This window comes from Euprymna scolopes, chromosome 1, assembly GCF_053919585.1.
Source record: "Euprymna scolopes isolate OS-2025 chromosome 1, ASM5391958v1, whole genome shotgun sequence".
Classification (NCBI taxonomy): Eukaryota; Metazoa; Mollusca; class Cephalopoda; order Sepiida; family Sepiolidae; genus Euprymna; species Euprymna scolopes.
This window is the reverse complement of record NC_136482.1, coordinates 95035433-95323790: the sequence shown is the minus strand read 5'-3', so window position 1 is coordinate 95323790 and position 288358 is coordinate 95035433. Positions and strand designations below refer to the sequence as shown.

General features: G+C 32.8%; 2 protein-coding genes, 1 long non-coding RNA gene and 1 pseudogene across 25 annotated transcripts in view; 3 read left to right on the top strand and 1 right to left on the bottom strand.

The window, feature by feature from the left end:
• LOC145252331 (GATOR2 complex protein WDR59-like) overlaps window positions 1-41569 on the top strand; it is a 220693-nt gene extending 179124 nt beyond the window's left edge. For 12 of the 23 annotated variants that reach the window (XR_013863759.1, XR_013863756.1, XR_013863755.1 and 9 more), the window contains 4 exons: window positions 9724-9838; window positions 15168-15310; window positions 37579-37686; window positions 41344-41569. Coding sequence is in view for 18 of the 23 variants with exons in the window: in XM_080112904.1 (XP_079969030.1) it covers window positions 9724-9838; window positions 15168-15310; window positions 37579-37686; window positions 41344-41480 (503 nt within the window). In the remaining 5 variants the exon portion in view is untranslated. Of the gene's footprint in view, window positions 1-9723; window positions 9839-15167; window positions 15311-24453; window positions 24517-37578; window positions 37687-41343 lie in introns of those variants that run through there. The other 11 variants (XM_080112819.1, XM_080112479.1, XM_080112224.1 and 8 more) reach the window with 2 other exon arrangements.
• Window positions 41570-56107: 14538 nt separating this feature from the next.
• Window positions 56108-213691, top strand: LOC145252212 (uncharacterized). The gene is made up of 22 exons (XM_080111718.1): window positions 56108-56325; window positions 91236-91296; window positions 112842-113013; window positions 122055-122192; window positions 124198-124398; window positions 127469-127487; window positions 138694-138844; window positions 142562-142601; window positions 143570-144490; window positions 159426-159725; window positions 161059-161307; window positions 165267-165491; window positions 168453-168668; window positions 170149-170322; window positions 172117-172215; window positions 186077-186166; window positions 188011-188125; window positions 192843-192961; window positions 198019-198132; window positions 202162-202313; window positions 211393-211561; window positions 213360-213691. The coding sequence occupies exons 2-22, from the start codon at window positions 91286-91288 to the stop codon at window positions 213396-213398; spliced, it is 3714 nt and encodes a 1237-aa protein (XP_079967844.1). The 5' UTR covers window positions 56108-56325; window positions 91236-91285; the 3' UTR covers window positions 213399-213691.
• Window positions 213692-240120: 26429 nt separating this feature from the next.
• On the bottom strand, window positions 240121-277396 carry LOC145252101 (uncharacterized). The gene is made up of 2 exons (XR_013863586.1): window positions 277214-277396; window positions 240121-243532 (listed from the first exon to the last, which is right to left on the bottom strand). It is a non-coding gene; the product is annotated as an uncharacterized LOC145252101 (long non-coding RNA).
• Window positions 246420-246576, top strand: LOC145284750 (U2 spliceosomal RNA; annotated as a pseudogene).
• Window positions 277397-288358: the final 10962 nt, after the last annotated feature.

Here is a 288358-nt window from a genome sequence, read left to right as displayed (position 1 = left end):
AAGATGCCAACCAGATCCCCTATGTTGACTATCAGAGGAAACCCTGCTGGTCATAGCGCTCAAATTTTTCTTCTGAGCCCTATGGCTGCTTTTATGCTTATTTTATGTAATTTTTTTTTTTTTTTTTCATGGTTTTATTGATGTATGTGACAATGCCAGGTGCAGACTTATTTTATCCAATCCAGTCATAGGGATAGTGTTTATGTATCCCATATGTAAGAAATAACAGTGTATTATCACACACACACAGTGTATGTGTTGGATGTTTACAATAAAGAATATCGATCAGTATATATTTTACTGGTCGAAAACTGAATGTTTCTGAATCAATATTTATGGTAACTCTTTTCATTATTTACACATGTGGAGCATAATCCCAAAGTCATACTGTTGATTTTCGAGACATGTTGTATGCATATCTGCAATATTAGAAGTGATGAGTCAAAATGGATATCCTATCTGACCCCCCCCCCCAATTAGGTTAGAATAACTAATTTTATGCTTAGCTTATCTTTTTTTGTAAACCAGCATTGTAACTAATCTTCAGTGACACACACTTACCATTTAATACTGTTTTTTTTTTTTTTTAATCCTTTGCTTTCTAATTGGCTTCCTTGTCTAATCAGACATGGGTAAGTTTACCTTTGTCTTCTGTTTCTTTAACATTGTTTTTTTTTGTTTTTGTTTTTTTTCTATAATATTTAAATTTATTTCATTAATGCTCATCATCTTTGCATGTTAATTAAAATTTTCCTGATAATTTTTTTTCTTTTATCAGTTTTTTTTTTTTTTTTTTTTTTTTTTTTTTACAATTTTTATTTCATAAACATTCCATGATATAATATTTTTGTGAAGGGGGTTGGGGTGGAAATGTGTCTGTATTACAAAGCTTTCAAAAATTTTAATTGCCTTGAAAATAGTATTGGTTCGTAAATATCATTAACAGTGATGCCTTAATTCATTTACATTTGTTGTCAAATATCACCGAACCAACTTATTGTAAGGATAAAATGATGGCTAAAACTTTTAAAACATATATTCCACTTTTTGAGTGATGATCTGTTTCCATGTGAAATGGCTTTTTTCACATTTCATAGCCTCCAATTTTGATTTATTTCAAATTGATCTACCCAAATGCAAAGTTTTTTGGGTTTTTTTTAATCCATTTAGTAGATTGAGCCTACAAATTTTAAATTTATCACAAAAGAGACTAAAAATTTTTGAATGAATAGTAGAGTAGAATCACAAATTCTCTAGTTTTGTACCATCTCACCAAACCAAAATTAAAAAACTTTCTCTTTGGCTCAATGCTTTTATGCTGCAAATCGTAAATATCAAAGGAAAAAAATCTTGGGATGGGGTGTTTATCTTACAAATGGAAGTAAAAGTAATCTGGTTTAGACTTCTTTCTTTCATTTTTTACTCTGTTTCATATTGTAAATTATTACAATTGTACTTAACTATTATTACACACTCATTTTAAAATTACTACTACTACTATTATTATTATCATTATTATTATGAACGTTATTATTAGAATGCAGAAGTTTAATGTTCTCTATGATCTAAATTCTTTTGTTTGCTTGTTTTAATTTTTTATTTATACTTTCCTATTTTATTATGTTTGTATTTTTTCTTTATATTTTTGTACTTTAACAGCTGAAAAACATTGTGACATTTGCTTGAGGCATACACAATTTGCCTTTTTTAACTGTAACTTTTCTTTTTCTTTTTTATTAGCATTTTATTATGTCTTACTGCAATAATTTTTCATTTCTTATTGCTTATATGAAATACTGCAATGTGCTGCTTTGTTATAATTTAATAATTAATTTTATAGAAAAGATTTCTTAACAAAATGTTAAAATTTAAATTTCAACAAATGTCTTTATTTTATGTAGATCTACATAATTTCATTATGATATTAGACTGCAGTGACATTCAACAGAATAATTATATTGGTCTTCTTTATGCAATTGACAAAATAGAAATGTTATCGGCTTCTTTGTTTTTCGTTCTTTTTTAAAAAAAGCTAGGCTCAACGTTCAGTAAGTTAGATTGTTAACAAAAAGGTTTGTTCGAATCCACCTGAATCTGAATACTTTTATTATTTTTTTCATACCCCCCAACTCCCCCACCCCATTTTTCTTTGATCCCATCTAGAATTCAGTCCCATTTAGAGATTGAGCTGCTTGTTTTCGGGTTCCCATCAAGCCGGAAAACAGTGGGCGGTCTACCATCTAGAGAGGGTTGAGAGGGTCCTACTAACATTTTTTGTTTATTTTTTTAAAACTTTTTTCCCTTCCCCATGCTAATGAAAATCAATAAATCGACTTTTTATAGAATTTTATTTTCACACACACACACACACACACACACACATATATATATATATATATATATATATATATATATATATATATATATATATATATATCCTATTAAAAAAAAACGATTGTGGTATTATGGTGAATGAAAACTTTAGCTCGGATTAGCATAGACTAATCAAAGGTACAGTGACGGGGATAACCATAGACTCCTACCACTTCCCAATTTTTGAGTGGCTTTGTGCCTAATGTTTTGTTTTACAATATATTGATCTTTTTGTTAAATCAAACCAAACATTTTAATTGATTTATATATTATTTATTGAAATACTTTTTAGTTTAATATTAATCTTGTGTTTTAAACACCAAATATAACACCAACGATTCGATTCTTATACATTTGAATTCATATCAATTGTATGGTTTTTCTTTTATTCTAGAATTTTTGCTGTTCTAAAGAGAACAGCAAAAATGATAAAACAACTGATGTTAAATCTATATAATAATCTCTAATACAATAATGAAATTTTATCATCCACTACCTCTGTTTTTTTAAAGATGGGATCGTCTGATTACCAAAGATAAAAAAAAAAACTAAAGAAAATTATTTTTGATTTCATCTGTTGTATCTTGTTTTGTTTAAATAGGGGTCACCACTTATCAAGGTCTAACGATAGTAGTGGAAATTTGATAAATTGGATTATTTAAGGGGGCAGTTTATCAAGAACTTGTTTACATTAGACTTGAAGACAACCATATTGTAGTTAGCTGGAAAGCAGGGAAACAGAAGAGAATTCCACAGGCGTGCAGTTCTAAGAAAGAATCTTTGTTCATGGAATCTACATTTTGGTTTAGGCACAGATCAAGAGTGGGGGAAATTATTGATTGTGGTTTTAGCTGGATGAGTGTTTTTCATGAAAGTTTGGTGGGTAGGAACCATAAATTGGAGCTCAGGTGATAACTTGCCATGAAAATAATGATAAAACAGAGACAGGCTCGCAACATCTCTTCTGTGAGAAAGAGGTTGCAGGTAAGAGAAAAAGGCATCCCTCACAAGGCTACGAAGTCTATTTTGAAAAGGCAGGATAAGGTCTTTCTAACAGCTCCTGCCCAGATGTGGCAACAGTACTCCATTCTTAGATATACTTGGCTCTTATACAGGTAGAGAATTGCATCAGCAATGAGATATCTACTAGAGCAGTAGAAGGATCCCACCATTTTTCCAGCAACCTTGACAACAGATTTGATGTAAAAATACACTTTCTTGGCCTTTTGGCTAGGAGCAAAGTGTTGTATCTGTTCTGTCAATTAGTACAATAATATTGTGAGATTTCTGTATTTGCACCAGAAATCTATAGCAGGAATCTCCAAACTATGGACTGCAGGCCAGATCAGGCCTGCCAAAGTCTTTAATCTGACCCCGCAGAACTCTTATGGAAAACAGAGATTTTCAGGAAAAATTTTAAAACTAGAAATGTGTGAAAATAGTGTATTGGTTTTTCCTTTTTGTTCAAAAAATGATTAAAAGAATGATGTTTTGGAGAACCAGTTTCACTAAAAAGCAAAGCTAATGAGCAAAACTATGAAACCATGTCATTTTTTTTTTTTTTTTTTTTTTTCGTATGTGGAGTTCTAAAAAGTCAGGAATAAGACCCCCCTCCTCCCCCATTTGAAAACTGTGAAAATCCTCTGATCTATCGAATGAAAATATACTACAAATTCTTACAAGAGTTTTGGAGATAGATTTCTCATAAACATATGTATGTCCTGAAAGTGCATTAACTAGAATACTTAGATAAGCATGTTTCAGTTTGAACAAAGGTGGTACAATAATATTGTAGGGTCTGCGTTCATGTCGGCAACAATACACAACAGATGAAGGATGCAACTGGAATTTCCACAGGTTCTGTTAGTAGAGATTAAATCTTAAAATGAATTTAATTTTTTGAGCAAATATGAAATCATGTTTACATTTTTGATATCCGAATACAACGTTTATTTGCATGAAATGTATTTGCTGTTTTATTATTCTTGTTCCTGTTTTTTTGTAGTTATTTTTTTCATGTTGAAATTGCATTCAATAGGAGATTGGTACGAAATGTTTTCATAAAATTATACTCATTCTTCACGTATGAAGTCACTATAAAAATATCATTGTAACTAGAATTTAATATATATATATATATATATATATATATATATATATATATATATATATATATATAAGACAGAATAGAAGAACAAACACAGGCACAAATTGAAAAATTAACAATCAAACGATTGAACGGTTTAATTTGGATCAACAAATGTCTTCGGAAACCGGTCAGTCTCTCATTTGTTTACTTTTTTTGTGTTTAGTTGCTTTTCCATTCTCTCTTTCATCCATTATATATATATAAAAGCATATTTTCCTTTTTGGACATGTTATTGTATAAGACTAATAATGCACTCTTTAGTCTTTTTATTTTTATGTTTTCATGTGTTCTAACAAATTTTAATTTATTTTTACCATTGGAATAAAGGATATTTTCAGTTGATACTTCAATGTTTTTATTTCCATTGGTTCTAATAATTTTGGCTGTTTCACTAGCCCTTTTGAAGGAATTATGTTGATAACAATTAGATTATTTTTAATCGGGCGATAGACACCATGTAATTTAATAGTGGTCAAATTACATTAATTTATCTTGGCTGACTGACATCATTTCACTATTTTGATTTGTTAAGTGTCGATAAAAAACAAGTTCCCAATAAAAATATTCTATATTTGATCTACTTTCTAATATTACAAAAATTACATGTAAGTATGTGTGTACATTTACACACACATATAATTGCAGGTTGGTGAATTTTTGTTTATTTTTATGTGATTTTTTTTTATTTCTTATTTTTACATTACTTTTCTGGCAAGATATATATGGACACTGGTTTTATGTTAAGTTTATATTAATGTATTATATGAGTGCAGCTGTATTAATTCAATGCTTTTTGTAAACAAATGTATTTATCAGTTTAAACAATATCTTTCAAAAAAAGAAAAACGGACAAAAACGAAAAATTTTAAGATATTTATTTAAACTGTCCAGTTATTATTTTTATTTGAGTCTAAAACCTTATATCAGTCATGTTTAGAGATTTGTCGCAGAGAATAAAATCTGTACTTCTATTGGCTGATAAAAGGTTTTCGATTTATCAATCTGACAAGCATTACAACTTTCGCTGTATTTTATCCTTTTGTATTTTGTTCTAATGAATCTCTTTCTGAAAATGGTTTTCATTAAATATCGCAAAGTGCATCTTTCAAACAGTTTGCACATGCTAATCCACACTTGGCCTATTTTGTTTGCGGCATATTCCAAAGAGGATTGGAAACTGTTGTTTATGCAGCAAGTTCAACAGCATGTATAAATCAAAGGTGGATTTCATTTTGCTTTAGATTTTTTTTCCTTTCCTCTTTAATATGTTTGCAATGCTGAGAGCTTTTTCTTCTCGTTTAGCTGAACAGCAGAAAGATTGTTAAGTTATTTACCATTGTGAGTGGCATGCATCATGCGCATTCAGTTTTGTCTGATTTATTGAATTCACTGCTTTACCACCCATGCTTCTATACTGCCAACATATTTTACGTTGAGTATTAAGCTTACTTGTACCTGAGAGTTTATGCACTCAAAACTATAATACAAATTACAATATCGATTGTTGGAAATTATAGACATAATGGATGATTTGATGGACTTCTTTAGATTACATTTGTAATTGAAAAGATGGAAATTTTAATTTTCATGTAAAATTTATTTTACTTTGATTTATAAAAAAAAAAAAACACTCCTAGGACATCAGTTTTTCATACTGATTATTTCTTTTTTAAATTATTGAAAGTAAGATTTGGTGGTTAGCTACCAATTGTTCCATAGACTAAATTTAAAGAGAGTTGAAAGTAGATCTTTGGTTTACTTTCAGCAGCCTCATAGCTCTCACTTACCTTAAGTCCTCATTCCGTCAGTGATGTTTCTAACAAAGCGGGAAAATTGTTTTCTGAGTTAAAATCTATCCAGTTAACACTTATCGTTGGCTAGTTTTGGACCTTGAAGTATTTTTTTTTTTTTTAAATTCTTACATCAAGTGGTTTCATACCTTGTCTGGAGCGATTTTCATTTAAAAAAGAAAAAAATTGGCATTATCAATAAAATATCTAATTAGTTGTTTTTGGTACAGCCAAATTAAAAAGAATATTTTTACGTCATTGTTAAGGCTCATAGTTTCCTTTCCTTCCCTTAGCCTATGTTACAGGGATTTTGTGGGGCTACTATTACTCCTTTGTCCTAATTTTTTTAATTAGTAAATTTAAAAGAATATGGAAATCATCCAATTCTAATAACATTTTTAGCATTTATTCAATAAATTATAAATTTTATAAGGAATTAGCTGTATAACTTTGCATTTCCTGTGATACGTTAGTTTAAAATATGTGTTTTGTAAATATGTCTCTGTAAAAAGAAAGTACGAATAGCTAAGGTGAATAATTATTGTTTTAGTAAGATTTATTCATCTTAGCTGAGTTTTCTTTGACGGTGATTATTTAAGAACATCTATATATTACCACACTGCTAATAAGTATTTAAACAACCTTTTTTTTTTTAATGGAAATCGCTGTAGACAAAGCATGAAGCCACTTGATGTAAGGGCTAACAAGAACAAAAAATAATTATTCCAAAGACAGGAGATGCATATTGACCTTAGTTTTGAAAAGACCAGGTAGAAGAAAACAGTGAGCAGGAAACCTTGAAAGAAGCTACTGGAATAGGAAGCTGTATTACAATGAGGTATTAAAACAACAAAATGATGGAGACCACTAGATCAATGAGTCAAATGAGCTGGAACAAAGGAATCAGACAATTCTGAAGAACACATAGCATAACAGTATTTGTATAAAAGACTGAGACTAGCAACATCACGTCTGGGAGAGAGAAATTGCAGTGAAGAAGAAAGTGTGAGGGCTAATCAAATTACAGACACGTTTCTGCAAGTTATCAAGAACCTTCAAATGGGACACAGATTCACTAATCCAAATATAACAACAGTGCTCTGTATATTGTCTGATAGTGGATTTGTAGAAATAGAGAATAGCTTCAGGTGTGAGAAAGTGTTTAGAGCGATAGAGAGCACCAGTTTTACAAGAAGCAGAAAGAGCAATGGATTTAATATATGGACTCTAAGAAATATTTGATGAGAAAGAAAGACCAAGAAGTTTTAGAGTCGATTTCTCATCGAGAGCAAAGTCATCCATAAGAATCTCTGGAAGAACAGGGACACGCCTGTGACTCAAATAACATGTAGCCTGAGTCTATAACAAATGATATGGTACAACAACAACAACAAGAGAAAATTGGCAAATCAGAATCAATGTTTGATTTGTCAGTTTAAATGCTGTCTAGGTCAAACTTATAAAATCCTGGCAAAATAATTTTATAAGCATATATGGAAACTATACTATTTCAAGTTCAAAATGATAATAATCAACTTCAAAATGGAACAATCAACTTCAAAATGAGAAGTAATTAACTTCAAAATGAATTAATCAATTTCAAATTGGAAAACAACTTCAAAATGAGAATGAATCAACTTCAAAATGGATTAACCAACTTCAAAATAAGAAATAATCAACTTGAAAATGGATTAATCAACTTCAAAATGGATTCATCAACTTCAAAATGAGAAGTAATCAACTTCATATTGAGAATTAACATAATACAAATAAATTCAATATTTATTCTTTTATGTTTACTTCAAAGAGATACAAAATAATATAAACGTTTCAAAGAAATTTATTTAAAATTTAATATCATCTAAGTTAATTACAAAAGGGAAGTAATCTCTGTATTCCAGATATGAAGTTAGTGCAAGTTTCAGGGGAAATATTATTAATAGCCTCAGAGATCATCACTTCTAACTTGCTGAGGCGAAATTCTTTAGTTGTTAAAGACCTTTAGTCATCATCCCTTAAAATCCAACAACTGAGTCTGCCATACTTTTTATGTCAGCTTTTATGACTGACCAAACCTTTTCAATAGGATTTAACATTGGACTATAGGGAGCAATGTTACCAATTCTCATTAAATTGTGACCATAGAATAGTAGTATAATCTTCAAATTTTCATGTAGTTTCGTCCCATAGAACCAAAGATATGAGCATTTCAATATTCAATTTGACTGCAAATAAATATATATATATATATATATATATATATATATATATATATATATATATATATATATATATATATACACACACACCTTTTTTTTTTTTTTTTTTTGGTAATTTTATAAGTTCCAAATTTCAGCAACTATTGATCAGAATTTAACAAATGAAGATGTGTTGGAAAGGTAATGACCTGAATTGTGTAGTGGGCTATGTGAAATGATTTGAAACAACAGCAAGGGCAGACTTGATTCCAAATATTTGTCATGTTATATCTCCCCTCTTTGGTTTTCATACATAAAGTAAATTTCACAGTGTATAAGGATTATTTGATACTGGAGATATTCATAATCATACCCTATGTCCAAAAGAAAGGAGATATAACATATGATAAATATTTGGAATCAAGTCTCCTCTTACTGTTATTTCAGATCATTTGAAACCATAGCAGCAAGTTTTTATTTCCTCTCCATCAAGGCCAGGGGTTTTGGGGAAATATATAAGTGAGAATGGGTGTGTGTGTGTGCATGAGAATAACTCTCAACCTATATACTCAACAAATTTTTGATCTACAAACTTGAAATTTAATATATATAGGGTATTCAGACCTGTGGAAAACTTTTTAATCGGTTTTCATCTGGAAAAAGTGGCTGGTAGGGAGTCAAAATTGAAAAATTTGTACTTGGAGTCATCGGATGTTAATCTGTTTGTTTTATCTGTTTTCACAACTGCATATGCGTGAATCGTTCACATGACAGCTTTTTTATGTTAAGAATAAGTTGGTTTACAAAAAACGCTTTTTAAAGAACGTGGCAAGCTGACCTAATGGTTATCGTACTCTATTCATTGTCTTCAGGTTTTGGTTTTGATATCAGCTCAAATATCTTTTTTTTACTTACAAGGAGAGAACTGTTTAGAAAAAACAATACTTGCATGCACATGTCTCAGCTTCTTTCGTTTTTTTTTGTTTGTTTGTTTTATTTAAGGAATTTAATATTATGTTTAATACCGGGCTGCACCAGGTACATCTGCAAGTTAGTAAATAACTGTACAGTTTAAATAAAAACCTTTTCATGTTGTTTTTGTTCTTTAAGGGAAAAGTAAACCTTTTTTATGCCTCTATGAAACAGAAATTCATTTTTGATAAGATATGGATATTTTAACATTTTTTATTTTTTTTAAAACTCTTGTCTCCAGCCATGAACTTGAGACGCTCCAACAGTTGGTCTGATTCATACGAGGGTTACAGATTCAATGAAATAGGAAAAGAACAGAAAGTTATGGAAAGAGATGAGCATACAAAAAGTTGCTGGTATGACTATTTTTTTTTTTTTTTTAGCAAAATATCCGTCAGGATGATTGGTTTATTTTATTGTTTATCAATGTTAATCATAAAAGACTTACACTTTTATTACTGTCTATTTGTCGATTATTATGTTAGTCTTCTGATTATTATTTATTTATTTTTAACTGGTTCGTTAGATTTCCATTAAATTTTGTATTACATTATATTATTACACAGAAAAACTGGCTGTCTCCCAGGGTGCTATAAATAGCAATTTTGTTTTTACAGATATTTAAAATTTATTTCATTCAATTTTTTTTTTTTTTTTTCTTAAAAAAAAAAAAAAAAGAGAATCAATCATCATTCATTTGCATAGAACAAGTACTAATGACCACCAAAAGAAAAAATCTGGTTTACCCCTCTCTCACATACACACATTTCCTTAAAATTCAAAAGCTGTAACCAATGGTCATTATTCTTGTAGTAGTGATTACAGGAGGAGGTAAGTCCTGCCTTGTTATAGTTGTGTTCTCTCTAAATGACATCAAATCATGCGTATTGCTGTGTTCAGATAAAAAAATACATGTGAAATTCAAGCAAAAACCAATGGTGTATTCCTTAAGAGACAGCAACTCATTGTTCATGTAATGTGAGTATTTTTAACAAGAGTCAACAAAGTAAAAGGGAGTTAAAACAATAAACATAACAAATAAATGTTACCAAAGACAAAATAAGTTACTCTTCTATCTACCTGAATAGGTTTTGGAGGTTTTTAAGGCATTTATTTACTTCGAAACAAAAGTAGTGTCAAGTCTGAGCTGTTTGAAAATGTAATGTTCTACAACTATTTTGTTGAATTTTTTATTTTGAGCTATTATCAAGGGTTCCTAAGACTATAATAAAACTACCATTTTTTTTTTTTGTTCCAACTCAACAGATTCAATTCTGCATTTGTTTCAAAAGTAAACAAACGTTTTAAAATAAGTTAAAACACACAAAGAAAACACTTATTCCGGTATGTAGAAGAGTAACTTATTTTACCCTTGATAACATTTATTTGTTGTATATTTGCTTTTTCATCTCTTTTTTTTTTTTTTTGCTTTTTTGGCTCTTGTTAAAAATGCTCTGTAATTATTAATATCAACAACGGATATATGGGCAGCTGTCTCTAGGAATGATGGGTGTCGTTTCTCCAAGAGAATTCGCTCTCATTGCTGATTAGATAATTTAAGTATCTCTCCTATTCTCACTAATACCACTCACCCAATTTTCCAAATCCGCTTATACTTAGAGTTTCTGGTTCTTATCTTAAGCTATGAGAAAATGGGCCAAAATCAATAGTCATTAGCAAGATGTATTGAAGACGTAAAAACATCTAAAAACCAATTGATCAGTCCTGGTGAAAAATATTGCAGCATTTTAATTTTTTCTAATGAATTTCTATATATGATATTTGTTCTTTTTTTCAATTAAAACTTTATATGGAATCACTTTCATATAGAGGTATATTTTCGTATGACCAACACCTGTAATTTTGAGTAATAGTGCATTCTTGAGTCTTTGAGGCATATTATCAAGCAATTGGCTCCAAGCATCACTGGATGCACACCATTGGCTAAAGGTTCTACGATTTTTAGAAAAGGGAGATAACTTGAAGATTTTGTTTATGACGTAACTGAAATCATCTTTTGAGTTTTTTTGGTCCCCTGATTTATTGGAAAGGGGCCTATGTTTTCAGTGGCGTATGTGCGTCTGGACGATTGCCAGATAACCGTCCATTAGTTTTTCCTGAAAGTTTATTACAAATTGTATTTCATTAAATAAATGTGCACAGTAAAAAAATTTTTTTGCAAAAGTTCCCGTTGCATCCCCAGGGTCTCAAAAGGGGTCAAAAATGCCCAAAAATGACACATTTTGCCCCATAACTTTTGATCCATTTATTAGATTTTTCTGAAACTTGGCCAAAATGTGGAGCCCATTGGTCTTAATATAAATCCAGTATGGGTGCCCTGACAAAATTCTGGTTCACGTCCCCGGGGGACTTTCAATGCTAACGTCCCTTGCTGTGGCTTCTTTTTCATATTTCTCAACAAAAACTTGATGTCTGACTATATAGTATTTTTTCATGGTGGTCAAGTCAAATATATATGTGTTAAGGCCTAAAACTGCACCATTATCCATTTACACTAGGATTTGGCATCCTCAGGGGCTCAAAAGTGGTCAAAAATGGCCAAAAATGACACTTTTTGCCCCATAGCGTTTGATCCAGACATTAGATTTTTCTGAAACTTGGACAAAATGTGGAGGCCATTGTTCTTAACAGTATGAGTGACCCTGGCAAAATTCTGGCTCGCATCCCTCTGGGACTTTTAGGGCTTAAAAAACATGCCTTTTCAGGGCTCTTTTTTCATATTACTCAAAAACTTGATATGTATGTCTATATAGTGGTTTTCCATCATACTGAATTCAAATATACATGTCTTAAGGCATGAAACTGCACCGTTTGTCCATTTTTCAATGGGATTCAATGTTCCCAGGAACTCAAAAGGGGTCATAAATGCCTCCAAACTGCAAAAAACAACACTTTTTACTTCATAACTTTTGCCCCATCCATTACATTTTTCTGAAACTTGGCGAAAATGTGAAGGAAACCTTGGCCCTTCACACTTCCCACATTCATCATTTCTCCACTATTTTTTATGGTGTCATCTCACATGCAGCACCAGAGGGGGACCACGCACACGCAGCTAGTTTTAATTTGTTACTAATTGCTTAAATTAAGCAATGGCCAATCATTGAATAAAGACTAAATAAGAACCCAAAGTGTATAGGTGGGCAGGGCATTGCTCTATACAAAGAATAATAGTTTTTTTTGTGAAGCCTCTTTGAACTCGTTAGTACAAACTTGAATTAGGAATAACTTTCTATTTTTTACGAGGGTAGTTCCAAAAGTAAAACCTTTTTTTTTTGTTTTTTTTTTTTTGCTCAAAGTTGAAATGATATGAAGACAGGAGTGGTACCATTAAAACAAGTGACCTTTTGTACACCAGAATTTATTTTATTACATAATCACCATCATTCTCAATGCATTTTTGCCAGAAATTCAATGACGCATCTCTGCTTCTGACAAATGTTCATGACGGGTTGCTTTCTTAAAGCCTTACACCATCAATATCTGGAACAGAGAGATGAAACGTCAAGGTTATGAATGTATGACTTTACTCATTATAGCAATGCAATTTGCAGTCCTCTCTGGTCCATTCAGTAAAATAACAAATAAAAAGGAGGCATTACTTTTGGAATGCTCCTTGTAACTCTAAAACTACCCTAATTATCTTAGCCTTCCTTTCAACTTTTGACTCAAAGGATGCATTGATTGACCTCATGGATCCTATCATAAGCTAGATTATGCGGAGTTCAAATTGAACTGAATTTATTTCAATCATTTATGCATTAATTGTGTTGAGAAAAATATGAACCTGTACCCCTCCCCCCCACTAAGTATGAGTAAAATATCACTTTCCAATCAATTAATCATATACAATAATCATTGAGCTTTAGCATTACATAAGTAACAAGGCTTGATTTTCACTAAAATATAAACGAAAGAATTGTTTCCTCAAAAAGACATAATAAATCAATATCTATATATCTATAAAAGTGAACGTGTCTGTGTGTGTGTACATTTCCCTACGCAATAACTGTCAATTTTCAGTCTACAGACTCGAAATTTGATATACATGGTACTAAGATGTGGGAAAATATTTGTGATCGATTTTCGGACAGAAATTTGGCTGTTAAGGGGTCAAAGTTCAACGATTTGACCTTTGAGAACTCTACCAAACTCCTACGCCAATTTTGGGTATAAACAATTGAAATTTTAGATATAGGTTCCTTGGACATGGATCTAACTTAATAACTTGACTGAGCCCAAAACAATAAATCTTAAGGGGTCATAGTTAAAAAAAATTTGACCTCTGTGGTCTCTACCAAATTATTCAGACAATTTCTGGTCTAAACATTTGAAATTTTACATTTAGGGTATTCATAGATAGGGCAAGCTTTTTAATCGGTTTGGGGTGGAAATTTTTAGTTACCAATATATAAATGTATGTATGTATGTTTGCATGTCTGCCTAAAACTTTTGACAGAGGTGATGGATTTTTACAAGATCAGTATCATTTTGAAGTTGGACCTTTCAGACGACAAATATCGAAAAATTGGCTAAAAACATTAATTTCTTCACCCTCAACTGGGCACTTTTCTACAGGGGAGGGGTCGTTTTTTTCGCCAATATTTTCGAAAGTCATCCTCTCCTTTCGATTGTCTAACCTTAATTAAAACCTACGTCACTTCTGGTTTGGCGGTGGTCGTAACAGCAAAGATGTCAGGTTTTTTCCCCATTCTTTTCCTCCTTCGCGGTACGGGTTCAAGCCTGCCTTCCTACTACCGCTTTTTTTTTTTTTTTTTGCTCTTTTTTTTGCTCAACACACACATCCAAACACCCGGGCAACGCTGAGCTGAAATGCTAGTATCTATAAAAGTGAACGTGTCTGTGTGTCTACATTTTCCTACGCAATAACTCTGTCGATCTTTTGTTTACAGACTCGAAATTTGATATACACGGTACTGAGATTTGGGAAAATCTTTGTAATCCGTTTTCGGCCAGAAATTTGGCTGTTAAGGGGTCAGAGTTCAACGATTTGACCTTTAAGAACTTTACCAAACTCCTACGCCAATTTTGGGTATAAACAATTGAAATTTTAGATATAGGTTCCTTGGACATGGATCTAACTTAATAACTTGATTTGAGCTGAAAACAATAAATGTTAAGGGCGTCATAATAGGGGTCAAAGTATAAAAAATTGATCGCTTTTTTTTTTTTTTTTCTTTTTTTTTTTGCTCAGCATACACCTCCAAACACCCGGGCAACGCCGGGCTGAAATGCTAGTAAATAAATAAAATAAGCACATATTTTAAAAAGAAGAATAATGTTATATTATAGTAATACAATATTATCAGTGTAGTTTCTGTTACTGTGATCATTGAGTGATTACAGTCAAAGTATTATATACTTATCATCACCAGGAGTCCATTGTATATCTAAATTACTATATTTGGGCAGCACGTTCAAACATTGACCTGCCAAATGGAAAAAACGTATCACAAGAGAAACAAACAGAAATTATCTTGCTGTTCAATGAAACCTGTATATGTAATTAAGGATGATTCCACAACACAAACAAAATCACTTTTCAACCTAGTGCAAACACTACCCAGAACAGCCAGTAATGGATTATTCTTTAATGGCCATATAATTATATTATTCTTATTTTTCATGTCCTTTTTTTTTTAGTCTTCTTGATCCAAACTTGTCACACCAGTATGAGAATTACAAGAAGTCTTATTCAAATTTATTGCATCAGTGGCAACTGTTCAATAAATCTGCAGAAGTACAGAAGCACATGGCAGTTCTTCCAGAAGCCAAAGAGGCATTAGGTAAAAAACAAATTTTTCTTTGGATTTTTTTTTTTTTTTTGTTTCATTAAAAAGAAAAATGTTAATCTTATTTTCTATCTTTATTATTATTTTTGTTGCAGTCTTGTCATTATTTTATTTTATTTTTTTTGCTTTCATTAACTAATTTCTTCGTCTTTGTTCGAATTGGAATTGATCTTACTACATACCATCAGCAAATTACATTTGTCAAATCCAACGCTATGTAAATTGTTTGTGATTTGTATATTTAGTAGTAGTAGAAGCACGATCAGCTGGATGTGGGAATTGCAAGATAATATGAAAATAGTTTATTATATATAGAATGATCATCAAAGAAGCTTAATTTAACAAAGATGTCAAAGTTTTGCCCAAACAATTTATGGACTTTACTAAGATATGTAGAATGATAAATTATGGAGACAAATATTTGAAAAGAACGATCTTTTCACTAGTTTACTTTTGCCTATTTCTGATTTGTACTTGCTTTCATATAAAGAACATTGCTCATCTTCTTTTATTTCAGCAAAATCACTTTGTTTTCTACTAATTATCTAAAGGGCAAGTGTGTGTGTTTGTATGTCTCGCTAAAATTAAAAAAAAAAGTACTTTTGCATTTAGCGCACCGGATTTCTGTAAATGTTGGCTTGGGCTCCATTAGCAGTTGGCATAAACTGCTGGAATATGCTAAGCTCTGATTAAGTTGATCAGCCAATGAAAAAGCAATAAGAACTTGCTTAGCCAATAAAAATCTAAGTAAACAAATTTTAATAAATTAGAAGAAAAAAAATTTAGTTTTTAATCACACACAGATTTAATCTAACACTAAAATAAATATCAATAGTTTTCCTAAAAATTCTTACAACTTTTCTTGATAAAAAAAACAAAGAAAAAGAAATTCAAACGTTTGCCTAATAATAAACATTAAAAACTTACAAAAAAAATCAAATTGTTTTTCCTTAAAATTCTCTTTAAAATAATGTTTCTATTTATTTAAAGCAAAAAATTAAATATATTTATTCATGAAACTTATGGGAAATTGTTATATTTTATTTTATTGTATTACCATTTTTGTTTCATTGTAATTAGTATCCAATAAATGTTATTTTTCTTCCTGGCATTTTTATATTTGATCGGTGCTTAGCATATTCCAGTGGTTTATGTCAGCTTCCAGGCACGCCTGAGCCAACATCACGGAAATCTGGTGTGCAAAATGCAAAAATATTAAAAAAAAAATGTGAATCAAACCCTGCAGAGTTAGTGTTTTCTTGATCTGCATTGCTTCAAATGTATAATTTCTAAAAATTTTGTCCAAACAAAAAAATTATTTGGGTTCATCGGACTACTGTTTTCATCTTGAGTGTCATTTTCACAACGTTTCAGCCGATGTAACCTCCGACCTTTTTCAGGTGTATCCTGTTAAACTTGGGAATGTTTCTGTCAAACTCTGGGAATTTCGAATGGAACCCTTTATTTACTTTACAGGGGTAGCATACTTTTGTTCCATCAGCCATGACTGGATAGAGGTTCTAAGTAATTCACAATTGTATTTTTCAGTCGCCCACACTGAGGATTGAACCTTCAACCTTTAATAGAGAATATCACTTTTACAATTAATTTTTCCAAGTACTCTAACCACTGCACTACAGGTCCTTACACAGTAGTCTGATGAATCCAAGTAATATGTATAATTCCTTGAGGTAAAAATGGCAAATCATTTGTTGGGAGGGTGGTCAAATTTCATTGTACTTTCATTAATGTTTCATCTGCACATGCATATTTCTTTCCCTTTTAAGCACTGAAAAGAAATAATAAATATGTTCAATTTGAATGTTTTCTAATGATTAGTCAGGTTTGTATTACTGTACACATAGATTCAAAAAAGTTGTTAAAAAACAAACATATAACAAATAAATGTTATCAAAGGCAAGATAAGTTACTTTTCTACCTAACTGGATATATTTTTTGTGTTTTTAATCAATGTAACATGTTTATTCAGCTCGAAAACCATACAGTGTTTACCGATGTATTGGAAAATTCAAGTTGGCGCCTGACTCTCTCTTTAACACGGTAAGTTGTGGAAAAGGTGTTATAAATAAAGAACTATACAAAATACTATTAAAAACCTGCCGAATATATGTCAACCTATGCCACGGTAACATATATTGAGCGAGTTTTTAACAGTATTTTAACTGGTTTTTTATTTATAACACCTTTTCCCAAACTTACGGTGTTAAAGAGGGTGTGAGACGCCATCTTGAATTTTCCAATACATCAGTAAACACTGTATGTCTTTTTGAGCTGAATAAACATGTTACATTAAATAAAAACACAAAAAATATATCCAGTTTGGTAGAAAAGTAACTTATCTTGCCTTTGATAACATTTATTTGTTATATATTTGTTTTTTGACAACTTTTTCGAATCTATGTGTACAGTAATACAAACCCGATTAGTCTTATTAGCTAAGTTGGTAGAATGAAAAGCTGCAGATCTAAATGTTTTAGTTTCAATTCCAGCTAATGGTGTCTGTACCTTACCCTTATTTTTATTATTTTTTTTAATAACCCAAAAGCGAGAGTAAATTTGGTTTTAGTCATGCTTTGGAAACACAAATGTTATGGACTATTTAACATCTGCTATTTTTTTTTTAAATGCCCCAGTTAACTTTGCTAGTATTTCAGAAATGTGCTTGATTCCAATTTATCAGCTTTCATCATCCATTTGCAGTCACACTCCGTTCCCCAAAATTGGAAAAATAACAAATAAAAAAAAAAAGCAATAATTAAAAACTATGCCTTTTCTAGACAGTCAAGAAAATAAAGTATACAATAAATTTTAAATTTGAAAATTAAGCAAAACGTCATTATAAGCCATGAATAAGATGCAGATATTTTTTATTAAAATAATTTTTATTTTAATAAAATTGTGACTTAACAGCTTTTTGCTTAATTTGCAAATTTAAAATTAAAAAAAAAAAATGCTTCAAAACAAAATTATTTTTTTCTTGAGAGTCACCACTTATCAAGGCCTGAGGTCACTTGAGGATAAGTATTAATGAATGTAAGGTGGTAGTTTAGTAATCGTTAATAGAGTAAATTGAGTAGAATTTGATTATTTATGGGGATGGTCCAACAAGAACTTCTTTACATTGGATTTGAAGGCTACCATGTTGTATTCAACCGGAAAGTAGGCCAGTGGAATAGTATTCCACAGATGGGCAGTTCTGGCAAAGAAACTTTGTTCATGGAATCTGTGTTTAGATTTAGGCACAGATAAAGAGTGGGGGAAATTGTATATAGTGGTTATAGCTAGTTGAGTATTTTTTGTGAAAGTTTGGTGAGGGAGGACCATAGATTGGAATTCAGTCAAGTATTTGCCATGAATATAACTATAGAGACAGACTTGCAATGTCTCTTCTGTGGAAAAGAGGTTTCTTCCAGTCAAAGAAAACTTGATTATTCTTAATAGTATTATTTTATGGAACAAAAAGTAGTTAATCGACATTTGTTTCTTTTGGGTATTTTTAATGGTTAAAATAAGTATCGTGTCAACAATAAGTCAATTTTAGCCATATTGGTATCGTCGGTTTCAAATCTAAACAAAGAGGACCTATACTTGATCTCCTATGTCAGATTCCTTTCAGCCTCTTATTATATATGTCTTTCTGTGCGAGAGACTGAAGAGAATCTGACATAGGCAACCAGACGTTGGTTCTCTTTGTTTGGATTTGAAACCCACCATACTGATGTTTATCTAATATTCTGTAAATTTTATGATTGGAAGCAAGGATTTTGCATATACTTATCAACCTATAGTTTTGGTATAGAGCTCTTAAAACTATGTTTTCTTAGCTCTGCTGCTGTTTTTGTTGTGAAGAAAACGGTAAGCTTTCCATCTTATTCTTGTGATCAGTTGTTTACTGTTTTGGTGAAGAATTATAATGTATTCATCTTTGTTTGGAATTGGAATCTTTAAATAGATTTTTTGTGGTGCAAAGAGTATGGACATTTGTGACCTGGAGGGTGGGTAGCATGAAAAGTGGTAAAAATGAAAGAAAAGAAATTTTACTATTTTACATTTTTAATCGTATTTCATGAATATTACTTCTACGTATTTACTCTGGTGAGTGTGGACGAAATCTGGCTTAGTGAATTAATGAGATTATATCTTGTCTCTCATTTTTACCACTTTTCAATTCCACCTCCATTATTAAAAAAACTCATAAATGTCCATATTGCTTGTCGTAATAAAATTGGAATATTCTTCAAATTAATTTTCTTAATGTTTATGTTAAAAGAAAATCTGGTAAAAAAAAAGTACTTATCAAGAATATGAGGGGCGTGCAATAAGTAATGCCCCTGACCCACTTCCCATAGCAGTAGAGCAACGAAACTTGGCAGTTATTAGTATTTCTCTACATAGGAACCACCCAGAGTTATGCATTTCTTCCATTGTTTGATGCAGCTCTGGAGACCGTTTTTGTAGAACACCCCAGGTTGGTCCTCCAACCACGACGTGACTTCAGAAATCAAGGCTGTATCATCTGGGAAACGCTTTCCTTTCAAAAATAACTTCATGGCTGGGAAGAGGTGAAAGTCAGAGGGTGCAAGGTCAGGAGATTAGGGACGATGAGGAGGATTTCATAACTACATGCCCATGCTTCTGATCTGGCGACATGCGAGCTGTGGACCGGAACATTGTCCTGCAGGAGGAGGGTACCTTTGCTGATCTTGCCCCGCCTCTTAATTTTGATAGCTTCCCTTAATTTCCTCAAAAGTGAAGCATAATAGGCTCCTGTAATTGTGGTACCCTTTGCCAGAAACTCTGTCATCACTACTCCGTCCTGGTCCCAGAAGACTGTGAGCATGACCTTGCCAGCGGAGGGCTGCACCCTTGCCTTCTTTGGTGGTGGTGAGTCCAAGTGCTTCCACTGCATTGATTGGGCTTTGGTCTCTGGATCATAGTGATGGACCCGGATTTCATCCTTTGTAATCAGTCTTTTGAAAAACTTTGACTCATCTTCTTGGCACATCTCCAAATTCATCCTCGAGCACTCGACGCTTTCTCACATCTGGAATGGTGTGGACAACCTGGGAATCCATCTGGCAGACACCTTATGCATATGCAAATGCTCATGAATGATAGTTTCCACAGACCCTGTACTAATCTTTACATCTTGGGCTATTTGGCGAATAGTAATGGCCTATCTTCCAAAATGGCAGCCTCAACTTGACGGACAGATGCCTCATCAATGGCAGAAGGGGGGCAACCAAGTCTGGGAGCTGTTTCCACAGACTTTCAGCCATGTTTGAATTCATGATGCCAGCATTTTACAAGGTCATATGATGGGGCATTATCACCATACGTTTCTTTAATTTCATCAAAAGTCTCCTGTGGTGTGCGTCCTTTCAAATACAAAAACCGGATCACTGATCGACATTCAACAGGCTCCATTTCACACCTGACTCAGTTCAGACACCTGTAAAACAGAAACCACAATTAGTTCAGAGCTATAATTTGCCACATAACCCGTAGAGATATAAATCATTGCACATGCAAAATTTCAGCTAGATCAGACAACTGGAAGTGGGTCAGGGTCATTACTTATTGCACGCCCCTCGTACAGTACTAAGGAAATATGGTTTTAAGAGCCTGAAAACTGACCCTAATATATTTGAACTAATGAAAGGGTTTGAAAATGACTCATAGCATATGAGAAACGATTTGGAATTCCACAGGAATACCACTAGTTTAAAAAAAAAATTTAAGAAAGAGTGAAAGTATTAAATGTTTAGGTAAGCTATTTGTAGATAAAACAAGGAATTTTAATAAGATGGACAAGAGTAAATATAATAAACAAATTGATAAAAACCTACAAACAATTACAAAAAAGTGGAAAACTTATCCATTGTTGATGAAAATAATTTGGATAGGAAAGCAATAATGGATAAAGTGCATATTACTGACAGAGTATTCAAACTAAAATCCAAATAATCCTGAAAGCATAAATAAGATTAAAAGAGAAAGGTAGTTTGTTTGCTTGAATCATTACAGGTAAATAAATATGTAAGAGTATGAGAAGGCTATACAGCAATGCAGGAAACCAGGTGTTGAATTGATCTGACGTATGAACAAAAGCAGACAAACGAATGAAGGTCTTATAGATTTGATAAATCTTTGTATATCTATTTATTTTTCAAAAACAATCACAAATATAAATCAGTGAATATGGATTTACTGTTTGCTATAACAGGAATGGTGGACGTCTTTAATATTTCGAGAATAAAGTCTCATTTTCAAAAAGGAAATAAACCAAAAGAATCTCATTTAAAAAAAAAAAAAAAAAGGAAAAAGGCATAAAAACAGAACTGGAAGATTAACAAAGAAAAACTCACCTTTAATTAATGGATTAAAAAAGGGCTCCTTCAGTCTTTGACAGACTATGGATACCCACGAAGGGGTGCCTGCACGTGAAATATTTGTGACAGGAGGTGCGCAATCTCCAACCACACCTCTTCTTAGTCGACATTATTTAATACCAGTGGCCAGTGAAGTGTATGTACAGAATTACTGGAAACAAATGCTGAGATAAGCGGAGAGCTCATACAGCACCTAGAATTCCCAAATGGTCACCCATCTAGTACTAACCAGGCTCGACGTTGCTTAATTTAGGTGATCTGACGAGAACCGGTGTGTCAACATTATTATGCCGTATATAATGGATTAATACCATGATTAACATCAACTGGTTTAATAGAATTGAGGATAAAAAAAAAAAACATTGTTCATTTATCCTAGTTGGCAGAGTCAATTATTATCCTTCAATCACAAATGAGTTGTTCCACAAACTCTTGAATTTTGCTAAATTTTTCAAAAATGAAGAATTGATGTTTTTTTTTTTTCTCACTTGGAGGGCCGCCACTTATGAAGTCCCAGAAGCCATTCAAGGATAAGAGTAAAGTGTGAGGTAGATGATCAGACAAGATCAGTCTTGATGGAACTTGGTTTATCTAAAAGGATGATTCAATAGGAATTTATTCACATTAGATTTGAAGATGACCATGTTATAGTCAGCTGAGAAGGAGACAAACAGTATTGTGTACCACTGACAGACAGTTCTAGGAGAGAAACTCTGCTCATGGCATTTTCGTTTAGTTTTGGGCACAGATAGAAAATGAAGGATAGTTGTTTTAGCTAGGCAAGTATTTGTTAAGAACATTTTAGGGGGAGGAACTATAGATTGGAGCTCAGTCGAACCCCTACTATAAAAGTATCGATAGAGTAGAGACAGACTTGAAGCATCTCTTCTGTGAGAAAGAGGGAGTAGGGAGGTGAAAAGGTCATCACGCAGCAAGATAAGTAATTATCAAAGTTCACCCTAAAAAGTATGTACTTTACAGAGACGCTGACACTATTACTATTAAAATCTATATTTTTTCAACAATTAAATATAGAAAAAAATCACCCCTCAGTCAAATACTATATGAAGTAAAAATTTCCTGACCTAATAAACAAACCAACTATATACACTAGATATGTCAATAATATCTTCATTGCTACCAAATCTCATGAAAATATTATAACACTTCGACAACCCTAGAAACCCATTCACAAAAATAATTCTACTCCTTGATTAAAAATCATAAAAGTATTATATATAAAAATGAAATAACCTAACATTAATAAAATAGCCTTTAACATCAGTACTAATGTATTAAACGTCTTCCATAATTAAATTAAAAATAATATATATATATTTTTTTTTTAATTGAATGAATAAAAACAATAAATTTATAAGTAAACAATCAATTCAATTATACCCCCTTTTCTTCTCCCACCAAAACTACTGAGAAAATAATTTAAAAAAAAACAAAAAAAAAACACAACAAATGATAGCAACAATAGTGAAAAGAAAGTAAACCAACTCCTGGTGACAATAGCGATGATGAAAAGATAAAAAAACAAAAAAACTCCCAGATCCATACTCCACAAATTATCTAACAAAACTGAAAACTTACTTGTCAAGACAGTAACTTTTATAAAAAAATTTTTTAATTTTGAAACAAGAAATTCTGTTGTCTTCAATCTGACTTAATATATATATATGACAATTAAACTACACAGAATTTTCTGCATTTCTCAATAATAAAAGGTGGAAAATTCTGTGTAGTTTAATTGTCATACATATATATTCATAACTTATTACCTTGCTCTATTCATGTATTGAGCACTGTTGAAGTAAATACTGAAAATTGATACATAGAATATTATCTCTCCTCATAACATTTCATGTGAATACACAAAATAATAAATATATGGCTTTTCTGAACACTTTACAACAGTTTCATGGCATATGAAATCTTTAGAAAATTTTTAAATATATTCTTCAGTGATTCTATATATCTGAATAAAATTTGAATTTTTGTTTGAATGTATAACATCCCTTAAAAATATATTTCAAAACACCAAGAAATTATGAAAGGGGTTCAGATATGTCAAATTTACTCTGATAAAGTTTTACCTGAGGAGTCTGTTGTCTTGATTGGATTATTCTGTGTAGCTTAATTGCTATATATTTTCATTTCATTACCTAGCTCTACTTTCGTATTGAGCACTGTTGAAGTAAATCCTAAAAATCGATCTCTAAAGTATATCTCTTCATTGCATTTTATGTGGGCACATTAAATAATAAAAAAATTATATCTAATATTTATTTTCATATTGAGCAATATCAGGTACATACTGCATTTATTGCCTCAACTTTAAACTTATGTGTGTGTGAGTAATCAGTGTTTATAATAATTGATATAATCCAAAATGTTAAATGTGCTGCTCACCGAGCAAAATAAAACAACAAAACATTTGAAAGATCCATCAGAATTCCTTTATTCCTATTACTTCATCCACTTTGGTTCCTATAACCAACTGCTGTTTTTGCATTTTCTTTTTTAATTATCTATTTTGATTGTTGTAATTGATCTCTTCATTTCAATCACACATCAAATTGTTGTGAATTCCTGCGCTTCATCATCTCATGAATAAATCGTTAAAAAAAAAAAGTAAGGCATGTTTCTATTGTTGCTGCACTAACTCTTAATACAGTCACTTGGCCAACGTTACATTACTGTACTTATGTTTTTCAGGTCTTCCTTGCCAGTTACTTTTCAACAGAAGTAAATCGTCAGTCAAAAAACCCTTTGAATTTGGTAGGACTGTTGTCCATTTCTCAGTTCGAGTGTAGTAACCCCCCAACCTCTTTCCAAAAGCCCTATGATATGCTTTTTTAGCCTCCTTAATTTACAGTAGTTATCTCTCTTGTCTAAACAATGGTGTGAAACATTTCTTTCGGACAGATTTCAACTGACTGAAGAAAACATTCTTATTACCATCAGATCACATACACACATATATGCACACACATTATGGTAATTAAGATCATACACAGTCAAAAAGTAAAAATGATTTTGTTTTTGCTAATTTTAAGAAATGATATCAATTGGAATCTATATTAATCCATTGTATTTCCTGACAGACAAATAAGGCGCTATTTATATGAAGTTAAGTATCTGTTTATATATGTGTACAGGATTCACTTCTAAATTAACTGATCATTACAAATTTAAAAAATAACATGCAACTTTAAAACAATAAATACTAAGTGTAAGGGAGTTCAAATGTGGGTTGTATTCAGTTTAATACAAAAGGAATAAAAAGGAGGTTGAATTTTTTTTTTTTTTTTAAATTCAATTTTCACCCCAAACAAGGCACAATGCCACTTTGAAGCAGGGGGCTACTATCAGGGACTTAATTAGCGGGGTCATTATGAAGGGAGATGAGTAGAAAGATGTTTGTTAACATTACACTTGAACTTCTGCATATCATTGCAGTTGGGAAAGCAGAATCCCGGAAAGGAGTTCCAAAGACCCGCAGTTCTGGGGAAGATACTTCTGATATTTGTGAAATTTAATAATAGGTATTAGACAGCCGTTTCTTTGGAGTGTTTTAAAGTGTTTTAAAGGGCATAAAATGGGCACAACCTCCATTTGAAAATTCAAATATTTCAGATTTATATTGAATTCAATCCATAGTCATTTAGACACCAGCTAAGCAAGATTTCCTTAATTTCAATTTCTTCTTAAAACCTCCTAAGCGTAAATTTTAGACATTTTCTAGAATAAAAATGATATCATGGATTTTGATCCAAATTGGAATAAAAGTTCTAGACATAAAGTTTAATATCATTATATTTTGATTTTCATAAGGGGGATATCAAATGGATGCAAAAACTGTCCTGCTTGGGAAATTAATTTTACCTATCCTATTTATGATGGATATTCTACTAGTAGTTTTTTTGTTTTATTTACATTATATCTAGAATTTCAAAGAATCTTATTATGAAAGATAAACTTGAATGTTCAACATTTAAGTAAAGAAACTAATATCATTAAAAAGAAATGATTGAAACTAATTGGGAAGGTAAGTAAATAGGAATTCATATGGTAACTCATTCAAATCATTAACATCAAATGTTCGTTGGAATCTATTCACCCAAAACACTTTTTAATGAAAACACGTTTTGATATTAGTTTTATTGAACTATGTGAACATCAGTTTGTTTTATACATTGCCATTTTTTTTTCTTCAAATAAGAGTAGAAAATGATAAAATTTCATTCTCTTGAACCTTTTTCTTGGTGATTGGTTTTGGTGTCTTTTAGATAATTCTTGAAATAAAAATTCTAAGGTCCTGGATATGACCTTAAACTATATTTGATGGTGAGGCCCCAGCTCGCGGGCTTTGGGGAGTATGGAGCCACCCTTTAATTGCCATTGCTCCTAGGTCCATTCTGTTAAATAGAAACCGACTTGAAAAAAATATATATATTCTATTAAAAAAAATTTTCTTCAAAATAACTGGATTTGGCATTAAATAACCTGAAAAGGGTTGATATGGCATAAAACAAAAGCAACCAAACCAAAAATTTTAAATAAGATTACTTTTAAGACGAATAAATGGGAAGCTAAAAGTAAATTAACTCGTGATGATGAGGGCGAGGTAGATTTTCAAGTCACCTTGTAACAAAATTTTGTCTATCTGGCAGTAAAGTTTAACATTATCCAGTTAGAATATAGTGACCTTTATCTCGGTTAACTTTAGATATGCATTTTGTTTGTTGCTTCATTCAATTTTTGGAATTATGAACAATGTCTGATTTTATGGTTCTGATTTTTTTTTAGCTAAAGATTGATAACTTGTATTATTTGGATTACTGTTCTCATATTGAGCGTTACTCTCACAGTGTTTCGGCAAATGTGATCTTCAAGTGTATCTTGTTGAACTCAAAAATCTTTCTCTTAAATTTCGGAATTAGTACAGAATTTCGACAGAACCCTTTAACATACACTCAAAGAAGATTAGAGGTTACATCATCCAAAATGTTGCGAGAATAGTATTCAAGATGGGAACAGTAGTCTGATTAATCCAAGTGCCAGATTTTGTTTCTCTAGAAAGACCTTATAGCACCAGGTTCACATCATCACCCTTTATTATAAGACAGGCACTTTTACAATTAATAGTGGTTCATTTTCATTAACTATAATTAACATGCTCTGAAAGAGTTAAGTGGTATAGAATTGTGCAAAGCTATATTTAATTCAATATGAACTGAATAGTATTCCAAATACGATAGCAATAAAAATGCTTATGATATAGAGAGAACACACATAATCCAACTTATGAAATAAATAATAGTTTATATACTACTGTATAGATAAAAAAAAATAATTATCCACGAAAATAGAACATGTCCCTAAAAATGAGCGGGGGCTTATGTAAGAGAGTTAACTCTCTTTCAGCATTTAGGAAAGTGCATCACCGTTAGCTTTAACACAGCTATTTATCGCTAACAATAAGAAATAACATGTGACACACACACACACACACACACACACACACACACACACACATATATATAACACTTTTCTTTCCCACTTGTTAAATTGATTTCATTGCGATTTTTTACATTCGTTAAGTAATTTCGTTTAAGTTATTCTCAAGATCAATTGAGCTTGGTGTTCATTGTTTTAACTTAATCCTGAAACTATTAGTCTATATTTCCCTCATACAATTTGTGTATTAATTTTAGGTGTCTATGGTTGTATAGACAGAGTTCCTTTTAGATTTTATCAATATCTTCAAGTTTAATAATTTCTTGTTCAATGTCCACTTGCCACTATTTTCTTTCTTGTATGTATGTTTTTGCTCCCCACATTCGTCTATTTTCTGCACTTTCTACTACTCTATGAACATTGCAGTCCTTATCTTTTTTCTGATTTTACTGATCTTATTTGCTCGCTATCAATAGTTTTGTTTGTTCCATTTTTGTGTTTGCTAATAACACATTTTCCTTGACTTCACCATTTTTTTTTTTGTTTCCTTTTCCTTCAGAAATTTTCAACTGCATGACTTCACGTGTAGATTTTAATTCTCGAATATCTTGATCAATCTGCTTTTCGTACTTGTACAAAATAAGGATCACTGGAAAAATATGAAGACGTTATATCATTAGTTATCAGTAATTTTCATTATATGTGATGCCAATACAAAAGCAAAATATAAATATTTAAGAAATAGTTGAAAATTTTATTTTATATATTTTTTTGGTTTGGAGCTTGTTGATTAGAATGATTATTTAAAATAAAAAATAAAAATTTAATCTAACCAACTTGTTCTCTGGATGCCTTCAGACAGTCATACTAATTAAGGTGGAAGTCACATTCATCAACAACCCACTACAGGATATAGGATTGAAGAGTGTGCTGGTGAAACGACCTGAAAGAGGAGGAGGAGATGATGATGATGATGAAAAATAATTTTGTCATTAATCTATAATAATGACTTTGTTGGATAAGAACTAAATGTAGTATCTTTTCTGATACTACACTTAATCTTTTTTGTCTGCAGTCAATAAAGGAGAAATCTTTCTGGACTGAAGCAATTAAATTTTTTGTCCCAATCCTGAGTGCTCCTGTTTGGAGAGTCAGATTTTCCTCACATTAAAACCGACCTTGTGTCTAACAGTGTCCCTGTGGGGAGGCAAATAGGTACTTTGACTGAGCTTGACATTAAAAACCTCTTTTCAGGCTCACAATAAACAAACAGGTCTCTAATATATATGCAATCTATATGCTAAGGTTAACTAATTTGCGTATTGACTACAAAAAAGTGCATTTCATTAATTATTTCTTGTTTTTTTTTTTATTAAGTTATTTTGATATTAATAAAATGCACATTTCCTTTTAGGAATATTGTTTTATTTTCTGTAGAAATGCTCACAATTTGTGCTCACAAGTTAATTTTCTATGCACTTGCAAATAGCAAATACATATGGAATGACATATTGACATTTCAAACCTAGATAGCAACTTTATCTCTCCCCAAAATTATTTATAAAATACAGCTGGTGTTAGCCTTACACTGACTTCAATAATGTTTAGACAAATTCTTTTAATAAAAAAATAATGGATATAAACACCAGCTTTTAGCATCTAATTGTTTTTATAATTAAGAATTAAGAAAAGTTTCAAATATAAATTTGTGAAGACGTATCATTGATTTAAAAATAAAAATATTCTGTTAAAAAGTAGTAATGCAAATACAAACGCCCCCCCTCCTCCCCCATGTAATGCAGGATCAGGATAGCTAGTAGGTAATCCATTAGAATTCAGAATAGTTTTAGAGCAAGGATTATTTGTTCATTATTTCTTAGCACTTAAGATGTACAGGGTCTTAAAACATAGTTTATTATCTGCTTTCGGATATACCGAAAATTACCAAGAACTAACAATAAATCTTTGTATCATTCTGGAAATCCAATTGTGTACAAGACTTCTCTTTCTTTTAAACATATTCTCATTTTGGATGAAACTTTCCTTGTCACGAGTTTTGAATCTACTTTTAAATAATTTTGACAGATTGTATCTTAGGAGCTTCAACTTGGATGATCGAATTACCTCAACCTATACTTAACATAATGAAACATGAATGACGTTTAGTAGTACGATAATAATTTTGGAAACATTCAAAAGAAGAGATGTTAAATAAATGCTTGATGATTTCTTTCCTTTAATTTTTAAATTTTTAAAAAATAATTAGAATCATAGCGTTTATATTTTTGAAACCACTAAATCAACATAATTTTAACCTAGCCAATTTTTACACTCACCTACTCACATGTTTTAGAATTCTGTGAAAAATTAATTAATTTTCACATTTTCAGTACTTATTCACTAAGATGAATTTGTTTTTAGAATGAGTTTTTTCATAAAATATATTAGGTGAAAATATTTTTTGGTCTCTATTTTTTTTTATTTAAGAATTCACAGATAATTTATCAGAAAATAGGGTTCTTCCAAAAAATTAAATCCTGATAATGTTTTTAATCTTTTTATCTTCATATATCATTAAAATTTGGTCTAACACTATTATGTTTTATTCCTATTTAATGAAATAAAAAAAATGCAATCAAAGAATGCAATATTATGCTCTGGAAAATTTTTCATTTTGTTCTTTCTTTGCAACATATGTTATAATCTATTGAAGATGAGTAATTTTTTAGTTCTTGTTCATAATTCTCCCTATTTTAAAAAACAAAAACAAAGAAAACTCTGCATAATGTACATTGCCATAACAAAACGAAAATATCACATTCTAAAAATCATATGAATTGATCAAATAGTTCTATTTTTATCAAAGTTTATGAGTATCTGAGAAGTGACTGTCTCACTGATCATTTAAAAAATATCAAGAAACAAAAGGTAATGACTAAAAAATAATTTATTTAAGATTTATGTTGTAATGCCTATGAATTCCCATTAATAATTTTCTTTATAAAAATAAAACTACTTGATTAATTTATGTGATATTTTTTAATATGATATTTTCCTCTTGTCATATTATACAGATTTTTCTTTATTTTTGTTTTTAATACAAGGGAAATACTGAACAAGAACCGGTTTTCTTTTTTTGAATTTGATAATTTAATCTTAATATAAACAATTTTTATTTGAAACAACTTCTCTATGAATGTAGAAATTTATAAAAAAAGAAAAAGGTAATAAAATGTAAACTATTAAAATAAAATGTAGACAGTACTGTCATTTTAGCATACATACCACTGTTCGTCACATTTGATTGGCAATTCGTATTGTACATAGAAAAACTCAGAATCCTATAGGCGGTCCATGTGTTTATTTCTAAATATTATCTTAGTGTTATTTTTATTATTGTTTATATTTAAACAACAATTATATAATATCTTCCAACTTTTTATTTGTTTTAATATATCTGCACCAATGACTAAAGTTTGAGATACAAATATGATGTAGATTATTAATTTTCTCCTCTTTCTTTTGCGTGAATATTTCTGATTTGCATATTCGATTTTTGTGGTTTCATGCTTTGTTTGCTCATATTCTATGAGATTAGCATCAAAATTTGTGTGCATATTTTGTTTATAAAATGTATTTACTACCAAATGGTTTCTGTGCCTTAAATTAAACTAACTAGCTTAATGGTTTGACAATCTGATTACACGCACAGGTTTGTATCTTCTAAGATTTTTATTTTTCTCTTTATGGTTTTATTTTTATTTCCAGCCCTGTGGACTAAATTAACCATTTATTTTAAAGGCATTTCCCATGCACTGTAAAAAAACATGTAATATACAAGTGTGCTCATGTATATTTTCTTTTTGAATAACAGATCAGTTGTTAGATTTGCATACTAGCATGCTATGAAAAAGCCAACTCTGTTAGACTAGAGGCAAGAGACTTAGCATCTTTTTTGTTGAAATTACCTGATCAGGTTATCTGAAGATAATGGCTTCCTCGCGTAAAATGCACCAAACATTGATTTTATTGTTTGTTTTTTTCCCCTTTGCAAAACTCAATCATGTTCTCCAAAATAAAAAAAAACTCTTTTCCATTACAAAACAATCAAACTAAACATCATGAAGAAATATTTGAAGATATAAAGAATTTGAAAAATAAAACCTTTTTACAAAATCACCAGATTCAGCATTAAATAATCCGAAAAGATTTGATATGCAGTAAAACAAAATAACTAAACCAGACTTATTTAATTATTGAAATTCTTTTTGAGATGAGTAATTACTCATCTCAAAAAGAATTCCAATTAATTAAATACTATATACAATTCGGTACAGACCCAACAATGGAAGATCAGATAACAAAAAAACTCTAAAAACTTTGATTTATAAAATCAAAAAATCGAACCTTGATCGCCCTTCAGGGCTCGTGGCGCAGTGGATAGAGACATTGAATCTCTACAGTCCCAGGTGAGCATTGTCTGAGGATAGCGGTTTTAATCCTATCCAAAGTTGGCTAGAGGATTAGTTGGCCAAAACATGGTGAGACGACAACAACTATGGAAGGCATGAATTACTGAAGATACAGTTGAGGATTCAGCATTCCGATCCCATTGCAGTTAACAACCTGACGAAGGGATAGTTGGCCGAACTGTCGTTAAACAACAACTATAAAAGATGAGGATAATAATCCGCAAATGAATAAATAAGATAAACCAAACTTGTTGAAATTGTGCTTTCTTTAAGATCAGCTAATAATTTCTCAAGTGTTGTTTTGCTCAAAGACTCAATAAATCTTCTCAATCATTTTTCAGTGTTCATTTTTGGGATAGACAACTCGGATGATACTACCCTTTATTCACCAATTAAATTCATGTCTACATTCAATAGCCCACATTTTTCTCTTGCCAAACCTGTATCCAGTGGCTAAGATTCTAAATGTTTTTTCCATTCATTTTATAATCCATTTGTTTTAAAATAACACAATTTAAAAATAACTTAGACAAGATGCAAAATATATATATACACACACATACACACACACACACACACACACACACACACACACACACACACACACACACACACACACACACACACACACAGGGTGTCCCAATAAAATGTAGACACTCTTTAAATGACCATAAACACAACATTTCTTATAAGAAAGAAAAGTTTCATACATCAAAATACTGTGAACAAATATAGAAACCAATTAATTATCGAAAGTGTTCAAATTCCTGGCCATCGTGGTCCATGAACAGCTGACAACGTTCACTGATTGAATTGAAAATATTCTTAATCAGTTCAATTCATATATTGACACCTCTTCTTTCAATGATTGCTTTCAACTCATTCATTGTAGCTCATTTTGTGTTTAACAAGCTCCCACCCACCTAACTCTGCTCCCAAAAAAAAGAGAAAAATCCAGGGGAGGGGGGGTCAAATCTGGTGAGCATGGACAGTACTCAATACTTCCTCTCCATCCTAACTATTTGTTTCATGGGTGACCATCAAGATATTCTTTTACATCATGATGATAGTGGGGAAGTGCTCTATCCTGCTGGAGGTGCCATTCTTTATTCCTAAACATCTCTTGGGAACGTAGTATAGCGTATTCATGTAGCAAGTTGAGATAATTTAAAGAGTGTATGCATTTTATTAGAACACCCTGTATGTATATATATATATATATATATATATATATATATATATATATATATTATATATATGTGTATGTGTGAAAAATATTTATATGATGAACAATAAAAATTACATTATTTATTAAATCACCAACTGTTCAAATACAGGGAGTATAAAAAAAATTTGTTTTTTTTTTCTTTATTCCATGGACTTTTGAAAATTTATACTTTTCTCTTTGGAGGAAATGATTAGCAGAGTAAAGTACAAAATTTACAAGCCAGCAAAAAATTGGAAACTTAGTAATATCAAAGGAGGATTTTTGTATTATTATTTCAAATATAAATTACATGTATACATTGGATCACAACCACTATTCATTTGACTTTGATTTCATTTGAAAATTTATAAACTATAACATATCTCTTAAGACATTGTTCTTGCATAACTAAAAATTATAAATTTCTTTACTTCAATATTATCAATATTATTATTGGCTCACAAGGAGCTTTCACACAGGTCATCAAAGATCTCTCCTTTAAAACAGCCTATGGTATTCCATGGTAGCTGAGTGACAATAAGTCTCTCTAGATTTCTAGTACTTTCCACCTCTTTCGATAACATTTGCAAATGAATTTGCGTTATCACCACATTGATTTCTCACTGCCAGTGGCCATTGGTCTCCACTGGAATTTGAGTGGCAATAAGCCTCCCCAAGGTCCCAGTTCTCTTTGCACTTGTCCAGCAGAGTGCTCTCTCTTTGGTCTTTTTATTCTCTATTACCGTTCTTGGCTATTTGGTATAACTCTTGTGGGGGGGGGGGATAAGAGAGGGGGTAGAGAACTTATAGATATGCAGCTTTAATGTTCTTGGTTCCATGTAGCACTTCTTCAATTTTTACCTCTGCATTGTTATCCCTATTATTATTATTATTATTATTATTATTATTATTATTATTATTATCATCATCCTTATTGTTGTTATTATTATTATTATTATTATCCTTATTGTTGTTATTATTATACAGCAAAGACTTATTTTGCCATTTAATTTACATATGTGTTAGTGGTATGTATACATAAATTAGATCACCACACTACAAAAAAAGAATCACTCTCTATCTAAATGCTTGCAGAGACATTATGAAATATTAAAGAGTGATTGAATGAACATATTTAGAAGGACAAGAGAAACATATAGATAAGAGAATGATGGGTGACTTGTTCAGTTTATTAAAACAGATTGTAAATCTATATGCTACCTTGATTCATAGATCAATTTTTTTATTGGCCCACGATGTACATATCAGCAAAATTTTAAGGTACAAATGCTGAATTAATATTAAAAGAAAAATATGAAAATAAAATTAGGGATTGAAAACGGTAGAAAATGTCACACAGTGAGTGAGCCATAAAGAGATTGAAGAGAGCCTGGTATAAGAGACCAACTATAGATCTCTTTAGTTTGGATTTGAAACTAATGGTACTAATGTTATCTTGATCTTCTGCAATACGTGTGTATATATATATATATACTTCTTGTTCCATGGTTATAATGTTATTTGAACTTGATGTTTTTCTTTTTTAGTATCATACAAAAAATTGTTTTTTAATAAAAATGTATAACTTGCTGCTATTCAAGGTTATTCTGAATCTATTTGTTCTGCTTTATAGTAGATGAGTTCTTATTCTACTGTAAGTATATGTCATAGGCACAACAGACAGTTGACAGATTTATGCTAAAGACACATTACCTGATCTTAGACAGAGGGTTAGAGTTGGAGCTCAATTTCAAAAAGCAGAGGTGCCAATACTTCTGATAGTCCAAATAGAATTGGTTCTTTCATAGCAGACTTTTGCAGATCTAACATTTTCAATTAACAAATGTTATTTAGAAATAACCTGTTGCTTACCATGAACTGTGTACTATTAGAATTCTATTATAATGAGAATAATCATTCTTTATACTTTGTATATAAATAATCTGTTAATTTTCCATTATTTACTTTTTTTTTTTTTTTTCTAAGAATGTTATAAAAAATTAATTTTCAGTATTTCTGTTTTCCACAATGTAAATTTTACCAAATTTTATTTTAGTAAGTATATCTAATGTATTCCATCTCTTAATGGACAGTTTTCTTCTTTGGTTTAATTTAGTTTAATAATAAAAAAAAGAACTTCTTTGTCAGAATATATCCCCATTTTTTATGTGAAAGTTCTTCATAACCTACAGTGTTTATTTCATAATTCTTTTTGGTTTGAAGAAATATATATTCAGCATTTTTCCATAAAAAAATTATATTCATTTTTTAATATATTTTAATTTCATATTTAAAAAAAAAAAAAAAAGACAACTTTGTGTTTGGAACTATTAGAAAAAAATATTGTGTTAAAAAACAATAATAGTAATAAACTATTCTAGACTTTTCATATGTTTTATCACTTTAATATGTGAAACTAAGATTTTTCTATTTCTTCAAGTTGAATTGTAATAGAGAAAGAAATTTGTGTATGTATGTGTGACATAGTCCTCCTGGTCAGCAACCAGTAACCGTTGTGTTTATGTTCAGACACTTCTCATGAGTTAATAACTTTGGCATTGTTTGATGTGGCACCAACAAATTTCCTTGGTCACTATCAGTGACGCCAGGCTGATGAATTTCACTGTTTGGAAGAGGGTCCGAATAGTGGGGTTAAAATGTCCTCATCAGCTGGACAGTATTGCCTGCCACGCTGTATTTTATCTAGTCCAAAAACTTGGACTGGTATCGTCTGGGCAGCTCACCAACAGAGTGAAAAAGGTACATGAAGAAATAAAATTGTGAAATCAAACAAACGGTGTATATAATTTAAAGACACAACACTCTTGACTTATGTTTAAGATGTATTTTTCTTCAAACTCGTACATACCGGAAATCAAGTCTTTCATAGTTAGTGGGGGGGGGTAGTGTCTGATTCTGAATAGTAACTTAGGGATGTGTTTGCTTTCGACTTGCAATTTACAATTCAGTGGACAGTTGACAAAATAACTTTTCTTTCCGGGTTTTAAAAAAGTGTTCTACTTGCTACAGGAGGTGAGGTGGATACACAACTTCTACTACAAATTCTTATAAACTGAAAACTTCTAACTGTAAAATTCGTTTTGCACACTGCTCTATATAATCAGGCAAGATCATTCTGCATTGCTCAGACAAAATATTCTTGCCCCAACAAGCAGACAATTATTAGTCACTGGCTACCTCAGTTCATCCCTCTGGGGGTCAGACTTGTTGTGTCAATTACTTTCGTTCATTTTTGTGCAGTTTAAATCTTCTCATGTACCCCCAAATTTCCTTTCCAAAGTTATGACTGTTGTGATTTTCCAGCTGATCAGTTTCATTTTTTTTCTCCGGTTATACCTACCGGTTTCAGTTGAACAGCATTTTATCAAAATCTAAACAGTTTTTCTTCTGTTCAAACTTGATTTTCTTAACTTGTATGAATAATAATAATTGCAATTTTCTCAGTACAGTTTCACAAATGCTTACCAGCGCCTTAATCACTTCAAATCTTTCATAAGGAGCTGTCACTTTGTCATATATATCTACATTATATTTCCCTTTGTCTGCCTATTCCACTTAGAAACTGCTGAGCCAATCTGGCTGAAACTTTTTAATATACTTTTAAAAAAATATATAAATATTTTTCATTTAATTAAACTTAAAGTAAGTCTTATCTTCTTGTGTTAAAGTTTTGTTTACAGTGTTTTGAATTTATCATCTGGCAGTGTTCGTGTTAGGCTTTTTCCAGCTGCCTTACCGTAAACTGTCAGAAGATGATAGCATGACCTTGGGTCAGGTTCTGGATCAGTACCAAAAATATATAGCATTTCCATTTTGGTGGTACAATAAAGAATCACTAAATTAAAAAAAAATTTTTTTTATTTATTAAAAATTATTCCCTTAATCCTAAAATATATTTTTAATGTATTGAAACTAAAAATAAATAAGACTAAAATAAAAAGATCTAAAGCACCTCAATTGTACTTGTTATCACTTTTTGCAATATTTGTTCTAATTATTAAATATCCTCCATTTTGATATGCAATGTTATTTGATTAAAAAGTAGGCATTAAATTTAAACTTTAAGTATTTATTACTCAGCTTGATAATATAAATATAGAATGGAGAGCATGTATGATAGTGGGTTTCATGTGTAGCGGATATGCTGAAATTATAAGTTGTAGCTTAAAGCCACACATTATTCAACTCTCATTTTTCTTTTAATATATATTTTTTTTATTAGTTTTTATTGCACTAACTGCATCTGTGCTTCTGACATATGTCCATGACAGCAGTTTCTTAGAGCTTCACACAATATCTGCAACAGAGAGATGATACTTTCAGGTCATCAAGGCATAAGTTCAGTCATCATAACAATGCAATTTGCAATTCCCTCTGATCCATTGAGGTTGAATACAAAATAAGTAGTTGCATATCAAAAATAAATCAAAAATTAAACTCAAACTCAATGTAAAACAGTGTTTTTCACTGCTAAAAAGAATAAAAATTAAACTTCAAACAAATCCGTTGCAAGATAGACTTGTTGCGCCTATTTTTCTATAATTTCCTTTTTCTTGCACACATATTTGATATCAAAGCTTAAAACATTGTTTTTTATTATATAAGTATTTTATTCGAACAAAAAGGTAAATACATAATTTTTTCATGAAATGAGAAAGATTATATTTTGTATAATTTCAGAATTTAAAGCAATCTGCAATTATTGCCACAGGGAAACAAAAGGTCCACAATGTGATTATTGCCATAAAATTGCCTTGTTGTGCACAGTTTGCCAAATTGGAGTACGAGGTAAGCATTTGAAAAAATTAGTTTCATAAAACTTTGAATGCACTTATTTCAGAACTAAAGTTCATCATTTCTTTATAAATATTTGATAAATTTATCACACATCTAAATTGATAGTGATCCTTTTTACAGTAAGTTTTATATAATATCAAATTGCTATAACTTATTACATCCCAGAAAACATTAAATTTGGGATTTAAAAAAAAAATTCATCCAACAATGCCAACAGTAAACATTGCATTTGCAAATGTGACATTTGCAAAACATTCTGCCTTATTATGTAAGATATGTGTTTTATTTTCATCTTTCATGTGTTGTCTTTCTAAACCTCTGCTGACATTGCTAAATGAAAAACAACAAAAAAAATGAGTTGGAAAATTAGTTGATAGGCTTCTCAGGCAGCTTGTGAAGATAGTTACAGATACCAATATAGTTGTAAATAAAACCCTATGTTATATACGAGGTGCCTTAAATAAGTTTCCAGAATTTTCATATGAGCACTTTTAATGATAATACACACATGAAACTCTAGTTCTCTTTGAAGTAATCACCTCCGGCTGCAATGCACTTGGTGTAACATTACAACAGCTGGAAGGCCTCATAGAAGTCTTCTTGTGTAAGCGTATTGATAACCCTCATCACAGCCTCTTTCATCTCCTCAATTGTCTCATAATGACAGTCTTTAAGGTTTTCCTTGAGTGTAGGGGATAGCCAAAAGTCACAGGAAGCAAGATATGGACTATAGGGAAGGTGAGGAACTGTCTTGATGCCTATTTTGGTCATGACATTGTCTTTCTTTCAGATCTTCTCTGAGCACCCTTGAAACAAACTTTGCGCAAATCTTCCACATCTTCAGTTTCTCACGAATAATTTTGTGTACAGTTCTTACACTGATAACAAACTGTGCACTTATTGTCTCTATAGACTCACGGCAGTTCTTATCCATGAAATTCTTTATTTGGCCAATCAACTTTGGTGTTCTGACTTCCTTACTCCTTCAACACCTCTCATCAGACTCCCTGCCTTCCTTGAATCTCTTATGCCACTCAAAAACTGATGCTCAATTCATGCAAGATGGTCCAAAAGCGTCTGAAGCATTCCATATGTTTCTGTGGTATTTTTTTCCAAGTTTAAAACAGAATTTTATTGTATATCATACTTCTAAATTGTCTTCATATCCAGATTGCATTTTTAAAATTCACTAGCTGTGACAATCAGGCTTTAGTAGGGTGTATTCCAATTCCTGTTGTAGCTGTTCATTTGAACTTGGAATCATAAAAATTGGTCAGTCATCTCATAAGATGTATAGCAATAACATACTGAATTTTCAAAAGTCTACGACAGTTTAAAATGCCTGTACAAAAAAGTCTGGAAACTTATTGAACCCACATCATACTTATATTCATTTCTTATAAGAATTATATTTCAGTGACAAATTATGGGCCCTTAACACGAGGGTCGTTCCAAAGGAAAACCTCTTTTTTTTGTCTTTTGTGACTCAAAAGTTTGAAGAGCTACGGAAATGGGTGTGGTACTATTAAAACAAGCAGCCTTGAATTTATTTTTCTCCATAGTCACCAGCATTCTCCATGAACTTTTGCCAGGAATTCAATGATACATCTGTGCTTCTGATGCATGTCTGTGATGGTGGTTGCTTTCACACCGTCAATATCTGCAACAGAGATCAAATGGTTGGCTTTTTTATGGACCATTTTTTATGGGTCTTTAGTCGGTTAAAACAGTTTTTAAGGGGTCGAAAATGGGTCAAATTGAAAAAATCATTATAGATTTTGTATAGTTATCTTAGTTTATTTTTAATTTTTCATCAGTTTATATGCGTGTCACGTTGGTATAGCGATAACATCACCAGCTTTGAATGCTACAGTTTTGGTTTCGATTCTAGCTGATGGCACCTAAATACTTTTTTTTTTTTTTACTTTTGAAATCACGACTCTATAATAATATATACAAAATTTGGACAAATTAAAATATATTTAAGCTTGTTTTACGCCCAGGCCCTCCCCCCTTCACAGTATATATATATATATATATATATATATATATATATATATATATACACACTAGCAAGCCACCTGGCATTGCCCGGTCATAAAATCTGCTTAAATATGATATTTTGATTAATGCAGATTTCATATTTATTATTATATTATATATAGTAATGATTTAAAAAATTCTTTAAAAATGATTTGTGCGCCAACACTGAGAATCAGAGCCAAAACGTTTAGCTTACAATTTACTTTTTCCTTTGATGTTAATGCCTGAGTTATTAAGACATGTTTGCTGCAAGGCTAAAAATTAAAACATGAACCAATAGCTGTTACATTATGCATGCATATTCGTAATGCTGCGGTTCAACCTTCACTTGGCAAATTTCATTTTTTTAATTTTCACACTTTTGCATCAAAACCCAAATATAAAGTTTCGCAAAAAATTTTAAATAAATATATATATATGCATGCGTAAATATATATAGAAAGAGGTTTGTGTTTACCATAACCATTTTACGCAAATATTACACTAGTATAAATGAAGTAGAATATCTGCATGAATATAATCACATGTAATAGTGAACTAAAGATGATCATCCCATAAGAAAACCGAAAAAACTAATAGGGAATTAATTAAAATGAATGTTTAAAAGAATATGCAAATTAGCTAGATCTTTTTGCAGATGAATGCAATTCCACGACCCGTATATAACAAAGTTGTATTTCCTTTTTAAAATAAATAGAAAAAAGTGTTTTTAATACGAATATCAATGCACACACACACAAAAAAAAAAAGAAATATATATATATATATATATAGACAGAGTGAGAAATAAAAATACAAAGGAACAAACCAAGTTATGTGTTCATCAACGTTTCGTCTTTATTTCGAAACTTCCTCTGGATGAATGAGATTAAGAAAACAAAAGCACCAGTACAAAAATTGGAAAATGTTTCATGTGCAAAGTGTGACGCTGTTCTATTTCAGAAAACGGAAAAGATGGAAATTCAAAAAAAGGAGGTGGGCTTGCATTGTTAATTAAATTATCTTTCAAAGTTCACCGCAAAACTACACTCAAAAATGATTACATACATTTCTATTCACAGCATAATAACAAAATAAAAAAATATATATGTACTAGTCTGGGTCCCCAGCGTTGCTCGGGTGTTTGAAAGTGTGTGTTGAGCAACAAAAAAAAAATGTAGTAGTAGGCAAGCAGGCTTGAACCCGCACCGCGAAGGAGGAAAAGAACGTAAAAAAAAAAAAAAACTTTGCCGTTGCGTCCATTGCCAAATCGGAAGTGACAAATATTTAAATTAAGGCTTGACAATCAAAAAGAAGGGATGCCGAAAATATCGGCGAGAAAAGAGACCCCCTCCTTGTAGAAAAGTGCCCAGTTGAGGGTGAAGGAATTAATGTTTTTAGCCAATTTTTTGATATTTGTTGTCCAAAGGGTCGAGCTTCAAAATGATACTGATCTTGTGAAAATCCATCACCTCTGTCAAGTTTTAGGCAGACATACAAACATAGATACCTACGTACATACATACATAAATACATACATTTAAAAAGACAGGTGAGATTTATATTATAGATATAGATCAACAAACTAAGTTTTTTTTTATATTTTTCTTTTTCTTTTTTTTCTAGGTTCTGCCAGTTTCTGTCTAGCTTGTGGACATGGCGGTCACACATTACATATGGCAGAATGGTTCACATCCTATACACAATGTCCAAGTGGTTGTGGCTGCTCTTGCATTGATGATAATCCTCTACCGAAAGAATGATGGCAGAAAGTGATTTCTTCTTTTCTATAATTTTTTTTTTTGTACAAATTTTTGATTAAATCTGTTAATAAATTTTTACTTACAAATTATTTCTTTCTTTCCTATTTTATTCATCTATGTACCTATAAAGTTGAGCTTTTTTTTTTCTTGCTTTAACACAGATATTAAAAGCCTACTTTTTCCTTTGGTATTTAATTGCTTCTCCACAAAAGCAAAATGTGACACAAGGTCGTTTTTATTGTGGGGGAAAACCAGTTCCCCCAAAAAGGGCACTCTGGAAGGAGGCAAAAATAAAAATTGGCATAGAAAGGGCTTCTCCCCATTGACCAAGAACAAATTAGCCCAAGTGTAGCATCAGAACAGATACCACACCACGATCCATGTCTGAAGGTCAGATACTTTTTCTATTTAAAAATTATTAAAAGGAACTTCTTAATATAATCAGTTATGGATATGTGGTTAACTAATTTGTATATATCTTTGAAAACGACTTCTGGAGTACAGTGAGGTTGTACTTGATTCCCAAGAAGTTCAATTATTTCTCAAGATCATCTGGAATTGAGCCAAGATCACCTAAGAGTACGATGGAAATTTTCTTATTCCACAACCTAAGCAATCTCCATCCTCAGTTTCGTTTTGTCTGTTAAGTTGATGTTGCTTGGGCAAGCCAAATCAATAATTTGATATTCATTGATCTTTTTTTTCACAACTACAATATCCAGTTCCTTGTGAGATATCTATCAGTCATACTGGACCATCAAATGCCAGAGAATCTTAACGTCCTCATTTTCCACTACCACTTCTGGGTGATGTTGGGATGACTTGCCTGTCACTTGAATTCCAAACTTTTTTGACCAAGTGTAGAACAGACACTAACAATGTGTGACACTGTTTCAAGAATTATATCACACAGCCTGCACTTATCAAAACAGTCCTTCCCAAAGATGTTTCTATTGAGTGCCTGCTCCTGAGTAACAAATATATAATTTTCTGTCTCTATTTTCAAGTCACCTTTAGACAGAAAATTCCATGTGTGCAATTCCACATGTCCTGACATTTTAGTGCCTTAGTATCTCACTAAAACTGACCATGAAGTTTCATTCTTACCAACTCAGTCAACTTTTCTGCTTCAATTCTTTCCTTGTACTTCTGCTTATCTTCCAGTGATTCTTTATTTAGCTCTTCCTCCTTTACCACTGCTGCAAATATCACTTCATAACTGTTAGCCAAGTAGTAGTGCACACTTCTTAGCTCTCCCTCGACACCTTCTTCGATCCCAATCAGCCCTCTTCCTCCTTTCTTTTTTGCGATGTACAACCTGAGCACATTAGAATTTGGATGAAGTGCTTCATACTTGACTAACAATTTCTGTGTGTTTTTACCCAGCTTTTTTTATTTCTTCTTGTGTCCATCCTACAAAAGCTGCACATGAATTGATGGCTGTGAACAAGTTCCTACCATTCAGTTGAGATTTCAGGAGCAGTTTGAGTTTCTTCAGATACACTTTTTTCATCTGTTGTATTTCATTGCAGAGTATCATGTCAAGTTCAAGCACTCCCAGGTACTTGTAGCCTTCTGCACTGGGATCTAATCTTTCACCATTTGGCCTCTCATAGCTGCTCTCTTCCCTCGTTTAAGAATAACTACTACACATTTCCAAATGTGCAGTATTATTATTAGCTCATAGGGAGCTTTCTCACAGGTCATCAAAGATCTCTCCTTGAAAACAACCTGTGGTGTTTCCTGGGAGCTGAGTGACAACAAGTCTCCCCAGATTTTCCAGTACTCTCCACCTCTTTCATCAACATTTGCAAATAAATTTGCGTTATCCATCCTCCTTGACCCTTCTTGACAATTTGGCATTACTCTTTTAGTGGGTAATGGGGATGGGAGACATGGATAGCAAACTTGTGGGTACGCAGCTTCAATGTACCTGGTTGCATGTAACGTTCCTTCATTTGCTGTTTTCTTGTGTTTTGTCGATGTTCGCTTTGATGTGATTGGTACTTATCGAGTTATCTTGTGGGGCAGTTATTAGGGATTCAGTTTCTCTGTTTACGTGTCCTTTTCTCATCCATGTCCAAGTGTTTTCGTTATTCTCATCTTTTGTCATCCTTATGAATCTTCCGTGTAGTTGTTTCTCTCCCCATTTTACTTTTCTTGTCTTATCCTTTGTCTCTCTGTTTTCTGTTTTGTTTTCAGTGTCTCTCGTGGCCATAATTATCCTTTCAGTGTTTTGCATTATGTATTTTTCTAATTCTTTTTTTTTTTTTTTTTGTATCATTCATATAGTCTTCTATACAAACCAGTCCTCTCCCACCGTCTTTCCTTTTCATGTAGAGTCGGTCAACATCGTCCTTTGGGTGTAGTGCATTGTGCATGGTCATAAGTTTCCTGGTCTTCTGATCGAGCTGTCTCAGTTCTTTAGTCTACCCTATGAACAGTCTAGAGTAACTTACTCTTATTAATTTCTGTTATGTGTTGTCCATCAGATGTCAGTTCCAGTCTCCATGTTCTCATCGCATTTTCAATCACATTGATGATCCTGCTTGATATTTTATACATTTTTAAGAATTCTATTATCCATGCTTGGAGGATCCTGTCATATGCTTTTTTGTAGTCGATCCATGCCATGGTTATATTCTTTATTCTTCTGTTTACCTCCTTCAGGATCTTTTGATCAATATATATAGCAGATCATGCATTCTTTTTTTTTTTTTTTTTTCTTTTTTTTTTTAACATCCTTTCTGTTCCTTAGGAAGAACTCCACGATTATTCAGAGAGTGGTAGATTTGTTCCCACAGTTGTGCCGTTAGTATTTTCTACATAGTGGGTAAGAACATGATAGGCTTGTAGTTGCTAGGATTGGTTTCTTTCTCTGTGTCCTTCTGTATCAGTGTGGTTCTACCTTTTTTCATCCAATCTGGCATATTTGTTTTCTGTATATATCTTCTTAGGTTTTGAGCCATCTTTTCGTGTAATGCTATGAATTTTTTAAACCAGTATGCATGTATCCCGTCGTGCCCTGATGCTCTCCAGTTTGCCATTTTTCCTATGGTTTTCTTTAGGGTTTCCTTGCTGATTTCATTCACTGTTCCTTCTTTGATTTGTTGTAACTCTTCTTTCATATCTTTCAAACATTTGGAATTTCTTTGGTCGTTCTTCCCATATTTTACTCCAGTAGAGTTTTGTTTCTGTCGGGTTTGGTCGTTCTGTTTTTGTTTTTCCTCTGTTCATATTTTGGTAGAATTGGCTTTTATTGTTTTCAAATGTCCTGTTTTGCTTGCACTGTTCAGATTTGTGTTTATATCGTCTCAATCTCTCTTCTTTTACTGCTATTTATTTGGTTCAGATCTTCATGTTTCTTGTTTAGACGCTCCCTGCTTGTCACATTTCCAATTGGGTAATGGGGGGATGGGTGCATGGATAGCAAATACAATTTTCCATCTTCCTGTTTATCGTTCTGACTTCTTTTTTATGTTTGTTGATTTGGGTTTCTAGCCTCATTTCCCATCCAGGTTTTGTTGGTGCATCTTTCCCCGGCTGTTTTTCTGATTTGAACTTCATACTTACCATCTTGGCTCCTGCATAAATTAGATTGTTTACGTCTGTGATTGTATCTGTTGTGATGTGTGGGAGGAGCTTATTAATCTCTTTTTCTGTTTTTAATTTTGTCTGCTCTTGGTTCCTTAATGATGGAAGCTTTGTTTTTTCTTTGTTCCAGAACTGTATTATTTTTTCTATTTCATCTGCTTCATCTGTTATCTCTGTTTCATTGTTCTTGATTTCCACGTTTGCAGAGTCCAGTCTTCGTAGATCCTCCGTTTGTGGGGTTTCTATGTGTGCAGTTCTAGTGGGGGATGCTTCATGCTCAGCTTCATCATTTATTTTTTGCTGTATTATTATTATTATTATTATTATTACTATTATTATTATTATTATTATTAACAACAATAATAATATCACCCTTCTCACCCCAATGTTAAAACTGGTTTTAAATATTGATGATGATAAAATATACTGAAAAACAAAAATCAATGAAAATGAAAGTTATTTGAATCAGGAATTAAATTTTCCTTGTAAACATAATTTTAATCATATAAACTACCAACATAAACATAATTTCTGAAAACAAGATTTCTAATGCAAGCCTGGACACTTACTAGTTTAGTTTATGTTTAGTAAAACTGAAATTATTTCCAATGCAATATACAACAATAAGTTATCTTTTCATTAAAAGTTAGGACCCTAAATATAAATCAATCATCAAAAAAATTTGTATTAATGTATATATTAATGTTTTGTATGTACTTAACAATTTTTAGGACCCATAACAAAGCTAAGAAAAACGGTTTGTATTTTTTCACCCCAGCCTAGTATATATATATATATATATATATATATATATATATATATATTATAAAATAAAGATCTTGATATTGAAACTTTATTCAAATTTTTAAAAAACCTTATAAACTTGTAAGGAAGGTATACAAAAGTTTAATTATCCAACAAGGAGTACAAGTAAAACTTTATTCCATGGAGTTTCGAAGAATGCAATTCTTCTCATCAGAGGGAAGAGATTTGCAAAATATGCAATAAATTTTGCAGTTTAATGCATTAAAAGAAACAAACAATATGAAATTAATCATACTTGCATTGAAAAAATTACTTAACAATTAGTGACAGTTTATAGGGATTCAATGTGATTAAGAAAGCAAGAAATGCGAAAAAGGGAGGGAAATGATATGGTAAAGATCCAATGGGGAAGATGATAAAATCTAGATCGGGCCAAATCCAAAATGAGTCTACTGGTAATCCATAAGAAAAACCATCAGATCGTGGAGAAGTGAAGTTCCAATTTTTTATAAAACTTTATTTATTTTTTTTTTTTAAGTAACGGATAAGGCAAATGGAAGTGTTAAAATGAAGATTCAAATTGAAATTGAAAAATGGGGTGGTAAGAAAAAAAAAAGGAGAGATAAGAATAAAGAATATTAAGAAGTTGAAAAAAAGAGGAGAGAAAGAAAGATAAACATAGTTGAGATATATATATATATATAGAGAGAGAGAGAGAGTAAGAATAGGTATGGATAGATGTTGACGGTGTCATGTGTAAACGTTTCTTGGTATGTTGTCTTTAAGTCTCTATCTGGCTTCGGGGATGGAGGAGATAGGGGTTATGATCAGACAGACAGTGAGAAAAAAGAACAGCAGTGCTTCATATAGAGAGAGCATTAACTTTGTACTTTGACTAATACATTTAACAAAAACAAAACGACTTGTTTTGTCGATCGATCACTTGATTTTTGGAGGTGTTTTAAACTTGGTAGTTATAAAATTCAATGAATATGATCGGTTAATAATACAGTTGTTTATACATTATTGGTTGTTTTTTTTGTTTTTTTTGTCCTTCTCTTTTAGTGTGAAGGAGATTGAACTCCCGCCCACAATCAATGTCATTTTGGTACCGATTTGGTCACATTTACACTGAGTAGAGTGTGGATTGGATATATTAGGGGAAGGGTGTAGAGACTTACTTCAGGCTCCGGGTGCAATTGGAAGTTCAAAGAGCAGTGACACCATTTACTTACATTATGGAAATGTAAGCTTCGGAAGGAGATTGATGAAAAATTCAAAATATTCACCCACATAAAGGTCTCCTAAACATACAGAGATGCAGTGCCAATTCCTCTCGCCCTCTATTTGACAGGCAGGAAAGACAAAATAGGGTTACTAGGAAAACAGAAAAATTTCATGAAAGAGATATTACATAATACATGATATATTAAGGGATTTCACAAGGTTTCCGACTTTTGGGCAGGTTGATCAACTGATAGTGCACTGAATATTGGTGAAGGGGTTTGTGGATAAGAAACATTGAATGGAAAGATTATGTGGACTGCAGTGAGAAATTCTGCATTGAAGTCATGGTGATTCATTTGATCAGAGGATCTGGTGGAACATGAGACGTGTGTTGCTGTGGGATTCTGAGAAAACAGGCATCCAGGAACTCTATTCTAAGAGGGATATGGTGCAGTGAAACCATGTGCATAGAGGCCCACACAAGATGCACAATTTATTCTATAATTCGATGGTAGGCAGACAATAACTGAGAACCCTGTGTTTAAAAAAAAAGAAAGTAGAGAAGGATGTCTGAAATATCCAGAAAGTAAATGCATAGCAAATTAGGGGGAAAATTTAATGGTTAGGGATGGCATAATTGGTTGGGAATTAAATCAGTTCAGTTGATGTTTGTTGTTGCTGTTACCTGGGATAAGTCAGGAATTTTATCATTTTAATGTTTGAAATTTGTAATCAAGCTGTGATCCATGGGGCATGTTGTTGGAAATTTAAAGAAAAAGAAAGGTGGAAAAACAAAGGGAGGTAAGCAAATGATTCGTATGACCATTAAAAAAAAAAAAAAAAGAGAATGAAATAGAAACGTTATGTGCTGTATATGCTGCTATTCAACAAAAAAATAAACAAAAAAGATTCAAGGTGGTCTTATAGTCTTAACTAACTTACAAAAAAAAATATATATATATATAGATAGATAGATATCTATATATCTATGAAAGTGAACGTGTGTGTGTCTGTGTACATTTCCTTATGCAATAACTCTGTCAATTTTTAGTTTACAGACTCGAAATTTGATATACAGGGTACTGAGATTTGGGAAAATCTATGCGATCGGTTTTCGGCCAGAAATTTGGCTTTTAAAGGGTCAAAATTCAATGATTTGACCTTTGAGAACTCTACCAAACTCCTCCCACAATTTGGGGTCTAAGCACTTGAAATTTTGATATAGGTTCCTTGGACATGGATCTAACTTAATAACTCGATTTGAACCCAAAACAATAAATTTTAAGGGGTCATAATAGGAGTCAAAGTTTTTAAAAAATTGACCTCTGTGGTCTCTACCAAATTACTCTGACAATTTCTGGTCTAAACATTTGAAATTTGACATAAAGGGTATTCAATGATAGGGCAAGCTTTTAATCGGTTTGGGTCGAAAATTTTTAGTTACCAATATATAAATGTATGTATGTATGTTTGCATGTCTGCCTAAAACTTTTGACAGAGTCAATGGATTTTACCAAGATCAGTATCGTTTTAAAGTCCAACCTTTCAGATGACAAATATCGAAAAAGTTGCTAAAGACATTAATATCTTCACCTTCAACTGGGAACTTTTCTACAGGAGGGTGGTCGCTTTTTTCGCCGAACTTTGTTGAGGCAGTATAAGCTGCGTGTAGCAGCTGCTGCCCGGATGTGGCAACAGCACTCCATCGTTGGCCATACCTGGCTTTTATATGGATAGAGAATTGCATCAGGAGTGAAATATCTATTGGGGCGGTAGAATGATCCTACCATTTTTCCAGCGACCATGGCAATGGATTTGATATATGTGTTCCATTTCAGGTCAGGAGTAAAGGTCAAGCCCAGAAGTTTGTCAAAACATGAAGCCTCTCCAAGACGAGAACCATTCATTTCAACCGATGCCAGATTGGCATCAGAGTGTAGATGGTGTAGAGATAGAAGTTTGGTTTTAGATGCATTAAAAGTAACCAACCACCTCTTTCCCCATTGCACCACGTGCTCAAGATCAGAGGAGAGAGAATCAGAGAGAAATTAGTCCTTTACGATCTTTGATGTGCTACCATAGATTGTAGTGTCATCAGCGTAAATGTCTACGAAGATCACTTATGTAGATCAGGAAGAGAGTTGGATCCAGGATGGACCCCTGAGGGACTCCAGCATTAATACTGAGAGCTTCTGATTTCTGCCCATCAACCACTACTCTTATGAACCTATCAAAGAGAAATGATTTAATAATTGAGAAGACATTCCAGCTATACCATAGCGGGAGATCTTGTGAAGTAGACTTTTATGCCATACCTTATCAAAGGCCTTTGATATGTCAAGAGCAATTGCCCTAGAGAGGAAGCCTCAGTCAAGAGATTCGCTAATCCTATGAGATATAACTGTAAGCACGTCTGTGGTAGATCTAGCAGAACGGAAACCATATTGCACATCACTAAGAAGGTTGTTTTTGCTGATGTGGTTTTTTTTTTTTACATAGGCGTTACCACTTATCAAGGCCGATAGGCCACTCAAGGATAAGGGTTAAAGAGTGTAGAGTAGTCAAAAGGACAATATAGTAATCGATAGTAATGGAAGTTCGGTAAATTTGTTAACTTAAGTGGAACGGCTCATCAGAAACTTGTTCACGTTGAACTTGAAGACAACCATATTATAGACAGCTGGAAAGCAGGAAAACGGAAGACCATTCCACAGGCGTGCAGTTCTAAGAAAGAAGCTTTGATCATGGAATCTATGTTTAGGTTTAGGCACAGATAAAGAGTGGGGAAAATTATTGATAATGTTTTCAGCTAGTCTAGTGTTTCTTGTGAACGTTTGGTGAGGGGGGACCATAGATTGAAGCTCAGTTGAACACTTTGCATGAAAATAACGATAAAGCAAAGACAAACTCGCAACATCTCTTCTGTGAGATAGAGATTGCAGCGAAGAGAAAAGGACATCTCCCACCAGGCCACGAAGTCTATTTTGAACCCTATCAAGGCAGGACAAGTCTTTTATAGCAGCTCCTGCCCATATGTGGCAACAGTATTCCATCCTTGGACGTACCTGGCTCTTATATAGATAGAGAATTGCATCAGCAGTGAGATATCTACTGGATCGATAGAAGGATCCGACCATTTTTCCAGCGGCCTTGGCAACAGATTTGGTTGACTACTTCTCTATTTAACACAGATTCCAGCAACTTACTGATGACGCACAGGAGACTTATTGGTCTGTACTGAGAGGGAGATGAGCGATCATCTGAATTCTTAAATACAGGACATACTGATGAGATTTTCCAAGGTGTTGGGAAGCATTTTTCTTTAAGACAATGCTTAAATAACTTTGTAAGTATGGGCACTAGTTCTGGTTGAAGCTTTTTGAGCACTATAATTGGAATGCCATCATTTATACAATTTCACTTATATGGGTGTACTTAAGTGTAAGGGTTTAATGTAACATTGTGATCCCAGTTCAGATATCAACTGATTGGTTTTGTTTAATTATTCTTGTTTGTTTGCCATGTCTGCTGTTTTGTAAATTATAAATGTTTGATTTGTTTTGTAATTTACATAATTGGAAGGGATGATTTTTGTTTTGTAATTCACACAAAAAAATCACAAAATTGGACATGGGAGGCGTGTGATCTATAGATTAGCACAGCCTGAACTGTTAAAAAGATGTTAACTAGGAAGTAAATAAATGAATGACAATAAAAGACTTGTGGATCCACTGAACTTCTGAAACAAATGACGCCATAACAATCAGCTGTTAGCTGTTTAGATAACAACGAGGAGAATAATCTGTGATACAGGGGGATGTAATCAATTTTGGTGGCCAGTTGAGAGTAGTGGAGAAAAAAAAATGAACATTTAGAATTTCCAGTCAAAGATAGGTATATTTGAGGAACCAATATCGATTCAGAGATAGCTTGAGACAAGCAGATGCAAAGAAGTAGATGAGTTTGAGTGGATGATAGCGAATGGTTTTGACAAGCAGATAGGTTCATGAGATTGCAGCTATCTTAGCTGATATTCTAGACTTGGGAGATAATAGAATTAACTCAAGAGAGTGAATACCAACTATGGGGTCATAATGACATACATATACACTTGTGCTCAAAACGTCAAGTTTGTACAATGTATATATCTGGGTCTACATGGTTACTTGCTTTGAATGTAAAATGCAGTACCAGAATTAATATGGGCAGATGAAGAAGAAGCCCACAGCACGTGTTCACTTGCCTCTAATTTACACAAAGTGCACCCGACAACATCTTTTGACACTTCCTTCAAATCCATAAAAACAAAAATACAGATACTTGTCATGTTTCAGAATAACTATGGCATCAGTTATACTTTTCTCAGACATGAAATGAAACCTTTTCTTAATTTTTTTTTTATTACATTTTCACCCCAAACAAGGCACATTGCCACTTTGGTGTAGGGGGCTACTATCAGGGGCAACAACTACTGGGGTACTATGTAGGGATTTGGGCAGCAAGATGTTGGTTCACGTTTGAACTTCTGCATGTCAGTACAGTTGGGGAAGCAGTGACCTGGAATGGAATTCCAAAGTCTAGCGGTTCTGGGGAAGAAACTACTGGAGTACAAAGATCTTTTACATCTAGGGATCTCTACAGTGTGGGGATGGGATTTTGCAGCTTTTCGTGTCTGTCGAGGGTGTTCACGTCGTGGGGGCACAAGTGCTTGCAGTTCATCAGAGCATTCACCATTAAAATACTTGTAGAACAGGCAGAGGGATGCAACGTTTCGTCGATGGGACAGAGGCTGAAGCTTAGATGCCAGTTTAGGGCCTATCAGATTTGCGACTCTCTTTTGAACCTTGTCAAGGAGCGAGAGACTAGTAGCCAATGCACCAGCCCAAATATGACAGCAATACTCCATACATGGGTGAATCGTTGCCTTATAGAGGTACAGGATACTTTCGGGTGTTAGTAGTTTTCTAGCATGGTAGAGAGAGCTCACCTTCCTTGCAGTGGCCCTGGCAATGCCCTCGATGTAATTGTTCCAACTTATGTTTCCTGTGAACGTTAGGCCAAGGAGCTTGAAAGACGTACTCTCAGATAAAGAGTCGTTGGCCATTGCTATAGGTGGTAGAGAAGGTTTCTTGCAATTATTGAATGAAACTAGTTTAGTCTTGGCAGCATTGAACGTGACCATCCATTTTTGTCCCCATTTCACTACTGATTGGAGGTCATCCTCTAGTGTTTCTGCCATTTCTTTAGATATATGTTCATTTGTTCTCCTGTCGTGCCTGTTATAGAGTGTGGTGTCATCAGCATATATACCCATCTCAGAGGCAATTTTGTCGGGGAAGTCATTTATGAATATCAGGAACAGTAGAGGTCCAAGGATAGACCCTTGGGGCACTCCCGCATTTATATCATATTGTTTAGATGTACGACCGTCGAGGACAACCTGGATTTTTCTCTTATCTAAGAAGGATTTAATTATGTTAAGTATTCTACCAGTGATACCGTATGATCTAATCTTTCTGAGGAGACCCTCATGCCACACCCTGTCAAAAGCCTTAGATATATCTAGAGCTACCGCTCTGCCCTCTCCCGCTTTGTCCAGTGACACCTCATTTCATCTATTTTTTTTAGTTGTTGCTTAACTACTTTCAGAACTTAATCTGTAATTACCTCAAATCTGAAGCAGATCCTTTACTCTTGTAACAATTCACAATTGTATTACTATCCCAGTTTCCAAGAACAACCTCTTTTTTATGTTCTCATTTGTCAAATCAGTTATTGTTAAAATGCCTCTTTGACTTACATTTTTCACAATAAACTGTTGGAATTGTTTAGGATTCACTGACAGGCTGCCCTGTGATTGAATGAAAAACAACCAATCACAAGCTTCCCTTTTAGATCCTCACCAACACCACGAGAGCGGTTTTTATGAATTCTCTTCCTCTTTTGCTTATTGGGCCCTCAAGGACAACACGTCCATCAGCTTTTTCTGTCAGACACGTTTTTGCAAGGAAACATTCTTTCTTCCTTCTCTTTCCTATCAATACAAGTATTTATAAGATTTTTCATTTGTGTTTGTGTTCCTTTTCTTTTTTGTTGACGTCACAATATTTTCTTACCATATACAGTTAAGAAAATCCCAACAAAACTTGTGTGGCCAGTCACTGAGCCCAGAAGCAGAAAAGAACAGTTGCACCAGCACCTGTAGCAGCAGCAATCAAAATGCCCTTTACAGGGCACCTTAAACTACTTAATGTGATCAAACTTTCATACCTTGCTTTTGCCTGCTCCATCTACCTGACTAACTTACCTTTCCAGTTTCTGCTCCTGCTCTGACTTCTGCAGTACCTGCTTCTTCTCATTCCAGTGATTTCTGCTCAAGTTTCTTTTTGCAGCAGCTCCTTCTTGCACTGCCTACTCCAGCTCATTTTAGTTGTCCCTATTACAGCTCTTTCCTGCAGCACCTACTTTAGTCTCTTCTTGCAACTCCTGCTCCAGTTCCTTCCAGCAGCTCCTGTTCAAGCTCATTTCAGCAGTTCTTGTCACTGTTGCTATATTACAAAACTGCCGACAGCAATTCGTTATATTACAAAACTGAGCGTATGGAAAGCAAGAAAGAGACAAATGAAAGATTAAGTTTAAACGTTTTATTTAAGGTTTAAACAATCATGAAACGAACTGTTTGATGTGTCAGGATAATTTTGTGGGCGGCGACGGTAGTGGCACATCAGTATGAAAGCTAGTCGGGCGTTGAGATGAACCCGGCGGCGATCTAAGGTTTGGTCCAGCTGGATGAGGGGCGACAATGGCAGGAATGTGGCTTAGCGTGTATGGCGATCTTTAATAGCGAGGGGTTGGTGAGCGGTGATGATCTGGCGGCGTCTGGAGAGGGGTTATCTTCAAGGCTTGTATCAGAATCACGGGTGAGATGGCGATGGTGTGGCGGTCCTGGCTGTGCGTAGTAATTTCTGCATCTGGTGTTGCTAGCAAGGGGTTAACTTCTACTGGCTGTTGGCGGAGTGAAGTTCACAGCTCACCACACATGGGCTTGTTTGTCGCAAAAGCTGACATTTTTATACTCGTCTGGTGGACGTAGTTGAAGGCAAAGAGAGTTTTGATCACCGGATAGCGTTTTGCTTTTTATTTGTGCTTGTTTTTTGTGTTTTAATGCATTGTAGGGAATCGACTGTTTGGTGTATGTATACATGTGTTGTATCGATTTAAAGCTAAGAAAGTTGTGAATGTAATCTAGTCGGTGTTGTACTGTTGCAGTGTTTTGTGAAATGATTATTTGTGTTTATATGGTGCCGCAGTTGCATTTACTGTAATGTTTGTGTTTTGTATTTTGGTTTTTCTTTTGATGTACGGCTTTCTCTGGTGGTTTTCTTTGTTGATATGAGGTGCGAGTTAATCTATTGATGTGTGTACATGAAAAAATGGGATTTGAAGTTGTGTGTATTTAGTGTGCTCATTTGTGTTGTATCGACGAACGGCTTTGTCTTAGCATCGCCATTATTGTTGCTGTCGCTGCTCCTGCTGGTTTCTGGTTTATTCATGTAAATATGGAGGGATATGTAATATAATACTGCCAATTCAGCTCTTGGCCACATCCACATGAACTGAACTGATCTGAGATATCTTATTACACCTCAGTTACATTCACATCAATCTCTGTGTGATGTCATTCCATGCTGTCCAAGATCCAGTTGCCCTGCTCCTATTATGTCAATCCAACTCTTCCTGGTGCACAGGTTCTGGAAACGTCTTTCATGCTATCCTGGTTCCAGCCAGCCTTTTTTGCTGTCCGTTTTCCTCAATTCCTATCCATTCAGCCTCTACTGCTGTCCAGGTACAATATTTCCTGTCCTTCCAGTCTCCCTGCTTCCAGAGACATCAACTATCTACTTCCTCCACTTCATCTACATTACTTTGTCTTGTATTTATAGTGAAATAAATATGCCTTCTATTTAAAATTGTTCATCTGCATTTGTCTTCTTTTCTTTGGCAATTTCCTTTACTTCTGACCTGTGTCTACCCTCTTAGTTGTAAGATCAAACAACCCCAATGACCGAAGTAGTGGTATTTGCCAATCATCTGCCTAAAACTCCACCTCAGATGCAACACCAACTAACCCTGCTACCTCAATTGTACTAGAGCAACTAATCAAAGGATTCACATCCATTCTTTCAACGTGACTATACCATTGAAGCCCTCCGTTCTATATTCGCATTTCCCAATACTGTTCAGATTTATTTAAAATATATCTTGTTCTTAATTTTAATGTGTCATGATTCATTTAATTGTTTTCCAGCAAAAATTCCAAAATTTATTTATTTATTTTCTAATAGAACAATGAACATGTGGGACAAATAAACAGGTGAAATTATTTTTTTAAAATAAACTGAATGAATTAAAAAAAAAATAAAATTACAAGAACAGTTTTGGAATCGCTCTGAAGAAGAATTTGTGAGAATTTGATTTGTATCATATATATTCTGTAAGATTTTCTCTCTCTCTCTCTCTCTCTCTCTCTCTTAACGTTCCTATTTACAATGCCTCTCCATGGGACAGAGTTAGACACCAGGGTCGTTTTTTAACGTGGAGAGAAGGAACAAAAATTAAAAATTATCTCAGTCGGGAAGGATTTCTCCTCGACTGAAAGAGAACTAGAAATTGAAGTGCAGCAGCAATGCAGCATCTGAAGAACAGATACTGCACTTTGATTTCTCTCTTTTAAAGTTGACATGAGATAATTTATTGGAAAACGAACACGAGATGTATAAAAAGGGATAAGAAATAAGGATATTCATGCATCCGTGCTGAAATCATATCGTTATTATTTAAAAAGCCATTCTTAACATGGGGAGGGGAGGGTGTTTTGTACCTACTCTGTACTTTAACCTTACAATTGAATAAAAAAAAACATATCATAAAACTTTAATTAAACGTGGAAATACAATTTAAAACATAGCGCGGATCACTCTCTGCATTAGTACCGAAATAAGGATCAAGTAAATTTTTAAAATCAGAGTTGTCTGCCCCTCGTATAGAAGGCGCTTTTTGGTAAAAGCGAAACTGCTGCATTCATTCAGTTGAAGTCGTTGGAAATCCCAGTGTTGAATTATAGAACTACTGTGAGTAATTCTATATTATCATGAAATACAGAGCAACCGAAGCCAAATCAGCGACGGTGACAAAGGAATATCTTTTTTCTTAGCTGATCGATAGTTATCTCATTTTTTTTAAGAACCAAAACAGAAACGTACGTCCTGTTTTTTTAATATCTTCTCAAAGAATGCTTACTGTCTTTAAATGTTATTATTTCCACGTTCTTTTTTTTCTCCTTTTCAGTAATTATTCTTTCTCTTTATTTATTATTACTTCCTCTTAGTGTTCACGTTAGAATATTTATTGTGGTCATTCTTCTACCCAAGACTTCATCATTATTTTTTGTTTTTCGGGCTCAATGATTTCGATCTTTTTCTATCAATATAAGATTCATTATTTTAGTACACGTTTTTCTTGATGAAAAAACAACAACATTTTGCGTGGTGTTACTGCTGTGTTGTCATTTTCAATTAGATTTAAGGGTACTTCTGCAGTTGACGGACCGTGCTATTTTTTTTTTTTTTTTTTTTAGCTAGGATTTTCAAGTTTAATTTTTACGGTATCCTTTATTTCTTAAATTCTTAATGAGTAAATACAAAATAGTTAACAAAAGATTTCTAACGTTCAACACGTCCCGTAAACTGCAGAAATACCGATTCAAGATTCAACAAGTTTAACTTATAAATTTTCGATTTCATCTTTTCTTGTGTATTAATTTATTTTTAAACTGTTTTTCACATGTCCTACTATCGTTGATTTAAATAATTTCATTACCCTAATGTTAACTTAATAACAAAAGTAGATATCGAACTCACGGAAGTGTTGTTTAGAACCAAGCGCATTACTTTAAAATAATTAAATAATCGATATTTACTAAGCAATCAAACTATGTCAGTCAGTAACATTACAAAACCTCAGTACTTCAACAGAACTTGAACCGAACTGTCTTTTTGTAACGAACAATACTTAAGTTTCAGGCTTTGTTCGTCAAAAGTATTTGGTTTGGTTCAAATTCTGTAGAAGCACCAAAAATTCATTTGAGTTTTAAAATACTCATTGAACGCGACTTAAAATTCTAAACATAATGAGCATTTTTTGGAACAGAGAACAAAAAAGAAAAAAAAATAGTTTTACTTTCCTTTCCGCTTTTAATTGTTTTGGTATTTCTTTTAAAATTCTTTATAAAAACTGTCAACAAATACAACAACAGTCAAGAAGTGAAATTCCAAATTGTCTAATTCATAGTTTTAAAAACAGAAAAAAACTAAAAATATCTTCACGATTTTCTCAAGAAAATAAAAACCATTTATTTTTAAAAGTAAAACTAACTTCATACAGGAAAAATACCCAAAAAAACTTCCTCTAAAAACAGTTTCATTTTATTTTTGTGAATATTCCTTGTTCTTTTTTTTCTTTTTTTCTTTTTTTTTATATATAAATAATACATGACAAAAGTAAACCAATTTCCTTTTAATCAAAATAAATGATAAACTTAATTTCTTGATCAAATAACGTAAATGATAATTGGGTACTCATGCAGAGAGTGATCTATGCTGAAATAATAACTTTATTATTTAAAAAAACCATTCTTTACATGGGGAGGGTAGGGTGTTTTGTACCTATTCTGTACTTCAACCTTACAATTGAATAAAAAAAAACAAAATTTTAATTAAACTTGGAAATACGATTTAAAAAATAGCGCGGATCAGTAAGTGCATCATAGCACCGATAATTGATTAGGGTGCTTATGCAGAAGTTGAGAAAAGGTACCGTGCTCTTTTAAATTTTTTTATTTTAATAGTATTTTCAAGTTTTACGGAATCTTTTGTTTATTAAATAGTTACAAGCTACGTTCTCCTCACCATGTTAAGAATGGGGTTTTAAATGGTAACGTTATTTCGTACTCATGCAGAGAGTGATCCGTGCTGAAATAATGTTATTTAAAAAGCCATTCTTAACATGGGGAAGGGAAGGTGTTTTGTACCTATTCTGTACTTTGACATTACAATTGAATAAAAAAATTATTTCAGTACGGACCAATAAGTGCATGAGTACCAAACGTGGAAATAGGATTTAAAAAATAGAGCGGCGCCGGATCACTCTCTGCATTAGCACCCGTTATTTTAGCACGGGACCTTGTCTGCATAAGTACCTTGATTTCATTTGTAAATGATTTTTACAACTACTACTACTACTACACGGCAACAACAAAAATAAACACAACACAACAAACACGTGTCATGACGTGTTTGTTTGAGGTGAGCAACAGTTTGGGGTGTATATATATATATATATATATATATATATATATACACACACACACACAGTGACCCCCCCCCCCAAAAAAAAACAGAGGACATTCAATTGTTCTGAGCATTTTACTGTCAACGGAGAAAAAAAGGCCAAAGACCCTAGTGTTTTGATGTGATGTTTTGAATATAATAAACTAGTTATGACCAAAGTTTCATTTCATTCAGACAAAACACTAAGAAACGAGGCCTAATTAGAGTCGGGCCCGTTTTTTTGGGTCATCCCGTGTGTGTGTGTGTTACTTTTTATTACCGATTTATCTGCTCTGCAATGGTATTGAGCATTTTGTTCAGGTTTTACTAATTACCATTTTTGTTACATATATACATGAGCATTCTAAAATTAGCGTTTATTTGTCAATGCATAAAAACTAAAAACTCAGTTGTACTAACCCGCGAAAGTTTAAATGTAATGTGAAGCAGACATCTCGCTTCTCAACTCCCCACAGTCTCCTATTAGACACACTCCCAAATAGTAGCCAGTTACGGTCGAAGTAGGGGGGGGCCTCCCCCCCCCCCCAAAAAAAGATCAGAAATAAATAAAATTGCATTAATCAATAATTCAAGCGATCCTTATTCCGGTGTGAAATTCTTTACAAATTTAACTGTAAACGTTACTATTGGCGACATGCATTATTTTAAGAAGAAAATACAATTGGGAAATTAGAACCAAACAATTTATTTTAGTTTAAACTTACATATTCATTCGTGACATATTTGTGTTAAACTTTAAAGAATAGGTACCGTGCTATTTTTTTAGATAGCAAATTAATTTGGTACTAGTGCAGTGAGTGCACTGTGCAGTAGTAGTGGCTGCTGCAGTGCACTTATTGGTCCGCGCTATTTTTTAAATAGTATTTTCAAGTGTAAAGTTTTATATCTGCTTTTATTAAATTGTAAGGTTAAAGTACAGAATAGATACAAAACGCTCTCCCGTCCCCATGTTAGGAATGGCTTTCTAAATAATAGCGTTATTATTTCGGCACGGATCAATAAGTGCACCAAGGTGTGTCAGAAATTTCGTGCAAAATAGTGAATAATTCCACCTCATCTTTCCAAGCTTATAACTCCTCGAAAAATGTAATGCAAGCCCTAATTTTTTTCAATTAAAGGAGCAAGGACCAAGGTTTCATAAAAACAAACAAACAAAAAAAAACAACGTTTTTTTTTTTTTTAAAAAAAAAGGTTTTAAACTTCGGACTTTATAGGTAAATTTCTAAACACTACTGTTTTTTTTTTGTTTTAAATTTGAATATATTATTTATTGACCTTTTCTCTTCAATTTGTGATATATAAGACTTTGGTACATAAATTAATTATTTACTTTTTAATAGACATTTCAAAATGGGAGGCGTGAATTATTCGACCCCCTGTCTTTCCAAGCTTATAACTACTCGAAAAATGTAATTCAAGCCCTAATTTTTTTTTCAATTAAGGAGGAAGGACCAAGGTTTCATTAAAAAAACAAAAGAAAAAACAAATAACGTGGTTTAAAAAAAAAAAAAGGTTTTAAACTTTGAACTTTACAGGTAAATTTCTAAAAAACACTACTTTTTTTTTTTTTTAAATTTGAATATATTATTTATTGACCTTTTTTCTTCAATTTGTGATATAACACTTTGGTGAGTAAATTAATTATTTACTTTTTAATAGACACTTAAAAATGGGGTAGGCGTGAATTTAAAAAAAAACGTTTGTCTAAAATATTATATTGGGTTTATTGGAAAGAGCATAAAATTTCACATTTGACCCTGAAAATATCGTAAAAATAGAATCAATAGAAAAATTTTGATAGATTTTTAAAGTTTAAAAATTGAAAAATATTGAGTTCGTTAAATTCATTACTGTTTTTTAAAAAATAAAAAAAATATTTCTATTACTTTTAAAACAACTTTAATAGTTTATTTTGGAAGTATAATCCATAAAGAAAATAAACAATCCACTTTTACAAGAGAAATTACGAGTTTTTTTAATATTTTATTCGCAGTTTCGTGTTAGGGATGTCAAAAATTCCTACAAAACTGCACCAACACCACCACCACCACCACCACCAGTACCTTCAATTTTTCCCATATCTGTTGTTTATTAAATTGTTAGGTGAAAGTGCACATAGTTATAAAACTTCCTCATGTTAAAGAATAGATTTCTGAATTATAACATTATTTCAGCGCGGTTCATATTCTGCATATGTATCAACTTATTTAAAAAAAAAAAAAAAAAAAAAAAAACTAATAGAAAATATAAGCAAGAGAAGTAACCGTAAATATTGGTCGTAAGTAATCATGCATCATCGTTATTATTTCTTTCAGAAATGTATGTTTATTTATGGTTTATATATGAAGTTACCACTTATCAAGACCCGGAGGCCACTCGAGGATAAGGGTTAATGTGTGTACGGGAGTCATCAGGATAAAAACGTAGTAATCGTTAGGGGTGGGAATTGGATATTATTTGATTATTTAATGGGACGGCTCAGCAGGAACTTGATCACATTGGGCCTGAAGACGATCATCATGTTGTAGTTAGCTGGAAATCCCGCGTTTACCTTCGTATATTTCTTATTGAATATTATTAAAAAAAAAAAAAAAAAAAAAAAAACGTAAATACGTCGTACATGAGTAGGTACATAAATGTAAATTGTTTTTGACTAATTTCCTTATTCCTTTAAAATAATCTATGCCGCCAATAATAACACTTGGAAATTTATAAAACTAGACTAACTTAAAAACAGTTGATTTTTTTTTTTTTTTTTTTTTTTATAACTTTTATTTTTCATTTTTCATTTATTTGAGAGTTTATCAATTTAGCAGCAATAACAATTCAAACGGGTGGGGATGAGGAGTAAAATCTTAATTTTTCATAACATGATTTCTATACGTAACTGACCGATCTCCCCCTCTCTAGTGAAACTTGAATCAGTCGGTGGTTAAAATATTAAATGTCTTCCTCTAGTTCAGTGCCCAGTGGTATTCTAAGAAAAAAAAAAAAAAAAAAAGTACATTTAAGGAATGGACATCCAGAGGATTTCGATTCTTATGGAGTCAGTTCCGAGTATTGACGGAGAATCCTAAGTAAAATCTCGAAAATGCCAAAGCAGTTTATGATTTGAAAGTCACCTACTTTGAATATTTTTGAGCATTTTTTTATTTATTTTTTTTTTTTTACATTATTTTTTTAATTTACTTTCTTTCCATACTTCTGTTTTGTATTCTTGGGTTTGTATTACTGTACACATAGATTCGAAAAAGTTGTCAAAAAACAAATATATAACAAATAAATGTTAAGATAAGTTACTTTTCTACCAAACTGGATACAAGATAAGTTACTTTTCTACCAAACTGGATACATTTTTTTTTGTGTTTATATTCAATGTAACATGTTTATTCAGCTCGAAAAACATACAGTGTTTACCGATGTATTGGAAGATTCAAAATGGCGCCCGACTCTCTCTTTAACATGGTAAGTTTGGGAAAAGGTGTTATAAATAATAAATTAGACAAAATACTATTAAAAAAACACCGAATATATATCAACTTATGTCACTGTAACATATATTGAGCGAATTCTAACAGTATTTTGTCTAGTTTATTATTTATAACACCTTTTCCTGAACTTACCGTGTTAAAGAGAGAGTCGGGCGCCATTTTGAATTTTCCAATACATCGGTAAGCACTGTATGCTTTTCGATCTGAATAAACATGTTACATTGAATAAAAACACGAAAAATATATCCAGTTTGGTAGAAAAGTAACTTATCTAGCCTTTGATAACATTTATTTGTTATATATTTGTTTTTTTTTGACAACTTTTTCGAATCTATGTGTACAGTAATACAAACACGTATTCTTTTCGCTGCTTCAAATCATAAGCAGCCTTCGCCCATTTCCATGAAGGACTCAAGCTTTTCTGTCAGTACTTGGAACCGAACTCTTTTGGGTGCCTATTCCATACATTCAAGTACCAAAATATATTAAGTATGAGTGATGACTACTTACCGCTTTTTTTTTTTTTTTTAAATATGAGCTATCTTCAATAAGTTTCCAGGCTATTTTTGTACGGGCATTTAAAATTGTTGTAAACTCTTGAAAATTTAGTATGTTATTGCTATACATCTTATAAGATGAGTGACGAATTTTTATGATTTCAGGTTCAAATGAACAGCTACAGCAGGAAATCGAATACCCCCTACTAAAGCCTGATTGTCACGGCTGATGCATTTCAAAAATGCAATCTGGACGTGAGGACACTTTAGAAGAATGATATGAAATAAAATTCTGTTTTAAACGTGAGAAAAATGCCATAAAAACGTATGGAATGCTTCAGACAGCTTTTGAACCATCTTGCATGAACCAAACATTAGTTTTTGAGTGGCATAAGATATTCAAAGAAGGCAGGGAGTTTGTGAGGGATGATGAGATGTGTAAGAGGAGTAAGGAAGTTAGAACACCGTAGTTGATTGGCCAAATAAATAATTTCAAAAATAAGGACCGTCGAGTGTCTTCATAGAGACATTAAGTGCACAGTTTAATGTCAGTGCGGGAACTGTACGCACAATTATTTATGAGGAACTGAAGACGTGGAAATTGTGTGAATGCACCAATCCACAACTCCATCCTTGTCACAGACTATTTAACCAAAATTGGCATCAAAACAGTTCCTCGCCCTCCCTATAGTCCAAACCTTGCTCCTGATGACTTTTGGTTATTCCATAAGCTCAAGGAAAACCTTAAAGGCTGTCGTTATGAGACAATTGAGGCGATGAAAGAGGCTGTTATTGACACGCTCACACAAGAGGACATTCTGAATTTGTTGGAACAGTACAAGTGCATTGCAGCCGGAGAAGATTACTTTGAAGAGGAATCGTTTCATGTGTATCCTATAAATAAAAGTACCCACACGAACAAAGTCTGGAAACTTATTGAAGACACTTCGTATTTCGTTTTAAGCAAAAACAACAGTATTTACTTATGTCAAAAATAGTAATATATCCAAAAATTAGGAAAATTCATTGAGTAGAAAATTATTTATAGTTACAAATTTTTCCGGAAAATTGGGGGAAATTGCATTTTCCCTAGATGGAAACACTTTGAGGATTGCGAATACAGGAGGGACATACTTATCTCCCTTTTCGCTAGTGTAATGGCTGACATACTCTTTTAGCCTTATAGCGATAAACTTTTTATTATTATTATTATTATCATTAAAAACACAATAACAGTTGTTCTACCCGATGAATGTTCATAATTTTTGGATATATTACTATTTTCGACAATTAAGTAGGTCATATTGTTTTGACTTAAAACCACATATTTAAAAAATCTATATCTATCGACTGTATCCTAACAAACACCAAAAGTTGCTACTTCAACTAAAAAGCTCAACTTAACACACAAAAACTGAAATCACCCAATAACGAACATACTTTTTTCAGTAACAAACAAAAGTAAACTATTTACTAAAACGTCTGCTTGTGTAACTCTGTTCTTTTTTGTATTATTTGAATTATTCGGACTCGCACAACGTTTTGGCCAATTTTGTAGTGAACTACTACTATGATGCTGCTACAATATGCTTCCCTTATTTCTCTCTTTCTCCCTACTCTTCTACTTTTCCCTTCCTTTCTTCTCTCAACGTCACCAGAGGTTTCAGCCAATCAGAATAGAGGACTGTCCTGGAGGGAGATACAAAGAAGAAATCTGTCTCAGACATGCGGAAACGATAGAAGCATCAACACACAACGGACCAGTTTCCCTGAGTAAAGCCTTTTATCGAAGAAAATGTACCACCCTCTTTGTACCCCTAAATCTTGGAAACTTTTATAAAGCATCATCAATTCTAAAGTCTCGTTGCACTTAATTATAACCCGATGTTTTCTTTTCCACAACCTTTCTTTTTCAGCACTCTTGTTCTCTCTCTAATTTCGGAGGTGCCCCAAAAAGGGGATCGACCAAAATGATGACCCTTTTTCAAATGTTAAAATCTATGGTAACCGCCATAATTTGGTGACCCCGACATGATTCGGAAAACTAGAAAGGCGGACTGCGTTTGCTCCAGTAGTGCCGCCGTTATTAGAAGTCTAAAGTCAATTTTATCATAGATACAGGAGCCAGTGTTTCCATTTTACCACATTCTGTAGTAAATGGAATTACTCTGGAGCCAACTCCTGTTCATATCTCTACCGCTAATGGTGAAAGCATAAAATGCTATGGTCAGACAAACCTCGAAGTTAAGATACCCCATTTGAGAAGATCTTTTCAATGGAGTTTCGTGATCGCAGATGTCACTAACCCTTTGTTAGGATTTGACTTCTTAAACAAATTTAACATTATAGTGGATTGTAAAAATAGATCCATCCATGATAACGTAATGGAGCATGAAATTACAGTCAATGCAGTAACGGGAACTGATTCTGTAGTGATTAACAAAATAGACCTAGCGGATTATGTTACACCACATAGCGACACAAACAAAGACTATATGGTGGAGTGTATCACAGGATCGATACAGGCAGCTACGTACCAGTCTTTGCTAAAGCCAGACAACTTTCCAGTCCTAAGTTAGACGCAGCACAGGCAGAATTTAAAAAGTTATTAAATACGGGAGTTATGCAGCCTTCCAGTAGCGAGTGGGCAACCCCTTTGCATTTGGTGAAGAAGCCGGATGGGTCATATCGAGCATGCAGTGATTTCCGTGCGTTAAATAGCATTACCAAAACAGGCCGCTACCCGGTACCAAATATAAATTCCTTCTGCACACAGCTAATAAACAATATTTTCCAAAATAGATTTAACTGCAGCATATCATCAGATTAAGATACACTCTGAAGATGTGCCTAAGACAGCAATAGTGACACCTTTGGTTTGTTTGAGTTTAATTACATGCCATTTGGTTTAAAGAATGCTGCAGCTACATTTCAGCGTTTTATGGATAAAATATTTTAAAAATTAAATTACATATTTATATATTTAGACGACATACTAGTTTTTAGCGAAAGTGAGCAACAGCACAAGGAAGATTTAGATAGAGTATTTAGGATCCTTAGTGATAACAATTTAAAGATTTCCTTAGATAAGTGTGTATTCGGAGTACCAGAGTTAGATTTCTTAGGTTTTCACGTAAGCAAAGAAGGCTTGTTGGCTACTTTAAAGAAAATCAAAGAGTTTGAAAATTTTCCGATACCTAAGGACTCAAAAAGCTTACGTAGATTTCTGGGGATGACAGGTTTTTACCGCAAATTAATCCCTAATTATGCATCCATAATTTTACCACTATCCAAACGGATGAGGTTGGATCCTGAAGCAAAGACCGAGCTTAATGAGGAAGAAACTAACGCCTTCAAAACAATAATAAGAAAATTATTGGAAATTACGGGATTAGCTCATCCACAGTCTTCAGCTACAGAATACCACTTAGTTACGGATGCTAGTCAATACACCACTGGTGCTGCATTACACTAGTTGATAGATAAGAAACCAGTACCTATAGGTTTCTTTTCCAAGAAATTTTCTCAAACCCAAGCCAAGTATTCCACGTTTGACAGAGAGCTACTAGCAGCTTATTATTCAGTGATACATTTCCGCCACCCCATAGAAGGTAGTCACGTGACATTATTCACTGAGCATAAGCCATTATGCGGAGCCTTTTATAGTCAGACACCAGCAAAGTCAGATCGACAACAGCGACACTTATCAGTGCTTGCCGAATATATTGCTGAAGTGGAGTACATTAAAGGAGCTGATAATATAGTTGCAGACTGTATGTCTCGGCCTGCATTAACTGTGCAGATAGATGCATGCGACTTGGCTGAAATAGCCCAGGCACAAAAAGGTGATGACGAAATAAAGTCATATACTAATTTGAAAGAATACTGTGTGTCAAGCGAAGTCGGCTCAGTCCTATGCGATACTTCAACTAAGTATCCCAGACCGTTTATCCCAAAAGAGCTTCGTGAAGCTATTTTCAACAGTTCACATAGCTTGGCGCATCCTGGTACAGGAGCATCTATAAAACTGGTCAAGTCCAGATACTTTTGGCCTAGTTTAGATAAAATGATTAAATGTGCAGAATGTGTAGTGTGTCAACAATCAAAAGTTAACAGATACACAGTCTGCAGTCCAAGAATTTTAGTTACCATCTGCACGTTTCCAGACGGTACATATCGATATCGTTGGACCCCTGCCCTTAACGCGCAATGAGTCCGACCCTTACCTGAGCCCTTACAAATATTTGCTTACCTGCATCGATCGTGCAACTCGCTGGATTGAAGTACAGCCTATGACTCAGATAACTGCACAGTCGGTAGCAGAAGCGTTTATCAATGCATGGATATCTCAATTCGGAGTTCCACTGTATGTTGTAACTGACAGAGGTATTCAGTTTGAGAGCGAATTGTTCCAGGAATTAGCCAAGGTAGTAGGTTTTTTACCGATTGAGGACACCTTCGTATCACCCTCAAAGTAACGGGATGATCGAAAGAGCACACCGTACCCTTAAAGCGGCAATAATGGCTCGAAAGGAATCATGAATGAAAGCGATACCGGTGATTCTGCTGGGTATATGTAGCACCCTTAATGAATCGGGCTTTTCCCCTTTTACGTCTGTTACTGGAGCTCTGATATTGATTCCTCAGCAGTTGATACACAAGCAGAGAGTAGGAGAAACTCCAGTTAATAACCAGTACATACGTAATTTGTGTGAATGGATGTCCCAAATTGATGTACTCAACAACGGAAAAGGATATATCCATGACAGTCCCAAAACATTTATACCGAAAGGTTTATCTTCCTGTGAAAAAGTATGGCTTAGAGTTGATAGAGTTAGGAAACCATTAGAAGCACCGTACTCCGGTCCTTATAAAGTTTTAACTCTATCAGATAAGCATAATCAGATCGATATGAACAACGGTACTCATACACACATATCAATAGATAGATTAAAGCCATACATAGAACCAACTAGTACTAATAAAATTAGACCGACTGAGAAGGCACAGACAAATGACGGTACTACTAATGATAAACTTATTAAGACAGATGATATCGACAAAGTTGAAGATAAAATTACTGACACATATAAGTCTAGATCTGGTAGGAAAGTAATATGGGAAAAGAAAAATGAGTACTTTTATTTTTAAACAAATTTAGGCAATATACATATTTAATAATTTTGTGGAGGATACTTAACTCCGTTATTTTTCAGCACTCTTGTTCTCTCTCTAATTTCGGAGGTGCCCCAAAAAGGGGGCCGACCGAAATGGTGACCCTTTTGCAAATGTCGTTAAAATCTATGGTAACGACCATAATGTAACCATTTGCCGAAATGTTGTGCGAGTCGACCTTCAGGCGTATTCTTTCAAACTTATGAATCTGCGCGGAATTTCAAACGGAACCCTTTATTCAATAAAAGGGGGGTAACATGAGGTTTTTTTTACTGTACACATAGATTTGGAAAAGTTGTCAAAAAACAAATATATAACAAATAAATGTTATCAAAGGCAAGATAAGTTACTTTTTTAACTAACTGGATATGTTTTTGATGTTTATATTTAATGTAACATGTTTATTCAGCTCAAAAACATAGTGTTTACCAATGTATTCGAAAATTTAAAATGGCAGCCGACTCTGTCTTTGAGGCGGTAAGTTTGGGAAAATTAGTTATGAATAAAAAAACAGACAAAATACTGTCAGAAACTCGCTCAGTATATGTTACCGTGACATAGGCTGACATATATTTGCCAGGTTTTTAACAGTATTTTGACGGTTTTTTTATTTATAATTCCTTTTCCCAAACTTACCGTCTCCGAGAGAGAGTCGGCCGCCATTTTGAATTTTCGAATACATCGGTAAACACTGTATGTTTTTCGAGCTGAATAAACATGTTACATTACATATAAACACTAAAAACATATCCAGTTAGTTAGAAAAGTAACTTATCTTGCCTTTGATAACATTTATTTGTTATATGTTTGTTTTCTGACAACTTTTTCGAATCTATGTGTACAGTAGTACAAACCCGTCCACACTGAAGATTGGACCTTCAACTCTAGAATAGTGTAACTTTACAACTAAATTTGTATCAAGTACTTTATCCACTACGCCTCGGGTTCAAATAATACGAATTATCAATCTTCATCTAAAAAAATTCAGAAACATAACTAAAACTTCGTTTAATCTATAAACGACATTTGTTTTTTAAAAAAAATCCTGCTAATATGAAAGTTAAGTCTGTTATCGACGATAATCACGGCCACCGAGATATAGAAGGCCTCGCGATAATTCGCAGAAAAAAATAAACATGAAAATGAATTAATTTTTACGGTAGAGGGTAAAGCTCGTTCAGGTCCGCCTTAAATACGTCTGTAAATTTATTTTGTATTTATTTATTTTAAAAAAATTTTCTTATAAATTTGTTCAAGCTGAGGATAGATGGATCATCCAACCGGATGTCAGACATTCACCCGCTATCACATATATTCCAACCGAGAGATCTTTTTAAGATTCTAACCGTCCCTTTAAGTGCAATTGTTTGAATTTCTCTCGCATTTGGTTCATCCGGTATTTTTTTTTTTTTTTTTTTTTTACATAGGAATCACCACTTATCAAGGCCAAGAGGCCACTCAAGGATAAGGGTTAAAGAGTGTACAGTAGACATTGGACAATATAGTAATCATTAGTAATGAAAATTTGGTAAATTTGATAACTTATATAGAACGCCTCATCAAGAACTTATTTACGTTAGACTTAAACACAACCATATTGTAGTCAGCAGGAAAACGGAAGACAATTCCACAGGCGTGCAGTTCTAAGAAAGAAGCTTTATTCATAGAATCTACGTTTAGGTTTAGGCATAGATAAAGAGTGGGGGGAATTATTGATAGTGTGTACAGCTAGACGAGTGTTTCTTGTGAAAGTTTGGCGAGGGGGGGACCATAGATTGAAGCTCAGTTGAACACCTTCCATGAAAATAGCGATACATCAGAGACAAACTCGCAACATCTCTTCTGTGAGATAGAGGTTGCAAGGAAGAGAAAAGGACATCTCCTACGAGGCCACGAAGTCTATTTTTGAACTCTATCAAGGCAGAACAAGTCCTTTCTAGCAGCTCCTGCCCAGATGTGGCAACAATATTCCATCCTTGGACGTACCTGGTTCTTATATAGATAGAGAATAGCATCAGCAGTGAAATATTTACCGGATCGATAGAAAGATCCCACCATTTTTCCAGCGGCCTTGGCAACAGATTTGATGTACACGTTCCATTTAAGATCAGGAGTAAAGGTCAAGCCCAGAAGCTTGTCAAAACTTGAGGCCTCCTGAAGACGAGAGCCATTCATTTCAATTGATGCCAGATGTGAATCACAATGTTGATGATGTAAAGAGAGAAGCTTAGTTTTAGATGCATTAAAAGTAACCAGCCACTCCTTTCCCCATTGTACTATGTGCTCAAGATCAGAGGAGAGAGAGAATTGGAGAGAACTTGGTCGTTTACTGTCTTAGATGTGGTACCATAAATGGTAGTGTCGTCAGCATAATGTCTACAAATTATGTAAGGATGTGATTTGGAAGATCATTAATGTAGATCAGGAAAAGAGTTGGACCCAGGATGGACCCCTGAGGGACACTGGCATTAATACTGTGAGCTTCTGATTTTTGCCCCTCAACTACTACTCTTATGAACCTATCAGAAAGAAATGATTTAATAATTGAGAAGACATTTCCAGCTATACCATAGCTAGAGATCTTATGAAGTAAACCTTTATGCCATACCCTATCAAAGGCCTTAGATATGTCAAGAGCAATTGCCCTAGAAATGTGGCCTCCGTCGAGAGTTTTGCTAATCCTATGAGATATAACTGTAAGCACATCTGCTGTAGATCTATCAGAACGGAAACCATATTGAGTGTCACTAAGAAGGTTATTTTTGTTGAGATGGTTGATTACTTCTGTATTTAACACAGATTCCAACAACTTACTCATGAGGCACAGGAGACTTATTGACCTATACTGAGAGGGGGATGAGCGATCACCTGAATTTTTTAATACAGGGCATACTGATGAAATTTTCCAGCGAGATGGGAAACTATTCTCCTTAAGACAACGTTTAAACAGTTTTGTAAGTATGGGCGCTAGTTCAGGTTGAAGTTTTTTGAGTACTATAATTGGAATACCGTCAGGGCCAGTTGCTTTACTGGAATCAAGGTTTTTGATTAGCTTGGCAACATCACGTACAGATATACGTATATCACATAGTGTGTTTTCTGATACAGGAGGAAATATTGGGGGTTGGCGGCCTTGGTCGCAAAGGGTAGAATTAGCTGCAAAGTTCTTGACAAAGAGTTTGGCTTTGTCTGATGCTGACGAGATTGCAGTTATCTTTTAATAAATGTTTGGTAAAGATTCTGATAAATTAAATATTTACTACTTATATATATATATATATATATATATATATATATATATATATTGTAAATTAAATGATAAATACATTTAGTACGATTTACACAATTCATTTTGGACCGTTAATGCCGTGAAACTGCAGTAAAGTGTTTAAGCTAAGTACAATTTATTTTCATTCATTATGTGAATTAATTGGTAATGCTGTGTAACTGCAATAAAGTGTTAAGCTAAACTTACGTACTTTGAAAATAATCGAATTACGCGAGTTCAGTTCATTCATAAAAATGCATCTCTTTTTAGCATTATTCATTGATTAATGTTAATAATTAAAATGTTTTGTTGAATTCAACCGTAAATTTTAACTCTTTTCGGAAGGTATCGCATTTTTATTTGATATCGCCTTTAAAATCGATTGTTCTAATTCATTGAATTCATTAATTCTTTGTTTTAATTTTGTTGTGACGAAAATTGTATTTTCTCTCTCCTTTTTAAAAATCAAAAGAGCAATATAAATACAAATTTTGAAATTTTACTTCAGTAAACGGAATATTTCGTATTCTCTTTTTGGTTGTTAAATTTATTTTTTTAAAATCAAAATTAATTATTTAATTATTATTCGCTTTGTTAACACACAAAACCCATTTAAATCGGAGACTACTATAGACGAAAACATTGTTACATTAACATTCATTGTGAACAACGTTCGACAGCATTTTATTCCTTCAGTAATCAATTTTATCGATTATTGAATCTGAGGTTCCAATCATTGTGTGTGTGTGTGTGTGTATTAATGTAGTTAATCTCATTGAAACGCGCCGTTTTAATTTCTTAAACGAATTGGAAGCATTAACATTTTTTTGTTGGAAGTAAAATAAACAAAATTGAATATCTCTTTTCTTTTAATAAAAAGAAAAGAAAGGAACTGACGCTTCTACACTATTTGGACGAGATTTTGTAGTTGATAAATGGAGTTTTCAGATAAGAAAAAAACAACAACAAAAAACAATGATTTCAACATTTTTTTTTTTTTTTTCAATTATAATAAGTTACAACGGTAGCTTGCAAATTATGCAGTCGGAATTACCGGAATATTACTGAATTATTAAAAAACAACTGTTAGCAGGTGAAAAGTTTTAGCCATCTTGTTTAAACTGAAACGGAAAATTACCTCCCTTTTGAATTCTCGTATTACGATCGTTTTTATCAAATTCTATTTTTATTTTCTTAAATAAATAATTTTCTACCTTATCGATTTTCGTAATTTTTGTATATAATCAATAATCATCTTAAAAATATAATGAATACATAGACACCATTGTTTTCATGTGAAATTCAGTATTACGATTTCCGAAATCTCGTTCCAACAGTGTAGAAGCGTCGAAAAAAAATACTATGTTTTTTTTGCTTTTTTTACATGGAAGTCACCACTTATCAAGGCCGGAAGCTACTCGGGGATAAGGATTATTGAGTGTACAGTACAGTAATCAATGGGATAGCATCGTAGTAATCGTTAGTATTGGAGATTTGATAAAGTGCCTTACTTAAGGGGGCGGTTGTTTATGTTGGACTTGAAGACATCCAAGTTGCAGTCAGGTGGGAAACAGGCAGACGGAAGAGAGTTCCACTGGCGTGAACTTGCACTTCTAAGAAAGAAGCTTTGTTCATGGAATCTACGTTTTGATTTTGGCACAGATAGAGAGTGGGGAAAATTTTTGACAGTGGTTTCAGTTAGACGGGTGTTTATCGTGAAAGATTGGCGAGGACGGACCAGAGATTGGAGCTCAGGCGAGCACTTGCCATGGAAGTAACGATAAAACAAAGACAGGCTCGCAACGTCTCTTCTGTGGGAGAGAGGTTGCAGGGAAGAGAAAAGGACATCCCCCCACTAAGCCACGAAGTCTATTTTGTTCTCTGTTAAGGCAGGGTAGACTGTTTTTAGCAGCTCCTGCCCAGATGTGGCAGCAGTACTCCATCCATGTTATTGGTCACATTGAAATACATTGCATAGCTTATTTACATTTCTACAAATGAATACCTTTTTTTCTTTTTTTTTTCCTTCTTTTCTTTTAACTTTTTCTCAAAATTTAGAAGAATTGTTTCGAAGTTTTTTTGTTTTTTTTGGATGATGAATTTGTCTTATCTGGATTCTTCGGACTACTATTCTCTCTTCGAATGTTATTTTTACCTGGCCATAACGTTTCAGTCGATCTAGACTCTGTAACATGGGTTGAATTTTGAACCGAACCGTTTATTTAATTCACGAGAGTAGATTGTTTTCATTCTCTCGGCCATTACCAGCTAGAAGAAGGCCGAAACGTTGTGAGTATAATAAACCAATAAGTCAAAGTGCTTGATAGTCGACATATCAATTTTTTAAAGATGTCATTTTTAAGCAAAACAATGGTAAATATCACCATCGGAACAGGAACACCCTAGCCAAATCACCTCTAAAAAAAAAAACAAGAAAAGAAAAAAGTCGTCCGCATCCATAAAACTTAAACACCGAACCGAAATTCGAAAACGAAATTTATTTTTATTATTACCAGAAAAGATGTATTTCCTCTGTTATTATTTAAGTAAGAACGAATTGCTATGTCGTTATCTTTCACTAAAATGTTTCGTTATCTTATTAAAATAAAATAAGATTGTTAATTCTTTTATTTTTTTATTTCGTTACCTTTATTACTAAAATGAAATAAAACGAAAGTAAATATCTTTTTCGTAATAGACGAAACATTTTAGTAAGAAAGATGACGAAACTAATTCGTTTACTAAAATAATAGCAGGGGAAACACATTTTCTGGTAAATGCGTACCTGAACTAAAACAAGTGCAGAAAAATAAATAAATAAATAAAATCGTTTCATTTTCGTTTTCGAGTTCCGGTTCGGTGTTTAAGTTTGATCGACGCGGACGATTTATTTGATAGTGACATTTACCAAAACAATATATGTAATTGTTATGTAGAAAATAGTAATATATCCAAAAATTACGAAAATTCCTCAAGTAGAAAGTTATTTACAGCTAAAAGTAATTTTTACAGAAAATTGGATAAAATTGCATTTTTCTTAGATGTTATAAAGTAGATATTGAAAAATTCACACACAGGGAACATATCTCGGAACGCAAAATTTAGATTACACTGACATTTGTAGCCTATAACGATAGCCTTTTCGGTGCTTCCTACACTTTATTGCCGAAATTGGAGACGCCATTTTATTTCACGCACCTGTTCTCCAAATCCAGGGGAGACTATGGCCGAAGCTGAAATAAATAAAAAAATTAAACTGGCGAACGATTGCAGTTAAAACAAAAAATAAATAAAAAAACAACCCACTTCTCCGTTAAAGAAAGAAAGAAAGAAAAAAAAAGCAATCATTTAAGTTAATTGGTTGTTGACTTTTCAAAGTTGCTTTAATTTAAAAAAAAAATGTTTAAAATTATTTGTTCGAAAAAAAAACAAAACTATTTTATAAATGTTGCTTTCATTACAAAATTGTTTTATTTAAATTATAGGTACTTGTACAGTTTAGTCAAGACATTAAAAAATGAAAATATCGAAAAACGTTTAAATTGTATGTATCATGGAATGAAGTTCTCCGAAAAAAAAATTCACTTAATTTCATCAAGTAGTTTTTTTTTTTTTTTTTTTTTTTTTACAGCAGAAAAACACGTTTTTATGAGAGCACGTTGGAGGCAGCCATCTTGAATTAAAAAAAAAAAATTGTTTGAATTTTAGAAATGCCAAAGGGAGATAACTCCAGTTAAAGCGCTGACACCCCTCCTCCCCATCTTTAATACTAGCTTTTCTTCCTAAAAATCGAACATTTTGCTCGGTATCATAAGAAATTGTTTTTTCGCTGTAAAAAAAAAAAAAAAAAAAAAAAAAGAAAAACTACTTGATGAAATTAAATGATTTTTTTTTTTTTTCGGAGAACTTCGTTCCATAACGGATACATACTTTTTTCGATATTTTCATTTTATTAATGTCGACTAAACTGTACAAGTATCAAATTATATTTTTTTTTTACGCAAACTTTTCAATAAATGTTTTTCCAATTATATTTTGACAAATTTTATACAATAAATGTTTTGGTTTTGTTTTCAAATGGCGCTCGCCCAGTTCAAACAATTATGTCATTTCATTTTCTGTTTTTAATAAAAAAAAAAAATGTTCCATGAAAAACTTTCCCGTTCTCATTAATTAAATCGAAACAATTACGGATATATGTTCTTTCATTTTATTTACTGTTTTTCATAGTTCTTTCCAGAAGTTTAATTTTTTGTTATTTATTTCATGCTTCGGCCGTAGTTTAATATAATGTTCTCCCCTAAATTTGGAGAGCAGGTGCGTGAAATAAAATGACATCTCCAATTTCGGCAATAAAGTGTAGAAGCACAGCACCGCTTTTTCTTTTTTCTTTTTTTCTTACTAAAAACACAATAAGCAATTGTTCTACTGGATGAATTTTCATAATTTTTGGATATATTACTATTTTCGACATGGCAATTAAGTACTTACTTAATATTGTTTTTGCTTAAAACGACATATTTAAAATTTTAAAATTCGATTTGTCGCCCCTATCTTAACAAGAAGCACCTATGCGAATAGTAGAATTAATTTATTGGTTTTTAATTAGCTTTGAAGTCTTACCAAAACAATGGTCGCGATGTGAGACGAGATAAATAAATAAACAAATAAGAGAAAGCATTTTTTTCCCCCCCAAAATTCGAGTTTTTAATTTAATCGATCTTGAAATCAGCAACGCGAAGAAAATTTGATTTCTTTGTTTTGAAGAGCGTGCGGATGTTTGTTTGTTTTTTTAATACCATACCTCATGTTGCGAAAATTAGCAAACCTTACAACTTTGTTGCTAAACTATGTTTCTTTTGTTTGGCGTCGCTAAGAATTTAAAATAAAAATGTGCTGATGCTTTTAATGCCAAGAACAAACGGCACCATAACCATATTAACACTGCTGAATTAAAAAATAAATAAATAAATAATAAATGTATCGAAATTTAATTCGCCTTTCTTCCTGCTTGGCAACAATACATTTTATGACAAGTTGGTTGCAACCCAAATCGCTTATTTGAACGTTAACAATAATATCGATTTGAATTCTTAGGACTATTATTCTCATATTGATTGTTTTTTTTTGTTTTTTTTTCCCCACAACGCTTCGATCGATGTAATCTCTGACTTTCTTCAGGTACATCTAGTCGAACTCGGGAATCTTTGTATCGACTAGAAGGTTCTCAAATACAAAAAAAAAAGAAAAAAAAGAAAAGAAAATGCACCCGAAGAAGATCGGAGGTTACATCGGCCAAAACGTTGTAAATATATAAACCAAAATGGTAATAGTAGCCAAAGTAGCCTACATAATACAAATGATACGAGTTATCAATCTTCATTAAATAAAAAGAAATGAAATATTGTCGATATTCGTTTAAATGCTGAGTAATGTTGACTAGTACTACAGTTTCGAATCTCCTTTTCTTTGTTATTATTTTAAATAAATACATTATTTTCGTACAGATTTCTTTATTTTGCAGGCGATCTTTACAGCAACATAGAATCGTTCAGTACTGCTAAAAATTGCTTTGCTGTCAGTCTAGTTAAAATGTTTTGTTTGCAATATATGAGTCATATTTACAACAACCATAACAACAACAAAGAAAAAAGCGCTTAGTTTCCTAACATTAAACACTTGTAAACGTATGTCTAAAGTGTGACTACTATTGCCAAATATACACATGACAACATAACGCATTAAAAATAAAGCACTATTTCGAAGCAGTAGAACAATGTCCATTTATTAGAGGAAATGGTGAATTCTAAGTCTACTACTTTTTAACAAATACTAATTGCAACAACAACTGGTAGGATTAACATCTTTTACACTTTTTATATTTGACATTCCATCACATCGAAATTAAAAAAAAAAAGAAAAGAAGCATGTGTTATTTGTTTAGTATTGTTATGAAACTATATTGTATCATTTTTTTTCATGAAGAACAATAATATTTTTAGTCGTCTTAAATCAATGATTGTGCTATGCATACAATCATGCATGCGTGCTCGTTTGCATTTATTTATTTATTTTACATAATCTCTCTTTGGCTATATATATATATATATATATATATATATATATATATATATATATATATATATATATGTGTGTGTGTGTGTGCGCGCATTAAAAATCAATGTACCTTGCAGATAAAAATGAAAACTTCATTACTTCGATATTTTTTTCTTTAACAACCGATTTTCCGTTTATGAATTTAAGGTTCTAATGAACAAAATTGGCTTGTTATAATCGCTCAATTTGAGATATATATATATATATATATATATATATATATATATATATATATATATACTAGCAAAAGTACGCGTCGTTGACTGGGTTCAAAAGCAGCCTACAGAAAATAGACTCTGATTTATGAAAGTATGATAGGTTATGAAAAGGAAGGGTTGTAAAGAGATAGCTTCGAATTTAGGAGTATCAAAACCAAAACAAAATATGATGAAAATAAAAATAAAATAGATAAACCTCATAATTTATTATATCATACCTGTTCACACTGAAACACTTATCACAATATTCTGTGGATCTATATTAAAAAACCTTGTTAAACTTTGTGACATATTTCCATTCTATGGAGGTCAGGTGTGAACGAACACCCCATAATTTTATTATACCATATTTCTTCAAAGTGAAACATAATTATCAAAGTATACTTGCGCAGATAGATATGAAAAGTCTTTATTAAAGTTTGTGCCTATTTCCATTCTATGGAGGCCAGGCGCGAATGCAGACCCCACAATTTTATTATGCCATCCCTATTTAAGTTAAAACCTACTTATCAAAGTATTCTTATGTACATCTATATCAAAAGCACTTGTAAACGTTTTTTTTAATTTTTACATTTTTTATTTCCATATTTTGTGGACCAGGTGCTAACGCAGACCCCACAATTTTAATGAATCACCGTTCTGCCAGATCAAACATACCCATTCCTGTGTCTCGATACATCTATCATTATATGTAATCAGTTTTTTAAAATAGTCAACCATATAGGAGCCTATTCATGACCAGACACACACATACACATTCAGCTTTATATATATATATATATATATATATATATATATATATATAAGAACAAATTTGCAAAGTAGAGTTGTACAAACGGTTTTTATTGTTCGGGAGAATACACCAAAGTTGGGTGCTCCTTAATCTGCGGAGAAGTCTTGTGACTACAAATCATAAAGCTTTAAGTTTCAACCTATGCAGCTACCAGCAAATACATAAAGATGTTTCGCTAACAACTTTTTCCTCTGATAAGAAGAAATAGCATTCTTTGAAACTCGGATTAAGGAGCACACAACTTTGGAGTATTCTACCGAACAATAAAAACCGTTTGTACAACTCTACTTTGCAAATCTGTTCTTATTATTATTTATCCTAAGCTCTACTACCCTCAGTGATTGTATTGAGCTTTTTCATTTGGTTGGGATTAAAATATAAATAACTGGATTTATATTTGGTTTTGGTGTTTACTTCTTGATTACTAAACTCCTCCGAATAAATTCATTCTACTAAAATAAAACTAATATATATATATTTTTAGAGGCATTTTCAAAATTCGAGCTTCATCATCATTGCATTTTCACGTGTACTTTCAATCAAGATTCATTATTAAACAATGGAGGTAGACATATTGATTTGCAACAATAATTGAGAAAAAATTTATTTATTGTTGGTTCTTAGAAGACCGCACTCCTCAAGTATCCATATTGATTGAGAATCTTTCACAAATTAGGTTTGAAAACGATTCACTAGGGAACAATGAGAAACTTAGTAAATTCAGTCTTTGCCGTGCTCACTTTGCAATATTTTATAAAAAGACTGGCAGAATTTGAAAATGGATGATTGAAGATAATTTTGTATTTTATTCTCGTATCAATAATTAATGTTTCAAATCCATTTAAAACCTCGAAAAAAGTGACCAAATTTGTTGTATTTATTTATATTTTCAGTCATTTGCTTCAGAACCATCAAACTCCTGAAAAAGAATGGCTAATTTATTGTATATTTCATTGTAACTTAAGCAATTCATGTTTAAAACCCATCCAAACTCGAAAAACTACCGTGTAATTAGTTCTGAATTTCATACTTTTTTTTCCACAATTGCTGCTTGAAACCTATAAAAAATTAAAATGGATGACTGAATTAGTCGTATTTCATTTGAGCTTAAGCAATTAATATTTCAAACTTATTCATACCTGAAAGAAAGTATCGCTCAATGATCAGTTTGTATTTTATTCCAGCTTCAGCGATGTTTATTCAAACTCCTGTCTGTTCATCCTTCTGACAACATGTGGAGATTTTAATGCCAAGAATGTTAAATGGTTAGTCTATTCAAACAAAGCAGATGATGAAGGGAGTTTTTGTCACAATTTCTATTTATGATCTAGCACAGATTGTTGACAAACCTACATCTGATGCTGACAGATATGTTGCAGATCTTGACGCTTTTCTGACAACATATTCTGAACTGTGCTCATCCACTGTTCTGTCTCTGCTGGTATCTTCCGGTCATTCAGTTGTTTCAATATAGATCAAAACAAAGTACATTAAGAGTTCTCGTGTCCCTCCCCAATGCACCGTGTATACTCAATGGCTAACAGGAACAGCATCAGATCTTTCATAGCAGAGATTCCCCTGCATTTTATTTTTGAAAAAAAAATGTGTCCGATTTAACTGGTTGGATAACTGTTTGTATAGAGTTTCATATTCTCAAAGAAATTCATGGCTAATAGACAAAGAAGTATGAAAACGAGGTCATAGGTACAGCCTCTTTAAGCAGTTTAGGTTTGCAAACTGATAATTTGTTTGAGTTGCCAGCTCTAGGAAGGTTGTCGACCAAAACTAAAAAGGCTTCCTTCCCTTGCTTCTTTGGTGCCATTACAAATGGCATCAGTAGCACAGGTTTAAAATCAGTTTTCCTTTTTCTAGATGGATAACCTAACAAGATCTACGAATCCATCAGCACCGAGATAGGTGACTCCGACACCTGGGTTCTAAGCCAGGTATTTCTGCACCCTTGCATAGGTAGTTAGGATTAATTTGGTTAGTATTTATGATAATAAGTGTCTACAATAAAGTTATAATCTTCCACAAAAAATTAAGGAATTCAAGATAGGTTCCCCCCTTGTTATGAGTGAAAAAGAGGAGTTAAGTATAAATCATGGGATGTAAACATTAGATTAGGATTTTATTAATCTTCTATATTTATAAAAGGCAAATGTGGCACGCGCAGTTTTGTATGTCTCGAAAAGCCTTTTTTCGACGACGGTCCCGGTGCCGTTACTATCACTTAGAAGTGTTTATATACCCCCTAGATAATAATATCTAGAATTTGGGAACGCGGGTCGCATCTAGATTTATTTACAGTGACTTTTACAAAATTATTGCTATTTTGGCTTCTCACGTATTGATTCGGCTTTTTTGTATAAATATCGAAACTAATTCAAAGCTAAGACATTGTTCTCGGCAATCGCGCCGGGAACGTAGCAATCAGCTTTAATGCGAGGAAAATTCCTTATATCAGACGATTGCTATTCAATTTGAACACTCCCTTTTTTATGGGGAGCTGGTTTCTCCCCAACATCTTGGGAGAAACAAAACCAGCCAAAGTGGAGTAAACAAACCAAAAAAAACAAAAAAAAAACTGCCCCCCCCCCCCCCCCCGCAGTAAATGTTAACTCCGTTACTTCTATTTGACCTCATTAATGAGGTCAAATAGAAGTAACGGTGTTAACTTTATTGCGGGCACCTGTCAATTCAAATATCTTTCCGTTACTATTTCTTGGTCAGCGAACGGTTAACGTCGCACTTTTTTTTTGTTTTCACACTTTATTATTTTCGTACTGCGCCTCAAGGCTTCGACTTCGATTCTCCCTACTTACCTACCAAAACGATTTTTTATTATTTTTTTGTTTTGATTTACCCAAAACCACACACACCTCCAAACACCCGGGCAACGCCGGGTACCCCCAGCTAGTTAGATTTAAAGGAGGAATAAAATATGGTTAAAAGGTTGTTAATAGAAGCATTAGTGAGAATAAGAATAAGAGAATAAAGGAATGAAAGTTCTGATGGGTTCATGAAAGTAATTGTTGATCGACAGAAATCTGAAACTCTTAATATCAACACTGGGGTCTTTTGGAGATCCATTATGGGCCCAACTCCCTTTCTGATCTTAATCAATGATCTCTCAAATTATATTTTAATTACATTCATCAATGTTTATGAAGATGACACAACCATCTATGGCAACACTTCGAGGATCATTAATGATCCAGATCTTTATGATTCCCTCTCTTCTGACTTGGAGCACATCGCCCAATGGAGAAAAAGATAACTAGTTACTTTTAATATGTCTAAAATCAAGCATCTCTCTTTTCACCATCAGTGTTCTGATCCTCACTTTGTCCCAATCAAAATGAATGGCTCTCACCTTTAGGAAGTCCTCTCCCTTAATAAGCTTTTGGGCCTGACCTTCACTCCAAACCTAAAATGGAAGACTTACATCAAATTGCTGGAAGATCACTGTAAAAATAGTTGGATCATTCTACTGCTCCAAAAAAGTATCTCGCTCCCGACATAAATCACCTATCCGTCTAAGAGTCATGTATGACCTAAGGTGAAGTACTGTTGCCACATCTAGAGAGGTGCTACTCAAACACCATTCCTGCTTTGACAGAGTACAAAATTGACTTCGAAATCTAGCGGGTAATGTCCTCCTCTCCATCCTACAGCCTTTTTCCACAGAAAAGATGTTGTTAACCTGTCTCTATTCTACTGTTATTTTAATGACAGGTTCTTGACTGAGCTTAATCCATATGCCCTTCCCCTAAAAAATTGTTACAACAAACCTTCAGATGCTGCACTTCCATTTCTTGTTCTCTTTCGGTGGAGGAGAAATCCTTCACGACTGAGACAATTTTTATTTTTGTACCTTTTCTCCACGTTAAAAAACGACCCTGGTGTCTAACTCTGTCCCGTGGGGAGGCATAGTAAATAGGTACAACCACTGTCAATAAATTCCCTTTCTCACTCTTGAACCTAAAACTAAATGGAACTTTCATGACCAAAGTGTCTTTCCTAGTATTGCCCATTTGTAGAACACAGTTCCACGAGGTTGCTTCCTGGTTGACTATAACCTTGCTTTTTCAAGTCCAATGTAAACAAATTCTTTCTAGGCAGTTACAACTATCATTACTAATTTCCTTAGTGTTCCACTGTCTGTCTGTCAAAAAGCTCAATGATCCTAATTCTTGAGTGGCTTATGGGCCTTGAGAAGCAATCTTGTTTGTAAAAAATAAATAAATAAAAACTCATTCATACCTTAAGCAAATGTGGCTCAATCAGTCTGTATTTCATTGCAGCTTCAGTAATTGATGTTTCAAACTTATTCATACGCCATGTCTCCACTTTGTCCAACCAGTAAGATTTCTTGTGCCATCCAGCAATAGTAGTTGATAATCTATTTATCTTACTTGTACCTTATTTGATTCTCAGGGAATTTAGAACATCACCTTGAAAATGCACATAGTTGTTCTCTCGTGTTAATCCTAGTTGTCTGTCTGACCACTGTTGACCATTACTGTCATATTAACATTGTTATTTTGTGTAAAATCTTAGCAATTTTTCATTCTTCTATTTCAGCATGCATACCTGTGATTCTAGATAAACAAAGCCATATTAACTGGTTTTCATTCGTCTTCCGTGTTTCGAATCATTACAATTACTAAAATATGAGAGTCTACTTTGTGTGGAAGATATAATAACATTAGCTTTTACTAAGATTACTGCTCTGTTCTTATTAATTCAATATTCTTTTTATAACGTTTTATGGAACTGATTAATATTTTAAATAGAAAAATCAAATTCGAATTGTACTGTAATTTTTATTCACCTTGTTTCATTAAATATCTATCCAAACCCCAAGTATGAATGAATCGGTTGCATTTTCAATTAAAGCTTTAGGAATGGATTTCTTAACCCCGAAAATGGTGGCTGGTTTAGTTTAGTATTTCATTTTAATTTCAGAAACTTATATTTTTAACACATCAAAAAAAAAAAAAAAAAAAAATTGCATAATGAATTTCAAATTTTATTCTAGTTTCAGTAATTGAAGTTACAAACTCATCAAACCCCCTATTAGAAGTGTGACTGAATAAGTTGTGAATTTCATTGAAACTTAAGATATTTATCTTTTAAACCTTCACAAAAGGTCACTGAAAGTTTATTAATTCTACCTTCAGCAATTTGTTTAAAAAATATCAAAATCCTCAAAGAAATACAGCCTAGTTAGAGTGATAAAATGTGCAAATATAATGGAATTCGATTTCAACTTGAAATATTGCATTTATATTTTCATAAAATCCGGATTTAAGCAGCATTTAACTGGTTCTCCTTATAAATGTACTATTATTTTTCCGTATCCTTAATAATTTTTTTTTTTATTTTTTGCAAACTACTTTAAGTTAGGTTTCTCATTCCAGTGGCAGGCGATTTATTCCCTTCATAAAAAATGTCTGTTTTCAAATTTTGTGCATTGTGTCTCTACACAAAGATATTTCCATCTTAAAGAAAAAGCAGCATTTGTTAATATGGTTGGCTTAATATAAAGTTTTATGTTTAGTTTCACAAAGAAACTACAAGTTGGACATTTTATTGAGTCAAATGCTCATGATTTTTTTTTTATTTTAGTGTCAATGGAAAAATTCCGTTTGATCTCTGCTCAACTCTGAGTCATATTAAAAAGATTCAGTGTGTTAGCTGTTGAAATGAATCTTATATGAACAAAGTTGTTCTTCTCTGTCACGTTTGCATATTATTTTGAGGAGTAATGAGATTTTGTCTAATTCGTATGATCTGGTAATTATTGTTTCTATTATGATTAATTTTCATTTATTACAAAATGACATGATATTTGTAAGTGTTTTTCACTGGTTCAAGGCCCGCATTTTTAGTTATACACTATGAAAATTGGTTTCTGGACCAATAGCACATAAGATGATAAATTTTCAACTTTGAACGGTCATACTTTGGTTGGGCTCGCAAAATAAAATTGGTATAATTATTTGTTTTGCAAAGATCTATGTGCCCATATTCCAAGTTTGTAGATATAATGTAAAATAACTGTTTTGGGATATCGCCTCTATTTTATTCTAATTTCAGCAATTAACGTTTCAAACCAATCAAAAACCTAAAAGAACTGTGGTGGAATTTATTGTGAATTGATATTCCAAACCCTGAAAAAGGAGACTGAAATATTTTTGCCTTTTTGCTCTAGCTTCCACAATTCATATTTCAAATACTTTAAAACCCCAAAAGAAACATACCTCAATCAGTTATATATTTTATTCTAGCTGAAGAACTTGATACCCCCCCTTCCATCCCTGCTAAAAAAAGGTGTTCAAATTGCTGTTCCAAACTTTAAAAGAGAGTGGCTGAATTTTAATTAGTTACGCATGTTATTGTAACTGAAGCAATTTTGTTCCAAACCCAAATAGTGATGTCTTAATTAGTTGTTGTGTACTTCATTACTTCATTTTAACTTTTTTTTTTTTTTTTTTTTTTACACTGACTCCTCACATGTCATGGTTAAAAGACACTCAAGGATAAGGGTTAATAAGATGGATCAAGTGTCGGTTGAATGACCAAGAATATAAGAGAATTGAAAATAATGAATGAAGTGAACAAGGTTTGATTACTTATAAGGACGGTTTATGATAAGTATTTGCTGACATTAAATGTGAAGACTACCATGTTGTAGCCCAAAGGGAAGCAATCGCTTATGAACATGTTCTACATATGAGAAATCTTTGGAAAGACATTTTGTTCATTTAAATTCTGTTTGCTGTAAGTGTCTTGATTGAAGCTCAGTCGAACACCTTCCATGAAAATAACAGAAAGTTAAGCAATGTCTTTTTTGTTTGTTTGTATCTACAGCTTTGCAATCGAATGGTGGATGATGTCTTTTATCTAACACAAGAAATCATCCACCATTCGATTGCAAAATCAATTTATTACTCTATTAAGGCAAAAAACAAAAATACTTTGAGTAGCAGAAGTAGCAACAGAAGAGGATTGAGCTCAGAATTGATCCTTTAGCCGCACTGCCATTAATACTATGTGCTCCAAACTTCTGCCTATCAACAACTATGTTTTATTTGTAAAAGACTTGGCTTTGTTAGATGCTGAGGAAATTACCTTTTGATCCATTAATGATAGTTGGAATAAGCATCCTCTGTTATTCTCTCAAACTCTCAAGGACCAAGTTTCTGTTCTGTAATCCTGGATTTAATGGATTGGGCATAGGACGTTTTTACATTTTCTATGGCATATTTGCAGCAGCTGCAGACAGTTCTAAAGGCAGCTTTGGTTTCAGCAATTGATGTTTCAAACCCTGAAAAAGGACGATTAAATTAATTGCTTATTTTATTCTAGCTTCAAACTCCAGCAGAAGTGTGGCTAAATTAATAGTGTATTTCATTCTAGTCTCATTGTTTCAAACCTTGAAAAAGAGGTGACTCAATTAGTTTTATATTGCAGTTTTGATTCAACAATTAACTTTTTACACCCATCCAAATTCCAAAAGATGTGTGGTTCAGCCAAGTGTATATTTCATTCTATCAGAAGTAATTGATGTCCTGAACCCCACAAATGGGTACTTGAAATAGTTTTATATTTTATTCTAATTTTATATGTTGATGTTCCAAACCCTCAAAAAGAACAGTTAAATTAGTTTGAATTTTGTAAGTGATCAATTAAATCCATCCAAACTCCAAAATATGTACAAGAGAATCAGTCGTGCATTTGATTCTGCCTTTGATAAACCAATCCAAACACTCGAAAGCAAACCAATTCAAACCAATCCAAACACTCAAAAGCAAACCAATTCAAACCAATCCAAACACTCAAAAGCAAACCAATTCAAACCAATCCAAACACTCGAAAGCAAACCAATTCAAACCAATCCAAACACTCAAAAGCAAACCAATTCAAACCAATCCAAACACTCGAAAGCAAACCAATTCAAACCAATCCAAACACTCAAAAGCAAACCAATTCAAACCAATCCAAACACTCAAAAGCAAACCAATTCAAACCAATCCAAACACTCGAAAGCAAACCAATTCAAACCAATCCAAACACTCAAAAGCAAACCAATTCAAACCAATCCAAACACTCGAAAGCAAACCAATTCAAACCAATCCAAACACTCAAAAGCAAACCAATTCAAACCAATCCAAACACTCGAAAGCAAACATTTCAAATAGTAATTTTTATTGATAATTGAACTGAAGTTTGTCTGGATGTAGATGATTCACTATTTGATATTGAAGCCATCTTATGCTACTTGGATGATATGTTAAATGCTATTGGTAGTTACAAATGCATTATCACTTATCACTGTCGTTACAGGGGGGAAGGTTCTGGAATCTGCTGTCAATCCTTATATCTCGGCAAATTTCCTTCCTACATTTTTAAATTGTATTCACTCTGGTATATTGCGCAACAATGATACATAGGCTTTGAATGCTTGTATGCATTGGCTTTGGCATAATCATAGTGTCATGATCAAGCTAATGTATGATGTAAGATCCCATCAATTGGCTGTCATCAGAAACTTAGTATTTTGGTGAAATTGTAGATGATTTATGCACTATGTGTTTCAGTTGCTTTAGCAATGCGCTTGGATTTCCTAAGTATTAGGAAGCATGGTAGATTGAGGAAAATGTGTTTTGAGTGTATGAGAAATGATATAACTGCAATCTTTTAGACTGCATGGATATACTGTCTATCTCAGAACCTGCGACACTACCAAAACTGGGTGAAGAAGAAATTTTACTATTTTGATTTGAATAATTTCATTTTTTTATTTTGATTTGAATAATTTCATTTTTTTATTTTGATTTGAATAATTTCATTTTTTTATTTTGATTTGAATAATTTCATTTTTTTATTTTGATTTGAATAATTTCATTTTTTTATTTTGATTTGAATAATTTCATTTTTTTATTTTGATTTGAATAATTTCATTTTTTTATTTTGATTTGAATAATTTCATTTTTTTATTTTGATTTGAATAATTTCATTTTTTTATTTTGATTTGAATAATTTCATTTTTTTATTTTGATTTGAATAATTTCATTTTTTTATTTTGATTTGAATAATTTCATTTTTTTATTTTGATTTGAATAATTTCATTTTTCTATTTTGATTTGAATAATTTCATTTTTTTATTTTGATTTGAATAATTTCATTTTTTTATTTTGATTTGAATAATTTCATTTTTTTATTTTGATTTGAATAATTTCATTTTTTTATTTTGATTTGAATAATTTCATTTTTTTATTTTGATTTGAATAATTTCATTTTTTTATTTTGATTTGAATAATTTCATTTTTTTATTTTGATTTGAATAATTTCATTTTTTTATTTTGATTTGAATAATTTCATTTTTATACTTTCGCTACTTTCGTAAACATATATAAATTCAAATAAAATACTTTTATTTTTAAAATTAAAAAAAAGCAAAACATTTTCATATTTTCATAAACATATTTTTTATAAAATTTAAAATAAAAACTTATTTTATTTTGTTAGAAGTGCAAATAAAGACTAATTGTGTTATTTTTATCTTTTTATAATTTAAATTTTTGTTGTATACTAACAAAGTCCCGACCTTAACCTTTGACTTTAAAAAATAATGTGCACCATCCCTAGGTCAGACTATCATCATGTAAGATTTGGTCATGATCGGCCCAGTGGTGTGGGCTGTAGGAGAGTATATATAGATAGACTAGTCAGATCAGTGAAGCCTGGCTAGTACCAGATGGATGACCATTTGCAAATTCTAGGCACTGTATGTGCGCTCCGCTTATTTTGGCATTGTTTCCAGTCATCAGTCTTGCCACTTGTATTTAACAATGCCGACTCAGGAGAGGTGTGGGTGGAGATTGCACAACTCTTGCAACAAAAATTCCACGTGCAGGCACCTTTATGGAGAGTATCCATAGTCTGTCAAAACTGAAGGAAGATACCATACATAGGATGTGACCTTGACCTTTTCTTTGGAAAATGGTGTGCACTATTCCTTGGTGGGGATTATTATGCCAGGTTTGGTCATTATTGGTCCAGTGGTGTGGGCTGTAGAAGTGTTGTACATACAGACACACACAAACACTATTACTTTATATATATAGATTTTTCAATAATGTCCTTTTTTTTTTTTTTTAAATTTCAATAAATGGCTTCACAATAGATATACTGAACAATAAAAGTGAAGAAACTGATTTGCCTTCTCACCGCTTTTGGTAGTGCTATGCCTGAAGTTTGGAAGTATTTTAGCTGTCTATAACTGGAATATTTTTTTGTCTAATAAGCAGTTATCAAAAATCATTCAGAACACTAAACATAATCTGATTCCAATCATTTAGAAATTAACAAAAGTTAAGAATTTATTTGGAATTTTACACCTTTATTGTGGGAGGATGCATAATAATCTCAAAATTATAAGCATTAATCTATTTACCTGCAGTGAGAATACTAATTTCTATGAAGTATAACCAAATAATTGTCATGCTATCTCTACCTATTAATCAACTTATGGGTATATCATATTGGAACCCTGGTTTTTGTTGGATTACTGAAGTTAAGCAATGCTGAGCTTGTCCATTACATAGATGGGAATACCACATGCTGTAATGACTATGAAAAGGTTCTCTGCAAAGGTATGAATCCACTTCCCATAAGCAATGAGAGTGTAGAATACACTGTCACTTGGTAGGGTAACTAATCTAGAGGAAAGAATACTCCAAATTAACATCAGTTCTCTGCTTCTCCAACCATCCAATCATTCTTTTCAGCCATTTTGGATTTCACCTTGCCAGAACAATGTTGGAGCAGGAGATAGTTCAACATTTGCTTTACTATAAACTGATTGCACGGGCATCTTTTTTATTTTTTGTGTGTGTAGGATTATCTATTTTATATAAACACAGAAAGAGTCTCCTTCCTCTCCCCCTCTTTAAGAACTTTCTGTTTTAAACTAAGTCAATCTTAGCATGGGAATATAATTTTTTTTTTTTTTTACAGATCCATTATACAATGTTTACAAATTATTCTGTATACCTTAGAAAGCAGATATGAAAAAAAAAGTTTTCTTATGATTAAATAAATAAACCAAAAATTGAAAACTGCAAATGTGATAAGAATTCCTGTCCTGTTGATAGATATTATTTGTTTTTGCATCATTTTCAACAAGATGGATGATCTTTATTTTTTGTTTTAATTTTTGGTGCATTTCATGATCCCTATAAAAGTTTGTGTCATTTACTTAATCTGTCATGCTTAATTTTAATATAACATTTCCATAGGTCTGTCACATTTAAATTTGAAATAGCATTTATGTAGGTTTGTGACTTTTCGTAGATTTTTCAGGTTCAATGTCAGCATTTGTGATACAATTAATTCAGCTTTCATTGTTGTTTCTTGACTTTGACATGATTCACATGTTTACTTAACTTTTCACTTTATTTCATTTGTACTGTTGAATATTATCCCAACTCTCCTCACCTTTTGAAGTGAATCTGCTCAAAGGATGTGTAAATTTCAACAACATTTGGGTTATTAACTCTGCGTTAGTCACCTGGATGTTCCAAACATGGTTAGTCTCATTGGGTGTTTATACACCCCAATACAAAAATATTTATAGTGTTATTATTTTGTAAAAAATAGTCATCCTACTGGTTGAGGATACATCTACAGTCCCTGTTGAACAGTTTGAATCGCTTGTAGCTTGTTGATATTAAAATAATGCAATAAAATAAATTATAAAACTATGGAAAAATTTTGATGTAGATCACATTTATTTAAAAAAAATACCTACAGGATACACCAGTTTATGTTATTTTTTTAATATCTATGATTAACACAAAATGTTTCCACAAATTGAAAAAGCAAGAAAAATGAATGTGTACTCTCAAATTTCAATTTTTTTTTTTAATGAGATTTAAACCGTTGTTATAAAAAAATAGATTATTTAAAATTCATACGAATTTTTATCATTTAAATACTCCTGAATATTTTATTTTTATGAGTAAAAAATGACTATAACACTCTACCTGAGAGCTTATCGCTCAAACTTCTTGGCTAAACATTCACAGGCAACATGAATTGGATGAAATACATTGAAGACATTGTCAAGACTGCTGCAAAGAAGGTGGACTCTCTTTACTATGCTAGAGAGAGAGTATCCTATATGTCTACAAAACCATCATTTACCCATGCATGGAGTGTTATTGCTGCATATCGACTAATGCATCTACCACTAGTCTTTCACTCTTAGACAGGGTCCAAAAAAGAGTATCAAATCTAATGTCCTGCACTATCAACTAAGCTCCAACCTCTGTCCCCTGATGTCTCTGATGAACTCCTATCACTTGTATCCCTTTGATATACATGCTTCCAATTAACCTGACATGCAACAAAATCACACTCCTTCACTGTTGAGATCCCTAGATGCTGGAAAGTCTTTTACTCTAATAATTTCTTCCCGTGGACAACTAGACTTTTGAATTCCCTCCCTGTTTCTTTCTTATCTGATTGTACTTAAGTTTAAATGTAATGTGGACAGCTCTCCGTTTAACTCCCTATAAGTCTCTTATATGATCCTAAATGATAGCTCCTTACATCCAAGTGGCAATATATCTTGTTTGGGGGGTGAAACAGAGTAAAAAAAAAAAATAATAATAATAATTGAGCCTAGTCATTACTCTGTTGCTATATGTAAAACCTGATCCTAGTAACCTTGAAAGCTGAGGTATGCCTATGAGTCTGCAAATACAACGAGCACAAAAGTCAGATTGTGGTCTACACCGAACAGACACTTGCTAGTGAAAACGGATTAACTCGAAATAGGAAACTAAATTTCATTTGGCAGATATAATTTATTTCAATAATTTGCTGGAGATCGAAGAAGCTTTATGAAGCCCTCACTCCATAAAAATATCCAAATCTACATTACCTCCCACCACCTGTTAGGCAGACACCTCAATCTGATGCGGCATGATTGTAAATGATAAACGTCTGATGTGAATACTGTGTGACTCAATGATGGCAGAAGCCTTAATTTATTTCCCTTTTTACTTTTATTTGTCATTGCTTTCATGTTTAATAACTTAAATTTGCTTTTTGGAAATGTTCCAACAGATTGCTTTTTGCTTTGCATTGATTTTCCATTTATTTATTTCCTTTTTCTTTTTCAGTACATATCCTGAATTTTTACTAAAAAACAAAAAAGGCAAAATCTACCAACATGGACTCGAGGTAAGTAATATTTCTACAGATAAGCCAATGAGCATGCAGCTTAAAGCGGAATAGTATTTACTTTACTCAATAAATATTATTTAAATATATTACTTAGATATTGTATTACTATTTGCATATTTTTATGTTTTTCCTCATCTGAGTTATCATTTTCATAACGTTTTGGCTGTTGTATTCTCCCGCCTTCGTCAAATGTCTATTTTGATAACCTGCTATGAATTTTGCACCAAAACCTTCATTTTAATTCACTAATATAGATTGTTATCGTTCCATGTTCTGTGTCTTTTAGATATCTGGCATTGTTAATGTTTTCTTATGTACTTTCACCAGGGATTGAGTTCACAACTATTACCTAAAATATCTCTTATTTAACGCCTTTATCCAGTTTATCATGCGTCTAATAGTACATCTAGGAGGATTTTTTTTTTATTTCATCATATTAGGTTTTAAAAATCTCACAAAGATTTAAAAGATAAAAAGTATGACACATGTAATGAATGAAATTGCTTGAAAGGGTTTATTCTCAAATTCCTAGAAGCTTAAAGAGGGTTAGAGAGTACAGTTGTTGAAAAAAATGGTTGGGAAAATGTCGACAACCAAGATGAGGAAAACCGTCTGGAATACGTAAGCAATTTCAATAAATAGTATTCAACATTGTCTCCTGTTTTGTTGAGATTATACATGTGAAAATTTCTTACCAAAATTCAGGTAAAAATTCTGTCAGACTTAATCCACCGTACTCCCCCCCCCCTCTCTGTCTCTCTCTGTATTATGCATAATTTTGTAATAAATCTATATATCTATAAAAGTGAGAATGTGTGGGTGTGAGGGCACTTTTCAGCCTATATACTCAAAGAATTTTTGATCTAAAAACTTGAAATTTGATATATAGGATATTCAGACAGGTGAAAAACTTTTTAATCAGTTTTCATCCAGAAAAAAGAACAGCTAAGGGGTCAAAATTGAAAAATTGGTAAGTGGGGGTGGGGGTTAATCAAAATTTTATCTGTTTTCAACTGTTTCATAAGTGCTTTCTTATGTTAAAAATAAGTTTGTTTTGAAAACACTTTTTATAGATCATGTCAAGCTGATCTAATGGTTATTGTACTTGAATCTTTGCCTTTAGGTTTCAGTTTCAGCTTGAGTATTTTTTTTTTTTACTTACAAAGTGAACTGTTGAGAAAAAACATACTTGCATGCATATGTCTTAGTTTCTTTCCGTTTTTCTTTTTACTTATTTTTTAAGGAATTTAACGTTATGTTTAATACCGGGCAACACCGGGTACATCTAGAAATTTTATAAAATCAACAGTAGATTCTCTACAGTGCAATGTAGACTACAGTGTATTGTGAACTTAGTTACTGCGAGAGCTATGTGAAGCTTTCTCAAGGTGCATCACAATGTGTCTCTAGTTAGAGCAGGCAGTTAATCGATTTGATTGAAAAATGGGCTATTTTATTAATTTTGATGACAATAAAAATATGGGAGTGTGAAACATTCGGTGATCATCATTCAATCATGGGCAATGGTGGGTCATCTTGCTAGTAATCAATATTTTATTGGTTTTGCATTAATTATTGGTAAAATATAGTGGGTATATTTTGTTTAAAAATACAGTGAAAATTTTAGATCAACGTTCCAGTAAAAATTCTGTCAGACTTATTGATCTGGCATGTTCCCTCTCTGTCTCTCTCGGTATCGAGCATAATCTTGTAGGACATGATCAATGTTTTATTAATTGTTCTTGCATTAATTTATTGGATATCTCTTAATAATTATAAAACTCTGTGGACCATCCAGACATCCTAGCTTGCTTGCTTTAATTTTATTTTCAACGATCAAGTGATTCCATCTTTTAAAAAAGGGATGACAGGTGAATTTATATATGCGTATGGACGTGGCTCAGTCTAAGGAATGATGGTACCCAAGTCATATTTTTTTTTAGTTTTGATCTCCCTACCATATATTAGGTTCAATATAATAATCGATAGAGAATTGTCTTTATAATAATAAATATGTAATCTGCATGAATTAAAATATCATATTTAAGTATATCTTATGACCACGCAATGCCAGGCGGCCTGCTAGTTTTGTTTGAAAAAAAAAAACAAAAAAAAAAAACGACATAAACGCAATTGACTGTTATTTGTAATACTTGCTAGCTAGAGCTGTGTAATTTACACTTTTTTATTTCCCTTTCATTTGTGCTTGGGATATCCTTTTTTTTTTTTTTGTATTATTATTCATTTTTTATTTTATTTAAAAAAATTACTTTTTGTGTATTATCAACTCATTAGTAATATCTTTACATGTCATGGATGTGGCTATATTTTAAGGAAAAGATGTTAGACATTTTTTTGTAAATATTTTTCCAAAGTCTGCAGAGCATTTTTTTTTGTGTTGTAATAATTAAAAAAAAAAATGCATTTCTAAAAAATGTAAACAAATATTAACTCTGAAATGTTGAAAGTTTGAAAATAGAACTAAAAAGAAAAAGGTTAACAACATCAGACATAAATTAAAAAAAAAATGCTATTAGATATAAATTATTTTTTAGTATTTGGGTGAGTTTATTATTTCAAGTTGGGAGTTACAACCAGATGACAACGATCTTACTAACAGGAAGCAGTGTGTGTGTATATATATATATATATATATATATATATATATATATATATATATATAAATATAATCTATTGAACTGACAAATCTATATATCTATAAAAGTGAAAATGTGTGTGTGAGGACAATTCTCAACCTGTATACTCAATGAATTAGTGATCTACAGACTTGAAATTTAGTATATAGAGTAGTCAGACATGTGGAAAACTTTTTAATCACTTTTCATCCGGAAAAAGGGCTGCTAAGGGATCAAAATTGGAAAATTGGTATGTGGGGGGGGGTCATCATATTTTTATCTGTTTGTCAACTGTTTTATGATTGCACATGCATGAATCGTTCACATAACAGATTACTTATGTTAAGAATAAGTAGGTTTGAAAACACTTTGTACTTTAGGTTTTGGTTTCAATCTCAGCTCAAGTTTTTTTTTATACTTACAAGAAGTGGATTGTTTAGAAAAAGCATAATACTCACATGCACATGTCTCAGTTTCTGTATAAATTAAAATATAATATTTATGCATATTTTACAACCAGGCATCGCCGGGCAGCCTACTAGTATATTCATATATTTATTTTATCTTGTTTATAATTTCATTCTCTCTCTTTCTGCCCCAATATGAGTAAAATTAATACTCTAAACAGAATAGTCTTATACCAATGTCCTCTTACAAAGATTAAAATGAAGATATAATGTTACTAAACTTTATCTAGAATCCTCATTCCAATTTTGATCAAAATCGATTACATGGTTTTGATTCTAGAAAATGTCTAAAATTTAAGGCTTTACCTTAAAAAAGTCTTAAATTACAATTGTTTAATTAATCTCTAATGGACTATGGATCAAATCCAATGCAAATCTGAAATATTTGAATTTTCTAAATTGGATGTCGTACAGATATGCCCCCTAAAAACCCTTTCAAATATCTCCAAGAAACTGAAATTTGAGGAATTCATGTCTAATACCAATTATTAAAATTTTATCAAAATTGAAGGTATCTAAATTTTCATAGAGCTTCCTTTCAATCTTTGCTCCTTTTGCATAAATTAAACTAAATATAGCCTACATTACTTACCTTTGTGCCCAGCAGCTGTGCTCCAAAATTTTTATCTGGTGCTACCAGATCAGGTTGTCTGAAGATATCGGTTTCCTGACCTAAAATACACCAAGCATCGATATTGTTTTTTTTTCTTTTCCCCTTTACAAAAGTCAATGTTCTGCAATGTCATAAATAACAAATTTTACTTAACAAACAACTAAGTCAAACACCATGAATAAATATTTAGAAAATAAAAAAAAATTGAAGCATAAAAACTTAAAAAAAAAAAAAAATGACTGGATCCAGCATTAAATAACCTGAAAAGGGTTGACATGCTGTAAAACAAAACAACCAAAATTCATGATGATCGATTAATTAGTATAGAAGTGAATCCTATGTATTCAAATATAAACACTAGCCTGGGGAAGTAAATTAACTCAAAATCCCAACCCCATTGTTGAACTATTGAATTATTTGTTGCTTATGGTTGTCTGTTTTAAACGTAAACTCCATGAAGTTAATGTAAAATCATATTTTCAAAGCAGGTAATCTGGACTTCTGGTGGAAGTGTAATTAGTATACCCCTCTCCATTTTTTTTTTCTTACAAATGCAGTGTCACCAAATGAAAAAAAAAAAGACAGCAAAATAAAGAGCATGCCTTAAAAAGCTAAAATGTAGAAGAAAAAAAATGCATGAAATGTCTAATATCTAGAAAACAGTTTTTTCTATTAGAAGAGCATTACATTAAAAGAAAAAGATAACCTCATTGATAGTAATAAGGATATATAAAATTCTGAAGCAATATATTTGTTTGCAAAAAAAAAAAAAAAAGAAAAAATAGGACATGCAATATTGAGGCATCCCTTGCTGATGCATCATGAGCATCATTTTGTACCATCTCTTCTAAAAATTGCATCAGAGCTGGAATGATGCTCCTGATAGTTCTAAGAGCTGATTCTCTGCAAGCCCATCTTGTGTCCAATAGCTTCTCAAGTTACAAAGTGAATATTTGATTTGACACTTTCGTCTAAGACTAGATTTAGATAGTGGACATGGCAGTGTACATAGAGTGCCTTTGGGTTCTGTTTCTGGAGTCTGAACTGCAGTCCATTGCATATTCCACTCATATTTGTTGCCTCATCATATTCTTGTCCACGCATATCATCTATGTTCAGGTTATTTGTGTTAAGCATAAACATTACTAATTGAATATGTGTATGAAACGTTCTTTTATTTTGAAATCGTGTACAAATCTCACAACAAAAGAAACCTGTTTTGTATGTGATACATTAGTTGTTTCATCCATGAGGATAGAAAAGATCTTGCTCTTGTGAATTTCTTCTAATATTACTCATCTAACTGAAATGGCCAAAGCCTTGATCATATAATTCTGAGTCCTATTTGAAAGTAATGACACTTGCGGTCTTTTCAGTGTTTCTTGTTTTTTCTTTAAGTACAGCAAGATGTAGTTCAACCACACTATCATAATTGCTAAGCATTTCCACAAGTTCAAGAAAATTTCCTTGTTCAGCTGCTTCAAAAGCAATACCGAATGCTTGACTTTGGTATGGTTTGATGGAAAGGCTTCCAATCATGTAAGATTTTGAAGTAGCATGCTTGTTTATTTTCTCTAAAGCTGTCCTCCAATGGCTTATGTCCTCTGATTTCCAAGCTGCCTGGCCACATTAATTTCCTTCATTCAAAATGAAATGACAGCTGAAGCAAAACAGCATCTTTCTGAGGTGAATACCAAAAATTCCTTTCATACCATTTCTTCTGAAAAAAGGCACCCTTCTCAATTCTTGGGATATGAAATTACTGGTTGACATGGGTCATAATTATTGCAGAGTCTGATGAAAGACTCACTAATATGTATCTTATAATTAACAACATGGGCAGGATCATTTGGATGCTGTAATTCAGGTCACATGGAAAATTGCTCTTCAACTTCTGGCACTTCTGCTTTCATATCAATCTGAGGTTCCTGTGGAGCAAGTTCTTTATTGTTATTTTCATGGAAAGTGTTCGACTGAGCTTCAATCTATGGTCCCCCCTCGCCAAACTTTCACAAGAAACACTAGACTAGCTGAAAACATTATCAATAATTTTCCCCACTCTTTATCTGTGCCTAAACCTAAACATAGATTCCATGATCAAAGCTTCTTTCTTAGAACTGCACGCCTGTGGAATTGTCTTCCGTTTTCCTGCTTTCCAGCTGTCTATAATATGGTTGTCTTCAAGTCCAACGTGAACAAGTTTCTGATGAGCCGTTCCACTTAAGTTAACAAATTTACCGAACTTCCATTACTATTGATTACTATATTGTCCTTTTGACTACTTTACACTCTTTAACCCTTATCCTTGAGTGGCCGATCGGCCTTGATAAGTGGTGACGCCTATGTAAAAAAAAAAAAGAAAAAAAAGTCATCTACAATGTCAGCTTCTTAAACTATCCTTAGCTGTCGTAAATTGTCGCAAAACTCATAGCCTCTCCTAAAAATACTAACTCTATAATATATTTACTGATCATTTGCTTTCATTATTGCCAAACTTGATTAAAAATCCTATTTTAGCTTTCTTTTCTGTTTTTTGGTGAACAACTTCCTATACCTATGTTTTGCTGATAAACTTATTTCCTCTTTTTTGTTATCTTTTTTTACTTCCTAGCACTTGGGGGGTGGGGACGCCGATAGTATCATAATAGCAAGGCCGGAAGGATGAAATAATTATGGTACTACGAAGATATGTATACTATAAGATATCCTGTGGGTGGCAGAGGTAGGAGATTTGAGCATGATACTTGAGATTTGCATCTTAAACTTTACCATTATATTAAAATAACTTCCTAAAATCAACAGTAGATTCTCTACAGTGCAATGTAGACTGCAATGTATTGTGGACTAAGTCACTGCAGGGAAGCATGTGAGCTTTTTTCTGGTGCATCGCGGTGGGTTCCCAAATAGAGTAGACAATCAATCAATTTCATAAAAAAAATGGTTGATTATACCGATTGCGATGACAATTGTAAGTGTAGAACGTTTGTTGATTTTCATTCAATCTCAGACGACGTCAGGTCTCCCTTTTAGTGTGTTTGTGTGTATATATATATATATATATATATATATATATATATATATATATATATATATATATATAGGTCAGTGTTTGTTTGCATTATAGAAATGTTGTGTTAACAGAACATTTAAATAAGTTTTAGTCAGGGTTCAGTTTTTCACAGAATGTAGAGGCATTATTGAAATTTTCCTTTAATTCCAGTTGTGGTCACTAGGAGCAATATATATATATATATATATATATATATATATATATATATATATATATATACTGATTTGGAGTTTGTCTGACAAAATGTGCTTGTAAAATCCCTAGTTTGAATAGTGGTATGACATGATAACCCAAAGTTTTTTTATATAATTTTTTTTTTTTTCGATTCATTAACCTTATTAAAATAGAGCAAGAGTTAACAAAACTAAATAATGAAGATATTAATATTCCCGCATTCTCTATGTTAAAATCCAACCTTTGCTTGTGCTTATGAAGGAATCAAAGAGAAAACATTTAGTTAACTCACCTCGCTGTTTAAAAAAAAAAAAGAAAAAAAAAAAAGCGTAAGCTATAGTTTATATCTAAATCGAATTAAAATAAAATATTGCAACTGCACACACAATACTGGGTGGAACAATAAAATTGTCACCTTAAAGAAAACAACACTACAGTTTTATTTTAAAACTTTTATTGAAAAAATCAATTCAGTTAACGATTATGTAGTAGAGCTGACATCTGTTCAATCTAGCTGCCTTCAGCCTCAATCTCCATCTCTATATGGATCCGGAACCGGGAACATACCTTTTCCATAAGCACCAGTGGGAGCTTGGTGAATAATTGGCAGATGACTGTGATCAGATTGGCTTTGGTGCTATGTTGATGATGTTCTTAGCGTATAACCAAATGATGTAGTTCAGGTTAGGGAGGAGGGGAGTCCAGTTAGAGAAGGGTACAAAGTTATATCACTCCTTCTGAAGCTAAGGCTGAGTTTCTTCAGATTTGTGGGCCAGCGCCGTCCTGCTGTCACACGCAGGGTCTGCCAGCGCCTACCTGATTGCACCAGGGCATCACCACACTCTTCAGCACATCCAGGTATACTTTGGTATTGATTTTCAAGCCGACTTCAAAGATGTGAGGTAGTATGATGTGGCCCTCACTTGAAACCACACCAAAGACCATAACCGTGACTGGAAACTTTGTTGATCTGTGCCCTCAAGCGTTCAACCGTCCAGATTTGCATTTTGAGGGTGCTGGCAATGGTCCTGTTGTCATAACTTGGATTGGTAGAGAGCATGAGTTGTACAGCGACGCATCTCTGATCTCGCTTGTTGAACATTGTGTCACTCTCAGACATGATAGAAGGCTGATATATAGGTTAATATTCCAGCAATAATTTTATTTATTTTATTATTATTATTATGCTACAATTGAAACCTTGGTTTTGTTTATAAAGAAAAGAAAGAACAAACCTTTTTAAAGTCACCCTGCTAGTTTGTTTTTTTTCTTTTTTTTTAACAAGACGGTAAAATGATTGGTTTATGTTAAGAAGAAAAGCCTATATTTTGATACTATTTTTTATTTTTTTAATAAAGTTGAAAATAACAAACTTTTCTTAACAATATTATCATTCCTTCAAAATCTTTCATAGAAAGCGAACATTCATACTTTACAAAACTAATTTCGCTTAATATGTAAGCTATGTTTCTGCAAGGTGATAATCTCTTGCGCTCTACTCTTTAACATTTTAAAACACAAACATTTTACAAAGTGTCATAAACACCTCTAAAACACACGTTATAAAATTTACAAGAATAACTTTCATTGTTATAACTTACAAAGCTGTTAAAGCATTGTCTTAAGGGGAAATGCTTCCCAACACCCTGGAAAACTTCATCAGTATGCCTGTAATTAAAAATTCAGGTGATCACTCTTCTTCCTCTCAGTACAGATCAATCAGTCTTCTGTGCATCATAAGAAAGTTAGAATCTGTATTAAAAAGAGAAGTAGTCAACCACCTCAGCAAAAATAACCTCCTCAGTGACATGCAATATGGTTTCAATTTTTGCTAGATCTACAGCAGATGTGCTAACTGGTATATCTCCTAGAATTAGTGAATCTCTCAACGAGGGCTTCATTTCTAGTGTAATTGCTCTTGAGATATTAAAAGCTTTTGATAGGGTATGGCATAAAGGTCTATGCCACAAGATCTTCAGCTATGGTATATGAATATTCTTGCAGTCTAGAGAGAGAATACTGATGGTTCCATAGCTGTGCAGTTTACTTCTATGCCCACCCCCTCCCTCAAAAGATATTCCAGTTCATATAAATGATGAAAGTATCTCCGTTTTTCATTTGACTTTTTTTTTTTTTTTTTTTTTTGGAAGGTTCATTTTGAAAATTATTATGTAGCTAAATTATAGCCAGATGGTTGCACTAGGATCAAAACAACACAAGACAAGTTGTTGGTATAACTCAGTGTATGTGTATGTGTTCGTGTGTGTGTGTGTGTGTGTGATACTGCCCATCAGTGTAGAAAAGATCCCCAAATGTTGTCTGTGTTTAGCTGTCTGTCCATATCTGCTCTCACCTAACTCCGACTCCAGTCTCTCTCAGAGCTCCGAGCCACCAACTGTCGTCAACTGCCCCAAACTGAAAACTGCCTATAAATTAAGTTTGACTCCTAAATTTAATGACTGAAAATCGGAAATTCTATGCCCAGTCTTTTGTCTAAGAACGATTGATAAGCATAAAATGATTTGCCCTCTTTGCCATTCTCAGCTGATAACTCATCCCATTTCTGACCACCTTGATGATGAATCGTTTTTAACGCTTGTCATGGTATTTTTTTTTTACTCCAACAACTTTTTTTCCTTTTTTTTTTTTTTCGTTTTTTTTTTCTTTTTATGAATCGCATCTTAATGCTATGGGTGGGTGGGGGGTAGTCCACACAATTGCAAAATCATGTTATGATCTTACTTTAAAGGAGATAGATTTTTGAGTGCAGGATTACTATAGAAATGCTTATCTAGAAAATAGCTATGAGCAATAGTAACATTCAAAGGAAAATTTGGTGAAAAATGAAAGTTTCGATTCTGAATGTGAGAATGATTCTGATGTGATTAAAGACTGATATTCAATTACATGCTGTCAAGGTTTCAGTGGCATTTTGTGACTGATAGAGACTTGTCTTTAGATGAATGTATGATCATTTACAAAGCGGTATATCATCAAACACAAGCCAATATGCTGCAGCCTAAAGACATTTTTAATCACTGTTCACTATTATATAAAATTTTAATCTGATACATAAACATGTTTTTAGCACTTATTTATTTGAATACAGAATAAAGAGTAGGCTCGTGATTATGCTTCAGGATGTTAAGGTTCAAATTGTTAAAGCGTCAACAGAATCAATCACACTTTATATATCTTTTATTTATATATATATATATATATATATATATATAAATGTTTATTTTGTTTTTGTTTTTGCGATACGTTTTGAATGAATTCAATTGCTTGTATGAAAGTACATTTTTACCTAAATGCGAGTTGGGAATAATTTTCCCTTTTACCAATTTGGTACCCCCAAATGGGAGCGGCATATATATTGTTTTTTAAAATATAACTATTCACTGACACATGTTTCGTCGTCTACGACTCCTCAGATTCAGCCATTCTGATGTGTCGTAGATGACGAAACGCGTGTCAGTGGATAATTATATTTAAAAAAAAAACAAAACAATATATGTTTATATATTTATTTTATTTTATACTAAGTCAACACTTATTGTAAAAACAAAATTGAATCGTTGCTATTTTACCCATAGTTAGGAGTGAGGAGGGTAATTCCTACCTTTATCAACAATTTTAACATGTAAATAACCATATCTAGGTGGCATCCTTTAATCCCTAGACTATCACTGTCACAGTTTTTCCTTTGGAATTTTTTTCTTTAATTTTATTTTTAGAGGTTTCAAGTAAATACAATCACAAATAACGAGATACTTCAATTCCAAGGTTAGAGTTGGAAACTGTCTTTTGTATTAGAGTGAAAAACATCCTTTAGCAACTATAATTAAATCCAAAGGCATTAGGGTGTTTATAAGCAAACAGCGATTACAGGTTCGAAAGTTTGTTTCATAGATTAACATTCCTTGTCCTTTTATTTATTTAAAGGTTAGAATGAAATCTATTCAATGTAGGTATCCCAAACCAAAATTTTATTTTCATTATATCTAAAAAAAAATTCATGGTCATATAGATTTTTGTAAACCATAAAGAAAATCCCACTACCAACGGGGGTGGAGGAGTGCAAAGATGACATGGAAGTGCAACTTTGACTGTTCATATCAATTTCATTTCAATAGCTAATGTATTGAATCTTCTTAGTATGATTCATAACACATTAGAGATCAAGATAATTTTTTTTAATTATAAATTGATAAAACCACTCAATTGTGGACCATGTAAAAGCAGTGAAACAGACAATTTGGTAAAAAGGGCAAAAAAGGGTTTAAAAAAAATGAGTCAAAAGTATACGTTACTGAAATTGCTGTAAAAATGTAACCATTGGAGGAGGGAGAAGCTTAAAACTTTGCAACTTTACTAATTTTTGGGTGAGGAATTAAAAAAAAATGTTTGCTTTGTTTCTAGTAACAAAACTTTTTGCCACAGAAATATTTTTACTTTGGGGAATTTAAACTTGCCAAAAAAGGGCTGACAACAATAAGATTTAGAAATTTGTTATACAAAAAGTCACAAGTCATTTTTTTCAAGCATTGAAAAACTTTCAACTTAAAAGACAAGTAAACAAGTAAGATATTTTATAGGCAGAGGTCTTACTACAATTCCTTTCCTTATTGATTTTCTCTCAGAATTCTTTCATAAGCTTCTGCTATGGTAGATATATCGAGGACACTCCAAATCCTACCATCACTTGAAACTGGCATTACCTCAAACCCCCATCTGTAAACAAATGCTGACTCTATCTCTATCTGTGCAATGTCATCTGACAAAGGCCATCGAAAAAAAATCTTTTCTATCTTTGGTTTGCGATAAAAATTTTATTACAGTGCTGGATGCAGATATACTTCTACAGTTTATTGCCGAAAATGCAGACGCAATTTTTTTCATGCACCTGTCATTAAAATGTGAGGGAGAAATCAGAAGTTTAAACTATGACAGAAGCATGACATAAATAACAAAAAAATTAAACTAGATAATGATTTTTCGGTTTCGTTTAAATTAAATTTTTGTTGATCCTTTAAAGTTACTTTAATTCAAAAAAATGTTTCATTAAAATTATTTGCTCAAAAAAAAGGAAAAAAATTTTTCATAAAAATCCAATGTTGCTTTCATTACAAAATTGTTTTATTAAAATTATATTTTCTTACACAAACTTTTCAATAAATGTTTTTACAATTATATTTTGATAAATTTTTATACAGTAAATGTTTTGGTTTTCAAATGGTGCTCGCCCAGTTTAGACAATTATAAATGTCATTTTCATTTTCTGTTTTAATAATAAAAATATATATACGTTTTCATTAATTAAATTGAAACATTTTCAATTAAATAATTATGGATATATGTTCTCTTTCACTTTCTTTATTTACTTTTTTTCATAGTTCTTTCCGGAAGTAATTAATATCTAGTTTAATTTTTTTGTTATTTATTTCTAATTTCGGTCATAGTTTAAAATACTGATTTCTCCCTTGGATTTTAACGACAGGTGCGCGGAAAAATGCATGGCGTCTCCATTTTCGGCGATAAACTGTAGAAGTACTCTCTTGAAAATTATTAAATAAAGAAAAAAAAAATGATTTTTACAGTGAAATTAATTTTTTCATTTACGTGCCACATGCACATAACTTATATTTTCAGTTATTATTTTTTAAGTAATGTACAGTGTAATTAGAAAATAATTTAACAAAATCATCAAATTTATCAAAAACGCTTGATAGAACATAAACAAAACCAATGCACATTTTTACGTGAAATTAATTTTTTTTTATTTACACATGACTTGTTGCATGTAACTTAATACTTAGCTATATTTTGTTAATTTTTTTTTTTTTAAGTAATATAACTGTACAGTCTAATAAAAAAAAATTAACAAAATGTTAGATATATCAAAAACATAAGAGAATTAAATAAGTAAACAAAAAAATGAGGCACATTTTTTAAAATAAAAAAAAAAAAAAATTTCCGTCACATGCAACTAAAAATGGTTTGGGTTTAAAATGTACCCAGTTTAATTTTTAAAAGATAATTTAACAATGCTGAAGTTTATCCAACCGAAAGAAGATAAAGCAAAGAACATATGAAAGTTTGAAAGAAGATATATAAAATAAACAACTGACATTATTTTTTAAATTGTAAGTTTTTATTTCTTTTATTGACGCACTAAAAATATTATCTCAAACAATAACTTTCTATAATTTTTAAATAAACAAAAACAAACTTATCTAAGAATTTTGATATATCCATAGTGAAACAAGTTGTTTGTTTACGTTATCGCTAGGTGTGCTGCTCGTTTGTGCTGACAGTTGATTTTTGTGATGATACTTCTTACTTCCGTCACTTGGGATTAAGTTGTAAATCTTGATATGTAGGTACAGTCACTTTTAGTAGTGGCGCTCCTTGATTTATGAGCGTAGTAATATGACACTAACAGATTATTAAAGAGGAGACATTTCTCCGGGTGCGAACTTCCGGAATTTTTTCAACTGAATTTCTTTCATATTTCTTTCATTGAAGTTTTCAAGTTCGATTTTTTTGTGTGAAAAACAACTTAAAACCCTTTTTTAAGCTCACCATATTGATAAGTGACCTTTTTCTTCAAAATGATACTATTTTTTTATACCTAGAAACTCACAATATTGCGCGCACCAAATTTGAAAAACACCAACATTTTTTTTTTTTTTTTCAATAAAAAAATAAAGTGGCGTTCATCAAAATTAGTGACATAACTTGAAGTAGTCTGGGAAAAAAAACTATTAAAGACACAAGAAAAAAAATTATATATCTATAAAGCAAAAAGATTAAATTTTATTTAAATCAAAACTTTATCAAAATAACCCAAAAAATAAACGAGATATCGCAAGTTGAAGTTAGGGGAAATTTAACTTTATTTACCAGTTTTCGCATTCTAAACTAGGCTAGTTTGGGATACCTATTCAGTGGGTATTTTCTAGAAACGAAAATCTTATAGAAATGATACTTGAAGTAAATAGAAAATTTGTCAAAATTTTTAGAAACATATAAGGTTTAACATATATCATTGATGAACCTATATTTCTTTAAATGAAGTCTTTCTTTATCTAATTCTCTTGAGCTATAAAATAGTTTTTATTGCTGATAATGATTGTAAATAGGGGATTTCCACTGACTATTATTCTTGTATATTGATCACTAATCTTAAACACCTTTGTTCAACAGGAGTCCATTCGAAATAATAGCATAGTATTATTAAAGAAAATGGGTATAAAAAAATAGAAATAATTGCTTTTTTATAATCTACTTAATGGGTTAAATAAGCTATCTATATATATATATATCTATAAAAGTGAGAATGTATGTGTGTGAGGACAGCTCTCAACTTATATACTCAACAAATTTTTGATCTGCAAATTTGAAATTAGTATATATGGTATTCAGACATGTGGAAAACTTTTTAATCGGTTTTCATCCGGAAAAAAAATGCTGCTAAGAAGTCAAAATTGAAAATTGGTATATGGGAATCATCAGATTTTTATCTGTTTGTCAACTGTTTTACGACTGTCCATGCACGAATTGTTCACATGACCGTTTCCTTATGTTAAGAATAAGTTGGTTTGAAAACACTTTTTATATATCGTAGCAATCTGGCCTCATGATTATTGTACTTGGCTCACTGTCTTTAGGTTTTGGTTTCGATCTAAGCTTGAGTTTTTTTGCTTACAAGACATGGACTATTTAGAAAAAAACATAATATTCACTTGCACATATCTGTTGCTTTCCATTTTATTTTATTTTTTAACATTACATTTAATACCGGGCAATGTTTAGTACATCTGCTAGTTTACAATAAAATAGAAATGAATGGAATAGCCAAATCCACCCCAAAAATGTTTATTTGGTCACGTGTTTTTCATTTCCATAAATTTGAGGTAATACATTTTGAATGATTTTACAAATTTTGTTTGCTTAAGTAATATCTTATTTTTCTATATTATACTTCTCTTAGTCTGTACGTTTGGCTGTTCGACTTTTTCTCAAAAACTACTAGGCATATCTGGCTGAAATTTTGTAGGGACTTTTGTTATAATAAGTTACAGCAAATTAAGTATTAAGGTATCCATTTGATGCACTGTTAGGGATTAACAGGGATTCGTATTTAATGCAATAATGAGCATGACAGTATTCAACTATCAATTTGGCATAAAAAGTACTCATTCTAAGTCAATAAGCTATAATTTTTGCCTATTTTTTAACCGTCTAATAGTCTAGTTATTTTATATTTATTTAAAAAAAAAAGATTATTTAAAAATAATTAATTTTATCAGTTTTTTCTATCATGTAATAGTGAAGTCATATGTCAATGGCAGTAAGTTTGTGATGTATTTACATCCTCTGTTTGCAATCAAATTAACATTTTCTTTATAAGTTTTGTTAGCACTATTTTTACCTAATACACATTCTAAATATATATATATATATATATATATATATATATATGTTGAAATAATAAAAGCAGTAACAATCATAAACTACAAAATTTTCACAGAACTTGCTTTGCTGAGATTTATATTGTAATTTAAAATAGTTTTTTTTATTAAAATATTTAATTATTTTTACTTAAATGTTTACTTATTAAATTTATGTTATAAGAAAAACGGTTATTGTCTGTTTACAAAAATTTGATTAAAAACAACAACAAAAAAAACAATTATTTTTGGTTGAAGAACTTTTTCTTAGAAATTTATTTGAAGTTTAGACTTGTTTAAATTTTGATTTTCTTTAAAATAGATTTTATAGCTTTAATCCATCTCAGTGCATTTTTATTTTCCTTTTTATGAGAATCTTTTTACTGAGCAATTTCATTTAAAAAATTTTGAGGCATATAAACAACTTTTGGCAAAAATATATGACACTTTCTGAAATTTTTTTATGTATTCCTATCTCTACTGTTATATAAAAGCGCCTTTGAACTCAAAAACCGCTGGGTCGATTTTTATCAAATTTCACACAAATGTACTTTATGTGCCCGGCAGTGTTCTGAAATAGGTTTTGTATTGTAATGTCTTCGATAAGTATCGATAATTGAAATAATACGATGAAAGAAGGAACAGGCGATTTTGACCAAAGTTAACATCTTACATAGCCTAATGTCATAAGTGCATTTGAGAAGTTTTATTACCACACAAGCCGAAAGGCATATAAAATCAACAATAAAGACATAAAATCAACAGCAGGTTCTTTGATATGACAGGGGTGTGTTTGAAATGAATGTTTTTGTTTAGAGCCCAATTCAAGTATGATACTTGATTTTTGTATTTTAAACTTTAATGCAATCCATTATATATAAAAAAGTAATTTTATAAAATTAACAGTAGGTTCTCTACAGTACAATATAGATTAATTGTGAACTTAGTCATAATGAGAGGCATGTGAAGCTTCCTTAAGGTACATCACGATGGGTCCGCAATTAAAGCAGGCAATCAGTCGATTTGATTGAAAAATGGGCTATTTCATCGGTTTCCATGACAATAAAAAATATAGGAGTGTGAAACATTAGTTGAACATCATTCAATCCCGGGCAACGTCGGGCCACCCTGTTAGTAACAAAATAAAAAAACGCCCTGATTATTATCTATTAAGCACCACAGGTTTTGAATTGTAAAAAAGTGTTGAAAAAAAAAAAAATGCTCAAATTTTTGCAATAAGTGTTTAGCTTTTAACGCATTTACAAAATTTAATATAATGTTACATTAAATTTACATTGCAAACAGAACTTTTATCTGAGAAGTTAACCGATTTAAAGAGTAAATGCTCAGAATATTATTCTTAAAATTTTGTGTTCAATAGTGATTTTGTATTGTATATGTCCACATTTACTTTTAATTTTGTTTATCAATCACTAGCAGGACCTGTGGAAATTCCACAACGAACTCTTTCATGTGTAATAGTTTGATGTTAGCATTCTGTGGTTATTCAGCATAAATAGACTCCCTGATATTTTTGTACCTCTTTTGTTGAAACTGCAAAAGTATTTATCTAAGCTAGCAGGGATGCCCGGCATAACTCGGTCCTAAAATGCGCTTGAATATGATTTTAATTTATGCAGATTTCATATATATTATTATAGTCAATTTTCTATCGATTCTTATGTATCATAAAGTTGTGATTTCAAAAATAAAAATATATCCATATGACTTGAGTGCATCAGCTTGAATCAAAACCGACACCAAAACTTATAATCAAAACTGGAACTTCTTAGTAAAAATATTTATATAAAAAAAGTGATGACTTGAGTGCCATCAGCTATAATTGAAACTGAAACCAAAGCATATGAAGAATTATTGGTAAAATTATTGATTACAAGAAATGGAAAGTCATAACAATTAAACAGCAGTCACTTGGAAGAAAAAGGATGTAAGCGTGACACACAAAATAACACGCACGCTATCGTATTAATATAAAGATTTAAAAATAAAAAAATCATAATATTTGATTCATTTTATTTGTATTAAACATCAAAGCTAATTTTTGTTTGTTTTTAGTATTTTGTTAATTTCTGCAATTTTTAAAGCGTGGGAAGTTTGCTTAATTGAAGCTTTGTTAAAAATAATGACAGAAATGAAATTTGATTTCTTGAAGATTATTGGAATCATAACTGATGGTGATCCAGCAATGAAAGAAAAAAATAGCTTTGCAACACTACTGCAGAAACATGGAAACCTTGGAATTAACTCATAAACTTGTAAAAAAAATCATTGCATTATCCATCAAGAGACATTTGAAGTTTAAAAACATTATGGATGTTGTTAAAGTGATTTTATCTTTGTGGATTGAATCAACAATTCAAAAATTTTGGACAGAATATGGTGACATTGGGTATTTCTGTGATGTACGCTAGCCTAGCTGAAGATCGATGTTAAATTGAGTCCTTACCTTATATAAAGATGTAAAGATATTCTTGAAAGTAAAGATATAGATAGTTCACGTTTTCAGGATTCTGATTCGCTCACAACTTTGACTCACTTGAATCATTTAAATTTATTACATCAAGATAAAACAACTCAGCTTATAAATGAGACATGTATAATCATAGTTTTCTTTAAAGACTCCTGTTGTAAGAACATCAACTTAGAAATAAAAATTATTATTCGTCACAGCCTTTTCCATCTCCTCAATTGTCTCATGATGACAGCCGGTAAGGTTTTTCTTGAGCTTAGGACGGTCCTGGATATGACCTTAAACTATATACGATGGTAAGGCCCCAGCTTGTAGGCTTTGGGGAGTGTGGAGTCACCCCTTAATTGCCATTGCTCCCAGGTCCACTCTGACCCGGAGTGGTAGTACCTGTTAGGGTCCCAACTATGGGTTAAATAGAAACAGACTTGAAAAAAAAAAAAAACAAATATATTCTATCAAAATATTTTTCTTCAAAATCGCTGGATTTGGCATTAAATAACCTGAAAAGGGTTGATATGCCGTAAAACAACCAAACCAAACCAAACCAAAATCCTGAGCTTAGGGAATAACCAAAAGTCCCAGGAAGCAAAATCTGGACTACAGGGAGGACGAGGAACTGTCTTGACGCCTATCTTGGTCAAATCGTCAGTGACAAGGATGGAGTTGTGGACTGGTGCATTTGCGCAAATCTTCTACATCTTCAGTTCCTTGCAAATAATTGTGTGTACAGTTCACACACTGACATCTAACTGCACTTAGTCACACGATGGTCCTTATCCATGAAATTTTTTATTTGGTCAATCAACTTTGGTGTTCTGACTTATTTACTCCTCCCACACCTCATCATCCCTCACAGACTCCCTGCCTTCCTTGAATCTCTTATGCCACTCAAAAACTGATGCTCGATTCATGCAAGATGGTCCAAAAGCAGTCTGAGGCATTCCATATGTTTCTGTGGCATTTTTTCAAAGTTTAAAACAGAATTTTATTGCATATCATTCTTTTAACGTGTCCTCATGTCCAAATTGCATTTTTGAAATTCACCGGCTGTGACAGTCAGACTTTAGTAGGGTGTATTCCAATTCCTGCTGTGGCTGTTCATTTGAACCTGACATTATAAAAATTGGTCAATCATCTCCTAAGATGTAGAGCAATAACATACTAAATTTTCAAGAGTCTAAAACAATTTTAAATGTGTGTACAAAAATAGTCTGGAAACTTATTGAAGGTACCTCATTTATCTGAATGTATTCAGCAGGACATCCTTTGACATGTCCTCTACTTTTATAAGAGCCAAATACATCCTAAGATAGAGTACCTTCTCCTGCCTTGACAGGATTCATAACTGGCTTTGAAATCTAGTGGCCAAAATCCTCTTCTTCATCCTACTTTCTCTTTCTAACAGAAGAGATGTTGCGAGTCTGTATCTCTGCTCTATCATTTTTCTGGCAAACAGATTTTATTAGTGCCCCCCCCCACACCCATGTAGAACATTTGCAGCACTTATCTAGCTTCAACAACTCTCAACAAAAAAAAGTAAGACACTTTATCAAATCTCAATTACTAACGATTACCGTGATATTCTTCCATTGATTACTGTACACGCAATAACCCTTATCCCCAAGTGGCTTCCGGGCCTTGATAAGTGGTGGCTATCATGCAAAAAAAAAAATATATTCTCCTGTTATCTATCTGTGCTTAAAACTAAACACAAATTCTATGAGTAAAGTTTCTTTCCTAGAACTACCGACCTGTGGGACATAATGCTTTGGGGTTGCTTCCCTGCTGACTATAATATGACGGTTTTCAGGTTTAATGTGAGCAAGTTCCTATTGAACCATCCTCTTAAATAAACAAATACTACTCAAGTGCCACCATCACCAATCATGTTATCTTATCGGCCACTTGACGCACATTTAACTCTTATACTCGAGTGACCTTTGAGTCTTGATATATGGTAACCCTGCAATAGTAAAAAAGAAAAAAAAACTCCTCTCCTGTCCCCAAAATATTTGTAATGTATCCAATATACAACATTTGTAATGTATCCAATATACAACGTTTGTAATGTATCCAATATATAACGTTTGTAATGTATCCAATATACAACATTTGTAATGTATCCAATATACAACATTTGTAATGTATCCAATATACAACATTTATAATGTATCCAATATGCAACGTTTATAATGTATCCAATATGCAACGTTTATAATGTATCCAATATGCAACGTTTGTAATGTATCCAATATGCAACGTTTGTAATGTATCCAATATGCAACGTTTATAATGTATCCAATATGCAACGTTTATAATGTATCCAATATGCAACGTTTATAATGTATCCAATATGCAACGTTTGTAATGTATCCAATATGCAACGTTTATAATGTATCCAATATGCAACGTTTATAATGTATCCAATATGCAACGTTTATAATGTATCCAATATGCAACGTTTATAATGTATCCAATATGCAACGTTTATAATGTATCCAATATGCAACGTTTATAATGTATCCAATATGCAACGTTTATAATGTATCCAATATGCAACGTTTATAATGTATCCAATATGCAACGTTTATAATGTATCCAATATGCAACGTTTATAATGTATCCAATATGCAACGTTTATAATGTATCCAATATGCAACGTTTATAATGTATCCAAGTTGCAACGTTTATAATGTATCCAATATGCAACGTTTATAATGTATCCAATATGCAACGTTTATAATGTATCCAATATGCAACGTTTATAATGTATCCAATATGCAACGTTTATAATGTATCCAATATGCAACGTTTATAATGTATCCAATATGCAACGTTTATAATGTATCCAATATGCAACGTTTATAATGTATCCAATATGCAACGTTTATAATGTATCCAATATGCAACGTTTATAATGTATCCAATATGCAACGTTTATAATGTATCCAATATGCAACGTTTATAATGTATCCAATATGCAACGTTTATAATGTATCCAATATGCAACGTTTATAATGTATCCAATATGCAACGTTTATAATGTATCCAATATGCAACGTTTATAATGTATCCAATATGCAACGTTTATAATGTATCCAATATGCAACGTTTATAATGTATCCAATATGCAACGTTTATAATGTATCCAATATGCAACGTTTATAATGTATCCAATATGCAACGTTTATAATGTATCCAATATGCAACGTTTATAATGTATCCAATATGCAACGTTTATAATGTATCCAATATGCAACGTTTATAATGTATCCAATATGCAACGTTTATAATGTATCCAATATGCAACGTTTATAATGTATCCAATATGCAACGTTTATAATGTATCCAAGTTGCAACGTTTATAATGTATCCAAGTTGCAACGTTTATAATGTATCCAAGTTGCAACGTTTATAATGTATCCAAGTTGCAACGTTTATAATGTATCCAAGTTGCAACGTTTATAATGTATCCAAGTTGCAACGTTTATAATGTATCCAAGTTGCAACGTTCATAATGTATCCAAGTTGCAACGTTCATAATGTATCCAAGTTGCAACGTTCATAATGTATCCAATATGCAACGTTTATAATGTATCCAACATACAACATTTTTTTTTGCTATTTATCTGCAGATATAATCAGAAGATACATACAATCCGCAAGTACATTGGAGAACGAGTTCATATTAGCGAAGGCAAGGAAAACTTTGCAGATATTGCCAAACCCATTCTACAAGTTGACGTCGACTTGGATTCCAAATTTATCATCCTTGATTTTAAAAGGTTGCTTGCTAACAATGGGAAGGTAAAAACTTATGTTTTCTATTTTTTCTTTTTATTCTTTGTTTTTTTGTTGCAATATTTTTATAAAAGTTGAGTGTATGATTAAAATAAAATTGAAGGTTCTACTGCCGATAGAAATTGACCAATCAAATGAAGCCATGTTCTGCTGGCAACCAATCAGAAACCGGAATTGCTCCATAAAAATATTGGATCTTTTAGAAATTCTGCACATAACGTTTGTGTCCATATGAAGAATGATCTTTGCCCTTTGCCTGCAAAATTTTTAAAGTTCAAGCCTAATCCAGATCAGCTACCCACCCAAAATTATTTTCATCTCCAGGCCTTATACATATTAGCTACCCATTGGAAACTTTTCTGAAATCAAACATGGTTATTAATTCAAAATTTTCCATCTTTGAGAATATGAAACTGTTGCTATGAATCATTTTTTGTTTTTATTTCAAAATATTTTGTTAATGTATGTGTGTAGGGGGAATTCCACATTTGGAAAAATGGATATCTGACTGCTAAAAAGCATCTCATTTTTACAATTTCTGAATATTGATTTGGTTTGAAGCTTTGCTAAAAAGTTCAAACAAAGAATAGCATAAATGAAGTTAGAAAAAATAATATCGATTGTTTCAGAATAATATAAATTATTTATTTATTTTTTTTATTATTAATGTGATGTATTATCGGAAGTGATTTTAATAAAAATTTCAGTTCTTGTCCAAAATTCTCCTGTATTAAAAAACAAAAATAAAGAAAACTGTATGACGTATATACTCATGATAAAACCAAAATATCATATTCCAAAAATCACATAAATTGATCAAGTAGTTTTATTTTTATAAAGACAATCATTTTTAAACAGTTAATGGGAATTCGTAGACATTACAACAAAGATATTGTAAGTTTGAATTATCTCCCTTGTTTATTGAAATTATTCCAGTCCCCCTTGTTTACTGGAATTATTCCAGTCTCCCTTGTTTATCGGAATTATTCCAGTCCCCCTTGTTTATCGGTATTATTCCAGTCCCCCTTGTTTATCGGAATTATTCCAGTCCCCCTTGTTTATCGGAATTATTCCAGTCCCCCTTGTTTATCGGAATTATTCCAGTCCCCCTTGTTTATCGGAATTATTCCAGTCCCCCTTGTTTATCGGAATTATTCCAGTCTCCCTTGTTTATCGGAATTATTCCAGTCCCCCTTGTTTATCGGTATTATTCCAGTCCCCCTTGTTTATCGGAATTATTCCAGTCCCCCTTGTTTATCGGAATTATTCCAGTCTCCCTTGTTTATTGGAATTATTCCAGTCTCCCTTGTTTATTGGAATTATTCCAGTCTCCCTTGTTTATTGGAATTATTCCAGTCTCCCTTGTTTATTGGAATTATTCCAGTCTCCCTTGTTTATCGGAATTATTCCAGTCTCCCTTGTGTATCGGAATTATTCCAGTCTCCCTTGTGTATCGGAATTATTCCAGTCTCCCTTGTGTATCGGAATTATTCCAGTCTCCCTTGTGTATCGGAATTATTCCAGTCTCCCTTGTGTATCGGAATTATTCCAGTCTCCCTTGTGTATCGGAATTATTCCAGTCTCCCTTGTGTATCGGAATTATTCCAGTCTCCCTTGTGTATCGGAATTATTCCAGTCTCCCTTGTGTATCGGAATTATTCCAGTCTCCCTTGTGTATCGGAATTATTCCAGTCTCCCTTGTGTATCGGAATTATTCCAGTCTCCCTTGTGTATCGGAATTATTCCAGTCTCCCTTGTGTATCGGAATTATTCCAGTCTCCCTTGTGTATCGGAATTATTCCAGTCTCCCTTGTGTATCGGAATTATTCCAGTCTCCCTTGTGTATCGGAATTATTCCAGTCTCCCTTGTGTATCGGAATTATTCCAGTCTCCCTTGTGTATCGGAATTATTCCAGTCTCCCTTGTGTATCGGAATTATTCCAGTCTCCCTTGTGTATCGGAATTATTCCAGTCTCCCTTGTGTATCGGAATTATTCCAGTCTCCCTTGTGTATCGGAATTATTCCAGTCTCCCTTGTGTATCGGAATTATTCCAGTCTCCCTTGTTTATCGGAATTATTCCAGTCTCCCTTGTTTATCGGAATTATTCCAGTCCCCCTTGTTTATTGGAATTATTTTCAAAAAGCTATGCGAGACAGTTGCTCTTTTCTTACCCATAAAATTTTATTTTCTTAGTTTAAATTGGAACTCCTTGATCAATTTACGTGACTTGTGAAATATGACATATTCATTTTGTCATGGGTACGTACAGCATACAGATTTTTCACTGTTCTTTTTTTTTTTTTTTTTTTTTTAAATATAGATGGAATTTTGAACAAGGACCAAAATTTTGCATCTAACTTTTGTATTTAACTGTACAAAAGTTAGATGCAGGTTTGCCCATTGTTTGTTCGATCGATGGCTTTTAAGTCCAATGTCCATTAATCCTATTGCTTCAGGCAAGAGTTAACCTTAGGTTAATTCCTTAGATTGTTTTCAACCCAATCTATCATGCCAGCCCATGACAACCACCATCATTTAATAATATCTGAATCTAAACCCTTGTGATATTTCCATGATAACTATACTAGTAACAATAGTAACATCTCTTTTGCCAACAACAATTTGTCCGACACAGCTAGTCGTTGAAATGAAGATGATGATTGAACTTTCAGTGATTCAAGAGAAGGCAATAACTATGTCTTGTTTCCAATTATTACATGTGTGTAACAAGAGGCGTAGTATTAACTTTGACCTTGAATGGACTGGGTACAGAACCTAGGGTCATTCAGGTTGTCCCCATCCCTAAAAATAGAATTAGGAAAGGTTAGGAAGAAGAAGAAAAGAAAGGAAAGAAAAAGAGGTCTAAGAAATATACACTCCTTTATGAATATAAAACGCTGGGAGTAACAGCTTAACAGGAGTGAGAAAGAGTGAGCTAGTAGCTTCCACAGGCACTTTCTCCCTGGCGGATTGGTTCAAAGGGCGTCGTAAGAACTTTAACCTCAACCCACTATCACCAGAATCTACCTACTACCCAACTTGGTCATCACTACTACTACGACGGATGGTAAAGTACTTTTGTTTATCATTTGACCAAACGTCTAGAATATTATATTATATATTAAATTCCGAGAATAGATTATTGCTTTGCCTAGTTTTTCCCACTATAATTACCTTCCTCTTGTTACCATTTTTCTCTTTCATTTTACTTTTGGGTTCTTCCCTTTTGTCCTGTTTAAATATTACTTTCATAAATATTTCTGTCAGTCTATCTTGTTTTGGTATGTTTTGTGTCTGTAATAAATTCCCTATTTTTATATAAAATACCTGCTTCTTGTATTTTTATCTCTCTCCCTCAAAACCTTTTTCCCTACTCTTCCTTACGAGAGCAAATACTGTGTTACGGCGTTGTGATTAGCCACCGCACCTGTAACATGTGATAAACTATCCTTATTAAGACAATAACAACCAATAGTCCAGAAAGCCACTATCTTCGTTACTCAACCAAGTGATTAAATCTAGGCCAGCAGGATTCCTACAGAAAATGAACTTGGTGATTTTTACGTAAACCACCCGGCTCTGTTATTTTTGTTTTGGTTGTTGTAAATCACTTTAATTTATTTTTGGTTTGTGAGGCTGGTAATATTATCAAGCCCCACAAAAAATGATAATTCTTAGCATGATTGTGAACACAACAGCTAAGAAAAATGGCATCGAGTGAGAACAAAAATCGATCAGACCAGATTCACCAGACCTTTAATTGATGATCCTGTCAAAACGAACATCACCAATACTATATAACACCAATACTAAATAACAACTTAATGTCAGACGTATAAAAGTCAAATTCAATGATATTTCATGCCTTAATGAATATTTTGTTCAAACTTTTTCCTTCAATAAAAGATATCAGTGCCTTTTGAACATTCATCTGATACTGTAGCAGGATAAGACAGGTAGCATGAAAATTTAGCATAAATGACTGACAAGATCTCAAAACCAGGAACAAAAAATATTAAAAGCATAATTTGTTTTGGAATTTTGACAATACAATTGTTAGGATTTTGTTTGTGGTATCAATTTGTTAAGGATTTTGTTTGTGGTATCAATTTAATGGATAACAGAAAACAAATTAGGTTTTCAGGTTAGATATAAGCAATTGATATTTGCAAAAATATCAAATTAAAATGAATGATTATAACCAAACTGATACAGTTAATTATACAAAGACAAAAAAAATTGAGAGAATGAAGAGAATTTGAGCAAAATGAACTGCTTTGCTTCCTGCAAAGACAAATTATGTTAAAGGCCATGTAAAAACAAGCACAAATGCACATATACTCATGTAATAGTATTTTCTGGTGGAACTCTCCCACGAATACATACACAAAGAAGGTTCCTTGAACTGGCTCAAAAGGGGATCCCTCCACCACGATCAGAAAAGGGTTATAATGGCTGCTCAAGACCAGTGATTGATGACCAATTCATTCAAGAAGATGGCAGGTTTCACTAATGACAAAAAATCTAGATTCTGCCACACGGAATTGGAAAGTGTGAGTCATCTAGTATCAAGTTGCAAGGTTCTTTTAGAGAATGGCTACTACATAACGAGACATGATGGAATATGTAGGTACATCCACTGGACCATCTGTAAAAAATTAAACATCCAATGTAGCAACAAATCCTGGGAACATCAACCTGAAAGAACAGTTGGAAACGACTTATATACCATACATTACGACCATGTAATCCCTACAGCCACCTACCTTGAAAATGCTGCTGTGAAATCTGACAGTTATATGGAATAAGTCAGAGAGAGTTGCAACCTTGGTTGAAGTGAGTGTTCCTAATGATGGAGGTCTGAACAGAGCTGAAAGGAAGAAACAGACCAAATACCAAGGTCTCATGTATGATATGAAAAGAAACTGGAATCTTAAGGAGATATCAATCATACCAGTTATTATAGGTGTCTCAGGGTTTATGAAGAAGAACCTGAAGTCCTACCTAAATAATATTCTTCGTGAACCAAATGCAAAAGAGATCCAGACAATTGCACTTAAGGCAACAACGAGGATACTAAAAAGAGCTCTTGGTTGGTTTCAATAAAAAAAGCAGAGCAATGTTGGCAGCTGGTTTGGCTGCCCCATACCCAATGTTAGAATCTTCAAAGGAAGAAAATTAAAAAAAAAAAAAAATGTTTCTGAATTTTTTAGATGAGGATTTGTTATATTATTTGGATTCTTCAGACTACTGTTCTCATCTTGAATGTTATTTTCGCAATGTTTTGGTTGATGTAGCTTACAACCTTCAAGTGCATCTTGTCAAACTCTGGAATGTTTCTGTCAAACTTGGTAATTTGGAAATAATTTCAGACTGCAAATTACTTAAGATCTCTATCCAGTCATAGGTGACAGAATGAGAGCATACTATCCCCATAAAGTAAAAAGGATCCGTTAGAAATTCTGTCCAAATTCTCGAGTTTGACAGAAACATTCCCGAGTTTGACAAGATGTTCCTAAAGGTCAGAGGTTATATCAACCATAACGTTGTGAAAATAGCACTCAAGATTGGAACAGTAGTCCAAAGACAATAGTAATTGTTTGCATTCGTTTTTTTAAAATTTTTTTTTTTTTTGTTTTTGTGCATTTGTGTAATGAAAAACTTGATTCCTGACACTTGTTAAAAATTTAGATTTTAAAGGTTTAATAAGAAATAAGTAATTAATAATGTATTCTCCTTTGTTTACATTTTCTTTCCAACATTTACCAATACTTTCAATACCTCATAAATCACTATAGTTCGGCTAAAAAAATATATCCAACAAAGCTCTCAATTCTGCATAAGTATTGAACGAAACTGTATATAAAATTAATAAACAATCAAAAAAAGTGAAAATCTGTTGGTGCCAAATCAGGAGTATGATGAGCATGGCAGAACTTCCTAGCTATGTGTTTGAATAACTTCCTTTGTCATATTGATGATATGAGGATGGACGTTGTCATGAAGCAAAAGTACTCTCTGATTTTGATTGTGTGTGTGTGTTTTTTTTTTCTTGAATAGCCATATTAAGTCATTCCATGTGTTTAGCATTGACTTTTGTGCTGACCGTTTGGTTCCGTTTAAGCAATTCATAATGGATAATTCTTTCCCAGTCCAACCATTTGTGTTGCGTTGTGTGCACTCAGTCTATATAACTGCGTGGACAAAATGGTCGCCGGACAAGTTTACCGACGAGTGTATATTTTGAATGACAACTAAAAGACTCGACTGTTTACAAAAGAATTCGAGTTTATTTTCAACAATCTTTCTTTACACTTTTGTCGGTTGTCATTGACTCCACTAGCGAGGAGAGAGGTGTTGTTAGAGATAGGTGGCGTGGCGGGGGGGGGTGTTGATAGATGACAGGCTCGTTCTCTCAGCGTCGGCCGCTACTCTCTTTTAAAAACCAAAACATCTTTGTTTATATTGATATCGGTCACGTTTCTCTAGCCCAGCTACGAATGTCAACTGCATTCCGATCTGGTTATAAAATATTTGTTGATGTTATTATTTTCGATTGTAGGCCAATTTCCTTTTGTTTGTTTGGCCTTGAAACATAACCGAGTTCCAAAATGTGTGTCACTAGCTCAGGTGACGCTCGTGCAACATTCCATGTTGTCATGGTTGAAACGTGACCCTCATATCACGTTCTTGGCTTGCCTCTCCAATTTCTTCAGCATGTCCCCTTATTATACAACATTTGCACAACAGTGTTTTATGCGAATGAAGATATTGTTCAACTGGTTGACCAGAACGAGGTTCATCAAGATTTTGATTTTTGCATATGCCAATCATGATTGGTTCTTTCAGCTATTATATTCTCTCCATACAAAGTGCAAATATTGCTGACAGCTTTTGAGGCCTTAGAGCCTTAGTTATAGGCAAAAAAAAGAGGAAGTGTTGAAATTAATTTTTCTTGACTTGATATTCCATTTTAATGATCTGAAAGTAAGCAGAAATTAAATTGACCTGAAAAAGACAAACAAAATAGTCTGTAATTTAAAAAATAGAATTAAAAAGAATTAAAAAAAAAAAATAGATTCCAAAATTAGTCATCATCTACAGCACCCTGGAAGAGTTCTGACAAGTGAAAAATGAGCACAGCAGTGATATCCTATTAAATTACTTAAAAACTTCCGATGATTTCTTTTCAGACATACTATGTATTACTTCTAACAATTTCTTCATATTCAGTAAACGCCAACAAATGCGGAAGTGTTCGTCACATATTATGTTAATAGTTATTTTTTAATTTTTTTTCTCTTGTTTACTTGCCTCTCCACGAGGACAGAGTTAGACACAAGGTTGGTTTTTAATGGGGTGAGTGGGGGGGGGGTCAGCTCCACAAAAAGGGGGCACTCTGGTTAGTAACAAAAAAAAAAAAAAAAAAATGTATCTGTCATGAAGGATTTCTCCTCTACTAAATGAGACCAAAAAAGTGAAATGCAGCATCAGAACAGATACTACACTTTGATCCGGCCCAAAGGCTAAGGACCCTTTTATTATCCCCTTAATGTTACACATCTAAACAAGATTAGATTTAAAGTTCCTAAAATTCATACTAACCTTTTTTTTTTTTTTTCTCATGGGCACTTTGTGCCACAGCAATCAGATCTAAATGACCGTCTTCTGGAAGTTGAAGGTGCAATTCCTAATAACGGTGATAATAACTAAGATTAACATAATAATTAACACTTCCACTCTGTCATAGCTGATAGAACGAGAACAATCTACCCTCATGGATTAAATAAAGGGTTCTGTTTTGAAATTCCATTGTGGAATTCTACATAAAAAATTCAAAGGTCTGAAAAAATGCATTTGGAGAATGCTGCATCAGCTGGAGCGTTGTGAAAATAACAACTAAGATCAGATGAGTAGTTTAAAAAAATAATCAAATAATACAATGTCAGAATGCTCTTTATTGTTATAAGTATTAATTTCGATGAAGAAAAAATATCTTTTACATCAACACCCAAAGAGATGCAGTTGATAAAATGTTATTAAAGAAGTAAAGGCAAAAAAAAAAAAAAAAAAAAAAAAAAAAATTCCAAAACCGGATTTTGACTTCTTCTTTGAATTTAACTGAAATATTCTTGGGTTTTTACTATTATATGCACAACAAATTAAAGCCTGAAAATGGCTCCTGCTAATTCTCTATTTATTTAGGCATGCCATTCGAGCATTCTGGGATCCTTATGTCAAGAACAACAAAAAGCAACTAATTTTAATTTAGACTGTTTTTTATTGCTAAAAGTTCTCATAAAAGTTCTCATTTTTCAGACCTAGAGGAAAATATTTAAAAGAAAAAATGTTTGTTTAATTTAAAAAATTTTAAATTGCTTTTTTTTAATAGTATGTGTTTACCAAAAAAAAACAAAAACAAAAAACAAAAGACAATTAAATGTAACTATATCGACAAATTATTTAATTTCCCTATATTTTGAGCCTCTCAGTTTGAAGTACCTGAAACATTTTTTGCAGTATCTGAAACATTTCTTGCAGTATTATTTCAAAGTAAAAGATAAAATAGAAAAACTAAAGGAATTTCTTTTTTTTTCAGTTCTACAAGGTTTACCCTCCCTAGATTTATCTTCTCTCTGAGAAAGGATTAGTCTATTGATAGTTGCCTGAAGTACCTCTATCAGCTAATGTTGATGGAGCTGCCCAGTCATTTTTGGTAGGCCAGAGTGCACTGCACTTACTTTTCAAAACTCTACCTGTCTGTCCTTCTACAAAGGAGGTAAATAAGCATATTCGAATTTCATTGTTGGGCATCCTAGGTTGCTTCAATGATGTGCCTAAATATCACATAAAGAGAGAATCAGCAGGAGCCAGTTGTTATGTGTTGCCATGCCTTAATTTGTCAATAGTAAAACCTGATACATTTTTTATTCTCCGAAAGAAATGCTAAAATATTGCTGTTGTTTAATGCAAGTTTTAAATGATATGTTTACAGACTTCTTTTTTCTCATTTTAATTCATTTATTTTTTCTTTCTCTTTTACAGAATAACCAAACTCTTTTTTCACTTTGTGAATTCTTAGAAAAAATTGAAATTATTTGTGGTGATATTAAGAAGCACACGTTTCAATGGAAATTTATTCCAGTTACACATCCAATTTACCAGAAAATGTTAGAAGTTAAGGTAAGCATCATTTTGATAATCTAGCTTAGTAAATGTATTTCTTGTTTTCTTTTACAGAAAATTGCAGACATTCATTTATATTTTAATTGTTTAGAATAAATGTTATGTTATACAGCACTTTGATCCCAGCATGAAGGTCAGAAAGTCAAGTTGTCATTTTGGATTAAAAAATTTGATAGAGAAAACAATAGACAATTTCCTAGTTTACAGATGTCCAGATATGTTGTTGTGTTGGGCATTAATTTCAAACAACTTTTTTTTTTTTTTTTTTAAATAAAATCGTGATATATTTATTTGATGTTGCATATTTTCTTTATTTCAAAATTATTAATTAAAAAACAAAATGCACACAAAAAAAAGAAACTGATATATGTTTCATCCAATATTTACTCCTCCATTTTCTTCTCACATTAAAAACATTTTTCATGTTTTAATTAGAAAAGTTTTAATATTTTTTAAATAGAAACCATATTTAATATAAATGCATAAATAATGATTTTCCTATCATCAATAACATGGACACCTGTAGGAAATTATCTGACATGAAATCTCACTTCAGGTTTAAAATAATAAAACTCCTATAAAATTTTAGTTAATGTGCAACTCACAGAAAGACGTTTATTTTTTAAATTGTTACTTGATACATGGGTCTGTTTCTAATCGACTTGGTTTTCTTTCTCTTTTTTTCAGAGTTAAAATGAAGTGTATCATGTCTGTATACATACAAGGTTCATTTAATTTCTGGTAGATGTAAATTTTGAAAGATTGAAAATAACATTTGTCGAAATTCCTTTCATTTATTTTTCTTAGGAAATATATTAACGTTGGGATCAAATTGAAATATTTCACCAATTTCTTTTACAATTTGGAATTCAATTAAACAAATACATTTACTACAATGTATTCTGTTTTTTTAATGTTCATTTAAAAAATATTCTATACTAAAATGTAAACAAATACATTTCTAAGATTTATTATTTTTTATTTTGATAAAAATAATCTTTTAAATGTTTTAAATTGTTCCTCTTACTAATAGCACAAATAGCCGAGGAGGGGTTCGGCTCCAAAGTCATTATAGTCTATGCCATTTCTGAAATGGCCTTTTCCCTATAGACTGTAGTCTGTTGTTGGTCCTGTGCAGTTTTAGGAGGTTCACCCTCCTAAGCTTTGTATTCTCTTTGTGAAAAGGGGTTAGTTTATTGCTGTTATTTTAATTATTTCTTTTCCCTTTTTTTTTTTAGGGGAGGGGGAGTAAAACTGCTCATCTCTACTCATCACAGATTCCATCTAAAATGTGTTTTTCTATTTAAAAAAAAAAAAAAAAATTCTAATGATTATCAGTTAGGCAGCAAAGTTTTAGATTACAAAAACGTTTTGAAAAATTTACTTGTTCTGTTTTTAGCAGAGCATTAATTTTTTTTTTTTTTTTTCTGTAAATTTAAATAAAATGTTCCTCTTATTTGATTTTTCAACTCATTTTTAGTCAAGATAATCCTGCTTATTTAGAATTTTAAGAAAAAGAATCAATTGATAGTAAATTTACTTAGCAAACTGCACCTTCTCCCCCTACCAAATTTGAAGAGAAAGCTTTTCCAATTTTTTTTTTTTTTCTTTTTTTTTTTCTTTTTTAATCTGCAGATTTTATCTTCAATTAATGTAGAAATCAGAATATAAAAAATAAGTTTTGAAAAGAAGAATCCTATAAATCTACTAAAAACTTAAAGAAGAGCAATTACATATATCTATGTCAATGTGGAAATTACAATAAAGGAAGTAATCAATTCATCTGTTTAATGACAGATAACATCAGTCAACCAGAATTTGGCATGATTTGCTTGCAGCATGTCTACTGAAAGTAATATAAATTCCCCCCCCCCCTCTTTTTTTCAAGTTCTTTTTTTTTTTTTTTTTTTTTTTTTGTGAAATGGAATGCTTTGTGCTTTTCTATGTATTAAAACATGAAACAACATCTTATGGACTATTTTTTTATTTTGTCCTTCTGTAGGGAGGTAAAGAACTTTTTCAACTGATTGGTTACACTGATGCAAATCATGGAGGACTTCAAATATCTGAGAGCACCATTCCTGAATCACAGAAATTAAATGACTTGTTAGTAGATATTATTGTTGCTCGTTGTGAACTTACAGAATATTTGTTGAATTCTCACCCAAATCCACTCCACATTTTTCATGCTTTCAAAAGTGAGGTAAGTATTTCTCTCACTTCAGTTTTTAACTAAATAACGCCATATATATTTTCAATTTGTCTTTACATAAGCAGTAATTTGTTGCTACACAGTCATAAATACTAGAAGACCGAAACATGTTCATGACTGTGTAGCAACAAGTTACTGCTTATGTAAAGACAAATTGAAAATGTAAATTGTTCTACTTCTGTATTGAGCACTCTTGTATTAACCTCGTTATATTTCACTGGTTACCCTACTTTTGAAAAATAGCAACTTCAAACTATATATATATATATATATATATATATATATATATACACACACACACACACACACCCAAGGGTCGTTTTAAAAGTAAAAACCCTCACCCCTTTTTTTTTTATTTAAGAAGTTGAAGAGCTAGGAATAGGGGAGTGGTACCATTAAAACGAGTGACCTTTTATGCTCCAAAATTTATTTTTCTACATAGTCACCACCATTCTTAATACACTTTTGCCAGGAATTCAGTGATGCATCTTTGCTTTTGACATGCGACCATAGCAGGGGTTGTTTTCTTAGAATCTCACACTGTCAATATCTGCAAATAAATGCATAAGTTCAGTCATCATAACAATGCAATCTGCGATCCCCTCTGATTCATTCAGACAGAATAAAACAAAAATGTGGCATTACTTATGGAACACTCCTCGTGTGTATATATATATATATATATATATATATATATATAAAGGAAGGTAGTTTGCTTGAAGCATTGGTGATCAACAAGGGTGTTGAAGTGACATGACGTATGAACAAAGATTTTAAGATTTTAAATCTTTGTACATCTATTTATTTTTTCAAAATTAAGCAAATCTATATAAATCCTTAAATATGGAGTTACTATTTACTATAACGGGGATGATATATGTCTTCGATAATCTTGAGAATAAATGTCTCTTTTTCGAAAAGAAAACAAATCAAAAGAATGCCATAAAAAAAAGAAAGAAAAATGCCATAAAATAGAACAGGAAAGTGAAATTCTAAGCAGAAAATAACAGTATTGTATTAATTTAAATATTTACTATTAATCCTATTATTATTATTATTTTCTACATATATTAATGTATACTGTTTCTTTATTATTATTTAAAATTTAGTTGATTTAATTTTATTCAAATTGAAACCTTTGATGTAACAACAATTTAAACCTGGAAGGCTATCCCACAGAAACAATAAAAACAACATCGCCCATTGAACTTGTTTTTCTTTTTTGAGGAGGAAAGATTTTTTCCTTAAATATCAAAGGATTTTTCACTATCCTGGATTTTATCAATATTAACAATAATCTTATATTCACTGATATTGTACATAAAAAATTCATTGAAAAATAGATAATTGTGATGGTGAAATACCTCAAATATTGTACTCAATTGTTTGTTTTTGTTCACCCTTTTTTCATTATTCCGGTTTTCTGCGTTTCTATCAGCCTTAATAAATATCCATAAACTTATATCTCAATATGAACAACTAAAGAAAAGACTAACTTTCTTTGCCTGAAGAGATCACAGTTTTTAATGACTGATTGAAACATTGTCATGTCAATATCGCTTTTGTAAATGTTTTTATATGTAAATAATATCTGTTCCAGGATAAATAAAGTTAGTTTCGGAACAGTTTTGTACCTCTTTTATGTCTCCTTACTCAGATTAAAATCAGAATACGAAATCTTGTTTCTAGAATCCGTATTCCAATTTTGATCAAAATTCATTACATGATTTTGATTCTACAAAATGTGGAAAAATTGAATCTTAAAATTTAAGACATCTGATGAAAAAATTGAAATTCATGGAACATTGCTTAATGTATCGAATGTCTATGGATCAATTTCAATGCAAATTTGATATATTTAAATTTTCAAATCGTATATTTTGCTCATATTATGTTCCTTAAAAACTCTCTGAAATACTCCAAAGAAGCTGAGGACTATTTATTAATTGTTAAAATTTCACAAAAAATCTAAGCTGCTATCCTTTAACAATTACAAGACACCTCTCCAACCGCCTATATCCATGACAAATAGCACCCTACCCGAGAATTCTACCTTCAAAGTCCTTGGCCTAACATTTGTGGGCAATATGAACTGAAACACATTGAGGACACTGTAAAGGCTACTGTAAAGAACGTGGGTTCCCTCTATCGAGCTAGAAGACTACTCACACCTGAGAGTATCCTATACCTCTACAAGGCCACCATTCGCCCATGCATGGAGTATTGTTGCCACATCTGGTCTGGTGCATCTACCACTAGTCTCTCCAAAAAAAGAGTTGTCAATATAATCGGTCCCACTTTATCAACTAAGCTCCAGCCCCTGTCCCATCACTGCAATGTTGCATCACTGTGCCTATTTTATAAATATTTTAATGGAATGTGTTCTGATGAACTCGTTTCACTGCGTACATATCCCTGACAAACCCGCTTAGCAATAAGATCTCACCGCTTCACTGTTGATGTCTCTAAATGCCAGAAAGCTTTCTATTCTAATAGTTTCTTCCCTCGAACAGCTAGACTTTGGAATTCCCTTTCTGCTGCCTGCTTCCCTACCTGTACTGATATGCAAAAGTTTAAATGTAACATAAACAAATATCTTGTTAATCTTTCCTAGACATGGTCCCAAATAGTAGTCCCTTACGTCCAAGTGATGATATGCTTTGTAAGGGGTGAACATGAGTAAAAAAAAAAAAAAAGAAAAGAAAAATATCTGATTTTTCCCAAAAGGCTTTCCAATCTCTTTTTACTCCCTTTGCACAAAACTAAATTGAACTAAATATAACTTGCATTATAAGCCCTTATATCTACAAATTGTGTTCCAAAATTCATATTGATCGCTTGATTATTTTAGGAGTGAATTATGTACCTATGAATATATAAACATATACCTAACTTTATATAGAAATGATTAAATTAAAAATTTTTTTTTTTTTTTTTTTTTTTTTAAGTATTTATACTTTATGGGAAAGGGATTATTATTATTCTGGTAGCAGTAGTAATAATAACCTGTCCAATCCCTATTAAAATTTTGAATAAAATATAACCAATTTTTATTTTTCAGTCTGCTGATTCTGATCTCTGTAAGTAATGTATTTTATTATTTGTTAGTTTATTTTTTTTATCTGGTGCTTCTACACTATCAGAACGAAAATTTTTAGTCGATAAATGGAGTTTTCAGATAAAAAACAACAGTTTCTAGTGATTTTTTTTTTGTTTTTTTTGTTTTGGTAATTCTAATAAATCACAATGTTAACTTCCAAATTATGCAGTCAAAATTACCTGAATATTACTAAATTATTAAAAAAAAAAAAACAACTTTAATCATGTCAGCAATTGAAAAACTGCGTCCATCTTGTTTTTATAAAATAAATCGAAGCGGAAAATTACCTCCCCTTTGAACTCTTCTGCGTCTTACATAAGAAAAATACAATGGTTTTCTTCAAATTCTATTTTCTTTAATAAATAATTTTCTACCTTATCGGTTTTCGTAATTTTTGGATAAAATCATCTTAAAAATACGAGGAATACGTAGATACCATTGTTCTCATGTGAAATTCAGTATTACGATTTCCAAAATTTCTTTCAGATAGTGTAGAAGCACCTGTTATTTCACTAAAATGTCTACTCGTTTTGAGTACGGTAAATATAATAGAATCATTTGTTTTATTTATATTGATTTTTTTTTTTCTATTCAGAATGATAAAAAAAAATATTTTTTAAATGGTATATTTAAGAAATATGAGAAAGTAAAGATCTAAAAATGTTCAAAATAACTAGCTTCAAATTTCATATTGCTGGTTCAAATACAGGTGTTTATTTATGAAGATCAGACAGACCAAAAACATAATTTTTCTCTGTCTCTCCTGAACGCTAACCTAGTGTAATAATACTAAAGCAGCAATGACAGTAATGATAAAGATGTAAGATATAGATTTGAATAAGTGATGTTGATGCAGACTGATAGGTTTCTGGGGATCAAAGTATATGCTATCTTGACTGCTAGTTTAATATTATTATTAGATTGGGCTAGTATTCAGGAGGAGAGCTTTTTTTTTTTTTTTTTTTTTTTTTTTTTTTTTTTACAAAGGCATCACCACGTTATCAAGGCCCAGAGGCCACTCAAGGATAAGGGTTAAAGAGTGTACAGTAGAAGTTGGTCAATATAGTAATCATTAGTAATGAAAATTTGGTAAATTTAATAACTTATATGGAACGGCTCATCAAGAACTTATTTACCTTAGACTTGAACACAACCATATTGTAGTCAGCCGGAAAGCAGGAAAACGGAAGACAATTCCACAGGCGTGCAGTTCTAAGAAAGAAGCTTTGTTCATGGAATCTATGTTTAGGTTTAGGCACAGATAAAGAGTGGGGGAAATTATTGATAGTGTTTACAGCTAGACGAGTGTTTCTTGTGAAAGTTTGGCGAGGGGGGACCATAGATTGAAGCTCAGTTGAACACTTTCCATGAAAATAACGATACATCAGAGACAAACTCGCAACATCTCTTCTGTGAGATAGAGGTTGTAAGGAGGAGAAAAGGACATCTCCTACGAGGCTACGAAGTCTATTTTGAACTCTATCAAGGCAGGACAAGTCCTTTCTAGCAGCTCCTGCCCAGATGTGGCAACAGTATTCCATCCTTGGACGTACCTGGCTCTTATATAGATAGAGAATAGCATCAGCAGTGAGATATCTACTGGATCGATAGAAAGATCCCACCATTTTTCCAGCGGCCTTGGCAACAGATTTGATATACGTGTTCCATTTAAGATCAGGAGTAATGGTCAAGCCCAGAAGCTTGTCAAAACTTGAGGCCTCCTGAAGACGAGAGCCATTCATTTCAATTGATGACAAATGTGGATTAAAATGTTGATGATGTAAAGAGAGAAGCTTGGTTTTAGATGCATTAAAAGTAACCAGCCACTCCTTTCCCCATTGTACTACATGCTCAAGATCAGAGGAGAGAGAATTGGAGAGTACTTGCTCGTTTACTGTCTTAGATGTGGTACCATAAATGGTAGTGTCGTCAGCATAAATGTCTACAAATGATGTAAGGATATGATTTGGAAGATCATTAATGTAGATCAGGAAAAGAGTTGGGCCCAGGATGGATCCCTGAGGGACACCGGCATTAATACTGTGAGCTTCTGATTTTTGCCCCTCAACTACTACTCTTATGAACCTATCAGAAAGAAATGATTTAATAATTGAGAAGACTTTTCCAGCTATACCATAGCTAGCGATCTTATGAAGTAAACCTTTATGCCATACCCTATCAAAGGCTTTAGATATGTCAAGAGCAATTGCCCTAGAAAGATTGCCACCGTCGAGAGATTTGCTAATCCTATGCGATATAACTGTAAGGACATCTGCTGTAGATCTAGCAGAACGGAAACCATATCGAGTGTCACTAAGAAGGTTATTTTTGTTGAGATGTTTGATTACTTCTGTATTTAACACAGATTCTAGCAACTTACTCATGACGCACAGGAGACTTATTGGCCTGTACTGAGAGGGGGATGAGCGATCACCTGAATTCTTAAATACAGGGCATACTGATGAGATTTTCCAGGGAGATGGGAAACTATTCTCCTTAAGACAACGTTTAAACAGTTTTGTAAGTATGGGCGCTAGTTCAGGTTGAAGTTTTTTGAGTACTATAATTGGAATACCATCAGGGCCAGTTGCTTTACTGGAATCAAGGTTTTTGATTAGCTTGGCAACATCACGTACAGATATACGTATATCACATAGCGTGTTTTCTGATACAGGAGGAAATATTGGGGGTTGGCGGTCTTGGTCGCAAAGGGTAGAATTAGCTGCAAAGTTCTTGACAAAGAGTTTGGCTTTGTCTGATGCTGACGAGATTACCTCAGGTCCATTGATAATAGTTGGGATGGAGCACACGCTTCTGTTCAGGATTCTGTTTGCTATTTGCCAAAACTGGTGGGAACCAAGCCGCTGCTCAGCTACTTTGGACTTAACAGATTGAGCATACAACTCTCTTGCGTTCCTTATTACTTTCTTACAATGGTTGCTGGCAGTCCTGAAAACGGCTTTAGTTTCCATACATCTATTACGTTTGAAGCAGTGGAAAAAGTGATTTCTGTGCGCAATGGCAGCAGCACATTCTGGAGAGAACCATGGCTGGCTGTTAGGTTTTTGCTGAAACTTTTTAGAGGGTATGAAATGGTCAATACCTACAATTAACCATTCAGTTAGGTCTAATACTATAGAGGACACATCCTTTTTAAACATGGAATGCAGAGGTAGATCAGATATAAATGTACGGAAGCTATCCCAGTCAGCCTTAGTGTATCGATATACTGTACGATGAAGTGGTACGTCTGGGGACTTATTACATTTCATTTTTATCTTAATTGATACAACAGAGTGGTCGGAAGATCCAAGAGGCGACAGAACAGAAACTGAACATAGTTCAGGGCAAGTTGTGAGAAAAAGGTCTAGTAGGCTCGCATACTGGCCGTCATTATCTGGCACACGGGTAGGTTCCTGAACAATCTGAGTGAGGTCATAGGCAATGGAGAAATCATGACAGAACCTCCCCTCATCATCGGTCTTGTTTGAGTGGGTCAACCATTCGACGTTGTGAACATTGAAGTCTCCACATACGTGGATGTTAGCTGAAGGATAAGTAGAAAGGACTTGGTCAATTTTCTCAGATATGCTTTGAAAGATAGTAACTCCGCTGTTGTGGGGGCGATAGAGAGTAAATATAAATGCAGTAGTGTGAGCTAAAGCAACCCGGAAGCACATATAGGGTAAGTTAGGATCTTCCCTGGAGATGTCCCTCCCACATGGAAAGCTATCTTTAATTAAATATGAAAAAAAAAAAAAAAAGAATAAAAAATTAGTCTTTTCCTGCTCACTATATCTCCTCTTTAGCTACAGTTTATATAGTACTAGCATTTCAGCCCGGCGTTGCCCGGGTGTTTGGAGGTGTATGCTGAGCAAAAAAAAAAAAAAGAGTAAATTTTTTTTTAATTTGACCCCTATTATGACCCCTTAAAATTTATAGTTTCGGGCTCAAATCACTTTATTAAATTAGATCCAGGTTCAAGGAACCTATATCTAAAATTTCAAGTGTCTAGACCCAAAATTGTCGGAGGAGTTTGGTAGAGTTCTTAAAGGTCAAATCGTTGAAATTTGACCCCTTAACAGCCAAATTTCTGGCTGACACCCGTCACATCGATTTTCCCAAATCTCAGTACCCGGTATTTCAAATTTCGAGTCTATAGACTAAAAATTGATAGAGTTATTGCGTAGGGAAATGTACACAGACAGACAGACAGACACGTTCACTTTTATAGATATATAGATTACTACTTGCACTGATATTCCCTTTTACTTATAATGAACTATTTCAATCATTTTAGTTTTTCCCTTAATTTGTCGAGATTAAAAAGTGGATCTTTGGTTTACTTTTGGCAGCCTTGTGAATCTCGCTATCCTTATTTTGTTCTTGAGTCCTCACATTCTATGAACTATGTTTCTGACAAAGGGAGAAGAATTGCTGTTTTCTGGGTTGGAATTTATCCATATAACATTTATTGTTGACTAGTTTTTGATCTTGAAGTGGTATATTTTTTTTAGTTTTTTTACATCACGTGGCTTCATGCCTTGTTTGGGGGTGATTTCCATAAAAAAATACTTTTGTTAATAGTGAAATGAAAGTGATGCCAACAAGAGTGATAAAATAAGAGATCAAACAAAATATAGAGAAACATGTTGAAAGTGATAGAAATTTAATAAGAGATGGATCAATTGGTCAGTTAATTAGAATAATTAAAATGAAAGTGTTTATTTTGTTTTTTGTTTTTTTAAACCAGAACTCGATCCCCAAACAGAAATATTTTAGCATGTGATGAAAAATTTAAGACCATTTGAAAATCTTTAAAAAGACCCCCCCCCCCCTTTTTTTTAAGGATAGATTTTAAACTCCTTCCACTTAACGTTACGAATACTACAGCCTAATCTAAATTTCTGAATTAAATGTTTGAAATGTAGCTTTCTTTTCCCGATAACCTTTTAGGTTGTAGTATTGGTAACCTTAAGTTGGAGGAGTTTAAAATCTATTCTTAAAAATGATTTCTTTTGTAAAGATTTACAAGTGGTCTTAAATTTTTGATCAGGCGTGTATATAGGAAAATGTTTGGTGAGAAACAAACATTAGTTAACTCGGCCTTAGTATAATAATAGATTAGTCTCCCGTAACTGTTAGATGAATAACAAATTCCTTCTAGAAAATATTTTATATTTAAAAGAGAAATTTAATATTTTTCAAGGGAAATAACTTTGTAGCCACCAGTTATCCTCAATCAGATAACAGAACAAGAAACCTACAATGATGGTTAGCTAAGTGACAGACAATTAAGTACCTGTGACAGGCAGTTTGGTGTACCCCCTGGAAACACCCAAGGGAAAAGGCTTGAACTAAATGCCGTTTTGACTTTTTTTTTTTTTTACAAGGTAGTCAACACTTATCATGGCCCGGAAGCCACTCGGGGATAAGGGTTATTGTGTGTACAGTACGTTAGTGTTGGAGATTTGATAAAGTGCCTTACTTAAGGAGGCGGTTCATCAGGAACATATTTACATTGGACTTGAAGACATCCAGGTTGAAGTCAGGTGGGAAACAGGCAACCGGAACAAAGTTCCACAGGCGTGCACTTCTAAGAAAGAAGTTTTGTTCATGGAATCTACGTTTTGATTTTGGCACAGATAAGGAGTGAGGAAAATTTTTGACAGTGGTTTCAGCTAGGCGGGTGTTTATCATGAAAGATTGTCGAGGGGGGACCAGAGATTGGAGTTCAAACGAGCACCTGCCATGGTAGTAACGATAAAACAGACAGGCTTGCAACTTCTCTCCTGTGGGAGAGAAGTTGTAGGGAAGAGAAAAGGGCATCATCCACTAGGCCACAAAGCCTATTTTGTACTCTGTCAAGGCAGGATAGGCTGTAGCTCCTGCCCAGATGTGGCAGCAGTACTCCTTTTTTGGACGTACTTGGCTTTTATACAGATAGAGAATTGCATCAGGGGTGAGATATCTTCTGGAGCGGTAGAAAAATCGTACCATTTTTCCAGCGACCTTAGCAACTGACTTGATGTACGTGTTCCATTCCAGGTCAGTAGTAAAGATCAAGCCCAGAAGTTTATCAAAACATGGAGCCTCCCCAAGACGAGAGCCACCCATTTCAATTGATGCCAGATGGGGATCAGAACGTTGATGATGTAAAGATAGGAGCTTGGTTTTAGATGCATTAAAAGTAACCAGTCACCTCCTCCCCCACTGTACCACGCGCTCAAGATCAGAGGAGAGAGAATCTGAGAGAACTTTGTCATTTACGGCCTTTGATGTGTTGCCATAGATGATCGTGTCATCAGCATAGATGTCAATGAATGATTTAAGTATGGGTTTTGGGAGGTCATTGATATATATCAGGAAGAGAGTTGGGCCTAGGATGGACCCCTGAGGGACTCCAGCATTAATATTGAGGGCCTCTGATTTCTGCCCATCAACCACTACTCTTATGAGCCTATCAGAGAGAAATGATTTAATGATCGAGAAAACATTTCCAGTTATATCGTAGCTGGAAATCTTGTGAAGTAGGCCCTTATGCAATACTTATCGAAGGCCTTTGATATGTCAAGAGCAATTGTCCTTTTGGAATTGCAATTAGAAAGGAAGCCTTTGTCAAGAGATTTGCTAATCCTGTGAGATATAACAGCACATCTGCTGGAGATTTGGCAGAACGGAAACCATATTGCATGTCAGTAAGAAGGTTATTTCTGCTGAGGTGGTTGACTACTTCTCTATTTAATATGGATTCCAGCAGCTTACTCATGACACACAGGAGACTTATTAGTCTGTACTGAGAGGGAGATGACTTATCACCTGAATTTTTAAATACAGGACATACTGATGAGGTTTTCTAGGGTGTTGGAAAGCACTTCTCTTTAAGGCAATGCTTAAAGAGTTTTGTAAGTATGGGGGCAAGTTCTAGTTTGATCACATAGAGTAGAATTAGCTGCAAAGTTCTTGGCAAATAGTTTAGCCTTGTCTGATGCTGATGAGATGACCTCAGGCCCATTGATGATGGTTGGGATAGAACGCACGCTTCTGTTCAGGATCCTGTTTGCTATTTGCCAAAACTGGTGGGAACCAAGCCGCTGCTCAGCTACTTTGGATTTAATGGACTGAGCACATAGCTCTCTTGCATTTTTTATTACTCTTTTGCAATGGTTGCTGGCAGTCCTGAAGGCAGCTTTAGTCTCAGTGCATCTATTACGTTGGTAGCAATGGAAAAAGTGATTTCTGTGCGCAATGGTAGCAGCATATTCTGGGGAGAACCATGGCTGGCTGTTAGGTTTTTGTTGGAATTTTTTTGATGGTATGAATCTGTCTATTCCTACAATTAGCCATTCGGTCAGGTCTGATACTATGGAAGGTGCATCCTTTTTAAATATGGAATGCACGGGTAGATCGAATATAAGTGTACGGAAACTATCCCAGTCAGCGGTTGAGTATCGATATACAGTACGGTGGAGAGGTACATCTGAAGACCTATTGCATTTCGTTTTTATCTTAACTGATACAACCGAGTGGACGGAAGATTCCAGAGGAGACAGAACGGAACTTGAACATAGCTCAGGGGAAGTTGTGAGAAAAAGGTGTAGAAGGCTAGCATACTGACCAGAAGTATCGGGTACTCGGGTAGGTTTGTGGATAATCTGTGTGAGGTCATATGCAATGGCAAAAATCATGACAGAACCTCCCCTCATCATCTGTCTTGTTAGAGTGGGTCAGCCATTCCGCATTGTGGACATTGAAGTCACCACAAATGTGGATGTTAGCTGAAGGGTGAGCAGACAGGATGTGGTCAATTTTTTAAGATATGCTCTTAAGGATAGTAACTCCATTATTGTGGGGGCGATAGACAGCAAATATAAATGCAGTGGAGTAAGCAAGTGCAACCCGGAAGCATATATAAGGTAAATTAGGGTCTTCTCTGGAGATATCCCTACCACACGGAAAGCCATCTTTAATGTAAGCACATATTCCATGTCCATGACAATCTTGGGGGTCAGATTTAGATGTTAAGTTTAAGTATCCTTTAATTATGAATTCGTCAAGGGAAGTGGTCGGCCTAATGCCATTTTAGCTTAGGAAGAATATGTTTGGTTTTGTCTCCTGTAATTGGGTTTCAACCTCTACAAGGTTGGAACGTAGACCCCCTGATGTTGGAGAAGGAGACATGGTAGTAGAGGTTTACATTGGAAGATGTGGTTCTAGGTTTACACGTTTTTTTTCTGGAGGTATTTCATGTTGAGGATTGGGATTTGTGGAACAGGTCGACAGACTTTGTTAAAGTAGGACAGAGAGGGAAAGTAAGAGATGCAGTAGTAGGAGCAGTGTGGAGTGATAGACTAAAGAATTAGAAGGTTCATAAGCTGTGAAGGTTTATTAGAGTTGTGGAGACGTTTTTGAGAGATCAACAAAAAGGAATTTTAACTTGAGAATGCAATGGTAAACAAGTTAGGAATTTGGTAAGTAAAAATAAACACGGATGATATGGACTTAAAAATAGTATAAGCAGAACAATAGTATCAATGTCAATGTAGGTGACATGCGCAAGTTATGGTGGTTGAAGGATATCAATAATTAGGCAACACGTGGTAGCTGAGTAGGTAGCAAGGATTGAACTGTCATTGGCCTATCGATTCGGAGAACATGAACTGGTTTATGAGGGAGACTTGGAGGGAAGTGAATATACAGCGCATAACCACCTTCCCATATCATCCCCAAAGTAATGCAAAGGCAGAAAGATTTCATATATTAGTTAAATTAACTAAGGACAATAGAAAGAATTGGGATTTGTATGTAGTCCAAATGTTGGCGGCCCTGAGATTTTCCATAAACGAGATGACAAAATTCTCTCCTTATTACTTAGTATATGGCAGAGTGGTCTCACCTATAGACAATTTGTTGCAACCTAGAAGGAAGTATTTAGGAGAGGATCATCACCGAATGGATCAACAGAACAAAGTGTTTATACAAGTAAGAAGGATTTGAAGAGCCCAATAGAGACAAACTGATAGGATAAACAAGGGTAGAGAAGAAGTAGAAATATTGGCCAGAGCGATGCTACCTAAAGTGTCTCTGGAAAATTCAGGCAAGAAGAGATTGAATTATTCAAAGTGTGTGAGGGGAAGCCCACAACTACCATAAGAATTACACCACCTTTGTTTTTCGTAGAATTATCCATCAGTTGTGGAGCGCATAGTCTATCTATTTTCTTACTCCCCTACTACCGGGAGGAAGAGATATTTGAAGAGAATGAGGCTTTATTAGGACTAAAAAAACACAAATGCCAGTGGATAGACAGAATTATGAGAACCCATTATGAGATTCCTTAAATGTTCGTAGAAAAGATACCCATGCTATTAAAAACAATCAATGAGATAGATTTTGGGCGATTGAAATCGCAGTTAGATAAGATAAATATGCTGATATAATAATCTGACTGACTGTTGTAGAAATTGCACTAATAGTGATTGTGGCCTTGCTAGTTTGGGGATGGATGAAAAGACATGGGATATTGTTAACTAGTAGAAGAGTGCAGAGATGAGGAGAGGATTCAGTTAGTGCTCTTCACCAAGATGGGTCCGATCAGAGTGCCTTGGGACCCCCAACACATGTTGAAGAAGAATCCATGATTGTTGCGGAGGAACCTGAACTGTCAAGAGCTCTAGTAAAACTTATGGTAAAGGCAAGATGGGATTGGAAGGACTGATATGCGAGCTAACATTTTTTTTTTTTTTTCTGCTTATCATTTTATCAAGCAAAAGATTAAGACTGGAGGAAACTGAAAATATTGTTGAAAAAAAATTTGTGATTATCTTGTGAAAGTATCAACTCTGATGTTCTGACTTATTTACTCCTCCAACACTTATCATCCTCCACAGATTCCCTGCCTTCCTTGAATCTCTTATACCACTCAAAAACTGATGCTCGATTCATAGTAGATAGTCCCAAAGCAGTCTGAAGCATTCCATACATTTCTGTGGCCTTTTTCAAAGTTTAAAACAGAATTTTATTGAATGTCGTTCTCCTACTGTGTCCTTAGGTCCTGATTGCATTTTTGAAGTTCACCAGCTGTGACAATCAGACTTTAGTAGGGTGTATTCCAATTCCTGCTGTAGCTGTTCATTTAGACCTGAAATCATAAAAATTGGTTAGTCATCTCATAAGATGTATACCAATAACATACTGAATTTTCAAGTCTAAAACAATTTTAAATGCTTGTACAAAAATAGTCTGAAAACTTATTGAGAGCACCTCGTATAGACCTAAAAATAACATAAGCAGAACAATAGAATCAATGTCAGTATACGCAACATATGATATCTATGAATTGTCATGAGTTTTGGCAGTTGACGGATCTCATTAATAAGGCAACACATGGTAGCTGTTTGTAGTCTCAAGAATCGAACTATCATCGGGCGACTGATTCATATATAAACACAGAAGTCTTTGCCAATAGAGAGTCTTTATTTATGGTGAGCTGTGAAAGGAGTCAGACAGTGAGCGGAGTGGTGAGCTGTGGTGGCGAGAGGTGACTGACATTAGGAGAGAGAGAAGTTGAGAGTTACACATCGAGGTTATCAGCCTTAAACATTCCCCAAGTGTTATACGTTTTATCGCACACACACACACACACACAAGAAAACTTGCCTTTCGAGTTTTGATGAACTCCTTGTTTTGTTTCTTTTTTTTGATATGTTAAATAATCCCATTCTCATATAACCTGTTTCATGCCGAGATTTGTACATAAACATATTAAGATTCACTCATTGTCGTCCAGCTTTTGATAAGTGCTGTTTCTTGTTATTGTCATTTTCTGACCGGTTGAACATACTGCGGATATCCATGGACCATACGGCCAGCTACCCTGAGTTCAGTTTAACTTTAGTAAGCACCTCGACCTGAGAGGAAGACAACGAGAGTTAAAGGACGCAGGGTACGATGTGATAGATTAAATACTTCCTCATTTCAAAGTGATTCTTTTTACTAATATATTTAAATAAATCATTATTGTTAATGTTCACATAATCGTTTTCATCCAATTATTTCTTCATATGTATCTCTTATCACTCATAGATCCACTTAACAATAAGTAAAAAAAAAATGTAAGCATTTCACAAATATTTGTACTTGTCGAGATAATATATAACTTGCTTATTTCTATGTTTGACTTTTAGCTTGCAGCATTTGTGGCGTACAACAGTTGATTGTGGTTTGCGAATTATGTTCATCAAAAAACCTATGTGAAAAATGTGATGCTGCGTGGCACTCCCATCCGAAACGTGTTGTGCATGAACGAATAAAACGACTAAAACCTGGGGGTCAAAGGTAGACTACAGATTCTTTTTTTTCCCCCTTTATTTTTATGTATTATTATTATTATTATTTTCAGCATTTCTTATTTGAGTGAATAATCTCATTTAATATTCCTACAATGGTGGTTTAAGAAATTTCATGGTAGCGACAAGAATCTTGAAGGTGATGAGCGTAGTGGTCGGCCATCGGATGTTGACAATGATCAATTAAGAGCCTTAGTTGAAGCCAATCCATGCACAACTATTCAAGAACCTGCTTTTGAATTAGATGTTGCGTACACGATGATTTCCAACCACTTGAGAGAGATTAGAAAGACAAAAACTTGATAAATGGGTGCCTCATGAATTGAATGACAACCAAAAGAAACGCTGTTATGAAGTGTCATCTTTCCTTCTTCTACGCAACAAGAACGACCCATTTTTTTGACCGGGTTGTGACTCGCAATGAAAAGTAGGTTCTTTACGAAAAACAGCGATGCTCAGCTCAATGGTTAGATGCCAACAAAGTTCTATGGCACTTCCCAAAGCCAGAGTTGCATCAAAAGAAAGTCATGCTGACTGTTTGGTAGTCTGCGACCGGTCTAATCCATTAGTTTTTTGATTGCAGGTGAAACCATTATGGCAGAGAAGTAATGTCAACAAATGGATAAAATGCATCAGAAATTTTGACAACAACACCTAGCACTGGACAACAGAAAAGGCCCAATTCTCCTCTACAACAATGCCCGACCATACGTTGCTATACTGACCTTGCAGTAGTTGAAGGAGTTGCATACTCTCAGACCTCTCACTTACTGACTACCTTTTTCCAGCTAACTACATTTTTTTCAAGCTTTTCAACAACTTTCTGCATGAGAAAAAAACCTAAGAGAAATCAAAAATGCCTTCAGCGATTTCATAGTCACTAGAACGCAAGATTTTTATGTTACTGGCATAAATACACTTGTATTGCATTGGCAGAAATGTGTTGATTCTGATGGTGCTTTTTTTTGATCAACAAATGTTTGTTTGAGCCGAGATATGTTCATCTGAATTTAAAACTTAAAAACTGCAAGAACTTTCTGGTCAACCTGATATAAAAATACAATATTAAATGTAAAAAAAACAGTGTTTCTATGCTTCATAAACCCTTCATAACCATGAAATTACTATTCTACAAGCATGCATGGCTATCTTAACATTTTTATATATATATGTATATATATATATATATATATAATCATATTTAAATCTAGATAAGATGCCTGCATAATTTTACCATAACGAATTGTTGGATTCAATGCCGTAACTAATACATAAGTGTTTAAATACAGTACTTATTTGATAGCTAAATAATTTGGTTTCGATTCTAGCTGAAGTCATATATTTTCTTTTAACTTTTGAAATCACTACTATATATTGGGTACAATATAATAATCAATAAAGTATTGGCTCTGTAATAATAAATATGAAATTTGCATAAATTGAATATCATATTTAAGCATATTTTATGACTGAGCAATGCCGAGTGGTGCTAGTATAACAAATAAAACTAGAGTAATGATTTATGAATGCTTTAAATGGGTAAAATAGTATATAATATACAAAATTGTTCTTTTGCATTAAATGATCATAAAGGTTTTTATATATTATCAGGCAAAGTAATCCAACCATTCATTATACTATAATAGGTAAACTTTTAATCATTTAAAACTAGATCATAACATCTGCCTGATGATTCCAAGCACGTCATGAGCTTTGTTCAGAGATCAGTTATTGACAACTGATTTGTGTATAAACAGAGAGAGAGAGAGAGAGAGAGAGAGAGAGAGAGAGAGAGACATCTTTGCTTTCTATGTTTATATTTACAAACAACTACCCGGAATTACCTGGGCAGCATTTAATCTAGTTGTAGCCTTATTTATAGAACAAACACGGAAACAATTTTCGTTTCACATTTTGGTAATTTGGATAAAAACAACAAAAAAGATGATTTTTATGGTGTTACATTCCAATGTTAAGAAAATTTACCGTGTATAAGTATAGTCGCATTATCCACATGCCGTCTATTAATATTAACCTCTTGGAGAATAGTCACGCATTGATCCTCCATAATTGCAGCCTCAACTTGACTGACAGATGCTTCACCAATGACAGAAAGTGGGCGACCAGGTTTGGAAACTGTTTCCACAGATTTCCAGCAACGTTTGAATTCATGGAGCCAGCAATTTACAAGGTCATATGATGGAGCATCATTAACACAAATTTTTTTTATTTCAGAAAAAGTTTCCTGTGGTCTTTCAAATACAAAAAAAAAAAAATTCACTGTGACATTAAACAGGCTCCATTTCATTATACCTGACTCAGTGTAGATCAGAAACCAAAATTAGTTCAGAGCTGTAATTTGCTACATAACCCACATAGATATAAAATTATTGCACATGAAAAATTTCAGCTAGATCAATAGATCAGAGTATTACTTATTGAACGACCCTCGCAGTAAATTTATTAACGATTAGCAGTTTGTGTTTGCAAAAATGAAATCTCTTTCAAATTGCTGAGGATAACATTAGTCATCAATTTTCTAATCAACTTACTAGAGCCAATGACATTGTTTCCCTGCTGTGGATTTACCTTTAATGTTTAACACTAAAAAGGTTCTACTATTGCTTCAAAAAAAAGAAAAGAATACATATTGCAACAAATCAAGCAACACGTTTCATCGGATGCATTCATTTTCATTTCCAACAAAAATTTTGCACTCACTGTTGGCTCAGGTTTTAACTACCCATCCTGATCATTCTGATCATCAAAAATAAGGGAATTAAATCTATTTTATTCTTTTTCTCTGAGTTGTTCCCCTTGATATGCTAGAAAAGAAATAAGCTAGATTTTTTTTTCTTTGGCTTATAAGATATTTTTATTTCACTGCATTTCTAAACAAACAAGTCTCTGATCAGACATATACCAGTCTCCTTCACTTCCATACAAGTCATTTATTTCTTGGGGCCTTTTTCTTTCCTCAGCGTCCACCGCGCACAAGTTATGTCATCTGATCTCACTTTTGAAGTTAACATTTGACTTATTTACGATAGTTCACTTTTTCAGACAATATTATTTGTTTTTTTGACTTATGTCATAGACCATGAATATTTTTTTTGCATTATTTGTTGCTTTCTAATGTAATTAAAAAAAAATTTTTTTGTCTCCTCAAACCTATCTCCAAGCAATCCGAGTTCAAAAACCCACATATTGCTTTGTAACATTACAAACATCTACTCGATAAGGCAGGTTATAACACAGACGCCTCCTTTTATGCTTGATCATGTTTCCATTTGAAATTTTTGGAGGTGATTTATATTTTCTGCAAATAATTTTCATTGTATAAACAGAAGGGATTTATTTATTCCCTGAATTTTTTATAACCATTGTAATAATTTTATTGAATATTTAATTTGCTGTTTGGTTCGATTTTAGTAAAGTCTAACATAAACTCTTAATAAATGTTAATTGAAAGAATATTTTAGGAGTATGTGTTCTATTGTTTTTTTTGTTTGACAAGGCATGCCAAAAATCACTCCTTTTAATTTGTAAGGCTGATAGTATATATATATATTTATGACAATTATTATTAGCTATTACACTGTCGTCACTTTACTTTTCCAGCTCAGGATTTTCGTGTTTTTTTTTTTTTTGTTTTGTTTTTTTTTTCTTAGAAAACTTACTTTTTTATTTTTTATTTATTTTTTAGTAATTATATTTCTTCATCAAATCCTGTTGAAAACTGTCAGGTAATTATTTTTTTCTAATCTATCAGAAAAAGAAAAAAAATTTGTATTTTTATTTTAAAATATATTTTATATTTACACCTGTTAACTTATTTCAAGTTCAATGTTCTTAAAAAGAGTTATTTTTCTTTTTAGATTATTTGAAAAGAAAACATTTTTATTTCAATATTGTTCAAAATGTCTTAATATCTGGTATTACTATCAAGTTTTTTTTTTGTTGTTTTTTTTTTTTTTAAATTCATAGACTAGTCTCTCTTCAGATTATAATTAATAGATTTAAAAACAAATTGTTCATTATTAGTCCTTGTCCGGAATTCCTCTACATTAAATGCAAAAATAAAGAAATAATTGTATGATATTTGTACCTGTGATGGAAAGAAGATATTGTTTTCCAAAAATCAAGTAGTTTTATTTTTAAATAAGAAAATCAAATTTTATAATCAACCAAGGATCAACTGTTTTCTGATACCATTTTGAAATAGGCTTAAAGAATACGGAAGATGTTTCAAAATATTTCTAACTTGCAAGATTTTATAAAGTGATTATTAACATTGGGGCATTGGAAAAGCTCAAATTCGCTTAAAAATTATTTTCTGTATAAAAATAAAATTACTGGATCAATTTGTGATTTTTTGGAACGCAATATTTTCTTTCTGTCATGGGTATCATACATATTTTTTCTTATTTTTTTCTTTAATATAGAGGAAATTCTGAACATACACAAAATTATCATCTGATAAAAAGATAAATGAATATTATTTAAGATTATTTTAAAAACCTTACTTAATGGATTTTGTTGTACTAGTTTAATTCCATTCTTACAAATAATGGTAGGTCATAAAAAAAAATCAAGTAATCTGTTATTTTTTTTATATATAAAAAGTCTTAATGTGATGAAATAATATTTTCATATATTTTTAGATTACAAAAAAAAAACAAAATGAAATGCTTTAATTCTATTTTTGTTGCAGATAAGTGACAGTATAACAGATGCAAAAAAACAACATAGTTATATTTCTGAACAAGAACTGTGTGATGCTTCTGAAATGTCCATACCAAATCTCAAATTAGTTTTACTTGATCTAAGTAATGGCATCAAGTTTGCAGAGAAACGTGAACAGAAGCAAAACCTGAAAAGGAAGTGGAATGCATTCTTGGGCGTGCTTAATAAAAAGATTGATGATAAAATGCTCGAACTGGCGGAACACATTAAGACAGTTGAACGGCACATTCAACTTCTCGTCATGAAGGACTCGGACTTTTACCGACGGGAAAGTTATAGCCAGTTGAATGAGGACAAAATGCATGCACAGAAAAAACTTGCTGAAATGCGAACTTTACGGGACCGTTGTTCTACTGAAATCAATCCCGAAGAGTTCTCAATTAATTGTCCATTAGGATCAGATGTACTTCCGAACGAAAAAAAAGACTACACCACAATGCCATTATTTGGTCCAGTCTACAATTCGGACAATAATTTATATGCCAAAAATTCCCCCAAGAATCATAATTCATCCACATCGATGCCTGACTTTTTAGAAAAGACGACTAAAAGCCAAGTGTTAATACTCGATGATGTTGCACCGCCACCAGACTTAGAATATAAGAACACGTTATTGCGACAATGCATTGACAAAGAGTTTTCTATTTTGTCACACCTCACATCAAAGAGTGAACCTTACCAGTCATATTTTGATATGGTTGAACGTAAGCGTTCTCATACTTTATCCGACATTTCCCGGCCACAGGGGACAAGGGCCATGTCTCCTTTGCTTGGTTCAGAGATCATGCTGCGTAGACAGCGAAAAGCTTCTCAGGAAGACGGCAGCTTGGTTTGGCCTTCAACAAGGGAGACGGAGTCTGGTGAGAATGTGCATTCCGAACAGCAGTGGGTAAGTTTAGCATTTTATTTTCTATTTACCTACCTTGTCTGCGGCTTTGAGAAATATCTTTAATAGGTTCTTGTTCAGAATTCCCCTTGTATTAAAAAATAAAAATTAAGAAAAATCTGTATGATGTATCTAGAAGTGTAAGCCATTTTGAGTTTCAGATGGTTTGCTGTTACACACAAGTCCTGGGAGGTGACTTGTTTGTAGTAGACAGTTCCACAGAACAAAATATTCTTACCGTGTCGAAACCCGGGAAAAGAACATGTGAAATTGCTCCAGAAAAGGTTTAATATTTATGAAGCAATTCTGGTTTCTGATTGGTTGGTAGCAGAACGTAGTTAATTTGATCCGTCAGTTCTTAGCAGCATCGTTTATAAATAGAATCGTCCGACTTTGTGGGATCATACCCCATTACAACTCCAAAATATTGCAACATCCTCCCTATTTTTTATAATGGGGAAGTCCCTTGTGTTTGTTCTGCTCAAAAATAAATATATATTTTTATATTCACTTAGACATAACAAAAATTAGAAACCATTTGGATCTTAGAATTTTAGCATTTAAAAAGACGCCATTTTTAATTGTGTTCAAATGTCAAAAAGGAAAATTACAAAGTTTTTTTTTTATTTTTTATTTTTTTTTTAAGCAAAAGTATTAGTCACACATTAGTAGGTTAAAGTGTTAATACAAATAAAATGGATACAGTTTAACGTCTTGTCTTGTCCAGGACTATTTTTTTTTTTTTTTTTTTGATATATAGAAATCTATATACTCTGAGCATTACCCCTAGGGCTTTCAGCTGATATTCATGCAAAAAAGTAAGAGCCTTCTCATAAGTGGAACTTCGCTGGTCTGTATTTTTAATATATAGAAATCTATATACATACAGGGCAGTGAAAGAAAAAAAAAATTATTCAGTCAATTCCCTAACAAGTTTTGAGAAAAAACGTTCTAGCTTTATCTTTGTCGCGGGTTTCGTAAATACATCAGCGATATTTTGTTCTGATGATATGTAATTCAAAATAATGGATTCCTTTTTTATCTTGTTTTTTATGAAATGGTATTTTATATCTATATGCTTAGATCTTTGGTTGATTATTGTGTTCTGTGCTAAGATTATACTGGCTTGATTATCACAATTAATTACCACGGGCTTGTAATCAATTCTGGCTCTAAAATAGTCTTCAGGATATTTTTAAGGTAGAGTGCTTCCTGGGTCGTGTGTGTGATCGCGATAAATTCTGCTTCACACGTAGAGAGAGATACAATCTGTTGCTTTTTAGATTTCCATGAAATAATAGGCCCATTTTCTGAGAGTCTGAAACAATATTCAATTTACTCTTTTTCTCTATATATGCGAAGCAAGTTGAACCAAATATATGCATTCTGCTTAAATTTGTTTTTTTTACCGCAGAAAGATTCATATGGAGTTTTAGGGAGTGTTTTGTTAAAGCACCTGTTGCGTATATAAGCTGCTGCCATAAGTGCATACGTCCAGAGGTTTTTAGGGAGTTTTGATTCAATGAGTAGGCATCTTGCCATTTCAAAAAGTGTCCGCCACGCACGTTCAGCAGTCCTGTTTTGGTGTGGTGATCTAGGAGCTGATGTTTCATGCCTGATATGATGGTTAATTAGTAAAAGTTCAAAGTCCTTATTGGTGATCCGTACCATTGTCAGAGCGAATACACTTGATTTCACCGTAGGGGGCCATGTCGGCTAGATATTTCTTAGTTGCTAGCAGGGTATCAGATTTGTTCTTTAAAAAGTAAACCATTATTTAACCTGAATGGTCATCTCCGAAATTCAACACATATCTATAATGTTCTCTGGCCCTCGGTTCTACGGGACCGTTCAAGTCACAATGCACCATTGATAGGATTTTTTTTTTTTGGCCTTTTTGTCTGGTATCTTGTTTTGATAGTTTGTCATTTTCCCTTGCGTACAGACGTCGCAGTTGAAAGTTTTTGATGTTTGTATTTGCATTCCATCAACTACAGTCGGCAACTTTTTGATATCAGAAATATTGCAGTGTCCAAGAATTTTATGCCATGTCTGTAGATCATGGCAGGCGGTTTTTGATTGGACTACGCTATTTAAATAATATAGTCTTCCATTTTCTTTAATGTCGAATACAGTTCCATTCGGGTATACCAGTTTTAATTTATTGGGGTTAAAGTTTATATTTGCACCTTGTTTTGTGGCAGCTTGTACAGAAAATATATTTTGTTTAAATTTTGGGATTAGAAGAGCGTTTTCTAGAATACAGAAACACAGTTCACCTTTATTGTTCTTTAGCGAGATTTTCGCATTGCCTCTTTTCAAAATGATATCATTGACTCGACTCCCGTCAGCTAGTTCTACAAAATGATTTTGTGACTTAAAGTTGGGATCAAAATTGATAAAATCAGATTCCTTTGTAATCACATGTGCCGTGGCCCCACAATCGACAAGAAAATTATTGTTTCTTTAAGCATCAAATGTACACGAAAATAAAAATGTATGTTCACTAACAGAGCTCTCTACATTTTTAATGTAGTCGCCATTTTGAGTCCTGTATCTACATTGGAAACTCTTGTGATTAGGTCGTCCACAATTATAGCAAATAATTTTTGTACTTTTCTTAGGAAAAAACTTGCTTTTGGCAAAGTTGCGTTTTTTTATTCCTGGCATGGGTATAATTCGATTTTGGTGTTTTTATGTGTGTATTTTTAAATTTCATGATATTTGTGGATTTGTTTTTTTCTGTGATCATTTTTTCAGTTTCTTCGTAACTTCTGAGTGCTACCTTGAATTGGCTAAAAGTCATGGGTTTTTCTTTCTGGGTTATCACGGTGGTAAATGGCTTGAAATCACTCGGTAATCCCTTAAGGACCATGGAAATTAACAGACTTCACCAGACATTTTAAAAAAATTTGCAGTTGTCTCAGCTCTTATAATATAATCAGTAATAGTTTCGGCTTCCATTCGTTTTAGAGAGGTCAGTTCCGTGTATAAAGAAATAATCTTGGGTTTTCCTTTCGATAAATAATGCTCTCTCAATATGTTTAATGCTTTGCAGCCATCGTCCAGGGTTTCTTTCATTACCAGTGATAGACTTCGGTCATCTAAACATTGTATTAATTCCGCAAAGACAGTTGTGTTCTTGTCAATGAATTCGGAGTCGTTTCTGTTTTCAGGTTGTGTTTGTAGTACTTTGTGTAGCATTTGGATTCGTAGATATCCAAGAAATTTAACTTGCCACAATTCGAATTTTGATTCGGATCCATCGAAATAAAGACGCACACTGGGCCCATAACCTCTAGAAGTGTAAGCCATTTTGAGTTTCAGATGGTTCGCTGTTATACACAAGTCCTGGGAGGTGACTAGTTTGTAGTAGACAGTTCCACAGAACAAAATATTCTTACCGTGTCGAAACCCGGGAAAAGAACATGTGAAATTGCTCCAGAAAAGGTTTAATATTTATGAAGCAATTCTGGTTTCTGATTGGTTGGTAGCAGAACGTAGTTAATTTGATTCGTCAGTTCTTAGCAGCATCGTTTATAAATAGAATCGTCCGACTGTGGGATCATACCCCATTACAACTCCAAAATATTATGACAAAACAAAACTTTCATATTCCCCAAAAATGACATAAATTGATCAAGTAGTTTTGTTTTGAAATAAGTAAATCAAATTTTTTGACCATCCAAGGAGTGACTATCTCGTCCGCCATTTTGAAAAAAAAATCTCAAAAAAAAAAAAAGTAGGGGTAGGGTAACTCGACAATTCATACCTACTAGATTTATACCATCAATCACTTAAAAATGATTTTATTTATAAAAATAAAATTACTTGATCAATTTACATGATTTTTTTTTTTTTTTTTTTTTTAAATATGTTAGTTTCCTCATTGGTATATACATCAGAATACTTTAATGTTTACATTGTTTTTCTATGAGATATTGTCACTGTCAGCATTGTTATTTCTACTTTGTTTGAACTGATGTGCACCTCTGGTTTTCTTCAAAGATTATTAGTCATTTATGATTCTATGCTTCTTTATTGAAATATGATTATTGTTCATTTGTTCATACATGTTGATGTTTCTATGCATGTTAATCTATATATATAAAAGGCAAAATGGCCACACGTATTTTTGTATGTCCAGGAAAGGATTTTTTCGCTGGGGTTCTCGGGGGGGGGGTGTACTATGTTTTACAACTTTTTATATACTCCCTAGATTATAATATCTATGATTTACGAAGTAACATCATCTCTACATTTATTTCGATGGTTTTTTTTGTTTTTTTTAATAAAATTCACGCTATTCCTTCCTCTTGCATGCTTGTCCGTGTTTTTCGTATATAAGTGAAACTAAATCGAAAGCAAAGACAGCTTCCTGGCCTTTCATGTTGGGACGTCCAGAAAGCAATTAGCTTTGATCAATATGGGGAAAACCCCTCATATCAGACAATTGCTATTCATTTGGACACCCCCCCTTTTTTGTGGGGAGTTTGTTTTCCCCATCATTGTGGGGAAAACAAATAAATGAAACGGCAGAAAGCTGAACTTGCCACCAACCAATGTTTGTTTCTGCACGTCAACATTTTGATCGACATTGCTAAATTCAAACGCTGTTCATTTCCTATGACTTTGTAGAGTTGCGGTAAAAGTTCACGTTTTCTTTCACTTTCTCTTCTGCCTTCGGGTTTGAAACACTTTTTTTTTTCTTTTACACCTACAAGCACCCGAGTAACGCCAGGTATCCCCGCTAGTCTATATATATATATATATATATATATATATATATATATATATAAGCGAAAATATATGTATGTACGCTTTTCCTCGATGTCCACAAAAGGCTTCTTTCAGAGAAGCGCTCGCTCGCTTCACAACTTCTTAAAACTTTTTATATCATCTATAAGTTGTAATATCTCGCACTTAACCACAGAGTTCGCCTGTCTATTTAATTTTATTGATTTTCAAACGTTAATTATTCCACATTTCCCGCATCGGCACGCGTTACATTCAGTTTTCGGTATAAACAAAAAGCGAAACTCGACTAATCACAGGCCGAAAGCCAGTTGTCTCAAGAGAGCTAAGTAACGTTTGTTCAATGTCGACTTCGTCATATCAGACTGTAGCTTTCATTTCGCTCCTTCTAATAAACAGGGAGTGGGTTTTTAAAAACAAACAAACCGATTTATTGACATCATTAAAAACTGTCACGCACAAAATGCTTACTGCTGAATACCTATCGCCGTCACGTCAATCAAAAACGCGCACCTGTTTTTTTTAACACTTTACTATTTTCCAACTGCGCGTCGTGAAGGCTTTGTTTTTTTTTCACGGGCACCTGTTTTTTTTTCACATTTTCGGTTTTTTTTTCACATACCCCGAAAAACATCCGGGCAACGCCGGGTACCCCTCGCTAGTATATAAATAAAAGGCAAAACGGTCACGCATGTTTTTGTATGCCCAGCAAAGGCTTCTTTTTTTTTTTTTTTTTTTTCCCTCCCACAGGGGTTCTCGGGGGAGGAGGGTTTACTGTATTTAAAACTTTTTATATATTCTCTAGATTGTAATATCTATGATTTGCGAACGGTCGTCGTCTCTCTACATTTCTTTTGAGCGAGTTTTTTAAAAAAACCTAGTTTGCAGTGTTTGTTTGTTTTTTTTTTTTTTGTATAAATAAAGCGAAACTGAATGGAATCAACTTGCTGGCCTTCATGGCCGAAATGTTGTGAAAGCAATCAGCTTTGATCAATGTGGGGAATACCCTTCATATCAGACAGTTGCTATTCATTTGAGAGCTCCCCTTTTTACGGGGGAGTTTGGTTTCCCCAACATTGTGGGGAAACAAATAAATGAAACGGTGGAAAGCTGGCCTTCAGCCAGCCTTCGGCCAACCTTCATTTCTGCACCTGTGTGCGAACTAATTCACTTAGCAAGTCAACGTTTTGATTGACATCCCTAAATTTGAATGCTTTTCACTTCCTATGGCCTCATAGCGTAGCAGTAAGATGTCACGTTTTCTTTCATTTTCTTTTTTTGCTTTCGCATCACGGGTTCAAGCCTGCCTGACTACTAACACATTTTTTTCTTTTACACCTCCAAATATCCGGGCAATGCTGGGTACCTCCGCTAGTCTATTATATATAAAAGGCAAAATCTGTGTGTGTGTCGCAAAAACTTTTGACATAGGCGATGGATCCTGACCATTTCAGTATCATTTTAAAGTTCGATCCTTCAGACGACAAATATTGGAAAATTGGCCAAAAACATATATATATATATATATATATATATATATATATATATATATATATATAAGGCAAATGTGGCGCATGCGTTTTTATATGTCCAAGAAAGGCTTTCTCTGGGGGGGGGTGTAATTTGTCTTAGAACTGTTTATATACCCCCTAGGTAATAATATCTACGATTTGCGAAGGGACGTTGTGTCTAGATTTATTTTAATCGACTTTTATAAAATTTGCGCTATTTCTCTGTGTCACATGTTTGTTCGGATTTTAGTATAAATAAAGTGAAACTGATGGAGCGAAGCAACTTCTAGGCTTACCCACCGGGGACGTCCAGAAATCAATGATGTTTGATCAGTGTGGGGGAAACCCCTTATATCAGACAATTGCTATTCATTGGGACACTTCCCTTTTTTATGGGGAGCTGGTTTTCCCCAACATTTTGGGGGAACAAAACCAAATAAACTACCATGCAGCCAAAGTTAGGGAAACAAAACCAAAAAAACTGCCTCACAGCAAAAGTTAGGTGCGGGATTTCATTCCCTGTATGGCGTGATATTTGACCTCATTAAATTCGCACACCTGTCATTTAACTTTTTAATCGTTTAATTAAAATGCTTTTCATTCATCAAGGCTTCGGGTTCGAGCCTACCTACCTACCAAAACTTTTTTTCTTTTACACTGACAAACAAACAGGCAACACCGTGCCCCCCCCCCCCCCGCTAGTTATATAGAAAAGGCAAAATGTGTGTCACAAAAACTTTCAACAGAGGCGATGGATCCTGACCATTTCAGTATCATTTTAAAGCTCGGTCCTTCGAACGACAAGTATTGGAAAATTGGCCAAAAATATTCATGCCACTCAAAAACAGATGCTCGATTCAAGAAAGATGGTCCAAAAGCAGTTTGAAGCATTCCATACTTTTCTGTGGCAAATTTTCCAAGTTTAAAGCAGAATTTTATTGCATATCTGAAGTGTTCTCATATCCAGATTGCATTTTTAAAATTCACTAGCTGTGACAATTGGGCTTTAGTAGGGTGTATTCCAATTCCTGCTGTAGCTGTTCATTTGGACCTGAAATCATAAAAACTGGTCAGTCATCTCATAAGATGCATACCAATAACATACTTAATTTTTAAGAGTCAACGACAATTTTAAATGTGCCTATACAAAAATGCCTGGAAACTTATTAAAGGTACCTCGTGTGTATTGTTGTATATATATAATATATATATATATATATATATATATATATATATATATAAAAATGTAAATTTGGTTCATTACAAGTGAATAAAACCATATTTCTATGTTACCAATTTAATTGAAATTTTCAGAAATTCTACTTTTAAAGTCAAGGAATGTTTTTATGTTATTAAAATAATTTAACATTGCGAATTATAAAGATATTAAATTAAATAAAAAATATTTTTCGTAACTGCGAGATTATCGCCATTTTATTTCCGGTAGAAATTAGCCTTTCACTTATTGAGATAAGTATGATTTGTATTAATTTTTATGATACTCATGCAGAGAGTGATCTGTGCTGAAATAATGTTATTATTTAAAAAGTCATTCTTAACATGGGGAGGGGAGGATGTTTTGTACCTATTCTGTACTTTAACCTTACAATTGAATAAAAAAAAACATATGGTAAAACGTTAATTAAACGTGGAAATATGATTTAAAAAATAGTGCGGATCGCTCTCTGCATTAGCACCATTTTTATTTATTGTGGACTATTATTCTCATCTTTATTAGTTGTTTCACGACTTTTTGGCCGACTATTCCTCTGGCCTTTATGAAAAGAAATAAGTCTTTTTATAAATGTTCAGTAACTTTTTCCTTTTATTATTCTTAAAGAGTAAAACTTTTCTTATTCATGAAAAGAGTTAAGCCTACGTAAATAAATAAATGTTTGTACACGTGACAAATTATCAATAAATGGTTTAGTTACTTTTTAAAAAAAATTATTTATGAAAAGAGTTAACGTAAATAATGTTTGTAAAAGTGCGAAAGGCGACGTTGTACAACCATCACTCCCATGCTTAATTTCTATAATCATTATTTCGACATTTGAAAGTGGTGCTTACTTTTTAGTTACAACGTTCTGATAAATCAGTCACCCATTTTGTAAGCAATAAAAACGCGGTATATCAAAACCATATAAAGTAAAAATAATATGTGCCTCTACCGCATTTGTAAGTCAGAAATATATTTGTTTCTCAAAGAAAAAAAAGTAGATTGAACATGACTTTTTTTATTGTTTTTATGGAAATAAAGTTTCGAGTTTTAAAATTTTTTTTTTTTTTTTTTTAACTTATTTAGTTAAAAATCAGTTTGTGGGTGTTTTTTTTTTTTAAATTGTTTTTATGAAAGGTGAGTTTTTTAGTTTTTTTCAAAACTTTTGTTTTTTTTTTAAAATTTTTTTTAAAATTATAAATTTCACTAACATGCTGGAGAAATGTTTAATAATTTGGTATTTTTTTAGATTAGGTCCACCTCCACAATTTTCCTTTCAATGACGACATTTATAGGTTTCCGAGTATGCTGAACACGCAAATCGCATTGAAATTTTGCGGAAATAAATAGTTGTATTATACATTGTATTCTTCGGCGGCCATCTTTTTACGTGCACACGCGGCATAAACAAATACACGCACGTAAAAAAGATGGTCGCCAAAGATTACAATGCATAATACAACTTTTTGTATCTTGATAACTACTTATTTCTGCAAAATTTCAATGCGATTTTCGTATTCAGCATAGTCGAAAACCATTTCAAGTTGTCATTTAAAAGAAAATTGAGGAGGTGGACCTAATCTAAAAATTTACCAATAATTTTTCATCCCGTACGCCTCCCGATACATTGCTTCGTCAACATGCGACCATTTTATATCTCCGAAGACACTTCCGTATTTAGAAAAAAAAAAAAAAAAAATGAGTGACCGATTTACCAGAACGTGGTAACTAAAAAGTGAGTACCCCTTTCAAATGTTGAAATGATTTTTTTTTTTTTTTCAATTTTTTTTCATAATCTGGTTAGTGTTCAATCAATAATAATCCAGTGAAAAATTTAAAAAAACCTATCAGTATAGAAACTCCACCACGTAAGTAAATAAATAAAAAATGTTACGTGCGCATGCATTAGCCTTGACTAGGGGGGGTACTCCCGATACATTGCTTCGTCAACATGCGACCATTTTATATCTCCCGAAGACACTTCCGTATTTAGAAAAAAAAAAAAAATGAGTGACCGATTTACCAGAATGTGGTAACTAAAAAGTGAGTACCCCTTTCAAATGTTGAAATGATTTTTTTTTTTTTTTTTTTTCAATTTTTTTTCATAATCTGGTTAGTGTTCAATTAATAATAATCCAGTGAAAAAATTTAAAAAAACCTATCAGTATAGAAACTCCACCACGTAAGTAAATAAATAAAAAATGTTACGTGTGCATGCGTTAGCCTTGACTAGGGGAGGGGATACTAAGGGAACGACCATTAAATAATTCTGCGGGTCGCCATGGAACTCTACATTTTTTTTGTAGATTTTGGTGTGCTAAAAACGAATCTGCAAACCGTTTCCGTCGCAAAAAAATAGTTTTTATGATATGAAGAAATTACTTTTTCGAAAAAGTGGCGATCACTTTTCCATGTAAATTTAACTTAAAATGAGCACCCACTTCTAGCCACCTGAGAGAGGGGGGATTTTTTCCTATGTTTATTGGCTAAACAGCTTTCGTTTATGCTCACGCATAGTGTAAACGAAGGCTACGGCTGTGAAATGGAAAATAGTCCCAGAGTTCAGGGGTTATTACCATGCAAAAGAAATCAAACAAAAAACTTTTTAGCCAAGAAACACAGAAAAATGCCCCTCTCTCAGGTGGCCAGAAAGTGGGTGCTCATTCTAAGTTAAATTTACATTGAAAAGTGATCACACACTTTTCGAAAAAGTAATTTCATGAATATCATGAAAACTTTCTTTTTGCTACGGAAACGGTTTGCAGATTCGTTCTTAGCACACCGAAATCTACAATAAAATATTTTGTTATATATGAACGTGAAACGGGCCTTAAAGTAAAATAATACCGGATTTTTTGGAGCAGATTTGCCGTTTAGTTGTACAAATATCCTCAAACCAGGTAATCACTAAAAGGGACTTTTAAAAGTCATCACCTGTATCGAGCAAAAGTTTAAAACCACCGATTATATGCCAGCCTACGTCATGGTAACATATATTGAGTGAGTTCCTAACAGTATTTTGTATAGTTTTTTAGTTTAAACTCATTTTCCCAAAATTTCCCCAAACTTAATGTGTTCGATACAGTCTGCCGCCATTTGTATTTTTCAGATATACCGATAAACATTGAATGTTTTTGAACCGATTATACATTGCATAAAAACTCTAAAATCTTATCCAGTTAGGTAGAACATTTACTTTTCTTGCCTTTGATAACGTTTATTTATATATATTTATTTTTTGATAACTTCTTTGTATCTGTGTTTAGTAATACAAACCCTTTTCATTTAATGTAACATTTAGTCGGCTTGAAAAACAGTGTTTATCGGGGTATTTGAAAGCTACAAATGGTGGTGGACACTGTTGATTACTTTAAGTTAGAGAAAGTGAGTTAAAACTAAAAAAACTATACAAAATACTGTCAGAAACCCACCAATTATGCCAGCCTATGTCATGGTAACATATATCCGGTGAGTTTCAGACACTGTTTTGTATAGTTTTTAGTTTTCAACTTACTTTCCCAAACTTAACATATTTAACAGAGTCCGCGAACATTTCTGTTTTTTGAGCCAATTAAACATTTTACATTACATAAAAACACTAAACAATTATCCAATTAGGTAGAAACGTAACTTACTTTTGCTTTCATTTATTTGTTTTTGTTCAACTTTTTCGAATCTGTGTATAGTAAAACCCCCCCTCTCCACCATCAACCAAATATTAATTACTAACTCACATTTTTGTAAAACAACAACAAAAAAAAAAACATTTAGCGTTTCAACATTTTTGCTACGTTCGGCTTCATCCACTGATTGTTGGTCAAGTCCAAACCATGAATGATTGACAGAAACTCCCGAGGATCCAGATCAAATTCTGCAAGAGTACAATTTTTTTTTCATTTTCGCCTTCTTTTTCACTTTTTGCAGTGGATTGCTGTACTAATATAAGAAACATGCATTTTCTCTTTTTATTAAATTTTTCCATTACACCAAATTGAGCCACTGCAACGCGTGGCAGGGTACAGTTAGTGTGTGTGTGTGTGTGTGTGTATATATATATATATATATGTATGTGTGTGTGTGAAAGATTAAGGAAGCCAAGAGCAATGCATAAACACGAGTAACATGAAATGAAAAACAAAAACAAATAGGTGAAGTCATATTGGGATGATGAATCAACAAGTATCATTTTTTTTTTCAAAGAGTAGTTCACAATCAGCAAGATGAGCTACTGATATGTCTGGGATGATATAAACTCTTTAATTAATATATATATATATATATATACATACATACATACACACACACACACACTAGAACACCCATCCCATGATAGGTAAAATTAATTATATACACTGAACAAAGGTAAGTGAAACTGCGATGATAGCACTTAATAACTCTAAAGCCTTTGATGAGGTTGGCATGAAGATTTTGTCATGAAAGTGAATTCAAACAGTGTCACTGGCTTAATATTTAATATAATCAGATCCTTCTTAGCCAAAAGAAAATTCCAGTTCTTGGTTGTTCATCTAAACATCACATTAATGTGGATGACCCCAACAGTCAATATTTTATTATTCACAATATTTATAATTGTGTCTCAGCTGTGCATATTTGTTGATGACACCACACTCTATTCTTGACCTGTAAGCAAAACGAACACACACATATCCAAAGCAATGGCTGAATCCTTAGAAAGTCGGTGTGTAGTAGAATTGTAGCATTTAATGCTACTAAGGCAAAGTTTCTTTGCATAAACAATTGGTTGCCATGGCTAATAGCACCCTACTTGAGAGTTCAACATTCAAACTTCTTGGTAACAATAAATTGGAACAAATACAAAGAAGGTTGTGCCAAGGCTGCTGCAAGGAAGGTAGGTTTCTCTTACTGAGCTAAAAGATGTATTACACCTGCTAGTATATTATAAGCTCTACAATGCCACTATCTGCCATGACCGAGTAGTCTTCTTGCATCTGAGCTGGTGCAGGTTCTTATAGGATCAAAAAAAGCCCGCATTTAGACACTTATGAACTGTGTTCCAAAATTTATAATAATCAGTAAATTAGTTTGGGCGTGAATCCTGTATGTACAGACACTTAAACATACCTGGTTGTGTGAGTTGTAACAAATACTGACCTAATACGTCATGGTTGGTCTGACCGTTGTGATTTAAAAATATTGCATATCAAAATATTGCAGGCCAATTCTGAATTAAAACGTTTTTAGCATGGTAGGACATGTACATTTCAGAGGTGTGAAGTCTACTAAAAAAAAAAAAACTCTCACTCATAACTTTAAAAATAATTTAAAAAAACAAACAACAAAAAAAAAAACCCGGGCTTAACTATCAATAATTTTTCACTTTTAACGTGCAGCATGTAAAACAGCACGAACAAAATGTTGATCAAGCATGTTTATTGCAATCTTTGCTTCAGTACTTTGGCTGTCAACAAAAATGACTGCATTCACAGTTAAGATTCTTGTTTACAAAGTCAGTCTGAAAAATAACAGGACTGTGTGAGCTATGGGCGAAAGAGTTTTGTTTTACAACATATCAACCCTTTTTAGTTTATTTAATGCTGAATCTGGTTATTTTGGAAAAAGTCTGTGTTTCAAAGTCTTTATTTCTTAAAATATTTATTCTTGGTGTTTGATTTGGTGGTTTTATTTTATGGCATACCAACCCTTTCTGGGTTATATAATTATAGAATCCAGTTATTTTGGTAAAAAGTTTATATGCTTCAAGTTTTTTATACTTTCCAAAATTTATTCATGGTGTTTGGTTTGGTTGTTATGTACAGGAAAATTGTTGTTTTTTTGATTTTACAGGACATGATTGAGTTTTGCAAAGAGAAAGAAAAAAATAACATTAATGTTTGCATTTTAGACCAGGAACCCAATATCTTCAGACAGCCTGATCTGGTAGCAACCTTGTATGAATATCTAACTGTAATCTTAGCTTTCTGTAGTGAGAGCATTTTTCCTGTGCTTTTGTTAGCACCCCCTCTTCGACATAGCAATGCATTTGTTCTGAGCTTCTGGCAGGTATTGGCCAAGAAAAAAAACTATTTATTGGAATAATATTCGAATTTGAGATGTGAAATTTGAATAAAATGTTCCATATATTCTGATTTCTACGATAATTTGGAAGTCCTGAAATATAATGGCTGAATGGACCAAAAGCGCTACGTCTCCAATTGGCACCACCTTGTACAAACCTGTTATCAGAAATGATCCTTTAGCAAGAAATGAGATAGGCGCTAGAGATGTTCTGATTTAACTGACAAACATATGAATTGTTCACCATATATGGAGCTTGAAATGACCTGGAGGTCAACAATCTGAATAAGCTTCATTGCGTTTCATATTTTTTAATAGTTAAAAAAAAATCACAGTACATTCTGAATGGCACGGGCGATTCTTTTTCATTTGCTTTGGGAAGAGGGTTGGCTGTACCTATTACAGAGTTTATTTGATTTTACTATGTGTGTTCTTTTCCACACGCTCAGGAGGGATCATCAAGGGCACCTGTTTTGAAGATGTGAAAGCCATCAAGAAGGCCATAACAACTAACAGGAAGGCATCCTCGAAGAATCCTTCAAACAGTGTAGAGAAGAATAATAGAAAAGGCTGGAAAAATGCATGAGACTCTAGAGAGATTATTTTGGATGGGGAAACTGTGTAGTTGTTTGAACTTGAAATACATTGTGATACCAATTCTGTTAGTTTTCAGACAACTCTATAGATATTTCATTTGTAAGTGATAATTGACATTGATTTTTTATTATTATCAGCAACTCACTAGGAGTTCTCACACAGGTCATCAACAGTGATTGCTCACCGATAATACTAAGTGACATTCCCTGGAGTCTGGTTGACAGGAAGTCTCCTCAGATTTTTAGTACTGTCTGCCTCTTTCAATAACCTTTTCAAATTACTTTGCATTATCACAACTGTCGCTTACCATTGATTTTTGGTTTTCCCCAAAATTTGGGTGACAATAAACCATTTTTTTTGTTTTTGTATAGTTATTATTATTATTATCAATAATAGTTGTAGTAAAATTATTATTTATCAGTTGTAGTAATATTATTCATATTAATAATAGTAGAATTAATATATATTTTTTTAACTCAAGTTTTGATAAGAACTAGGTTCATTTAATATGGAGAAATGTTGCACATGACATGAATTAACATTGATCACTTTCTTTTTTCTAACAGTTTCTTCAAGGTGGTGCCAATTAGAGACCTACCGCTTTTGGTCCGTTCAACCATTTTATTCTAGGGCTTCTAGATTATCGTGCAAATCAGAATATAAGCAGTATCTTTTTCAATCAGTTCTTTGTAGAGCTTGACAGATTTTTTGATAAAAAACAAATGAGAACAAATCATAATTTGATGACTTAAATACAATTGCAAAAAAGTTTTATTTTGTTTCTGTTATATACTTGTAGAAAAACAAAGAAGCACAGATATTTCATGAGAAAAGGTTGCTGATGGATCCTGTCCGTATAGCAAAAGAATCTTCTGTTGACCCAAGCTGTGAAGAGGTTTTGCTTAATCAGGCTGCAGCACCCATGTCACCTGGTCATCGCTTATCTAAATCATTGGATTCTTCTGCAGTTCAGAATCTCTATTCACCTGGAAAGGAAGCCAAGAAGATGTCTGTCACAGAAGAAATGAAACAATTAAATGAGAAAAAGATTATCATTGAGATGCAAACTAAGGCAGGAGAAGTTGTCCGAAATCTACGAGTGAGTATTGTGTGTGTATGTGTGTCCCTTTCATATAGAAAGCAACCTGCCAAAATACAGTTTCAAATTTTGATTATATCATGTTTAAGCATATTGTACGACTGAGCAACGCCAGACTGCCATCTAGTCAGTAATATAATAACATTCTTTTGTTATTACATTGCAGAGGATCTATATAACCATGTGCACACGGCACATAAAGGAGTATGTTGTATTATTGGGGGTTGCATATGACATCGACGAGTATATATATTATGTACGTGTGTCTAACTCGTGTAATGTCTAGTGGTATAAAAAATATAACAACAAATATATTTTTACAACAGACATGTAAAAAAAGGGACAAACAGCAGTTCTTTGGTGTTTTAACATCGGGCCAATTGGAGAAACATACCTGTCCATCTCTGATCTTGTTTGATGGATCCTCAGAAACAGCTGCAAAGAATGTTCAATCCCAATAAATTAACAAATCTCGGATTGTCTTTTCTGCAACTTTATTTTTGATGTTTCCCTATTAGAAAGCTGCCGTTGGTCCTAGACTAATGCACTCTGCTTCCATCTACTGGGCGCTATCACTGTCCGACTCCATCCACTCTCTCTCACTCCCGATCCTTCTGTGTCTGCTCTCTCTCTCTCTCGTTTCTAATCTGACTCATCAAATCATCGTTTCTTTTCCCCAAACTCTCATAATAATGACCTCTATGTAGGAGTCGTTAGACTCTAGAGGTCAATCTATTTTAAATTATTGTTTACATTCTACATTTTTTAATTTTCTAAACATCTTAACATAAACGATTTTCTCTGAAAATATTTATTTTGCTAGGATAACATTCTATTTTTACAAATATTACAATGATCCTAATAATCGACTCTTATAATTTCATCATAATAATTGACCATTTTAATAGTTTCCGGTGTTTTCCGGTAGATTAACTACATGACACTTTGCTACAATTTATTTGAAAAAATTACGACTAATACAAAATATTTTTAAATAATCACCTAAAAATAAAAATTAGCAAGTGGTTAACTCATTTTAAAGTGAAGAATATAATAGTTATCTACCTTAAGTTTAAAATTGTGCAAATAAAAAAAAAAAAAAACTAAAATGTCTTCACTGCATTCTGGGTAATGCCGGATATGTAAAACTAGTCAATATATAAAAATATAAACATTAATCATTATCATATCACTTTTATATATTCTATATTTGATAGATACTATATATATTCAAAATTTGATGCAAGTTCAATATTTGATATATGCTATATTTGATATATACTATAAATTTCAAATATTCTTTTTCATTTAAAAGGTTTTTCTTCTCTTTCAGCTTGCTGAAAAACATGGGTATGATGCTGATGTGATGTTGATAGCCCTTGAAAAGCATCAACATGATGGAATAGATCCTCTTTACTGGATTGAAAAAAAGTGGCCAGATTACATTTCTACTGTAATAGCCCGGGCTGCAAATCACAACATCCATGGACTTTTAGAAGATGATGTTGTGTATGCTCTCAAGAATCACAGAGGCAACATAGATAAAGCCTTAGACACAGCCATCAAGTTGCATAGAAAACGAGTAATTATATCTTTGTTTTTTTTTTTTTATAACTAGATGATATTGGTACATTTTATGTTAATGTATGCATTTAGTCCTCTTAACCGATTGTGAAAATATATTTATATTATAAGAGTATTTCTCTTAGTTTGTCTGACTTTTCTATATTTTCTCGGAAACTACTGGGCTGATTTGACTGAAAATTTTTATAGACCTTTGTCATGATAAGGTGCAGCAATCTAAGTATTATGGTATTCATTTGATGTACAGTTAGAGATTAATAGAGATTAGTATTTAATGCAAAAATGAGCACAATTTTAACCATATTCAACCATCAGTTTTGCATAAAGCATTAATTCTAAGTCAATGAGCTGTAACTTTTTCCTGTTTTTAACAGGCTAAAAGTCTAGTGAATAGATATTTTAAAAATATGTCCAGACAGAGTATACACACACCATCATTTTTTGGGTAATTTTTGAAATTCTTTTTCATGGTCCCAATTGTTCCTATGATTACCAGAATGATGTAGATTTTCCTGAGATTCCAATTTCTTTTCATGCTGTATTAGCATTATTAAAAACACTAACTTTAACTAGGGTTGCTAATGTCAGGTGTAAAAGTTGCCATGTTTTGGCAGGAAAAAAATGTGAGGTAGCTGCACTTTAAGGTTTCCAATTTTTGTAGCTACTTGGAAGTAAGTTTACACAAATTATAAAAATTATTTAATTATTAGGGAACCCTAGGAGCATAATTTATAGCTTATTATGATTTAAATTTTTAATTAAATCCCTTAGTAAGTTTATAGAAACATAATATTTACGAAACTAAGAGGTTGCTGGTTTCAGTATGATTAATCTCATATTATCAGTTTTTTAACCAGATGTATTTAAAAAAATTTCTTTGGTATGTTATACTTATGAATGATTGAAGATAAAAAAGGATAGCAGAGACAAAAAAACAAAAAACAAAGATGAATCTAAACAATACAAAAAGCCTACAATATTTTTTAAAAAGCCTAATTTCCTTATACTTTTGTACGCGGTTTTCAATGAAGTGACTCATTAAAATTTTTAGGTATAATTATTTACATGGTTTATCTTCTGACTATTCTTCTCATTAGTGCTGATATTTATACTATGTTTCATATGATGTACCCTCTGACTTTCACAGGTGTATTGTTAATTTATTTTACAATGAAAAAAAAAACATTTTTCCTGTATTTAAATGATTTTATTGTTGATTCTTTTTTTATGTTGATGTTTATTACATAAGTATTGAATTTTTACACTTTTGCAAATACCCAATTAGCAGTTCCAAACCTACTGACAGTCTACTCAAAAAGTGCATGTGGAATATGCTCTAGTCAGGAATATTTTCATAAAATTCTTACAGATGCTTGATGTAAAGTTTAGACTTGACAGGTGTTGCCTACTGTAAAAACTGACTGATTGACTTTGTCAAGTACAGACTGTCAACCTTGGTTAATGATGCACTTAGTGTCATTCATGAAAAAATATTGGGCAGAGAAGGACATCCTCCGGAAAATTGTTGTTTTAAATAAACCTTTATGGATATTTTCATGCATACAGCTATCCAGCTACTTAGACTGGTGTCTATTAATTCATTATGGTTGTTGCGGGTCCGATCGTCCGGAGACAGTCGACCCAACAACTAGAAGATAGACACGGGTAAAGAAAACGGTGAACAAGGCAAAGAAAGAACGACCGACAAGGGATGCTCGTTTTTAAAGGACAAAAATCGTCCTTTTATTCGTTAAAGAAAAAAAAAAGGTTTTTATATATGCAAGGTAAGTGTTGTTCTGATCAGTTGGATGTTAGTGTGCTCGGGACTGCTGGACATCAAGAACCGGACCGGGTAGATGGAGGAAACGCAATGTAGGAACGAAATGGACCAACAGGAAGGTCGGACGTCAGGAACCGGGGCCGCAGCAAACTGTAGCAGGAAATGCGGGAAAAAAAAGGACTGTTGACAGGTGTCGCAGACTGCTGGCAGGACGAACAGGTAGGAGAAGGTGCTGGCAGGCGTCGCGGGCAGGAAAAGGTGTTGGCAGGCGTCGCAAGCAGGAAAAAGTGCTGGTGGGCGTCACCGGCAGGAACTGGCAGGAAGGCCGGGCCGCAGGCAGACAGGCAGGCAGGTGCTGGCAGGAAGGCCGGGCTGCAGGCAGACAGGCAGGTGCTGGCAGGAAGGCCGGGCTGCAGGCAGACAGGCAAGTGCTGGCAGGAAGGCCGGGCCGCAGGCAGACAGGCAGGTGCTGGCAGGAAGGCCGGGCCACAGGCAGGTGCTGGCAGGAAGGCCGGGTCGCAGGCAGGTGCTGGCAGGAAGGCCGGGTCGCAGGCAGGCTGGTAGGAAGGCTGGGCCGCAGGCAGGTGGCAGGAGAGGCTGGGCCGCTGGCAGGAAGGGCGTCGCAGGAAGGCTGCAGGAAATTCTGGGAGTGCAGGAGGCGACAAGCAGTAAATCAAAGGGGAAAGGTCTTTTGAAGTACCTAGCCCTAAAAAGGGCTCTTTGAGTTACGGCTGCTGCTGCTGCTGCTGTCTGGAAGGCTAGCAGAGTAAACGAAGGGAAAGGTCTTTCGGAGTACCTAGCCCTGAAAAGTGCTCTTCGAGTTACTGCTGCTGCCGCTGCTGTTGTTGCTGGAACTACTGCTGCTGCTGCCGCTGCACGAGATCCTTCGTGAAGTGGATCTCCGATTCGGGGGACTCTTAGCCCCCTGCCGAAATTGTTTTTTTGGTCAAAAGAACGCTGTCTTCATGGCGAAAGTGTCTTATCAATGACGTCGCTCCCGAAAATGAGATCGACGAGGGTCATTAAATTTTAGGCGAAATTCCTACAATCGAATTATGGTTTTGGGTACAATGATTGTATTTACATGGATTTCGCTTGACACAGAAAAACCATCGTTCATTTAGTTTCTGTTTATTTGTAAAAAACACAAATAAACAAGAAAGTTGTAAAAAAAGAAAGTTGTAGAAAAAGAAACCTAAGTAGGTCAAACAAGCCTCGCTTTCGCTTTGTTGTTGGGAGTTTATTCGTCCGCGTTCCCTCTTCTTCTTTCTCTCTCTCTGCTGGAAAGTCGGTCGGTCCTTCTGTTGTGTGAAACCGTGGAGTGGGGAGAAGACGAGAGAACATAGTTTTTTTCTTGCCCCCGCGACATGGTTTCCTACTATTTTTTTTTTTTTTTTTTTTTACAGTCTAAATTCTAATTTATGTTTATTATATTAAAATTAGACTATAGGCAATTTATCTAAAAGAAAAACTGATAAATAACATAAGCTACTTGCAGTAATAATATATCAGTATCAAAAAAAAAAAAAAAATTGTGACCCAAGAAGTCAGTATTTTAAACTGTTTTTAGTCTAACCCTTTAACAACAGACTCAAGGGAACAATATCCTACAACAAGCAAACTTAATGTGGATTCTGATTATCATCGTAATTATCATCTAAAATTCTTCTCATCTAATTTATAAAACTCATTATGTCTGTCTGTCTGTCTGTCTCCATATTTTCAAACTTTATCTCTTCCGAAGCTAAAAGTCGCAGAGCAGTGCTATGGGTCTCAAATGATTGGACTTTTTATGGACCGTTCTTTTACTGGTCTTTAGCCAGTTAAAATAGTTTTAAAGGAGTCAAAAAGAGTCAAAATTGAAAAAATTGTTAAACATTTTGTTCATTCATCTTGGTTTATTTTTTAATCAGTTCATATGCGTGTCACTTTGGTACAGTAGTAATGCCACTAGAATTGAATGCTACATTTTTGCTTTCAATTTCGATTCTAGATGATGGCATCTAAGTACTTTTTTTTTTTTTTACTTTTGAAATCACACTCCATAATAATATATACAAAATCTGGACAAATTAAAATATATTAAAGTGTATTTTACTACCAGGCAAAGCCGCCCTCCCATCCTCCCGCTAGTTTACATTACAAGCAACATTCTAAACTCGGTTCTGTTATTTCAGATGGAAGAAATCAAGTCATTTGGCGAGTTCCCTGAAGAAGAAATTGTTCAAGCATTGCTACGGCATAACGGAAACATTGACCCTATCCTGGATGATTTATATGCACCAAGATTGGCGGAATTTCAACAACGGATCTGGGATGAAATAACAGACGAAGAGTCCAATGACTATTCGCTTCCACCACAACTTGTAGATCTATTGCTGAACAAGGATATCGAACCAGAGGCATGTGACAATGTTTTTGTTTCTTTTTTGATGGTTTTCAGTGGTTATAGTATTGGATGTAAAAGAAAATGGACTCTTAACTTTGATTTCATATTTCTTTCAAAAATTGATGACACACATTAAATCTGACTCTGGATTTGTGGAAAAATGATTGACTTCTGCAAAAATTGTTAACTCCTAATTGAAAAAAAAAAAAAAAAATCACTTGTTAGTTGGTTTTTAAAATATAAATTGATATCATCTGAATGTCTACTTCTCTGCTTTTATTTTGCTTTCTTTTTATTTAATTTACTTTTTAAAACCAGATAAATATATTTAATATTGAATAAAAATTAAATTGATAAAATAAACAAAAGTAAAATTAATTATGAATCATTTCATAAATTGAGTTATTTTAATAATCAACATTACTTTCATAAAAAAAAAGCCCAAAGAAGTGGTAGATGTAGCACTAAATAAGACTAGTAGAAGACTTAAGTGTGAAAATACATTTTTAGTCTTAACATGAAAAAGTAAATTAAAAATTAACACATTTACTCAAGTGGTCCATGTATATTAGCCTTGAGCATCTTAAAATTTTTTTTAAGATACAATATATAAAAATAAATCACATATACTCATAGTATCAACTAATAAACAACACCCTGTAGATTTAGCATGAGAGAACTTGTGATATTGTAACATTTTCGTTAACAAAATAGACGTCTTTATACATACATGTGCAGGCTGTTTATATGTGTTGGTCTTCTACATGCTTTCTGCTTCTTTTCACAAAGAAAGTAACATAAGGAGACGTCCGCTGAGAGTTTTAATCTGTGCCTAAACCTAATCGTTGATTCCATGAACAAAGTTTCTTTCTTAGAACTGCACACTTGTGGGACTCTCTTCCTTTTGCCTGCTTTCCGGCTGACTATAATATGGTCGTCTTCAAGTCCAACGTAAACAAGTTCTTGATGAGTCGTTCCCCTTAAGTAATCCAATTTGTCAAATTTCCACTACTAACGATTATTACGAGATTGTCCCATTGACCACTATACACTTATTAACCCTTATCCTCAAGTGACCTCTGGGCCTTGATAAGTGGTGACTCCTTTGTAAAAAAAAAAAATGGTTTTAGTTGGAGACAATTGACTCTGGAGAGAGAGAAAGAGAAAGAGAGACTAATGTTATCCTAGTTATTTACTTCTTAAAGTTAACCTTTTAACTTTATGAAATAAGTAATGCACACAGATGGATATGAAAGTATCATTCATCTTAGATTACAGGTTTCCTACATTATTGGCGGTGACTTGTTCACATGGCTTCCACGAGGAGATTCATCGGAAAACCTTAGCTTCTCTCCTCAAAAACGTAATATCATTCTTCATTATCTCTCTGTTTTGTCTACAGCATTTGACATCTGCCTCTTACCTCAATTTTAAATCAACCATCTTTCATTCAACTCTGGGAATGATTCTGTTTTACACATCTGGATTATCATGCACTTAGTGTGAATTTTGACAAGGGTCACACTTAATCATCACCAATGTAGGGTTCCCGAATATTAAAAACAATAAAAACATTAGTTATATACTCTAGATTTAAGATAAGAACTGAGGAACCAGATATTCTCCATTTTTGGAAAACATTCTGGGAGATTAACACTTACTGTAAGGTAGGTTTCATAAATAAATATTTATTTTTGAATAAACTTTTAGCAAACAAAAAAAATTGTTGAATTTTTATGTTTTTTCTTTTTTTATAATTTATTTTATTCAAATCAGAATAAATATTTATTTTTTTTCTTACATATCTGTAATAAAGCAATGATAGCAAATAAATATTTTCTTAAATGATGTCTGCTGTGATTTCATTGGCCTTTTACGTAAACTGCCTGAAAATTCTGACAACAGCACGGTCCTTATTTGCACAAGTGCTATTTTTTTTCTTCTTAAATTTATGTCTGAATATTAACTCATTAAAATTGCCTTTTCTTGTATAAATCATCTATATTTTTTATTCCAACTGGTTAAGAATATACCACAGTCAAAAATGGAAATTTGCTTCCATCATAATTCTCAACAGAAGTTCAGAGTTGAAATTTAAAATCACTTGTCGCAACGTGGCTGTCTATTTATCTCAAATCCCAACTCCTACCATACTTGCATATATACACACACAGCCGCAGAAAAAGGTGAAGCTTTAGGCAAAGATGTAACTATATATTTGAAAAAAAAAATTGCAACCTTTAAGCAAAAGAATTCAGACATTTTTCCAATACACCCAACAAAACAAAAAAGGGGTCAAAAACAAATATGTAACAAATGTTATCAAAGGCAAGATAAGTTACTCTTCTACCTACCTACATATTTATTTTGTGTTCTAACTTATTTGAAAGCATTTATTTACTTTGAAACACAAGTGGTGCTAAGTCTTAAGTAAGAACAAGAAAAAAATGTTCAACATGAGACGTTCATCTGAGGATTCTTGATACTCGCTCAAAAGTCGAAAATTAAAAAAAGTACTGGTAGAAATTCACTCCAAAAATGTCAGGTGCCAGGTTAGGGTTAGGTGCCATTTATTTGGTCGATTTCTACCAGTATTTTTTTTTTTAACTTAAAACTTGTGTTTTAAACTAAATAAACACTTTGAAATAAGTTAAACTGCAAAAACTTATTCAGGTAAGTAGAAAAGTAAATTATATTGCCTTTGTTATTATTTGTTTCTTGACCACTTTTTTGTTTTTTTTTGTCTGTACTGCAAAATATCTGACTTGAATCAAAATATTTGCATTTATATTAAAATGATAAACCCATTGAAAACTTTTTTTCCAATGATTTCTAACTTGAAATGTATTTACAATAACTGCAAACTACTTTCAAAAGTCATATCTACAAAATCACAAACGGTTCAGCATTAGACAACCAACAAGTTGTGCTGTTAAAATGAAACAATATTTTTTTTTTTTTGTTATTTTTCTAGAGACGTGTACGGGCAGCTTTTGCTGAGATTTCATTCAAAGGTTGGAAGAGAGCTGAATATGTGATCAAAATTCTGGATAACCATCTGGAAAATGTAGACAACTGTGAAGTCACAGATGTTATAGATGTTGTGCAAAATTCGAATAACTTTGAAAATGCTGTTGAGCAGCTTACAATTGTATGTAACTTGTGCCTGAATCAGTATCCACAGGGAAAGGTGAGTGGAACAGGAGAAGGTTCATTTCTTGCCTACCCATATCATCCAACATTTTAATATACAGAAATTATTTTTCATAAAGTTTCAGGTGTAGATTAACTCACTTAAAATGACTTGAATATTTTTCATTAAAATGCAGACGTAGATTTATTATCTCACTGAAAAGTATATTATTTAAATATATTATTTTATGATGAAGTAAACTATACAGTTTGTTTTCAATAGTATATTTGGTTTTTGTCGAGAATTAAAAAAAAAAAAGAAAGTAATATGATGTATGTACTTGTGCAACAATGTCAACAACAATGAAACAACATAAATAACAAATTGTTATATCCAGAATTCATATTTGTTATACAAAACTCACACACTCTTACATACTGAAACTTAAAGGGATGGTTAGAATCTTAAAAAGATCTCTCGGTTGGAGTAACTAAACTAATGGGAGAATGTTTGGCATCTGGTAGAATGCCCCATCCCCAGGAAAAACAAAGTGATAAGAAAAGTAAAACAAAAAAGGAAACAAGAGCAATAACCACAATGCCCATTCTGTCAAAAAACTTGCACCATCAAACACATTTTTGTGGAATGTAGAACCATCGATAATGCTAGAAAACAATATCTTAAATACAACAATACGAACATCTTCAATAACAACCGCCTGAATCAAATACTCTCCCTTTTAAGAGTAACAAAATTTTTACAAAAATTAAAAAAAAACCTAGAAAACAATCCAACTAAATGCTATGGATAAATATTTGAAAAACACCTTTTTCTAAATTATTGGGTTTGGCATTAAATAACCTGAAAAGGGTTGATATGCCATTAAACAACCAAACCAACCAACCATATTCCAAAAAATGACATAAATTGATCATTTAATTTTATTTTTAAATAAGAAAATCATTTTTAAGTGATTAATGGGAATTCGTAGGCATTAATTACAACATAAATCTTGTAAGTTTGAATTATTGAGTTTTTTTAAAATTTTTTATTCTTTTTAGATTGTTTTCAAAATGTCAGACAAGACAACCGCTCTTCTGTTACTCATAAAATTTTATTTTCTTTAAAAATAAAAGTGCACGATCAATTTACCTGATTTTTTACAATATATTTTTGTTTTGTCATGAGTAGGTACCTCATACAAATTTTTCTTTACTTTTGCTTTTAATATACAGAGGAATTCTGGACAGGAACTGTATATTATGTAATACATTCTTTTTATTTATTTTTTTCACACATGTTTGTATGAGAAATAAATGATTAATTTTTTCAATGAAGAACAAAAATAAAAATTGTTCACAAATAGAAAAATGAAACTTCTAGAGATGGACCACATAATATTGCCAACATTAACTTTGACCACTTTACTAACAAACTCATGCTCAAACAAAGCTTCAATTTAGTCAGTAACTATGATAGCATCTTAACTTACAAGTAGTTATTGTTGCTTTATTTTGCCTTTTTTCTCTCCTAACAGATTATGACGCTGAGCTTCTGTAACTGTAAATTTTGTCAAGAGTGTTTTCTTCAAAATTTTAAAATTAAAATCCGTGAGGAACCTGTTCGAAGATGGACTTGCCCCACTTGTAGCCTTCCAGAACTGAATGATGAAGAAACAATTACAAATTATTTTGCATTTCTTAATTTACAAGTAAGTTTTATTTTATTTTTTTTACAATTTGTCTAAACAATGGAACCGCTTACTCCAAATGGGTGATGTGCAAATGGTGGTACACAACTTCTTGGTATTTCTCCATAATCAACCAATCAACCTCTGGAATTCTTCTATGTTTGAAAATGACTGCCATATTTAAAAATGGCTGCGATGTTTGAACATGGTTACTATATTTTGAAATGGTCACCTATTAATCTTAATTGTGTCTGAATTCACTAATTTGTTTGTTAAACTATAGTTAGTAAACATGTGTATAAAAAGTGTGATATGTAACTTTTGGTGCTTGTGTACATTAATTTGATTTCAGAAAATACATTTTAGATAAAAATCATGAAAAATTATGGAGTAGAAGCTCTGCTAGAACTATTTTTTTTACATAGCAAAAACATAGATATTAGCGGTCTGCCATTTTCTATTTGGAAATAGCAGATTTTAATATTTTGTCAAATTCGTAAACTGCTGTTACCTCCCCTGGATTTTAAAAACTTTATAATTCTATACATTTTATTTTTACTTGTAATTATTTTTCTACTTAACAAGACAAATACACACTAGCTAAGTGAGAAATGTTCAGTTAATTGCAAATTAGTGTTATTAGAAAAATTAAAACATTTTTTTTTTCTTTCAAGCATAATTCAATCCCAGGAGTAAGGCATATTTTAGCCTGTATTTCGTGTAATTAAAGTGTGTAGGAAAAAGGCCTTCAGGAAACAAGTTTTCATTGACATGGCTTTAGTACAATAATAGATGACACAGTATAGCAAGGGAAAACAATCAATATGGTAAGTCTGGATTATTTTCCAGTATGTCAGAACCATCGTCATCAAGTGAAGGATTGGAAAGTGGAATTTGGAGTGCCAACACCCTAGAGAAAGAGCACCTTAGCCTGAAAAATATGCTTGGGGTGGGGGAAGCCCCATCAGCATTTTCTGATAGTGGTCTTTAGGTGATTACCAATCAATTGACCCCTTCCTAAAGGGAAAAGGCAAAGAATAATAGTGGTTAGTTTCCACATTGGAAAGATTTGCCAACTGCAGCCAAAATGTGCTAAATGCTGAATAAATGTGAATATATGAAAAAGTGCCATGGCAAATATAAGTGCTACAACTCTTGACTTAAATATACAATTCTCTCCAGAATTGCTTACTGAAACCTCATGGGATAAAATGCAAAAAAAAATGTATTAATGGATGCCATGTTGATTTAATTGAAATTCAAACATAGAATCTCAGCAATAACCAATCCAAAAAATACTACCATATATGGAAGAGTCGACACTCGTACCATATAGAATTCACCTGTTCCCTACCTCTTAACTAGAACTAGTCATATTATCTAATCATACTTTAAGTACCAACAAATAGTTCTTCCTATCTGCAGCTTTGATGGACATTTTGGAATTTAAAAAAACATGTTTTGATTAACTAAATCTGGAATGAATGCATAAAGAAATAGTATTTAATGTTTGCTGACTTGTGGAATTTAAATTTTTCAAATACAAAAGAAATATTGTTGCCATCTTGGAAATAGCAAATATCTGGATGACCATGAGGTGATTTTGCCTAATGGCTATAATGTACCATGTTTTGTACAAACTTTGTTGCTTGTATCACAATTTGCATTTCATTTGCATTATTCTACTCTGCTTTTACGCAATATATTGTACAAAAATCATTTTCTTTTTTTTTTTTTTTTTTTTTTTTTTTTACTTTTGTCAAGTTGTATGTAATTGCTTGTCTCCTTAAAAGGTTTTTCTTTTTCATGTTTTAGTTAAAACAAGTTATTGATGAAGACACATTTAATCTTTATGAAACAAAATTAAGAGATTGGCATCTACACAAAGACCCTAATTTCCGCTGGTGTCCATCAGTAAGTTTGTTTGTTTTTGTTTTTTTGTCTGTTATTCTTTCATTCAGTTCTTTATATATAATGATTAGTAATATGAATTATGAAATGGGCATGCCAAGTTCACATCCCGTTGGATCTATCATGTTTATCCATGCAATCATTCTGTTGAGAAAAGTATAAACTCTAACCCCTCAAGTTTATCTTCAGTGAATCATTTAGTATTGTTTTTACACTTAAAAACCCTTTAAAATACTCTGAAGAAACTGAAATTTGGGGAATATTTATTAATTGATTTAAATTTTACAAAAATAAAAAGTATTTGAATTTTTATGGAGGGTTTCTACTCCTCATTGTTCCCTTTACATAAAACTAAATTAGATTAAATACAACCCACATTATTCACTTTTATGCCTAGTAGCTGTACTCCAAAAGTCATATTGATCACTTAGAGTGAATCCTAAACTTGCAAGTATATATATAACATTCAAGTATGCTGTTTCTAAATATTTATATGTTCTCTATATATAAAATGATAACAATTGTTCCACATAGCTTTGCAGATGCCACATAAAAAATTCAATATGGTCTCATTATCTAATGTAGGTTTTTTAATTATTACCAGTTGCTTTCACTTGTTATAACAAATTATTATATTAATTCCGAGGAGAATAATTTTCATTCACATGTCATCTTCACGGGTGGTAGCATGATAATTACTCTCATTATTTATTACTCTTTCTCTGCTTTTTAATGAATTTATGTATAAATTTAGAAAAAACTGCAGAATCATCGTCTGGAAGTGATGTAATTTCTCGTCGATGGTGATGAGGAGGGGGGGGGGGTAAGCATGATTATGTTGCTTCTAAAAATACTCGTGAGACCTCCGAAGATTACCCAACCTTATTTTTTATTTTTTTTTTTTAGACGGGATAAGGTGGGTGGGTGGTGGGGGGTAGTGTTTGTTTTGTTAAGTATTACCCCACTTTTTTTGTTTAGTATTAGTTAAAATGTGATATCCATCCGTAATGTGTTCATGGCAGTGATTGCCGAAACTCTTGGGGAGGGGGCACTAGAATGCTGAGAACATTAATACATTTACCACATCTTTTCTCAACAGCGTCGTCTGTGTTTGCTTCTTCTGCAAATGCATTTGACATTATTTCTTTCGTTTTCATTTCTTCAAATAAAGATGCTTGTCTGTTTGCGTTTCTCGGATTACGGGAATATTGGTTTACAGTATTTTTTTAACGGTTAAACACTAAACAAGATAGTGTCAGCCAACACACAGAACGAATTCAGCTTTTTTATTTCTGCTGAATGACGAGGCCAACATTTTTACTAGCTACATCTAAGATGATCCAGACTTATTCACACAAAGAAACATCTGATGACTTATTGTTTCATACGCTTTAATTCTATACTTAAGCTTTTATTTACGTGTAAATAATGAGTGAGACACAAACATTAACCAACCATTCACTTCCACGACTTTCTATCTATGGATGCTCAGACGACCATGAATATACTGCTTTTTCTAATTAGGTTTACTTATGGTCATAAAACCTTACAAAAGTCATTTTGTAGCGATTATTGCTTATCGTACACACCTGCTTCGGCAACTGACTCTGCCAACGATTTGCTTCAGACACATTGACAACAAATAAAACCTTTCAGGATTTTCCCAGTTAACTCATCCAATATCTTTTGCTTATATGCTTTTTGATCGCAAGTAGAAAATACGTTTTCCTTTCAACGTACTCTGCGTCACCATATTAGGAACGGGTTTTTATGCATACTGTTATTGTATTGCCACTGGCAGTACTCTGTATGAGTATACAATAAGATGTTCAAATCACGATTCTTTATTTTGGGAATTATGTTTAGCTCGGCAGTTTAAAAGTTTAAAATTCAATTAAAACTAAAAACATAAACACAGGTTTCAGCATTTTTTTTTTTTTTTTCTGTTTTACGATTTCTTTTTTATGGTTGTCGCAGCAATCTCCCATTTAACAGAAATCAGAAAGTAGATTTGAAGCCTTCAAACTGTTGCGTCAAAAGTAACTTCTGTCTTTACTTTGGGAATTATGCTTACCTTGGCAATTTAAAGGCTCCAAGTTCAATTAAAACTAAAAACAAACACGGCTTTTTGCAGTTTTCTTTGTTTTTTTTTTGCTGTTTTTTGCGCTTTACAATTTCTTTTTATGGTCGTCGCGGCAGAATAGAAAGTGGGTCTGAAGCCTTCAAACTATTGCATCAAAAGTAACTTCTGTCTGAAATAAAAATTCTTAATTTACACATTTCAGTTATTTTATCTTTCCGATTCTAACTTTCGGAGATAGTTTCACTTTCCCAACTTTTTCATTCTTAATTGGTTGTAGTAGTAGTAGTAGTAGTAGTGGTAGTATTTGTAGTAGTAGTGGTAAGAAATAGTATACTTATCAGTAGTATTCTTTTTATTCCATTATTACTATTATTATTACTCCTCTCATTATTACGGTTATACTCATTCTAATGATTATTGACTTACAGTTTTTACTGTTTCATTTTATTAGCTGGGCTTTTTTTCTTCTAGTCTTAAAGTCTCCTGTGTGTCATGAGTAAGTTGCTGGAATCCACAATAAATAGAGAAGTAGTCAACCACCTCAGCAGAAATAACCTTCTTAGCGACATGCAATATGGTTTCCGCTCTGCTAGATCTACAGCAGATGTGCTAACGGTTATATCTCATAGGATTAGCGAATCTCTCGACAAAGGTTTCATTTCTAGGGCAATTGCTCTCGACATATCAAAGGCCTTTGATAAGGTTTGGCATAAAGGCCTACTACACAAGATTTCCAGCTATGATATAACTGGAAATGTTTTCTCTATCATTAAATCATTTCTATCTGATAGGCTCATAAGAGTAGTGGTTGATGGGCAGAAATCAGAGGCCCACAGTATTAATGCTGGAGTCCCTGAGGGGTCCATACTGGGCCCAACTCTCTTCCTGATCTACATCAATGATCTCCCAAAACACATACTAAAATCTTTCATTGACATCTATGCTGATGACACGACCATCTATGGCAACACATCAAAGGCCGTAAATGATGATGTTCTCTCTGATTCTCTCTCCTCTGATCTTGAGCGCGTGGTACAGTGGGGAAAGAGGTGGCTGGTTACCTTTTAATGCATCTAAGGCCAAGCTCCTATCTCTACATCATAAACACTCTAATCCACATCTGGCATCAATTGAAATGGATGGCTCTCGTCTAAAGGAGGCTCCAGGATTTGATAAGCTCCTGGGTTTGACCTTTACACCTGATCTTAAATGGAACACATACATCAAGTCTGTGGCCAAGGTCGCTGGGAAAATGGTGGGATCCTTCTACCGCTCCAGAAGATATCTCACTAATGATGCAATTCTCTATCTATATAAGAACCAATTACATCCAAAGATGGAGTACTGCTGCCACATCTGGGCGGGGAATGCAAAAAACAGCCTATCCTGCCTTGACGGAGTACAAAATAGACTCGGTGGCTTGGTGGGGGATGCCCTTTTCTTTACCCTGCAACCTCTTTCCCACAGAAGAGACGTAGCGAGCCTGTCATTGTTCTATCGTTATTTCCATGGCAGGTGCTCGTCTGAGCTCCATTCTCTGGTCCCCCCTCGCCAATCTTTCTCAAAAAACACCCGACTAGCTGAAACCACCGTCAATAATTTTCCCCACTCCCTATCTGTGCCTAAATCAAAACGTAGATACTATGAACAAAGCTTCTTTCTTAGAACTGCACGCCTGTGGAACTCTGTTCTGCTTGCCTGTTTCCCTCCCGACTTCAACCTGGATGTCTTCAAGTCCAACACAAACAAATTCCTGATGAACCGCCCTCCTCAAGTAATGACACCTTACCAATTCTCCAATACTATTGCTACACTATCCCTTTGATTACTGTACACACAATAACCCTTATCCCTGAGTGGCCATTGGGCCTTGATAAGTGGTGAACTCCATGTGTAAAAAAAATTTAAAAAAAAAAAATTTTTCTCAATTATTGAGACGTACCAGAAATAATGTTTTTAGGATTGATTAACATCCTTTTCATGCTTTTTTTCTATTTCTTTTTATTTGCGGGCATCATTTCTTGACTTAACAACTAATATATAAACAATATAACAAAAAATAACTCCTTTATTAAATTATACCAGAATGAATGGTTTTAGCAGTGATTGTAATATTCTTACACTTATTTTTTATTTTTATTACTTTCCTGTATTAGGGTGGGGGGTCATGCACATTTTTTTTTTTATATAGTGTTAATTCACCTGCCTGTTTAACATTTATGTTTTAGACATAATTATATATATATAGTTTTATTTGTTTTTGAGGAGATGGAGTTCTTTCAATGAATCTGTTCTGGTTTTGTGCCATATTTTCACCGGGCAATGCCAGTGCATGGGTCCTGCTAGTTTATTATAAATATTTTAGAAATAGTATATCTTAGGGATTTCTTTTTTAATTTTTAATTAGAACCTATATATAAAATCTTGTAATTATGGATCAAACAACAGTTTAAGACCCCCCACCCCCGGCCATTTTTTTCTAGAAACAAAAGTAGGTTTAAAGTTTCTAAAATTCCCACTTGAAACTTCTACCTAATCATGGCTGACAGAGCGACATAGTGCTGCCATTGGTTGAATGAAGAGTCTCTGTTTGAAATTCTGTGAAGATTCAACAGAAAGATTCCAGAGTTTGACAATATAGACTTGTAGAAGGTCAGAGGTTACATTAACCGAAATGTTGATTGTTGATAATGTTTCCCCATTCATTTATTTTTATTATCACTTATGTTTGAATTCATGTTTTGACACCTATGAATTCATGACATCACACTAAAACTGATTATTTTGTTAAAGTGATGTTTTATGCTCTATTTATAACATAAGAAAGTCGGAATAAGTTAGTAGAATCTTAGACTGAAGATTTTAAGGTTTTAGTTATGGCATCCACTTTATTTGTTGGTAATTTATCATTTACTATTAATACAATATTTTCCATTTCTAAAAGTAGTTAAGATTTCTGATATTTCAAAATGAGACAAATTCTGCAATGTATTTATTACATCTAACAAAATTGTGACTGATCGACAAGATCTTTATTTATATAAAATTAGGTATTATTTGTTATTCTATGATTGTTTTGATTTTAATATGACAAATAGCTCTGGAGTTCTTTCAAGAACAAATATTTAGCATTTGTGTTCATATGTTCCTTTCTTTAGAGGGACTGATTTGATTTTCAACAAGTTGCAAGTAAAAAAGCAAATTGATTCTCTTTTTCTAATATTTTTATATAAAATTAAGTATTTCTTATTCAGTGAGCATTTTGATTTTAATATGACAAATCTGTTTTCATTGGTCATAATTAAAACTTGAATAAATCTGTTGTGTGTTTACAACAAAGTTATGAACGGAATCTGTTATTTTAAACTAGCAAGCATTAGACTTGAAAAATGGTGGGATCCTTCTATCAATCCAGTAGATATCTCACTGGTGATGCAATTCTCTACCTATATAAGAGCCAGGTACATCCAAGGATAGAGTATTGTTGCCACATCTGACCAGGAACTGTTAGAAAGACCTTATCCTATCTTAACAGTTCAAAATAGACTTCATAGCCTATTAGGGTATGCTCTTTTTCTTTTCCCTGCAACCTCTTTCTCAGCGAAGAGATGTTGAGAGCCTATTTCTGCTTTATCGTTATTTTCATGGCAACTGCTCATCTGAGCTCCAATCTATGGTTCACCCTCACAAAACTTTCATGAGAAACACTCGTCTAGCTGAAAACACTATCAATATATCTGTGCCTAAATCTAAACATAGATTCCATGAACAAAGCTCCTTTCTTAGAACTGCACACCTGTGGAGCTGTCTTCTGTTTGCCTGGTTTTCAGCTGACTACAATATGGTCGTCTTCAAGTCCAATGTAAACAAGTTTTTGATGAGCTGTTCCCCTTAAGTAATCTAATTTACCAAATTTACACTACTAACAATTACTACGATATTGTCCCATTGTCACTCTTTAACCCTTATCATCGAGTGTCCTCTGGGCCTTGATAATTGGTGACTATGTAAAAATAATAAAAAAATAAAAAAAATTAGGGAATAATAAATCATTTATTTTTATCAATAACAATTGATTTCCTACTAATGTCATATGCGAGATAAATCTTGCTGTATAAATCGGAACAAAACTTTAAAAGAATAAGACAATGTGCAAATCAAATTTTAAAGAATAACTGTGTGGGCAAAGTTTTAAAAGAAATATACAAGATAAGTAGATAAGTTGTACTTGAAAAAAAAAAGAAAAAAGAAAAAAGAAAACTATTTGTGCTCTCTCGCTAGAATCTATAGATAAAGCATCTGCATCCCTATTTTAGTCATAAAAATATCAAGAACAAGGGATTTTTTTGGGGGGGGGCGAAGGGGGTCTGTTAAAATGAAATAAATTCTTTCCTTTATTTTATATTTTCAGTTATTGAGATTAAGTCTCCTCTCTTTTGTTCATAAAAATTAAATTTGCATTTGTAATCATTCTTTCCTCTCTTTATTATTATTATTATCATCAGTTATGATTAAGATGAAGATTATGCTGCTTCATTTTCTTTTTCTATAAAAATAAATTTGCATGTGTGATCATTGAAGTGAGCTGGAGATGTGTATGTTCACTTTTATTATTTTAAATGAATATTTCAAATAATATAAATTTGCAAAGCAATAACAAGCTGGCAAAGACAATGAGTATAATACTAAAACTCTGATAATCTTGCTTTGTTGATTTTACATTAAATTTATAAAATGGGAGGAGCAAATGTGATAAGTACTGGGAAGAGAGAATAGAAAGGGGTGGGTGTATTAAAACACAAAATTCTCATAATCTGAAGTTTTTGAGCTCAATTCATGTACAGGGTAGTACATTTTCATTTCATCGTCAATCACACCTGAAATTAAATGTTAGTATTAAGCATTGGGAGGAATGTAAAAAAAAAAAAAAAAAAAAAAAAAAAAAAATGGTTAATACTGATACTTTTTTTTTTTTTTTTTTTTTTAAATTTAATGCATGTTTCATAAGTTTGCAATTAATGAATTTAAAAGTATCTTTCTATTCGTCTTCCTGGTGCTACCAGATCAGGCTGCCTATTGGCTTTCTGAGATGAAATCCACCTACATTGATTTCTGTTTTTGTTTTCTATTCTCTTTTGTAAAACTTAATTATGTCCTACAAAAAAAAAAAAAAAAAAATCAACAGCCCCTCTCTCTTCCCCCCTCCTTTCTTTTTCTTTCCCTACTTCCCGGTCCTAGATATGACCTTTAACTATATCTGATAGTGAGGCCCCAGATTGCAGACTTTGGGGAGCGTGGAGCCACCCTTTAATTGCCATTGCTCTCAGGTCCACTCTGACCCGGAGTGGTAGTACCTGTTAGGGTCCCAACTATGGGTTAAATAAAAAACAAACCAAAAATAAAAAAAAATAAAAATAAATAAATAATAATAAATACATTCTATTAAAAAATTATTCTTCAAAATTTGATTAGATTCCACTGGACCCTGTCGGCAGGGCATCAGAATATGCCGACTACCCCCCGTGCAGAGAGTAGAAGTTCTTCAATGGGGCTACTTGTTGGCCGTAGGTAGCGACCCGTAATACCCTTAGGAAGGGATCCTGGTGGTTGAGAGATTTGGAGGTCAGGATTTAGTACCCCCACTTCCCAACACACCACTTTGGCCCTTACTGAGCTAGATGGGCGGTCGGAGGGGCCCGATCTGACCAATCGGCTGGTCACGTCAAGCCCCACCATATATCGCCCACCCCATAAACCTATCATCAACACAATATGCCTATCCCTTCCCCACAAATAACATCTACTCCCTAATATATGGTAAAAAGCGGTGGCTGAGGATCAATCGACGAAGTGAAATATCTGACATGGCTGCAAACCCTTTAAATTACTTTGTATCCCAAAGTAACATCAAAGGAAAACAGGTGCTCATAAATGATATCACATAAATCGAGTATATCACCTTTGTATCCTTGTTGAGCCTGGGCGAATGGGTTTCGCCCCAGGCACTTCCCATATAGGGCTCCGAGGTGGGTGGGGAGCAAAGATGATGAAAAAACCAACCTTTTTGATTATGGCTTTTTTTACCCCCAAAACCCCCCCAAAAAAGAAACTTCTCTGATGTTTCCGACATCTCAAGTTCAGAGGACAAACAGAATTGCTTAATCAATGAAAACACAATATTTTTAGTAATGGAAACACTTGAAAAAAATGAAATAAATAAAATTTCACCTTTTACAATGGAAAAAATTTTCTCAAAAAATAAAACCCAAAATGATAAAAAGACTGCAAAACAACACCATACTTATCAAATTGAAACAAAAAACACAAGCTAAAGAAATTCTCAAATGGCAAACCTTTAACAATATCAAAATTAAAACTTATCCCCACCCATACCTAAACTCCTCAAAAGGAGTCATTAGATGCAGTCAACTATTAAATTGCTCGACTGAGGAAATTTTATCTATCATCCCAAAGTGTTACAGAAGTAAAAAGAATAAGCATAAAACGAAATGGAGAAACTATATTGACAAATACATATATACTCTCCTTTGACTCCACAAACCCCCCAAGTGAGATTAAAATTGAATACCTAAAAGTGAACGTTGAAAAATACATCCCAAACCCAAAAGGTGCTACAATTGTCAACAATTTGGACATCACCAATCCAAATGCACCAAATCACCAATATGTATAAGATGTGGTGAAAACTCAAAACATAGTGACTGCAAAAAAGACCCCAAATGCTCAAACTGTAAGGAAAACCATTCAGCTGACTTCCAAGGATGCAAAACATGGCTAAAAGAAATAACAACAATAAAGTACACAAAAAATATTACCTTCCCGGAAGCCAGGAAAATTATGAACGCAAGATACTCAGAAGTAACCAAGAATGGTAAAATACACACAAATCAAAGTTGTCAAAGTTATACCAAAAACCCTCCAGAAATAAAAACTGAAGAAATATCTCAATTGATAAAAGAGATGAAAGACCTAATGAAAGAAATTAAAACACTAATCCTGAACTCTGGAAATAATCAGTCTACAAAAGAGAGTACAACAAAAAAAAACAGAACCAACAAATCAAAAAACTCAAATTAAATCAAACAAAGAAAAAGAAAAAACTCACCAAATGAAAACAACCCCTCAATCAAATGAAACAACACCATCACCCAATAAAATGAAAACTAAAGAAAAAACAATTAATAAACCAAGATCTAGATCCCAATCAACCTCAAGAGGAAGAAACAAAATAGGAACACTGGAGGAGATGGAAGTAGAAGACAAAACACCCCCAGACAAATAAAATGACAGACCACAATAAAAAAACTCAAACTATCATTCAATGGAACTGCCGAGGACTTAAGGCAAACATAAACGACTTGCTATTGTTAATATCTAAACTACGACCTGCTATCATCTGCCCCTAAAAAACATTTCTGAAGACACACGATAACATCGCTATAAAAAACTACACCCAATACAACTTTATACACATTACTGGACAGAGGGCCTCCGAAGGTGTATCGATTCTAGTTAGAAACGACATCCCTCAGAGTGAAATAACTCTAGACACCACATTACAAGTAATTACTGTGAAAACCACTTTACATAAAACTACCAACATTTGCTCCATGTATATCCCACCACATGACCCCATAAATGAAGCCGAAGTCAACAAAATAATAGAACAACTTCCTAAACCATACGGTCCTGGATATGACCTTAAACTATATCCAGTGGTGAGGCCCCAGCTTGCGGGCTTTGGGGAGTGTGGAGCCACCCTTTAATTACCATTGCTCCCAGGTCCACTCTGACCTGGAGTGGTAGTACCTGTTAGGGTCTCAACTATGTGTTAAATAGAAACTGATTTGAAAACAACAAATATATTCTATTAAAAATTTTTCTTCAAAATCTTTGAATTCGGCATTAAATAACCCGAAAAGGGTTGATATGCCATAAAACAAAAACAACCAACCAAATCCTAAACCATACATCCTACTAGGAGACTTCAACAGCCACAACATCATATGGGGAAGCAATAAAACAGACATAAAAGGTAAAAAACTAGAAAATATCATCAACAATAACAATCTGTCCCTCATGAACCAAAACTCCAATACATATCTCCACCCTGCCTCAGGTACATACTCAGCTATTGATTTGTCGCTATACGATCCAGCCACATTAATGGACTACAGCTGGCAAGTGTATGATGACTCATGTGGTAGCGATCACTTTCCCATCATACTTGAAAACTCAATCCCGATTGAAGATAACCTCTCCAAATGGAAGCTAAATAAAGCAAATTGGGAGGAATATAAAACCCAATGCAATGCAAAACTAATAGACAAAGATGAACCGGAGAACTCTATGGAACACTTCACTGATACGTTGATGTCAATAGCTGGGGAATGTATACCCAAAGGCTCCAAATCCAAAAAATATAAAAGACCTTGGTTTAATGAAGATTGCCAAAAGGCGGTAAGATTACGTAAAGCTCCACTGCGAAAATTTAAAAGTCATCCCACTACCCACAATCTAGACCAGTTCAAACAAAACCGAGCAAAAGCCCGTAGAACAATTAAGGAGGCTAAAAGAATGTCATGGAGAGTCTATATCAGCAAACTGAACTTTATCACCAAAACAAAACAAATCTGGAATATGGTTAGAAAGATATCTGGTAAAAATCAACCAACACTGTTAAAACACCTGTCAAAAGATAATACAAAAATAACCAGCAAAAAAGGATATAGCAAATGTACTCGCAAAAACCTTCTCAAAAAACTCCTCTAGCAAAAATTATAAACCACAATTCAAAAAAATCAAACTAGATGCTGAAAGAAACAAACTAAACTTCAACTCAGACAATATAGAAGACTACAACAAACCTTTCATCCTATCTGAATTAACCGACACCATAAACAGTTCACACAACGCTGCAACAGGGCCAGATGAAATCCACTACGAGTTCTTGAAACAACTACCTCAAAAATCCTTAATCTACCTCCAAAACATCTTCAATGACATTTGGATCAGGGGTAAACTCCCTGACATATGGAAACAAGCAACAGTGATCCCCATCCCCAAACCTGATAAAGTTAAGTCTGATCCCACAAGCTACTGACCCATAGCATTGACAAGTTACGTATGCAAAACATTCGAAAGAATGCTAAACAAAAGATTAACCTGGTACCTCGAAGCAAATGGTCTGATAACAGACCTCCAAAGTGGATTTAGAAATAAAAGAAGCACCATTGACAACCTGGTACACCTGGAAACTTTCATTAGAGAGGGATACATAAAAAAAGAACACATAACGGCCATCTTCTTTGATTTGAAAAAAGCCTACGAGACAACATGGAGATATGGCATTATGAAAGACCTGCACAATCTAGGTCTAAAGGGAAGACTACCCAAACTAATAAAAGATTTTTTATCTGACAGGGACTTTAGGGTCCGTGTGGGATCCACCCTTTCTGACCTTGAAAACTAGGAGGAAGAGGTCCCACAAGGAAGCATACTATCAGTCACTTTATTTAATATAAAGATTAACAATATTGCCAAATGCCTAAATCCTGGAACCGACTGCTCCCTATATGTCGATGACTTCTTGATCTGTTATAGATCAAAAAATGTCCAAACAATAGAGCGACAGTTGCAGCTGAACCTAAACAAAATAAACCGGTGAGCCACAGAAAATGGTCTTAAATTTTCCGAGTCTAAAACGAAGTGCATGCACTTCTGTAATATTAAAAAAATGCACAACAATCCAACCCTCAAACTCGATGGCAAAAAAATTGATATTACTGATCAATATAAATACCTAGGGATCATTTTTGACAAAAAATTGAATTTTATTCCCCATCTGAGATATTTAAAGCAGAAATGCCACAAAGCACTACAATTATTAAGAGTTGTCGCTAACACAGACTGGGGAGCAGACCAACAGACACTCCCAAAACTATACAGGACTCTAATTCATTCGAAACTGGACTATGACTGTTTCATTTATGGGTCAGCAAGGCCTTCCTACATAAATATCCTTGACCCCATTCACCATGAAGGACTAAGACTAATCTTGGGAGCATATAGAACATCCCCCAAAGAAAGCCTATATGCAGAAGCCCACGAAGCACCCCTAAAGCTCAGACGGGAAAAACTTGGCTTACAATACTACCTGAAACTAAAGTCTTGCCCAACAAACCCCACTTATCAATGTACCTTTGACCCCAAATATAGAAACCTATTTAACAGAAAAGAAAAAGCCATAAAAACCTTCGGACTTCGAATGGAAACCAGTATAGAAGAATCTCAAATTCCAATAACAAATATCCACTATTCTGTAATATCCGAAAACCCACCATGGACTATGAGACAACTAGATGTAATGCTGAACTTAAATGAAAATAAAAAATCAAAAACAAATCCTGCCATATTTCAAGAAGAACTTGAAAATATCAAGCTATGCTACTCTGACTATACATACATATACACAGATGACTCGAAGGATAACGATAGAGTTGGATGTGCAGCTACCTACAACAATACAACAATTAGCAAACAACTTCCGAATGAAGCCTCTATATTTAGTGCTGAAACCAGAGCCATAGATTTAGCACTGGATATCATTGCTGAAGAAAACTCAGAAAAATTCATTATATTCTCTGACTCCTTATCCGTTTTAACAGCTATAAAAAATAGAAAACAAGAGAACCTCACAATTATCAAACTCCTAAACAAAATAAATCTCATTACCGACCAAAAGAAAATAATATTCATTTGGATCCCTAGCCACGTGGGAATCAGGGGCAATGAAAGAGCCGATGCTATGGCTAAGGAGGCAATAAAGTTGAACCTTGATGGGTACAGGATCCCATACACGGATATTAGACCCCTGATCAACAGCCATATACTTGGGAAATGGCAAAGTCAATGGAATAAAAGTACAAATAACAAATTATACAATATAAAACCCACACTTGGAGAGAGGAGGCAGGATTATCAAAAGACAAACAGAAAACAAAATGTCATTTTAACAAGACTTAGAATAGGTCACACACACTTAACCCATTCCTACCTCCTAAAAGGAGAAACTCAACCCCAATGCATTCCCTATCAAGTACCACTTACTGTAAAACATTTACTAACTGAATACACAGATCTTTCACAAATTAGGAAAAAGCACTATAAAGAAATAGATCTTCAAATAATCTTCAAAGAGAACAGCACCAGAAAAATCTTATCTTATATTAAAGAAATAGGACTCTTCCAAAAAATATAACCCGCAAAAACCTTATATTCTGCAAAAGCATCCTGCAAGACAAAAATGATAAAATCCACTATAAAACAACCAAACTAAAAGCTACAAACTAACTATTGAAAATACAAAGAGCTTCAAGAATAAAAGTCTCCTATAAAATAACTGGATACGACATCAAATACTATCCCCAAAATGACTAGATTCAGCATTGAATAGCCCAGAAGGGGTTGATAGAAAAGAACAAAAATAAAACAGCATTAAATGACCCACAAAGGTTGATATGCTGATTAAATAACCCATCCATCCAATCTATTCGTCTTCACAATTAAGATTGCTAAATGTATACACAAATGTAAAATGACCCGACAGGCTACGGGTCGTCTAATACATACTGAAAATGTTCATATCAAATGATTTACTATAATTCTTTGAAATAATTGTCTATATTTTGTCCAGATGTTGTCTGTTGAAATTGTTTGTGTTTTCCATATTACATAATAAATGATAAACTTCTCTTTCAGTGTGAAAATGGCTTCCTCTATCATGCAGATGGGTTGAAGATGAATTGCCCACATTGTCGCAGAGCCACATGTTTCAAATGTATGAAACCGGTAAGTGAAGAGGAATGCATCCATTTTGGATGATGCAATCTGCACAATGAGAATCTGATTTCAAACTTATGCATGACAGACTCACGAGACGAGTTTGGACATTTAACTGTCACTTCAGCTCAAAAATGAACAATTTTTTGAGTATGTCCTTTTTATTGTTAATTTATTGAAGCACCCAGGTTCCTTAATCATGAGTGACTGAGATATTTTGTGAAAAACTTAAAATTCTATTTTAATATCGCTTTCTGTGACTCCTTCCTCTTGGATCTTTCCAAATCTTCCATTTTGTTGTATTTGATTACACAGTGATTGCCAAAGTAAAATATTATATGAACACATCCAGGGACAGATATTTACTTGCATCAAAAAAATGTAAACTATGATTATATTTTACTATTAGATGTGTGTGTGTGTGTGTGTGTGTGTGTGTTTTGGATCCTGTCCAAGAGGGAGGGACTAGTTGCTGGTATACCAACCCAGGTGTGACAACAATACTCCATGCATGGGTGAATAGAGTCATTGTAGGGATCTAGGATACAAGCAGGTGTGAAAAGCTTTCTATCTTGGCAGAGGGATCTCACCTTCCTTGCAGCAACCTTGGCAATGTCTTCTATGCATTTCCAATTCATGTTACATGTGAATCTTAAGTTGAGTAGTTCGAATGATGAACTCTCCCATAGGGTGCTATTAACCATGGCAATCGTTGGTTGGAAAGGTTTCTTATAAATGTTAAAGGAAAGGAGCTTTGGTGGAGGAAGTATAAATAATGTTGTGTTCTAAGGTTAATCTAAAATACATGTATGTCTGATTGCCTAATACTAGGAAAGATGTTACAATATAAGACCTAAATCCATGCATATGTTCATCCGAAACCTTACAGCAAAGTGAGAGTCATCTCATCATGTTAAAATTAGAGAAAATTGAGAAGTGTAAGTCAGCTTTTACTTAAAGGAGTTTACCAGAAGAAATGATTTCACATCACTGAGGTTAGTCTTAAGCCTTTGAGTAGTTGTAAAAGAGAACCTCAAAGGAGAAGTTAATTTGATTGCTTTTTTTGGGAGAAAATCTCTGATTGTTTTCCTATTTATTGTCATAGTCATTTATATTGGTAATGAAGCACATTGGACAAAGTGGTTGTAAGTCAAATATCAGTAGACAAAGTTCACACAAGAAAACTCATTAGCTGAATTTTTATTTGAAGTGTTTGGCCTCTTGAAAGCCTATGGAAGATAAATGCGGTCCCGTTCCATGCACAACATGACACTACAGTTATCACAATATTATACAACTGTTGATAGAGCAGCTGCTCTTACTGTTACTTAAGAATTAGAACTCTTGTATTACCAGTCAGAAACAATAGCTACATAATCTGTAAACCTACACCCTCAACCTGTTGGACAAGGCAGCCTAGTAGTCATGTGAAACTGTCTTCAAATTGCTCAGCTAAAGAGAAAGAGATTATGGGATGGTGTTCATTGTCCTAGTCATAACATAAGGCCTAGCATGGCACATCTTTGAGGTTTATTTGAAATAAACATCCAATACTTTGATGTATACAGGAAAGTGGTATGGTGTCACTTTGGTGCATACATGAATTAAGATCATTAATATGCAAGTGTGGTAAAGGGTTACACTCATGGAAAAATGGTTGATTCATTTTGAAAATGAAAAAAATATTTTATGTACAAAAGTTTCTGTGACTAATTTGAATTTAAAGTATTGTCAAACTGATGAAAAATGTTGTCTACATTTTGACTTCTGTTTAGGTTTCTACAGATTTGTGTGGATTGTCTTTGAATAATCGATTGTCAAAGCATACCTTTTCTTTTTATTTCTCTTTACAGTGGCAAGATCAACATCAAAGGCTTTCGTGTAAAAAGTTCAACGAATGGTTGACTGCAAATGATCCAAATAATCAAGCATTTGGCCTTAAATTGATTCTTAAAAAAAATGGAATCGGTAAGTACCCTCCCCCCTATTTTTTTATTACCCCAAACAAGGCATAAGGGTCTACTATTTTGGATTGTGTCTACCAGAGGACTTTGGGGAGTAATCTGTTCAAATTATATCTAATTTTTTGCAGGTTAATACAATCAGGGAAGTAGGGATGAAATTCCAAAATTTAGCAGTTCCAGAGAAGAAACTATAAGAATAGAAGGCATTCCGGCATTTAGAGATCTCAATAGTGAAGGGGTGTGATTTTGTTGCTTGTTAGATTAGTCAGGAGTATGTAGGTCGAGGGGGCACAAGTGCCAAGTATTCATCAGAGCACATTCCATTAAAGTACTTTTAAAACAGATGCAGAGATGCAACATTGCAGTGATGGGAGAAGGTTTTTCAAGATCAATACAAGACTATTTAAATTTGTTTTGATCTGCTTGCTTAACAGTAAATTAACTTTTTCATGTCAAAGTGCAATACATGTTGAAAAATGATTTGTTAAACATGATTAATTGAATATCTGTAGTAGTAGGGGCGATATTAGTGTGTAAGTGATCATAATAGATCTGTTTGGATTTGAACACAGCATTGCCAATTTCACAGAATGTGATGGTATTCATCGAGCTGATCACTCCCCCTCCCCCCCCAAAAAATAATAATGGTGGTAAAGGTAAGCCACAAAGAGGTATACAAAATATTAAAATTTAACATGAGGGATCATAATTGAAGTAGTGGATACAGTTGCAGATTATTGAATTGCCCATGTTGAGTTCAAATCGTCCTGGATCTGTTCTATTCAGTTGCACATTAATATTTTTTATTATTATTTTTTTTTTTTTTATTACATTTTCACCCCAAACAAGGCACATTGCCACTTTGGTATAGGGGCTACTATCAGGGGCAACAACTACTGGAGTACTATGTTGGGATTTGGGCAGCAAGATGTCGGTTCATGTTACACTTGAACTTCTGCATGTCAGTACAGTTGGGGAAGCAGGGACCTGGAATGGAATTCCAGAGTCTAGCAGTTCTGGGAAAGAAACTACTGGAGTAGAAAGATCTTTTACATCTAGGGATCTCTACTGTGTAGCGGTGGGATTTAGCTGCCTGTCGGGTTTGTCGAGGGTGTTTATGTTGTGGGGCACAAGTGTCTGCAGTTCGCCAGAGCATTCACCATTAAAATACTTGTAGAACAGGCAGAGGGATGCAACATTTCGCCGATGGGACAGAGGCTGAAGTTTAGATGCCAGTTCAGGACCTATCAGATTGGCGACTCTCTTTTGAACCTTGTCTAGGAACGAGAGACTAGTAGCAGATGCACCAGCCCAAATGTGACAGCAATACTCCATACATGGGCGAATGGTGGCCTTATAGAGGTATAGGATACTTTTGGGTGTTAGTAGTTTTCTAGCACAGTAGAGAGAGCCTACCTTCTTCGCAGCGCACCTGGCAATGCTTTCAATGTAATTGTTCCAACTCATGTTTCCTGTGAACGTTATTAGGCCAAGCAGTTTGAAAGATGTACTCTCAGACAGGGAGTCACTGGCCATTGCTATAGGTGGCAGAGAAGGTTTCTTGTAATTATTGAAGGAAACCAGTTTGTCTTGGCAGCATTGAATGTGACCATCCATTTATGTCCCCATTCCACTACAGATTTGAGGTCATCCTCTAGTATTTTTGCCATTTCTTTAGATATGTGTTCATTTGTTTTCCTGTCATGCCTGTTATAAAGTGTGGTGTCATCAGCATATATACCCATCTCAGAGACAATTTTGTCGGGGAGGTCATTAATGAATATTAGAAACAATAGAGGTCCAAGAATAGACCCCTGAGGCACTCCCGCATTTATATCATATTATTTAGATGTACGACCGTCAAGGACAACCTGGATTTTTCTCTTTTCTAAGACGGATTTAATTATGTTAAGTATTCTACCAGTGATACTGTATGATCTAATTTTACTGTTGAGACCCTCATGCCATACCCTGTCAAAAGCCTTAGATATATCTAGAGCTACCGCTCTGCCCACCCCTGCTTTGTCCAGTGAATGGTATATACGTTCAGAGATTACAGTGAGGATGTCTGCTGTGGAACAGGCTTGTCTAAATCCATATTGTTTGTCAGTCAGAAGTTTAGCATCTGTAAGGTGATGGACTAGAGCATGGTTAATTATGGTCTCAAATATTTTTGGGAAAAGTGGGAGGAGGCTAATGGGACGATAATTTGATGGGTCAGTTCTTTCGCCAGAATTCTTGAATACTGGTACCACAGAAACAGTTTTCCAACAGCCTAGAAAGCAAGCTTCATTAAGGCATTTGTTGTAGAGTTTGGAGAGAACTGGAGCTACTTCGGCTGAGCACTTTTTTAATAGCACAGCTGGGATGAGATCAGGTCCACATGCTTTTGAAGTGTCAAGGTTTTTTATGATAGCATACACCTGAGAAGGGGTGATTTTTAGATCGTCTAGCGTGACGTCTGTCTGCAAAGGAAAGTCAGGCAGGGAGTGATTTGAAGGGTCCAGTGTGGAGTTTGAGGCAAACCGACTGGCAAGCATATTAGCCTTGTCAGTTGCTGAGCAAACAACTTTGTGATTGTTGGTTAATGGGGGAATTGTTGATTGCCCATTATTTACTACACTGTTATAGATTTTCCAGCAGTCACGCGTTCCTAATTTTTGTGCTTCGATGCGTTTTTAGTGGTTATAAAGTTAATTTCACCACTCCTATGGCTAAAAATAGTGACTTGTGTTCAATAAATTGTATACAAAGATTTGTTTACAATAGGTATAGTGTCAACATTAAAATAATTATAAAAAAAATGAGTTGATATACAGTAATAAAAAAAAATGTCACCATATAAAATAATCAATACGTAAACTGATTAAATAAAAATAAATAATCTAAGGTCCTCTGGGCTGTAAGATCAAGAAATCAACTAAATACCAGTTAAAATAATGGTAGAAGTAGTAAATAGTGGTTTTTAGTTTTTGTGAAGCACAAAATGAACCTGAAATGACAGAAGTGGGGGTAGAGGAAGATAAAGTGATCATGAAAAATTTTCTGAAGAGATTAAATAGAATGGTAGAGTTAGGAATTTGAAGAGGGATTGAAACATTCCAGATGATAACCTTGTTGAAGTCTTCTGGAACATTGAGAAAGAGTTCTTGCTTATTAAGAAGATTTGCCATTTGCTAAACTCCAATTGCAGCTAATATAAAAATTATAATCAATTATGAGAGATGTCTTTATATTTTGTCTGAAACAACTCATTGAATAAAACAATATTCTGAAATTATTTTTTACGAGTAGAGAATTGAACATTGACTCTGACTACTTTAATGAGAAGCCAAGATAATAATTAAGCTATTTAAATAAAAGAAATTCATGTAGATGTTTTTCAAGACCATTTTCTATCAATTTTTATATCCTTAGTTAATATACAGTCCATGGTATAGTGTTATTTAGCAACACACACACACACATATAATAAAATTAATGTATAAACTAACTAACAAATAAAAATACATTAAACAAATATAAAAATGTTAACCCCCCCCAAAAAAAAAACAGTTCAGTAAATATGCATGTAAAGTCTGAATATATACATAGAATAATCCCCCCCCTTTTGTAAATTCTTTTCCAGACTAACAAGGAACATAAAGTTTCTTCACTCGCATGCGGTCTGTAACCTGTTTCTTCAACATTTTTTTAACTCTTTATCTGTGCCTAAACCTAAACGTAGATTCCATGAGCAAAGCTTCTTTCTTAGAACTGCACGCCTATGGAATTTTCTTCCGTTTTCCAGCTGACTACAATATGGTCATCTTCAAGTCTAACGTAAACAAGTTCTTGATGGGGCGTTCAACTTGTTAACAAATTTACTGAATTTCCATTACTCACGGTTCCTATATTGTCCAATTGTCTACTGTACACTCTTGAACCCTTATCCTCGAGTGGCCTCTTGGCCTTGATAAGTGGTGATGCCTATGTAAAAAAAAAAAAAAATTTCATCCTGATGATGTCCCCTGAAATAGGGCTGAAAACTTGATAACGATTTATCTATTTTAGGTTTTCCTTTTCATAACATCAACCACCGTTTGTATTTTTATTCATATATATATATATATATATATATATATATATATATATATGTGTGTGTGTGTGTGTGCGTATTAAAACAGTCTACTCAAATTCAGGTTTTTGTGCTCAAGTGAAAATCATCGAACTATAGCGCCAGATGTTGATAAATGTTTTTATCTTCAACATGCCTGATGTAAACGGTCTTCGTGTCTTTACTCTATAGAACAGAACTGGCTTTCTATGACATTGTAGGTAAGAATCTTAAGGTTTTTGAACAAATTGGAAACTTGCTAGGTATTTTTGAACATATACAAAACAATTCTTTTGGGGAAACTTGTAGTGATTGCAGAAAATGAATTATCTCAGATATGCCGACATGTCTGTGCGTTTTTCTAAAGTCCAGAAATGGCGATGCACAGCTGATTTTATGCTCAACAGTCATGTGAATTCTTGCTGTTTGTATGAAAATTAGAAGATCCTGATTTGGATAACGGGATAGTTCATTTGAAGAAGACTAATCATGCATATGTACTGCATTGAGACGTGAGAATTTATTTACTTGACTCAAAGAGACGAAGAAAAGAAAGAAAAAAAACAAAAAACTACAGCTGTTGAAGAAAACTACATTTACATTTTTTTTTTTTTACTATTTTCAGTTTGTCCGGAATGCTTGACTCCATACTTTCTTGCCAAAGGTGGCTGCATACATTTTACTTGCAAAAATTGTCAACATGAATTTTGTGCTGGGTGCCAAAAAACATTTTATCAAAAAGAGGTAAGTCGTACAATTAGATTAGTATAAAAAAAAATTACCTCATTTTATTTCAGCTTAATTGAAACAAATGCTTGAATATATATGATAAAAAAACAATAAAAACGTCTTACTATTTGAAGACTTCACATTTACCATATTTTTTCTTTGTGTTATATATACACCCTCACATGGGTTGATCTTCTCATCATCTCTGTTGTCGCCACCATCGTCGTTGTGAGTCCATGTTGTTTTTTGATCTTTTTATAAACTCACACTCATTGTTTAATTTATAAAAGACTAGCCTGGGTACCCGGTGTTGCCTGTGTGTGTAGGGGGGGGGGTGAGCAACTATAGCCCTAAAAAAATACCTTTAACCTTCTCCCCTCTCTGCAACCGTGGCTTCCATTATTTAATACCTTGTTCGTGTCTACTAGGAGTTATAGTATATGCTGAAACCAATAGTGCTCAATATCCTGGATAGAGCAGGTGAGTGTAATTATATAGTAGAATACTTGAAACATGTTAAATATTAAATTCAAATGTGCTCAATACTATAGATAGAGCAGGCAGCTTTTTCTTCATCCTTTGTCAGAAAAATCACTCATTGAATGAGGACTGAATGATAAAATAGGAGAAGCGAGAGTTACTGGAGCTGCCGATAACACATCCACTGTATTATCTACTCTCCATTTAAAAAAAAAAGGGGGGGGGAATGGGTAAGTGACTTATTTATATCTAAGTAGGCAAGTTTTATAATGTAGTATTACATTTAGTAAGTGGTATATATTGAATCAAGAAGTTATCAATATGCACCTTGGTGAAACTAGGTCTTGTTCACTTAGTAGAGATTTATCAACAATAAGAATTACTTTGTGTTCTTTTCATTTCTTTCTTTCTTTTTGATAATCTAGTATATAAATGGCTATATGTTGGTCTGTCTCCATATTTTCAAACTCTATCTCCTTTGAAACTAAAAGTCATAGAGCGGTGGTAGGAGGCCTCAAATGATTGGATTTTTTACAGGCAGTTTTTTTTTTTTTTATGGGTCTTTAACCGGTTAAAATTGTTTTTAAGGGATCAAAAATGGGTCAAAATTGAAAAAAAAAAAAAAAAATCGTTAAATATTTTGTATATTCATCTTAGTTTATTTTTAATTGGATTATATGCATGTCACATTGGTAATGTTACTAACTTTGAATGCTGCAGTTTCAGTTTCAATTCTAGCTGATGGCACAGAAATACTTTTTTACTTTTGAAATCATGACTATAATAATAATATATACAAAAGCTGGACAAATTAAAATATCATATTTAAGTCTATTTTACATCTGGACAAAGCCCTCCCTCCCACTAATGATATCATAATTCTAAATATTACAGCCATTTAATGCATTTAGATCCATATGTAATCATTCCATTTTCTTCTGAGTTAGGACATCATAAAAATAAAAATTCTCCTGTATGAATGGTGCTTGCTGTGATTAAAAAAAAAAAAAAAAAATCTTAAACATTGATCTAAAGAGGCTCATTATAAAAAGGTGTAGATGCATATCTATGTATGACATAAATATATGACAGATGGTGCATACTTATGTAATCATTACATGCAAAAGAATCGTACAAAATCGGCTGTATCATCTTGCGAAGCAGTATTATTTGGCAGTATCTTTTTTCTTTTGATTGCATGTGACCAATAACCCCCTCCCTTTCCATCTTTTTTTTTAATTCAATTTTCACCCCAAACAAGGCACAGTGCCACTTTGAAGTAGGGGGCTACTATCGGGGAGATGAGTAGAAAGATGTTTGTTCACATTACACTTGAACTTCTGCATATCAGTACAGTTGGGAAAGCAGAATCCCGGAAGGGAGTTCCAAAGACTTGCAATTCTGGGGAAGAAACTATTGGAGTAAAAGGCTTTCTTACACCTAGGGATCTCTACTGTAAAGGGGTGGGATTTAGTTGCTTGTCCGGGGTAGTCACGTGAAGGAGGTACAAGTGCTTGCAGTTCGTGAGAGCATTCACCATTAAAGTATTTGTAGAACAGGCAGAGGGATGCAACATTTCGTCGATGGGACAGAGGCTGAAGCCTCAATGACATTTCAGGACCTATCAGGTTGGCGACTCTCTTTTGAACCCTGTCCAGGAGTGAGAGACAAGCAACTGATACACCAGCCCAAATGTAACAACAGTACTCCATACATGGGCGAATGGTGGCCTTATAGAGGTACAGGATACTTTCATGCATAAGTAATTTTCTAGCATGGTAGAGAGAGCCCACCTTCTTTGTAGCAGCCTTGGCAAGGCTCTCAATGTATATATATTCCAGTTCATGTTCCCTGTAAACGTTGGGCCAAGGAGTTTAAAAGAAGTACTTTCAGTCAATGTGTTCTTGGCCATTGCTATTGGTGGTAGAGAAGGTTTCTTGTAGTTATTGAAGGAAACAAACTTAGTCTTAGCAGCATTGAATGTGACCATCCATTTTTGTCCCCATTTCACTACAGATTTGAGGTCGTCCTCTAGTGTTTCTGCCATTTCCTTAGATATGTGTTCATTTGTTTTCCCCTCATGCCTGTTATAGAGTGGTGTCATGGTGTAATTTCTGTGCTTCGATGCATTTTCTGATGGTTTCAGTGTAATCTGTCGCTATTACTCTCTTACAATTATTTCTAGCTTCTATATACTTCTGTCTGTTTGAACTGGACTTATGTCAGTTGAATCTGCAGAATGCGTGCTGCCTTTGGACAATGGCAGCTGCACAAGCGGAAGTAAACCATTAGGGAGAGTGGAGCTTGCTATAGAATTTCTGTGTGGGAATATGTGCTTCAATTGCAGTTTTGAACCATTCAGTGGTCTCATTTGCACACTGTTCAGCTGGAAGAGAAAATATATTTCGCTATGGAGCATCTCTGATGAGTTGCCTGATGTCTTCCCAGTCAGCCTTTTTGTCACACCTCGTTGTTTTGAGTAGCAGGTCCTCAGTTTTAGGGCGAGAATTTAGGGTGATTTCTTCCATTATGATAGTATCCCCCCCCTCCTCAATTAGGAAACTATTCTTTGTAAACAAACCAAGACATTACATTTTTTTATAGTCACCAAAAGTCATAATTATCTAATTTGAGTAAGATTTTTGGCATTTAATAAATTTATATAATTTTTTCATTTTATAATACAATTTTGTAGAAGATATTTTTTTTGGTTCACTTACAAGTGAGCAAGTTGCTTTTACCTAAAGAAAGAAATCAACATCTTTTGAAAGCTTTATTTTGTAAGGTTAAATTTGAAAATTTTGAGAAAACTGAATAATGCTGTATGATTTTTTATTAAATGAAAATCAATTTTTAATGGACATTTTATTTATTTATTTTGAGACTTGTGCTTGCATCCACTTTGTAATTATTTTTTTTGGTGCTTCTATAGTATAATAATGAAAAGAATAGTGAATTTCAAATAAAACAAATCATACCTACATAATTGTCATGTCGCAAATAGTAACATATCCAAAAATTATGGAAAACAATAAAGTAGAAAAATTATTATTCATGAAAAACAGTTTCGATAAGGATAAAAAAAATCTTCAATAAGATTAAATGCTGGGTCGGACATATTTGGTCACATGATGTAAGCAAAAGGGGAAGTACTCAGTTGAAAGCAGACAGAATTTATTAAAAAAAAAAAAACAAGAATAAACCTAACATATATACATAATTTCTGAATTAAAAAAAAACAAAAACATTTTAATTGTTTTAATTTTGAATTTTTTTTTAAAATGATTGAATTTGTGAGAAATTGAAAACTTAATTACCTTCTCTGTTAACTCTTCAATTCAAATCGGTATATTTCGAAACCAAATCGCTAGATTTTACAGATGTCTTTTTTCATGAACAATCATGTTACTATTTGTGACATGATAATCATGTAGGTACCATTTGTTATACTTGAAATTCAATATTTTTTTCGTTATTATAATATAGAAGCACCATTTTTTTCTTTCTTTTTTGTACTCCGTTTATTGGTGTTAAGTCCAAGGGGTAGTGGCCCTTAGAAAAGAAAAGTCGTACATCTGATCTTGTTAAAGCCAGTGTTGATGTGTGCCACATAGTTGATGTGAAAATTGAATAGAAGGAATTAGTCACATCTTTTGAAAGTTTATTTTAAGTTTGACAATTTTTAGAGTAATACTGTATGATTTTTTTATTAAATGGAGGAAAAAAAAGATCGGACGAGCAACTTTTCTTTTCTAGGGGCTATCACCCTCAGACTTAACAAAACCAAGATAATGAGAATATAAAGGAAAGCAAAATTACAAATCTTCTATGATTCGGGTCGATATTCCTAAAAGCCTCACAAAAAACAATTAATTAAAAAATGATTTTCGGTGCTTCTATATTATAGTAATGAAAAAATATTGAATTTCAAGTAAAACAAATGGTACCTATGTAATTGTCATGTCGCAAACAGTAACTTATCCAAAAATTACGGAAAACGATAAAATAGAAAATTATTCATGAAAAACGGTTCCTGTAAGGTCAAAAACAGTTTGATAAAGTTACATATTGGGTCATGTGATGTAAGCAAAAGGGGAAGTAACTCAGTGAAAACAATTTGTAGCAGACAGAATTTATTCAGAAAACAAAAGTAAACATAACATTATATATATAATTTATGAATTTTTTTTAAAAATAACTTTTTTTTTAACTGTTTTTAAAACTTACCGAAATTACTTTTTAGAAATAAGCTTAAGATTTCCGAGAAATTAAAAACTTAATTACCTAATTGATAGATTTTGAAACCAAATTGCTAGATTTTACAAATGTTTTTTTTTCATGAATAATTAATTTTCTACCTTATTGTTTTTCTATAATTTTGGATATGTTACTATTTTACACTTGGTAATTATGTAAGTACCATTGAAATTCAATATTTTTTCATTATTATGATATAGAAGCACCTGATTTTCATTAAAATTATGCAGCGTTACTTGGTTTTCTGCAAACGTTGAAATTATACTTCTATATTTTTTAATGTGATAGATAAATGACTTTCAAGTGCACTGAAGTCTGTTTTACTTATTTTACAGAAATGCCATAAGTTCAACGATTGTCCAACTAAAGGGATACATGCACATCATCCACGGGATTGCCTATATTATTTGCGGGATGAAGATGTGAAAACATTACAGAAATTGCTCAAAGTATATTAACAAATTTCTCTTTTCAAATTTCACAAAAAATGCAAACTATTTGTGTGTTTATTACGAGTAAAAAGAAATGAAATGTTGAGTGCTGTAATCAGAAGTTATCATTATATTCCAGTAAGTTTTCTGCCATCAAAGTTTGTGTTTTTTCTAGATTCTGTTTTAATTATTCTATTTAATTGTATTCCTATTAATGTTATACATTTATATGTAAAAGTTTGTTTAAAGGCATAAATACATAACAGCAAACATACTTCCTAACTTCCAGCATGGCTGCTACCGGAAGTGGTGACAAAGCAAATCAGCTCCTTCATTTTTTTTTTTTCTCTCACGCCTATATCTGCCCTGTACTTTTACATTTTTTCCAATCTATTTTTTTATTTAATAATCATTGAAAAGTTTTTTGGTCTTATTTTAATTAAGAATTATTGAATTTTTTTTTTTTTAAGAATTATTGAAAACATTTTTTTAAATCTTTTAAAACTATTTTGGGAATATTATGTATTGAATATGTTATTTTATGATGTTTGAAATTTTGTTATTTTGATTTCAATAATTTTATTTTTATACTTTCGTAAACATATTTAAGCATATAAATTTAAATAAAAAATAACTTTCATTTTTAAAATGAAAAAAATATTTTTATAGTTTCATAAACAAATTTTTTATAAAATTTCAAATAAAATAAAAACTTATTTTTTTAATTTTGTTTAAGTAAAAGTGCAAAAGAAATAGCAAAAATTTCTATTGTTTTTATATTTCTATAAAATAGTGAAAATAAATTTTAATAGCTTGAAGACATTTTATTTTGGATATGTATTGAAACTTTTGTTATTAACCTCCTATCTTGAGAGACAATGGGTACCCTCTGAAAGAGTGGCTTCACAACGAAGCAAAGCTTTCACACTTTCGAGCTGCACTTCTGAGTCAGTTAAACCCAGTGGCAAGAAAAAAATCCAAAATGATTGGAAGCAATGCCAGGATAGGCAGAGAAGAAATGGTATGATTTCAGAATTTTCCTTCTCTTAGATTGGTTGCTCTACCAATGCTTGGATCTACTCTACTATTTCATCCATAGAATTTATAACTTATGCATATTAAAGAAACTGACTTTATGCTTATATCTAAAATTATGGTACTTCATATTTTCAAACAATCCCCTCAAACCAAGCTCGATTTTTGCTTCTCTGGCAATTTGGTAGAACCAGTGTTTCAAAGTTGTACAGTTATAACCAAATTATTACTTCTCTAAACACAAAACGAATATATTGACGGTAATATGGATAACAGTTGTTAGATAAAAAAGTTTGTGTAGGTATGTAAATATAAGTTTTAAATTTTTTTAAAATTGCATTTTCACTCCAAACAAGGCACAGTGCCACTTTGATGTAGGGGGACTACTATCTGGGACATAATTTGCACAGATACTATGTAGGGAGTTGAGCAGCAAGATATCTGTTTGCATTACACTTGAACTTCTGCATGTCAGTACAGTCAGGCAAGCAGCGGCCTGGAAGGAAATTCTAAAGTCTAGCAATCCAAGGGAAGAAACTATTATAGTTTCTTCCCTTGGATTGCTTGACTAGAGTAGAAGGCTTTTTGGCATCTGAAGATCTCTACTGTGTAGGGGTGGGATTTTGCTGCTTGTCGGGTTTGTTGGGGAGGAGAGGGTATTTACATTGAGGGGCTACAAGGGCTTGTAGTTCATCAGAGCATCCACCATTAAAATACTTGTAAAACGGGCAGGGAAATGCAACATGCGACAGAGGTTGAAGCTGACAGTGCAGGCCCTATTAGGTTGGTGACTCTCTTTTGAATCCTGTCTAAGAATGAGACTAGTAGCAGACACACCAGCCCAAATGTGGTAACAATACTCTATGCATGGGTGAATGGTGGCTTTGTAGAGGTACAGGATACTATCAGGTGTAAGTAACTTTCTAGCATGGTAGAGAAAGAGCTCACCTTCTTTGCAGCAACCTTGGCAATACCAATCAATGTTTTTGTTCCAATTCAAGTTCTCTGTGAATGTTAAGCCGAGGAGTTTGAACGGAGTACTTTCAGATAATGTATCATTAGCCATGGTTATCAGTGGTTGAGAAAGTTTCTTTTAATTATTAAAGGAAAGAAGCTTAGTTTTGGCAGCATTGAATGTTACCATTCCTTTTTTGTCTCTGTTCTACTACAGACTGGAGGTCTTCCTCTAGGGTGTGTATGCCCCCCCCCCCTCTCCAGTAAAACATTCACAGCAAACACTCGTATAGCTATGATTACTGTCAGCAATTTCCCTTACTCTCTATCTGTGTCATAAACTATATGAACATCCCATGAGCAAAGTTTCTTTCCATCTGTAGAACACAATACCATGGGACTTCTTCCTGGCTGACTATAATCTGCTTGTTTTCAAATACAATGTAAACAAGCTTGTGTTGAGCAGTCCTTTTCAATCAAATTCTGCCTAATTTCCATCATTACCCAATGACAAGTTAACATTTATTAACTCTTAATAAATGTGACACTCTAGTAAAAAAAAAAAAAAAAAAAAAAAAAAGTTGCAGAATACAGAATTTCTTGGAATGCCATAATGATGATTATGAAAACTCATATATAAATGAATATGTTGGCTTTGCATTTCATGATGACTCATAAATATTTATTATAATCCAATAGCACTTAACCATCAGGAGAGGGAGACAGAAAAAGATTCGTGTTACATGTATACAATAGAGGAGCAAAACCTCTTGCCTTAAATGCTAAGATGTTAAATCATAAAATTGAATATCATAAAGTTTAAATGCAGACACAAAATCTTGTTTGTTTGTTTGCAGAGAAGATGAGATAAATATTTATTTCATTGCATATTTTGACAACTTTTGATTAAAAACATTTTTCCTGTGTAAAATGTGTGTGCAATTTAGTGTGTTTGCAGAACTCATTACTTTCATCTGTACCCTGAAGAATGCTTCAGGCCCTTTTAGGAATCCTGTTAAAGTCACCATTTATAGAAATGAATATATATTAGAAGTATATAACGAAAACTCTCAGGCAAGAGAAAGTCATTTGGTATAAGTATAAAAAAGTTGGACAATGTCTCAGTGGAGAAAAGAAATTTCATTGGATTCTAGAAAGTCAGTCAGCACTTATCCTCAAGCAAAGGTAGTTGGTGCTTGAGTATCCAATGGACAGGGATAGAAGAGAGAGAGAAGGCATGGTTTTCTTCATTGCTTCTAGGATTCTCTCTCTGCTAACCAATCATGATTTGTCAAAGGGACTGAAATAGTTCATCAGGGGACAGATGAAATTAATGTGACGAATATGGAGAAATATCCCTACACGGTGATTTGGCGACATGTTTTCTAATTTAAAAAACAAAGCAGACAAAAAAAATCCTGGTAGTATGTCTGAATATATAGTTAAGAATATTTATAAGTAAGGGATGTTTTAAAATTATTAAAATTGTCTTCTTTCGACCCAAGTGTTTTGAAGGCTAATTGCATTGCAATCTTTAAGCTGACCATAAACATATATATATACACACACACAAAAATTCAAAAGTATACATATTATTTGCTGGGCTTGTAAAAACATGCACTGCAAGAGATAGTTTCAAATTACCTATTTGAACCTTTCCAATTAAACCCAGTGCTCTGACTATTACTGGAATAGTACTATCTTCATGATTCTCAATTGTGAAATTTCTGTTAAAAGATAATTATATTTTGATATATTTTTTTGAAGATTTTAAAAAGCTATATTAGTCTGCAATTCTTGCCACATCAACAAGAAAACACATTCTATTTCAAGTTTTATTTTTCTTAGGATGTGGATTGCCAGAAATGCTTTGTTAGTAAATTTGAAGCTTTTCCAATTGAACCCTGTGCCCCCCAACCACCACTGGATTTATTTAAAGATCTTTAAATTATGATTAGAACCTCACAGTTATGAGTTACTTTTCTAACCTTTTCTGATGTTTCTTTTCCTTATTAAAGATAAATGCTTATTGTTTCTTTCCTCCTATTTCTATTCTAGAGCAAAAATGTACATTATGATACTCAACCACAAACGACCCAAGAAAACCCTCATCACTGCTTTATCATGGTACAGAAAGAAATTAATGGCAATACATTAAAAGATGAGAAATGTGGAAGTTTCGTAGCTGATGGCCATGCAGGTTTATGTTTGTAAGTTGACATTTTCTTCTCATACATGTATTGGATCTTATTTTAAACTAGCAGGACCTGTTAACCGGCATTGCCCGGTGTAAGCATTCCCTTCCCTTTTGTAGAACAATTAAAGTACAGTTGTTGTTCGCGTTGTTATTGTTGTTTTGTTGCCCAAACCCGAACCTTCTCATGTTAAAAATGGCTTTCGGAATAGACACCCCATTTTGGCAGTGGGGTTGCTGTCAAAATATTTGCCACAAATTTAACCTTGATAATCGCTGTTAGGATCTCTATGCGCAAATACTATGCATAATAAAGAGCTTTATATCATGAAAACTACTCATCTCCACCAAATGTAAATGAGATTTTCTTAAGCAGCATAGGGGAAAACCTATGTAAGTCATCATTTTAAAGGAAAGTGTGTGAGTGGATCTAAGGTAAAAAACAATTGGTCGATAATCAAACAGGTCCTCTCCTCATAAAAACAATAAAGTACGGTTGTTGTTGCCCAACCTCCTGATGGTAAGAACGGGTTTCTGAATAGACACCCCCAACATCCTCATATTAAGAACGGCTTTCGAAATGGTCACCCACAACATCCCTATGTTAAGAATGGCTCTCTGAATATACACCCCATCCTGTTAGTGTGTGTGTGGGGGAGGTCAAAATATTTGTTCCAAATTTAACCTTGATAATTGCTGTCAGGATCCCGATGTGCAAATACTATGAACCAAAAGAAAAAGAAGTTGTCATTCTAAAGAAAATATTAATGTTAGGTTTCAGGTTTTTTTTTCTTTGATTTTTTTTTTTTTGGGGGGGGGTATCTATGCGATGTTAATGTATGCATAGGTATAGGAAAACATATAAATAAAATATAAAAAAGGAAATAGCCTGTTATAAAACAAACTACAAAAAAAAAGCTAAAAAAAAAAGTAGCATTGTTGCTGTTTTGTTAAAGAAATTTGAAAGCGAAAAAAAAAAAACAATGCTATCTGTAAATTTTATATTTTTTGTTTCAGGGATTGTTTTTTGTAGGCTCGGGGGGGGGTAGTTGCGAGGTGATAATGTATGTTAACTGTGAGGGTATAAGTACATAAATATATAATTATGAGTGGTTAATATTTTTGTATTTGGTTTGATATTAATAAAACTATTGCTTAGTGTAGAGAGAGCTGCCATATTTGTAAAGGTCTGATGCGTTCGTTTTTTTTAATAAAGTGTGTATTCCGAAATAATCGATTTTCAGCTCTCAACCAATGAGAATTGCCGGAATTTTAGAAGGGAGAAATTATTTTTAAATCTGGAACTGGAAAGGTAATTGTATGTCTATGAGTGTATGATCCAGTTATGAAAGATGGCAGGACAATGTAGTAATGTGTATATTTCTTCCTGGTCTTGACTGAGAGCGATAAGAGGACTTTAGATTTAGAAGGAAAAACAGGAACTACTTCATATAAAGATCGTACGATTGTGATGATGATGTTCCTAGGATGTAATGTAGGATTTTATTATGACAGCTAAACATATCTAAAATGTTGTTCTAAAGTTATATAAGATAGTGGCTAATAACCTAGACATAATAAATTTGTATGTGACATCTGTTGTTGCAAACCTACGGTACTTTGGTTCAGAAGGAATTTCTGCAATCAAAATATTATATAGGAGATGTATAAAAAAATGCTTTGTTATTTTTTAAAAATGTTTGATTTTCTTTTTTGTCACAATTGTATGGCTCTTTAGTAATAGTACAATTACTCTTACAAACATAGCTTTATATATTATATGCTGAGAAAATATTTTAATTTAGGAAACCAATTAATACTGATCATATAAAGTTTGTATGGACATTTTCTGAATTAAGATAATGCATACATTACTGTTTTTTTTGTATATTTTCAATATTAGATATTTATTTTAGAATGTTATGTCATATTATTTGGATTCTTTGGACTACTGTTCTCATCTTAAGTGCCATTTTCACAACATTTTGGTCGATGTAACCTCTGATCTTCTTCAGGTGTATCTTGTCGAACTCGGGAATTTAGGCAGAATTTTGAATTTATTATTATTATTATTATTTTTATTATTCAATTTTCACCCCAAACAAGGCACGGTGCCACTTTGAAGTAGGAGGCTACTATCGGGGACATAAGTTGCAGGGGTATTATAAAGGGAGATGAGTAGCAAGATGTCTGTTCACATGGCGTTTGAACTTCTGCATGTCAGTACAGTTTGGAAAGTAGAATCCCGGAAGGGAGTTCCAAAGTCTAGCAGTTCTGGGGGAGAAACTATTGGAGTAGAAGGCCTTGGAACCCTTTATTTACTTCATAGGGATAGCATGGTATTGTTTCATCAGCCATAACTGGATAGAGGTCCTAAGTAATTAGCAATTGTATTTTTCGGTCATCCATACCGAAAATTGAACCTTCAACCTTCATGTTTACAATTGAATTTTCAAGTACACTAACGACTGTGCCATGGGTCCTTGCAGTATGTTATGTATTAAACTGTTTATTTTGTTTTTGATTCTATTGTTTGTACAAACAATATTACTAAAATGATTTATTTTGTTTGTGGGGCAGGACATAAAGAAAGAATACCACAAAGTGAAAAATGACTTACAGAATTTGAACTTGTAACTCAGAAGACATAGCATTCCTGTTAGGCGACCCCTTTTCTAAGGAACAGGTTTTAATCCCATATGAGTCTCATTTTTCACTTTATGGTATTCTTTGTTTATTTCCTGTGCCATGGACAAAATAAATCGTTTGTTTAATAGTATCATTTGTACAAGCATTAATAAAAACAGCAGCGTAATGTAATAAAAGTAATGTTATAAGTTACTTCCCTTGAATAAGAATTCTTTTGCCTATAGATTACTATTTATAGTTATCTATGTTTGTACTATTCTAAAATTAAACTTTGTAAATTATATATCATGTTTTTTTTTTATTATTCCTCGATTTAAATAAGTGCTAGCAAACTAACAAAAGATATAAATCAAAAAGAAAATATTTATTTGAAGCAACGTAGAAACATATCTGTAATTTGATTGGTCCCACCTCTTCTTCTTTTCTGCAACATTTTTTTAGTCTCAATCTCTTCTATAAGTACTATTATAGCGTGCGTTCTTCAGAATTGTCTATTTTCTGCTTCCTTTGTTCCAGTTTGTTTGACTCATTGGTCTTTATCAATTTGTTGTCCCTATACCTCATTGTAATGTTTTCCTTATATACTTATAGCCTTGATCTTTTAAAGACTAAGGCCAGTGGGCATCTCCTGTCTTCGCAATCATTTTTCATTCTTGTTAGCGCCTTATATCAGGTGACTTTCTGCTTTGTCTGATTTCTGTATGTATGTATGTGTTCAGGGCACCACAGCTTGGACCCGGTCATCACTGGATGCGCTGGACTAGAAAAGGTTCATAGAGGTGACCGTCTGGCACATGCTGCTAGTTGCGCTCATGTTTGCGTTTTTTGAGCCGGAGACATATTAAGTAATGGCAATATTCGAGAACGACTTGCTGCCATTATTATTTTTATTATGTTTGTATATGCTATGTCCAAAAATTCAGTACACAATGAAGTAAAAGCATAGGAAGTGAACTAGGTTTATCTAAATATAGAATGCAAGTCAGTAATCATAAAACGAAATACGAAACCATATGGAAAATTTATTTCAAAAAAGTATTTTAGTTTTAACACTTCTTGTGCTATCACGAAACGATAAAAAATAAATTTTCATTTTTTACATTTCTATAAATGTTTTTTTTTTGTGTTTTAGCACTTATGTTATCACGAAAAATAAAACTAATAAGAATTTTTATTATTTACATTTCTATAAATGGTGTCATTTGGAAATAATATATTTATGTCTTTCGCCAGTTTTATCACAGAATTTTTTTGTCATAATAATGTGTTATCAAAAAAAACTTATTTTCAACATTTGTATAAAAAAATTATGGTGGAAGTTTTGATTTCGTAATTCAATTAAAACTAGTTACCTTGTTTTATGATACATTATTTATGGAAAAATTATGTGATAAAACTTGTAAAAAATTTTTTTAATTGTTTCAATATGAATATATTTTAGAATATATAAATGAATATTAAAATAGAAAATTATTCATAGAAATGTAAACTATGAAAGATTAAATTACTTAGTTGAAATAAAATATTTCCATATTTGAAATATAAAAAAAAATATTTGTAGAAATGTAAAAAAAAAAAAAAAAAAAAAGTTTTTTTTTTTTTTTTTTTTTAATATAAAGCAAGATAAAACAAGAAGTGTTTGCATATGATTTCGTTTTTCATTTCATTTTTACTGACATCCATTCCATTAGATAAACAGAGTCCACTTCCGGCATCTTAACTGAATTTTTAGACCTAGCCTAATATATATATATATATATATATATATATATATGTATCAATTCAGGCAATAAGAATGAAAAGTTTACCCGATAAAAGCAAGTGTAAACTTAAAACTAATATAAATATTAATATTTATATATACTCAAATAATTATTATAATAATTATATATAAATAAAACAAATAAAAAAAAAGCTGAATACAAACACAATAGGAAGTAGAGCTTGTCATCATGGAAAGAAATCAACACTGTAAATTAAAATTTATAAGGATATTTATTATTATTGTTCAACAGAATACTCCAAACACAATTTTTTTTAGAAATCCTTATTTCAAAGTTTCAAGGTTTTGCCATTAGACACCTGGCCAACGAAATGAGTTGCTTAGCTGTAAGTGACTGAAATTTAAGATCTAACTTTCCACTTCAAGCAGATTTCTATATTCTTTTAAGCTATATTAGATTTCTTTTACAGTTAAATCACATTTTTTTCACTCTGGAATTACTTGCACATCTCAGCTGACATTGAAATTCTGACTATTTGTTTTTTAAAAAAAACTTTTCTTAACTCATAACCAATGAGTCTTCATGCATTCTGGACTTATTATACTCAGTTTGTTTTTCCCATGTTCACATGTTTTAACCGATCTGAACATATTTTTTTGCATTTTATAAAAAACCATCATAAAGTACTGTTTCATCTAATGCCATAACCAGCAAATTCTTAGATTGGCTATACTAGTAATTTGCTAATGTCTTTCTTTTCTCTGGAGAGAAGAATAGCATTTTTTGAAACACCGCAGGATAAGGATTTCTTTAAAACTGTTTTTAGAGTATTCTGTCGAGCAATAAATTTCTTTGTAAATTTTAATTTACAATCTTGATTTCTTAAGTTTTCTTAAATATTTTCGAGAAAATGTATCTTAGTCAGTGAGGAGAGAAAGTGGAGACAACTCTCGAATGTTATATTCTGTGTTTGTGTCGGTGCCAGATGTTGCATGTTAGATTTGTATGTTAGTCCCTATTTACAATGCCTACCCACGGGACAGAGTTAGACACCAGGGTCGTTTTTTAACGTGGAGAAAAGGAACAAAAATTTAAAATTGTCTCAGTCGTGAAGGACTTCTCCTCCACTGACAGAACAAGAAATTGAAGTGCAGCATCTGAAGAACAGATACTACACTGTGATCTCGGCCCAAAGACCAGTAAGATTTGTATGTTAGTATCGCAGTCGAATTGGCTTGCAAATTTGATGCGTCACTTTCCAGAATCAAGTTCTGAATTTGATAAGTTATAGGTGTTACCTAAAGTTAATATAAATTTTATTTGGTACTTGTACAGTTTAGTCAAGACATTAAAAAATGAAAATAACAAAAAAAGTTTAAATTGTATGTATCCGTTATAGAACGAAGTTATCTGAAAAAAAATTTCACTTAATTTCATCAAGTAGTTTGTTTTTTTTGCAGCGGAAAAACACGTTTTTATGAGAGCGTGTTGAAGGCAGCCATCTTGGATTAAAAAAAAATTTGTTTGAATTTTAGAAATGCCAAAGGGAGATAACTCCAGGTAAAGCGCTGACACCCCTTCGCATCTTTAATACTAGCTTTTCTTCCTAAAAATCGAACATTTTGCTCGGTATCATAAATTGTTTTTTCGCTGTAAAAAAAAAACTACTTGATGAAATTAAGTGAAAATTCTCTTTCGGAGAACTTCATTCCATAACGGATACATACAATTGAAACTTTTTTCGATATTTTCATTTTTTAATGTCTTGACTAAACTGTACAAGTACCTTTTATTTATTGTTATATTTTTCATCAATTATTTAAAAAAAATTTAATCGTTGTTGCAGCTTGTTTTGTTTACTTGCTTGTTCAGCAGTTTGCTTATGTGCGTATGCATGTAAGTCAAGGCGCAGTTAAGGGGAAGCAACTGATTTAGCGAGGTGCTGAGTTATTCCTCTTTATAGTTTTTTTTTTTAAATTATTTTTATTTTTATGTGCAGAGGGAAGGTGTGTAAGTCAACATGCATGTACGCACACTGGTACATGTGCACAGACAGACAAGGTTGTGATAGCAGTGGATTATATTCTAGTTAAAGGTTGTGCTGTTACTTATTAAGTACATATATCAGGTATATCTATTGATGTCTTTTGTGGCCAGTATTGTATAAAGTAGTCTGTAGTTATGTGGATTTCAGATATAGCTATTGGTGTGTGTAAGTGTTCATACATATAGACTATTCGTAGTCTGTGGTGAATATTGCAGTTATTGTAAGGATATAATATGTGCTATACAAGGAAACAAGGATATAATATGTGGTTATACAAGGAAACTGTAATTTAGCTCTGCTCTATTGTCTATTTTGTAGTTATTTCGTTATTTTAAAAAATTATTTTGCTACATAGACTGTTTCCATAAGTACATTGCAATTGCCCTCAAACACAACCCTTCCATCTCTATTATATAAAAGGAACTTTGTTTTTGTGAGTTTATTTCCTATGGATTCTAAAACAGCTAGATTCATTTTTATGAAATTTCACACAAAGGTACTTTGTTTGCCTGGCAGTGTTCTTAGGTTTTGTGTTGGAATGTCTTCAATAAGGATTGATAATCGAAATAATTCAATGAAAGAAGGAACAGGTGATTTTGACCAAAGTTAACATCTTACAAAACCTAACATCACAAGTGTATTTGAAAAGTTTATTACCACACAAGCCGAAAGTAGGTTCTTTGATATGACAGGGACATGTTCGACATGAATGTTTCTGTTTAAAGCACAATTTTTTTTTTCTTTACATGGTAGTCACCACTTATCAAGGCCTGGAAGCCACTCAGGGATAAGTGTTATTGCGGGTACAGTAATCAGTGTGATAGTATCGTAGTAATTGTTAGTATTGGAGATTTGATAAAGTGTTTTACTTAAAGGGGCGGTTTGTCAGGAATTTGTTTATGTTGGACTTGAAGACATCAAAGTTGTAGTCGGGTGGGAAACAGGCAGAGGGAAGAGAGTTTCACAGGCATGCACTTCTAAGAAAGAAGCTTTGCTCATGGAATCTACATTTGGATTTTAGCACAGATAAAGAGTGGGAAAATTATTGCCAGTGGTTTCAGCTAGATGGGTGTTTTTCGCGAAAGATTGGCGAGGGGGGGGACCAGAGATTGGAGCTCAGACAAACACTTGCCATGGAAGTAATGATAAAACAAAGATAGGCTCGCAAATGTCTCTTTTGTGGGAGAGAGGTTGTAGGGAAGAGAAAAGGGCATACCCACTAAACCACAAAGTCTATTTTGTACTCTGTCAAGGCAGGATAGACTGTTTTTAGCAGCTCCTGCCCATATGTGGCAGCAGTACTCCATCCTTGGATGTACCTTGGACATATAGATAGAGAATTGCATCAGCAGTGAGATATCTTCTGGAACGGTAGAAGGATCCTACCATTTTTCCAACGACCTTGGCAACAAACTTGATGTACGTGTTCCATTTCAGATCAGGAGTAAAGGTCAATCCCAGAAGCTTGTCAAAACATGGAGCCTCCCCAAGACGAGAGCCATCCATTTCAATTGATGCCAGATGGGGATCAGAGCGTTGATGATGTAAAGATAGGAGCTTGGTCTTAGATGCATTAAAAGTAACCAGCCACCGCTTCTCCCATTGTACCACACGCTCAAGATCAGAGGAGAGAGAATCAGAGAGAACTGTCATTTATGGCCTTTGATATGTTGCCATATATGGTTGTGTCATCAGCATATTTAAGTATGTGTTTTGATTTAAGTATGTGTTTTGGGAGATCATTGATGTAGATCAGAAAGAGAGTTGGGCCTAGGATGGACCTCTGAGGGATTCCAGCATTAATACTCTGGACCTCTGATTTCATCAACCACTACTCTTATGAGCCTATCAGAGAGAAATGATTTTTGCATTTTAAATTTTAATGCAAACCATTTTATATAAAATAATTTTATAAAATCAACAGTAGGTTCTCTACAGTGTAATGTAAATTACAATATATTTTGAACTTAGTCACTGTGAGAGGCTAGCAATCGATTTGATTAAAAAATGGGCTATTTCATCGATTTCGATGACAATATAAATATGGGAGTGCAAAATATTCATTGATCATCATTCAATCCCGGACAACATCGGATCAACCTGCTAGTATATATGTGTGTGTGTGACTCTTTTAGTTCTTCTAACATATAAAGGTATCTTGCTGGATTTTCAATGTCAGACCCAAATAGCAATTCATCTTGCATATTGATATTTTATTTGAACTAGCCTATTTTAAAATTCCTTTCCTTCATTGTTATTTCGTTTTATTTTTTCTGACAATACTTATTCTAAGAAAGCTGTTAAAGTGAAAACATTTTCTCTTACCGAATATTCTTAAACACTCAAAAGATGTAATCCTGTATTAATTATTCCCCCACCCTACTGTATGACTTTTCAAAAATAACTATTTAAAACCTATTTTTTTAAACATTAAGGTAAAGTTTTTATATTAATTAAACATTTGGTGTTTACTATTTATCAAGTATTAAAGCAATCTTGTTTTAATGATTTCTGTTTCAGAAAATAATTTGATTATGAAACTAAATTCACAAAGATTTGTTTCTTCATTAGGAAGTCAATTTTTTTCTTCTTTTAATCCTTAGCGACATAAAGTATATATGAAATTGTTTTAAACTTCTCATAGTCTTAATGTGCATGTTTTATTTTATTTTCAGAATCCATTACAAAGAATACCTTGTGAGTTTGATCAACCAAAACAAGTTGGACCCTGTTCCAATTTTCAGTACTGATAATTTAAAACAGATTCTCAGCCGTAATGACCGAAATATACCAGAAAAAGTGAGAGGCATGTCTGATAAAGAATATCGACGCAATTTAGAAGAAGTATGTATCATAAAAAGTAACATTTCTTTTTGATCTTTTTTTAAAAAAATCTATATCTATATCATACATTAAACATACGTCATAATCATGTTGACAGACCGGTTCTCACCAGATCACCAAAGTTAAACAACAATGAGCCAGGCCAATACCAGATGGGTGACTAGTTGGGATTACTAGGCACTGTATAGGGCGGCGGGATAGCACTACTGTTAAAGGAGAAGTAAGGCACCTCCTTCCTTCTGCTAGTCTGCAGGAGACCATTGGGCAAGATCGAGAACCCACTTCAGCCCCCTTACCCCCATTTTCATTCAAAACTAATGGTATTTACTTGCTTTTCATACCAATTTCAACTAAAAGCAATGTTATCTACTTAATTATGTTGCAATTAGTCAATATCACTTCATTATTACATAAAACATGTAGATGATTACGTGACATTCACCATTAATTGTAACAAGACAGACTGAGTTACTTCCCCTGACTTCATACTGCTTATTTATGCATAAACTTGAAAGTTATTTCGAAAACTTTTTTCATTAATAATTGATTTTCTAACTCCTCTTTTTTTTTTTTTATAATTTTTGGATATGTTACTAAATTCGACATGACAATTCAGGAGATGCCATTGGTTTTACTTGAAATTCAATATTTCGATTTTCGAATTTCGCTATTATAATGAAGAAAAAAATATACATTCTGTAACAAACTTTCAACTTCAGAACCGATTCTCAAACTGATTAAAAACATTATTTTTCATGTTTATAAATCCTCTATTCTTCACTCCTGTTTTACATCGTTTGATTAACATAGTAGTCATTTCTTGCTAGGGTTACGATAGTCGGTTGCCAAGTCAACAAAAAATGTTGCAGATCGCTATTTGTTTTATTGTGCTCAAGACTACTGAAATTGTTTCAATGAATTCTTCCTCTAGATACCAAACTTGGAAATTGCTACATTACACATGGGAGATCTTCCCCCCAGACTTACCACTTAATATGCCTATATTGCTCGCAGTGTTGCTGAAAATACATATTCCAAAACTCATAATCATTCATTCATTAGTCTAGGAGATTATCTTGTATTCACACATTATAAATATGAAAGCTATAGCAATGCAGTGAACCAGGTGTTAAAATGATGTGACATATAGATAAACGAAAGAGGGTCCTGTAGAGTTTGCTTTTTACTGTTTTGTATTTGTGATTGACCTGGAAAATAAATGGATATATGAAAATAAAAAAAAATTTAAAAAACTCTACGAGCCCCGCTTTCGTTTGCCCATTTTTGTCCACACATCACATCATTTTAACACCCGGTTCTCTGCATTGCTATAGCCTTTTTATACTCTTCTACATTTATTTACCAGCAATGCTTCAAGCAAACTACTTTTCCTTATATATGTGTGTGTGTGTCTGTTAGAACTTTTTCATACTATAAACTATGCAATTATGCATAAATAAAACTGTTATAGTTAAATGAAATCAATCATCCAATGACAAAACAGAAAAAAGAACGAATGATGAATTAATGAGATTTTAATTTTTAAAGGAATATGCAAATTAGTTACCCTTTGATCCTCACATATTCACAATTGATTATATTCGGAATTTATTTTTACTTTTTAAGTAGAAAAGTGGGATTTTAATATCAAGTCAATACGACAAATAACTCAACTTTATATGTATAAAGAAAACGGATCTGAGTTAATATGTATTGATAAAAATGTAAAGCAACCAGTAATTTTTCTTTTCTATTGCATGTGATAGTTGTTTTATATTGACTTTCTTTCTCTCTTCAGTTGGTGAAACAAACAGAACAGTTGGCCTTTGGAGATTGAAGAGAATGCATCAATCGTCAAAAAAAAAAAAAAAATCAAGACTCAGCAAGGCAATTCCAATGTGATATGTGGTATATTGAACAGCTGTTTTATGCCTTTTTGTTGTTTGGGTTCAAATCATGTTCGACACAAGTTCAGAAAAAGAAGAAAAACAGCAGAGATCATTCAATGGTTAAATGCTATCGATCTTTTTGTTTTCTTTCCGAAAACAATTGAGAGCAGACAAAAGTATAAATTATATGACCATATCAATTAAGTTATGATTTTATTTATATAAAAAAAGTAAACATTCATGGGTAGTGTTCATATTTATCTTTGTCATGTGTATTTCCCCGCCTCTTAATCTTTTTTTTTTTTTTTAAGATCTGGAAAGGGAAATATATGAAAATCACTATCATGAAAAAATATTCTAGAATATAATTTTTTTTTTTTTTTTTTTTTTTTTACAAGAAAATATTTCTGTAGGAGAAACGTGTCAGAATGTTAGAGATAAATAATTTTTATAACTCGTTTAAGTTTCATTTGTCTCCTTCGTTAAAACAAAAAGTTTGGGAAATTGACAGATAAGAAAAACGATTATTGGAAAGAGTTGATCATTATTTGAGAGCAAAAATTAATTGTTCTCTGTGTAATGTACTAATAACTACAAATATATATATATATATATATATATATATATATATATATATATATATATATATATACATACATACACACACAGATACAATGTTGAATATATACAGCATTTGAATACTAAATATGATAAATCAATTTCCTTCAGATTGAGAAATTAGATTTTAAAAAGATGAATTCAAATTTGTAATTTGACTGTAAAAGTTTATTTTAATTGAAAGTAAACTAATTAAACAGCTATCATTTTATTTAAAATATGATTTGGGGTGATAGAATTACAAAATGACCATCTTTGGTTAGGATGAGTTAAAAATTTTGAAAATGATGTTTATCATATTTGATATTCAAACTCTTTGCATATATATATATATATATATATATATATATATATATATATATATATATATATATATATATATATATATTGTACACAATGAAGATGTGAGTTCATAAAATTTGTAATAATTTATCTGTTGCTGCAAGAATTTTTTCAAAATATCTCTTATTTTAAATTCTATTCATTTTTCTCCGATTTTCCCCTCCATTTCTATTTTTATGAATCCTATAAGCATTTAAAAAGCATACCACTATTAAAAATGAGATAAGTTAAAAGTGTGACAAAGAAAATGAAAAAGGATATACTTTTGATACTATGAAAATAAAGTAAGCCCTCACCAAATACATTATTCATCTCATTATTGTATAAAAATAAATTTTAATTCTATTTGCAAAAAAAAAAAATCAATAAAATAATATAACTTCAAGGAGAATTCTCTGATGTTTACTATACTTAAAAAAAAAATATTTTTAAGTGAATATTCCAATAGTCACAACATCTCAGTACATTTCGATAACAAATTATTTAAAATGTTAATTAATACATGATAGTTTGTGTCCGTAACAAACTCTTGCAACACAACAATGGTCATTTAGCATTTCGTTGCTTAGTAATTTTTTTTTTTTTTTTTTTTTTTTTTTTTTGTAAAAAATGAATTTTATTTTCAAAATTTAATAATTTAATAAATTTCTTTTTATAATCATTTATTTTTTCACAACATTATGCAATTTCCCAAATTGAAAAAGTTTTGAGAATTTGGTTCAGAAAGCAACTAAATGTCAAAATTAATGACCATTTGTCCTGTTACGGTCAAATACAGAGGCAACAAACATGGCTGTGTGAAACACATAGTGCTTTCATTTATTAATAAAAAATTAAAAAATCTATTTGCTATAGAAATGCTCTAATTTTCTAAGAGTTCATGACAATTGGTGTACCCATGCCAAAAATTATATATATAAAAAAAAAAATAAGACACTTCTTTCATGACGATATGATTGTGAAAAAGAGCTCCTATTTCTGGCATATAATCTTAAACACTGATCTTGTTTTCTTTGACTTTTTAAAAATGTCTTTTTTTTTTTTTTAACCCATATTCAATTCATTCTGTATGATTAAGTTGATTATTATTTACATTATTTTCCTTCAAACTATTGTCTGCTTTAATGTTAATATTTAATATAAATGTTTTGATCAATATGCCCTCTGACCTTTTTCAGATGTAATTTTCATTTATAATGATTTTTTTTTTGTATTTAAAATATTAATTATTTGTAATAATTAAGGATGTGACAACAGCATATTCTTTTCATTGTTTTGTCTCATTAGTATATATCCGTTAATATCTCATGTTTTTATATAAACTGATGTGGTTCTTGGTTGATTAAGTGTGTCTAACCGAGTCGGATATATACCCGAGAGTCAAAAGAATGAAAAGAATATTCTGTTGTCACAGCCCTAGTAATAATATATAGATTTTCTCTAACAAAGACAATAATCTGATTGGCTAATGAACAGATGATTAGCCAATGAAATAAAGCCATAGTAGACTGAGCAATTATATTGGGAGTTATTTGACTGAATATGTAAATGATGAAAGTGATTGGAATTTCAATTTTTTCTGGCAAATAACACAGTGATAAATGCCAAACATGACTGACTCGTCAGAATCAAACATCATTGCTATTTGGATCTAACTTTGAAAATCCGACAAGATAACTTTATATGTTAAATGGAGAGCCACACTTGAGAATAAGACATTTGCAAGAGTTTGCCCATTTGTTGTTTTGTTCAAACATTGTTAGTCAACCTAGTACAGAAGATATGAATTCAGTATGATCACTTTGATATATATATATTTTTTTTTAATCAGATCTAAATGCAAAAGCTTATAAGAATGTCACGCTATTTATGAGCGTTCATTAATTTACAAAACATCAAACTCATCAGTTCATCCGATTTATGTATGTGAGAAACCTCACAATCAGTCAACATCACCATAAATAAACAATAAACAATATACCTGAGAAATGTATGGGGGAGAGCACATTGCTTAAAGTATAGCAGAAATCTAAATATCAACATTAATGAAGACAATAGTCCAAAGAAAAACAAGGTAAATAACGAAAATGTTGTTGGTTATCATTTCTTAAAAAGACTCGTTGTATCCTGATTACCAAACAGTCATGTCTGGCTGATTTACATTTGGCTAGAATGATATTACACAAATCACAATTATACGTACGTATGTACATACATATTGGGCTTTAACTATGAGCAAAGTGTAGTTTTTCTTCTGAAACTGCATTTCATTTTTTTCTGTCTGCAGTCAGTGGAGAAATCCTTCTAGACTGAGGCAATTTTAAGTTTTCTCCGAATCAAGAATGCTTGTTTTTTTTTTTTTTTTTGGTGTGAGTGTGGGGAGTGGGAAGTTGGATTTTCCCTCACATTAAAAACAGACGTTGTGTCTAACTTTATCCTTATGGGGAGGCAAATAATAAAATCAGCACAATTCTTTTGACCAATTTGTATCCAATAATAAAGAAGTTGGTTTTACTCTAACCATTGAGTGTTGATTCATTTTTCTTATGCTCTTGAGATCATTAGAACTCGAGATAGGAGAGTGATCAAGATCATATTAGAAAGTAGATCAAAAAAGCATTTTTTATAAACAAACAAAAGAAAACAATGGTAAAACAAGAATCTACATTCATTTACACACACAGTCTTTCTCTCTCTTTCTCTTGTTTTCCTTCTGATTCATTGTATGTTTTTAAGGTTATCATTGATTATTCCCTGTCCAGAGACTTCTGTACTCGTATTGCTGATAAAAGTCTTCCCAAATGAATAAGAACCATTAGGATGGTCCATTTCCTATCTTTTATTCCTGGTGATTACTGGAAGCGATTGATATTCTTATATCCCTTTCTCCTCAATCATACGTAAAATTTAATTTTTGCTATCATAGCCTACTTTAAAGTGATTCCTATTTTTAAATTGCAACTATATTCTCGGGCAGAAAATTCAAGTGACTAATCATAACAATGAAGCAGAAAATTCCTTACGCCTTAACTTTTCTTTTATTATGAATTTTTTTCAACTATGGCTCTTATCTATCTTCTAAGAATTATTAGTTCTATGTTGTCAGAACCAGAATATTTTTTCATTTTAAAACAACTTTAATAGATCCCATTCTTGAGTGTTCATATTCTAATGATACTTTACCATTTTTTCGAGTGAGCTTATTTGGACTGACTCTTCAAAATTTATGCTATAAACAAATTTTTTAAAAAATTCTATTTTTAACTCTTTTTTTTTTTTTTTTTATCAATAATCATCGAGTGTTTGATGAAAATGTTTTATGGTTGTTTGATCTCTTTGCAGTGAGAAGTGGGTGTGGCCAAAGAAGTCACTAACTTTAAACCCTTGTGACTCTTTTCGTTGTGAATATCTAAAGAAGCTCTTTTATAATATTGTCCTAAAACTCTTCAGAATTTGGAGGAAAGAATTGAAGATGAAATCAATGTAATATCACATGGAGAACTTTTGAGAATGATTCCACCGATGTTTTGCCAACAATTGTCACCATTTGTATAAATCTTCAAAATAATCTTTTTTAATAGAAATATAATTAGTTTTCTGTGATGTTCTTTTTATATTCATACACAAATGTGTGAAATCTTTCTTCAGCATTCAGAAAAAAAAAAAAAAATTACATCAGAAAATCGTAAATTTATGAATGGAAATTCTAATTTGATAATTTGCATCTTAGTAAAGTATGTGATTTAACTGTGACAATAATTTTTTTTGTAGGTTTTTTCTTGGTTTTAGCAAAGAGATAATTATTGAGATGAATGGACTTCCAAATCTCAAGCTGTCTTGATGGCACCACTTGAGCATTTTGCATGCGCATACCAACAAAACTTTTTTTCTCTATTAATGACATCAATGTTCATGAGGCCAAGTTGTTCCAGCAGATCTTGCGATCATATAGTTATACATCTGACTTTACATTGCAAATCTATCTAATCATTGCATTGCAGTTATTGCGAGTCTGCTTTTGGCCAAGTCTAGGTCTCGCTTGCACAGAGCATTGCATTGCGAACATGGGAGCTATAAACAAGGCCATGAGTCTTGTATGTGAGGTGAATAGTGGCTGTAGTTAACGGAACTTCTTCCAGGTAGTTTTGAATGTTTTCATGGATAGTTTGCAACCCCAGACAAGCTGAGAGCCTCTCTACTAGATAGCAAAAGAAAGCTAGCACTACTAACTCATCAAGATGAGGTTGAACACTTTCCTGTGGTCTACCATCAAGAGGATATGTTTGTCTTTTACATTTTGTACATCTAAAACTTGGGTCTTCCTCAAAATGTCTCAGTCTACTGCATTTCTTGTGCACCCAGTACTTGCAACTATAGCAGAAAGTGCTATTGCTACTAATGCCTGCCAGTCCTTTCAAAAGGATGAAGACCAGCATCACAGGTCATGATTTTAGTCTTCTTTGCATTTACCTTAAGTCTCTTCTATTCTATCCTTCCATACTAATCCATCTCAAATGATTCAGATAAGATCATCAGCATAAAAATCTTCTCATGGGGAAGCGGCACAAAGTTCCTATGATAGAGCCTTGATTAAAAGTTGATGAAAAGCTGGAGACTGAATATGGAATCCTTATGAACCCTAACTTTCACACAAAGTTCCTATGATAGAGCCTTGATTAAAAGTTGATGAAAAGCTGGAGACTGAATATGGAATCCTTATGAACCCTAACTTTCACACAAAGTTCCTATGATAGAGCCTTGATTAAAAGTTGATGAAAAGCTGGAGACTGAATATGGAATCCTTATGAACCCTAACTTTCACACAAAGTTCCTATGATAGAGCCTTGATTAAAAGTTGATGAAAAGCTGGAGACTGAATATGGAATCCTTATGAACCCTAACTTTCACACAAAGTTCCTATGATAGAGCCTTGATTAAAAGTTGATGAAAAGCTGGAGACTGAATATGGAATCCTTATGAACCCTAACTTTCACACAAAGTTCCTATGATAGAGCCTTGATTAAAAGTTGATGAAAAGCTGGAGACTGAATATGGAATCCTTATGAACCCTAACTTTCACACAAAACTCATCACTGTAGCACAAACTCTTGTTTTAAACATTAGTGTACATTTGTTGAACGAGATGTACGGTCCACTTATCTAGTCTAAGCTTGTTCATTGGCCACCAAATAACTTGGCAAGTTACATGATCAAAGCCTTTTCAAGAACTACAAAAACCTTGGTTCCTTGATTGCCAGGTGTTTCTCTTGCAGCTGTCGCACTATGAAGACAGCTTCAGCCGTACCTATGCCTGGCACAAAGCCAAACTAAGAATCATCAGAATCGGCTGTCTAACAAGGCAATTGACTTTCTTTACTAAAATTTTCATAACCTGTTTCGTTGACTTTAGCAATGAATCGCCTTAGTCAAGAGCATCATCTTTTGTATAGGTTGACAATGAAACTCTTTGTTCCCATCAATAGGTACTTATTCAACATGGATATTTGCAGCAGCCAGTTCGTGGATAAATATCAGATAATAATGCCAACTGCCACTCCAAATGGCTCCATCCACTTTAGCAGATTTCATTTTGGAAATCGACATTCTAGCCAGCTCGGTAGTAATTGCGTTGGATGGACCTTTTACTGGTGAGAAATTGGGCAAATGTTCTGGATGCGAATCAAATTCTATATTCAAAAGCCTCTTATAATGTTGCAGATACATTTTTTTGTTTTGCTTTATCCATTAAAGAGAGAACTTTCCTGCATTCTTTCTTCTCACCAACCACATCTGCATTTTCTCATTAGATCTTTGACAACTTTGGAATGATATTCTGATGCGCTAATTTTTCAAAATAATAGCAAGTATAGTGCGCTTCCTGCCCAGTGATGTGTTTTGCTGTATCATAAGAAACGACTCTCTTTTCCTTGTAAGTTTTCCATTTCTTGAAGCCTGCTCGCTTAGCTTTGATTTTGATATATTTGTCAAGTGCTGTTTCACCACTATGTCTCTTTTTGCCGTCCGTGACGTTGGGTTATACCATATATCATTTTAGAAGTTCTTAGAATAGTTGTTTATATTTTTTATTCAAACATATTCTTTCTATAATATAACTACATTTTCTATTAATAACTTGTTAAATATTAAATGAAGGCCATGTGAACTGTCCTTTTCATTATCGAAAATTGAATAAGATTTGATCACATTCTTTTTCTTTGATTTGCCGGGCCTGGTTGGACCTAATAAATTAAATTGCTATCAGATTTGTTCTCCAGCTCCGTGAAGCACAAAAAACCTTCACTCCAAGGTACTTATTCATAGTAATTTTTTTTTTTTTTTTTTTTTTACTAATTGTTAATGATCAAGTGATTATTAATTGAAAAGAAATGACAGCTTTCCTAATTAAATAATTTTTATATTCATTTTAAATAATCTCCATCTCCATGAATATTTTTTTCTTTTAACTTGAAGATATCAAAGTTTTAAATTTTTATAAATTCCACTGAATTTATTGGCACCAAAGATTTAAGATATATTAGTTCTTTTTTCTGTATTTAATTTTAAAGAATGCTTGTCTTTTAGAATTTGGAATAAAACTATATAAATTTTTAAATTTCAAATCAATAATCACAATTACAGAATAACATAGAAAAGAAATTTATATGATAAAATGCATCATCATCTTTCAATCGTAGTTGAGAAGATGCAGTACATGCACTTACACTAGATACCCCAGTCCCGTACGACTGCTACCAGGTCTTTCCACTCCTTTTTATAACTGATAAAATCATCAGTAATTTTTAAAATTTCATCTAATATTGTTATGTCAAGCATGGAATTCTAACTAAAATAGACTCGGCCTTTGACCTAAGATCAAAAGTGTAGTATCTGTTCTATCCAATGATGTTACAATAATATTGTTGGGTGCGTTTGCACTAGATGACCATAAAATCAAAGTATGTCAGAAACTCCTACAAGAGTTTTGGAAAAAGATAATGTGGGATTTGTATTTACACTGGAAACATTTTTAAGCATGGCGGCCATATATAACAAATGAAGAATACGACTATGAAATCTCCATTGGTTCTACGAGCTTTATAATAATAACTTGCAGAGAGACCCAGCGTTGCCCGGGATTGAATGAGAATTAGCAAATGTTCCACACTTCCAATACTGAAATTAGTGAAATCGCCCATTTTTCAATCAAATTGCTTGTCTGCCTGCTCTAGTCAGGAACCTACTGTGGAGCACTGAGAGGAAGCTCATATGTCTCACCACAGCGACTTAGTTCACAATACATTGTAGAGAATCTACTGTTGATTTTATGAAATTATTTTTGAATGACTTAAAGTAAAGTTTAAAATGTAAAAGTCAAGTATCATGGTTGGATTGTGTTCTAAACAGATACATTTATTTCGAACGTGCCCCTGTCTTATCAAAGAACCTACTGTTGATTTTAAAGGCCGTGCCCTTCTGTTTGTGCGGTGTGGTCAAAATCAAACCGTTGCTTCTTTAATAGAATTTTTTTTGATTATTAATTTTTTAATACAAAACCTATCTACAAAAACTCCCAGACACAAAGTACATTATGGTGAAGCTGTTTTGGAGTCTATAAGTAACAAACTCTCTCTCTCTCTCACGCACATACACACACAAAGTGCCTTTTATATATAATTATAGAGATATTTTTTTCAAAGTAAATATGTATAAAATGCATTAGTTGTTTCATAAAATAAATTATATATATATATATATATTTTTTTTTAAAGTAGTCAATTTAAAGTACTTGTATTCATTACTTATGAATTGTGGTGATCAATTTCAAGTGCTAAAGTTTAATTAACTTAATTTTGTCACTAATGTTTCAGAAATGAATTTTGAATCTATTATCTTATCTTATTTAGTATTTTAGTAGGTTTTTTATTATTATTAAAAACCTGAAGAAATCTTATTGAATTACTGTTAGTTTTGTCTATGTCATTTTTTATTTATTTATTATTGTTAACTATACAATTGGAACACTTAAAAACCCTTACCGACATCAATCAATAGTATTTTTGAGCAAAGTACCATATAAAATCTTGACATTTTTACAACAATGATTTTTAACAAGAGAATTTAAGATTTTTAGTCATTTTAGAAGCGAGATATGACAAATTATTAGAAAAATTGATTTTGCTGCAAAGGATAAAATCTCATCCTTATCATCAGTTTTTATAGCCTTAGTATCTCTGTCGATTTGACATCGCAGAATAATAATATTCAACAAATTAGTACTTTTTTTCATATAGGAATGATGTTACACGACCAGATAAATATACAAGGCCACCACATGCTTAAATAATTATTAGTAGAATCCATTTTCATTTAAATGGGGAATGGGTGGGTCACAAATAGTATTTAAAAATGAGAAACCAATTATCCCAAATTGATCAGTTTCACCACATGTTGTAATAGAAAAAAAAAAAGTAACCCATTAGGTCGTTCATTGAGCTTGGCTTGAATTGTTTGAATCCAGTAAAAGTCAATTTGTAAAGCCAGTTAAATATAAAAAATAAAGACAAAATTAACATCTTTCTGCTTACTCTCTCTCTCTCTATATATATATATACACACACACACACAGGGTGACCCCTCCCCAAAAAAACGGGCCCCAACTCTAATTAGGCCCTGTTTCTTAGTGTTTTGTTCGAATGAAATGAAACTTTGATCATAACTAGTTTATTATATTCAAAACATCACATCAAAACATGAGTCTTTGGCCTTTTTTTCTCTGTTCTACAGCATATGTTCTAGATGGCCTCCATTTAGCTTTTGTTTTTTTTGGTCACTCTGTATATAATAAAATCTTTCTCTCTAAGTATGGGTTAAATAATCATACTGCCTATAGCGATATTCCCTTTTTCATTTATTCTTTCCTTTATTGTCATTGATTATAAATGAACAGAGAAAGAGTGACGCAAGCAAAAAGTAATAGGCAATCAATGTATAAAAGAAGAGAATAACATACATTGAGAGTGTGAAAGTGATAGAAAGTTAGTAAGAGATGGCTTAGTTGATGATTTATTTGCAAATTACAGCTAATTATAACAAGCAGAAGTTTTTTTCAGACATAACACAATCCTAACACCAAGGAATATTTTTAGCATGTGATTAAAATATATAATACAAAAAAAAAAGCCTTAAGAAGACAAATGTTAATTAACTCAGTTTAAGTATAATAATATCTATATTTCTCTTAATCTGTTTGTCTGTTCTGCTATATCTCAGAAACTACTGAATCGATCAGACTGAAATTTTGTATGGAGCTTTGTTATGACAAGGTGCAGCAAACTCACTATTACAGTATCTGTTTGATGCACAGTTGTGTATGTGTGTGAAATGGCACTAACCCTATTCTGGTTTAACTGGCTTGCTCTGAAGGAAGAAGTTCCATGAGAGTATGAAATTCATAAGTGGTCCTCAGTTGCATGTATATCCCTGTTAGGGGAGATGACGATGTTAGGTTTTTGCAATTCTTGCAGGGAGGTGTTGACGTCTTCCTACATACAGCGCCTGGAATTCCCAAATCGATCACTCATTTTAGTAATGACCAGACTCAACGTTGCTTAACTTCGGTGTTCTGACGAGAACTGGTGTGTCAACTGGATTATGCCGTATATACTCAGTTATGGATTAATAGGATTAGTATTAATGCAAAAATGAGCCCAAAGCACTAATTCTAAATCAACAGGCTATAACTAAAATGTCTAGTATATTCATAATCTCATTCAAGATATTCTCCTAGAACAAGGTCACTTATGACATTAGTTATTAAGGTAACTATTTTAGTTAGTTTTTTTTTTTTTCAATATTCCTAAAAAAATGTTTTTTTATATTAAGATACACATTTCTTTATTATTATATAAAAGACACTTTGTGTGTGGGAGTTTCTTCCTCATATGTTCCAAAAACGGCTGAGCTTATTTTTTGCAAATTTCACATAAAGGTAATTTATATTTCTGGCAGTATTCTTAGATATGTTTTGTACAGAAATGCATCCGAGAAGTATCGAAAAAAAAAAAAAAATCTAATCTTAAAAAGTCTTCTTTTATAGATAAAAAAGAATTTTTACAAGGGAATATTTTATGTTACACCGGTGTAACCTTGGCTGGTGTAATGTAAAATATTTCCCTGTAAAAATTTTTCTTTTTTATCTATAAGAGAAGAAAGACTATGTTTAAGATCATCAAGCTCGGAATGACATTATCATTATTATTCTTTTTTTTTTTTTCTTTTTGCAAATTAGTTCACCTCGTAATATATAATAATCAATAGAGAATTAATTCTATAATAATACATATGCAATCTGCATAAATTAAACTATGTTTAAGCATGTTGTATGACCGGGAAACACTGGGCATCCAGCCAGTTTATGCATAAACATTGCCTAATCCCATGCTGATATAGCTTTAAGCATCAAGAATTATAACAATCTCTGACCATACTTTTAGTGAAATTTCTGAAGAATCTGATGCATAAGATAAAAATTACTAGTTCTGTTATGATAAAAAATGTTAATGGTGAATCATCTGCCTGCCTTGCTCATAAATAAGACAATGCTAACAAGAATAAGCAAAGAAGTGATTAACATTTTAATGGATGCTATTAAACGATACTTTAGTTTGAAGTTGATATTTTAAAATGTTTTTCTGCTTAAATAGAAATCTTAAAAATATTTTGTTATTCATGAGATAAGTACATGGAACGTTACCAAGCTATGAAAAAAATTATTGCATGATAAATTAACATTTCAACTAAGAAAAAAAATGATTTCAAATTAATGAATACTTAGTAAAGCGTTTAAAAATAAAAATGAAATCAGAGTGTTGCATTAAAACATTTTGTTAAACGCGTCAAATTTAATTGTGGTCTATGAATATTTTTGTTCACACAAAATGCTTAACCTATAAAAAAAAAAATGAAAATATTTGTGCCATTAATTTCTACAAATTTTAGAGGTTCTAAAATCTTTTAGAATATTTCTCCAGATTTAGTTTGTTTTTAATATTTGGAAATAATGACTTAATCTCCCATCTATTTCCCCCCCCCCCCCTTTTTTTTTATTGATCTTTTCTAAAAAATTTTTTTTTTTTTTTTCAATTGATCTTGTACAGATTTTTCTTTTTTTTTTTTTTTTTTTTTTTTTAGAAAATGACACTTAAAATATTTTTAATGAAAAAGAAAATACTATGATACGATAAGAAAAATATACAATTTTATACAACAGAGAAAAATCAAAGAATTACTGTCATCATTAAAAAGCCTTTTACCACATTTTTTTTTTTTTTTTTTTTTTTTTTTAAAGACATAATAGAAAAAAAAATAGGAATCTAACAATTTTTATTAGGCTACTTTATAAAAAGATCACTCTCATTGTTTACCCAGTAGAAATTCTTATTTTATCTCTGGTGATATACAAAACAGAAATATTAGACTTCTAAAATTGTTTCTCATAATCTAACATATAAAGTTATTTTAGTGGATTTTCAAAATTAGACCCGAATGTCATTCTGAAATATTTCTCCTCAGTAATTCTGTAAAAAAATTAACTATGAAAATTAAAACGATAGCCTTGCTATTTCTTATGTATTAATTCAATTATTTGTATAGATTTAGTATTCAGATCCCTACGTTTTTGATTCCTCAAATCTATATACCTATGAAGTTGAGTTTTTTCTTGTTCTGACATTGAGATTAATAGCCTACTTTTCTATTTGAAAATTATTAAAAATATGCTCAACTATGGATGTGTGAACGACTACGTAAAGGTTAACTATTTGCATATTCCTTTGAAAAACTAGTGTTAATTAATTATTGATTTTTTTTTTATGGTTTCTTAGTAGATGATTAGTTTCATTTCACTATTACACTAAATTGCATAGTTTCTGCATAATTGCATAGAATTTAAGGTGAAAACATTCTAGCACACCCAAAAATTTTTCTTTCTTTCTTTCTATCTATCAGTTACCTTGTTAGTGTGTGTGCAAAAAGTCTCTGCCAAACTCCTCTCTGAATATTTGGTCTATGCAGTTGAAATTTAATATATAAGGTATTTGGACCTGTAACACACTTTTGATTTGGTTTTTAGCTGGTAAAATAGCTGCTAAGGGGTCAAAATTGAAAAAAGCAAACATTGACTTTGGCCTGGCATAAGTCGACTATATCTGTTTCTTCTTTTTTTTTCTGTGCATGTGCTAATTAAAAGTTCTTGGTTAAACAACATTATTTTTTGCAGTTTTTGTATATGTATGGATTTGGCTTATATGTTAACATATAAGGCTGGAGAGCTATATGTTTCAGTTTCGATTCTAGCTTATGGCACACTTTTCTTTTTCTTTTACTGTTGAAATCATTACTATATGTATTGGGTACAATATCATAATAAATAGAGAATGTGCTCTATAATAATAAATACGGAATCTGCATGAATTAAAATATAATATTAAAGCATATTTTATGACTGGCAATGTCAGGTGAGTTATTTATAAAATTAAAAATATAAGTCTAAGTAAGTGTTGTTCATCTGTTGGGTTGAGGTATGGTTCTGTTTAGTTCTAGGAGGTCCACTCTCCCAGGCTTTACTTTCTTAGAAAAGAGGTTAGTTTATTGCTAATTGCTTGCGGCATCTGTACCAGGGAATGCTGATGAGGCTCGGGAATTCTTTGTGGGTCAGAGTGCACTTCTCCTTTTCAAAACCTTGCTTAACTTTGTGTCTAACCTCTTGTATGTAAACAAACATGTTAATTCTTTATTGTTCATTAAATCAATTACTTATTTTCAGTTAATATTTAATTGAAATATCTATAAAACCTGTATTAATAAGACCCAAAATATAGTAATAATTTTCATTTAGTTTACAAAAGAATGTAGTGGTCTGTTTCGGTTAATATAAAAAAAAAATGAACACATTTGTTATTGCTCATAAATTATGTTTTCCAAGATTTGTGATAATCCTGATAATAGCTGTCCATCTCTGTTCCATGTCTTTCTTTAAATATGCAGCATTTAAACATAGGCATTTGGCATGTAGGTTGTAGTTTGAGGACTCCTAACTCAGAAGAAATTTTCTCTCCGAATATATTTTATAAGTAAATTGAGTGACATTCCCATAGCCTTTATTGCAAATATTTTTTTTAATGTTTTTATTAATGAGACCTACAACCGACAGAAATTATGGTAGTCCGTACATTCTTTTTTATTTTAATATTTTTTTTTTGTAGTCTTATTTTTTAAATCTTTACATATCATAGCAGTGAACTCCTGTGTGTGTGTGTGTGCGCAAGACAGTCTCTACCTCTATTTATTTTAGCTCTACAGACTTGAAACTTGATAAATAGGGAATTCAAACCTGTGGAGCAAATTTGATTTGGTTTTTAGACAAAAACAATTTGATAAGGGGTAAAAATTGAAAAATTGGAACTTGGCAGGCATAAGTCAACTTAATTTGTATCCTCTACACATGCTCTGATAAACATTTATATGTTTAACTGTATTAATTTTTAAAGTTTTTATATGCATGTGTCCTTATACCACTAGAGAGCTAAATGTGTTTGTTTTGATTCTAGCTGATGGCACCAAAGCCTTTTGAAATCACATCTATATATTGGGTACAATATAATAATCAATAAAGAATTGGCTCTTTAATAATAAATCCAAAATCTGCATAAATTAAAATATCATATTTAAGTATATTTTATGACCAGACAACACCAGGTAGCATACTAGTATAAAAGCAAATTTAGAAAGCTGAATTTTTTATTTTTATTTTTATTTTTTTTTATAAATTTAATGTTAATCCTCAGAGCAATAATCAGTGATAACCTTGAGCAAGTTTTTTTTTTTTTTTTTTTAAACATTTTTTATATCACTATTTAAAATTTATTTATTTATTTTATACTTATAAAGCATTTAAAACATGTAACTGCATTCATGTTATTCCTTTTAATGTTTTCTCTTTTTAAATCTACTTGTAAATATCTTGATAATTATTGTGAAAATATTTCATCTGCATGAATGATAAGCGCATTTTGGTCTATATACAAATGTTACATGTAAACCAATGTGTGACTCTTTGCTCTTCCTGAACCCCCCCCCCCCCCACTGCCAGCCTTTTTTGTTTTTAAATATTTTATCCAATAGATTCAAATAGGGGGGAAAATATTAACAAACAAACAAACAAACAAACAAGGCTGCTAATGGCAAATATAACATTTGCAGTTTTTAAACTTGAAACTATAATTTACATCTATAAAAAAAGACTTTCTGTGATGAATAATTTATAATTTGATTTAAAAAAAAAATTTTTTTTCTTTTTTTTGCTTTTTCACATCGTTTCTATTTCTCCAAAATCTTATTTAAAAATAAAGAAGTGTCACCACTTAATTATGTAATTTAAAATGTAAATAATAATTTGATCAAAATTTTGCTAAATGTTATTAACAATTTGAATAATGATTGAGTTGTGGTCAAGCTTTACTGGTAATCAAAGTAATTTATCTCTTAAGTCCATGGCATTGAGGATTCTTTTATTTTGAAAAATGGTTGAATGATCGATCAAGCAAGAACATTTCTTCAAACTTGATAAATATGACAAAATCCTTATTGACTTCATTTAGATCTGCAAAAACAAATAATTAAAATCTTGTAATAATTTTGCTTGATCAGTAAGAATTTTAAAATATATATATATATATATATATATATATATATATATATATATATATATATATATATATATATATATATATACAGCGTGTCCAAAAAGTCACTGAAGGATTTTGAACTTAAATAGATTCTTTATTTTTGATGATATATTTCTATAATTTTAATACAATCTAAGACATTGAGAAGTTCTTTTAAAAAAAAAAAAAAAAAAAAAAAAATGCAAAATTCCAACAATCTTTATTTATAAAAAATAATGTCTTTTAAAGATTGCCCATTTTCTGCTTTGCATATTTGTACTCTTTCCAAAACATTATTCATGACAGATTGCAGAATCTCTGGATTGTGATTTAACTCCCTTATTTCATTCCTGATGTTTTCCCTTAATTCTTGCAGGGTTTGGGGTTTGTTAACATATGGTGCTTTCTTAAAGAAAGAGTCTAAGAAAAAGTCGGGGCTAGTCAAGTCTGGGGAACATTGATAGCCATAGCGAGAGATAATGTTGTCGCCAAAGCATTGCCTGATTTTGGTAAAACAATTTCACAACTTGTTTGTTGTTCAATACTATACTTATCGATAATTAATTTCCAAAATATTATCTGTAAAATATCTGAAATAGAGAAAAAGAATGATCATTAATAGTAAAATGACAAAGATTTTCAACCCTTCAGTGACTTTTTGGACAGCCTATATATATATAAGTCCAAAACATCAAAAGAATATGCCAGTCAAGAAAGTTTCTGTTCCGAAACAAAATATTAGTTTGATTAAAATTTTATTTTAAAATAATTTTAAAATATATAAGTACTTTGAGAAATTAGTGGAAAAATTTCTTATTGTAAATTGTCTCGTAAAACTTAGTTGATGTCATATCGAAAAGAATGTGATATTATAGCAAATTAATATTTTCTCTGATTTCAAAAGAAAATACAACAAAATGCTGTAACTAATAAAACATTTATCGGCAGACATCTATGACATGCCCCCTCTCCCTACCATTTAAAAAAAAATTTTTTATTAAGCATCAACTTTTCAAATGATAAAATTATTATTTCTAAATTGATTTGTTCAATTTTTAGAGGGTTCTTGTAAAATATCCCACCTCCCTCCTTAAGGATTTGTTTTTAAAACTCTCGAATTTTTATCTCAGTTGAAAAAAAAAAACAAAAATAAATCACTGGATTACTTGTGGACTGAACACTAAATTTTCTGTATAAAAACAAAAGAATTCTAACTTTAAATGGGGATTCCTTTTCTGTATATGTTTAGTCTGAAATAATTTGAGCTCAAAAATCTTTAAAAATTTTTGTTTTTTAATATAGGTGGAATTCTGGACAACCATCTTTTTTTTTTTTTTTTTTTTTTTCTAAAGATTTAAATAAAGTGAACGGAATCACCTAGTTTTCCTATAAAAAGGAAACTGTCAATATTTTGCTTGACTTGCTCAACCCTGTAATTGCTAAATTACCCTGTTCACATTTCTGAATGTTTAAGGTGAGGTTTGATCATTTGGATTCTTCAGACTACTGTTTTCATCTTGAGAGTTGAAACATTGTAAAAATAATGCTCACGGCGAAAACAGTAGTTCAAAGAATTTAAATAATACAATTAGTCTATTCACTTTATATCACTGAACATCATTTATTTAGTCTTTATTCTTTTCTATATTTGTTCATTTTTCCCTGTTATTTTCTGTTTATCCTGATATTTGGGTTACAATATTTTTTTATTAATCTGAAAATTTGACGCTTTATTAGTAATAATCAGAAAAAAAACAAATTGAATAAAATATTTTAGATAGAGGGAGTATAGCTTATATATATATATATATCCCTTATCTATTTTATGGGTGGTATGGCACATAATATATGATGTTCTATCAGACCCATCTTGACCTCCAAAGATTATTTAATTTTACATGCCTTTCTTGATATATATATATATATATAAAATTGTGTATATATTGATTCATGAATAATCATATTCTTAAACCTGATTTTTTTTCATACACAGGCACTCATTTTCAACCAATATTTGTTATTCATACAAAAGGGGGAAATACTGTGTGTAATACGTACAGACCAATATACATTCATGCATACATGTCCACAAATATTACAATTTCTATTGATATTTTCAAGTAAAATGTATTTTTAAAAAAAAGTCCTTTTGTTTATATGAATTTTTCAAAAATGTAATCCTGATTTGTCAAGAATTTATTTTATTTTAAATATTTCTGATTTTAAACAATTTTCATATTTTTTTGTTTTGTCAAGTAATGGAAGAAAGTTCTAGATTTGGAGAAATCAATGATTAAAGGCTGTGAATACAGATGTTGATGATATCAAAATATTTTGCCCAGTCCCTGGGGACTAGTAAGACTATAACCATTCCCACATCAAACTTTGAAGTCGTTAATGAAAGATTGTAAATATTTTCTTTCTAATATCTTTATCAAATTTATTTTGAATTAATCTTGTTTTGTTTATGCTTTTTTTTTTTTTTTTTTTTTCAAAATGTAATGTGATGATATAAGTAACTGAATTTTAATTATGCATTTCGTTATGAATAAAGTGTATTGGGTTTCTATTTCAAAAATAGAAGATTGAAAGTGCATAAATTTAAGCTTTAAAGATATTTATCTAAAAATTCGTCGACTGTACTTAACATTTAAAAGATTTCTTTCTGAGTATAATTTAAAGCTAAACTCAAAGGCAATATTAATTTTTAAATTTATTCATAAGGCATGGTTAAAAGCCAATATTAGATTGATTGTAGCCGCACTCAAATTCAGATAATAGCTCTATAAATAAAATAATAAAAATAAATTGATTGAATAAATATGCAGTTTTTGCTTAAGAATGTTCACCCAAAATAATTTTTTCATTAAAATATTTTAGTAAGAATTTTATATTCAAAATTTACTTATTTTACTTTCTCTTTGAAATTTTGGTACTCTTTTATCTTTTAAATACTTTCACTTGCAGATCTATTGGTTTCCTGGCCTTTGGGCTAGACACAAAGTCTAGTATCTGTTCTGTCTCAAGAGGTCATCTTTCCAGGCATTATTTTCACCTTTTCAAGATGGTGAAGGGTTATTGCCTTCAGTCTTCTTTCAAAAAGTAGACGTGTATTTACCTTTCATTTAAGGCACCCTCATCTGTGAAGGAATTCTGACAAGACTAATCAGGCTATTTTGTAGCTGGATCAATGTCTCTTTTCAAACATATGGATTCCCACTATAAATTGACCTTGTATCCAACCATACCTTTGTGAGATGCAGATAAACAATTCTACTGGATTTAGTTGAAGGATTAGCTTATTTCTTTAGGTCAATTTTTAATACTAAGTTTTTATATTATATAAAATCTATTTGAGTGAAGGGCTTATATTTGTTGGCCATATAAGGCTTTCGATCATCCATGTGACTAAACTTAATGAATGAGGTCACAAGAGATCACTTTAATTTATTTGTAAATTAATGTTGAAATAATTTTATAATCCCCACTTTCAAAAGTTAAAAAAAAACTCATTTCTATTTAATTCTATTTAGAGTAATCGTTCACTCTCTTCCAATTGTAAAGATTTAAAAAACGCCCAACAAAGCTGAATTAATGTTCAAAAGAATTAATGATTTAACATTGAACTCTTTAGAAAAATTGCTTTTTCCTTTTAGCAATTTTTTAAAAATACCACATGCAAACTACATGATTGAACAAGACTGTAAATTTTAAAGACTATAGATACTTATACTAAAACATATTTGTAATTATATTTTCTTAAAACAAATTCTTTTTTGTAATAGTATTTTAGTTTTTGCTGCAATTCAAGCTTTCAAAAAAAAAAATGGCTGGTGTTAACATTTTTCTTTTTTTTTTTTATATTTGATTTTAAGGTCATTTAAGCTTTGAAATATTTTCATTTTCTTGATTTCATAACAAGTTCACAGTGGTCCATGACGTAAACGAATGTATGTTTATGCGGCGTTGTATTATTAAGATTAATTACTCTACTTGTTCAAACTGTTTTTTACATAAATTATGCCCCTCTTTTCCTCAAATAATGTGCTTTCTTTCCTCCATTTCGTTTACATGATTTATACCTCTACCCATTATTTTTTTTAAATTCCCTTTCCTCTTTTCTTCTCTTTTATATGTATTATCCATTCTCGTTCATTACTCTTGATTACATATCACCTTTCTTTTCTTTTTCATGTTATTACTTTTCATATTACTCTTATTTTAAGTGCAGTATTTTAATTAAATCTCTTTTTATGTGATTGTTTATCAATATTTTTTATTTCTTACTTTATATTTATTAAAATTATTTTGTCATACTTTTTTTATGAATGACAACATCTTTAAAGATTGTTTTCTCTCTCTAACTATTGCCAGTATTTTTTGTTTTCAATTCCCCCCTTTACTCTAATCTCTCTCTGTTGTCTTCTATTTCTTAAGTTGCCCCTTTACCCTTGCCCCCCCCTCTCTCTAACACATTTCATTTCTATCGAAATTTTACTACTGTCACTTTCACTGTTATTTATGCACTTTAATTTTCTGTTTTGTTTCTTCTCTTTCTATGTCATCATCATCATTTCTTATATTTTTCACTCTATTCTTCATTCTCATCTACTCCCTTCCATTTCTTCATTCTTGTATATCCCTCCTCTATTCATTCATTTTTTTAAACTGATAAATTATTGGTTTCTTCTGTTTCAAAACTAACCTTCCATATCTCAAAATGTACATTTTTGCACCTCTTAATTAAAAATAACCATTTCCTCCAATTATTTATTTGCTGAAACTGAATTGCAAACATTTTTTTTGTGCACAGAATTGATACTTTTGACAAACCTGCAACAAATGACAAATCATGAGACAGCCATTCACTGCAAGAAAAATTTCAATTTCAATCTTTTGAATCCTTTTAAATGTTCTACAAAATTCCTATGATTTAATATACATTTTCACCATGACTGCCGCCATTTTTATTTTTTGTGTATGGTGAGATGATTGTTTCTCAGTTTAAACTAAAATTTAAAGTTACAAACATTTTTACAAAATTGCTGTAGATTATCAAATTTGTAAACTTTTGAAATTTCATTGAATTTATGGCACCAAAGATTTTGGAGGCTTTATCTCTTCTCGTATATAATATTGAAAAAGATAAATTCTTTCTTGTAATTTATAATAAAACTATTCAAACTTTGAAACCTCATGCCATACAGAATTAGTGAATAAAATAGAAAGGAAATTCTGTAATGTGGTTATGAATCCTTATTTAAGAGCAAGTATAAAAATGATTCCAAAACTTCTTAGTTATAATTTTTCCAACATCTCTAATATCATAAACTCTAATCTGCTTACTGTGATACTATAGTGTATAAACTGTCTGAGTGAAAGCCTTTCTGAACCTGGGATATCTTATTCTAAAACTAGTTTTGAATAATTTTTAAGACTAGCAACAGTCACACACACACACATATATGTATTTCTAGAATAATGCTGTTTATTAACTGTAATAAAATAAAGCTAAAAGTTTAGTTTACAACCAATAATTATTAAAGTCTATAAAATCTTTGTAGTTTTAACTGAAAAGATTTTTTTTTAAGTTTGAGTTAACTCAAACATATTATATAGTCCATTTAAACATTGATTTCTGCTTAATTGTTATGGTTAAGCAACGTCTGCCTTGGTCATTACCAAATTAAATATTATTTAAGTATTGTAAAGGTTTTGAGTTGAAAAAGTTGAGTTCCAAATGAAGAGTTCCAATAAACAAAAGCTTTCATTTTCTTTTAATATTTCTAATGGAAACTGCAGTAAAATTCAAGCATTGAGAAATTTAATTTCTGAAATGATTACCACCAACTTATTAGTTTTCATGTTTCCTTTAAATATATAGGAAAAGTGGAGAGATCATTCATGGGTCAAAAAAAATTAGACTAGCTGTTTCTATACAATTAACATCCATTTGTGATAGTTTCATTATGGATACTCATCTGACTTTTAGTCAATTTGTTATAGATGAATGGAACAAGCTTTTTGCAAAAAAAATGTTTGTAAATGTCTTATATTGTTTAGCAATATAAAATTAGAAAATGGCTTCTAGAGCAAAACATTGGGCCTATAAAACATTAGTTTTAAAGTTGGTTGGCTCAATACAATTATATTAAAAATGACCTTTCTTATTTAGTTGATTATTAAGAGTGTTTTCATTAGAGTATGAATTTTGAACGAATTGCACTTTTAAGAGTAGCATTTCATTATATGGAATATTTTTATTTAATTCTTTTGTCAGACGAATCTTTAGATCTTGTATTTCAATATGTGTCTTGTAACAACTTTATCCATCAGTTGATATCTCTTCTTTTGATAGCTCTTGATATCTGAATTCTTGGTATACATGGTTCTGATTTTACTGTAAAGAGATTGATCAGCTCTTTACTGAAAATGTTCAAATATAACCATCCTGTCTTAACACAGGTCGCCTGAAAAAAAAAAAAAAATCTGGAATTGTAGGAGTAACTAATATAGATGAAATTTAAAAAAATTTTATTGAAGAAAAAAACCAAAAAAAAAAACCATAATTTTCTATAGAAGAGTAGAAGAACATTGAAATAATTCCAGATTTTTTTTTTTTTTTTTTTTTTAAACAACCTGAATTTTCATTATTTGTGAATTTATAGTTGGCTTTCAAACATCTTTGGAGAATCCTCAAGCATTTTTTTTATTTTGGTATATTGTATTAGTCAGTTTTTGTATCACACTCTCAACATGCATCAACCCCAAATGCTGTGTTTCATCCTTAATATCAAGCAACTGCTTTCCCATCTTTAAACATCCCTGGCATCAACTCTTCTAAAACTGGAAGAACTTTGAGATGAACCTTAAATATCTAAAAGGACCAGATAATGTTTCATTTGTCCCCTACTTGGCCTTATTTACCCCATCAATAACTCTGCAATTTAAAATAGATCAAAACAATGTTAACGAGTACACATGTTGCCATTGACAACCATTTTCTAAATTGCAAAGTGGATTATGTTCAACTTTCTTGCCCCAATAACACAAACGCATAAACACTTTTGTACCAGTTATTTTCTCCTCCTTGGAGATGGGTACTTCATCAAAAATTGATGAGATTCCATTAATGATTTTGAGAGGCGAAAAGTAAAAAATTTAAATTGTAGACTTGGTGATCATTTGAAAATTGTCTTTTTTTTTTTTTTTTTTTTTCTGTAAAAAAAAAAAAAAAAAAAAAAATGGACTAATATTGAGATAAAGTTCATTTGTAATTCTAGTATGGTTTTATTAATGTCAATAATATTCTTGCACTATTAATGTGGAAAAGTAAGGGTCGTCTAAGTCAAAATCCAAACAATTTTTGTAGCTTTTTGTGTTGATTGCATGTGAAAATTTAATTTAAACTTAATTTGATTTCTGTTTTCTGTGATTTTATGTATTTTGTAAATTCCTACCAAACCTCTGTTTCAAATTATTCACTGATATATATTTTTTTCATTTAAGAACATTTTAGTACTACACAATTACATTTTATCTTCTGATAGATTTACAAAATAAGTAAAAAAACAATATTTCTGTAATTAACCAGACTCTCAGTATTTTCAATTTTGACTGCACAGATTTTGCAGCTATTCTTGGTTGAGTATTAAAAAGAAAAAATGTTAAATGTTTACTTTTTCTTTATTGGAAAAATAAAATATTTTGTGATATTTTTTAAATTTTTATTTTTTAAATATAAAAAATGAACAAGAACTTAAAAAAATGTTTATTTCTATGTCCTTATTTCTTTTGATTATCAAAGTTGAACAAAAATTTTATTTTATTTTTTTCTTGATTTTTCACGTGGGATTGTTGATGAATTTGTGCAGCTTGAAAAGTTATACAAATACACAGAAGATTGAAAGTTTGAATAAATTACAGAAATAATCAAAATATTTCTCAAAACATCAAAATAATTTAAATAATAAAAATGAAGTTTTGATAAAATTCGACAAGCGATACCTGAAGGAGGTTACATTGACCAAAATATGAAAATAATATTTAAGATGAGAACAGTAGTCCAAAGAATCCAAATGATACAAATAATCAATCCACTTCTAAAATAATCCAGAAACAAAGAAAAACATATTCTAGGATTCCATGTTGAATAGTTTATCAATGATTAATATTGAATAAAATAAATTTGCTAATTGTACTGTAATAATTGTGGTAGATTGATGATTAGTGCATTTATAATAGCATCATTAATGCATTCCTTAATTAATGATTGCTCTAAAAATATGATCTTATACCAGAGTTGGTTTTAGTTCTAATATCTAAAATGTTAATATAAGCATTTTTATTTTATTTTAAGGGAAAGTATATTAATCTCACACTATGTAACTTAGACTTAATATCATCTATAAAAAAAAGTTTGAAAATCTTGATTTTTATATGCATTGCAATAATCTTAGACAATTGAATTTGAACGGAATCAATCCTCAAGAGTGCCAAGCTTCAAAACTGAGATAGCAAGCTGTCTGAAAATGTCAGACGCTTGATTAAGGGAAATAAGGCGATAAAATGGATGATGATGATAACTCTTACATAATGATTGAGAAAACACACTTTATTATACTCCATTTGTTAAAATAAGCCTATCAATAAACAAATATGAGATTTCATATGAATACTTTCATGAATTATAATGAAAACTCTAACAATATTTTTAACTAATTAAATCTGAACAAAGAAATTATGCATTAGAAAAAAAAGAAGTTATATGCATTGTTTTTCATCAAAGTGGCTATGATTCATTATGTATCGTCCAAGGCAGGTAAATTAGATTGATATATTCAAATTACAACTCTCCTTTATATTCACTTTAAAACTGATACAATGCATTTAAATCAAATCTTATCTCAATAATAAATATTGTTTAAAATGATATTGCTTAGTGTAAATAGCAGGTCGTTTATTAAGCTGGGTTCAAAATTGAAATTGATGCACAATGGGTATTTATTTTTTGAACTCCACAGATAATTTGTGTTATCAAAATACCTCTTTACTGTTAAGAGAAGCACTTGTTAATGTTCTTTAAATTTAATACTAACAGTATTTTTTATAGAGCAGTATCTATCAAAAGAAGCTGGTCATTTTGTTTAGACAAGTCTGTGCTGAGAAAAGCTAAGTACATACTATAAGAAACTACATAATCTATTAACTTTGGACACAGAACATGTACAGCCAAAGTGATAAAAAGCACTTTTAAAGCAAGTTCGTTTTTATTGCTCTGTCTCTGATTTTAGGTTGAAATGCAATCATCATTGCTATAGATGTGCACATATGTACATTCAATATCAATGAAAGATATGCGTACTGCAGTAGACTGTAATATTGTAGTATTAACAATTTTTACATTCATTTTTGTAATATCTTTTATCTCATATTTTCTAACTTGTTCAATCTGTTAAAAATAATTTCTTAGAATTGTAAAAGGTGCTTTTGAAGGCTTAGAATGCGGCAATGTACAGTCGTTATGAGCAGATCAATAAATAAATAATTGAATGATTTAAAAAAATTTTTTTATTTACTTGAATGGTTTGTTTTTCTTTTTTTTCAACTGTGGATGGTATTTATTCCATAGGTTCTTTCAAGTGACCCCCCCCCCAAAAAAAAAACCAAACCATTCAGGTAAAAAAATAAGAATAAAAAAAATTATTGAATTATTATTTATCTGCTCATAACGACTATACATTCAAAAACTTTTATCCGTTAAACAATGCTTCAAGCAAATCACGCCATACTTCTTACTCTTAGAATTGCATTTCCAGATAATTTTGAATAACCTACAAAAACTTCAAAGAAATGAAAAGTCTCAACATTCATTTCTAAAAAGAAAAAGAAATGACATGCATTTACTAATGATGACTTTGGATACGAATATGTCTTTGTTTCTTTATTTGCTGTGGTTGGTATCTATTGCGACCGTGAAGATCTGATAATAAATAAGACAATATGGTGGTATATTTACAAGGGAATGTATCTACAGAAGTACAGAATAGCATGTTAAGATTAGATATTACAGAAAGTTTGCTCTCCCTCATTTGTCGTAGGTTACTCTATACATAATGTCTAGAAGAGTCCATAGAAATAGGATAGATCACCATCATTCCATGACAATATAAAAAATTTCTTGATTAAAAATTTTTTTTTTAATTAGCTAACCTTACACTTAACATTTGAGGTTTCATTTAAACATAGAATTAGAAATAAAACAATCTTTTTTTATGTCGTATATAAAATAATGTATTCTACATAAGTAGTTTATATATTTTGTATTTTTTTTTTTATATAAGAAATAAACATAAACCGCTTTTTCTTTAATTTTTGGTTAATTTCTATTACTTATTAAAATATTACATTTATAAAAAAATTACTTTAAAATTCTTAATTTTTTGGGCTAATTATAAAAATGTATCTTTTTTTCTAATACTTTTACATAAGAAACACTTGTACCTTTGAAACTATAATATTCATGACTAACATATTGCAAGCATTATTTCTTACTTAGCCATCTCAGTTAAGCTATGATGTTCTTAGTCAATGAAAATTCTTTCTGTAGCTCATATATCTTTTTTTTACCGACTACCTTTATACTCTAAAATGCGGAAACATCCAACAAAACTATTTCTCTTATTAAATTCTATGTGAAAGTAAAGTGGCTTTTATTATTGAAAAAAGATAACTTGGGAGATTTTATAAAATTTCTTGTCAAATATTAGATTTGTAAATCTGAGATTTTAAAGAATCTTTTTTTTTTTTTCAACTTTCCACTTCAAATAATTGTTTATGTATTTCTTTTTTTTTTTTTTTTTACATTTTATTTCCTTTCTTTTTTGTTTACATTTTTAAATTATGCTAAATTATTATCAATTAAATTGTGATTATGTTTTTAATTTTTTTTCAATTATTTTTTCATTAAAATTCAAAATAAATTCAAAATAAATTTTTCATATTAAATATATTCTATAATTTAATTGATTACATTTGACTAAACTCTATTCTAAATTGATGTAAATCTTATAAATTTTCAATCCCAATCATTAAATTATATTCTTGAAAAATGCATATCATTTTAAATATGAGCAAACACACCTTTTTTTTTTTTTTTTGATGTATGAAAACATATTTTATTCATTTTTTATTATTAAAATCATTTAAAAAGAAAAATTTATCAAAACATTTAAAAAAAAAAAAGAAAGAAAAAAAAATCCCATATTTCCAAACCTTCCAAAAGACTGGTTCATGTCCACTCTGAATAGCTCTATCCCATCCCCACCTGCCAAATAAATAAAAGAACATTTTGAAACTGCTATGCCTCTCCCCAAATCAGCATCCACCATCATGTCACCTGAGACCATTGGAGATTCCTCACCTGAAATGTTCTAATCGCCAATATTGAGTTTTGAACAAATCTTTGTCACAACCAGCCAGAAAAAGTTTTGCAAAAAAACAAAAAAAAAACAAAGGTTCCAGATTCTGTCCATGTAATCTCGTCCTCTTCCCTACCCTGCCAGCCAACCCCTTAACCCATTTCCATACCTCCTTTTAGTATGTGAATTAAGTTAGACAATGATTTTGGGTCAATTTTTATTTTTTACCATATCTCATACTGAGGATGTGTCTTATTGAAAAGTTTTTACATCATTAATAGTCCATTTGATTGAATCGAAAACAAAACAAAAAATATATATATATATAAGAACGATAATGCGCTTTCATTTTAATTTCCTCAGCGAAACATGAATTGAAAATATGAGATTTATTTTGCTAATGGCAGATTGTTGAAAGTCGTTAGGAATTGAACAAATTAGACAAAGATCCTCTACTTTATTAAATATTTACTATTAGAGAAACTATGATACTGAACTATGAAATGGTCATTGTGTGAAATAAGATGATAAACAAAGATATATATTGTCGTTGAATACTCCCTTAGTGTTTACTATGTATGCCCACTAACTTGGCATTTATAGGCAATTAATTTCCCTCAATTCTTCTATTAATTGACAGTGGTCTTCTAGTAGATTGCTGGCATACAAAGTCAAGGATAACTGTGACTGGGTTCGAACTAGCAGTAATTATCTCTTTCTACTCTGATGAGTGCACAAGTATGAAACAGTAGTGTCTGTAGATATAAAAATAATTGTTAATATTTATTTAAGGATACTATAGTTATACACATATATGGCAATATATATTAGATATATAATGATTCCCTATGGAGAGGAAATGCAGAAACCGTTGTTTAGATTAATTGTCATATATATATATATATATATATATATATATATATATATATATATATATATATATATATATATATATTCATAACTTATGACCTAGTTTTATTCACATATTGAGTACTGCTGAAGTAAATGCTGAGGATCAATACATCTAATATCAAATTACTCCTTATAACAATTTATGTGGATACACAAAATATTACAATATATACAAGAAAGATATTTTTACATTCATATGATGTTTCGGTAAAATTCATACCCTCATCATAAAAGACAAGAAAAAAACTTGTGTATTCTTTCCAAATTAATAATAATGAAATTAATTAATTAAATTAGTGCACATCTGAAGATGTTATGAATAAATTTTACTAAAACGTCATTATTCTTTCTTGTTCTTGTCTATATCTTGTCAAATATTTTCTTTTTTTTTTTTTTTTTTTTTGCGCTCACACACACATAGTTACAATTATAAAAACATAGATACTATGTGCGTTTATGAATAATATTTCAAATTGTAACAAATATTAAGCTCAATGAAAGTGAATTTCCACTTTCACAGCATGTATACCATTAGTTATCATTCCCAAACCAAAAATATAAGCTTTTCTTCATAGGTGTGAATTTTGGTTTTGGAATGGTAACTAATGATATAAACTAGGAGTGGCCAACCTTTTCATCTTGTGTGCCAATATTTTTTTACAATCAATTCTGATGCGCGACATAAACATTCACTTCCTTTCTGTCTTTCAAACTGTGTTGTAATACGGACATATTTTGAAGTTATAATAACTTGTATTTATTTAAAAACTATATATGCTCTATAATTTTGTTATATAACAAACATGTAAACAAACATTGACCAATTTATTAAAAAAAAAAAAATGACAAATGTAATATTTGTATAGGAAAGAATTTCGCTTTTTAACATGTAATTCCTGTTGATCGTTTCAATTATTTTAGAAATAGTAATAGGAACATATGAGCATAAATGAATATGAATAAATATAATCTGAATAAATATAAATATAAATATTTATGAATAGATATAAATAAATATGAATATAAATAGATATGAATAAATATAAATGAATATGAATAGATATGAATAAATGAGTAGAAGGGGCTTAGTTTCTTGTCATCATCAAAAGGATACAATGCATCACTTGTAAGCATCTAATGTGCCACAAGTTGGCCATCCCTGATATATATATATATATATATATATATATATATATATATATACACACACACACACACAATATTGCTTATGGACAATGAAATTAAAGTATGTCAGCAAGAGTTAAAAAATGAAATGGAAATAGTATGTAGATATGTAAGTAAAACAGAACCTATATAATCAAGTTTCACAATCTATGCTCTTTGCAAAATATCCTCTTTTTTTTCTAAATAAATTTAAAGTTTGAAGTATACTGAAAATCTATAAGTGAAAATATTTTTGTTTATGGTAGTAAACTATCTTTTAATAATTCACACTAAAGATAAAAATAAACAGCTTTCTCTGAACATTTTTATACTCTTTTCTACAACTAATTTCTGCATGTTTTTTTTTTTTTTTTTATTAATATCTGTTTTCTAAAACCAGGAAAGACTATTAATGTGAAAGATTTTAGAGCTTCTTTGCAATATGAAGCAAGGTAAAAATTGACCCATTTTCCTCTTCTCCCTGTTCCCAAATAAGCAGCCATTTCTGTCACTGTCAAACATTGTGATCCGTTGAATTAAAATGAAATAAAAGACAATTCAGTCAAAGAAATATGTTTGCATATGAATGCAAAATAAAACTGTTGATGTAAATACCTCATTTTTCTTTGTAAAATCTGAGGAATAAATAAATTCGTTTCATAATTTTTTACAAATGTTTTGTGTTTTTTTGTTTGTTTGTTTTGTCCCAATAAATATGTACAAATGCTATTTTCAATTGTTGCAATATGAATTTGTACGATGGTGTGTCCGTGTGGTGGGGTTGATTGATTTGAATTTAATAAAAGTTGATAGTGTTATGAAATATCATGTGAAATCTTGACATCTGAGGACATATGTAGGGGCCAGACTCGATTGGTCGTGTTTTGGCATCAATTTGACCAACTGAAAAAAAAAAAAAATATGTTTCTGATATATATATATATAAGAACAATCAAGGCAATGGGAATGAAATGGTTACTCGACACAAGCAAGTGTAAACTTCAACCTAATATAAATATTTATATATAAATATATTAATCCCATTCAAATAAAAATTAAAAAAAACTCCATACAAACACAATACAGGGTAGAGCTTGTCATAAGGAAATGAGAATAAATTAAGACTGTAAATTTATTGTTCAACAGAATACTCAAAAAAACAGTTAAAAAAAAAAAAATTCTTATTCTGCAGAGTTTCAAAAAATGCTATTCTTGCTATTCTTCTTCACTTCAGAAGAAAGAAAGAAATTAGCAACTTATTATTATAGCCGAGGTAAATTTTGCTGGTTATGGCATTAAATGAAACAGCACTTTATGATGGTTCATCATAAATGGGGAGGAAAAAAAAAAGTGTTCATGTCAGTTAGAAATATGTGAAAATATGGAGGAAATGGGGGAAAAAACCCAAAACAAATGAGGAGTTCCAGCATGCATGAAGACTCACTCAATGGTAAATCCAAAAAGCAAAGGAATTAAAATAAAACAAAAAAACAAATAGTCAAAATTTGAAAGTCAGTGGAACGCGCAAGTGAGTTGTAAAGTGAAAAATAATCCAAATAGAGTAGTAATTTCAGAGCGAGAAATAATCTGATTGGAAAAGAAGTTCAATGTAGCCTCCATGAATAAAAATTGCTGTTGCTGAAAAAGCCCCCAAATCATAGTTGATTTTCAGTTATTTACACATAACCAACTGAATTGCAGGGTTGGTTTGACGCCAAACCAACTTTGCGATTTTTGTTGAGTATTAAGAAAAAAAAAGTCATCTGAGAAGTCTCAATAATCGCTCAAAAATTAAATGAAAACTGATAAAAACTCGCTTGATAAACGTCATCAATCATGCAAAAATGTAATGATTTACCAGTGTTTTGTTTAACTTTCGAGCGATTGAGATTTCCCAGATAAACATTTAATGTCAGGCATTTTTTTCTTTTTCTAACTTAACTCTCGACATTACTTGTTTCAAAGTAAATACAATAGAACCCCGGGATATGGTAGCTCTAAGATAAGTTGTTTTTTTTCAGGTTATAATGTGGAATACAGTATTTTTCCAGCCCCTGGTTACAATATTTTCCCCGCCTTACAGTGTTATTTATAATTTTATTTGATTATATACATGTGTATTATATACTGTACTGTATTTTGTTACTAATTTTTAATACCGTATCCTGGGGTTCTACTGTAAATGCTTTAAAATATGTTAAAACATCAAAGATTTATCCAGGTAAGTAGAAGAATTATTTTGCCTTCATCGTCGGGTAGTGTTCGAGGCATCCCTCAGATCCGTGTTGGAGCATGCCTCACTTAAGGGAACAGTTTATCAAGATGTATTCGATAGTCAAAAAAACAAAAAAGCAAAATTTAATTAACATCTTGTGCATTTCAGAGGCTACACTGGAGATTGATGACCTAATACGACAGTCAGTGTAATCGGATTGAACCAGCTTCCGCTGAAGACTGAAGTTTGTAAAGAAATTAAATTCAGAAGCAGTCCTCAATTGCATTTATATCCCTGTCAAGGGAGGTGACAACATTGTTTTTGCCAGGAGGTGTCACTGTGTTGGATAATATAAAGGAGGGGGAAGCATGAGTCAGGTGGTTTCTATTTTCACGTTGGTTCATTCTTTTTAAAATTTGTGATTTTATCTGTGTTGGACCTTTGTCCACGAGTTAGTGTTTAAACTGCTGGCAAGCACTCATCTTCTCTTTGTGTAAGTTTACTGGGATTGTCTTTTTTTCGAATGAGTCAATAAACTAAATGAATTTATTTGTTATCTTGTGATAGGCATGCAGTTCTAAGAAAGAAACTTTGTTCATGGAATCTACGTTTAGGTTTGAGCACAGATAAAGAGTGGGGGTAATTATTGTTAGTGTTTTCTGCTAGATGGGTGTTTTTTGTGAAAGTTTGGCGAGGGGGGGGGCATAGATTGGAGCTCAGTCGAGCACCTGCCATGAAAATAACGATAAAGCAGAGACAAACTCACAACATCTCTTCTGTGAGAAAGAAGTTGTAGGGAAGAGAAAAGGACATCCCCCACAAGACTACGAAGTCTATTTTGAACTCTATCAAAGCAGGATAAGTCCTTTCTAGCAGCTCCTGCCCAGATGTGGCAACAGTACTTCATCCTTGGACATATTTGGCTCTTATATAGATAGAGAATTGCATCAGCAGTGAGATATCTACTGGGTCGATAGAAGGATCCCACCATTTTTCCAGCAGCCTTGGCAACGGATTTAATGTATGAATTCCATTTAAGATCAGAAGTAAAGGTCAAGCCCAGAAGCTTGTCAAAACATGAGGACTCCCCAAGACGAGAGCCATTCATTTTAATTGATGCCAGATGGGGATCAGAGCGTTGATGATGACATTAAATGACTTCATGCTTTGTCTGGAGCGATTTCCATAATAAATAAATTCCCAACAAATAAAGTGGATGCCATGACCGGAAATCAAAACCAAAAACTTGAGATTTTCAGTTTGAAGTTTTACCAAATTCATTTATGATTCTCCTAACTGAGCAAAATATGCTTCTCTAATCACACATTATTAGCCTGAAAGGATTACGTGTGACTAGAAAAGCATATATTTGCTACTAATTTTGTTTTGGTTGATCATTACTTTCGTTTGCTCTGTAATTATTATATATTATCTATACTTCGGCCGTTATCATTCTGTGCATCCCTAAAAAAGGAAAGTGGAATGTTCCAAATAAACCTTGTCACCCCTTAAAAGGAATGGAATAAAACAACAAAAAAATTGGTGTCGCTTTTAAGGCAAAGCTAATAAAAATGATTTGTTCTCTTTGGCCTTTTGGCCAAGATCAAAGTGTAGTATCTGTTCTTCAGATGCTACATTTCAATTTCTCGTTCTCTGTCAGTGGAAGAGAAATCCTTCACCGCTGGGGCAATTTTTTTTTCTTTTTCTTCACATTAAAAAAAAACGACTCTGGTGTCTAAATCTGTCCCGTGGGGAGTTATTGTAAATAGGTACTATATTTAATGTAAAAAAGTTTTAATATTACAAAAGTAACTTCTGATTTAATTACAAAATGCCCTGGAAATGTCCCTTCTTATTAATTATAAAACGCCGTGGAAATGTATCTTCTGATTAATAATGAGATGCCCCGGAAATGTCTGTTCTAATTAATTATAAAATGCCCTGGAAATGTCTGTTCTGATTAATTATAAAATGTTCTGGAAAATGTCCCTTCTGATTATTTTTCCTTTTTTTTACTTGTCTCCCCACAAGGGCAGAGTTAGACATGAGGTCGGTTTTAAATTTGAGGGGAAAACAGCTCCCCAAAAGGGGCAGTCTGGTCAGTTTATGATTTAAACATTACTTTATTTCGAGTATATTTTTAACAGGGGGGTGAGGGATTGAAATCAGTCCCGGAAATGGCTGAAACCGTTTATACATTAAACATTATTTTATTTCATGTATATTTTTAACAGTAGAGTGGGGAATTTGTAGTCAGTCCTTGAAATAGCTGCAACCAATTACGTTTTAGACATTACTTTATTTAATGTATATTTTTTAACAGTGGGGTGGAGGATAAGAAGTCAGTCCCGGAAATGGCTGAAACAGTTTACAATTTAAACATTACTTTATTTCATGTCTATTTTTAACATTAGGGTGGGGGATATGAAGTCAGTCCCGGAAATAGCTAAAATAGTTTACAATTTAGACATTACATTATTTCATGTATATTTTTAACAGTGGGGTGGTGGACATGAAGTCAGTACCGGGATTGAATGAGATAGGTGGAAAGTATATACTGGCAGAATATGCAGTGTCACCCAGGATTGGATAAGATAGGTGGAACATATATACTATGAGAATACCCAGAATTGATTAATGTTTTTGTAATAAAATAATCAGCCCAGGCAATATACCAAAGTTATTATTTTAGTAAGGAGGGCAATAATGTGGGTTAAATTTATGAAAAATAATTGTCATAATTAGTATCATATCCAAGAGTTATGAAAAATGATGAAATGCCAGTAATTGATTGGTGTGTTTGTAATGAAATGATCAGTCCAGACAATATATCAAAGTTTTTATTTTAGTAAGGTTGGGCGATAATGTGGGTTAAAATTATAAAAAAATGATTGTCGAAATTAGTAACTTATACAAGAATTATTAAAAAATGATGAAATATGAGTTAATTGATTGGTGCGTTTGTAATGAAATCATCATCCCAGACAATATATCAAAGTTTTTATTTTAGTAAGAGAGGAGGGGGCTAAAATGTTGGGTAAAATTATCAAAAATGATTGTTGAAATTAGTAACATATCCAAGAATTATGGAAAATGATGAAATGTGAGTTAATTGATTGGTGTGTTTGTAATGAAATAATCCAGCTAGGAAATATATCAAAGTTATTATTTTAGTAAGGTGGGGGGGGGGCGAAAGGTGTGTTTAAATTATGAAAAATGATTGTTGAAATTAGTAACATACTCAAGAATTATGAAAAATGATGAAATGTGAGTTAATTGATTAGTGTGTTTGTAATGAAACAATCAACCCAGACAATACATCAAAGTTATTATTTTAGTAAGGGTGGGGGCGATACAGTTTTTACAAAAGGGCTAGAATAATATGATGGTGTCTTCATTCATTCTGAACGCCCACTGAATGCCCAGCAGCAATATATTACATATGAAATATGCCGCTGTGGAATTTCCACAGGTCCCACTAGTTGTTGTTGTTGTTGTTATTATTAAATAGAAATCGCTCCAGACAAGGTATGAAACCATATGATGTAAGACACAAAAAAGGAAAATAATAATCAGCCAACAATAAGTAGAAAATAGTAGTTCTTCCCCTCTGTTGTTAGACGAATCACTCATGGAATGTGAGGACTAGAGGACAAAATATGAGAAGTGAGATTTTGTTACATACTATTTTGTTTTTGCATAATCATATCTACATCCTCAATCGCAGCAAATATATTAAAAACTATCCAATCTTACATTCAGTTGATCCACCTGTCCAACATTTCTCAGACTTTTAGATCACAAAGCTGGAAATTTTGGAAGCCAAAGTAATTGGCTTCCTGTGTTTACTCACAGAACAAGGAATCATAGACACAGAATGTGGGAAGGCAGTTAACCAATTACGCATGATGCTAGAAATCTTATCTGGCTTCTTTTTTTTTTTTTACTTTTTCAGGATACTAAGAATATCATTACTGACTGAGCTAAACAACGGCAAACGTGAAACCATTTATCAAAAAAATAAATAAATAAATAAATAAAAAGGGTGTGCTTTGGGAAATTTGGTAAAACTTCACTTGGAATTTATATCCTGCAAGCGATCTCTTCTACATAAATAAAAGTAAATATATATGTGTCTGTGTTTCAAAAATAAAATAAAATAAAATTGATAAAAGGTTTTAAATGGTAGCCTAATCGAGCACTGTATTCACTAACATGAGGGTTGTCACATGCTCAGGACAAGGCTCTTCTAAAAGACAACTTTAATCTTCACAGTATAAAATTTAATCTTCATTTTTCTCATTTTCTCTTCTCTTTGTTTTTCCTGTGGATCCTACTGGATGCCAAACATTTACCTGCCATTTCAGAAACTCCATCAAAGAGATCCCTTTAAGTACAATTGTTTGGATCACTCTTACATTTGGTTCACAGAGTATGGTCACCGGGCAGTTTTAAAAATATTTTTTATGAACCTGTTGGTTTCTATGATAACTAGAATGATAGAAATCTTCCCAAAATTCGAGTTTCTTTTCATGTCGTACATAAGACTTTGATACTCTACTTTTTTTCTTCTTTTCCAATTTTCTTATCTTTCTGTTTTAATTGGTGATGAGGCATCCTACAAGATTCACCCACTATTTCAGATTCACAACTGTATAAAAATTAAAATTTATTCAAATTGGAGTTTCATATGAACACTTAAAGAGACAACAAAGGATAAAAATAAAACAATACTTATTAGCATGTTTATTTATGATATGAAAAATGTTAACACACAAATATTCAGTATTCATTAATTATTTCTATCTTCCTCTGTAGTTTTTTTTTTTTTTTTAGTAATTCTATTCAAATTTCATTAACATCTTTCTTCGTTGCAGTTGGTTACCATAAGGGAGAGATAGAATCATAAAATGACTTCCACTGTCGTGGTGTGTCAGATTAACGCTCTCATTTTTGTAAACAAACAAACAGACACTCTCCAAAGTCGCCTCGAATATACATGCTATAAATCGCTACAATCGTTTTTAACAAAGAAAAACGCATGACTTATTTTTTTGTAACTAAACAAAAACAACCCACTTTAATTGCAAACCAAGATTAACATATACGCAGCCAAGAAACACCGAAGACATTTTTTACTGTAAGAATTTCAGCCTGAGGTTAATTATAGTCATTTGTTTGTTTATCGCTCCAATGTTAGTAGCTGGGATGTTTTATCATGAAGTGAGCAACCTATTTTTTTTTTTTTTTTTACATGGAGTTCACCACTTATCAAGGCTCAAGGGCCACTCGGGGATAAGAGTTATTGTGTGTACAGTAATCAATGGGATAGTGTAGTAATAGTATTGGAGAATTGATAAAGTGTCATTACCTAATGGGGCGGCTCATCAGGAACTTGTTTGTGTTGGACTTGAAGACATCCAGGTTGAAGTCAGGTGGGAAACAGGCAAGCGGAACAGAGTTCCACAGGCGTGCAGTTCTAAGAAAGAAGCTTTGTTCATGGAATTTACGTTTTGATTTAGGCACAGATAAGGAGTGGAGAAAATTATTGACGGTGGTTTTAGCTAGTCGGGTGTTCTTTGAAAAAGATTGGCGAGGGGGGACCAGAGAATGGAGCTCAGACAAGCACTTGCCATGGAAGTAACAATAGAACAAAGATAGGCTCGCTACGTCTCTTCTGTGGGAAAGAGGTTGTAGGGAAGAGAAAAGGGCATACCCACTAAGCCACAAAGTCTATTTTGTACTCTGTCAAGGCAGGATAGGCTGTTTTTATCAGCTCCTGCCCAGATGTGACAGCAGTACTCCATCCTTGGACGTACTTGGCTTTTATATAGATAGGGAATTGTGTCATTAGTGAGATATCTTCTGGAATGGTAGAAGGATCCAACCATTTTCCCAGCGACCTTTGGCACAGACTTGATGTATGTGTTCCATTTAAGATCAGGAGTAAAGGTCAAACCAAGAAGCTTATCAAAATATGGGGCCTCCCCTAGACAAGAGCCATCCATTTCGATTGATGCCAGATGGGGATCAGAGCGTTTATGATGTAGAGATAGGAGCTTGGTTTTAGATGCATTAAAGGTAACCAGCCACCTCTTTCCCCACTGTACCACGCGCTCAAGATCAGAGGAGAGAGAATCAGAGAGAACATCATCATTTACGGCCTTTGAGGTGTTGCCATAGATAGTCGTGTCATCAGCATAGATGTCAGCGAAAGATTTTAGTATGTGTTTTGGGAGATCATTGATGTAGATCAGGAAGAGAGTTGGGCCCAGTATGGACCTCTCAGGGACTCCAGCATTAATACTGTGGGCCTCTGATTTCTGCCCATCAACCACTACTCTTATGAGCCTATCAGATAGAAATGATTTAATAATCGAGAAAACATTTCCAGTTATACCGTAGCTGGAAATCTTGTGTAGTAGGCTTTTATGCCAAACCTTATCGAAGGCCTTTGATATGTCAATAGCAATTGCCCTAACAATGAAGCCTTTGTCGAGAGATTCGCTAATTCTATGAGATATAACCGTTAGCACATCTACTGTAGATCTAGCAGAACGGAAAACCATATTGCGTGTCGCTAAGAAGGTTATTTCTGCTGAGGTGGTTGACTACTTCTCTATTTATTGTGGATTCCAGCAACTTACTCATGACACACAGGAGACTTATTGGTCTGTACTGAGAGGGAGATGACATCACCTGAATTCTTAAATACAGGGCATACTAATGAGGTTTTCCAGAGTGTTGGAAAGCACTTCTCCTTAAGGCAACGCTTAAACAGTTTGGTAAGTTCTGGTTGTAATATTTTTAACACTATAATTGGAATACCGTCAGGACCAGTTGCTTTACTGGAGTCAAGGTTCTTGATTAGCTTGGCGACCTCACGCACAGATATTTGTATGTTGCATAGTGTGTTGTCTGTTATAAGAGGGAATACGGGGAGTTGATGGCCTTCGTCACACAGGGTAGAATTTGCCGCAAAGTTCTTGGCAAATAGTTTGGCCTTGTCGGATGCTGTCGAGATGACCTCTGATGCATCGATAATGGTTGGGATAGAACGCATGTTTCTGTTCAGGATCCTATTTGCTATTTGCCAGATCTGGTGGGAACCAAGCCGCTGCTCAGCTACTTTGGATTTAACGGATTGAGCATATAGTTCTCTTGCATTTTTTATTACTTTTTTACAGTGGTTGCTGGCGGTCCTGAAAGCAGCTTTAGTCTCAGTGCATCTATTACGTTGGTAGCTATGGAAAAAGTGATTTCTGTGTGCGATGGCAGCAGCACGTTCAGGGGAGAACCATGGCTGGCTGTTAGGTTTTTGTTGGAATTTTCTGGATGGTATGAATTGGTCTATGCCTACAAGTAACCATTCGGTCAGGTCTGATACTATTGGAGACACATCCTTTTTAAACATGGAATGGAGAGGTAGATCAGATATGAATGTATGGAAGCTATCTCAGTCCGCCATAGAGTATCGGTATACAGTACGGTGGAGAGGTACGTCTGTAGATTTATTATATTTCATTTTTATCTTAACTGATACAACGCAGTGGTCGGAGGATCCTAGAGGAGATAGAACGGAACATGAGCATAACTCAGGGGAAGTGGATAGAAAAAGGTCTAGAATGCTTGCGTACTGACCGGTAGTATCGGGCACACGGGTGGGCTCGCGAACAATCTGAGTGAGGTCATAGGCAATGGCAAAATCATGACAGAACCTCCCCTCATCAGCAGCCAAGAGACTCAGCAATAGTAGTTCAAACACCTCTTTTCAGGACTAACTACCAAATTAATAATGCGATTCAAACGGCCCTTTTGAAAACAAGTCACAAACTACCTGAATGTGATACACACTTTGCTCTCTATTACTGCCCGCCTTCTCAGCCTTCTCTCTACGGCCAATGACTCCTATAGCCTTCAGCTCACTCCTGCACTCTGGCACTTCCAACCACCAGCTCTTTTTCTTTTTTTTTTTTAAATTAAAACTGGTTTATTAATCGTTTGATCCTTAATTTATTTCAATAAATCTATTTAATTTAACATATCCTCTGAAGTTTTATTTCCTTTTACATATATCTCCCCCTTTAATCTTCCCACAGTTTGAATGATCTCCCCTTTCACATGACTCTTTTGAATTAACGGCGAGAATATTTCATTTGTACACAACAATACAGAAGCATCAAGAACATTAATTGCTGAACGTTTGAAATTTATTAAAATTTTCTACATAAAATAAATTTGGTCTTTTGGCTGATTCCACTTGTCTTGAATAGAGAGGCAAATCAACAAATATTTTGTAAGTGAATGACACAGGTTTTTTTTCTTTACTCTGAAATTTACTATACTTATGTGTAGACATTCATAATGCGAATTGAATGGCGTCAGTCTCACGTCTCAAAGTTTTAACATAAATTGGCAGATGCCAAATAGGCTATTTTGAATTTGAGCTGTTGTTTCAGTAAAACATTTATAGCACAGATTCTCATCTACTTCCCACTATGACATTTTGTACATATCATGCCATGAGTAGACAAATTATTTGGCACATTTAAAGGAAAAAAAGAAAAAGATCATTTGTAAAGGTCAAGGTGGTTTATTTTAACTTGTAAGTACATATGGTACGTTTTAGATCTATCCAAGTATTTTTTAATAGCAAATTTATATAAGATTACTGGGTGCAAAACACTGTATATCAAATTTTAAACCTGACTAATATAATTAAAAATTCATATTTTTCACAAAGGATCATAACTTAAAAACTGAGAGAGCCTGTTGCTATTAAATTCACATTATGAAGGTTTGTAAGTGTAAAATTAATTAGAAGACATTTCATGCAATGGCATTTTTTTACCAAAAGAATTTTTTGATTTGAAACGGAATAAGGAATCAGCAATTAATAAGTTTTCCAATTTTTTTTACAAGGAAGTCATCACATATCAAGGCCTGAAGAGTACTCAAGGATAAGGGTTAATGAATGTAAGATGATAGTTTAGTAATCGCCAATGGTGTAGATTGGGTAGAATTTGATCATTTAAGGGGATAGGTCAACAAGAACTTGTTTACATTAGACTTGAACACTACCACATTGTAGCCGGCTGTGAAGCAGGACAATGGAACTGTATTCCACATGCAGGCAACTCTAGGAAAGAAGCTTTGTTCATGGAATTTGCATTTAGAATTAGGCACAGATAGTGTGGGGAAAATTGTTGATAGTGGTTGTAGCTAGTCGAGTGGTTTTTTGTGAAAGTTTGGCAAGCAGGGGAGGGCATAGATTGGAGCTCAGACGAGCACTTGCCGAATCCATAGGTATGGTGTGTTATTATAATTATTCTCATTTTTCGTCTTCATATCTCATACTGAGGTTAGATTTCAACTTCTCCTGTCGGTTGCAATCTCGCCTCTGCCATCTGTTAGGATCAGGTCGTCATCAACTGATAACCTCAATGTCTTAAGCAACCTTAACATACTTTTTTGAAGTTTGTATCAGCTTGTTAGATTTTAGGCTTAAAACGAATTTCATTGGTTGAAAAATATTGAGTTAACACCTTTCTATGAAAACTAACTTGCTTTTGGAAGTGAAGAGAAGAGCGCATCTCAACAAAGGGGAGAAACAAAAAGTAGTCATTTGAGCCAGTTGCTTTTTGTGATTCGTTAGAATTGCATCTTGATCTCACTACAGTGGAATCGTATCAGTTGATATATTCCTCGTTGGCATAATTTATAAAGACGTTAGAAAATATATTTCATTGTACAACTTATATTTACTACTTGCATTTATTTGCATTATTGGCAATGAGCGCGCCCTTCCCTTTCTTGGTGCAATGAATGAGGTACTGTCTGGGTGGATAGCTCCATCAGACCTTTATAAAAAGGAACCAATATTTAGTATTGAGAAAATCAGTAGAGAAACGTTCCTATTTTCCTCATATTTTTTTTTACTTAGTCCACCAGTCTATAATAAAGACCAATGTGTATTTATTTGTATCTATATATTAATACCGGAGTAACTTTAACGTACATACATATGTGTCACAGTTTCCAGATTATAAATTATTGATCGGACGATCTTTTTTAAAAAGTGATAACATACTACGAACATTAAATTAGTTTAATAGATACGCTAATTTAATGTTTGTGCTCTTTTACTTTTTATTCTCTTTTTTAATAAATAGGATCTCCCGATCACTGATGTAAATGCAATATAAATAAAAAATATGTCACTTTTGAGCCATACATGAAACTAAAATATACCTTCTTGGTCTTCTGGCTAGGATTCAAGAGTAGTACCTGTTCTGTCTAAAGATGGTTTTATGAAATCGTGGGGTTTCTGTTAACGCCAGGCATCCATACAATGGGAATATGTCACAGACTCCTATAAGGATATTGGAGATAAACCTTAATAACCGGATATATTCTGACACTACGTTAACCAGATTACTTAGATAAATACTTTTATAATTTTAACATAAAGGCTACAATAATATTGCAGGGTTTCCATTCAGGTTGAATGTCCATGGTATGCCCAGCAGCAATATACTACATATGAAAGATGACACTGTGGAATTTCCACAGGTCTCACTAGTACAAATAAATATAGATCCATCCTACCACCCAAATGTTTTAGTGAGTAAAAAACATACCCTTTTCAACTGAAATCATTTTAAATGGTGAAAAGCGAAAAACGAAATAGCAAGCCAAACAAGTACTGTCCTTGGAATGAATCTGAAAAGAAATCTGCCTCTCTAAATAAAAAAAAAAAAAAAATCTCTGTTTGATGTTTTTTATTCTTTACGTCATTAGAAATGATAATAATGTATATAAAAAAATAAGTTAATGACGTAATTCATCATCCTTTTTTCAATCAAAACAAGGTATATTGCCCTTTGGAATGTAAGGGACTACTATTTTGGATCGTGTATAACGGCAGGGGACTGTGGGGAGTTGACCAGCGAGATGTCTCTTCATATTACATTTATACTGTAGATTAACTTCAGTTAGGAAAGTAGGAAACAGGTAGGAAATTCCAAAGTCTAGCAGTCTGAGTAAAAACAAAACTAGTAGAGTAAATGACGTTCTGGCATCGTTCTGCTTATTCGGTTAATTAGGAGTATGTATGTCGAGGGGCAGGGTACGAGTGCTTTGAGGATGTAGCAGTCACAAATGATCTATTTTTTCTCGTGAATCAACCCCCCCCCTCTGCTGAGTGATTCAGCCACACACTGACAAATCAGCTAGTGAGGCATATTGATTCATCTGTCCCCTAAGGAACTTTTTTTTACCACCTTTTGAAAAACACAGTCAACCAGCTAAGAGAACCCGACCATTAGTGAAACCAGACATCTCTCTCTCTTTCTCTTTCATCCCTGTTCCCTCGACATATCAGTATCAACGAATTTTCACCAAAAATAACTGCTGCCAACCTTGGACTACACAAAGAACGGCTTCCTGACAGACAAACCCCAAAAAACTTTCTATTCCTTCTATCCCAACCCGGGCACAGTCCAACTTCCAACTTTCTGCTGTCCAAATAAATCCTTTTATTGTTTTCTTTTAAAATGGGTTCTGTTATTTGTTCAATGCTTTTGTGTTCGGCAGTTAATTATTTTATTAGAGGTGCTAACAAGCTAACCCCTTAAAAGTTCGTCAAAACGCATTCCATTAAAGTACTTGTAAAGCAGGCACAATTCTATGATGTTATATGAATCTTAGTGTGAACAATGGTGAAGCATATGTTTTTCATAATTTTTGACAAAGGTGTTCACTAGTACACTAAAACATTTAACACTTAATTTTCCCCATTCTTTATATGTGCTTAAACCAAAATGTAGATTCCATGAGCAAAGCTTCTTTCTTAGAAGTGCACGACTGTGGAACTCTCTTCCGTTTGCCTGTTACCCACCTGACTACAACTTGGATGTCTTCAAGTCCAACACAAACAAATTCCTGATGAACCGCCCCCCTTAAGTAAGACACTTTATCAAATCTCCAATACTAACGATTACTACGATACTATCCCATTGATTACTGTACACGCAATAATCCTTATCCTCGAGTGCCTTCCGGGCCTTGATAAGTGGTGACCTCCATGTAAAAAAAAAAAAAAAAAAGCTTTGAATTTTGAATATTCGTTATTTTTTTATTCTTTATTAATGAAGTGTCTTTAAAATTCTCAACACAAAGATGGTGATTGAGTACGTGTTGGTTAAAAAAAAAAAAAATCTGCTGTGAAGACTGAGAAAAATGTTGTGTTTCTCCACTTTCGCCCCCCTCTTACCTAGGCTGCTAAAGAATAATCCTTATTGTTTTGAAGTCTCTTAGTCAGCCAAACATGTGGTTCAGTTCTAATCTGTTTCCTTTCTTCTCGCATCCGTTTCCATACTCTTCCTCTTACTGAACTCGCCTTCTCTCTTTCTCCTCATTACTTTTCTTTTTATCTCTACTTCGCTTTCTTTATCCCCCTCCTCCCCTCTCTCTAATTATTTCCTTTGTAATAGTCCACTGTCATATAAGCGCCTCATTCCATTGAGCTGCACTTCAGACGATGCTGTTTATCTTGAGAAAAGTTTTGAGGTTAACAATTTGTAACTCTATCTTCACTACAGATTTTTTGTTTGTTTGTTTTAAGTTATGAAAGGATACATTTTACTTTGCTTTGTGCCTATTTACTTGTTTGCCTCCCCATGAGAGCAAAGTTGAACACAAGATCGGTTTTTAATGAGGGGGAAAAAAATCCAACTCCCCAAAAAGGAGCACTTCTGGGTTGGAGTAAAAATAAAAAGTGCCTCAGTCTAGAAAGATTTTTCCTTCACTGACCGAGAAAAGATAGTGTAGTATCAGAACATATACTACACTTTGTTCCTAACCAAAAGATGAAGGAGTCAATGTTTTACGATATATTAACCCTTTTACGTTATTAAATTCCGAAACATATTGTAAACGATTAATTAGAACATAAGTTGGTATTTAATTGAAAACTCCTCAGCCTAACATTCACAGGTAGCATGAATTGAAGTGAATACATTCAGAATATTGCCACGACTGCTGCAAAGAAGGTGGGCTTCCTTTACCGTGTTAGAAATTTACTCGCACCAGAGAGTATCCTATATCTTTACAAAACCACAGTTTGTCCATGCATGGAGTATTGTTGTATCCACCACTAGTTTCTCACTCTTAAAAAGGGTTCAAAAATGAGTCTCCATTATAATAGGTCCTGTATAATCGGCCAAGCTCCAACCTCTGTCCCATCACTGCAGTGTTGTATCAGAAGAAAAAAAGTAAGCTCTGTATCCTTTTTTTTTTTCTTTTTTTTTTTTTTTTAACAAAGAAGTCACCACTTATCAAGGCCCGGATGCCACACTCGAGGATAAGAGTTAATGAGTGTACAATGGTCAAAAGAAATCGTTGATAGTGGAAATTTGGTAAATTGAATTACTCAAGAGGATGGTTCATCAAGAATTTGTTCACGTTGGACTTGAAGACAACCATATTGTAGTCAGTTGAAAAACAGGAAAACGGAACAGAGTTCTCAGTTTCACAGGTGTGCAGTTATAAGAAAAAAACTAAATCGATATTGATGATGATGATGATGATGATGATGATGATCTGTATTATTTATTATTGTTTATACTTCTTTTTTGTTTAGTGCAAAATAAAACTTTTCTCAAGTCATTTAATGACGCATAGTTTTAAAGTCGTGTTCCCAAACGGAGATTAATTCTCACTGTAACCCGGTTTGTAGCTGAGGTAGTTGCATCTTCAAACAGTATTAGATTGCAATGTTTGATTCCATGCACAACGTTAGTCTTTTCAATACTGTGTTTAAAGATATGTTAAAGATATGTTAAAGATATGTTAAAGATATAACAAGATTGATACAACACAATCTTTCTATTTAGTTTTGTATTAGGTTTAAAAAAAAAAAAAAAAAGGGATTCAAAATTTAAAACGTTAATTTTCGAAGCATATCATTTTTAAGGATTGATTGAAAGCCAGAATCATGGGTACTTGTACAGTTTAATCAAGACATTAAAAAAATGAAAATATCGAAAAAAAAAAAAAAAAAATATTGTACGTATCCATTATGGAATGAAGTTCTCCGGAAATTTTTTTTTTTTACTTGATTTGATCAAGTAGTTTTTTATTTTACAGCGAAGAAACAATTTCTTATGATACCGATCAAAAGGTAGCCATGTTTTGATTTTTAAGAAGAAAAGCTATGATTTAAAATGGAGCGCTTTCGACTGAGTTATCTCCTCATGGCATGTTCTAACAATCCAAACATGGCTGCCTCCAGCACGCTGTCATAAAAACCTGTTTTCCCGCTGTAAAAAAAAAAAAAAAAAAAAAAAAAAAAAAAACTTGATCAAATTAAGTGAATTTTTTTTTTTCGGAGAACTTCAGTCTAACACGGATACGTACAATATAACTTTTTTTTTTTTTCGATATTTTTATATTTTAATGTCTTGATTAAACTGTACAAGTACTGAATCATGATTACAAAATGTGTATGTCTGTGTCTTTCTGTTTATTCATCGATCCAATCAGTACCGAACATGATGTAATAGGTCCAATACAGGCATACAAGGTTGTTGGATGGTTGGTTGGTTGTTTTTGTTTTACGGCATATCAACCCTTTTCAGGTTATTTAATGCCGAATCCAAAGATTTTGAAGAAAATTTTTTTAATAGAATATATTTGTTGTTTTCAAGTCGGTTTCTATTTAACCCATAGTTGGGACCCTAACAGGTACTACCACTCCGGGTCAGAGTGGACCTGGGAGCAATGGCAATTAAAGGGTGGCTCCACACTCCCCAAAGCCCGCAAGCTGGGCCTCACCACTAGATATAGTTTAAGGTCATATCCAGGACCACAAGGTTGTTGGAGGAGAATAATAAAGGAGTAGGGGTGTATTGAAAACAAACATCTCATAATCTCAAATTTGTGAGCACAGGTTATTACATTTCATTTTTTCTTCAATCATACTCGAAAATTATTTTCACTAAACAATATCCAAAGAAGAAACTCAAAATGTTTTCTTGTGGTCACTTGAATCAGTAAAACAGCAACAAACGACAACTGTGATATATTATGTAAATATATCAAGGGTCGTACCAGAAGTAAGGCCTCCTATTTTTTAACTGAAGAACTTAAACAATGAAGAGCCATGAAGACGAGAAAACGAGCGACTTTTTTGTGCTCCAGAATTTATTTTTCTACATAGTCACCACCATTCTCAATGCACTTTTGTGAGCGATGGGGTGGTGGCTGTGCATGGGCGTCCGGAGTGCGTTTTGTCACTCACATCTTTGTCCCCACTCTGAAATGGACGAACACATCTAAATGTGCTGACATCAACTGCATCGACTTTGTAAACAGGCATCGATGAATGTTGATCGGTTCAATTTTTTTTTTTTTTTTTGCATGGAGGAATTCAGTGACGTATATCTACTTCTAACGCACGTCCATGATAGGGGTTGCTTTCTTAGGGTCTCATACCGTCAATATCTGCAATAGTGAAACGAAATTTTCAGGTCATGAATGCATAACTTCAATCATCATAACAAGGCAATTTGTAATCCCCTCTGATCTATTCATGCAGAATAAAGAATAGGAGGTATTACTTTTGGAACGTCCTTTGTATAAATAAATTTTATGGTAATATAAAAATGTTGCAGATTTGTTTTCAATGCTTGATTGATTTTTTTGGAAAATAATGTAACATCGTTTTTCTCCATTTTTGATGGGACAGGTACTTTAGTAAGTATTGCATATTGATTGATATGGCTTAACAAATATCGATTTTTTTCTTCTAAAGCAATTCATATATCGTATGGATCAATGATTCTTTTAAATGGTAACAGTTATGGTTACACAGGAATAGTGAGTGTTCTATGACAAAGACATACAAGCGGGCAGATACATAAACGACAAGTCCATCAAGCCAGACATTGTAATATGGAACAAGCCTGAAAGAGCTGCGCTCATTATCGATGTCACAGTCTCAAATGATTTTGGCCTTAATAGAGCTTAACGGAAAAAGATAACAAAATATCAGGACCTAACGAATGATCTAAAAAGGACATGGTCTCCGAAAGAAATAAACATTATACCGGTTGTGATAAGAGCAACCTGCTTACTTAAAAAAAAAGAATCTTCAGAACTAGTTTAGAAGCAATTTCTGGAAGACCAAGCGATAATGAAATACAAATAGCAGCCATAAAGGGAACAGAATATATTCTTGAAAAAGCCCTCGGATATAAAGTTAAATTGTAATAGAATCAAGTGTTAACTCCAGGAGTTAGCTCCCTTGATCTCTTAAAACTAACTGAAGTAAAAATTGAAAAAAAAAAAAAAAAAAGTGAGTTTTTGATCCTTATGGTGTGCTCTTCTTTTGTGGTCTTATTCTTGACTAATGTAAGCTTAGTAAATGTCTATATTATCACTAGGGCCGTGACAACTATACTCTTTTCATTCTTTTGATTCTCAAGTATATATCCGACACAGTAAGACACAGTCAATCAACCGAGAACCACATCAGTTTATATAAAAACACATAAGATATTAACGGATATATACTCAAGCAGCAAAACAATGAAAAGAATATGCTGTTGTCACAACCCTAATTATCACATACTGTTAGTCTTAGAATAGCTTCACACAAACACACTTAATTATCTTTAATCAAATTATATGAGAAGAAAGTTATTTGATCACCTAATATAGCCCTCAATGACAGTTAATTGTTAATTATATTTTCTCATTGGCAAGAGTTAAAGGTATTTTATGTTGATTCTTACTCTGGATGCAAAAGAAGAAAAATGAGAATGATGCTTTAAAGTTTAATTACACATATTTTTGTTAGCTATATGAAATATCCATTTTCCTTAACTAAGATTTACACTTCACTAGACACACACAAGGGGGTGAGCACCTCTCTCTATCAAGGACTCGCCTGATTATCTATCTCCCCCACTAAAATATCTTCAGCAACTATACTGTCACTTAAATTTTTATAAATATTACAATCAGACCCACTTTTCATATACGGGATTACAGATTAACCTTGGTTTGGTTTGTTGTTCATGACAGTTTGGTTTTAATCTTCATAAGAGGACGTAGAAGTGGTTAAAAACTATTCTGTTAAAGGAATTCATTTTAAAATTGTAAAAATGAAGACAAGAAATCTCATTCTAACATTTAATAACAGCTTTATAAGTCATCTTGGTTAGAAGATTTGTAAAGAAAAAAGATTAATATTGGGAAGAGTTTCTTTGTAGAGACGTTGATGAATTATTAGACAGGCGTTGTTGAAAGAGAAAGGAGTTCATGTGTGGGAGTTGAAGTTATGGTCTGTAGCCATAATGGATCATTTGTCTCCTTAAAGTTCCTATTTACAATGCCAGGACAGAGTTAGACACCAGGGTCGAATTTTTAACGTGGAAAAAAGGAACAAAAATTAAAAATTGTCTCAGTCGTGTAGAATTGCTTCTTCATCTAGAGAGAATAAGAAATTAAAGTGCAGCATCTGAGAACATATACTACACTTTGATCTTGGCCCAAAGGCCAAGAACGTCATACTTCACGAAAGATTAGAGACAGCGCCGTAGGAAGATAAGAGTTAATTTATGTACCGTATTGAAGTCTGGGTAGGCATGTTTTGAACGTAATTATAACTTCTTTATATTTCTCTTAGTCTGTCTGTTTGTCCGTTCCACTTTTTCTCAGAAACTACTCGGCTGATTTGGCTTAGATTTTGTATGATCTTTGTTATGATAAAGTGCAGCGAACCAAGTGTTATGGGGTCCGTTTGACGCACAGTTAGAGATTAATAGGGATTGGTCACCACAATACCACATTTACTCTAGAAGTTTTCTCAAACTACTGAGCCGATCTAGCTGAAATTTTGTATGGACTTTTGTTATGATAAGTGCGGGGAAGTAAGTATTATGGTATCCGTTCGATGCACAATTAGGGATTAATAGGGATTAGCATTTAATGCAAACATGAGCATAAATTTAATCATATACAACCATCAATTTGGCATAAAGCTGATTTGGCTTAGATTTTGTATGATCTTTGTTATAATAAAGTGCAGCGAACCAAGTGTTATTTTAAGTCAACAGTCTATAACTTTTGCTCGTTTTTAATCGGCAAAAAAGTTTCATTTGTGCTGCTGTCATGAAATCAAAGCATGCATAAGCAGAAAGACAACTGACTGTATAAACCTCTTAAACCATATAATTCCCTTATGTTATTGAAATTTTCCACTTAGAAACATGAAAAGATTGATACGCCCAACATTTTGTCATAAAAGGTCAATGACTTTTAATTAATTACAAATTATTGGTCTTCTTTTTAAACGAAAATATTTTCATGTTTATATTATTTGCTTAGAAATTTTCAACCAACAAACAAATTATCTTTGTTCTCTCTCTTATTTATTTTTTTTTTTTCTCGACTAGTCATGGTTTCTTCCCTCTGATGGGTGTTTTCTTGGTGGGACAGTCATTTTTGTAAGCGAGTCCGTTCTGCCTCACCCTTATTGATCATATCTGAATAGACATGGTTGTCTTACAGCTTAGCAAAACATAAACCCTAAATGAACAGACAGAATCCTATTTAGTCAGATAATTAAATCACAACACAAACACATTGTCTTTGTAATAACGGCCATTTTTGATCAACGTTCGTAGTGTTTGTAAGAGTAACTCGAGGCAACAATGGCCCCAGTTAACCTACAGGAGAATATGAAGCCTCAAGCATGCAGAGTCTATTTGGATTTTTAAGTTGGGATTTAATTACATATCAATAAATGTGTGTGTGTGTGTGTGTGTGTGTGTGTGTGTGTGTGTGTGTGTGTGTGTGTGTGTGTGTGCGCGCGCGCGTTTTCATTTTATTTTAATCAGTTCTCAGAAATCAAGCAGGCCTCTTTTCATGACTAACACTTGATTTATACATGAAATACAAAAATATCCGAATGTTCAAACATGATTCTCTTCTGCCTCTCAAAAGTTCAGTTAAGAACATCAATTTTCCTCTCCCTAATTGATCAGTTAACTATGTGATAGTACATCTTTCTTGTGATGTTTTACCGGATTCCAGGACAAGAGTTTATATGGTCTGGTGGAGTATCCAGCTAAGTGCTGTTACTTAAGTTCGAAAAGACTCACCTAAGGAAGGTTAGAGGTTACTTCGGGCGAAACGTTGTGAAAATAACACACAAGATCAGAATAGTATTCCAAAGTGAACAAAATTTTTACTTTTAATAAATTATCCTGGATACCTTAGAATTCACCCTTCATATTAAAATATATATTTAAAATTCTAACCTTAATACATTTTGATTTATATACAAAGTTTTCTTTTTTAAACAGAATGACTGATATACGCACAACTGGAAAGACCTAAAGAAATTACCTCCAATCCATTTTTTTAATTGCATTTTCACCCCAAACAAGACACATTGCCACTTTGTTGTAGGGGGATACTATCAGGGACATAAGCATCAGGGGTACTGTGTAGGAAGTTGGGCAGCAAGATGTCGGTTCATGTTACACTTGAACTTCTGCATGTCGGTACAGTCAGGGAAACAGAGGCCCGGAAGGAAATTTCAAAGTCTAGCTGTTCTGGGGAAGAAACTACTGGAGTAGAAGGCTCTCTTGCATCTAGGGATCTCTACTGTGAAGGGGTGGGATTTAGCTGCTTGTCGGGTTTGTTGGGGTATTTACGTCTAGGGGGCACAAGTGCTTGCAGTTCGTCAGAGCAATCACTGTTACAGTACTTGTAGAACAAGATGAGGGATGCAACATTTTGTCGATGTGACAGAGGCTGAAGTTTAGCTGACAGTTCAGGACCTATCAGATTGGCGACTCTCTTTTGAACCTTGTCTAGGAGCGAGAGACTAGTGGCAGATGCACCAGTCCAAATATGACAGCAATACTCCATACATAAGCGAATGGTGGCCTTATAGAGGTATAGAATACTTTCAGGCGTTAATAGCTTTCTAGCATGGTAGAGAGAACCCACCTTCCTCGCAGCGGTCATGGCAATGTTCTCAATGTAATTGTTCCAACTCATGTTTCCTGTGAATGTTAGGCTGAGGAGTTTAAAAGATGTACTTTCAGATAAAAAGTCATTGGCCATTGCTATTGGCAGTAGGGAAGGTTTCTTGTAATTATTGAAGGAAACAAGTTTAGTCTTGGCAGCATTGAAGGTGACCATCCATTTTTGTCCCCATTTCACTACGGATTGGAGGTCATCCTTTAGTGTTTCTGTCATTTCTTTAGATATGTGTTCATTTGTTTTCCTGTCGTGTCTGTTATAGAGCATGGTGTCGTCAGCATACATACCCATCTCACAGACAATTTTGTCGGGGAGGTCATTTAGGAATAACAGAGGTCCAAGGATAGACCCCTAAGGCACTCCCGCATTTATATCATATTGTTTAGATGTATGACCGTCAAGGACAACCTGGATTTTTCTCTTATCTAAAGCGGATCTAATTATGTTATGTATTCTTCCAGTGATGCCGTATGATCTGATTTTCTTGAGAAGACCCTCATGCCATACCCTGTCAAAAGCCTTAGATATATCTAGAGCTAATTTTAATTAATTCAAGTGGTTTATATACGTATTGCTTATTTTATTTTCATCCTATTACTCTACCATAGTCCTTTTTCCTTAATATAATGATTCTCCCTTTATTAATTCTTTTCATTCCCTTATGTTATTGTTAGACACGGTTTAATGTTAACAAAAGGTATTTTTTAAACGTTATTTATATTAATTTCAGTTGTATTCTACCAATAATTTATTTCCTACTCTGTTTCTATATAGGAAATTATAGTTGAAATTATTCCCCGTCGATATTTAAAGGTTTGAAATAGGCTAGCATATATCTCATTCTATACATACGACTTTGAATGCTTTCCTGTTATTTATTTAGTAAATCATTGTTTGATGTGACTATGTGGAAATATTCACAATTTACATCTTTTTTATTATTAGGTATGTATTTATTTGCCTTACCTAAAATTGACCATTTTAATTTATAATTAATTTTAGTTTTAACTGACTTCCTAACAAGAAATGGACGTTTATCAGGTTCCACATCATGTAAGTTTCTGATGATTGGTATACTCATGCCATTCAATGAAACACGTATAAGACACAAGAATGAAACAATATGATTGTGAATTAAGCGAATACTTCTGTGACTTTGGAATGTTTAATAAAGTTATATATGCTCTGAAAGACTCCTGTGTGTCATGAGTAAGTTGTTGGAATCCATATTAAATAAAGAAGTAGTCAACCACCTCAGCAGAAACAACCTTCTTAGTGACACGCAATATGGTTTCCGCTCTGCAAGATCTACAGCAGATGTGATAACGGTAATATCACACAGGATTAGTGAATCTCTTGACAAAGTTTTCCTTTCCAGGGAAATTGCTCTTGACATATCGAAGGCCTTCGATAAGGTATGGCATAAGGGCCTACTTCACAAGATTTCCAGCTACGGTATTACTGGAAATGTTTTCTCAATCATTAAATCATTTCTCTCCGATAGGTTCATAAGAATAGTGGTTGATGGAAAGAAATCAGAGGCCCACAGTATTAATGCATCAGGGGTCCATCCTGGGTCCAACTCTCTTCCTGATCTACATCAATGATCTCCCAAAACACATACTTAAATCATTCATTGACATCTATGCTGATGACACGACCATCTATAGCAACACATCACAGGCCGTAAATAACCAAGTTCTCTCTAATTCTCTCTCCTCTGATCTTGAGCACGTGGTACAATGGGGGAAGAGGTGGCTGGTCACTTTTAATGCATCCAAAACCAAGCTTCTATCTTTACATTATCAACGCTCTGATCCCCATCTGGCATCAATTGAAATGGATGGCTCTCGTCTTGGAGAGGCTCCATGTTTTGACAAGCTTCTGGGTTTGACCTTTACTCCTGATCTAAAATGGAACATGTACATCAAATCTGTTGCCAGGGACACTGGGAAAATGGTGGGATCCTTCTACCGCTCCAGAAGATATCTCACTACTGATGCAATTCTCTATCTTTATAAAAGCCAAGTACGTCCAAGGATGGAGTACTGTTGCCACATCTGGGCAGGAGCTGCTAAAAACAGCCTATCCTGCCTTGACAGAGTACAAAATAGACTTCGTAGCTTAGTGGGGGATGCCCTTTTCTCTTCCCTGCAACCTCTCTCCCACAGAAGAGACATTGCAAGCCTGTCTGTGTTTTATCGCTATTTCCATGGCAGGTGCTCGTCTGAACTCCAATCCCTCGTCCCCCCCTCGCCAATCTTTCATGAGAAACACCCGTCTGGCTGAAAATACTGTCAATAATTTTCCCCACTCTTTATCTGTGCCTAAATCCAAACGTAGATTCCATGAGCAAAGCTTCTTTCTTAGAACTGCACGCCAGTGGAACTCTCTGCCACTTGCCTGTTTCCCACCTGACTACAACTTGGACGTCTTCAAGTCCAACATAAACAAACTCCTGACAAACTGCCCCCTTAAGTAAAACACTCTATCAACACCCCCAATACTCATGATTACTACAATACTATCTCATTGATTACTGTACACGCAATAACCCTTATCCCCAAGTGGCCTTCGGGCCTTGATAAGTGGTGACCCCCATGTAAAAAAACAAAAAAAAACTGTAAATCCATTTTCATTGAGTTTAATAAATTATGGCAATTTTGAAATACTTTATTAAATATATACATTATAAGTATATATCTGTTTATAAACGGACACACACACACGCATTTACAAGGGAGTAAGGGAGTCACCACTTATCAAGGCCTCAAAGGCCACTCAAGGATAAGGGTTAATGAATGTAATGTGGTAGTGTAGTAATCGTTAATTGTGTAAGTTGGGTACATATTTATTATATAAGGGAATAGCTCCACTAGAACTTGTTTACATTAGACTTGAGGGCTACCAAATTGTAGTCAGCCGCGAAGCAAGCCAATGGAACAGTGTTCCACAGCCGGATAATTCTAGGACAGGAGCTGTGATCATGGAATTTGTATTTAGATTTAGGCACAGACAGAGAGTGGGAGGAAACTTGATAAAGGTTGTAGCTAGTCGAGTGTTTTTGTGAAAGTTTGGAAAGGATTAGATTGGAGTTTAGACAAGCACTTGCCATGAAAATAAGGATAGAGCAGAAAGAGATTTGCAACGTCTCTTCTGTAGGAAAGAAAAAAGTGCATCGCCTACTAAGTTTCGAAGCCAGTTTTGAACTCTATCAAGGCAGAATAGGGTGCACCAAGCAGCCCCTACTCAGATGTGGCAGCAGTACTCCATTTTATTTATTTACTTGGCTCTTATACAGATAGAGAAATGCATTGGCAATCAGATACCTACAATTTTAGCAACAGATTTGATGTATGTGTTCCATTTCAGATCAATAATGAAGGTCACTCCCAGAAGCTTGTCAATACATGATGCTTCCCCAAGATGAGAACCATTCATTTCAATGGGGGTCAGAACGATTGGTTTTCAATGAGAGAAGCTTGGTTTTCGATGCATTAAAATTAACCAGCCACCTTTTTCCCCATTGCACCACATGCTCATGATCAGAAAAGAGAAAATCAGAAAGATCTTGATCATTGCTTGCCTTTGAATTGTTGCCATAGATTGTGGTGTCATCAGCATAAATATCTACAAATGACCTAAGGATGTGATTTGGGAGATCATTGATGAAGATGAGGAAGAGAGTTGGGCGCAGGATAGAACCTTGAGGGATGCCAGCATTAATACTATCAGTTTCTGATTTCTGCCCATCAACAACTAATCTTATAAGTCTATGAGAGAGAAAGGATTTAATAGTTAAGATATTTCCAGCTATTCTGTAGTTGGTAATCTTGTGAAGTAGACCTTTTTGCCATACCCTATTAAAAGCCTTGGATATGTCAAGAGCTATTGCTCTAGAAACGAACCCTTCATTGAGAAATTCACTAATCCTATGTGATATTGTAACAAAATGCGTATGGACGCATATGAGAGAATCAGCAGCAGCTGAAGGATAGCTGGCTAGTGAAAATATTAGCAGCGGCAGCCATTAAAGCAGGTATGCAAATTAGCAAGTGTGTGCGAACTTGCGTCATAAGAAAAGGAGAAAATTACACCATGTGATCGAGAAGAAAAGCAAGTTGTGTGCTGGGCAAGATGAGTGCGTAAAGTTGAGAGCAAGAAAGCACTGACTGTTGGTGCAAGGAGACAAGGAGAAAGATTTTTAAAAAGCACACGTGTGTGCGAAAAGACTTTTGCAAGATAATGAAATGCGTTGCTTTGGAAGACATTTGCATTTAAAAAAAAATGCCAAGTCAGATTTTTCTTTCTTGTTTTATTTGTTTGTTCATTTGCGGCAAAGTACCAGACAACATGTCGGTTTGGGAGGTTTGGAATGTAACAACACGGTTTGGGTGTAACCGCCATGTTACAATATTACATTTAGCACATCAGCTGTAGATCTAGCAAGACGGAAACCACATTACATGTCACTGAGTAAGCTATTTTTGCTAAGGTGGTTGACCACTTCTCTATTACAGATTCCATCAACTTACTCGTGACACACAAGAGACTAGTATATACTAGCAGGCTACCCGATTATAGCACACAGTTAAATATGATATTTTAATTTATACAGATTTCGTATTTATTATTATAGAGAAAGTTCTCAATTGATTATTGTACTCAATATATAGTAATGATTTCAAAAGTTAAAAAAAAAACAAATAATAAAAATATGATTTGGATGACATCAGCTAGAATCGAACCTAAACATACAGCTTTCTACCAGTATTTGTTACCATCTGAGCTAAGTCCATACATATAAAAAAAACTTTAAAATAATGTTGTTAAACTTACGAATGCATAGAAGTACCATATGCTTAGTCGACTTACACCTGCCAAGTTCCAATTTTTTCAATTTTAATTCCTCATTTTTACTGGCTAAAAACTAGATCGAATTTGTTCCACAGATCCAAATTTCCTATATATCAAATTTCAAGTCTGTAAATAAAAAATTGACAAAGTAGTTTAGAAAAGACCGTTCATCATAGAGATAGACAAAGTGACAGACACTTATATATATCTTCTATTATTATTATATACAATGAACAGTGTGTGTGTGTGTGTGTGTGTGTGTGTGTGTGTGTGTGTGTGTGTGTGTGTGTGTGTGTGTGTATTCCTTGTGGACTTGGATACGGCTGGGCTGATTTTTAAAACGTTTCACATGAAGGTACTTGATGTGTCTGTTCTTTTGTATTTGAATGCATCTGATAAGTATCAAAACTCGATAATCGAAAAAATCTGATTAAAGAAGGTAGTGGGATTGTGACTAAAATTTACACTTTTACACAACCTAACATCACAAGTGCATTTGAGAAGTTTTATCACCAGAAAACAAACATAAAATCAACTGCAAATTCTTTTATAAGACTGGGAGGCGTTCGATATGAATGTTTCATTTTAGAGCACAATTGAACCATGATAAGTGACTTTTGTATGTTTAACTTTAATTCAAGTGATTATGTAATAATAATTTAATAAAATTAACAGCTGGTTCTTTGATAAGACAGGGGCGCATTCAAATGAATGTTTCTGTTTAGAACACAACTGAACCATAATACTTGACATTTAAAACTTTAAGTCAAGCCATTATTTACAGAAAATTTTAGAAAATCAACGGATTTTCTACAGTACAATGTAGACTACAGTGTATTGTGGACTAAGTCACTGTAGGGAGGCATGTGAAGCTTCATACGCTGCGGGGTGGGGGTCCTCACTAGAACAGGCAATCAATCGATTTGAGTAAAAAATTGGGAGGGTGGAACATTTGTTGGTCCTTATTCAATCTCAGACAACGTTTGGTCTCCCTACTAGTATATATATATATATATATATATATATATATATATATATATATATTTCTTTAATTCTTCTATTTGAAAACCAGACGCTTTCAATGGTACACAGACTTTATTACGTCGCCTGACGAAGACTTTTGCTTATTACCAACCTATTGTCTGAAACATTAACATGTTCAATGTAGCAACTACGTAATATTTCTCTTTCTCTCTCTCTCTCTTTCTCTCTCTCTCTCTCTGTACCTACGCACAGTTAAAATATTTCAAAATACAACCGCCAGATACAACACACGGCTCTATACAAACAGACTCCTTGCTCTAAATTTACAACATGGCAATGAAGAAGAAAAAGAAAAAAAAAGAAACAAAACAACACACTGAAGATGGAGTCTACCTCTGAAATATATTTGTGATAAATTTCAAACAAGTAAAATATTTGTTTATTTTCCTAATATTACGTTGTGATTTGGTTTCAAGCGCACTTGATGCGTATTTTATTTTATATACAATATATATATATATATATATATATATATATATATATAATTATAAAACTCAAATGACCTTGTAACGAGTGATGTAACCCATTTTCTGGTTTACGACATTCAGTTACGCATGCGCGCATAAACATTAACCCATAACAACGTAAACAAATAAACACAAATCGCTTCTTTCGCAGATTTTGACTTGCGCATTGAAATATTAACATTATTATTTCGAAATTATTATTTAACATGGGAAGAGTGGGGGTGTTTTGCAACTATCCTTTATTACAATTGTATTGTCGCTATTTTCTTACAACTAAACAGCTTTAACCATTGACAAACATAAGAACAATTGTAGTAAAGCCAAGACTACTACTACTCTCTATCCGTCTCTTTTCCTTCCTTCGTTCCTTCTTTTTTATTTTTTGTTTACATTTCTAAATACAAAATAGTTGTGTGAGAACGGTGAATTTGTTGACACATTTACTAATCTGTTTCAATATTAGTTTTATTTTATTTATTTAGGTTTTATTTTTTTTCTTCAGGTTTTATTAATTATTTTGTTTTAGATTTTAAGTTTCTATAACTTGGTTGAAGGATTCCAATATGGGTTTTTCATTCTTATATTTCTCATCGGTAGGTTCATGTGCATTTTTGCTGCTAAATGACTTTCGTCAGCATTCGATTCGTAGAAAAATCATGTTTAATTTTCGATTTTTGAGCGATTATTCGGTAAAATAGGTAACTTTACATGAATAGGGAGGATTTTTTTTCATGTTTGAGTGATCCGTCCTTGATTTTTCATTTTAATATACTTTCATAGAAATGTTTCTGTTATGTCAAAAAAAAAAAACTATTTTCTTTACATCACATGTGTCACGCTCATACATGAATTCCAGAGCTAATATAACATACTGACCCAACAAGTCACAGGTAGTCTAGTATATATATATATATATATATATATATATATATAATATAAAAGCGAAAATGTGTGTGTGAGCATTCTTTTTGTATGTCCGCCAAAGACTTTTTTTCGGAGGGTGTGCTAGGGGGGGGTCACTCTTTCTTACAACTTTTTATATACTCCCTAGATTATAATATCTCCGATTTATGAAACGAGGTCGTTTCTCTCTTTTATTTGAGCGACTTTTATGTTAGAAAATCACAAAATTCAAGCTGTGATTTCATTTCTCTACGGCATGATGTTTGACCTAGAAAACCAGACGTTGACGTTCGTTTAACCTCCTGCTTCTTTAACCGTTTTATTTCAACCATTCTCACTTCTCTGTCCTCCTAGCGTCGTGGTAAGTTATCAGGCTTTCTTTTCCAACTTCGTCTCAAGGCTTTGGGTTCGAGCCTACCTCCATACCAAAACTTTTTTTCCCTTTTACACCTCCAAACACCCGGGCAACGCCGGGCACCCAGGCTAGTCTATACTATAAAGGGCAAAAATCTGTTTAAATGTATGTATGTTTGTATGTCAGCCTAAAACTTCCGACAGAGGCAACAGATTTTCACAAGATCAGTATCTTTTGAAGCACAACCCTTCGGACAAATATTGAAAAATCGGCCCAAAACATTAATTCCTTCACCCTCAACTGGGCACTTTTTACAGGGAGGGTCGTTTTTTTTTCGTTAACATTTTTTTGCAAGTCATTCAACCCTCGCTTCTACAACGTTGCATAAAAGGCATTATTTCGACCTCCTGTGACGTTGCAACCACGGTGGGCACATTGGTATGACAATTTTTTTTTTTATCTCTTTTTCCTCTGGTGTGGTACTGCTTACTACTCCTATTTTCCTTTTTTTTTTTTTTTTGCTCAACGAACACCCTTACACACCTCCACTTTCCTTTCTGTCTTCGCGTCACGGGTTCAAGCCTGCCTGCATACTACAACTTTTTTATTTTTATTTTTTTTGCTCAACACACACCTCTAAAAACCCGGGCAACGCTGGGCACCCAGGCTAGTATATATTATTTTTATTATTATTTTACGTATCTACATAAAATTTTATGTATCTGTTTTCAGTATTTACTTTTACAATGCTCGATATGTAAGTAGAGCTTGGTAAGTTTTCAAAATATATACGGCAATCAAGCTTCACAGAATTTTTTATTTTATTTCAAAAGATTATTGTTATTTATTTTGATAAAAACCAGTGTCTATTTCTTTAAAGAAATGTGTTTATACTAACTCTACCACAGACGAGTTAAAGAAGTAGTCATTATTTTAGTCTTGCAAGGACAACCAAACTGTTCAACATTTGGATAGTTTGAGATATCAGTTGATGGCGGTGCATGGGTGGGGGAGGGGGGGAATGCAGAATTAGGATGGAACATGTAAACTTTGTAAAACTAGTGCAACTTGATAAAAACCACATGTAAGGAATAAGATAAACATGAACATATAAAATGCGCATTATTAAAGAGATATATGTGGAGAAAATATCTCAAAAAAAAAAAAAAAAATTCTTGCAAATGAGAATTAGCAGTGAATAAAACAAGATTTTAAGTAATATTGAAATTATATATGTGTGTTAGTTAGCTTAAGTATCAAAAATAGGACATGAATTACAGTTTTCCTTATAAACTTGCCTCCCCATGAGAACAAAGTTAGGCATAAGGTCGATGGAGAAAATTCAGCTCCCCATAAAGAGGCTCTAAATAAAGATAAAAATAAAAACTGTCTCGAGGGAAAACCACAGGTTTTTCTCAAAGTGAAATCTTTGATGGCCTGCGCGAAAACCCCTAGTGAATAATAATAATAACAACAATAACATCAATAATAATAATAAATAATAATAATAACATCAATAATAAACAATAATAATAATAACAATAATAACAAGCAATAATAATGATAACAATAATAATACTAACAACAACAATAATAATAATAACAACAATAATAACACAAACAATAATAATAATAACAATCATAACACTAATAATAATAATAATGATAATAACAATAATAATAATGGTAATAACAATAATAGTAATAACGAAAAAAATAATAACACTAATAACAATAATAATACAACAATAATAATAATAAGACTTATAATAATAATAACAACAACAACAACAATAATAATAATAATGATAGTAATAATAATAATGGTAATAAATAATAATAGTTTCCGTACATTTATATCGGATCTTCCTCTGCGTTCCATGTTTAAAAAGGATGTGTCATCTATAGTATCAGACCTGACAGAATGGTTAATTGTAGGTATAGACAATTTCATACCCTCGAAAAAGTTCCAGCAAAAACCTAACAGCCAGCAATGGTTTTCTCTAGAATGTGCTGCTGCTATTGCGCACAGAAATCACTTTTTCCACTGCTTCCAACGTAATAGATGTATGGAAACTAAAGCCGCTTTCAGGACTACCAGCAACCATTGTAAGAAAGTAATAAAGAACGCAAGAGAGTTGTATGCTCAGTCCGTCAAGTCCAAAGTAGCTGAGCAGCGGCTTGGTTCCCACCAGTTTTGGCAAATTGCAAACAGAATCTTGAACAGAAGTGTGTGCTCCATCCCAACTATCATCAATGGACCTGAGTTAATCTCGTCAGCATCAGACAAAGCCAAACTCTTTGTCAAGAACTTTGCAGCTAATTCGACCCTTTGCGACCAAGGCTGCCAACCCCCAATATTTCCTCCTGTATCAGAAAATACACTATGTGATATACAAATATCTGTATGTGATGTTGCCAAGCTAATCAAAAACCTTGATTCCAGTAAAGCAACCGGCCCTGACGATATTTCAATTATAGTACTCAAAAAACTTCAACCAGAACTAGCGCCCATACTTACAAAACTGTTTAAACGTTGTCTTAAGGAGAATTGCTTCCCATCACCCTGGAAAATCTCATCAGTATGCCCTGTATTTAAGAATTCAGGTGATCGTTCATCCCCCTCTCAATACAGGCCAATAAGTCTCCTGTGCGTCATGAGTAAGTTGCTAGAATCTGTGTTAAATAGAGAAGTAATCAACCATCTCAGCAAAAATAACCTTCTTAGTGACACACAATATGGTTTCCGTTCTGCTAGATCTACAGCAGATGTGCTTACAGTTATATCTCATAGGATTAGCGAATCTCTCGACAGAGGCAACCTTTCTAGAGCAATTGCTCTTGACATATCAAAGGCCTTTGATAGGGTATGGCATAAAGGTTTACTTCACAAGATCTCCAGCTATGGTATTGCTGGAAATGTCTTCTCAATTATTAAATCATTTCTCTCTGATAGGTTCATAAGAGTAGTAGTTGATGGGCAAAAATCAGAAGCTCACAGTATAAATGCTGGAGTCCCTCAGGGGTCGATCCTGGGCCCAACTCTTTTCCTGATCTACATTAATGATCTTCCAAATCACATCCTTACATCATTCATAGACATTTTTGCTGATGACACTACTATCTATGGTAGCACATCTAAGACAGTAAACGACCAAGTTCTCTCCGATTCTCTCTCCTCTGATCTTGATCACGTTGTACAATGGGGAAAGGAGTGGCTGGTTACTTTTAATGCATCTAAAACCAAGCTTCTATCTTTACATCATCAATGTTCTGATCCCCATCTGGCATCAATTGAAATGAATGGCTCTCGTCTTGGGGAGGCCTCAAGTTTTGATAGGCTTCTGGGCTTGACCTTTACTCCTGATCTTAAATGGAATACGTACATCAAATCTGTTGCCAAGGCCGCTGGAAAAATGGTCGGATCCTTCTATCGATCCAGTAGATATCTCACTGCTGATGCAATTCTCTATCTATATAAGAGCCAGATACGTCCAAGGATGGAGTACTGTTGCCAGATATGGGCAGGAGCTGCTAGAAAAGACTTGTCCTGCCTTGATAGAGTTCAAAGTAGACTTCGGGGCTTGGTGGGAGATGTCCTTTTCTCTTCGCTGCAACCTCTGTCTCACAGAAGAGATGTTGCGAGTTTGTCTCTGATGTATCGTTATTTTCATGGAAAGTGTTCGACTGAGCTTCAATCTATGGTCCCCCCTCGCCAAACTTTCACAAGAAACACTAGACTAGCTGAAAACATTATCAATAATTTTCCCCACTCTTTATCTGTACCTAAACCTAAACATAGATTCCATGATCAAAGTTTCTTCCTTAGAACTGCACGCCTGTGGAATTGTCTTCCGTTTTCCTGCTTTCCAGCTTTCTATAATATGGTTGTCTTCAAGTCCAACGTGAACAAGTTTCTGATGAGCCATTCCACTTAGGTTAACAAATTTACCGAACTTCCATTACTATCGATTACTATATTGTCCTTTTGACTACTCTACACTCTTTAACCCTTATCCTTGAGTGACCTATCGGCCTTGATAAGTGGTGACGTCTATGTAAAAAAAAAAAAATAATAATAACAATAATAATAACAAAAATAACAATAATAATGACAATAATAATAATAATAATAATAATAACAATGACAATAATAATAACAACAATAACAATAATAATAATAATAGCAACAATAATGATAACAACAACAATAATAACAATCACAATAACAACAACAACAATAATAATAATAATAATAATAATAATAATAATAATAATAATAAAAGATAAATAGCGGTTTGACTAGGAGCAAAGTGTAGCATCTATTCTGATATTACACTTCATCTTTTTTGTTCTCGGCCAGTGAAGGAAAATTCTTTTCAGACTGAGACAATTTTTATTTTTATCTTTATTTAGTGCCTCTTTATGGGGAGCTTAATTTTCCCCATCTGAAAAATCGACCTTGTGTCTAACTTTGTCCTCATAGGGAGGCAAGTAAATAAGGGAAACTGTAATCCATGTCCTACTTTTAATACTTCAGCTAATGAGCATACAAGGTTTTTATTTATTTATATGCTTTAATGATACAAAATACATACTAAAATATTTTTCGGATTTGGGATTAAGTTATGCTTTAAAAACTTCCAATTATTTAAATTAGCTGTAATTTACAATTAACTCACCAAGTGATCTCTCTCCTACCAATCTTCTATTAATCACTTTCTCTCACTGCCTGCTGCTTGATCCTGCTCAGTGAGCAGCAAGATCTTTGCCTGTATTACATTTACATTTCTGTATGTCATTACAGTAAAGGCAACAGGAAACAAATTCCAAAGTCTAGCAGTTGGAGGAAGGAAACTATTAGAGTAGTGATCTTTTGGACATCTAAGAACCTCTACAGTGCAGAGATGGAATTTTACTGCTTGTCGGTGGTAGTTACATTGAAGGAGTGCCAGTGCTACGAGCTCGTCAGAGTACATTCCATTAAAGTGCTTGCAAAACAAGCATATCGGTGCAAAATTGTGGTTATGGTGTCCCATAGTAGTAGAGGTTGGAGTTTGGTTGATAGTGTGGGTCCTATCAGATTGTAGATAAGTCACCCTCAAAGAAAAGAACAATAAGTATGAATTGCTTAACGTGAGATCTTGCTAATACAATTTTCGTCTACTTTGCATTCCATCGTGTTTATGGAAAATTATACTGTAAAGAAACCGACTCCATTTTTTTTTTAGATTACATGATCACACACAATAAAATTATATTGCATTTAGACATGAAGTCAGTTTAATCATCGTAAAATCCTACTTTAGTCACGTAAATTATTTAGAGTGACAATTTCTTTGCATTCTATCGCGTTTTTGTTTTGGTCACGTGATCGCCCATAGAATAATAGCGTGTCTGTTATTGTTGAATGCCAGTGGATCCTGAAAATGTTTCTCATTTAATTTGTTCCCGGTGTTTATGAGTGTCAGTTGGAGTAGAGTGTGAATAAAAGCTCTGACTCTTCCTTTATTTATGACTTATCAAACGGAAAATATAGATCAGGATTAAATATCAAAATAATCATACAATTGTTAGTTTTTAAGAACAAAGATAAACATTTGCCGTAAATGACTTATGAAACAAATTTAAATATGCACTTTATATTGTAAAGGCTATTAAGCACAAAGGAATGCAGAAGATATTGGACCAACTTTACATATAAGATTTCAACAATAACAAAACGTTGTTAGAAAGATTGATAAAATAAATAAAAGTCATGGTTGTGTCAAACTTATCTCATACGTATTTTATTTGAAAATAAATAAAAATGGATAATGAAGTAAAACTTCTATGTTATTTTAAATACACATTTTTTATTTCTTCTGTCAACTATCTTTCTGATTCATCTAAAATGCTACTCATGCTAATATCTCTGCTTTTTTTTCTCTTTACATTTTTATACTTGAGGAAGGCTTCTAATTTATAAAGAAATATCCTAGAAGTTAGATGACTATAGCATTGCATCTGAAATGTTCACTGTGTGTTCTTCATATAAATAAGAAATTTCAATCGCTTCCATTGATTACATATTCTATCCTACCCAATAATTCTTTCAGTAATAGACACATACCGAGATTCATCATTAATCAACAGAAATGATTATTCACTGAAATCTCTGACATAATTACAAATGCAAATATGGCATCTAGAATCGCTGAGTAAGTAGTTATTATTCACAGGTTTTAATTTATCTGAATTATGACTCCCTTATTAATAATTACATGCAAGCACTTATTATACTTATTATTTATTCACAATTTTCCAAATGTTCTCAATTGTCTTTTGGGGGATTGGATAAAAAAGCACCCCCCATTCATACGCAAATATAAGAATGCAGAACCAAAAAAAAAATCAATGACAGAATCCTATACAGTTGCTAATGGTCATTCTCTGTGTGACCAAGCAACATTTGAAAATAGAATTTATGCATTTAAACTGTTAATTTAAACGTCATATCCAATAATTGTGCGTGTGTATATATATATATATATATATATATATATATATATATATGCATGAAATAAAACTTCGACGATATACATCACCATCAGGCAAAGAATCAGTTCGTGCTTTTTCTAATTTTTTTTTACAAATTTCAATTCAAATCTAAGCAATGCTTATTTGAGGAAAAAAACTCACGCAAGCCATGTTGTCCTCCTGATTAGAACATTTGAAAAAAAAATAAAAGCAGCCTTTGAACATCAACTGGACCTACTTTTATAGTGACGTCATGCCATGAGAAAGGGATAAGAATAAAAAACGTATGTATATGTATGAATCGATTACAATAACATTACCACATGATAAATTATTTAGAATTTTATTACAATTTGCTAGATCGTAATAATTCAGTTTAAATTAAAAAAAAAATACATGTGTAGTGGTATGCCAGCTAACCACTTCCATGTTTGTGAACAAAAACACACCATCAGGTGAAACTTGACACCCCCGGAAATACGTCACAACGACTTTTCTTCAACAACAAAAGAAAAAACATAAATACTCATTTTTCCGTGGCTAAACAAAAATAATAAACTTTAATTTTTGTTGTAAAATAAAATATATACAGGCAATAAACGCGGCATACATTTTTGCTTGTAGGAAATCCAGTCTAAAATTGATAATAGTCATTTGTTGTTTAACAATGCCACCATTAGCCGTGGAGCCTGTAGCATGAACAGTTTTCCATAAAGGTAGTGCCTTTCAAAGACAATTTCTATAATCGTAGCCAAATTTAATATTGAAATGCTGACATCTTTGGTTCTATGGAACGAAACTACATGAAAAATTGCAAGCTTTTGGAAGATTATAATGCTATGACTAAAATTTTATGACAATTGGTAAAAAAGAACCTATATTTTCAAACAAATAAAATATGTCAAAATTTGCCTACATTTGTATATATAGTGTCCTGGCAAGCTAGCTTTAGTTTTGCTGCGTTGGGGGTGAATTTTGCTTAGTTATTATTATTTTTTTTTGCTTGGTTGTATCTCCTGTGCGTTTGCCAAACCACTAATATATACAAGTTAGAAAAGCATTTCATCCAAGGCATGAAAAATGTACATTCTGTTGCACTTAAAAAAAAAATCATTGAAAATTTTATATCTATATCATTAATTGCTAGATGAAAGATAATGTTTTTAAAGTGCACCAAAATGTACATTACATAAAATAAATCCAAGGTAAATTTTGGATTCAATTTAAATTAAATTTTTATACCTTACTTTGTAAAATTTATAAAAATACATTTTGAAGATAAATAAATTTCAAATTGAATCTTGTGCCTTTATTTTTGACGCCTATAATAAAAACTTTGTTTAACAATTTTCATGCCTTGGATGAAATGCTTTTCTAACTTGTATTTTATCTTTGTAAGATTATATTTTAAAATTCTCCTTCTCTCTATTTCAGTTTGTAGTTCTCCTCACACCACAACTCATTTTTGCAACCCCCCTCTTTGTATTATTACAGGTCTGAATATTTTCTCTGTTTCAGTTTGTATTTCTCCTCACACAACAGCTCATTTTTTTAAACTCACTCTTTGTAATACAGGTCTGAATAATGAGAAATCTGAATTTTTTTAACAAACACTTTAAAATAACTTTTTTAGATTAATTTTTTTTTAACTTCCATCAGAATAGAAAATCTTTAAAATTTAATAAGGAACATATTTCATATAGGTTTCATTAACAAATATTCAGTACATAACGAGAAAAATAGAGATGAAAATTTCAAAAGAACTGTATAACTAGTTACAGTCAATAATAGTCCTCGCCAGCGAAAGTCTTTGTTATTGTTATTCTATTATTATTATTATTTAAAATATTCTGTGTCCTGATCTTTCGCGCGAGGACTAATCTTGTTACATGCGAGATTCAGTTAAAATGCGCGATGACAAAATCCTGCTCTTGCTTGATTAGATTTTTATTCGATCGGTGAAAAGCAACAAATTCATAACACCCATGCGTTAAGTTAATAACGGAAATTAAACAGACAAACAGTCCCTCCATCCCCCTCGTCACGTCACACATTTATTTATCCCCTTACCCTTCTCACATTCGTTCTTCCTTCTTAAAGAGAGAGAGAGAGAGAGAGAGAGAGAGAGAGAGAGAGAGAGAGGGGGAGGGAGAGGGCAAATAATTTGAAATAAAATTGGCGCGCAAATGAAACCACGTGGGGGGGGGGCAGAAAATATTTTAAAACCTCATTCTAAGTTCAGACGTCATAGCATGCAGACGTTGCCAGAATCCATGTCGGAGAAATCACCAACTTCGCCACGCGCCTGAATTTACTCAGTTTGGAGATAACTGCACGGGATAAAGAGCCAACATGCCTATATATATATATATATATATATATATATATATATATTTATCAATACAGTAGAAAAGGGCAGACACCCCAAAGAACTATGCTTACCGCAAATCGAGGAATGGATGCATTACCGCAAATATCAAAGAACTATTAAAATTTCGAGAAGCTTGAAATTGGACGATGAATTCTCTTGAATATTTTATTTCTGTGGATTTTTCATCTAATTCGAATTATACCTTTTCTAAGGGATAAGTACTTTGTGATTATTTATCCCCCCCCTTATCCCGATCCTGTCCACTCCCATGTAAAGCCAAACTCAAATCTTCAGACATTTGTTTTCGTTTGACTGAATAGTATCTTATACAATATACAGAAAAGAAAAAGAGAAAAGAGAGACATTAGTTAACTGGCAGACGTCCTTTCTTTGCTCTGTTTTATTTTGACCCATTGGGACATTGCATTCTATGTTTTGTTCTGTGTTAATTAAATTTTATTGCACAATAAAATAGTTGATGTATATATGAATACATACGTATTATCTTGTTGTCATGTTCGGTCATTTCTTATTGCCTTGTTGAATTGTGCTCTGGGTTATTTCACAACAGTACTGATCAAAGAACCTTGAATTACGTTGCTATTTGGGTTGTAACATTTCACAACAGGCATATAACATTTTTTCTTTTCTTAACACGATACGTAATCTTTTGATGTAATAAAATTACAGAAGTTAAGAGTCAAAGAATTTCGCCCTTAACTCGGATCAGCTGGCACTTTTCCATACCCAATTTCCCACAAGTGATGCAAAAATTTCTGTGCGGATCGAGCAGTCTGCAGCTTTTGCATATTCTGAGTTAAGTTTAATGTCTTCACATGGCACCCAAAAGTAGAGTATTTGAGGCAAGTATTTATTTCATCTGCTTGATTCAGGAATTGCAGGTAACATTTGTCTGAGATGTCTGACATTACCATGCAAATCTTGCAAGAACCGACCAAGAGCTTCAAGTGATTTTTTTGTGTGCCATTGTGCATTCATTGAAAACAATAAGTTTGCATTTTTGCAATATTTTTCCCCATACTGGATGTTTTGAAGATGTTGAACATGAGATTTTTGAAAAAATGGATGTTTAATAGTAGTTTTAAAGTAGAATAAGTAGTTCTTCTACTTGCTAGCAAGGTCGTAGGTGTTCCGCTTGCAGCAAGGGCTAAGGCTATGTCATTTTGTCACCGAATGGCTGCTAAAATCAGTTTAATTAGAAAGGTTTTACCAGTTACTCCTGGTGCTGTTCAAGGTAGCAGTAATTTCCAAATAACTTCTAATCTCACAGTAAGTAAATTAGGTGACCAAAATAGGATTTATCCATGTCTTGACAATGCCTTATTCACTGTAATTAATTTAGGAGTCTAAAATAGGATGAGGGATTTGAGATGGACAGATAGAGAGGAAGATGTATAGATAGAAAAGAGAAAGTGAGAGAGAAATAGAAAAAGAGAAGGAGAGAGAGATAGAGGGATTGAGGGATAGACAGACAGAGAAGAGTTAGAAACAGATAGGGAGCGAGACAGAGGAAAGGAGAGAAGAGGAAAGAGAGAGAGAGAGGGGGGGTTAGAGAGAGAGAAAGGGGCTCAAAGAGATATGGAGAGAGTGATAGATTGAGAGAGGGAGAGAGAGAGAGATGGATGGAGAGAGATATTAAAAGAGGAAGAGAGAGAGAGAGAGAGAGAGAGAGGGGAGAGAAACAGAGGGTGAACTACACTTCACTGTTTTTTTCCTCGATCAGTAGAGGAGAAATCCTTTGAGATCGAGGCAAATTTTATTTTTGTTACTATCCAGAGTACTTTTTTTTTTTCGGGAGCTAGAGTTTCCACACATTAGAAACCGATAGGGTTATCTGTACTTTCACCTAACAATTTAATAAACAAAAAAATATTGCAAAACATGACGTCAACAGCCGGATAAAGTCAAGCGTTGCCAATGTAATAATAAAGCTATGTGAAAGAAATTTCAAAGTAAAATTTCAAATGTAGAAAAAAAAAAACATCAACAAAAAAAAACACACACACAAAAAAAACCTACCGTTCATTTGTATTTCTTATTAAATGTTTGTAAAAAATGTCATTTTTTGCCAAATAAATAAATTTTAAGCTATTTTTAAAATAAATAATAGCAAATCCGTTAATTTTTACGACTTGTCCCAGTGTATTATAAACACCCCAACCTCCCCATGTTAAAAATGGCTTTCGGAATACCCCCCAACATCCCCATGTTAAAAATTACTTTCGAGGTTTGATGGGTGTTTAATCCGAAGGCCGTTTTTAACATGGGGAGGTTATTATGTTTATAATACGCTGGGTCAAGTCGTAAAAATTAATCAGCAACTTTCTTGTTAAAGTATTTTTTTATAGTTTAGAAAAAGTGAAACAAACTTTTTTTTTTAAGTATTTAAACAACAAACAAAACTGTATATATATATATATATATATATATATATATATATATATATATATATATATATATATATATTGCCGAACCCCGGCGAGTAGTTTTATTTTGAATACTTTTTTTGTTATGCCGGGGAGGAACACGTAAAGAAAAAGCAGGAAAGAAAAAAATACTAATTAATGCAATTTTGTCTATAAAAAAAAACAAACAAACTGGATAAATCGTATACTTATCGATATGAAAAGTCACTAAATCTGAATAATGAAAGCAGATTCAATATAAACCGGAAGTATTTCCGGTAAGTAGCCTCGGCTGAAATCTGAACGGAAAGTAACAATGTCGAAGAAAGTTTTTTTTAATATGGTAATATTTTTTATTTTTTAATATTTAAAAACACAGTTGGGTTAGATACAATCATTCTTGCAAAATATAACGAAAAACGGACTTGTAGTTTTCTAGTTTAGTTAAGCGAAGCGGAACAAACCAGACGTTTCATTTTTATATAGATAGATAGATAGATAGATAGATAGATAGATATAATACTACTCATAATAAAATAAAACAGAACTAGAAAATCTACAAAGCCGTCAGATTTAAAAATTACTTCGATAAAAAAACTATTAGATTTGTATCAAAATAATATATATATATATATATATATATATATATATATATATATATATATATATATATATATATATATATATATATATATTATTTGTATATGCTCTATAGTTACATCGAGCTTCATAAACAAAAGAATTGGTATATATAAAGGGTAAAATATAATAGAATAAGTATATTTTCTCCGTAAACACACACACACACACACACACACACACACACACATGTGTGCGTGTGTGTGGGGCACCGTTACGTTCCTGTTTCTGTCCCATGTATACACACATAAAGAAATAAGCCTTTATTCTTGATATCTTACATTGACTAAGATTACACGGAGACCACTTTGGGATGTGTTCCATTGCTTACACGCTTTTAACTCTACAAGTATCGTAATATCTGACAAGATTGAAACAATCAAGTGGATGTTTATTTTCGTGACAAGCAGGTGTGAATGAGTCTTGTCATTGGTTTCCCATACTATTTTCACCCACAAAGACGTTCACTTTGTTTTTATTTTCTCTTCATTAACACATCAATTACAAAACTGATTGACGATCGAGCTACCCCCACCCGCACAATCCCCAAGAATAAAAGATTAAGTTTACACATGGACTGTGTCTAACATTTCTGTTAGCGAAACCGGCTCTATTTCAAAACACTAAGATAAAAAACAAGGAACCCGGAAGGGACGGTTTTATACTTAAATAGTTACGTTTTAAAACTTGTACAGGGTAGAACAATAAAATTGTCGCCATAGAAAAGACGGCATGATTCCATTTCCGTTTGATGAAAACCGGATTTCTTTTTTCTTTTTTTTTTTTGCAGACCATCTACTTAGTTGTTTAGTTGTGTATAAATTCGAAGAGCTATAAGAGTCTTCTATAAAGTCTGGAAATGACACAATGTTCAAGAGCAAGAGCAGAGATGATGCGCCGCTGTACGACTCATGCTCTCTCTCTCTCGATTCAAATTATGCCAACAGGACTATTGCCAGCATCCTCACAATGCATCGCTGGATTGCTATGAATAGGGACGTGCGCATGGTGATGAAAACAAATTTTCCGGCCACGATTATAGTCTTTGATGTGGTTTCAAGTGAGGGTCACATCATGCCACCTCCCATCATTTGAAGTCGGCTTGAAAGTCAACACCAAAGTGTACCTGGATGTGCAGAAGAGTGTGGCAGACCCTGGGTGTGGCATCAAAACTCGGCGCCGGCTCACAAGTCCAAAGACACTAAGGTATAATACATTCAGAAGGAACGCCATGACTTTGTACTCTTCTCTCATTGGCCTGCCTCCCCCACCGATCTTAACTCGCTGGACTACTTCGTTTGGTCATACGTCGAGTACATCATCAACATCATTTCTCACAATATCAAAGCCAGCTAAATCGTCGTCATCCGTCGAGTATTCGCCGAACTCCCACGGGCGCTTGTGGAAAAGGCATTCTCCCAGTTCCGAACTTGTATCGAAGCGATGATTTAGGCTGAAGGCGGCTACACTGAATAGATGTCAACTCTACTACATAATCAAGTTACCTGAATTGATTTTTTTCAATAAAATTTTAAAAATAAAGCTGTAATATTGGTTTCTTTGAGGCGACAATTTTATCGTTCCACACTACTTCGAAACACTAAAGATAAAAACAGGGAACTCAGCACCAGCAGAGACGGGTTCACACTTAAATTGTTACTTTTTAAAACTTGTACTCCGTCTAAAAAAAAATCTATATTTTATTATAATTATCGGACCCTCTTTTGGTACTTATGCAGAATACAAAAGTGCTGTTTTAGATTGGATTTCTAAGTTAAATACAATTTTTTCGATTTTTTTTTTTGTTTATTGAATTGTTAGGCGAAATTACAAAATAGTTTTTTGTTTCAAAAAGATCCCATCCTCGTCATGTTAAGAAGGGTTTCTAAATAATGTCATTTTTTCAGCACGGCCCGTATTCTGCATAAGTACCTTTTAGGGAATTTCCCTAATAAAATAAAATAACACAATTCTATGAACAATGACAAACAACTTCTTCAACTTAACAAGGGAAAGGTTTATTTGCAAAGCGTACTGAAGGAAGAAAGTAGAGTCGGGTCTCCACTGCCTTACGAGGTAGTTACAGCCCGCGGCTGTCGTCAATACCTTTAGTAGGAGCAGCGAAGAGAACAGGCGTCTAGCACCGACGAAGGCTGGTAGCGTAAGAGAGAGTTTTCTTCTGGGACCGGAAGCTGTCTGGTCCCTAGGGGTTAATTTGTATTCGTGTGCAAGTCCTCAGATTGGACAGTTTAACGCCTCATCACTCACTCAGAGGAAGCGAATGCGCGAGAAGAAAAGGGGTCTATTTGTGTCTGCTACATAACCCCCTGCTTAGGCTGAAAGCCGACAGAGACAAAGGTAGCATAACAAATAGCAGAAAGAAAAATACAATAAGAAATGTCCGTCTCTTTAGGTTATTTTCTTGCAGAAAAAAAATGTTCTTACTTTTCTGTGAAAAGTTGGAATATTTGCAGAAAACGTTCTGTTCTAAAAAGGAGAGAAGAAAAAATGTTCTTTTTCAACAGAAATACACTGTTTTGCAAAGTCTCTTCGGCCAATGTACCCGTCGACCACTACGTGTAGTGGTCACATAATTGTTCTCACGTGGAACATTTACCTCAGGTGTATGATTATGCTGTGTGTATGTTGGAGGAATGTGTGGCTCAGGTGTTAATGTGTCCAGAAAGGCTCTTTTTACCCTATCTACCGATACTGTCTCTTTTTTACCACTAATGTCTAGGATAAAAGTTTTATCAGTGCGTGAAAGCACGCGATAAGGGCCAGTGTAAGGTGGAGTTAGGGGGGCTTTTACTGCGTCCTTTCTAAGGAACACGTGAGTCCATGTCGCTATGTCCTTCGGAACCAAAGATTTAATGGTCTGTTCCCTAGGGTGCATCGGCGGTAGCTTACTGAGATAAGCTCGTAGTCTGTTGACATATAGAGCTGTGTCAGTTGATATATCCTCTATCGGGGTCAGCATCTGACCTGGCAACGATAGAGGTGCTCCATAGACCAGTTCGGCTGCGGAATATCCCAGGTCCTCCTTGATTGATGCCCGACAGCCAAGAAGGATGACCGGTATGTACTCGCTCCATCGCTGTTGATCGGGGTAAGCGCGTAATGCAGCTTTCAATTGGCGATGGAAGCGTTCTATCATCCCATTCGAAGCAGGGTGATAGCTTGTTGTCCGAATGCGAGTGATCCCGAGGATCTTGGACAGTTCCTGGAATAGGTGGGATTCGAATTGTGCACCACGATCAGTGGTGATTGTAGTGGGAACTCCGTAGCGCGATATCCAGCCTGATATAAGGGCTCGCGCTACAGATTCAGCCGAAATGTCACTAAGTGGGATGGCTTCTGGCCACCGTGTGAAACGGTCTATGCAGGTCAGAAGATAAGTGAATCCCTGACTGACCGGCCATGGTCCAACCAAGTCAATGTGAACATGGCTAAACCGAGCGTCTGGGGTGCTGAATGTTCCAAGGGGTGCGCGGATATGCTCGTGCACCTTTGACTTTTGGCAGGATACACAGGAACGTGACCAAGCAATGATGTCACGCCTCATGTTAGGCCAGAAAAATCTAGCTGTAATCAGCTTTACTGTGGCTTTGCGTCCGGGGTGTGCCAGGTTGTGTAGAGTGTCGAAAACAACTCTACGGTGGGTCGTTGGAACGAATGGTCGAGGTGAATCCGTTGAGGTGTCACAGATGATCTGCGTGTCAGAAGTAGGCACGGGCAGATATGCGAATTTGCAAGTCCCGAATTCAGGTGATGATGGATCCAACGTGTCCAGACTTGGCTGGTCTAAGGCCATCTGTTGCAAATCGATATCCGATGGTGAGGACAGAGAATTGATGGGCAGGCGAGACAAT

Coding starts and splice junctions, on each gene's coding strand:
- LOC145252212 (XM_080111718.1), top strand. Junction 144,491..159,425: donor TGCATTCCGAACAGCAGTGG/GTAAGTTTAGCA, acceptor ATATACTTGTAG/AAAAACAAAGAAGCACAGAT. Junction 165,492..168,452: donor ACAAGGATATCGAACCAGAG/GCATGTGACAAT, acceptor TTATTTTTCTAG/AGACGTGTACGGGCAGCTTT.